The sequence below is a fragment of the Oryctolagus cuniculus genome, chromosome 9 (assembly GCF_964237555.1).
Source record: "Oryctolagus cuniculus chromosome 9, mOryCun1.1, whole genome shotgun sequence".
Lineage (NCBI taxonomy): Eukaryota > Metazoa > Chordata > Mammalia > Lagomorpha > Leporidae > Oryctolagus > Oryctolagus cuniculus.
Genome location: NC_091440.1, coordinates 112792422 through 113049331, shown reverse-complemented (window position 1 = coordinate 113049331; position 256910 = coordinate 112792422). Strand labels below are relative to the sequence as shown.

The 256910-nt window shown below is 39.8% G+C and overlaps 1 protein-coding gene, 2 long non-coding RNA genes and 1 pseudogene across 6 annotated transcripts; 3 read left to right on the top strand and 1 right to left on the bottom strand.

The window, feature by feature from the left end:
* Positions 1-17135: 17135 nt before the first annotated feature.
* RERG (RAS like estrogen regulated growth inhibitor) lies at positions 17136-152931 on the top strand. 4 transcript variants are annotated; one of them, XM_008259585.4, is made up of 5 exons: positions 17140-17409; positions 20863-21009; positions 140801-140857; positions 149409-149482; positions 151238-152931. In XM_008259585.4, the coding sequence occupies exons 2-5, from the start codon at positions 20949-20951 to the stop codon at positions 151643-151645; spliced, it is 600 nt and encodes a 199-aa protein (XP_008257807.1). In that variant the 5' UTR covers positions 17140-17409; positions 20863-20948; the 3' UTR covers positions 151646-152931. The 4 variants fall into 4 exon arrangements, with proteins under 4 accessions (XP_017198852.1, XP_069905524.1, XP_008257807.1 ...); XM_008259586.4 differs by having other exon boundaries at positions 20836-21009; XM_017343363.3 differs by lacking the exon at positions 140801-140857 and having other exon boundaries at positions 17136-17409.
* A 7128-nt stretch (positions 152932-160059) lies between these two features.
* LOC127492070 (uncharacterized) lies at positions 160060-218362 on the bottom strand. Its single transcript, XR_011379004.1, has 6 exons — positions 217465-218362; positions 215604-215775; positions 211852-212255; positions 165621-165774; positions 162844-163148; positions 160060-160198 (listed from the first exon to the last, which is right to left on the bottom strand). It is a non-coding gene; the product is annotated as an uncharacterized lncRNA (long non-coding RNA).
* LOC138843876 (uncharacterized) lies at positions 160120-163492 on the top strand. The gene is made up of 2 exons (XR_011379005.1): positions 160120-161368; positions 163095-163492. It is a non-coding gene; the product is annotated as an uncharacterized lncRNA (long non-coding RNA).
* Positions 218363-236363: 18001 nt separating the features above from the next.
* Positions 236364-237207, top strand: LOC100346193 (protein PBDC1 pseudogene; annotated as a pseudogene).
* The last annotated feature ends 19703 nt before the right edge of the window (positions 237208-256910 follow it).

The following is a 256910-nucleotide window of genomic DNA, read 5'->3' as shown; positions in this document are numbered from 1 at the left end:
AACTTGTGGAAGTAATTATATGTACACAATGAAGGATTCAAAAGATATTCTTAGGTGTATAATGAAAGGAAAGTCCTTTTCCAAGTCCCCATTTCTCTTCCTTAGAAGAAAAACACTGTACCAACAGCCGTGTACACTGCTGCCAGAGATATTCCATGTGTGTAGGAGTACATATGTATGTGCATAACTACATTTTCAAAAATCAGGGTAAAGATTAAATTAGGCAATCTAAGGAAGGCATTTATTAAGTGCTGTCTCTTATTGATATTAGAACAAATATATGACTCTCCATATTAATAACCTACAGTTTTTTCTTTTATAGCTGTTTTGTTTTGTTTTGTTTTGACAGGCAGAGTCAGACAGTGAGAGAGAGAGAGAGACAGAAAGAAAGGTCTTCTTTCTGTTGGTTCACCCCCCAAATGGCTGCTACGGCCGGCACGCTGCGCTGATCCAAAGCCAGAAGCCAGGTGCTTCTCCTGGTCTCCCATGCGGGTGCAGGGCCCAAGCACTTGGGCCATCCTCCACTGCCTTCCTGGGCCACAGCAGAGAACTGGACTGGAAGAAGGGCAACCGGGACAGAGCCAGTGCCCCAACTGGGACTAGAACCTGGGGTGCCAGTGCCACAGGTGGAGGATTAGCCTAGTGAACCGTGGCACCGGCCTGTTATAGCTTTAATAAGGACTCAACACTAGGTCACATACTCAGAAGTAAAATTCGAGTCATGGAAGTATTAATTGAGGAAAATAAAAAGAAAACTTATATTGTATAAATTATAGCGAACAACTTAGTAACAATTTCTATTACATATTTTTCTCCAACAGTAATTCTTTAGCTACTAGCCAACAGGTGATTTTCTTTCTTGAGATTCACCTCACAAATCTCCAAGTTATCCTTTTGCTCAACAATTTCAGATTTCACCCAGTGTTGAAAAGCTAATCAGGTTAACTAGACTCACGTTCCTTAAGGGCAATTTATCAACAATACATTGTTACTCAGCTTGGGTTTTGAGGGTCTCGGCTCTTATCTAATCATATTATCAGAATATCCACCCAACAAAAGCAGTCTTTACTCGGAAGAGGGTTTTGCTGAGAAAAACAAATCCCTGATTTCCCCACCAATTTCACTGGAACCCCACCAGAGCTTTTCATTTGACTCCTAGTTGCATTAGGACTCTATTAGAAGATACTTTCCTCCCTCCTATTATACTAACTTGACCCAGAGAAGGCTATCAAGGAAAGACTTTATTTACCTATTAAAGGCACCTACCACCCAGTCTACTTCTATGCCACAACTGGCTTTTTGAGATCCATTCTGCCCTTTGCATCTGTTTGGTTATCCTTTATCCTCTTCAATTGAATATAGTTTTTGGATTCTCCCCTCCTCCCGGCATATGATGAATATGCATGAGGAATATGTGTGTTCCAGCAACATACTCCTCTTACTTCTCCTGCTTTGAAAATCCCTGCCTGTGTGTTCTTGTTCATGGTCTGTCTAGGTCCCTTCATTGGTATTAAGCCTCAGAGTCTTCAAATTTTACTTCCCTCTGGTTACTTGATTACTGTCTCTGTGCCCTGTGCAGTTATCACCCAACTAACATCTATATCTGAGTCCACCAGTGTGCTATAGAGTGTAAAAGGCAATGGAGAACCACCATACCATGTCTATGACTGACCATAGTGCAAGTGTGAAGAACACTTGAAGCTCTTTCAAAACTCTTATCAGTTGTTTAACAACTGCCTTGTAGAGAGGGTGATTCACTCCCCCTCTGATTCATTCCCTGAAGTATCCTCAGAATCTGACATCGTACTTGGAATATATCGGGAGTTCAGTAGATTTTACTAAAGAAATAAATTATATCAATAATCTAGAAATAAAAAATTAAATGGTCATATACATATTGTATAAAACAAAATCCACAACCCATATTTAAGAGAATTTAACTAAGTCATTCCTAGTAGTTACTACCTTTATGCATTTAGACAAGAAATTCCAGGAATCTCAACATCTTTATATATAAAATGAAAGAAATTAGAGCACCAAACTGCTGTCTCAATGTTCGATATTCTCATTTTTGTTCTTAAGAGCAATATTAGGCTGCTATTGTTTCCATCTAAGGACATTGATCATCTGCATTAGTGTTTGTTGCATTACATGAGAAGTAATATGTCTTAGTGACAACTTGATAGGAGCTCCATCCCTGGCGGCTCGCTGCCTCTAACTGGCTGGGCACAGAAGAAAATGATGTTTATCTGTTCTTTACCTTTAAAATGAGAATGATGCGTGCCTGTCTCCCAGTTAAGTTATGTCCATCAATTGAAGTGCCTCCAAGTTACTAAATATCCATTCATCCAGCCTAAGATCTTTATTGCCCATGGAACAGAAGAGTGGTAAAAGAAACTGGCTATTATTTTAGTCTTGTTTTAATCTGTACTTCATATTTTAAACCTGATGTTCCGTATCAGAAAGCAGAAACAAGAAACTGTTGAAACCTTTTTTGGAGTTTATCAAATGCATGGATGACAACTCAAAATTCAACAGTTTAGCCTTCTATTCTTGCAGTTTACAAATCCTTGCTATTAAACCTCTAAATTAGTCTGTGAACTGAAAGTAATATAAGGATACTGCTTAAAATATTCAAGGCAAAACTGTATAACGCAGCAAGTGGTGGTTTTTGTTAATACAGAGTGGGCCTGAGGATGCTTCCAAAACTTAATAAGTACCCACTAAATCAAAGTTTGGGTCATCAATGTGTAATGTCTTCAGGGACTACCTACATCTTAGACTCCTCTTAATTTGCAAGGTTGCTGAAGAGTTTTACACCAGTGAGAAAACTCACCTCACACCAGCAATGGAAAGAACAACGGAAAACATCCCTCAACATCCCAGTTACAAAGGAATCATGGAAAAGGAGCACTCTGGTCTCCTAAGACTAAAGGCCATTGGACCATTCCCTATGAAGTGCTTCAAGGTCATGGAGAATGGTGAAAACTGAATTTTCAAATGTGTGCTTTGCAAGCTGGAGAACCAGGAGCAGTTATGTGCCAGCTGGAGGAAACATGCTAGGCAGAAGCTCTGGATAAGACCAGGAGTCCAAACCCTGACTCCAACATAGAGCAGAAGCTGGACACTAATTACTGAGTTTTATCTGCAGGACACACAGATACATCACTTGTCTGTCGATTCAATGGTGATTTTACAGATGTGGATGTTTTCTGAAATAAATCAGCAATCAGATGTTAGCAGTGTCTCCTCCTGATAGATAGAGGTATGTGTAGTGAAATATGCTGGAGAAAGTGAACAATGAGAGAGTTGATCAGAATGAGCTTCCTCATATATGCATTGAGCACTGATGTGTCTCGTGGAAAACTTGGGAAAATAGAAAACAGTTTTGCCTTCTTGCAGAATCAGACAGTTAAAGTGGAGAAAGGAGGAGAAGTGGGGACATGAACTATGGGTTTGCTATCCAGAGGATAGAACTTAAGATATTAGAGCTCAGAGCATGATGAATTGGGGCAGCTAGAATGAAGTAGAATAGAAGCTGAAATTTTTGGGATAGTAACGACTGTCAAATGGATGACTTATTTAGCTGCCACCAGTTTTGACTTCTGTTTGTCTCCCACTACCAGATTCTTCCTTCCATATTTTGACTTTCACAAAACCTTTTTTCTCTATCCTTCTGCCATTTGACAACTCCAGGGGCTTTAATATCTGCATATTTTCAACTTGGCTTGTCCAGGTCTTGGTAACCCAGATTTTTTCCCAGTTTCTGGTTAGGGTGCCAAATAGTTATTTTAAATATAACTTTTTATAGTATGTTGTAAGAACAGTTGCCTGTTATAATGTAATGCAAGAGCTTCTTCCCAGGTGTGCATTTCTCTTCTCTTCCACCCACCAGTATCTGCACACTTGAATGTCTAATTTGTCCTTTCTTACTGGGCATCCATAGACCATATAATGTCCAACAACATCAATTTTTAAATATTAAAAAGCTTTAAGGGCTGGCATTGTGGCGCAGTGGGTTAATGCCCTGGCCTGAAGCGCCGGCATCCCATATGGACGCTGGTTCAAGACCCGGACGCTCCACTTCCAATCCAGCTCTATTATGGCCTGGGAAAGCAGTAGAAGATGGCCCAAACGCTTGGGCCCCTGCACCCGCGTGAGAGACCCAGAAGAAGCTCCTGGCTTCGAATTGGCACAGCTCCAGCTGTTGCAGCCAATTGGGGAGTGAATCATCAGATGGAAGACCTTTCTCTCTCTCTCTCTCTCTCTCTCTCTCTCTCTCTCTGCCTCTCCTCTCATTGTGTAACTCTGGCTTTCAAATAAATAAATAAATAAATCTTTAAAAAACAAAAAAAGCTTTAAATAGTACTGTTTACTTGATTTGTAGAATCTTAACAAAATGGTTAACTGAAGAATATATAGTTGTACTTGCCATCTTGTTAGGATGTTCTTTAACTAGAAACTTTATGAGGAAAGCAAAAATATATGATCTGAGAATGACTGTTATGTTGTGAACTCAGGAATAATCACACGTTTGCATATGTTACACAGTAGTCTTTTAGTACTTTGTAATTCAATACTGTTAGACAACTAGTAAAACCTTAAAGGGAGCTTGGCTATGAAAGGAAGCTCTGCCCAGTAGTTCCAGATTAATTTTCTTACACAGTCCAGACATTGATCTGCCAGCCTAGGTTATTCTTGTTCCATGTTCAGTTTTGACGATCATTTCTTTGTATCAGAATTGAGGAATTCTGAGTTCTCAAGCAGTTGAGAACTTTAGTCACAAATCTTTAAACTATTAAAATATAGGGGAAATCTCTTTCTTCCAATGTTTTTTCCTAAATAACTGGAAATAGTTTTTTGTTTATTTCATCTACCTCTGAAAGTCTAAGCCCTGGATATGTTAAACAGTAAATTTAAATTTTGATGTAATTTTTTCAATCATTTCTAGTAGTACTCTTGATAGTATCATCTAGCTAGAGGTAAACAAAGTGGAAAAGGAATAAAAGGAAACCATATGGGAAATGGAGAAAAGAGTACTGACAGCATAGCAACCCAAAAGTGACCGCACTGGAATCTATCTTTTGTAAAAGTGAACCCTCTGTGCAGCCAGCCCTGTGATGGTAGTAATAGGGCATGGAGCAGCATGATTGACAGGAGCATGACTTCCATTCTCAGCTCCACAGTTTGACATGAATGACAGAATCTTTTAATTTACTTTCATGCTTTTCTGTCATCACCATTCATGAGCAGGCTGGCTAAACTATTATTCACAATCACTGGAGAACAGTGGATGAAGCATCTTGGCAGTGTTCATCCAAGAGACATAACTGTAGCATCCAACCAGTTTATATTTTTGCACTGTTGATTTTGCTGCAGATGGAACAATTTTCCTTGACAAGCTTTTCCAGCCATCCCAGACTACATTTATTGATGTTACCGTTTATGCTTTATTTTTAAAAGATCACATAATTTTTATTTTCTAACAATACAATACATATATCTTCATAAAATAAACTAATAAAATAGAATAAAGAGTTCAGATAAGACTAATAACCCTCCTTATCTAGGAACATCAACCACAGATACAGCACATCTGCCCACTGGAGTCCATCCATCTGTTTGCTTATATCTTTCATGCATTTACCATGAAGCTGTGTCTCCACACAGAAATTATATAAATTTTTATACATAATTGACATCAAATTTATGTATTTTACCTTGTTTATTTTTCTTGGACATATTTGTGTGCTGACTATGTGGGTTTTCTACATTTAAAAGTGATGGATAATACTTCTTTTTTTCCCCCAGAAACCTTTTATTTAATGTATACAAACTTTATGCATTTCATAAATACAACTTTAGGAACACAGTGATTCTTCACACTCTACCATGCTCCCACCTGCATTTCCACCTTTCTCCCCCTTCCCTCTTATATTCCCATTCTTATTTTTTACTAAGATCTATTTTCAATTAATGTTATACACATAAGATTAGCCCTATACTAAGTAAAGTATTTAAATTCAAAAGCTGTTCTTTAGGGGCTGGTGTTATGGCACAGCAGGTTAAGCCACTGTTTGCAAAGCCAGCAGCCTATATTGGAATGCCAGTTTGCATCCCAGCTACTCTGCTTCTTATCAAGCTCCTTGTTAATGTACCTGGGAAGGCAGTGGAACATGGTCCAAGTGCTGGGTTCCTGCCACCCATGTGGGAAACCTGGATGGAGTTCCTGGCTCTTGACTTCAACCTGGTCCAGACTTGGCCATTGCAGCTACTTGGGGGAATGAATGGGTGGATGGAAGATCTCTCTGTGTCTCTGTCACTCTGAATTCAAATAAAAACATCTTTTTAAAAAGTGTATTCTTTAGACAGTTAAAAAAAATAAACAAACTGTACTTGGTATGTAGTTCCTTAATACCAGAGGAAATTAGTGAGCTACATCCATATGTAGTGATATGAGAAAATCTCAAAAGCAAGGTAAGAAATAGAACTTTTGTAGATTACAACCCAAAACATAAAACTTCAAAAGTTGTATGTGTGTGCGAATACATAGGCAAAGGTGGAAAAATATACCCTGAACCATTGAAGTTTATTTGAGTGTTGGCTTTAGATTTTGATGTTTGCATGTGTTTTCATGCTTTATCAACATCTTGTTGCTATGTGTTTTAGTTATAATTTTGAAGCATCTTTGACAGGAACAGCTACCCAGATAAAATATTATGCCACAAATAGTGTATATTTATTTTATGTTTAATTATCCAGACTGTGCATATTTTAATTTTATTTCTTTTATTCAACAATAGTGAAAGTGAACTGAGCTCTGTCTTTGTGTGAGGCACTATGATAAAAATGTGAATGAAAGGTAAGTATGTCTGTAATATTTCCACCTTCTACAGCTTTCCCTTAGTTACCTGTTTATTTGCCTAAGTGAGGGCTGTTATTATACTTCAGGATTTCTGTTAGTTGGTGAAACATTCTTAAGTCTTGCACATGCTCACCCACTGTTTTCCTACTTTCCTGTTCTATCATTCCAGGCCACAGCTAAAATATTATTAGGTTTATTAAATTACCATTTCATTTAGGAGCAGTTTCTTTCAACTTTATATAGGAGACAGAACAGATGGAAAATTCCCCTAGTTCCTATGATTTCTTAACCTTTTTAAACTCTGAATGGTAAATCAGATTTTCTGAGGTTTAAAAAATGTTTCCACTTTGAAATAGTTTTTATGTATCATTAAGGTAAAGTAGGAAATAGAAAACCACACGGATTTTCCTATATAAATAAGTGTAGCTTTTTATGTTGACCCTGTGGTAGACTGTGGGGAGCAACTCGGACTAGACTAAGTTACTGGAATTAAGACTTATTCTATGCATCTGCTCTCCCACAATATGGCGCTGGGAGAGGAGTAAAAACAACTTTTACACAGCTGCCTCCAGTTCGACCAATAACCTGCAGGAGCTGATCCTGCTCCTGATTGGAGGAGAGCAGCGTACTCGGCGTGTGGGCAGCAGAGTTGGGATTGGCGGAAGAGGACTATAAAGGAGGAGAGAGACAACATGCACCAGGAACATCTAAGGGGAACACCTGAGGAACATCTGAGCAGCCCCTCAGAAGCCCCCGAGAGAGCCGGCCGGCGGTGTGCCGCTCCCCCGCGGAAGTGGGGAAAGTGGCAGGGGGAACCACCCTTCCACGGAGGTGGAAGGGTCGGTAGCCAACCCGGGGAGGGCCGAGCAGACAAAGGAACAGCGCAGGGTCTAGTGTCGTTCCTCCACGGAGAGGGGGAGCGACAGTAGACTGAATTTTATTTTTGATATGTTTTTTCAGGTACCACAAATTGTTAGAATTTTGCAAATGTGTTTCTACTTTCCTGATAGTTTATTAGGTAAAGATCATCTGAGTAATATTAACCTTCAAATGAAATTTTTTACTTTTCTATTTGAATCGACTAACTTCTTCAAGATTTCAGCTTATACAACTGTAGTACTTATACTACTATAAAGGTCCAAGTTCAACTTAGTATCAGCAGATAGTGTCTCTCTCTCTCTCTCTCTACACATACACAAACACACACACACACACACTCACGCGTAATCTTAAAATAGTTCTACTGTCCACTTAAGAAATCAGTAAAAGCAATAACAATAAGAATTGTCGGGTCCGGCGCTGTGGTGCAGTGGGTTTAAAGCCCTGGCCTGAAGTGCCGGCATCCCATGTGGGCGCTGGTTCTAGTCCCAGCTGCTCCTCTCCTGACCCAGCTCTCTGTTGTGGCCTGGGAAAGCAGTGGAAGATGGTCCAGGTCTTTGGGCCCCTGCACCCATGTGAGAGACCCAGAGGAAGCTCCTGGCTTCAGATCAGCCTAGCTCCAGCCATTGCAGCCATCTGGGGAGTGAACCAGTGCATGGAAGACTTCTCTCTCTGTCTCTGCCTCTCTCTGTAACTCTGTCTTTCAAATAAATAAAATCTTTAAAAAAAATAAAAAATAAAAAGAATAAAAAAATCGAAGTCTATTAGAAAACAATCTACTGTGGTCTGGAAAATTTATTTAAACAAAGATGGGCTCCTGAGAGCTAAATTTGGTCCAGGCATTATGGTTCAAAGCTCTGCTCATAGAAACTTGGTTATGGGCATTCTCTGACTTCTCCCTTTCCTAATAAAGGGGGCTATGATTACCACAATCTTACACACCATGAGTTGGAGACAGTGAATGAGTCTATGCAAAATAGACACAGAATACTGGCCATAGCTAACTTTTCTCTTAACATAATCTTACCTAGTATTTTTGTTGTCATGCTCAGGATAGCACCCGATAGGAAACTGAGAACTGGACAGAAAAATAGAGGCAATCAACCTTGTATGAGGTAAGGGAGTCTTTAAAAAAAAAAAAAAGATTTATTTATTTATTTATTTATTTGAAAGTCAGAGTTACACAGGGAGAGAAGGAGAGGTGGCAGAGAGAGAGAGAGAGAGAAAGGGGTCTTCCACCTACTGGTTCACTCTCCAATTGGCCTCAATGGCCAGAGCTGTGCTGATCTGAAGCCTGGAGCTTCTTCTGGGTCTTGGGCTGTCCTCCACTGCTTTCCTAGGCCACAGCAGAGAGCTGGATAGGAAGTAGAGCAGCCGGGACTAGAATCAGTGCCCATATAGGATGGTGGCACTGCAGGAGGTGGCTTTACCCACTATACCACAGCACCAGCCCCGGCAAGGGAGTCTAACCAAGAGATTAACTCAGCCTTGTTGTGAGTTAGAACATGTACATTATGCACTCAGTGGTGTGGAATAAAGCTCAATTGCAGAATTGCTCTTTCCCTTTAATTATTATTTGCATGACAAACATTTTTCCATTTTTTTAAACTTTCAATCACTCTTTATAATTAAGGTATTTTTTTAAAAAAGATTTTATATATTTATTTGAGAGGTAGAGTTACAGACAATGAGAGGAAGAGACAGAGAGAAAGATTTTCCCTCCCCTGGTCCACTCCCTAAATGGCCGCAACGGCTGGACCTGTGTCGATCAGAAGCCAGGAGCCAGGAGCTTCCTCTGGGTCTCCCAAGCAGGTGCAGGGGCCCAAGCACCTGGGCCATCCTCTACTGCTTTCCCAGGCCATAGCAGGGAGCTGGATCATAAGTGAAGCAGCTGGAACTAAAACCAGTGCCCATATGGGATGCTGGTGCCGCAGGCGGATTAACCTACTGTGCCTCAGCACCGGCCCCAAAGGTATGTTTTAGAAAAAGGCAAAATGTTGCTCCTCCGCAGGCTCGCGGGAGAACAACACCAGACCAGACGCTGTTGTTTAAGCGAATGACTGCGTTGTGCGCTCAAGTTTGCTCCTGTGCTAACCGCATTCTAACCACATTCCACTTGGTGTGTGTCCGCATTCTTGTTATTCTTGGGGCGCGTGGTGTGAGATGTCTGCAGCGCATAAGCGAATCCATCCGCGCCGCTTCTATCTCGCCTTTATAGTCCTCTCCCACCAATCCGTGCTCTGCTGCCCACGTGCTGAGCACGCTGTTCTCCTCCAATCAGAGATTGGATCAGGAATCAGCTAATTGACGAAGCAGCTGTGTAAGATTTGTTTACTCCCTCTCAGCGCCATATGGTTGGAGATCAGGCGCATAGAGTTAGTCTCAATAGTTTCAGTAGTCTAGTCTAGTCTCCCTAGTCTCAGTACTTATTTCGCCATGTTGCGGGAGACAGGCCCTGCTCCCCATAGGGCCCTGCTCCCCACAGCAAAAGATCATATTTAAATCCAATCTGTGTCTATCATTTAATGGGAGTGTTTAGTACATTTGCATCTTTTCTTTTCAACTTTTATTTAATAAATATAAATTTTTAAAGTACAACTTTTGAATTATAGCAGCTTTTCCCCCCATAACCTCCCTCCCACTCACAATCATCCCATCTCCCACTCTCTTTCCCATCCCATTCTTCATCATGATTCATTTTCAATTATCTTTATATACAGAAGATCAACTTAGTATACAGTACATTTACATTTAATGTAATTTAGTAGGATGTAAGTCTACTATCTTATTATTTATTATAGATTAGCCCCATCTGTCTGTTTTTTAGTCCTCTTTTTATGTGAATGAAATAACTGTACTTTATTCTGTCTTCACTATTAGCTTTTTTTATTATTATTTATTTTGACAGGCAGAGTGGACAGTGAGAGAGAGAGACAGAGACAAAGGTCTTCCTTTTGCCATTGGTTCACCCTCCAATGGCCGCCATGGCAGGCGCGCTGCGGCCAGCACACTGCGCTGATCCGAAGGCAGGAGCCAAGTGCTTATCCTGGTCTCTCATGGGGCGCAGGGCCCAAGGACTTGGGCCATCCTCCACTGCACTCCTGGGCCACAGCAGAGAGCTGGCCTGGAAGAGGGGCAACCGGGACAGAATCCGGTGCCCCAACCGGAACTAGAACCCGGTGTGTTGGCGTCACAGGCGGAGGATTAGCCTAGTGAGCCCCAGCGCTGGCCTACTATTAACTTTTATGTTATACTTTTGGGTGTTTCTAGTTAGATTACAAAATGCATTTTTAAATTAGCCTATTTTAAGTTAGCAATTTTGTCACATCCTAAACTATGTAAAAACTTAATTTATACCTCTTATCTTGTTTGCTCACGAAAAATAAGGTAATGAAAGCACACAGTATTTTTTGAGATATTGTTTTATACCCATTTAAATGCACATGGCTTTAATTGGTCATAATATTTTTGTTTATCCATATATCCCATTTGGAATTGTTGAAGACAAAGGAATTTTTTTGCATCTATCTGGAAGAATTCTTTTTATCTATTGTACTGATGGCAATCAATTAACTTTCTCGGCTTTTATCTAAAACTGATTTATTTCAATAAACAAAATTCTACTTTGGCACTTTAAAAATATCATTCCATTTTCATGTCTTTCATAAATCATTAGAGAGATTACTATTCATTATTATTGTTGTTCCATTAAAGATAATGTGTCCTATCTGTTTTTCAGAACATTTTTGACATTTTCTTGGTATCTTGACTTTCAGTAAGTGGACTATGTTGTGGGTAGGTGAAGTTTTCCTTTTCTTTTTCATGTTTGAGGTTCATGAAGCTTCTTGAATTGGAATATTATTTTTCATCATATTTGTAAAATTTTTATCCATATTTCTTCAGTTACTGCTCTTTTCCTATTCCTTCTTCTCTTTCTCACTAGAACTTCGATTACATGTGAGTTAGATCTTTTAATCATATTCTACATTTCTTATGCTCAATTTTGGTCTTTCCATTCTTTATTTTTCTCTGTGGCTCATTTAGAATATTTTCTAATGGTGTATGTTTGAATTTACTAATCCTATCTTCAAATCTTTCAATTTAAAGTAAAAGTCATCATTGGGTTCTTCATTGCAGTATTATACATTTCTAAAATTTTTATTTGATGATTTTTATAGATTATGTTTTTATTGAAACACCACAATGGATGAATATCTAACAAATGCTGTATATTTTTATCAATTTTATACATTATCTCCTCGATTGGCATTATATAATTTTCTAGCAATTTTGATGTGCTTATCTGTGTAATCCAACATCTAGATCATGTACTTGTCTATTTCCATTGACTTTTACAACATGATTACTGATATTTTTATGCTCTGGCCTATGTAGCATTTTTATTATGTGTGTTATGTTCTAATTGTTTGTGTGTCTCCAAAATCTGTGTGTTGAAGCCATCATCCCCAATGTGACTGTAATTTGAAGATAAGGCCTGTTCAGAAGTAATTCACATTCATCAAAATCACAGGGATGGTACTCAGTCCATAGGATCAGTGTCCCTAGTAGGAGAGACACTGGAAAGCTTGCTTTCTCCTTTCCATGCACTCATGAAAAATGAGGTAATGAAAGCACACAGTGCAATGGGAACCACCACAGTCCAAGAGAAGAGGACTCCGATGAAACCTACTTTCTCAGCATCTTCATATTGAGTCTCTGAGCCTCTAAGCAGTGAGAAAGAAATTTCTGTTGTTCAAGCCTCCATTCACGGTGCTTTGCCCTGGCAGCCTGAGCAGCCCATTGCAAGTACACCTGACATCATTGATGAGGGCAAAGGAGGCTCTGTATCACTTTACTCTTTTCAGAGTGTTGAATTTTGCTTTTGGCAGGCAGTGACTGTACTAGTGGATTAGATGGTTTCTGTCAAGTTCTCATTCTAGCCTTGGTTGTGGGTGAGGAGTTGTGGTTCAGATTCACTCTCATTCTTAAGTTATTGTCCTTATTTCTAGGGCATGGCCCTCACTCTTAGAATGTTGTTTTTCTGGGATGTCAGAATTCTCTGAACTCTTTCTCTGCTCCAACTCAATGTCTCCCCAGTCCTCTAAGATCTCTAGAAAATCCACCCAAGTTTCATACTCCAGGCAGCTGCTCTTTGACCAGGTTCCCAAAAGACTTACCACACAACGTGCAGCCCAAGAATCAATACCATGTGCATTTCTATGCAAGTATCTACAGTTCTCTATCTATGGCTATCCTTGATGATAATTTGACCTTCCAGTCCCAGTTGCCTTAGTAGCCCTGACCTCAAATGTCCTACTGTTGTTTGTGCTCCATTTTCTTGGATGAGGACCCATACAGTGCCGCCAAGAAGAAAATTCAAGTGCATGTGGGACAGAGCTTCCAGGATATTACCTGGTTTGGGGTTTTCAGCTCTTGGTTGTTATCCAATACTTTCCAACAGCTCTTTTTTATATTCTGGTTAGCTTTTATATTCCCAGTAACCAGGCAAGTTCAGTCATACCTAACTAAAGATTTACCTTTGTCTAATTGCAAACTAAATAAATAATAAAAATAGTAGCATAGCCACCCCAAAGGAAAAAGATATTCATTGACAGCCAGAAAGTAAGGAAGGGGGTACAGTTCCTTAGCATGAAACTTTGGAATGAATCTTTTAAGGAAATAAAAGGCTGTGGTATAGATAGTCCTGACTTTCCACAAACAGATGAGACATCAGATCCTGGAGTTCTTTCTCACCAATTAAGAAAATCTTTAGTGTTGGAGTAAAATGAGCTGAGCAATTATCCTTACCCTTTTCTGCTGGGAGGAGGGGACAGCGTGAGTAGGTGTAGTGGAAATGGCTTAGGGGAGAGAAAGAGGAGAGGGCTCCAAGAATGAATAGGGGAAGCAATCTCAAATCTTAAGGGATCTTCTTTGAAGCAGTAACTGATCCTGCCTGCCTGCACTAAACCCTGGGTGAGGGACTTGAGTAAAACCTCTGAACAAAAGCAGAGCAACCAAGCTCTAACAGAGACTGCACAGACTCAGATGACCTCCCTTCTTTATCTTCTCATCTCAGGATGGTAGGCAAAATGCATTGCTTACTTTCAAGCCATTACTGCACACACAAAAAGAATAGATCTTAGATAGGATGGGAAGGAAGTCAAGTAGAGTTCTTTTAATATGTGTATAGCAAATATGATTTGTGATTTTTAAAAAGAAATAATTAAATAAATATGATAATATACTATGTGGGGAAAAAGAGGACTGGGTCACTTAAGCAAAAGTAGGCTGATGAATTAAAAACAACAAAGAAAGGAAGAGACAAGTATTTTCAATCACACAATGCAGCACCTGCAAGACCTTGAAAACCACTACATAACAAAGAAATCAAGGGTGTATCAAAATAAAGAGCCAATAATAAGAACACCATGGTAAAAGAATTAATTAAATTAATTATTCCACTTAAATATAGAACAAAATCCAAACCTCTCTGGGAATTAGAGTTACAAATGAAATTTAAATGTTATAAATCTTAACAAATAGCTCCCACGTTAAAAAAAAAAAAAAACAGGTGAACAGAAAGAAATGAGAGAGGCAGAATATAAGTGTACTTCAAAAACTGTGTGTGAACTGCTACTCATATTCATTGTAAAATTGAAGTAAAATGGAAAATTGAATTAAAAGATAAGTTTATTTTGGTGAAAAAACAAATGTTGAAAGCCAGCATTTGGCACAATAGGTAAGATGTCACTCGGGATGCCTGCATCCCATATCAGAAGGCCTGGGTTAGAGTTCCAGCTCTACTTCTGATTAAGACTTGTGAGCACCCTGCATGACGTCGGGTGATGGCTCAAGTACTTGGGTCCCTGTCGCCCATATGGGAGATCGGCCTTGAATTCTGACTGCCCAGCGTCAGCTTGGTGCATCACTGGCTGTTGTTGGCATTTGTGGGGCAGTTTCTCTCTCTCTCCCCCCAGCCTGCCTCCCTCTGTGTGTGCATGTATATGTCTTTCAGCTTTTCAAATAAAGTAAAGTATTGAGGGGTCTTCAAAAATTTCATGGAACCAGGTACCATAAAAAAACTATGCATAAACTTTCTGAAGTACTCTCATAATAGACCTAATTTCTCTTTTTTTAAATAGCAAGAAGTCAACTGATATTGAAGAAAACAAATATGTGTTTAAACATACTGAATTCAGATCTGATTTTATGTAATGATTTTAACTTTGGAAGAGTAATCAGGATGAAATATCAGATGAATAAACATCTAAAGTTCAGCCATTCTTTAATTTCATTATCTCTTGTGCTTTAAAATTCAAAATATCATTTACAGTCGGATGACACTTGACATATCTGTATGTCACTTAGCCCATCTCTCTACCACTGTCTCTGTTCCACAATACCCTGTACTGATGATTGTTCCATTTGGCAACAACAGTGGCTATTTCTGAATAGTGTGACTTTCTACTTTGTATTTTTTCTACTGCTTAACTTATTAACAATGAACATGATTGACAGTTACACACACAGGGTTCCAGTTTCTAGTGTGCTTTGGGGTTATAGTGACTCTTCATTTACTACTTTCACATTAGGGGTTTTTATAGCAGCTGGGCTCTTAGAGTGACTCCAGCGAGATACGACCGCTCCTGGGGGGATTCCTACCCAGCAGGCCTGGATCATAGAACCACAGGTGCAGTGTCCCCTGCCCTTCTTTCCCATCCAAGGGCAGGCGGCACAAAGGAGAAAGGCCCCTTTTTGCTGCTTATGGCACAAACAAGCACTCCCACAGAATATAGGACACAGGTGGGAGATACAACACAATGAGTTCCAGGCTCCAACACACCTCCTCATCTGACTTAGAACCTCATGTCAAGAATGTGTGAGCCAACGCTCCCCTGTTTCAGAGATGACAGGGTTGATTGATACCTACACTTTTTTAAGAACCCTCGTATACATGGATTTTTTTTTTGCACCAACATAAACTTATCATTTACTCCTATTTTGCCATGAATTTTTTGAAGTACCTTGAACAGCTGAAACATTCCTGGCTTCTAGAAGTTCAAGGCTTAATGAAGCAGCCTGAGAAAATAGAAATGCTAAATACCCTCATTTGATCAGGGCCCACCGTGTACATTTATTAAAATATCACATTGTACTCCATAAATCTGTACGATTGTTCATCAGAAAATTTAAAGAAGGAGATAGAAACACCAACAAACATGATTTGACCATACCTTGAATCCAAGTACCAAATTATTATGCTGTATATCATAAATATGTGCACTTTAAATAATCATAACTTTTTAAAAAACTGAATGTAGGGCAAACCACAAGCAGATCACAGAGTGCTGTGGGACACAGAGGGGAACTGGAATCCATGCTTGAGGGGAGGTAGGAGGAGGGGATAAATTATTTATCAGGAAACGGATGCAGTTAGCAATACTCCAGTTTTCTCAAGGACGCAGCGGGACAGCCCACGTGCAGCCGGGCAGTGCCGCCTCCTACCACAGTGCCGGCTTCTCTACTCTGCTGGGTCCCCGATTCCCGGCTGCGGTAGTTTTCCAGGTAGCAGGAGCCCTAGAACTGCCTCCATGGTGACATCTCTTCCACCCACATCATCCTGCAGATTGGGGCCCGAGCCTCAGGCCCCTGTCGCCTCACAGCGCAGTGGCTTTCTGGAGACTGCCTGGTCCCTTGATAACAGCACCCAGAATAGGATTAAGAAAAACAGCTAATGCTTCCTTTGCTCGTAAGGCTCGACTTTGGGACATCATCGAAGCTCTCTGAGGCTCACCTGCTCACCTGTGAAAGGCTAGGAGGCGAGGAACCCTGCCAGTAGCGCTGGCCTGGAGGGAGGGCGCTCATCTCAGGGAGGAGGCCACGGGCCGCAGGTGTAGCGCATTCTACGAGGCCTTGGAGGCCTTGAGCGTGGTGGGCGCGACTCCCACGCCAGCTTGTAAGTGCTGCTCTTCGGTGGAGGACCTGGAGCTTGTGGCACCAGGACACAGATGTGGATTTCCATTGATCCAGGATATATTTCTTCCCTAGCGGCTCTCCGCTTCCAGTTCGGCCTGGATTGCATGCCAGCCTTGGGCTAGTTATCTCCCCTTTTCCTTCATTTTTCTCCCGGGCATCATGGGGATAACTCAGCCTGCTTCCAAGGGATATTGTGAGGATCGTTTGCAGGAAGGAAGAGCAAACACCACACGATGAGGCTTTCCTAGGAGAGCCAGGAGAGCCGGCCCGCAGCCCAGCAAAGGCAGGGGCCGCGGGTCCCTGGCGCTGCAGGCTGGAGGCGGACGTGCAGGCTCCGGAGCCCGGGCGGCAGCTCCGCTGGAGGAGCTCGGGCCCGGCCCCGGTAGGGGGCACCAGCGCGCCTCACTGCAGCATCCAGGCGGCGGAGCGCAGCGGCCTCGGCCCGGCTCGGCTCGCGCCCTGCCGCAGTCCCTCGGCCGCTAGTCGGAGCGAGCGCCAGGGCGGAGACCCCCGGCCGGCCCGCGGCGGCACTTGCTGTACCGCCGGTGGCCCCCGCGGTCGCAGCCCAGCAGCTCCGACTCGCCAGCCGCAGCCTGGGCTGCGCAGCGCGGGAGGGCGTCGCGGTGTCAGGGGACTGAGTCGGAACTTGCAGGGGCCCGCGGCTCTGCTGGCCTGGAGAGTGTGAACAGGTGAGTGTCACGCACGTGCCCAGGTGACTGTGTGGGGGCCGCTCCTGCAGACGCAATGCAAGCCCCTGAGCGCTCGGCCTCTGGGACGGTCCTGCTGGTCACCGGGTGCTCCCTGGGCGGCTTGGGGGTTCACGGAGAGAGAGAGAGGGGTGCGCGCCAGAGCCCAGGCTCCACAGCGCTCTCTGAGAATGCCCTTCTGACTTGGGCTGGCCTGCGGTCCACAGAGGGCTTGTTTATCCCCGCAGGATACCTGTTGATTTCACAGCGACGCTGAAGCCCAGGGGCTAGGACAGGGATCCTTGTCGCAATGAGTGCTGCAGTTGTGATGAGAGGAGACCAGGAAAACTTGCTTTCACAGCCAGACGGGGGCTGCCCCCAAAGCAAGGAGAATCTCTCATGTCCACACTAGTCTCTTCTCCCCTAAACAGCGGCACTTTATGCTGATGAGACCATAAAAGCAGAACTTAGAAAAATAATTACCTTACAAAGATGCTTACTCGCCGCCCCCCCCCCCCCCCAGGAAGTGCAAAGCACGAACCTTGGTAAGTGTAATCTTGGGAATGATTTCTTAGGGATGAAACCTTTCTATATATAAATAAAAAGATAATTAGTAACATAACATCATAGGTCTCACAGCATAAGCGCCTCATAGCGACTTTGGTTTGTGTATGTTTAGTGTAGGTGTGGAATGAATCAACGAATGCGTTGACAATAATACAGGATTTAGAGGTTAGCTTTTTTCTTCCTTCTCTTGAAAGTTTCTTTTATGTCTAGGAAAAAAAAAAAAAAAAAAACCACACCATACCAGGAGTCTAAATATTTCACTGTGACTTTATCTTTAGGAGTGGTAGGAACTGAGAAGTTTTTGTCCTAGCAAAGCACTGTCCACGTTAGAAGTGATTGCCAACTTCTAGCCCTAGACAGACTATTTTTACACAACTTTAGAACAAATGGTTTTTCCTAGAGCCCTGTCATGGAAGGTTGCAAATTGTGAATTATTTTGAATATCACAAACCTGACAACAGGTTACTTATTACAATGGTGTACATATTTATCTGTGTTTTCCACCTCATCAAATGTAATGTTTTCACATTTTCATGTGAGAAATAAAATGTTGAAGGACCTATGTCTATTTTAAGTCTTCCTTTAAGTGATTTTTCTAAATATAACATAAGGTTGACAGTAACCAGCTGTATCTTTATTAGGTTATAAATGGAAAAAAAATTACTCACATAATTTCTCTTTCTTATGTGAAATTTCTATGCCTTTGAGGTCAATTGGGAATTACTGAAATATTTGACTTATTTTTGTAAAAATGACAGTTGATGGCTAGTTTTGTGAAGCATTAATCAGACAGATAATTTCTTGGATGTCATACGCATGGGAATGAACAGTTTTGCATGAAATAACAGATTTAAAAAAAAAAAAACAAGGGTCTGACACTTGCATGTTCTAAGTTTCAAATAAGTGCTTGTCAGCTACTCTTCCCATTTAAAACTGATGCAGTTAATAACTTGAGATGTGCTGTGCTTCTGTGATAAAGAACCGAGCCTTGTACGCCAAGGCCTTTTCTTAGTGAATGCAAATAAAATGAGAAACAAGGAAATCCTTTTATTATTGGCCAAAAGCATGGGACTGGACAAATTGCAGATGTTTAAGCCTCTGAGTTTTGTACTATTAATGATTACTGAGAAGCTTTTTCATTATTGAGGACAAAGTAAACAATCACTAATGTCACTGTTGGCCTTTTCTTTCTTCTGAGGAAGCTCCGGCACTGTGCAAACCAGCAGATAAAAGAACTGTTAAGTACAGGTTGATGGCTTGAAAATTTGGTGGAGAAAATAATGCCATGTTCACATGTTAGTAGGAGTAATTTAGGATTTTCCCCTTTCTCTTTTTCTCTTTCTTGACAAGCTCTTTTTAAAACTTCGTAGGTGAAAACAATGCTGGCAGGAACAGTTAGCATGTTTTGATAGCAGATTTGTGTTTCAAAAATATCTTTTCATCCTGGAAAGATGGCTGAAATGTGGAGACCAATGAGATTAAATTTAACACAGATAAACCTGAAGTCTTGCATTCAGGATTAAACCATTCTTTGCAGAAGTTCAGAATGGAGGAGTCTGCAGTCCATATAAAAGATATGAGTTTCCATTAGAGTCTGAACTATAATACAGTCTTACTGTGCAGATAAGGGACAGTAAAATCTCAGGGAACTTTTGCTTATATCAGTTTGTAGGCTCCCATCTCAAGCAGTAAACGCAGTGAATACCACCTTTTTAGAGCAGATGAAGTGGGGAGTGCCAGAGGGGAGCACTTCCTTCGGAGTGCAGAGGTTGAAGCCAGGAAGACATAGATAAGACCAAGGGAACCTCAAGAACAGATGAACCTGTGGGGCCTCACCTTCCTGGGGAGTGGACGCCTGGGGTAAGGGAAAGCTTTCTGAGAGATGTAGGCAGCATCGAGGGTTCTGAGCTCAAGAAAGGATTGCCTGGCTCTCAGTTACTCATAGTGGAAAATCAGAACACATGCGTAGAGGTCACGGGGAGACAGATTATAGCTCAAAGAAAAATTGTTCTCCTAATCGGAGATGGCTGACTAGAGATGAAAGAGCTTTCCGAGGGGAATGGACTTGCCTGTACCTGGAAGTGAGAAACCAGGCTCAGGATCATGGATGCGTCATACATTTTTTAAATGTTAATCAATTAGTATCTTTTATTTGAGAGGCAAAGAGACACATCCACACACACAAGGAGAAAAGTAGTCTCAGTTACTTGAGGACATTGTGGGAGAGGAATCAGAACTTGGAGCTGGGATCTACCTTTTTTTAAACCAGGGTATGGAACCCATCAAAATACAAACATATGATCTGGGTATTATGTTCCAGTTCCTGAAATGCATGTGTCTAGCACATGACCTGATCATGTGATCTAGTGTGCATTGTTTTAAAATTTGACCTTGAAAGGTAAACTTATGTACGTTGCAGTGGAGTAGGCTAATCTGAATGTATATTATTCAACCCAAAGGAAAATAAAGAAGCCCAGAGGTGACTCATGTCATTGCTTGTGTCTGTGCAGCGGGGACTATAGACAGGTGGTAAAAGCATGTATTCACATTTTTCAAGTACTTGTGAGCAATTACCACCCAGAAATAATGCCTTCATAAAGAATTCTTAAATAAGAACTTCAGAAATGCTGTAATAAGTGAAAATACCAGATTCTAGAATAACACAGATCTGAGTTCAAATCCTGGATCTCTCATATATTAGTTGAATCGTTACAGTAAATGGCTACAGCTCTCTCACAGGGTAGAAGTAATGATCAAATTAGAAAATGTGAATAAAGTGAATGGTGTCTGGCATATGCCTAATAAATATGAATTAATTTGTTTTCTAGTCACTTATGAATTCCTGAACCTCTTTTATTTAAGGATTGTGGTCTCTTCCAACATTTACAGTGATATGGTGAACCCAAAGACTGGAACCCAAAAGATTTGCTCAGCTCTTTAGTTGAACAAAAGTCAGTTGTCCAGCAACACCCATCATGGCTAAAAGTGCAGAGGTCAAACTGGCACTATTTGGCAGAGCAGGAGTGGGCAAGTCAGGTAAGACTGTGTTGTGACTGCAGTGTGTGTGTTTCTTTTCGTTACTGCCTAATGGGGTTTGGTCAGGCAAATGGTTGGCCTTTGTCATATTCTCTTTTAAATGAAGTTTCTTTATCTGCAACTGCTATTTCACAGAACCCACTGCTTATTTATGATACAGAGGTTTTGCTGATAATACATAAGGCAATGGAGACATCATAGGTCCTAATGTTCTGAGGGAGGATATTAAGTCCAAATAAATCAGATTGTCAAAACTTAAAAATATTTGTGCTCTTGTCTTGCTATATGAGATTCTGATGGGCCAACTTTATATCTCCTTCATTTCAACATTTTCAGCAAACAGTCCAATATCAAGCATGTGTTTGTTGTTTCATAAATGCTTGTTTTTTAATTTTTTTTCATAAATGCTTGTTGAATGAATAGATATTTACCAGAAACAGTTGCATTATTGCCCAACACTTTTTATAATCAGGGAAAACTTTTCAAAATGTAGAAGTGCACATCTTCAAACAAGACAACCATTGCCAATGTCTCTGGGGGTGAATTTAAATGAGTAAATTCTGGCTAACATCCATAATTTTGAGACTTTTTTATTGCCTACCTGACAAAATGTTTGTAGACCTTTAATGTTATGGTGGAAGTGGAAAATGTACCTAACACCAATGGGAAAAACACAATTATAGCTCAGATTCTGCCATTAATGAAGTAGATGTTGTTCGAACATCAGGAAAACATGGTTTTTCACATAATATTGCCTTTGTCTCCTGTTAGAGGAAAGAACTGTAATTGACTTTCACACAGAACATTTGGTTCTCAGAAAATCTGGTGATACTTTTGCACACAGAACTTTTGTCTCTGTGTTCTTTGCACACAAAACTTTTGGTTCTCAACAGAAATCTAGTGCATGCATGTTTGTTAAGGAGACTCATTTGGAAACAAACCGGACTATCCAATGCAACAGGTAACCCATCTAATCTTAAGCAAACACACATTACCAACCTGTCTTTCCTAACCTGCTCTCGGGGTTAATTTCAACAGTAATCTTCCCTATTCTAAGTCTCATGTTTGGTTTTTTCCTTTGAATTCTTTCAAGAGTGCTCATTTCTGCCACCACACTTGTCTCCTACTTGTTGTTTGCTCTTGCCTCCAACAGAAACCAAGCAAGAAAAATAGATAGTTGGCAAGGCTAAGGCACTGCCAGCCTTCCCAAGATTGAAGATAGCTGTACTCCTCCCTGTTAATCCCCTCAGCGTGTCCTAATGGTGTTAAGAAGCTCAATTCTGTAGCTGGCAGCAGGGCCTGCAGAATGAGGAAACTGTGGCAGGGAGTGCAGAATGAAGGGAAGTGAGTGTGTGCAGAGACTCTTGCTGCCAACCACAGCTTGTCCCAGGTCTTTGTGCTCCAAGGGCTAGAACTGGAGCTGGTCCTTTCTTATTCATTCAAAACTTACCATAGGTAGCAGGGAAGGGGAATTTTCTTGAGCCTTATATCATTTTTTAAGCACCACATGACTTAAAAACTGAAACATAAAATTAAAACTCAGCCAAGAGAACCATTTAGCTGTATGTACAGTCAGCTCTCTGGAATCCATGCAGTCAACCGACAGTGGATTGAAAATATTCAAAATACTGCATTTGTACGGAGCATGTATGCATTTTTTCTTGCCAGTATTCCCTAAACAATACTGTATAATAACTATTTATATAGCGTTTAAATTGCATTATGTATTTTAAGTAATCTAGGGATGATGTAAAGTATGGGGGATACTGTAGGTTTATGCAAGTACTATCCCTAGTTATATAAGGGACTTGAGCATCTTCAGATTTGGTATCCAAAGGGGGAAGGGTGCTGGAACGTGAGTCTGAGCTTTGAGCTCCATATTCTCAATTCTCTTTTAAATTTTTCCTTTCATTTCTCCATTTTTTTTTCTTTGGCATTCCTTGGTCCATCTGTTTTTTTGAACTTATTGAATGTTTGCTCTTTTTAATTTGGTCTCTCATTCATTGCCTGAAACATGACAAGCTTTCATTGTCATCAATAAAACCTTGCTTTTGCTTGGATCTCTGATGATCAATAGCCAACAAATCTAAAGAATATTTGCCAGTTCTGATTTTCTAAAATCTCTTTTTACTGTTCAACACATCCACTTCATTTTTTATTGCTTTTAAATAATGCATATATGTTCCACCTTTTTAAAAGATTTATTTATTTATTTGAAAGGGGGAGTTACAGACAGAGAGAGGAAAGACAGAGAGAAAGGTCCTCCATCTACTGGTTCCCTCCCCAAATGGCCACAACAGCAGAGCTAGACTGATCTGAAGCCAGGAGCCAGGAGCTCCCACCCCCATGTGGGTGCAGGGGCCCAAGGACTTGGGCCATCTTCTATTGCTTTCCCAGGCTGTAGCAGAGAGCTGGATCGAGAGTGGAGCAGCTGGGACCAGAACCAGTGCCCATATGGGATGCCAGCACTGTAGTCGGTGGCTTTACCTGCTTTGCCACAGCGCTGGCCCTCTTATTTTTAACTTACAATTTTTGAAAATATTTATTTATTTGAAAGAGATAGGTAGGTAGGTAGGTAGGTAGGTAGATAGAGATCTTTCAAACTGTTGGTTCACTCTGCAAATATCTGCAACAGCTAGAGCTGAGCAAGGAGAGCCTGGAACTCAATCCAGGTCTCCCATACAGGTGCCAGAGACCCAAGTACTTGAGCCATCAAGCCTGACTCCATGGTATGCATTCAGAGGAAGCTGGAATCAGGAACAAAGCTGGGACTCCAACCCAGGACCTCCAGTGTGGGATGTGGGCATCTCAAGGGGCATCTTATGCCTGTCCCAACATCCACTTATTTTTCCCTAAAATTTCTCCCTTCCCATGCTCCCATGACATCTCCCCCCTTGGCTTTCTTGCTCCTTCCCCATGCTTCTAGGCACCTGCCTTTGGGGGCTACTCTTCATCTGCTCACCTCCCAAAAGGTGGGTCTTCCAGGGTTCTACTTATGACTCTGTCGTCTTCTTGCTCCACACACTCTCCCTGCAGGTGATTCCTCTCACCCAGAACTGGAGATAACACTTGAACATGGAGAACAAATCTACCATCCTTAGTTTTGTTTTATGTAAAACCCAGAGGTTGAAATCGCTTTCTAAGGCTCTGTCAACTCCAAAATCCTGATTCTTGATTAATGAACCCTCTCTGAGCTGGTTTTGTACACATTCCACTGCTTGTGTTTTGTTCATTGAGGTGAAAGTGGCACTGATAGACTACATACATTTAACAATTGCATTTTTGTCTATAGCAATAGTAACCTCGTATTTTCTCTAATTCTTTATTAATATAGTTATCTGATGTCTCTGCTTAGCCATTATACCACACATTTACCTTTCTATTACAGAGACTAAATCTTAAGAGTAATGTTTGCTTTTGAGTTTTCAAGAAATTAGGCCTTCTGGAATGTTACTTCATCTCCTCACTTATCCAAATACCTCCCAAGAGTGGCCCTGATTATCCTATGAACCCACACGGGCTGCTTTCTCCCCAAGCACCCAGCAGGGGAAGTACCCTGAGGGGAGCCAGTTTGAGGTCTCAGACTTGTGAAAATTGAGCATCTCATGTACGTTGGATCTGTGTGAATTTTTTCAGAGATTCCATGCCCTACTTGTCCCCACGACCAACTGAACTGGAATTTGGGGTACATAAAACCATCTTTTTCACTTGCTAATAGAAAGTGAAGTCAAGAGAGTGAGCTTGGAGATCACAATGTGATGTCTTGTGCTCAATTAAACCCTTATTAACTGCGTGCACATGGCAACTTTAGCAAGTTACTTGGCTTCTCAACTTCTTCAACAAGGAAAGCTACAATACTTCCTATTTCAGCTGTTATTATGACTGAACAAGTTACCACATCCAAGTGTTTTAGAACCACATTTGACACATTGGAAATGCTCAAATATTAGCTTACATTATTGTAATTTCTCAAGATATGCTTACTGCAATTTGTAAGTTGCTTAGTGAAGATGTACAAAAATACACCTACATTCATGTGAATATTTTGATGTTCACTAAAAGTCAGATTAAAATAAAAGCTCTCTAACACTACTCAGCACCCTACACACACATACACATGCATATATACCCACTTCCTCTGTTTTTCTTTCTTCTACCCAAAGTCTGGTTAATGTCAATTAGAGCTTGACCACTGGTAATCATAACAATACTTCCTGTAGCTTATATTCAATCTTAGAAAAATAGACAGAAATATGTTAGTGTCATCAATAAATTAACAATCTTAAATTTGAAAATGTTTCTGGTATGTGGCAGACGGGTGTCTAAGCCCAGGTTACAGACAGGCCCTCTATGTTTAAAACAGAATTTAACACTGAGCAGAACTTTTGGGTTGACAGATCGACCATAGAAGTGTCAACATAGGCACAATTCAATAATGAAAAATTACTAAAGATCACTGATAAATCATGTGAGAGCTGTGTGTGTTGTGTGTGTGTCTGTGTGTGTGTGTGTGATATGTTTATGGCAACATTCACATGACCCGCTGTTTGGGACAGTCTTCCTTCTGTGTAACTAACTTTACTTTGAAATTCTGTCTTTAAGTGAGCTTCCTGGCTTGGGGACAGCATAGTGAGCACTGGAGCTATCCTACAAAATGCAGGGTTACAGTTTCTAAGCCCTTTCTATCTCTTCCTGCACCAGCAAGGTAAACATTTACCTTAACTGGCTAAGAGTGAAATACTACTAATGTGACATGCAGAGCATAGATTCTTTTCTTGTGTGCATCTGCCTGTATTTTGACAAGCTCCAAATAATTAAAGCAATAAAACCATGCCAGTAAGCCTAGAAGATGCACATTTTATTTAAATGCGTCCTGTATTCATGTTTTTTAAATTGGAAGTAACTGTGGGAAGAGCTGATAGAAAAACAATGGAAATTTTAAATTTAGTTTCACAATTGACATTTTCCTCATGGAACTGAAATATTGTGTGTAGCATAGCTAAATATATTTCTTGAAAGGCTAATCTCGAAGTTAATTGAGTAATGCTATCTACTCATTAAAAAAAAAAACTGATTCACTCATCCATGAAGGCTCAAGTTCACAGAATCAGATTGTTGGGCTATGAATTAGGTGCCAAATGCAAACAAGCTGGTGGTATGATTTTCCTTGGCACTAAGAGAAGTGATTAATTTTTTCCTCTCTTTCTTGTCTTTTTTTCTTGTTCTTGCCTGCCTTTTCCCTCCTGTCAGTTATAAACATTTTTAAAACTGTTTTAATCTTACTTTCAAGTGGAATAGAAATAATTCTGATTTTTAAAAAGTAATCTCTTCTTTTTTTATTTATCTGAAATAGAGAGAGACAGAGACACAGAGAAATCTCTCATAGGCTGTTCATTCACCAAATGCCTGCAACATCTAGGACTGGGCTAAGGCCCAAGACAGGTGCCAGGGACTGGATCTGGTTCTCCTTCCTACACTGGGGACAAGAAGCTGAGTATTAACACTTATTGCTTCCCAGGGGACACATTAGCAGTAAGCTGGCATTGGGAGCAGATCTGGCCAAACCCAGGCACTTTTTCATGGGATGCAAGAGTTCCAACCAGCATCTTAAAGATCAGGCCAAATGCCAAACCCTACTTTATTTTTAATGGACAAATAATAATTTTAATATTTATGGGGTACAGAATGATGTTTTGATACATGTATACATCGTGGAGTAATCATATCAGGATGATGAGCATATATGTAGCTTAAATATTATTCATTTGTGATAAGAACACTTAAAATACTCTTAGCTGTTATGAAATATACATTATTATTAGCCTATTAATAAGTTAATAAACACATTCATTAAAGTTACTGTGCTGTGCAACTGATTCCTCCTATATGACTGAAACTTTGTATGCTGTGACCAATATCTCCTCTTTCCACATCTATTCCCCCAGCTTTTGGTAACTACCATTCACTCTGTTCTTCTGTGAGTTCAACTACAGATCTCATACAAATGAGATCATATGTTATTTGTATTTCTGTGCCTGGTATATTTTACTTAGCAGAATGTCCTCTAGGTTCATTCATGCTGTTGTAAGTGATGGAATTTCCTGCTGAATAGTATTCCATCATGTATGTGTACCTTGGTGTTTTAATCCATTTGTTGGTAGGCACTTTAATTGTTTTCATTTCTTGGTTATTGTGAACAATGCTGTAATGCACGTGGGGTTGCAGACATGGATCATATAATCTCAATGCTAAATTTTCTAAAGACGTTAATCAAGGTAGGAAGATGGGACCCATTGTGTTTCTCTCTTGCATGGTATGTGCAGGACTTGGCATAGCTCCTGGGAATGTGTGTGTGTGTGCATGTGTGTGAAGAAACTCTCCAGTTGGTTTTTGAAATTGAAGAGTTATGAGAGATGAGATCCTTTGTGTACATGGTAGTTGGAAGAATAATTGATTTTTTTGACAGGCAGATTTAGACAGTGAAAGAGAGAGACAGAGAGAAAGGTCTTCCTTTCCATTGGTTCACCCCCAAAATGGCCACTACGGCTGGCGTGCTGTGCTGATCCAAAGCCAGGAGCCAGGTGCTTCCTCCTGGTCTCCCATGCAGGTGCAGGGCCCAAGCACTTGGGCCATCCTCCACTGCCTTCCCGGGCCATAGCAAAGAGCTGGACTGGAAGAGGAGCAACCGGGACAGAATCCGGAGCCCCAACAGGACTAGAACTGAGGGTGCCGGCGCCGCAGGCGGAAGATTAGCCTAGTGAGCCGCAGCGCCGGCCAGAATAATTGATTTTTAAAGAATTGAGTGAGAGGGATGGAGGTGGCTTGAGATAAGTTTGAGTGACCATACAAGTGTTGATTGACTTTGTGTTACTACCACAAAATGCCTTAGACAGCTAACTTTGTTAAGAAGAAAGGTGAATTTAGCTCATAGTTAAATTAGCTCACAGAGAGGTTTGTCTTTTTGGCTTTGGAAACAGTTTTTGTGTGTTGTTTCTTCTCTAATTATAATTTCTGAGAAAGGCTGTGATTAATAATTGGTCATTATCAACCTGTAAAATATGTAACCACCCACCAATAAATAATTAATTTTACATTTTTATCTTCTTCTTCTCCCTCTCCTAGTCCTATTCCTGATTTGAATGATATTAAAATTCAATTGTCCTTTACTTTTAATTGATGGCTAATTTATTCTTTAGGTAAATACTTACCATCTATTAGTTCAATTTTGATCTTGACTTTTTTCTTGGCAACTGAAAAAGCCTAACTTTAGGGGGAGTAAAGAACATTTTAAATCATCTTTGTAATTTTCCTTTTTATTTCTGGTATTTCTCCAACTTATGAGTTTGGGAATGTCAGCCAAATTTTCAAGGTGATACTGGCCTTGAAGCAAAATTCCAGTGTGTACGCATCTCTGTTGCTACACTTGCCTTTAAAAATTGATGCGGTTTCAGAAAAACAGCCCTAATCTCTTCCATCCCACGCAAAATAGGAGTTGTTAAATTGCAAGGGCAAGGAAGCCCGGAACAAGTGAGTTCAGCATGAGTAAACAAATACGTGAAGTGCATAGACATAGATATGAGAGAGACATATACACAGAGAGAGCCTGAGCTGGATCACCCAGCTCGCTGCCGCCTGAGCCAAATCTAGAATCCCGGTCTAGGATTACGCAAGGCTCTTGCAGCTTTCCTCCTAAATGTTTTCATTTCCCACATCCGCTCAAACTTTTTATACCAGGAAATGAAATAGATGACCCTTAGAATTTTATAATGTGAATTTTCCAAAAGTGATGAGTTTTGTTTTTTTAAGCTATGGCCAATAATCAATGAGTAACCAGTGTGTGGCCAAGTCCTCTGGGCGTACCAGATGTGCTGATACTCTATGTGGGTAATATTTTCAGCAGCCTGTCTAAGAACGTTCTCCTGTCATGCAGTATTTCATTTCTTATACTCTTGAATCAGGTGTCAAGGAAATGATCAACCGTCTTCCGCTAAGGTGTACGTCCTCGTTGTTATACAAGGAGCCTATGTTGCACTATGTTCTGTATGATATGATTTTTTAAGAAGTACATAACTGACTCTAAGGACTGGAGTTTAAACCTCAGTTTTATCTCAACCATGCCTCTTTATATTCATCTTCAATGATATATTCATGTGCTTCTTTTTTTATATACTGGTGCAGGTAGGATAAAATGAAATTATGGCTTTGAAGGTACCTTGAAAAATTATAAGTTAGATACAAAGGTAGCCTTAATACTAAGGTTTTGCTGCCATTGAGATCCATCCAGCTCTTTCCCTTATGTTCCTTAACATTTGTGCTTGGAAATGCAGTGGGGGAAGGTCCCTGGCTGTGCATGAGGAGAGGCCGGGTGAGTGCACTCAGCTCAGAGGTTGGCAGCTTCGTCCCTCTCGTGGACTGCACGTCAGGAGGAACAGCACAGAATGTCCCGAGTTTTTATGTTGTAGGAATTTGCAGTTTCAAATATGAAAAATGAACAGACGTTGAGTCAAATTTTTTTATGATCACTAGGTCTGGCTGATGGTTAAGTAGGGAAGAGTGTTTAAGAAAATCACTTAGCTATGCCTTATTGAAGAAGGAAGCATGGCATATTCTAGAAAGTTTTGATATTTAAATATCATCTTTGTTAAAAATCACAGCTTTAAATCATTTTAATATTTCCATGGAAAGATTTCCCAAACACTATGTAAGTATATGTAGTATAGGTACAGGTGTATACATTTCTCTGCAATCTTAAAATATACTTTTCTGGGGGCTGACACTGTGGCAAGGCAGGTGAAGCCAGTGCCTGTGGTGCCAGAATCCCATATGGGTGCTGGTTCAAATCCCGGCTGCTCCACTTCCAATCCAGCTCTCTGCTATCGCCCGGGAAAGCAGTGGAAGATGGCTCAGGTCCTTGGGCCCCTGTACCCACGTGTAAGACCCAGAGAAAGCTCCTAGCTCCTGGCTTTGGATCAGTGCAGCTCCAACCATTGTGGCTATCTGGGGAGTAAACTAGTGGATGGAAGACCTCCCTCTCTCTCTCTTTCTCTCCCCTCTCCCTCCCTTCCTCCCACCCCCGCCTCCCTCTCTGCCCTTGCCTCTGTAACTCTGCCTTGCAGATAAATAAAATAAATCTTTAAAAATATAGACATATATACTTTTATTTATTCACTTAGTTACTCCAACTTTGTGCTCTAGAATGGGCAGTCTGGTACCAGCACATGGTGCAGGATCCATGAATGTTTTAAACAGGCACAGCAGTAGATGTTTCTGCTTACCCCGTGTCTCCAGAGACTCACACTGTTTCACTCATACCAGGTTCTAGTGAGTAAATGAGGTTACAATATATGATCTAGTTGGCCTATTTTTCAAAAAATGATTTTTTTTTGTTTTTTATTTATTTGAAAGGCAGAGTGACCAAAAGAGGCAGAAGCAAACAGATCTCTCATCTACTCCCCAAACACCCACAACAGCCAGGACAGTCCAGGCTGAGGCCAAGTCTCCCATGTGGGCCGCAGAGATCCAAATACTTGAGTAAGCCATCATTGGCTGCCTCCCAGGGTGTGTATTAACAGGAAACTGGAATCAGAAGTGGAATCAAGACTCAAATCCAGGCACTCCTATATGTGATGTGGGTATCCCAAGCAGCATCTTATCACTGCACAAAATGCCTGTCCCACTGGCATGATAGCGTAGCAGGTAGAGCTGCGGCCCGTGACACTGGCTTCCCATATGGGTGCCGGTTCATGTCCTGGCTACTCCACTTCCCATACAGCTCCCTGCTAATGGTCTGGGAAAATCAGCAGAAGATGAAGTTGGCTTCTAGCTTCAGCCTGGCACAGCCCTGGCTTGAATGACTCTAGTGATGCTATGCGTCATGAGTGGAAGGAGATCATCCCATCCTTGCCGATACAGTTCTACCAGAGAGGGCTCACCAGAGAAGCAGACCTATAGGGTACACACATGCACTATTCGTTTGTTGTAATTGCCTCCCATGATTGTTACAACTAAAATGTGTAGGTCAGGCTGGCAATTCAGGACAGAATTGATGTTGCAATCTTGAGGCCGAATTTCTTCCTTTCTGGGAAACCTCAGCTTTTGCACTGACGACTTTCCAGTAAGTGGATGAGGTTGATCCCTGTTCTCAAGGTGATCTCCTTTGCTTAAATTCCACTTCTTGTAGATGTTAACTGCATTTACAAAACACCTTAGCGATAACTCCAGCGTTAGTGTTTGATTGACTACATCAACAGTGAATTCTGTAGCACAACCAAATTAACTTAAAACTATCACAACAGCTCTTCCTATTTGTTGCTTGACCTTCTTTGGAAACAAAGACTTTTCTGTACCCTCTACTTACTCACTTTAAAGTAATTGCTTTGTAGTCATGAAGAGCATGGTAAACCTCTCAGCCTGTGACAGCCCTTCACATATTTGAAGATAACTTGCATGCCTGAACTCATGCCTGGGTCCCTTCTTCCATAGTCTGCTTACAAACAGCTGCTTCATTGGACCCACAGAGATCATGGCTTTCATCACAGCATCAACCTTACGGTTCCACTCTACCCACACACTCTAAAATGTGGTCCTGGAATTGAATGCAGACATTTCAGATGTGGTTTGCTGAGTACATATCAGAGCATAACCATGGTTGTGCTTTGATACTTTGCTTCTGCTAAGGCATCCTAAGGTCTTTGTGTTACATTTGCTGCTTTCAGGGTGATGGACAACACGATGTTGGCTCATGGAGAGTTTAGTGCAAATGAAGGCTTTTTGAAAAAATGTCTACTCTTGATGAGACAAATCTTCCCAAAACTATACCTAAGCAGAGTGGGTATGTTTAACTCAGGTGTAGAAGTTTTTTTGTCTGTTTGGTTTTCAAAGATTCATTTATTTATTTGTTCAAAAGTCAGAGTTACAGTGACAGAGACAGAAACAGAGATCTTCCATGTACTGGTTCACACCCCAGATGGCAGCAGTGACCAGGGCTGTGCCAGGCTGAAGCCAGGAGCCAGAAGCTAGGGGCCCAAACACTTTGGCCATAGTCTGCTGCTTTTCCCAGGCCATTAGCAGGGAGCTGTATTGGAAGTGGAGCATCTGGGATATGAACTAGTGCCCATATGTAATGCTGGTGTCACATATGGCAAATTTACCCACTGCGCCACCGTGTCATCCCCAGGCATAGAAGTTTATTTTAATCCTCTTAAAGATTTCTTTCTTAGGATTCTGGATCCAGCATGTGTGGCTTACCGCCCCACTTTCCATCATCTGTAAATATGTACATTCTGGAACATTGTAGGCCTTTGATGTTCTCCTTGAATTGTAGAATTTCCTACTCTGATATTATTTAGCTCATTGAAATTATGAAAAATCCCATTGAAATTTTGTCCTTTTTTGATAACTTACTGCTGATTGAGAAAAATATAGGTATTTGGTTGGCTCGTGGTGTAGCAACATTTACTCCATAGCATGTTACTTCCAAGTTCATTAACTACTGTTTAGGAAATATGCCAATAAAAGGTGAACTTGGAGGAAGCCTTTCAGTTATAATCTCTGTTGAATGTTATAGTTTACATCCTTGCTTCTGTCTTACATGCTATTCTTAAGACTCAAGATACATTGCTACTTGAAGTGCAGAACAATGATCACCCTTTATTGACCCAAATATCTATTTTCTACAGAAACTCATTTCCTAGAGAGTCATATGTCTGTGTAATTTCTGGCTAAAATGGTTGCATTTATATGAGTTGGAACTTCTGCAAGAAATTAGAGCAGGGCTTTGGCAAGGGTCAGAAGGGTCTCTGTGTAACTATCATGCTTCAGAATCACCCAGAAGGCTTGGTAGAATAGGTGTTTCCAGCATATCCCTAAGAAGTTGTGATTCACTAGGTTTGTAGTGGGGCCAGAGGATTTCTGTTTTTACCAAGTTCCCAAGTGATGTTGCTGCTGCCAGTGCAGGGACTGCAATTTGGGAATCTTTGTGTTAGATTTGCTAAGTACTAAATTTCCATTTGAGATAAGTGTTTTCAGCTTTGAAAAAGCATGTAGCTTTTTGGAAGTCCAAATGTTCTATACATTGAGTGCCAGTCAATGTTAGGGGTAGTGGTGATGAAGTGACAAAGTAGGTAAGTTCTGTCCTCGTGCTGTGCATATTCTAGTGTGAATAGTCAACCAGAAAAACAGAACAAAACTCTCTGAAGCCTTTCTGTGTTGCCTTATAACTTCATTCACATTGCAATAGGACTCTTTTTTAAAAGTAAGCCTCAATTAACTGTGACATCCTGAGCACTGACTTTAATACATTTGATCAGTTTGACAATAGCGCAGATAGCTTAGGCTAACTTGCACTAAGTGTCTGGGGGTTCAATGTATCGTCTAAGACCATTATGCCACATTTTCTACTGAGAAAAGCTAAGAGACCACACAGGACTTGAACCCCTAACTTTGAGCTTATTAGTACCATGCTCCATCCAGTTAAGTCTTAGGTAGAACCCAATTAAAGTAACATTGTTGTTCTTTCCCCAGTATTTGGAAAAATGATTTTAAATTGTTCTTTGACAGTGTCATTTATAAAACTTAGGCAATGATACATCTATTTCTCAATGACAAATTTACTGTTTTTTAAGTCTCTTAAAAAATTATTGTTTTATCCTATTGGACAGTAATTAAAGAGGTAAAGCCAAAAATTAAAAAAGAATTAAAAAAACTGTGAATATTTTTTTTATGAAGAGAAACTGACTTCTCTTAGCATTCAGAGCGCCATAAATTACAGTTGAACCTAACCAGTGAGCCAGTTTTCTAATCATTTGGCAATATGTGTTGAATTAGAAGGTCTCAGCCCTACATGGTAGTATGAATAATGGTTATCTCTTTCCAGTGCCTGGGATGCTTTTTCCATTCAAATATTCTTGAATCTACTTTTTACCAATATGTCAAGAGAACTGAACTCAGGAGCACAGTATATTTAAGCTCTTTTTTTAAAAAAATTATTTCTTTGAAAGGTAGAGTTATGGAGAAAGAGAAAGGGAGATACAGAGAGAGAGAGAGATCTTCCATCTACTGGTTCACTTCCCAAATGGCTGCAACAGCAGGGGCTGGGCTAGGTCAAAGCCAAGATCTAGGAGCTTCATCCAGATCTTCAGCGTGGGGTACTTCAAAAAGTCCATGAAAATGCATATTATGAGAAACCTATATGTAGGTTTCACATATTGAAATTTTTTTTTTACTAATTTGAAAGGCAGAGAGATGGAGAGGAGGAGGAAGAATAGGAGAAGGAGGAGGAGGACAGGAGGAGAGAGAGAGAGAGAGAGAGAGAAAAAAGAGATGCCCCATCCACTAGTTCACTCCCCCAGATACCCACAACAGCCAAAGCTGGCCCAGGCCAAAGCCAGGAGCTGGGAACTCTACCCAGGTCTCCAATGTGAGAAGCAGGGACCCAACCACTTGAGTCATCATCTGCTGTTTCCCAGGGTATACATTCTCTGCTGATTCTCAGGATATACATTAGCAGGAAGCTGGAATCAGAAGCAGAGTTGCAAATCTAACCCAGCCCTCCTGTATGGGAGGAGCAACATCTTAACTGTTATGCCAAATGTCCAACCCAGATTTCAAAAACCTTTTTGGACCAAAGTAAGCTTATTTTTCAGTTCATTTTTTTCCATAATTTGAAGTATCCTTGCATATGTACACACACCACATTTTCTTTATTCATTTACCTCTTAATGGACAAGTGAGTTATTCCTATAGCTTGGTTATTATAAATAATGTTGCAGTTAACATGGGAGTACAAATATATCTTCAAGACCCTGATTTTAACTCTTTTGGATAAATATACAGAAGTCAGTTTTCTGGATCATCTGGAGTCCTGCTATTAATTTTTGGAACCTCCATACAGTTTTCTATGGTGATTGTGCCATTTTACCTGCCAACCAATAGTATGCAAGGTTTCCAATTTCTCATGTCCTCACCAACACTTGCTTTTTCCTTTGATAGTCACCATCCCACTAGGCTGGGGGTGATATCTCATTATAGTTTTGATTTGCATTTCTCTGATAGTTAGTGATGTTAAGCACCTTCTTATATATTCATGAGTCATTTGTATGTTTCCTTTGGCAATTTTTCTATTCAAGATCTCTGCTCATTTTTACAATGAATTATTTGTTTTTATGCTATTGAGTTGTAGGTGTTCCTTATACATTTTGGAAATTAACCCTTTATCAGACTTACATTTTACAAATATCTTCTCTCCTTCTTTGGGTTGACTTTTCATTCTGTTGCTTGTTCCCTTTGCTGTGAAAAAGCTGTTTGCTTGACATGGTCCTACTCACCTATTTTTTATTTTGCTTCCCGTGCTTTGGTGTCATTTCCATGAAATTACTAGGACATTGAATGGATTAGATATAGAAGCAGTGCCCTTCAACTTAATAATGACCTAATGTGGCAAGCCTAAAGTGAACTTCATACTCAGTAGTGATTAATAAAGCTCTTCCTCTCAGGATAAGACAAGGATGCTCGTCTTCGTGTCTTCTGTTCAACACAGTATTAGAAGTTCTAGCTTCTGTTAGAAGTTCTAGTGTGATTAGGTGATCGATGCAGAGTAACACAGGAAGTTGTTTGTTCAATGGGTGTAAGTTACAGATGAATTAGTCTCTGTATCTGCTTTGTGACCTGGTATCCTTAGTTAACAATATGATATTATGCACTTAAAATTTTGTTAAGAGGTTAGACCTCATGTGAAGTGCCCTTCACACAGGCACACACATGACAAAGCCACACAAGGAAACTTTTGGAGGTGATGCATATTTTTATTACTTAATTATGGTGATGGTATCATGGATTTATACATTTGTCTAAACTCATCAGATTGCAAATATTGAATATATATGTGGGGAGCGTTTGGCATAGAGATTAAGACACCACATGGGATGCTAACATGCCATATCGGAGTGCCTGCTCCCTCTTCCAGTGTCTTGCTGATGACAACACTGGAAGGCAATGGATGATGGCTCAACTGGTTGGATCCCTACCACCCACGTGAGAGATCTAGATTGAGTTCCAGGCCTCTGGCTTCAGCTTTACCCAGCCCCATCTATTGTGGAAGTTGGGAGAATGAAGCAGCAAATGAGAGCTTTTTTTTTCTTTCTGTCTGTTTGAATCTCTTTCAAATGGAATTAATAAATAAAAATTTTAAATTTTTAAATTAAAAAATTTAATTGGACTTCAACAAAACTGTTTCAAAAGCATAACAGAGTAATAAAAAAAGAGGAAGGAACTAAGTGTTGGTTGAGAAGAAGAGAGAAGGACTTTGGGGATATCGATGATTCAGTCACAGCAAAGGCCCCATTAAAGCTTTATAGACGTGGCCCATCAACCTTCACTTCCCTTAGTGGCAGAAGCATGAATTTTGAATCAGACTATTTATTTTCTGTGAGTGGTGAGCTCACCTTGCTTGGCTGAGCCTATTCTCTTCTGTAAGACACTAATGAAAATAGCCATCTTATATGAAGACTAATGTAGACTCAAGCCAAATGAAGTATGATAATAATTAACAACCGTAAGCATTAGCTAATATTTGTACGCTGTTCCCTAAACAAGGGTACTTCAAAAAGTTCATGGAAAATGGAATTAAAAGATAAGTTCATCTTGGTGCAAAAGATTTTGATCGTGCATCATTTTTTCATAATACACAATTTCCATGAACTTATTGATGACTTCTTGAAAGCCAGCTACTGCTATAGGTCTTTACACATACAAATTCACATAATCATCACAGCTACTGTATGTGTTTACCATATTTTTATCCCTTTTCTTCCTCTTTATTTTGTTATTTAAACAAATAAATTAACAATAATTTCACATATGTACAGGTACAGCTCCACTTTTCAATACATGTATACAGTGTGTATTCATAAACTCAGAGTAATTCACATTTCCCCATCATGGACAGTACTTTGTGATTGGAGCCCTGGGGCTTCTCTCTCTTCTGCTTGCTCATAAATATAAATTAGGTTGCTGTGAACTATAGTTGCCCTATTATGCTGTGCAACACCAGGAACTTATTCCTTCCATCTAACTGATTCAGTCCCATTATCTGACCTCCTTCGTTTCCTGCTAGCTTCTAGTATTTCCTATTCTGTGTTCAGATTGAATTTTTTCTGCTCTCTTCTTTATGAATGAGGAGCTTGAGGTCCAGTTGAGTAAGTGGCATATCCAGAGTCTTACAGGGTTCTGGCAGAGTTGGGACTCAAACTCAGGAGGTGGGGGTCCACTGTCTCCTTTTACTTGCAAATTCTGGAATTTAGTAACAAAGTGCCAAGTATAATTGCAGATGTTCAATAAATATTTTCTTTACTTCTCCCTCCTTGAACTTTCTTCCTTGTTACTTAGGAACACTTATTTAGAGTAATCAGTATCTACAAAAATTCATTACTTCACTTGAACATTGCTAGAGGAAAAATGAGGGACCATCAAAAAATAATTAAATGACTAAGAGATTTTATAACTTTTTATTACATATTTAATCAACTCAACTTAAAAATAATATTACTTTCCAAATTCTGCCTATGATTTCATGTGAAAGCCTCTTATTTGTCTTTTGAGGCCCAGTAGTATGTGAAGGAGGTGTTAAGGGAGGACAATGGAAAGTATAAAGAAAGATGGAAGAGTACATCTTTTAATATGTGAAAAATGTGAAGCGTGCTAAGTATCCTCCATGGAAGAAAAGGGAGGAAACATTAATAATTTGACCTGGAAGAACCCCAAAAGCGAAACTCAGAAGCTTTTTAAAAATGTGAAAGTCCTAGCCTGTTGACATTAAGGAAAATATATGATCAAGTCAAACACTTTAAATAATGATACGTATTTAAAAAGATTGGGTTGCAGAGATTTTCTTCATTATTCATCACAATAGGATAGTGGTTTTTGTATTTTTTTTCTCACTGAAATGTAAGATGTTCTTGTGAACCCAATCGCTGGAAGAATCAAGCTCCTACACAGGGCAAAATGCCAGGAAGCTTCAAACACTTTGTGAGAGCAGATTGGTTAGGATTGGATCCCATCAGATAACTAGAGATCTTTTATCTGCTATGAATAATTCATGATTAATTATTGCTGGAGACATCTAGGCCAATAAATATTGTTAAAAACTATGAAGCTTCTTGTGAATACAAGAGACCACTGTAATTTACTGTTGCTGATGATTTTTGATGCCACAATTGATTTCCAAAGTTACTCTGTGGTGATTTTTTTTTATTGATGAACAATTGGGCTCCACAGTTCTGGTGACAAAGCAGAAACTTTAATTTTTGTTCAGCTGTAGTAAAAGGAAGTTGTATTCAGTGTAAATTCAGAAATTCCTCAAACCAACCATCATTGGGACAACATGAGTTTTACTTAAAGTATCATGAAACAAAATTTTAAAATTATCTTTACTTATGCAATGTAGCATTACCATAGTTTTTAGTAAGTAAACACCTCTATCTTTTTTGATCATCCAATAATAATCATTATAGTCTGTCAGATGCCTTTGCTTGCTCAGCCAATTTCATTGTAAATCCTGTCCACCATCTTTGGAGTTACAATATCACTCGCGCTATTAGTGTGAGGATGTTTCAAAACACCCATGGAAAAATGGAATTAAAAGATAAGTTTAGCGGTGGTGCAGTGTTTAAGGTGCCATTAGGATGCCCAAATCCAATTAAAGTCCTGGCTCTGCTTCTGTTGCCAGCTTCCTTTTAATATGCACCTTGAAGGGCTATCCAGAACCTTACCATACCTGATTTTTATGATGTAGGTTAAGAGATTTGGGGTTTTAAAAAAAGATTTATTTATTTATTTGAAAATCAGAGTCACAAAGAGAGAGGGAGAGATAGATAGATTCCATCCTCTGGTTCACTCCCCAGTGGCTGCAACAGCTGGGGCTGCACCAGACAGAAGCCAGGAGCCAAGAGCTTCATCCAGTTCTCCCTCGTGGGTGCTCGTGGGTGTCCTGGGCCCAAACACCTGGCTCATCTGCTGCTGCTTTTCTTTTTGAGTTTATAAGATTTAGATCAGATGATGGACTTTGTGTAGATCTTACATGGGTTAAGAATTCCAAGGAATTTGAGATGGTGTGAATGTATTTTGCATCTTCAAGAGCCAGAGGGAGGACTTTGATAAGCAGAATTATGACCCTCAAAGACATCCAAATTGTAATCTCCAGAATTTGTGAATGTGCCATCTTAGATGACAGAAGAGGGTGTGCAGGTATGATTGAGGCCATGGATCCAGAGATGGAGAAGTTATCCTAGATTATTCCATGAACCCAACCTAATCACAGGATTCCCTGGAAGTGAAGAATTTTTCTAGCCTGAGGTCAGGAAGATTGTCACTAAAAGGAAATGGTCACAGGTAATAATGTTACTGGCTTTGAATATAGAGGAAAGAGCCTATTAGCCAGGAAACACATGTGGCCTCTGGAAGCTGAAGGAGACTGAGAAATAGATCCTTTCCTGAGCCAGCAGAAAGACCCTGTCTCGTGTCACTTTTTTTTTTTTTTTTTTAAGATTTATTTATTTGTTTGAAAGTCTGAGTTACAGAGAGTGAGAGAGAGAGAGAGGTCTTCCATCCACTGGTTCACTCCCCAACTGGCCACAAAGGCCGGAGCTGCACCGATCCGAAGCAAGGAGCCAGGAGCTTCCTCCAGGTCTCCCACATGGGTGCAGGGGCCCAAGCACTTGAGCCATCTTCTACTGCTTTCCCAGGCCACAGGAGAGAGATGGATAGGAAGTGGAGCAGCCAGGTCTCGAACCGGCACCCATATGGGATGCAGGTATTTCAGGCCAGGGCATTAACCTGCTGCACCACAGTGCTAGCCCCATCGTGTCACTCTTATAACCTGAAAGATGGGACATTTGTGTTGTTTTAGGCCACCAAGTTTGTAATCACTTCAATTCCTACACATGAAAATTGAACTTGACTCCTAGAAGTTTTGATTTCATATTATTGTGTAAATTGCAACAGGAAACACCTGCTGATAATCGATTGGTTCTACAGGGAATAATGCTTATGAGTCTGTGCCCATATTCGTTGTCCTGTCCTGAGTTTCAAAATAGTCCTTGGGTACTCGGGGGTCCAGATCTGACTTGCAGTGTACCAAATGGAAAGAGAAAACCAATATCCTGAGGAGTCACAGGTAGTCAAGCTTCAAATTTAGGGGCTCACATTGAGAAATCGCTGGGGTAAGGCAAGGCCTCAGTGGATGAGTCTCATCAGTCTCCAAAGGAGGCTTCATTTTACGACACCTGCTAATTAAAATAATCCCACTGGGACTTCCAGGATGCACTGAACTGTAAGTTCCAAAGTGCAAGTATCTGTGTGTATATGAACCTGTGTAAAACAATGACCTAGCTTAGTGGGTTTTTTCCCCCCTTAAGATTTGTTTTACTTATTTGAAAGAGTTACAGAGATAGATAGAGACAGAGAAAGAGAGAGGTCTTCCATCCACTGGTTCACTCTCTCCGAGTGGCCACAATGATTGGAGCTGAGCTGATCTGAAGCCAGGAGCCAGGAGATTCTTCCAGGTCTCCCACATGAGTGCAGGGGCCCACGGACTTAGAGCATCCTATGCTGCTTTCCCAGGCACATTAGGAGGGTAATGGATTGGAAATGGAGCAGCCAGGACTTGAACATGTAAGGCCATCACAAAACACACCGAACACCAGAATAAGGGAAAGAGTTTATTGGAGAAAACCCAACAGACCAGAGGGAAGGGGTGAAGAAGGAGAAAAAGAGACAAGGAGTGCATAAGAGAGAGACAGAGACAGAAGTCAGGAGACAGAGAGGTCAGAGAGAGAGAGAGAGAGCCACATGTTCAGCAACAGCTTCTTTTAAAACTCTATCTGGGGGGCGGGCAGGGAGGTAGGAGCAGCGAATCCCCATAGGATGGGGGTGGCACTGACACTGGTGGTTGGGTATGTGGCCACCTGGTTTCCAGCAATGGCGGGGGTGGGGGCTAGAGCCTAGGATGGTGTCGGGTGTAGATCACACCATAGATAAAACTGTGCCATTTTACCAACAGAACTGGCACCCATATGGGATGCCAGCACTGCAGGCCAGGGCTTTAACCTACTGCGCCACAGCACCAACCCCCCCAGCTTAGTGTTTAACATCTAAGGGCTCTTCAAAAAAGTTAATGGAAAATACTTGTTAAGAGAGAAAAACCATACATGGGTTTCAAAATCTTTCAAGCCAAAATAAACTTACCTTTCAATTATTTTTCCGTGAACTTTTTAAGTCCATTCTTGTTGCATGCACTCAATAAATATCTGGAGAATTACATACACCTCAAATTGTCACTATAAAGAAAATAATTCATGAAAATCTTTTATAATAGTGCCTACCAGGGAGTAAATGCTCTGTGAATCAGCTGTCATTTTCCATGAGGTTGAAACCCCAGGCTCTGCAATTGAACAGACGTGTGATCCCAGGAGATGCCAACAGCTAGGAGCTTTGGTCGTTTTATGATCAGAACTTTCTTCTCTTGTTCTGGGTCTTTCTTGTCTCTTTTCTCATTCACATCGCAAATTGTTTTGTTTCAGTAATAGTAATGCAAATTATACATTGTGCTATAAATGCTTAAGAATAACCTTTCTTCTACAGGATAATTATGTATAAAATACATACCTCTGAATGTGTTACTGGCAGTCATTGGGGAAGTCACCACTTCTGAAGGTCTTTAGAAATAATTTTGCATCCCAGAGAAATGGTGTGGGTTTTGTTTGTTTTGTGAGCTAAAAGCTTACCTGTGGGCACTCAAAGCTTGTTCCTCATTCAAAGTTGACTCTGCATGATGTTGGTGCCATAGCCATGGTTTGAGAGCAGCAGATCTTATTGAGCTGTCCGCCTGGGCTTTAAACTTGAACACAGTTGCTGATGTGGAGCCCAAGCTTGGGGTTGCATCTCTGAAAAAGAGACTTCTTTAGGGGGAAAGAATGAGTAAGACAAGGTGTCATTTTCTAGCATGTTTGTGCCAGCCTTGTAATAAGCTGACAATGTTAATTATCTCAGTTCAGGAAGCCGGGGTCATCACTTCAGTAGGAAAAACTGTGCCTGGGGAGAAGAAAATGTTCAAAACGTTCTTTCTTTTTCCATAAGAAAAAGTGCTGCTTCCACACTGTTTCACTGGGACGGTTGGTAAGCTCACTCCTACATAGCTCTGCTGCTGAGTCATTTGATTTAAAATGAATCCTGTTTAACAGACTGTAGACTGGAGGGGGCTTCCTCTTGTAATCTTGTGGAGAAATAGCAGTCCCTTTCGTAGATTGCGATTGTTCTGAAGAGAGGACGGAGGCCATTGGAAAACATTTTTTTTTTTTTAGGCAAAGCTTACACACTGAACTTTGGGGGTGTTGCTTTGGGTGGGGCATGTGGTCAGCCCATTGAATATGATGAATGGGAAGCTAAGCTTCGTGCACACTTGTTTAGTAACCGAAGATACACAAAACACAAAACGATTCAACTAGGTCATTTTCACCTTAAATTGTTCATGCATCTGACATAAATCACAAAATGGGAGTAGGTGCACAGGATGAGGACTGACGCTGTGAGGCTCCGGGGTGGGCGATAACCTATTAGCAATATGTTTATCATCAGTGATGCAACTTCTAGGTATCTACTTGTCTCAGGTTGGTGCCATATGGCAATAGATACTGATTTCCTCCCACCTTCCTAAACTGGTTTTCTTTTGACCTCAGTTCAGTTTGAGACAAATAAATGCTAATGAGCTTGGGTAATTAACTAAACCAAAAGGGGAAAAAAGGCCTGCTAAAGCCAAGATTGCTTTGCATTAAAAAGGTAGGTGGGAATTTTCCGGGGGAAGTTACAGAATCAGGGCACACAGTCATTCATGGAGTCAAGTGAAGGCCACCTACGTAGCAGGAAGAAAATGAGAGAGTGGGAAAGGCAGAGATTAACAATGCCCGCTCTCTCTTGCCCCAAAGCTTTATTTCCTAATCAGGCAGCCTTGACATTCTGAGCAGTGCATTTTTGCATGAGAGCTGGAAGAGGGGGTAAGGAGATTCTATGAAGTTTGTGCCTCGTTCCATTTTAGCCACATTGGACTCATCCTCAGCTGTATTCGACCTTAACCCAAAGCAACACCCCTGGAGGCATTGTGGAAATCTCAACTCTACCATCAACTCTAGATAGCTAATTAGAATCACTGCAATTATTTATTCATTAGCTATGACTATAATGGTGTTCCAAAGTACGTTACTCTAGACACTCTGCCAAAATTAATTAATTTCTACACTTCTAGCTTTCAATAAAGTATATATGCTGGAAGATAATAGATTCAGATATTAAAAACTAAGCAAAACAAAAAAATCTATGAATTTCTGATGAGTATAAAGAGGTGAATCCTTGGCACACATTTACCACAAACCATATGGCAGACTGGAATTTAGTCTGGCAAAAACAGTGAATCCATATTCAATATGGAAATGAAAGCTGCACCTAGGGCACCTCTAATGTCCAGTGAAATTGTTTTGTGGATTTCATCAAGTTCTCAGCAGTCAGACACAATCAACCCAACATCCTGCAGCAGCCAGAGGGTGAAAAATGGACACAGCAAGAGATCCTGCGACTGTCAACAGAATTGCTTTTAACCAATAAAGCAAAATAGAACTCCTTTCTTGGCAACTGCGAATTGGACATCATGTTAAGCATTCTTGGAAGAGATGGGCTCCAGACTTTTAAACAACACCAAAGTATATATACAGTGCATGAATCTGAGATAATGGAACACTAGGAAAAGGCTGTAGCATCCATAGTAGAGATATCACTGAACACCAAGCTCTTCAGGAGAACAGTCTCCTTCCTCCAACTTTTTTTTTTTTTTAATTTAAAACATTTGGTCTTAAAGCAATTATTTTCAAAACCATACATTCAGAGGGGAGAATGCCTATATCCTGAGAATTGGGGAGCGTAGACAAGATGAGAAAGAGTAGGAAAAGAGTGTTTTTAAGAAACTGGTTTTCAGAGATTTCTGAATAGTCGTTTATGACCACACTCCAATGCCCTTTGCTTTTGCTCCGCTAACAGCAAGGCCTGGAATGCGCTGTTGAAGGAAGTCAGTGTTTGCTCTTCGGAGTCCAGCCTGCATCCTGTGAATGCCTGCCATGCAGGCTGAGATGTCCTCCAGCTGCACACTGTCTCCTTGTCACCCTTCCGCAGATGATTTAGCATAATCCCCTAAAGTTTCTCAAAACAGGGAAATAATCTTAAATCCTTGCACAGAGTTTGGGAGTCATTGTTTTGATTGTTCTTGTAAAGGTACTTTTCCCCTTCCTCCTGCTTGCAAAGTGAAATCTCAGATTCAAATCCTTTTAGGGGGAGGGGTGGGAAAGTAGAGACTAAAAAGAAACCACTCTCTTTCCACGGATTCACTCCTTTTTATAGGGTAATAATAACCTGAATGGTTTACTTACCACTGAAATTTAGAAACATGAGAATGCATTTGGAAGAAATAATAGCCAAAGCATTCTTAATCAGATTTCTCTTATTTGCAATTACATTTATAATTTCTCTTACTTTCAATAGCATTTCTATTGAATCCAGACCTAGAGTAAAAATGCTGCATGACCAGGAATATATCCAGCTTTAAATTCGGCACTTTTTCTACTCTGATATGGCCCTGTGTCCATTATTATGTCATGGGGCCACATAAGTTCCTAAAACTTTCATTTAAAATTTGTTTTTCTTTGGAAAAAAAAAGAAACAGGAGAGTTACAGTGTGGGGAGCGTGGGAATGAGTATGGAGCTCATGATCCTAGTGTTTTCAGAGGCAGGCGTAAATTCTCCTGCAAAAGGAACCAGGATTCTACTGAGAAGTGGTTGGTTTCAGGGCTAGGAAAAGGAAATAAAAGATTAGTATGGAGCATCTTGTGGTGTCAAAAAGTAAGAAAATGCTGAAAAGTGAAAAAGTGCATGGAGGTATGCCCACCAACCTAAAAGAGTCCCTAAAAGCCAGAGTTGGGGTAATCTCAGGAAAAAAAAAACCACAATAATAAAGCCAATAATATTATTGACTGTAACCCAAAGGTTCAAATTGATATCCTGTGTCCATACTGATATTTATAAATAAATAAATAAGTAAAAAATGGAGAAATGGCAAAATAGCTGCCATGAATAAATATAGTATGAGTGAGAGAAATGGAATATTAGCACACCAGATTTATCATGGCTGCCATCAACATTGTTGAATCTAGTACTAAAAATTTAGACAGAAACAGGATATTTGCATAGTCTCAAAGTATCTCCCCTTAAATAAATATTTACTACTTACAAAGAAAAAAATAGTAAACTTTGCCTGGAAGAAAGCTGGCAACTATCTCATTCAGCAATACTAAAGTCACTGTTATTTGGAATGATACATTGAGAAGGTTACATCACCTCTTCCTGGTCTGCATGACCTCAGTCTAAGCATGCACTAATAGCAGATAAACCCAAATTGGAAAGCGCTCTTTCTAAGTTTCAAGGAGGAAAGTCAAGGAAGGGCTGAGGAACCATCAGGGATTGGAGGAGACCAAGGAAACTTGACAACTGAATGTAACATGAGCTCCTGGATTGTGTCTTGCAAGGGAAAAAAAAGAACATAATTAGAAAAAAAAAAAAGGGGTGAAATCCAAATAATACTTATAATTTAGTAGTATTTTATCAATTTTTTTAAAGGTCTTCATTTTCCATTGGTTCACCCCCCAAATGGCTGCTACGGCTAGCGCGCTGCACTGATCTGAAGCCAGGAGCCAGGTGCTTCCTCCTGGTCTCCCATGCAGGTGCAGGCCCCAAGCACTTGGGCCATCCTCTACTGCCTTCCCGGGCCACAGCAGAGAGCTGGACTGGAAGAGGAGCAACCGGGACAGAATCCAGTGCTCCAACTGGGACCGGAGTACCGGTGCCGCAGGTGGAGGATTAGCCAAGTGAGCCGCAGTGCCGGCCTATCAATGTTAATTTATGGTTTTGATAATTATACTGTAGTTACAAAGTATGATGCCGTTAAATGAATCTGGATAGAGGGTACAGGGATATCTCTGTAGTATTTTTACAATCCTTTTGCAAGCCTAAAATTGTCTCAAAATAAGAGGTCTGCATAGGTGATATTTAGTTGTCTTTTTATACCTTTTAAAACAGGAGAATAAATAAATTTAAGGCATTCAGGATACTGTCAAGTGAGTTTCCTGCAATACAACTTGGCATATTTTTTTCTTTTCTTTCTTTTTTTATTTTTTTGACAGGCAGAGTGGACAGTGAGAGAGAGAGAGAGAGAGAAAGGTCTTCCTTTACCGTTGGTTCACCCCACAATGGGCGCTGCGGCCGGCGCACTGCACTGATCCGAAGCCAGGAGCCAGGTGTCTCTCCTGGTCTCCCATGCCGGTGCAGGGCCCAAGGACTTGGGTCATCCTCCACTGCACTCCTGGGTCACAGCAGAGAGCTAGACTGGAAGAGGAGCAACCGGGACAGAATCCGGCACCCCGACTAGGACTAGAACCCGGTGTGCCCGTGCCGCAGGCGGAGGATTAGCCTATTGAGCTGCGGCACTGGCCGGCATTTTTTTCATTCAATAGCTACTCAGCAGTCCCAAGGTCAAGTCGCTATATTAGTCTCAGAGATTTAGCAGTAACTAGTCAGAAAAAAAAATCTTGACAAAGCAACAAGTACCAGGATAAGGGAAGTACTTGTACCTATGGAAAAACGCAGAACACTTAATAGGGAGGTGTGAAATCACAGAGCTGAAGATGAAGATGAATTACAGAAGTTAGGATTGACTGAAGAGAGAGGGGATAGAGCTAGGGATAGGGCAAAAGAAATAACTCAGTAGCAGCAAGCAAGAGAAAGCATGGGACTTGTAAAAAGCAAAGAAATAACTAGGGGCTAGAGTTGTGCACATCAAGTTAAGTCACCACTTGCAATGTGAGCATCCCATTGACGTGCCAGTTCAATTCCTGCTCTGCTTCCTATCCAGTTCTTTGCTAATGGCCTGGGAAAGCAGTAGAAGATGGCCCAAGTGCTTGGGCCTCTGCTACCCACGTGGGAGACCCAGATGGTGTCCCTGGCTTTGGCCTGGCCTAGTCCAAGCCATTGGAACCATTTGGAGAGTAAACCAGTCAATGGAAGATTCTCTCTCTCTTTCTCTTCTCTCTCTCTCTCTCTCTCAAATAAATAAATATCTTTTTTAAAAAAACCCACAAACCATAAATACCTAGCTTGGGTGGTTCCTGGAGTTCAAGGACAGGAGGGAAAGAGATGAAAATAGAAAAAAAAAAAAAGCTAGATACCAGATTATGTTAAGAAGTTTGTGTCTCAAACTATACATGATAGGCAGCTGGTAAGAGCTCTAAACGGCTGGTGCTGCGGCTCACTAGGCTAATCCTCTGCCTGCGGCACCGGCACCCTGGGTTCTAGTCCCAGTTGCTCCTCTTCCAGTCCAGCTCTCTGCTGTGGCCCAGGAAGGCAGTGGAGGATGGCCCAAGTGCTTGGGTCCTGCACCTGCATGGGAGACCAGGAAGAAGCACCTGGCTCCTGGCTTCGGTGTGCCGGCCTTGGTGGCCTTTTGGGGGGTGAACCAATGGAAAAAAGAAGACTTTTTTCTCTCTCTCTCTCACTGTCTAACTCTGCCTGTCAAAACAAAACAAAACAAAACAAAAAAGTTCTAACCAGAACAGTGTTATCAGAGATCAATTAGGGAGCTGTTGCAGTAGTCCTAGAAAAACATAGCAAAGCTCTGACACTATCCCAAGTGATTTAGAGAGAACGTGGGCAGATTCGAGAGGTCTCAGAAAAGTATCATCATTAGAAGCTGAGCTTGCTTGGAGGATGTGATGAGGGCAAAGGAGGATTCACTGCTTAGAATGTTCAATTCCACATTTAGAATCTGTAAGTCATTTTAGTCTACACGAATCCATGCCATCATGTACGGCAGTGGTCTGTGACTGAAATATTCCTGTGATTGGAGATCTATGATGATGCTTGTGTGGGTGTGACAGGCACACCCTAACATAACCCCTGATGAGTCATGTCCCCTCTGCTTGAGTTCAGGCAGAATCTGAAATTTGCTTCTAAAGGAAAGAAAATGGAAAGGGTGATGGGGTACCACTTTTATAATTAAGTTGCATCATATAAGACTGTCTTAACAGACTGGAGGAAGTCAGACCCCCACTTTCTGTATCTGAAGAAGTAAGCTGTCATGTTGAGAAAGTGCTATATGACAAAGAACTGTTCAGAGTCTACAGAGGTTGAGAGTGACCCTAGCCAAAAGCCAGCAACAATAATGCTACCTCAGGCTGACAATTTTGAGGAATTTAATTCATTAAAAAAAATAAAAACTTTAGGGGCTGGCACTGTAGCATAGTGGGTAAAACCACTGCCTGCAGTGCGGGCATCCCATATGGGTATCGGTTCGAGTCTCAGCTGCTCCACTTCCAATCCAGCTTCCTGCTAATAATACACCTGGGAAGGCAGCAGGTGATGGCCCAAGTCTTTGAGCCCCTGCACTCATGCAGGAGACCCAGAGGAAGTTCCTGGCTCCTGGCTTCAGCCTGGGCCATTGTGTCCATTTGGGGAGCAAATCAGTGTCTGTCTGTCCTCCTCTGTGGCTCAGACTTTCCAATAAGTAAGTAAGTAAATAAATAAAGCAACTTTCAATTAAGGAGAGAGTGTTGTGTCACAATGGGTTAAACTGCATCTTAGGACACGACCATCCTATATCACCCATAGCAGAGTGCTGGTCCCAGTCCTGGCTCGGCCACTTCTAATCTGGCTTCCTGCTAATGTGCCTTGGAAGGCAGCAGACAATGACCTAAGTATTTGTGTCCCTGTCACCCATGTGGGAGACCTGGGTAGAGTTCCTGGCTCCTTGCCTAGCTAGGTAGAGTTCCTGGCCTAATTCTGGCTGTTGTGGGAATGGGGGAGTGAACCAAGCACATAAGAGGTCTCTCTGTCTTTCAAATAAATACATCTTTTTTTTTAAAATAATTATTTATTTTTCAGGAGATATATTTATTTATTTGAAAGGCAGAGTTACAGAGAGGCAGAGGCAGAGGCAGAGGCAGAGGCAGAGGCAGAGGCAGAGAGAGAGAGAGAGAGAGAGAGATCTTTCATCCGCTAGTTCACTCCCCAAATGGCTACAATGGCCAGAGCTGGGCTGCTCTGAAGCCAGGAGCCAGGAGCTTCTTCAGGGTCTCCCATGTAAGTGCAGAGGCCCAAGCACTTGGGCCATCTTCAACAGCTTTCCTAAGCCATAGCAGAGAGCTGGATTGGAGTGGAGTAGTCGGGACTGGAACCTGTGCCCATATGGGATGCCAGCACTGCAGGCAGTGGCTTTACCCACTATGCCACAGTGCTAACCCCAAATTAATTTTTTATTTTTGACAAATATTTTTTAAAATTTTGAATTAATTTTTTTTTGTTTTTTATTTGAAAGTCAGAGGGACAGAGAGGCTCATTCCCTTAATGGCTGCAATCAGGCCCGGGCCAAGCCAAAGCCAGGAGACTATAACTCTGTCAGTGTCCCCCACATAGGTGGCAGGGACACAAGTTCTTGAGGCATTACTTGCTTCTTCCCAGGGTTCACATTAACAGGAAGCTGAAATTGGAAGTAGAGCCAGACACAAAACCAAAATAGGGTACAGATGTCTCAAGCAGTGCCTTAATCACTGCACCTCAAAACTCGCCCCTGTGGAAATTAATTCCACCAAAAACTTGAAGAGGCTTGAAGTGTCTTTTCTTCCAGTCAATCCTCTGATGAGACCACAGTCCCAGTCAATACCTGCATTGCGGCCTGATGACTCACTGAACAAGGGACTCCTGACTCACAGAAGTTATGAGATAAGGAAGGATGTTGTTTTGAGCTGCTGAGTTGGTAGTGAGTTGTTATGCAGCAATGGGAAGTGGATGCACTTGCTTCTTGCCTCTGTTCTCTCCTCTTTGTATTCCCCATCATCAGTGCTGTCTGCTGTTAGAGTTAGCATCCATGATGTTTTCAGCTACTTAACTTGGACATTCCAAATACTGAAAGCTCTCCTTGACTGTGTAGTAGAACTGGGTTGACTTACACATTAAGGAACATCTTTACTTAATTTTTACAAAAACCTAGAACCATGATGTGTATAAAACCCATTGCCAGTGACTTGCTTTTGGGTTTGGAACACCCCAAATTGTTCCTGTGGCTTAACCTTAAGGATCCATTGTAGACTCAACGTAACTTCCTGTGCTCTCTTTTGTCTCTTACGAAAGGCCATGTGCACCTAAAGTACGTTACAGCTTCATTTAAACTATCATCATATATTTTATGGTTATTTGAAACCTGGCCTTCTCCATAATCTCATCCCTAATCCAGAATTTATGTAGTATAACCTCAATTTCTCCTCTATTGTATTCTTTCTAAGAAAAGTAATAGTTTTGATTACTACAGGTTGAATATCCTTTACCAAAAATGCATGGGGCTGGAAGTGTTTCAGATTTTGGATTTTTTTAGATTTTTGAATGTTTTCATATACATAAGGAGATATCTTGGAGATCGGACTCATGTATAAACATGCAATTCATTTATGCTTCATATGTATCTTATACACATAGCCTGAGAATAATTATATGCAATATTTTTTCATAATTTTGTGTATGAAACAAGACTTAATGATGTGGAGTTTTCCACTTGTGGTGTCCTATTCTCAGAAAATGTTGACTACTAAAGCATTTCAGATTTCAGATTTTCAGGTTAGGGAATATCCAATTTATACTATAAAATGGATAGAACATTATGAAAGTTTTTTGTTTAGGGATGTATAGAGTCTAAGCTATCATTCAATTTTCTTAAGGTCAAATTCCCTGACTTGTATCCTTGCTGATATAGGTAAACCAGGAGTCCCTGGTATTCTGCTTTTCCATGGATCTTTGAGGACAAACTCACTAAGCTCTCCAATTCTTACTTGTCACTCTTAGTGAAGGTCATCCATATTCCACTCCCAGAAGATCTTTCTTCCTATCCTTTAGCTACAGAACTGTTTATTCAACAAATGTTTACCTACCACCTAGTCTATGTCTGTCACTCTTTGAAGCTCTGGGAATATAGCAATAAACAAAATAGTTCTTAAAAATGGAATTTGAATTTTAAAGGAGTGACATAATAAGAAAGTTAACACTTAGAATGTATAATGTGTCAGATGATACATTGTGATAGAAACAAACTGTTGAGGGGTCCAGTTTTAAACAGAGCAGTCAGAGAATATCTCAATAAGATGTTTACATCTAAGGGAAGATTTGAAGAGAATGAGAGAGTGAGGCTTGGAACGAACACAGAAAGAGTGTTCCAGGAAAAGGGAATAGCAAGTGCAAAGGTTGTGTGTGTCTGCAAGGAGGGAGGTCAGGTTAGGTGGAATGAGGTGGAGTGGGGTGGAGTGGGGTAGAGTGGGGTAGAGTGGGGTGAGGGAAAGGGATCAGCGAGTTTCTTAGGGTTGTGAAACTATATAGGTTCTTATAGGTCAGTGTAAAGTCTTTAACTCTTACTGTAATAAGATAAAAAGCCAATAGGATATTTAAGTAGAAGAGTGACATACAGTGACTTAGGTTTAACCACACTACTCTAACTTGCATATTAAGAATGTAATATAGCATGAGTTTGAAGAGGAGAGATTGAAAACAAGGATAGAAACACACCAACCCTTAGAATCTGTTGCAATAATCCAGTGTGTTAGTCTGTTTTCTGTTGCTAATAACACAACACCACAGCCTGGATACATTATAAAGAAAGGAGATTTATTTTGGCTTATGCTTCTGGTCCAAGGTCGAGAGGCCGCATCTGCTGATGAGTTTCTTGCTGTTGGAGTCCCAGAGCAGCGCAGGGCATCTTATGGCAAGAGGAGGGGAGCCTCAGTGTGTGACCTCTGGGCTCTGTGTCCATGTTATAAAACCACCTGTGTTCAATCAGGGAGCCTCCACCGTGGTGACCTGATCCCATCCCAGTGACTTCCCCAAAGGCACCCATCTGAGTACCACTGTCAGAGTAAATTTTCTTCCTCTTAATGCCTCATAGTGTAGACTCGAGCCCAATGTGAATTTTGAAGGGGATAGGACAAACTGTATCCAAATCATAGCATCCATGTAGAACATTGCAAATGTAGAATGTTATCATCATAGAACATTTTATTGGTCTTTTGCAGAGAAGGGACCATGTGGGATTTTTTATTTGTGGTGTGTGTGTGTGTGTGTGTGTGTATGGTGTAAAAAGATCAAGAAATCTCACTTCTTATTCTGAGTGGAAAGGGGGCATCCTTTTACTATTGCCAGTGGGAAACAGACCTGTGAAAGGGACAGATTTCTCTTCTTCACAAGCAGAATATTTTTTAATCTCTAAGGACTATAATTTTGGTTAGAAAATCCTTTTAAGAAAGAGCAAATAAACGCATACTATTTAGCATTCATCACATGCTAAATACCATTTAGTATGTGTTTGGTAAAGCAAACATTATGTCTATCCATTATTGTACTAAATACATTTAAATATTTTTCCTTCATTTTTAATATACACATTAAATGTGTAAAATAGTTATGTATCCATTTCTAAAGAAAGCTGAAATTGAGAGAAGACAAATGACATGATCAGGGTAAGAATTAGTGTTGGAGCAAGAAGCAGTGCCAAAGACCATCGCTTTTCATTGGTGTGCTTTCTACTGCCCCCTGTCTAGGCATTTCTTCACGCATGATGATCAAAGAAGAATGTTAATAGATTAGAAAGCTTTATGTGTTTCCTGAATATATCTGTAGACATTGTGACCTTCCCCAAGTAACAGTGGTCACTCAAGCTTGCATCTCTGGGCAGAGTGTGCTTTCTTATCCTTTTTCAGAAGCCTGTTCTGTTAGAGCATGAAAGATAAATATTTCTCCCCCAAGGATGCATTAAAGCTGGCCATGTGGGAAAAAGAAAACAGTGGCAGAAATACATCAGCGTGGGGTTGGGGAGCAGACGTTTTGATTTTTTGCTTTACTACTAGTTAGTCTTGTTTACTTGGGAAAGTAAGTAATCCATACCTCTGGATAGCATTTCCTCTCTTTAAAATAACAGTACCGGCTGTTTAAGGACAGCTTCTAGTTCTGAAACCCAGTTTGGTATTCTCTAGTTTTATCTACTATGGTGGGAAGAAACTCTCCATATCTTTGGTATTTGCTTACTTTCTTATAGCATAGAGGAGGATGACATGTAGTCTTGGAAAATTATAACAAAGGCTCACTTCAATGTGATTCACCTAGTACAACTAAGAAACACATCTCTGAGCATTTGGTTGTGCTATTAAAAATAGCCACATGACCATGTGTACAACCTTAATTCATGTTTGCACCTGACATTATCAAACTTAAGAGGTAACAGAATCACAGCTGGTCACAGAAGTATGAGCATACTGCAGAAAGTTTGTAGAGGGACCAGTGTTGTAGTGTAGCCAATAAAGCCACTGCCTGCAGTGCTGACATCCCAAGTAGGCACAGGTTCAAGTCCTGGCTGTTCCATTTCTGATCCAGCTCCCTGCTAACGTGCCTGGAAAAGTAGTGGAGGATGGCTCAAGTTCTTGGGCCCCTAAACCCATGTAGGAAACCCAGAAGAAGAAATTCCTGGCTCCTGGCTGCAGCCTGGCCTAGCCCTGGCTGTCGTGGCCATTTGGGGAGTGGTAGATGGAAAATATCTGTCTGTGCATGTGTGTGTGTGTGTCTGCCTCTCTCTGTGTAACTCTGCCTTTCAAATAAATAAAATAAATTAAAAAAAAAAACAAAGTTTATAGAAGGGGGCCAGTGTGTGTCACAGCAGGTTAAGATGCCCCTTGCAATTCTGGAACCCCATCGGAGCATCCATTCAAGTCACAGCTGCCTCACTTTCCATTTAGCTCTTTGCTAATGTGCACGGGAAAGCAGTAGATGATCCAAAAACTTGGTCCCTACCACCCACGTGAAAAACTTGGATGAGATTCCAGGCTCCTGGCTTTGGCCTTCCCCAACCCTGGCTGTTGTAGCCATTTGGGGAGTGAACCAGCAGATGGAAGATCTTCCTCTCTCTCTCTCTCTCTTTCTCTCTCTCTCTCTCTCTCTCTCTCTCTCTCTCTCTCTCTGTAGCTGTGCCTTTCAAATAAATAAAACAGGTCATTTTTTAAAAAGTTTTTAGAAAATGGAATTAGAAGGTAAAAATTATGATGCAAAAAAATTGGAACCCATGCATACAAGGGATCTTCAAAAAATTAATAGAAAATGGGTATTTTGAGAAGATTATGCTAAGACTCTGGACCTAAAGAGCATGTTGACTTCAGCCAAATCATGTAAATGTTATACTAGTACAGTTTACACTTTTCTGTTCTAAGTACTGCGTGTGGTCTCAGGATCACTGTGAGTTGTGCTCTACAATAAGAATGATGTCTTCTACTTAGCATTTTTGTTGACTTGAGAGTTAGCTCTACCACCCCTTGAAGATCAGTGATTGTGAAGTGTATTCTCATCCACCCCCTACATCCTCAAGGTTTATCTTGCATTTTAATCTGGGGCAGTGTGCAAGTTTTATCCATAGTAGAGAGATTTGAATTGTAAGTTTTGGACTAGATGGTTTAATTATCATCTCCATAGGAATCATCATTGACCCAAACTATTTTCTTCTTTTTTTTTTTTTGACCCAGACTATTTTCTATGCCAATGTTTTGTGATAGGCAGATAAAGAGAACAAACCAAGTACCCAAGTCCTCCTCCATTTTCTGCTTGATAGGGAAGCTAGCAAGGACTTTTCCTGGGTATTATTCATTGACTGGGATCATTTTGGCTGTCCCCAGGGCCATTGACTCTTCCCAGCTGCTCCATTAATCTCTGGGAAATCCCAGCCCTGCAACTGTCACTGTATAATTAAATGCTTTGTTATTTTCTGCATGGTCCTGTACTTTGGCAGCTTATTTTCTCTAATAGCAGGGCCTGTTCGTTGTCATTTATCCCATATGTCTGTGAAAAAGTAACCCCCCAGTTGTCTTCTTTTTGTTTCTTCCTCTTCTCCTGCTTCTAATCAAGCAGTTTTCTCCTCCTGCTCCTCCTCATCCCATTTCTCCTACTTTTTCCCTTCCTCATCTCTTTGACTCAAAGCCAGATTCTCTTGATATCAGCTATTTTTTTTACTTTCCTTCTAACATCTTCTGAGTAGAGCAGAAGATTTAAATCATTGGAATTAAATCTGCATTTCTTTTTTTCTTTCCCCACAAACATCAGTCTTTGGTTTGAGCACATGGCCAGCAAACATCCAAGGCACTATGGATTGCTATAAATACTGAACAGGAAAGAAAAAAGGACAATTTCATTTCCTAATGTTGATATCATGATTGTAATTTCTTAATCATTGCAACAACAAAAAAAGAGACATAACCTGATAATATGATTTAAAATTATTATTTTTCTTCTGAGAGTCCAACTTCAGAATTTTCCCTTAATATGCCCTGTTGTTACTCAAAAATAACAAATTGCTTCCATTCACATTGGAGAGGTTTCTTAACATTAAATTGTGTGTCTGTACCTAGTGTAGGTGGCCCACCTTGGAAGGCCTCGGGGACAAAAGCAGTTTAGGAGCAGATGGTCACCCTGCTCTGATTGTGTCACAAGCTCCCTGAAGAACCTCCCTATTCATTTTTGTGTCCCCTGTCCATCGATTATCAGCCTTTGGTGCACTTTACAATTATGTAGGAACTATTAAAAATCTTTATGTCTAGGCTACACCTGAGACTGATGTGAATGGGGATTGTTATGTGGAAAGAGTGTTAATTTAGTAATGCCAAATCAGAAATTGATGAGAAAAGGCTAAGTGTCCCCTGTGGAGGCTAAGTTATTACATACTTTGGCACCTGCTGAGCAATCTCATTTGCTCCTTACACAGAGGCATTTGGTAGAGCAGTAAACTTGAGCTCTGGAATCAGACTTAAATAAGATTTGGCATTGTGTCCACAGACCTGAAACAAGGATCTTCAACTCTCTGGATCTCAGTTTTTTTATTATTTGTGGGAATTATTTCATGCATTCCATATATTGTAATAAAGTTTAAATAAGAAAACACCCACAAAGCATGCAGGCACTGTATGATACTAAGAACCCAACCAATGGAAATTATCATTAAAGTGTTGTTTAGTGTGATGATTCTGTTAGGCGCCTAACCTCTGTCCCACACTTCCTTTCCTTTGTACCCACCACACAAATGGTGTAGCCCACTGTTCATGTTCTCGTTCCTATCTCCATAGTGTAGTACATGGCTTTCATTCTAGTCACAAGAGGCTTGAGTGATACTTAGCAGAGTAACTTTATCCTTCATGACTTAGCTCACTTCCTACTTAGGAAGCATTCTTCAACTCATCCTGATACTCTTTTGGTAACTTTCCTCCTGTACGTGTATCTGCCTTTAATAGGGATATCCATCTAGTTATTAAAGGTGGGAACTAAATACTTTTGTTTTGCATTCCAATGCCTACCTAACACAATACATGGAACTGAGTAGATAGTAAATATATTTCTAATGAGTGAGCAAATGAGTCTTTTTCATATCTTTGTCTCACAGAAAGGAAAATGTTATAGTTGCCCAGAAAACTATGAGAAGTCAAAGAGGTGAGGAAGAGACTGAAACTAGTTGTCTGAAGTTAGAGATTATCTGGTTGTCAAAGAAGCCTGGAAGATGGAAAGAGAATTGTCAAACGCCATTAGCTCTCAACGGGAAGTGTTTTCATTATTTATTGAGGGCTTAGAATTTGGTCCAGTAAAATAAATTTAATTGCAAGCTTCCTGAAGAGTTTCCATACCCATCTGGCAACACTTCAGTGCACGTTGGAATCACCTGGAAGCTTTTAAATGCTCTTGAGAGATGAGTGTTTGGCATAGTGACAAACACATTGCTTGAGACACCTGCATCCCATAGCAGAGTGCCTATATTCAAATTCTAGTTCTGCTCCCAATTCCAGCTTCCTGCTAATGCACACCCTGGGAGACAGCAGTTGATGGCTCAAGTATTTGGGTCCCTGCTACTCATGTGGAAGACTTGAATTGAGTTCTGAGTTTGGCCTGGTCTAGCCCCACCCATAGTGTGCTTTTTGAGAGTGAACAGTGTGTGGGAGCTTTCTGTGTCTATCTCTCTCTTTATCTGTCTCTCAAATTGAAAGTAAAAATCTTGATGTCTTAGATATCTTGATATCTAGACCCAAGTATCAGCATTTTGGGAAGTTCTCCCAGCCGAGAGCTTGGGACTGCTACCTGCCCACAGTAGGAGTTCAAAATCTGTTTTCTGATTGCATAACTAAACATTTCTCTTGTTACCCAACTCCCTCATCATAGCTGAGAATGAAGGAAAATTGCAGTGTTTCTCCAATACTGAATTAATCAGGCCTACAAATTTTCAAAACAGACAGGAACAACTAATTCATAGCTTCAGGGAATGAATCTTTGTTATAGCTGTTTTTCCTCATAAGCCTGTCTTTGCTGTCAAACCAAAATATTATGTTCTTGGAGTGGTAAGTCAACTCCATAACTACTGTGGCAGAAAACGGGGTTCCAGGGAGGGAAACAGAGTTATAGGGCCTCTGTTTCTATCAGTTGACCATTCAGGTATCAAAGGTACCAAAGCAAACAGATGCTTCTGTGAGTCTTCCACATACACACTGAACGTTCAACATATAGAGGGATGCCTCAACCATTGCTCTGAACTTGGGTGTTGTCCTCAGCATAGAATTAGGTAGCACCATATGACAAATAGAAGAACCCACGAGGATCAAGATTACCTTCCTTCACAGATGTGAGGGAGTGCTTATGACACATCCGAGGGTGGGGAGGTGAAGGCAGAGTGGAGATAGGAAAGAAGACCATTTTTTAGAAAGATGATTTATTAATTTATTGTTTTATTGATTTGAAAGACTGAAAGAGAGAGAGAGAGAAAGAGCTTGAGTTCCCCTGATTTCATTCCTTAAGTGCCTGCTACAGTCCGCACCGGGCCAGACTGAATTGGGAGCCAGAAATTCAGTCCAGGTCTTTCATGTGGGTGGCATGGACTCAACTACTTGAGCCATCACCTGCTGCTTCCCAGGTGTGCATTATCAGGAAGCTGGACTTGGGAGTAGAGCCAGCACTTGAACCTAGTCATTTCAATACGGTCGTGCACATTCCAAGCAGCATCTTAACCACTGTGCCAAATGCCCAGCATGTGTGACTCTACCTTGGCTTAACCTTGCTGGACGTGAAGGAATACTGACTTTCAACCAAACTTCAGAGCCTATGGATTCAGGTTGGAGCATGCAAGACGGAAAGGGCACTGACAGCTTCTGGCGCACTCGCATGCCATGTAGGGAAACTTTTAAAAGCTCATCTCTCAGCAGCATTCCTTGAGGGGGTGGAAAGGATTCACCTTATAGATTGATACTGATGAGTATCATTGAGCAAAATGACTTCTCGTTGTTCAGACGTGTGTTTCTATAGAAGAAGTAATTTAACTCTTTTCTCTTCACAGGTGTTTAACAAAGTATCTTGTCTCATATGAGCCCCAAACTCATATATTATAAAGACAGATACTTGTATCAGTTTTCTATTGCCATAAAGTAAATTACCATAAATCTAGTGATTTAAGACAACATTTATTTATTAGTTCACAGTTTTCAATGTCAGGAAGCTGAAATCTTCTTAGGTGTGTTCTCTGCTAAGAGTCTCAGACAAGGAGTCAGGGCGGGGTGACTTCTCTGGAGCCTTGGCAAGAGAAAACTCTGTTTCCCAACTCATTTCAGATTTCAACAGCATTCATTTTATTTTTTGGCAGCCCTAAGCCCAAGGTCACCATTTTCTTGCTAACTCTCAGCCAGGGACCTCTCTCAGCTACTACAAATGCCGCAGTCCTGACACCCGACCCTCTCACAACTTCTTTCTTCAAAGGCAGCAGGGACCTTGCCTTGTTGAGGCTTACGTAGTGTAACATAATCTTGGGAGTGACATCCCATCACCTTTGCCATATTCTGTTGGTCAGAAGCCAGGCATAGTTTCCACATTCAAGCAAGGGTGTGAAAGGCTTACATAACTCCTTGGTGTACATCATTATGACTCACTGCTGTGGTCCTAGGGTGTAGAGTAACCTATGTAGGCATTTACTAAAGCTGTTAAGTTAGTAGCGACAACTCAATGAAGGTAAGGTAAGGTGGAGTAAAAGAAAGAGCCATGGAATTAATGTTCTCTGCAACTAGGTAGCTCCTGCATCTAACATCAGATATTTAAAATTTGAGACTCAGTTTATGTCCCTTAAAAGAGGAAAAACTGGCACCCACTACAAAGAATTGTAATTGTAGCATTGTAAGTGTAGGGGGCTGGTGCCATGGCACAGAGGGTTAAGCCACCATCTGTAGTGCCAGTAACTCACATGAGCTCTAGTTCAAGTGCCAGCCACCACAGTTCTGAACCAGCTCCCTGCGAATGCACCGGGAAAGTAGCAGAAGATGGACCAAGTGCTTGGGCTGCTGCATCCACGTGCAGGACGTGAAAGAAGCTCCTGGCTTCGCCCTGGCCCAGCCCTAACCATTGCAGCCATTTGGGGAGTGAACCAGTAGATGGAGATCTCTAGCTCTCTCTCTCTCTGTAACTCTTTCAAATAAATAAATAAATCTTTAAAAGAAATGATAGGGGATGTAGACATCCCAAGCAGTGTCTTACCTGTCCCCCCTCCCATTATAAATGTATTTGAAAGTCCCTGGAAGTTACTCTACAAATCTTAGTTTTCATTTTAATGAAAGATCAATACAGATGGGTTTATTGTGTATATGCACCTTTGAACTCCAAATCAAGTTACCAAGATTAAATACTTACTCATTTAATTATATTTCTGGAATTATAGCACTTTATCTAGAAATAGAACTTTTTTTTAAAAGATTTTTTACATATTTATTTGACAGATAGAGTTACAGACAGTGAGAGGGAGAGACAGAGAGAAAGGTCTTCATTCCGCTGGCTTACCCCCCCAAGTGGCTGCCACAGCCGGAGCTATGCAGATCTGAAACCAGGAGCCAGGTGTTTCTTCCTGGTCTCCCATGCGGGTGCAGGGCCCAAGCACTTGGGGCATCCTCCATTGCCTTCCCGGGCCACAGCAGAGAGCTGGACTGGAAGAGGAGCAACTGGGGCTAGAACCCAGTGCCCATATGGGATTCCGGCGCCGGAGGCAGAGAATTAACCAAGTGAGCCACAGCGCCGGCCCTAGAAACAGAACTTTATTGTATTTTCTCTAGCAAGTCTGAAGTAATACTGACATGGTCGGGGAGAGTATTTGGTACAGAAGTTAAGATGCTTGGAACACATATTCCACATTGGAGTTCCTGGGTTCAAGTCCCAGCTCTGTTGCAGTTTCCAGCTGCCTGCTAGTACACACCCTGTGAGGCAGCAGATGATGGCTCAAGCACTTGCATCCCTGCTGCCCATGTGGGAGACTCAGATTGAGTTCCAGTCTTCTGGCTTTAGCCTGACCCAGTCCTGGCTGTTGTGAGCATTTGGGGAGTAAACCAATGTTTGGAAGACCTCTGTCTGTCATTGTCTCTCTTGCTCTCTACCTCTCTAGCTTTCAAAATAAATATACAGTCTACTTGTAGTTGAGTCCTCCAAGTTTATATTACATAAGGTAAAAATAATCTGACAAATAGGGTTACTTTAATTACCATAGACTTTTCCCTTCCATATAAAAAAGACCAAAGAAACACTTCTCAGTATGGAGAGACGTGGAAGTCTCAGAATATCAAGGTGTAGGTTACAGATTTCATCCCCACCCATGCTGTCTGTTTTTAGGGAATGTTTCCATTTGGGTTGGTAAAGGGCTATGTGGTAGAACTATAGATTGTATCTCAGGAAAAAGGACCTAAATGTTTTGTGTTCTATATTCTAGTTGATGAACCATGACAGATTTTGGGTTCAATGCAAGTATGTTCTGGTAATAGTGGCAATCAACCTAAGATTGAAGTGCTTGTGGGAAATGAATATTATAGAAATAGTCATCAGAACAGAAGCTGTGGGTGGACAGCAAGGTCTCTTCCCTGAGCCCTTGCCTGATTAGGAATGGAGCAGACACTGTGGGAGTCACATTGCTGCTCTGTATGCAGGGCTTAGTCTGTGTTTGACAAATTATTGGAGCTGCTTTTCTGTCATTTTCCATCAGAGTGTTAAATTAGGTTAAGGGAAAATAAAATTACAGTAAAAACATAATGTTCCTGTCTGTGCCTGCCTCCACTCTTTCTTGTAGGATTTCAAATGATATGATCTAAGAGAGACCTCCTAAGTGCCTCAGTTCAGAGTCTGAAAGCGCTCCCAAGGACTGGCCGTCTTAAGAAGTAGAAAGTACAGGGAAAATCACACAGTCGCCCACAAATGGACTCGGCAGCCTGCGTTTCTCACAATTTGTCTCTGGCTGCTTTTATAACACACCCTCTGCATGATTGGCTGTCATTGGGAGTTATAAAATTCATCCGTTCGAACACATGGTGTTCCCAGCTTTACAGCTTGTAATAATGATCGGGATCTCTGTGTGCACTCGTGACAAATGAGGCCCATCGTGTTCGTGTAGTATGCATGGGATGCTTTACCATATTAAAAAATTTCAAATGTTTTGATTTAGTGCATGTTCTCTAAAATAAAGTTTTCATTGGTCATTTTTTTCTTTTTTAAAGAAGCAACCTAGTTTAGAAAAGCAATCAGTATGTTCTTGAGGGAAATAACTCCTTCTGCCCTGCAAAACTGGTCTCACATATAAGGGAACATTTTTCCTTCTTTTTTGAACTGAGTATGTCTGGAATTACTACCTATGAAGATCATACTGATACGTTGTTCACACTATAAAAATTATAAAATGTAGACATTTAAAGGACTATATTAAAATATTAGGCCGGCGCCGTGGCTCACTAGGCTAATCCTCCGCCTTGCGGCGCCGGCACACCGGGTTCTAGTCCCGGTCGGGGCGCCAGACTCTGTCCCGGTTGCCCCTCTTCCAGTCCAGCTCTCTGCTGTGGCCCGGGAGTGCAGTGGATGGCCCAAGTACTTGGGCCCTGCACCCCATGGGAGACCAGGAGGAAGCACCTGGCTCCTGCCATCGGATCAGTGCGGTGTGCTGGCCACAGCGCGCCGGCCGCGGAGGCCATTGGAGGGTGAACCAATGGCAAAAGGAAGACCTTTCTCTCTGTCTCTCTCTCACTGTCCACTCTGCCTGTCAAAAAAAAAAAAAAAATTAAAATTAGGGGACCGGCGCTGTGGTGCAGCGGGTTAAAGCCCTGGCCTGAAGCGCCGGCATCCCATAGGGGCGCTGGTTCAAGACCTGGCTGCTCCACTTCTGATCCAACTCTCTGCTATGGCCTGGGATATCAGTAGAAGATGACTCAAGTCCTTGGGCCCCTGCACCCGTGTGGGAGACCTAGAGGAAGCTCCTGGCTCCTGGCTTCGGATCGGCGCAGCTCCGGCCGTTGCAGCCAATTGGGGAGTGAAGCATCAGATGGAAGACCCCTCTCTCTCTACCTCTCCTGTCTCTGTGTAACTCTTTCAAGTAAAATAAATAAATCTTTTAAAAATATTAAAATTAATAGAAGTAGAATGAAGGTTTTCTTCCTGGGTGTTTTTGGAGACCAGTGGTGTGGGTGAAGAACAGGCTAAACGACAGTCAGTGAGTGATTTCCTTGCTTGTGGGACTTGTGCTCACCACCGCACTCAGGCTCAGGAAGCGTCCCTGGGTGTGGTGTGTGTGTCTGTTGTAGGCTCTGGAGAGGGACAGCAGTGAGAGTGGGTTTCTGTAAGTTCACATCACGTATTTCACTTTCAGAAAGGCTGCCTGGCTCCTTGCAAGAACTGGATCGGCAGAGATAGTAAGCACTCACCTACGGGTTTCTCAGGCTTCTCCTTGTAGCAGATGAGAGGATAGAGTGTTCCGATGAGGCCGGGCCTCCTCCCTGCGGGACTCCTGACCTGTTACCCTTGAGACAGGGAGTTTAGAGTAAATCAGAGTGACTGCTTGGTTCTGTACATGGGCCTGTGATAGGGCTGGCTCTATACTGAATCATAATAAAATCATTTTTTACTAAAATGATCTATGAAAGCCAGTTATTTAAAGAAAAGAAAATATGCTAAAAGCTGTCTGCTTTGCTGACAGAATGACAGATTGTAAAAAAAAAAGAAAAAAAGAAAAAAAAAACCACAGTGTGGGCATGCAACTTTATGTACCATTCGGGAAAACCTTCTTCCTGGGTTAGAAAGGGTGCATGTGAACAAAAAGCTTGGATTGAATACCTATTTCATGCCTTCATTGATTCTCTTTCACTAAAAGTTGAGATCAATGCCTGTGTTTTTTGTCTGCCCAAAAGCATGATTTGTCTTTATCAGTGTTTGTGAGGGAACTTCAAAAAGCCCATAGGAAAAAAAACTGATGTTTATTTTGGTGCCCAAAATTTGAAATCTATGCCGTTTTTTTCATAATGTGCATGTTCCATAAATTTTGAGAAGTCCCCTCATATGCATGGATCTCAAAAATTTTTGCACCAAAATAAACTTCTCTTTTAATTTGATTTTTTCATCAAGTTTTTTGAAGTTCCCTTATTTTTCAGGAAGATGCCACATCTCCTTTTAAAAATTCTAAATAAGTTGGTTATTCTAGCACTTTCTTGATCACATATTATTATATGTTCTCCCTCTCACACATTTCTGTTAAAATGTGAAGAATTTCATACATGAGAAAACTTTCTAAACAATTAAAGACAACATGATAAGGAGATATCATTAATACATTTCTAGGATTCATCACAAGGTAGGCCTTTTACCCCACATCTCTTCAATCCCATCTTTTTATGTTTGATAGGCATCTCCCATTAATACCTTCTTAATGAGATCTTGTCTATTAAACATTTTTGAGGTCATCAGGAAGTGAAAGATCATTAAGTCAGAAGGTAGAGTTGAACCATTTATATCTGTTGATGTTGATGCATGTTTTGCAGGTTAGCATTTCCATAGCTAATGGTTCATCCTTCCTGGAACAATAGGTATTTTAACAATTTTAAATGAGGAGAGGTTGCTTAGAACAACCGTTAAGAATCTGCTGCGATGCCTGCCTACCACTTCCAATCAAACTTCCTGCCAATATGTACCTTGGAAGGAAGCGTAACAGTACTCTCTGTCTCGCTCCCTCTCTCGTCTTCATTCTCTCCTCTTCTCTCCCTCTTTTCTGCCGTTCAATAAATAAATGTTTTTAAAATTTAAATGAGAAGAAATGATGCGCATGTTAAGATGTGACATTATATCTTCACCCAATATTTGATCAATTATAATCTCTGAAACTCTTCTTAGGCAACAGTTGTCCCTTTGTCCCTTTCTGGCTGACTTGGAAGGAGGGACTTGGTCAGGATGGAGAGTTCCTTTAACAAGATGCTAAGAGACCCTTTTCATACTTAATCTGTCAATTATTTTCTTCTTTTGAGATAAAATTGTTTCATGAACTGAAATTTAATTCTTTTTATTCTTTGAAGTATGAAATGGAGAAAAATGACTGACTTTCCACTTGGCTGCTGGCAGTGTTCATGGCAACATCCCCCAGAGTTTAGGCTAAATAGCAGTGCCAGGCAGCCACACCTCCGTGGTGGCGTCTCAGAGCATTTTCCACCTGGCTGTATGGGTGACATCACTTATCTTCTATTCTGCCTTCCTCATTATCTCCTTATTGACACAAACTTGTACAGCTACCCAGGGCCATTTGTCCTTTCCATTTTTCTAATAAGGATAGAAAGGTTCAACCAGACAGCATAATAAAAATACACATATGTATTGGGAGCTTACAACATCTAAGAGTTATTCTAAACAGTTTGCATCTATTAATTTTCATAACCCCCCCTGTGTTTATCCCCACTCATAGATGAAGATGTTGAGAGGCAGGTTAAGCATCTTATTGAAGGTTACATAACTCATCAATGGCAGGGCTGGGATTCAAAACCTGGCAGCCCTGACTGCCTACATCTTATACTGTTTTCTTGCAATAACTCATTCCTTGCTCTTTAAGTTTGCAAAGCCCAGTCATTAGCAATCTTGATGAATGGGGCATTTAGGGACACAAACAAGAAAACAAATCCCATTCCAGCTTTGAAAATGGACATAGAATTTCATGAAAGTGCTCTAGCTTAATATTTTACATATTGTTTAGATTATTAAGATTTTTCAGGATGAGGAAGACTAGCGTGCTGGCTGTTGGGTTTCTGGGTTAAGGTCACATGACTTGGTCATTATCAGACTCCCTAAGGGCCTCCCCTGTCCAGAGAGGTTGAGGGCTTTATTTGGACTGCCGTATCATGTGCTAGCTCTAAATGAAACTGGAGCTACAGTTGCAGAAGGTGAACCAGAAACAGATTTTTAAAGCTATTGATGTCTGCGTTTGGCTTTTTCCAAGCTAAAGAACTTTTCCCAGGAGGGGAAAAACAATTGGAAAAATGAATGTCTGGATGCACTAGAATTGCCTGTATTAATCATTTGTACATGTTAGAAAATTGAGACAGAAAGCACTTGAAATATCTTTAGGACTCAGGGGGCTGTCTCACTAGAAGCAACCTGATTGTGTGGTCTTACTACCCGGTGTGGAGAAAGAATATTAGAAATTTCTGCTTTCTACTCACTAAGCTGGGAGCCTCTCCCTCCATCCCTTACCATATCAGAAGGGGAAGCAGTTATTTCCCCAGGGAGTCAGGAGTGAGGCTGTTAGCTTATGAGAGGAGCCGACGGACTTACCTCAGGGATGTCTTTATCAATAGTGCAAGGGACAGATGAGGGTCCTGAATCATTTAGTTCCTAGCAGACAGAAGGGATCCGAATCATTCCTATTAACTTGAAACATTGTCTTCAGTCTCAGAGCCTGTATCTGTAGTGGGAGGGTGCTCTGGATGATTTATGAGATTCACCTCTTGGTTGTTGGATTTTGCATTTGAGTGTTCTTGGCCACCATCTTCAGAGCTACTGCTTGCTACAAGATTGGCTGCCAGGCCTGTGCAGGGAGCAGGGCTCTTCTTCATGCCAGAACCATCCATAGCCAGTAACTCAAGCCTTTCGAATAGGGTTCCAGCTTTTCTCATCTTATTCCAGCTTTTCTCATCTTATTCTGATTGACCCAACAGAGAGACTCCTGGGACCCATATTGGGCTCATTATATGATTAAAATAAAGCTAGACATCTTTGTTTTGATTTTATACTTCTTATCTTTGTTTCCTTCATATGGCCTTTCTGGTAAAATTGCAAGACCTCAATTGTCTGTGGAGTAATATTCTTCTCTTTTGCAAAAAGCTTTATTATATTGCATCCTTTGATATCTCATGTTTAGAAAAAGTAAATTTCTAGCTAAGGAATACTATTATCCTCTCTTTTTTCTTCCATTATTACCCACTATACTTCCTCCAAATAGGTCCATATGCATGAATTTCATGTATGTCTCTTCTTTCTCCTTCTCAAACCTATTAAATTCAGTCCATCTGCCTTTTATTACAACTTTGGCCTGGTTCCTGATCCTGATGCTCTTGACTAAGGTCCAAGATTGTTAAGTCCTGTGCCACTTGCCTCATGCAAAGTTTAGCCATGATCTTTGGAAGCCCCCACTTTAGAAGCACAGTGGACAAAGGGTGAAAACGTACAGCTGGAGCTGACCACACTGTATCCCTCCTTGTCTCCTTTTGCTTTCTCTGTTGATTGGTAATTTTCTCTGTGAAAAGCAGTGACTCATTTTGTTGTGGCTTTCAAGGATAGTAATTGGAATGAGAAAACCCACAGGCGTCTTCTCACACATTTCTTAATGCCTTTATATTTTTGGATGTTACAAGGCAGCAAGCAAATGTTTCCTAACAATTTTTTTTGGATAAAGATGCAACCTAAATATTGAGGATAATGCATTCAAGGGAATAAACCAGATACTTTGAATGCTTTAGTGGAAACTCAAAATTCTACATATGTAATTGTACTTTTAAGGGCTAGGACATTGCTTTTCAGCAGCTACAGAAATTCCTAGACTTGGGGAATGTTTGATGGCAGAGACCTTGATGTAGCTGTGCACTTCACAGGCAGAAAGAGTTCTAGGTTTCAACCTTTCCCCAAACTGCATTGGCTTTTGACATCTTTTTGTTCAGAACAGCTTTTGAGATTGCAAAAAGTTATTGCTTATCATGTGGGAAGAAAATTGTAGCTGTCTTTAGAAGAAAGTTTAGCCTGGTCCTCAGATAGCTCAGGAGTAGCCACCTTTATCACCCCCTGCTACACATACATACACACACACACTCATGCATATACACACACACTCACACACATACACACACTTACACACTCACATGCATACACACACATACACACTCACACATATACACACACATATGCACACACATACACATATACACACACACATACACATTCCTCTTTTCCACTCCACAGACTCATTCTCTCATTGTGAATCCTGTTCCCTACTTTCTTTATTTGACTTCTGTATTTTTGCACAGGATAGACCAAGTCTATCTATCCAGTGCTAAGGTCCTAGTATTCATAATTTTAGCAGAAACTCAAATAAATATGTAATATTAAATATTGTAGAAAAAGCTGGCTGGCGCCACGGCTCAATAGGCTAATCCTCTGCTTGTGGCACTGGCACACTGGGTTCTAGTCCTGGTCGGGGTGCTGGATTCTGTCCCGGTTGCCCCTCTTCCAGGCCAGCTCTCTGCTGTGGCCAGGGAGTGCAGTGGAGGATGGCCCAAGTGCTTTGGCCCTGCACCCCATGGGAGACCAGGATAAGCACCTGGCTCCAGCCTTCGGATCAACGCGGTGCACCGGCCACGGTGGCCATTGGATGGTGAACCAACGGCAAAGGAAGACCTTTCTCTCTCTGTCTCTCTCTCTCTCACTGTCCACTCTGCCTGTCCAAAAAAAAAAAAAAAAAAAGAAAGAAAAGTGTAATATCATGGTTATAAGCACCAAAAGTCACATAATCGGATATACATGTTGAAAAGAAAGCTGGAACCAGAGAGGTCACAATTGTAACCTCACATTTTATCATGTTTCTTCCTCCTTCATGTTCTTCATGGGATCTACCTTTCAAAATCTATTTCTAGTCTTTGTTCTAGATTTTTAAGTGTACCTAGATATTTGTGAGATGGAAAGTTGCATACAAAGCTTAGGTGATAGCTTAGGTGTCTTCAGGCCAAAAATATACTTTGATTATTTTGGTTGCTTTTCATGCTTAAACAGGGATCCACTGAATTTATCAGAATTATATTTTGAGGTACTCTAGTAAGCAATGATATAAATTTCAGAAGAAGCTCATAAATATATTAGCAAAATTGTAGGGAGAGAATTATTATGTATGAGTTGTAAAATGTTAAGAAATTAGAATTCAGGTGAAAATGTTTCTTAAATTAGGAAGGGAAATAAAGGATTATGTATACTGTATATTATTTAGATTTTTAAAAATCAAATGAGGACATTTCCAGTTAAATCAATGATTTTCTTATTTTGCTTGTTAAACTTTTATTTAATAAATTTAAATTTCCAAAGTACAACTTTTGAATTATAGCAGCTTTTCCCCCCATAACCTTCTGCCCACCTGCAGCCATCCCATCTCCTGCTCCTTCCCATTCACATCAAGATTCATTTTCGGGCCGGCGCCGCGGCTCACTAGGCTAATCCTCCGCCTTGCGGCGCCGGCACACTGGGTTCTAGTCCCAGTCGGGGCGCCGAATTCTGTCCCGGTTGCCCCTCTTCCAGGCCAGCTCTCTGCTGTGGCCAGGGAGTGCAGTGGAGGATAGCCCAAGTGCCTGGGCCCTGCACCTCATGGGAGACCAGGATAAGCACCTGGCTCCTGCCATCGGATCAGCGCGGTGCACCGGCCGCAGCGCGCCGGCCGCAGCGGCCATTGGAGGGTGAGCCAATGGCAAAGGAAGACCTTTCTCTCTGTCTCTCTCTCTCACTGTCCACTCTGCCTGTCAAAAAAAAAAAAAAAAAAAAAAGAGTATGTGTTATATATGTGTTAATAAAAAAGAGTGAGTTTTAAAAAATATTTTAAAAAAATTTTGATTAACATATAATGAACATTTTTATGGGGTATCGTGCAGTATTTCAACACATATACACAGTGTAACCTGATCAAACCAGACAACCAGCCTTTCGATTACCTTATCTTTTCTTTGTGTTTGAAGCACTTCTGTTACAGTCCTTTATACAGCATATAATACATTATCATAAACTATAGTCATCCTGTGCTATGGACCACTAGATCCTATTATTTCTATCTGACTGTTAGAGTGAAATCTTTTATTGAGGGATCAAATATTAGAAAGGTACTCTCAAGAAATATATTTCACCATACACAAAAGACCCAGAATAAACAAAGTGACCCCAAACAAGAAAAATCAAGCTGGAAGTATCACAATACCTGACTTGAAAGCATATTACACAGCTGTAATAATTAAAAACAGCTTCGTACTGGCACAAAAACCAATACACAGATCAGTGGAACAGAATAAAGAGCCCAGAAATTAATCCACATACATAAAGCCAACTGATTTTTGACAAAAGTTCTCAGGCCATACAGTGGAGTAAGGGTAATCTTCAACAAATGGTGCTAGCAAAATTGTATTTATATATGTAGAAGAATGAAATTAGATCCATCTCTCTCATCATATATAAAAATCAACTCAAGATGGATCAAACACCTAAATTTGAGACCTGAGAGTATGGAGTTGCTGGAAGAAAATGTGGGGAAGCATTCCAGGTCATTGGTGTAGGGGATGACTTCTTGGACAAGACCCCCCAAGCACAGGCAGCAACAACCAAACTAAACAAATGGGATTATGTCGAACTCAGAAGCTTTTGCACTGCAATAGCAACCGATAGAATGAAAAGACCATCCAACAGAATGGGAAAAATATTTGCAAACCACCTATCTGACAAAGGATTAATATCCCGAATACACCAGCAACTCAAAAAACTAAACCACAAAGAAACAACCAATGCTATTGAGCAATGGGCAAAGGACTTCAATAGACAGTCCTCAAAAGAAGTACAAATGGCCAACAGATACATGAAAAAATGTTCAACATCACTAACCATCAGGGAACTGCAAATCAAGACCACAATGAGATATCACCTCACCCATGTCAGAATGGTTAAAATCCCAAACACAGAGAGTAACAAATGCTGGCGAGGATGTGGACAAAGGGGGACACTTATACACTGTTGATGGGAATGTAAATTAGTGCAGCCACTGTGGAAAACAGTGTGGAGATTTAAAACAAACAAACAGACAAACAAACAAAACAGAAATAGACTTGCCAAATGATCCAGCAATCCCGCTATTGGGTATATACCCAAAAGACTTGAACGCAGTGTATCAAAGGGATACCTGCGCCACAATTTTCATACCGGCACTGTTCAAAAAAGCCAAAATTTGAAACCAACCAAGTGTCCATCATCAGATGAATGGATAAAGAAAATGCAGTATATATACACAATAGAATTCAACTATTAAAAAAAGAATGAAATTCTACCATTTGTAGCAAAATGGACACAATAGGAGGACATCATGTTAAGCGAAATAAGCCAGACCCAGAAAGGCAAATGCTGCATGTTGTCTTATATGTGGGAGATAAAATTAAAAAAAAAAAAAGGAAGGAAGAAGAAAGAATTGTCTGTGTGCATCAACATTGCTATAAATATAGTTTGGTAAAACTTTGTTTTATACCTTTGTGAAACCAATGGTTAAGAGTGTTATACTACTATAGTTTTAATAATCTGATTACCTTAAAATTTACTGAATTGGTTAGTTTTCCATTCAGTTATTGTTTATAGCCATTGTCTATATTCCCTCTAAACTAGTCTTTTTTACTTTTACTTATTGAACTTTTTATTTGGCAAAATATTAAGCATTTTTACTGCAATGTAATTTAAAATTTAAATATAATTTAAAAATATGTTACCTCAAAAACTAAAAAAAAAGAAAGGGAGAAGGAAGGAATGGGGGAGGAAGGGAATATCATTATGTTCTTAGAACTGTATCTACAAAGCACATTGAATCTGTTAAAAGCTAAAACTAAAATTAAAAAGATTTTAAAAAGATTTTATTTTTATATGTGGGAGAAAATGAAAGAACTTATTGGACATAATGATAGTATAGAAAGAGAAATAACCATTTATGGATTATATGTCTGTTTATTTGCAGGCATATGTATTAGTGTAATGGTCACTAGGGAACAGTATGTAAATAGTGGATCAGTAAATCATACCTTTTATACTCAATGCATGAGAAAAATTTCATATTACAAGAATACTTAAAAGCAGAAATGTTAATTAAAAAATATATTTCACCATGGAATAAAAAATCTTCCAGTAATCTAGTTTAAAAATTTAAAAAAAAATTTTTTAAAGAATAACAATATATCAAGTCAAATGTTGTGTGCTTTGATGTTTCAAATTAAGCTTTGGGAGTCACAAATGATGATGATTTTTTTTTCTTTCTGTTGTTTCCTAAAGTATTTATAAGCATCAAGGCAAGTTTGAAAGATGCATTTTAGCAAACTTGCCTTCTAGCCATTTGCAAATATCACTGTACCGAAGCAGCTGGCCTTCATTAGAGAAAACCTTACCTATTCAGCATCCAATTTATAAATTTCATGAGACAGTAGCTTGCTTTGAGCTGATACAAGTCTGTGTTGATTCAAATACCCAAGCAAGAGTGTACACTGATCAACAATAGATGGGCCGGCGCCGCGGCTCACTAGGCTAATCCTCCGCCTTGCGGCGCCGGCACACCGGGTTCTAGTCCCGGTCGGGGCACTGGATTCTGTCCCGGTTGCCCCTCTTCCAGGCCAGCTCTCTGCTGTGGCCAGGGAGTGCAGTGGAGGATGGCCCAAGTGCTTGGGCCCTGCACCCCATGGGAGACCAGGAGAAGCACCTGGCTCCTGTCATCGGATCTGCGCAGTGCGCCGGCTGCAAAGGAAGACCTTTCTCTCTGTCTCTCTCTCTCACTGTCCACTCTGCCTGTCAAAAAAAAAAAAAAAAAAAAACACCAATAGTGATATAAGCATAACACCCATAGGGGGAGAGAGGAAAAGATCTGATTTTGGTTCAGTAAAGGTTTGATTACATCAACAAAATGTGTTTTATTCTTGGTACTGCGTGGTAAGAAAGGAGACCAGAAAGGAGGGTCCCTTGGGAGACTGAATGCTGCATACACTGTTAGAGACTATGTGATAAGAAAGCAGCTGAGCCACCAATCAGATTCAGCCCAACCAAGTTGAATCCCTGGCATATAATCAAGCTCTCCAAGGTTAAAGATAAGGAGAGGACTCTCAATGTTGCAGGAGAAAAAGAAGCGAATAATACAGAAAGTGACTGCAGATTTCTCAGCAGAAACATTACAGGACAGGAGGCTATGGGATGAGATGCTCACAATTCTGAAGAAAAAAGTCGCCAAACAAGAATACTATATCCTGCAAAGTTATCCTTCAGATATGAGGGATAGCAAAAAAATTCCCTTACTAAAAATGAATTTATTCCGCCAGACATGTGTTACATGAAATGCTAAAGAGAATTCCCCAAACTGCAGGGAAAATATGCTAATGAGTAAGAAGAAAACAGCAAAAGTTGGAAATTCACTGGTAAGAGTAAATATACTGGCAAATACATAATGTTCTAATACTGTAAACAAGATGTGTAAATTACATATATTTTAATGTGAAGTCTAAAAGAGTCATAATACACTAAAAGATGAAGAGACAGAAGCTAATTAAAAAGGTAAAATGTAACATCAAAACTTCAAAATATGTGAAACAATGAAGCCCAAATATAAAGTTCTTTATTGTGGAAAAAAGAAGAAAGCAGCCCAGATATAAATTAGGAAACTTTAGGCTTCTGCACATGCCATAAAGTCATGCATTTTGAAAATAAATATGAAGAATCATTTAGGACTATATGAAACGTTTCAATTAAGCCTTGTTTCTCTTTGAAAGAATTAATAGTAGGGGATTTCTGGACTGGCAGTCAAGGGTCCTTATATATTTGCCCTGCCAGAAAAGTAATGAAAACTGGCAAAAATTGTGAAAAGCAACTTTTTAGACCTCTGGATATTATCCAAAGCCTTGTAAGAATCTGAAAAGTGTTTATTCAGTAAAAACCTACAGGATTAAGAACAGTAGGGGTTTTGGCCATTTTAACTTGTTCTGCTATTATCACTCTCCCCAGCTCCACAGCAGCCCCACCACCATGGTGGCTGTGGAAAGCAGTGCCTTGCAGTCACTGGCTGGGAGCAGCTTAGGTCTGGGGCCCTTAGAGTTCCCTGCAGAGCAGTGTCTCTCTTGACCTTATCTCACAGCCTCTGGAAAAGCCCAAAGGGTGTTGCTATTTGATCTGATTCAGAACACCTGCTACAGGAAAAGTCCTATCCCCGGGGCATTTGTCAGAAACAATCAGTGGTAATTGTTTAACACCACAGACAAACAAGAGCCTGGCCAGAAACTTGGAAGGATGATAAGGGTGTATAGGGGTTTTGTAGTCCTGGGGATCTAGAAGGCTCCCTCCAGGGGAAGGCTGTGTGCAAGTGGGGCAGAGGCCTTGGAGGGCCCTATCTCTGACCTCTGGCTGATCTTGATGCCTTGTGTAAGCAGGAAATGAAATCTGAGGCATGATTATAAACTGAGGGCCTGAGCATTGGAGGTGTATCTAACACACACAGAGCCTGACAGTAAAGGCTGGAAGACATTTTTTTCAGGGCACTTAAAGAAATCTGATCAATCACTAGCTGATTAATTAGCAAACTGAACGGAGGCCTCTGTGGTACATACTACTGTAAACAAGCCCCATATATAATACATAAAACCTAGTAGCCTTTGTGGTAGGTCTTATTGGGCTCCAAAATCTTTTCCTTGGCCTTCAGTTCCTATGTGGCAATGAATGCTTTAAGTTAAAGCAGTGGCACAGTTCTTCCTACAGTGAACATCTCAATGCTGGCCTCTATTATGTGAGCTTTTGCAAGAACTCACAGGCAGGATTCTGGTTTGCAGGACTTGAAATCCATCTGTCACCCCAATGGCTAACATCCTGGTGCTTAACTTTAGTTGAAATGTTTTCCAGGAACTTCAAGCTTTGTTCAAACAAATATACAACCTACCCTTAGACCCAGACAGACTGGAGCCTACCTTTGCCATTCCTAAGGAAACATTCTGACCCCCTATCACTGACCAATCAAAGAAAGACCACTTGCACTGTGGACCAACCAGAGGCCCACACATGAGCTGGTCCTGCACTGCTCATCCCCAACACTGAAATATCAGATTCACTATACTCACTCCCTCATGGAGTCCAGGAATTAAGCAATAGCTGCCTGCCTGGGACCTTGCTTTGCAGTTTGCAATAAACACAACCGTGTGAGTGATTGACTTTCTGTGTGTCAGGTGAGTGAATCCAGTTTTGGGGTTCTATAGCAAATCCTCCAGCCAGTTCTGAGGGTTTTCAATAGCACTACTGAGAATACAGACTTCACAGAATTAGTCCAGGAAAGCTATTAAACAAAACAAAAAAAAAAAAAAAAAAAAAAAAACCTGTTGAAGGAAGTGACTGATTGAGGCCAGTGCCATGGGTGGTGAAAGAATTCACCAGAGCAGTCAGATAGAGTGACCAGAGTTAGATTTATTGAGCATGCTGCGAAAGAGCAGAAGGCTGGCGGGACATCTGGGGGCTGACTGTACAGAGACTACAATCCAAGAAGCATACTTGTAACTGCAGCATGTTCTTAAGGTGAGTTTTCTGGTGGTCCAACAGATTTTCCCAGTTGGGTGATTCGTGTTTCTGGGTGGAGCTGAGGAGTAAGCACTTGTCTGGGTTGACCCTCCATATTCCCCCTGATGCATTGACAATGAGAAATCGCTGGCATTTGAGCCAAGGGATCATCTTCTGCGACGGCTTTATGTTGGACAGGGGCGTATCGCATTGGCCCTGCTTAGGATTGTTGGCCTGCCAGGGATTCGGGGTGTCCCTGAATCCTGGCTATGAGGCCCAACAGGTGCTGGAGCCTTAGGAAAGTGAAAGTGATCTGTTCCTGAAATGTCTGCTTGTGTTATCCAGGCGAATGTGGGAGCCTCCCCTGGAGAAGTTGGTGCTGAAGGGGCTGATAGCCTTGTTGCATCACCATTTGGAAATGGATTTTCTGTATTCTGGAAGAGATGAACTGAATTAGTTTGTTCAAGAGAGGATTCCCAATTAGATTGAGGAGGAAAAAGACTCGAGGAGTCCCTAGGGGCAGAAGAGAGGATTGAAGACCAGTTCTCCACCCAGGCAGTTGAAAATCCAAGTCTAAAGTCTCTAATTTCCTGCTAATCTCGGTCAGCCTAATCTCACACAACATTCAACTTCCTTCTTTAACATTCTTACATTCTGTCAGTTATTCATCCTTTTTCCTTTCTAATCTAGAGTAATCCAGGCTTTAGGACAAAAATTTCATATACAATGCCTTTTCTTATCCAAACATTATCATTCTTTCTTAACCTTCTTTATCCAGGATACATTCTCATGCAATAGCTTATTTTTTATTTCTTTGTCTTTTATCTACTGATTCCTTTAATCCACACTTTTAAAATAATTGTTTAAAAATTTCTAAATTAGAATAAAATATTCTAAATAGAATATTAAATATAAAATTTATAAACTTTTACTTAATACACAGAACACCATGAATACTGTACTTTCATCTGGATTATTTGTTCTTAGTACAACATTTCCTGGCCAAGAAACCCAGGCACAAGTGTACATAAAAGATTATCTGCTTAACTTTTATTTTTTTAGAAAGCTTTTATTGAATATAAATTTTATAGGTACAGCTTTTGGATTATAGTGGTTGTTTCCCCCATACCACCCTCCCACCCCCACTCCTTTCCCACCTCCTACTCCCTCTCCCATCCCATTCTTCATTTTTTTTAAAGGTTTATTTTATTTATTTGAAAGACAGAGTTACAGAGAGAGAGAGAGAGAGAGAGAGAGAGAGAGAGAGAGGCCTTCCATCCACTGGTTCACTCCTCAGTTGGCTGCAGTGGCCGGAGCTGTGTCGATCCGAAGCCAGGAACCAGGAGCTTCCTCCAGGAGACTCCCACGCGGGTACAAGGGCCCAAGGGCTTGGGCCATCTTCTACTGCTTTCCCAGGCCATAGCAGAGAGCTGGATTGGAAAAGGAGCCAGACTAGAACCGGCGCCCATATGGGATGCCGGCACTTCAGGCCAGGGCTTTAACTCACTGTGCCACAGTGCCGGGCCCCCCCCCACCATTCTTCATTAAGATTCATTTGAATTATCTTTATATACAGATCAACTTTATACTAAATAAATTTTTCAACAGTTTGCACCCACACAAACACACAAAGTATAAGTACTGTTTGAAGACTAGTTTTACCATTAATTCGATTATCTGCTTTAATGAGGGCACAAGTTCCCCTTTGGGCAGTTGTAAGGACAGCTATTGCCATTCAGTATTGGAGTATTGGAGAATTTCCTCAATAGGAAAACTTTGATATTTAGAAAAGAACAGTTGTAGTGTGTGTGTGTGTGTGTGTGTGTATTATGGAATACAGCCTAGTTATAAAAAAAGAATAAAATCTTGTTTTTCACAACAAAATGGATGCAATTGAAGATTATTATGCTTAATGAAATAAGCCAGTCCCAAAAAGACAAATAGCATATATTTTCCCTGGTTTGTGGTAATTAATATACAGAGTATAAAAAAATAATGTGTATGAGCAAAATTTGATTATTATTTATAGCCCTTGTCTCTACTCTTGAGAAACAGTGGTTTTTCTGTTTACTACTTGTTGAATTCTTTATTTAATGGAGGGTCAAGCTTGTGGTTATAAAGTAAATTCAAAGTATGTCACTACAAAAATTAAAAGAAAAATAAGAAAGGAAGAACGAGGCAAGGTGGGATCAAGGGAGGTGAGGTGGGTATGATGGGGAATATCATTATATTCTTAAAACTGTGTATATGAAATAGATGAAATTTATTCACTTTAAATAAATATTTAAAAAAAGAAAAATTTCTCTAGCCAAAAGTGGCAGTGCACAGTGAACTGTGTGCACTGTGGTGGGCTGCCCAAAAGTGACCTCGTCTCTCTCCTGCAGTACATCACGAGTGGCTGTTATTTCAGACACATCTGTCAGATTTGGGTCATGATGTTCAGATTTTTGATTTATAAGCCACCAGTTGTTTTAAATTTCCCAAATTTTGAGTCAGGACTCCTTGTACTCAGAAGTGAGAGCTTCCTCAGCACCTCAGTGTGCATGCTGTATATAGATTCCAGCGTTAGGTGTGAGAATACCAAGTATCATATCTAGTTAGCATCACTTTTTGAAATGGGGCCCCATTGTGACATTGACTATCAGGCAGTCATGCATAAGAACCCTTTTTTATAACCTCTCAGCTTCATCTAATTCTGTTTAAGATTGACACCAATGACTGCATCCTGATTGTGTTTACCTCCTTGTGGTCAAGATTTTTCTCTTAGCGCATGACTGATCAGTCATTGTATAGCCAGGTTCTGTTTGTCCCTCATTGCCAGGCTGGATTTCTGGTTCTTGATCTGCTCCCATGTTGAGAAAGAAGTATGTGACAACCCTTAGTTAGTGTCAAAAACACTTTCAGTCATATTTGAGACACTAAGAGGTACTAGGCAGAACAGTTCTTAGGCTAACTTTGCTAGAGCTCATTGTTAAACTTAGCTTTATCTGTCCTGTAGGCATAAGTCATCGTCTCAAAGTACCAAGCCAGGATTATATCTGGGAATTGTACTCCTGTAGAACTCTGGCAGCCAATAGGAACAGAGCTCAAAGAGGAAACTATGTAACAAAACCAACAAGAACATAACAAATTGAGTTTGCATCTTAAAAACAATGAACAGGATTACAATCTCCTCATAAAAGTTTTTCAATTTTAAAGGAATAAAATAATAAAGTGAGTGTGGGGTGTAGGGGAAGGTAAAGGTAAATACATTGATCTTTGTTTATAAAACTGGTCATTATTAAAGCACTGTAAGCCATAGAAATTTCCTGAACCTAGAAGATGAAACATTCAAATATAGCCACAAATTTTGTTTGTTGGTTGAGTCTCATGTAACTGATTCTAGCTTGATCTCCATTAGCTGTTTTATGGATTTTCTAATTTTCTCCTCTTTTTTTTCCATTAAGTTTTGGAAATTCTTATCAAGTACAATCATCTTAAAGCTGTCAGAAATCTGTATTTAATAAATTTTGTTAGAATTTCCTCCATGAATGTGAATGCAAATGTTTTTAGAAAAGAATAACTTTGGATGACAAAAGATTTAACATTTTAAAACTCAGGAACTGACAAGGAAAGCCAGTTACTTCTGTTGCTTTTTGCCCTGTGGGCCTGTGGTGAGAAGGCCAATCTCAAAGATCTTTGGAAGGTCTGTGGGTTCTTTTTCCAGATAACATCCATGACTGATCATAACTCTTTTGAGACTGTCTTCCCAAGCTGTCAGAACATAACAAAGTTGTTGATCAAGCTCCCATAGTCAAAGTAAGACCTTAGAGCATTCTGAGAGTAAGCTAGTAGCCAAGAACCAAAAAATGAGGGGCTGTAGGCCTCTTCAAGCCTCTTGCTTTGGGGGTACTGAGGTTTTCTAGGAAAGAAAGTAGAATCTTTTAAGTGAATTTTTATGGTATCCATTGACAGCAATTGTCCTGGGGTGGGGATGCCCCATACTTCTGGAGGGACCTGTTGGAAAATGAGAGAGTGCAGTTCCCTGATAGGAACTGGGGATTAGGGTCCAATAGTGCTGACAAAGGACAGGCAAATTCAGACAAGTGAAGGTTAGTGCAAAGTTTATCATAATATTGCTTCTTAGTAGAGGGGTGGGGCCACTTGGCAGGATAAGAAAGGTATGAGTAAAGATATTTTCTCTCAGGGAAGATGAAGTATTCAGGATTGGGTGTCAGTAAGGAAGATCAAGGGTTGTAAGTTGCCTCCAGAGAAAGTACTAAAGACAGAATATGGGGCCCCTGTGTTCATTAGGAACTCCATTTTGTTACAGCAAAAGGGACCATAGAGATGGAAAATACAGGAGCTAACATAGGCCATCAACTTCTCTTTCATTGGGTTCTCATAGTCAAGGGATAGATTGGGGCATCTGCTATTATCCTGGATGAGCTGTGGCTGGGTTCTTGGATATAGAGTTACCCTCTTGCATGGACAGAAAGGCAGTGCCACTTCTAGAGTCCCTACTGCTTACAAATAAGACAGAGTTCTGGAGGTGGGGTTTGGCCATCCTGACTCATATGTCCTGGTTTGGTGGCAGTGGAAGCAGATACGAGATATCCTGACAAACTTTGGTCCTATAGCCATTGGTTGCCCCTTGGCCCCCTAAGTTGGCAGGGAGCTAGCAATGGCAGCTGCTGTGTATTGGACCTATCATCTATCATCTTTTTTTTTCTTCCTTTTAGGCCTTGAGGTCTCCTTCTAGTTGTTAAAGACCTTGAGAGCCATGTCCAGCAAAGAGGGGAAAGAATTCTGTGTCCCTGATCTAACTCGGGAAGTTTTTTCTGACATCTGGTGAGGCCTGACTGATGAAGTGGACAGCCAGGATGGCAAGGCCTTCCTGACTTCCAGGATCTAAGTCTATTTTTGTGTTGCCTTCACCAGTCTAGAGTGAAATAAGAGAGGGTTTTGTTGGGCCTGCACAATCTCCTGCGACTTGGTGTAACGGACATGTTTTATGATGACTTTTCTTCTTGCCCTCAGTTGAGCATGTGAGCATGTAATCTTGGCATCCCTGCCAGGATCTCTGTACTGATAAGTCCTTTGGGGTTCAGCCTCTGGTGCTATATCTCCTCCTGGCTATGTGCCCTGGGAGTTATGGGCGTGAACATTGTCAGCCCAAGATTGGATCAGAGACCAGATGTGCGTCTTTCCCTCATATGTGCAGCATGTGGTGAAAATAATATAGATATCCTGCCAGGTCAATTCAAAGGCTACTGGTGAGTTCCTGGAATTCTTTTATGAAGTGAGAAGGGCCCTGGCTAAAAGTCAAGTTTGGCATCTGATTAGGATAAGTCTGACATGGGGAAAGGAACATGAACACTGATGGTCCCCGTTGCCCCATTTGTAAGTTTGCAAAGGTTTAAGGCATTATGTTGGGGAATGGGAGGAGCCAGGACTTGATGATGCTGAGCAGTACCTGATCTGGTTCCTGAAGGGAGAGTGGTTCCTGATGGGGTGGAGGAGCTGTTATTGGAGGAGCTGTCAGCAGAGGAGCTCTTGGCTCATTATGAAGGGGGTAGTTTTGGGCAAGAGAAAAGGAAGGATCATGCACTATATCAGGGTAGTCCATAGATCTTTGAAATTTAACAAGGCACGTTCAACAATTTTTGCAAATGCCAGGGTTTGTGATAGGGCCACAAATGCTTGAACATAAGGAATCTTGGACCATTTGGAAAGATTGTGACAAGACATTGAGCTGAAGGGCAGTATTATAGCTAAGAGCTGCGTTCAAGTGCAAGGCCTCTCAGCCTAGAAGTTTATATTAGGGCCAGACAACATTACTAAGGAAATCTAGATACTTCGTTTTCAGGATCTGGTGATGAAAAGGATCCCAGTTCTTTAGGATGCATCCCAGAGGTTAAGCATGAAGGACGAAGATGATTGTCTCATTGCTGGAAGCCAGGTGGCCACATGGCCCAACCACCAGTCTCAAGCTCCACCCTCATCCTAATGGGATTCACTGTCCTGCTTCCTGCCCACCCTTCGGCAAAGTTTTAAAAGGACCTGTTCCCGAACACGTGGCTCTCTCTTTTTTCCTGCTCTCAGTTCTCTCTCACTCGCTCTCTCTCATCTCGCTCTCTCTTGCTCACTCTCTCTTCTCTCCTCTCTGCTCTCTCTCTCGCTTGTCTCCTCTCTTCTCTCGCTCCTCTCCCCTCTCTTCCCTTGCTCACTCTCTCCCTTCTCTCTTCTCTCTGCTCTCTCTTGGCTCCTCTCTCCTCCTGCTCTTGTCTTCTCTCCTCGCTAGCTCTTCTCCTCTCTCTCTCTCTCTCTGTCTCTCTCTCTCCCTTTCCTTCTCCCTCCCCCCCTTCTCTGTTACACTCTCCTTCTCTCTTCTTCCTTCCTTGCCCTTTCCCTCAGGCCTGCTGGGTTTTCCCCAATAAACCCTTTCCCTTAAAAAAAAAAAAGAAAAAAAAAAAAAAAAGAAAATAAAGAAATGGCCCAACTGAGGGGCAACCAGTGCCTCTCTGGGGTGTTCTGCTGGAAGGGAAAGACTAAATTGAAATGGGTGCATACATCAGTGGGGATGTGCCACCCATGGCAGGAAACCAGTGGCACTCCTTTGGCCAGAAGCCCCAAGGATTCCCCGTGAAAAGGCAGAGTGTTCGATACTGAACTGCCAATCCAGGTCCAGAAGAAAGGCAGACAATTTCGTACCCCCCTTTGAAACAGCGAAGCTTGTAACCCAGGATTGTTCTCAATGGGAAGGTTCATACACATGTTCAAAGAATTAAAGAAAAACATGTTCTATCAAAAAATGTAAAGAAAGTGTGATAATGATATCTCACTAAATAGGGAACATCAGTAATAAGATAGGAATTATAAATAAAGAACCGCATAGAAGTTTGGGTGTTGAAAAGCATAACAACTAAAATGAAAAATACCTTGGAGATTCAGGTAACAGATTTTAGCTGGCAGAAGAAAGGATTGGTGAACTTTAATGTGAGTCAATTAAGATTATCCACTATAGGCCAGCGCCGTGGCTCAGTTGGCTAGTCCTCCATCTGCAGCGCCAGCACCCCGAGTTCTAGTCCCGGTTGGGGCGCCAGGTACTAGTCCCAGTTGCTCCTCTTCCAGTCCAGCTCTCTGCTGTGGCCCAGGAAGGCAGTAGAGGATGGCCCAAGTGCTTGGGCCCCTGCATCTGCATGGGAGACCGGGAGGAAGCACCAGCTCCTGGCTTTGGATTGGCGCAGCACCAGCTTGGCGACCATTAGGGGAGTGAACCAAAGGAAGGAAGACCTTTTCTCTCTGTCTCTCTCTCACTGTCTATAACTCTACCTGTCAAAAAAAAAAAAAAAAAGAGCATAGTTTTTAGAAAAAAAGATTATCCAATATGAGGAACAGAAAGGAAAATTTTTAAAGGTAACAAGAATCTCGGAAACTTTTTGGTAAAATTGAAGCTGACTTCTCATCACAAACTGTGGAGACTAGAGGCAATGGTACAGAACACCCCTCAAAACTGAATAGAGTGGGTGCTTTAGACCGTCCAGAAATGGATCTGCTAGTTCAAGGCACAGAAAGCCATCACTGACAACAGAGTGGGAGAAAGCACGGAAGAGATGTTCATTGCAAAGTGCAGAGCAAGGAGGCAGGCAGCTATTGTTCAGTCCCTGGGCTCCCGTAGGACTTAAGGGTAAAGGTTCTTAAATATTGAAGGATGTTTAGCTCATATCCACATTTCTGATTCGTCTGCAGAGCTTCTCGGCCTCCTTCCGTGGGTTAGCCACATCATGTCCCTTAGGGAAGATTGATGATGTCACAGTGAGCTCCAGTCAGTCTGAGGCTACATGCAGGTGATAATTTTGCTTGGGGTCTGGGGTTCCTAGAAAAGGAACTCCTTAAGACAAGATGGAATATCAAGATGTTATCTATGGAGGAAATCAATGACCTCATGAGCCTGTGACTGGGGACCTTGTAGGGTCATCTGCTCCATTCCCTCAATTCAGTGAGCTAACTTTTTACAGTCATAGAGAAATTGTAAGCCAAGGTAGGGAGGCTGGGAGACAACATGAGGAGACTAAGACCTGATGGTATCCAGTATCTACATTCAGTGCACTGTATAGGGGCTCTGTCTTAAAACTGTTAAAAGGAAAAGACTGGGGTGAGCACTGTCCTAGTGGTTAAGATGCCCACATCTCAAATCGTGGTACCTGGGTTTGATGCCTGGCTCCACTTCCTGATTGAAGCTTCCTGCTAAACTAGACCTGGGAAGCAGCAGGTTATGGCTCAGGTAGTTGGATCTCTGCCATGCATGTGGGAGACCTAGACTGAGTTTCTTGTTCTTAGCTTTGGTCTCAACCTAGCCTCAGCAATTGTAGACATTTGGAGATTAAACTAAAAGGTGGGAGTTATCTGTCTCTCTCTCAAAAATAAACATAGAAAAAAAAAGACTCATTCAATAATTCAATATCCAGAGCAAAACTGTTTTATATTTCAAAAGTAAAGGAAGAATTAAGACACTCAAATAACAAACTGAGGTATGTTTCTCTGTAGTATAGTTGCAAACCATACTAAAGGCAATCCTTCAGACAGAATGGAAAGGACAGAAGGAGGTGTTTTGACTCCATATGAAAAGATGGAATATAAGCAAAAGTAACCACATAGGTCATTATAAAAGGCAGTGTAGAAGTGTATTTCAATAAAAGACACTCATATTAAAAAGGAAGAAATAAAACAATTTCTATTTGTAGGTGACATGATCATGTATGTAGAAAATCCTAAGGCACAAAATCAATTTGCAAAAATCTATAACATTTCTCTACACTATGAAAAATTTAAAAATGATACAAGGTAATTTCATTTATATAAACATGAAAAGAATAACATACTTAGCTATACATTTAACTGAAAAAGTGTCATACTTGTACACTGAAGTTACAACATATTTCTGAAAGAAATTATAGAAGGCTGAATAAATGGAAAGATAGCCCCTGTTCAAAAATTGGGAGAATTAACATTGTTAAGATGGAAAGACAGCACTATTTCTCAAAGCAATCTATAGATTCAACGCAACCTTTATAAAAACTGATATTTCTTTAATGAAATTCACAAGATGATTCTAAAAGTTACATGGAAACGCAATGTACCAAGAATATCTGAAGAATCTTGACAAAAGGAACAAAATTAGAAACTCTTATTCCCTGATTTGAAAATTAGTATAAAGTTTGAATTATCAGGGCTGTGTGATAGCATAAGGATAGACATACAGATCAATGGAATAAAATGCAGTAAAAAATAAACCATTATGTTTCTGACCAATTGATTCCAAACAAATGTATGAGAGCAATTCAGTGATAAAAGAATAATTTTTCCAACAAATGGTTCTGGGACAACTAAATATCCACAAGTGAAAGAATGACATTGGATCTGTACAAAATTTAACTCAAAATAGATCATAGATCTAAATATGAGCTAAGTCTAAAAATTCTTAGAACAGCCAATAATTTGCATACGATATGGGAAAGCACAAATGACAAAAGAGAAAAGAGGTAAACTGAATTTCATCAAAATGTGAAAGTCTTGCACATTTAAAGTAGATTATTAAGAAAGTTAAAGAACAACTCACAGAGTAGGAGAAAAACATTCAAATAAGTGATTCATATGTAGAACATTTACACTCAGTAATAAAAAGATGAATAATCTAACTAAAAATAGACAAATTATTTTAAGAGGCATTTATCCACAGAAGGTTTGCAATAAACACATAATACAGTGCACACATAATTAGCCATTAGAGAAATGCAAATCAAAACCACAGTGCAATTCCACTCAGACCCACTAGGATCTATAATCATAATCAAAACAACATATTGGCAAGAATATGGACATTTGGAACTCTCAAAAATTGCTATTAGAAATATAAATAATGTAAGTATTTTGGGAAACAATTTGGCAGTTTCAGAAAATGTTAAAATGACCAAACCAAAAAATCGTGTGTGTGTATCTCCAATATAAAGAAAAGTCTACACAAAATTTTACATGCAAATGTAATAGAACCTTATTTAAGATAGCAAAAATTGAAAACCAACTTATGTTCATTAACTGATTAATGGATAAGTAAAATTGTACATCTGTGTAATACAATATTATTCAGCATAGCAAAGGAATGAATACTGTAACATGAATCTTGGAAAATTATGGTAAGTGAAACAAATCAGTCACAAAAGACTCCATATTGTATGATACCATTTATCTGGAATGTTCACAAGAGGTAAATCAATAGACAAAGGTTACCAGTTCCCCAGGGCTTTGTAGTTGGGAGAAATTGGGATAGAATGGCAATTAATTGCTAACTGAGTCTGTTTCTTTTTGGGTAATGAAAAGATTCTAAAATTAGATTGTGCTGATTGTGGTGTAATTCTGTGAATATGCTAAGAAACACTGAATTGTATACTTAGATGTTGCATTTTGTGTTATGTTAACTCTTTCTCTTCAATAAGGCTACTTTTGTAAGTTATCTGAGCTTAAAAAGTATGTTTAAAAGTATTAGCTGTTGTATATGTTAAAATATTTCAATTCAGGAAAATTAGAAGACCATTTATAATAATTTTATTGATAGCACATTTTTACCAGATCTTTAACCAGTAACACCTTTTACTTAAAATAGGTTGAATTCTTAGAGTCCATCAATGTTCTTTTTCTTGGAAATACATCACTTTCAAGATATTTTTCATAATAAGTCTAAGGAAACTGAGTAATTTAATTTTTTTAAAGTTTCAAGACCTCTTTGGTTAACCTTAAAAGTAACCTAAAATAATTCAGTGGCAAAATAAAATGGAAAGCAGTATCTTTTTAGGAATGTCTGTTGGACATTGACTCATCACTTCTAATGACATTCTTACTGAAGTGTGCTTTGATTGTGTTCATGTTCCATCAGACACATTCATGGATCTTCTTTCTTCCAAGCTGGTATTCAGGATATCCCATAGTTTATTTCTGATCTACAGTCCAGCTGTATCTCCTGTTCTTTCATGGACCCTGTAAATGATTCAAATTACTCGGTCTCTGAAATCATCTTGCATTCTTTTATTCATTCATTCCATTAGTCATTCAATTAAAATATTTGTTCTATGTCTAATTGTCCTGTAGGCTCAAGGTACAGGTATATAGAGAAAAATCAGTAGACCACAAGGTAGAATAAAAAGTACTGATGTGAACCGACTCATTGATGTGCAGCAGTCACACCAATTGTTCAGCATTACCACTTACAATTATCATCTCTGATTATAGCTTCCCACACAGGTGGATGCACACATTCCAGGGCAAGTGGGCACATCCTGAAGCAAGACCAGGGCATCACCCTTGCAATGACCCTCATCAGCCAGTAAAACTTGAGTCATCATTGGTGTTTCTGCAGTAATGAACACTATGTATACATCAGTTAAATTTTTCCTTTTGGTAAATCAAAGAGTAATAACTTATGTGTATAGTTGGGATTTTTCTATCTACAGAGCTTTATTTATGCTCTCAGACATGAAGCCAAAGAGAAGGTGTTAGCTCTTGGTTTTATGTTAACAGTGATTTTACTTCCTCTGGTTTTTGGGAGAGGTGATTTATATTTCAAAAAGTGGTTGTTTAGGGTGATTTTTTATTTCCTTTTTTAAAGAAGATTGATTTATTTATTTGAAAGGCAGTTAGAGAGAGAGAGAGAGAGTGAGCTTCCATCTACTGGTTCACTTCCCAGATGGCCACAATAGCCAAGGCTGGTTCGGGCCAAAACCAGGAGCCAGGAGCTTCATCTGGTCTCCCACATGACCAACAGGGGCTCAAACACTTGGGCTGTCTTCCACTGCCCATCCCAGGCACAATAGCAGGGAGCTGGATCAGAAGGCAGCATCCAGGACATGAACCAGCACCCATATGGGATGCAGGTGTTGGAGGTGGCAGCTTTATGCACCTTGCCACAATACCAGACCCTTGGGGGATATAATATTTTGGAAACTTGAGTTGGAAGGAGGCAGAATGTATGAGAAAGTTGGAGCACCTTCTCTGAGAGGCAGAAATGCCACATTGGTGTGGAGTGTTGCCACGCTGTGGAATTCTGCGGGCTTCCTTTTTGTGGCTGTCAATCACATGTTCTATAAAATATGTCCTTTCATAAGACTCTGTCTCCAGAAAGTGAGACTATTATCTGGCCTCTACGTCAATATATTGGACCCAGAGACTAGAAGTCATTGGCCTCTGCATGTTGGTAAAATTCCAATGATAGAAAATTACCCTGAAGACAATAATTTCAGAAAGTGTGCATTAAAGAATTTAACATTTTTTAAAGCAATAGACTATTTTAGAATAATTTTAGGTTCACAGCTAAATTGAGCAGAAAGTACAGAGTTCCCATACACAATGGTACTTCAAAAATTCATGGAAAAAATTTTAAATCCAAGCCGTTTTTTCATAATTCACACTTTTTATTAACTTTCTTGATGACCCCTTATATGCATGGATTTCAATATTTTTTTTACCAAAACAAAGTTGTTTTTAATTCTATTCTCCATGGCCTTTTTGAAGTCCCCTTGTACCCTCTCTGCCCCTCTATCGCCACCCAGCCTACCTTAGTATCAGGCTCTCCACCAGAGTCCTAGATTTGTTCCAATCAATGAACCTATAGCGGTACATCATTATCACTGAAGTCCACAATTTACATTAAGTTTCAGTGATTTAATAACTACTTATAAATTATTTATTTATTTAAAATGTTTACTTATTTGAGAGACAGAAAAAGAGAGCTCCCATCCTCTGGTTCCTTCCTCAAATGCCTGAAATGACTGGAGCTGGGCCTGGATAAAGTCAGGAGCAGGGAATTCAGAAGACAATCGCTTGAGCCATCACTGCTGTGTCCAGAGTATACATTAGAAGGAAGCTGTAGTAAAGAACAGACTATGAATTGAATCCAGGCATTTCAGTGTGGGATGCTCGCATCTTAACTGCTAGGCTAAACACTTGTCCATATTTTAAAATAATTTAAAGTGTTAGTTTTATTTAAGTAAAGTTGTACCTTTGTGTTAAAGTGGTCTTTATTTTTGTTATAATTAGAATAGTTGGATTCAGTTATGAGTGCCCTTTATATATATATATATATATATATATATATATATATATATATATATAACTTGCTTTGAATTTGATAGATTTAATTAAAATGTAGAACAATTTTCAAACTAGCTTTAGCTTGCATTTTCCTTGAACACTTGCATTGTGTGTACACACACATACATTCATATACATAGATTTAAGTGGATGATGTGTGCCCTCTTTATTTCACTGCTTATGTGGCATTTTGCTTCTGTTAATGTCCCTACTTTGTGGTCTCCAAAAAGAGTATGGATTAATCATTTAGAATGGGAGTTTAGTACTGGCCAGGAACTGTCACATGAATGCTTGGCTAGGAACTCATGCAAATACAACTTGGTGCACATCTGAATGTGATCTGCAGAACCAGTAAGACATACAGAGATTGATTATGAAGCACTGACTCACATGATTGTGAAGACCCAGAAGTCCCATGATCTGCCATCTGCAATCCAGAAGTCCAGGGAACTCCAGAAATGGTGTAGATTCAAGAACAACTGTGAAGACTTGAGAATCAGAAGCACCGTGGGGAAAAGATCAGCCTGCAGCTCAAGGAGTCAGGCAGAAGGGACAAATTCTCAGCTCTTCCATCTTGTGTTCTAGTCCAGTCTGTAAGTGATTGGATGATGCCAACCTGCAAAGGTGCAGATGGTCCCCTTTATATAGGCCACTGATTCAAGCACTAATGTCCTCCAGAGAGACACTCACAGAAACACCCAGGAATAGAGTTTAGCCAAGTATCTGGATGTACCATGATCCAATCAATTTAATACATAAAAATAACCATCACACCTCTGTACACCTAGAAAGAACCTCACTGATAAGTCTTTTTGTTCCCCAGAAAAATTTTATTTAAGGTATACAAACTTCATGCATTCCATAAATACAACTTTAGGAACATAGTGATTCTTCCCACTGTACCTGCACTCCCACCTTTCTTCCTCCTCCCTCTCCTATTATCATTCTTATTTTTTACTAAGATCTGTTTTCAATAAACTTTATACACAAATGATTAACGCTGTACTAAGTAAAGAGTTGAACAAATAGTATTAAAAAAACTGTTCCTCAACAGTCGAGACAAAGGCTGTTCAAAGTCATCCCATCTCAATGTGTCACTTTCACTTCTGTGGACTATCTTTTGGGTGCTCTATTAATTCTCACAGATCAGGGAGAACATATGGTATTTGTCCTTTGGGGACTGACTTATTTCACTAAGTATGATGTTTTCCAGTTTCATTCATTTTGTTGCAAAAGACACGATTTCATTTTTTAGGGCTGTGTAGTATTCTTTGGTGTACATATTCTACTCTTTTTTGGGAGGGGGGACAGGCAGAGTGGACAGTGAGAGAGAGAGACAGAGAGAAAGGTCTTCCTTTGCCGTTGGTTCACCCTCCAATGGCCGCTGCGGCCAGCGCGCTGCGGCTGGTGCTGCGGCTGGCGCACCATGCTGATCCGAAGGCAGGAGCCAGGTACTTATCCTGGTCTCCCATGAGGTGTAGGGCCCAAGTACTTGGGCCATCCTCCACTGCACTCCCTGGCCACAGCAGAGAGCTGGCCTGGAAGAGGGGCAACTGGGACAGAATCCGGCTCCCCGACTGGGACTAGAACCCAGTGTGCCGGTGCCGCAAGGCGGAGGATTAGCCTAGTGAGCCGCGGTGCCGGCCGGGTGTACATGTTCCATAATTTCTTTATTCAGTCTTCAGTTGACAGGCATTTGGGTTGATTCCACGTCTTAGCTATTGCAAATTGAGCTGCAATAAACATAGGGGTACAGATAACTCTTTCATATGCTGATTTCATTTCCCTTTGGTAAATTCCCAGGAGTGGGTTGGCTGGATCATATGGTAGGTCTATGTTCGGATTTCTGAGGTATCTCCATACTGTCCTCCACAGTGGCTGTACCAATTTACATTCCCAACAGTGGATAAGGGTATCTTTTTCCCCACATCCCTGCCAGCATTTGTTGTTTGTTGATTTATGTATAAAAGTCATTCTGTCAAGGGTGAGTGAAACTTCATTGTGGTTTTGATTTGCATTTCCCTGATGGCTAGTGATCTTGAGTATTTTTTCATATGTCTATTGGCCATTTGTATTTCATCTTTTGAAAAATGCCTGTTTAATGTCTAAACAAGATAAGAGTCGGAGAATTCAAGGGGCTTCCATAGCCTTGGAAACTCATGACTGGTGCATAGGGAGATTACTGATGCCATAAACAGGAGTGTCAGTTTGTAAAGTCAACAACAGGAGTCACTGTGCACTTACTCCTCATGTAGGATCTCTGTCCTTAATGTGCTGTACATTGAGACTTAATGCTATAACGAGTACTCAAACAGTATATTTCACTTTGTGTTTCTATGGGGGTGCAAACTGTTGAAATCTTTACTTAATGTATGCTAAACTGATCTGTATATAAAGAGAATCGAAAATGAATCCTCATGTGAATGGAAGGGGAGAGGGAGTGGGAAAGGGGAGGGTTGCGGGTGGGAGGGACGTTATGGGGGGGAAGCCATTGTAATCCATAAGCCGTACTTTGGAAATTTATATTCATTAAATGAAAGTTAAAAAAAAAGAAAAATGCATGTTTAAGTCCTTTGCCTATTTCATAACTGGGTTGTTTGTTTTGTTGTTGTTGAATTTCTTCAGTTATTTAAAGATTTTGGATAGTAATCCTTTGTCAGTTGCAGAGTTTGAAAATAATTTCTTCCATTCTGTCGGTTGCCTCTTCAGTTTGCTGAGTGTTTTTGTAGTTTAGATGCTTCTCAATTTGATGTAGTCTCATTTGTCTATTTTGGCTTTGATTGCTTATGCCTCTGGGGTCTTTTCCAAGAACTCTTTGCTTATGCCAATATCTTGCAGTGTTTCCCCAATGTTCTCTAATAATTTGGTGGTATCAGGTTGTAGATTTAGGTCTTTAATCCAATTTGAGTGGATTTTTGTGTAAGATGTAAGTAGGGGTCTTGCTTCATACTTCCGTATGTGGAGATTCAGTTTTCTCATTACCATCTATTGAAGAGACTGTCCTTGATCCAGAAATTGATTTTAGCTCCTTTGTCAAAGATATGATGGTTGTAGATATGTCTGGGTTTGGTTTGCTTTTGAGATGCATTGATAGCTCATTTATTTGGTGCCTTCCAATTTCTTGAAGTAGGCACCAGTTGCTATAAACTCTCCTCTTAACACTACTTTTGCAGTATCCCATAAGTTTTGATTTGTTGTATTGTCTTCATTCATTTCCAGAATTTTTTATTTCTCTTTTGATTTCTTCTATGACCCACTGTTCATTCAGGAACATATTGTTCAGTCTCCATGTGTTTGTGTGTGTGTATATATATATATATATATATATATATCTAGAGATTCTTGAGTTGATTTCCAGCCTTATTCCATTGTGATCTGAGAAGATGCCTGATATGATTTTGATTTTTCTTCTGACTCACCTAGGCTGTCGTTAAGGCTTTGATCTATTAAATTCTTCATTTCCAAAATTTTGTTTTTATTTCCTTTTAAAATCTCTATTTTATGGGAAAAAAATTTATTCATGTCATATATGGATTTCTTTAGTTTGTGGATTTGCTTCTAATTATTTATAAGTAATCCTACGATCAATTTTTTGAGTTTGTTTCTGGCATTTCATCAATCTCTTCTTCACATTCTAGTATTTAAGTGTTGCTATGTTCCTTTGGGGGCATCACATTGTCTTCCTTGTTCTTGTTTCTTGAATTGCTGGAATTGCTGTGTTTATTTTTAGGCATTTGTGGATATATTTGGGTTTTTCCCCCCTTATGATGGATTTTATCTGTAGACTATTCCTCTGTGGCTTAGTGGAATGTCTGCTTTTTTAGTGAATACCCAGATGTGTGTGCTGGGTGTGGCCAGGGAGCTCTGTTCAGTGCTCCAGGGTGGAGGGAGTGTCCAGGATGACATCCAAGTTGGGCATAATAAATCGTTAAATCTCCTTTTTTTTTTTTTTCTTATCAGAGGGTAGGTTTGATCTGCTGTGTTGGTCTACCTCCTCTCCTCCAAGGAGACCAATGCCTGGGCACTAGCCCCAGTTGGTGCAGTATTCATCTGCACTGCCACAAGAACCACACAAAAGATCTGTGCAGTCCTCAGTGTGAGCATGGATACCACAGCAATGACCCTCACCAGTGAATCAGGGAGCCATGAGTATGTGGAGCTACCCACAGTGACTGCCCAAAGATGTAGCCACATCCTGCACCCTCCCTTGCAGCCACAGTGTTTAGACAGTCCCAGAACACAGTCCCAGTCACAAGCACTCAGCCCCCATCAGTTCTGCCAGCCAGACTCAGCTGTCTCCTCTTGGCTGGTTGATGGGCACATGGATACAAGCTGGCATAGCTGTTTTGTATGTCCAATATGGCACCCACCCTCTCTTGGCTAGTTACAGGACACTGGTGCTGGGGACCTGGGGAGAGAGAAACATGCCTCCTTTTTTTCCCTCTAGGGTTGTAGGTACACTGTCCCCCAGAGGGCTCCAAGCTGGACTCACGCCAGGCTCTTCCTGCAGCTGTATTGCCAGTGGCTTGGGCTGCTATAGTCAGGTCTCACCTCACTCTCCAAAGCTGGTGCTGTGGTTGTTGGCTGCTGGGGTTCTGAGTTGTGGTCACACCCTTGATGTAGGTCCACAGTGTTCCTCTAATTTGCATGGAGTTTCCTCAGCAGTTTTTTCCCTGACTTCCTTGAGGCTATACTCTCTCTACATTTTTTTTTAAAACTATCTTTCCCTAGGCTAGAGCACAAAGCTCCCTCCACATTCCACCATCTTGGAATCCTCCACAGATCTATCTTTATAAATTGCTTCTTACAGAACCTGTCATAAGGTGAAACTATTTAAACCTCACTTCTTCGATCTTATAGGGTTTTTCTATTATTCTTAGAGATTTATTTATTTGAAGGGCAGAGTGGACAGGGCTTGGGGTTGGGGGTTAGGGGAAAAAGGGAGGGAGAGGGAGAGAGGGAGAGAGAGATTTTCCATTTGTTGATGTTGGTTCACTTGCCAAATTGTAACATCTGGGAATGAACGAAGCCAAAGCCAACAACTCCATGTAGGTCTCCCACATGGGTAGTAGGGACTCAAGTACTTAAGCCATCATCCATTCCTTCTGAGGTGCAGTAGCAGTGAGCTGGACCAGAAGGAGAGTAGCCAGGACTTGAACCAGCACAGTAATATGGGATACAGGCTTCCCAAATAACACCTTAATCAGCTATGCTACAATGCCTGCTCCTAACTAGTGCTAAATGTCACTTTTTCTTTGTTGTGTGTGATTGAAGCCAAGAGGCCCTGGAAGAACAACAGGGGATGGCACTGTGGTGTAGTAGGTAAAACTGCCAACTGCCACAACAGCATACCATATGGACACCAGTTCAAGACCCAGCTGCTCTGCTTCTGATCCAGGTCCCTGCTAATGTGCCTGGGAAAGCACCAGAGGATGGCTCAAGTGCTTGTACTCCTGAACCCATGTGGGAGACCTGAAGGAGCTCCTGGCTCCTGGCTCCTGGCCGTTGCAGCCATTTGGCTGTCTCTGTCTCTTCCTCTCTCTGTGTAATTCTGACATTCAAATAAATAAATGCATCTTATAATAAAAAGAAAAGAAAAACAACACATCACTCTTGGGAAATGTAATCTTTTGAAGACAATTGGAAATTGTACACATTTCTGTTATGATGGGGTCTTGGAATGCTGATGGTACAAACTAAAAGGTGAAGAACTCAATTGGTTAATGAGATGAGGAAGCAATGATAAGCCAGACTTGCAGGTTTAATAAAGGAAAAACTGAGTTGTAAAATTGGCCTTATCTGGTCTTGGAAGCATAATTTTCAATTATTATTCAACTTTCAAAGAGCAATTTGTAAGTCTGTGTCACCAATCGAAAGCCTTTTGCCTTGATTTCAGCAAAGGACCAATTAAAACTTTATTCACAGGGTATATGCCTTTGGTCTAGCAGTTAAGTCAACAGATAAAGCACTTACATACCATGTAAGAATATCTGGGTTCAATTGCTGGCTCTTGACTCCAGCTCCCTGCTCATGCACACCGTGAGAGGCAACAGTAACAACTCAGGTAGTTGGATTCCTGCCACCCACATTAGAGATGTAGACTCAGCTCCCAGCTTCCAGCAGACCCAGCCTTGGCTATTACAAGCGTTAGGGAAGTCAATCAGTGGATGAAAGCACTCTCTCTTGTCTGTTTGGGCTTTCTCTTTCTGTCTCTCAAATAAATAAAATTTTAATTTTTTTTTAAAAACTTCATTCACTTTTACTAACCAAAAAGAAAAGATCAAGAAAAACAAATAAAGCAAAAACATTATCATTGTGACTTTATAAAAATGTTAATAAGAGACATCTACACAAAAAAAACAATGTTTTATGTAGATGTGGTTTATATAAGTAGATTCTATTTTCAAAGTTAACACTCATGATCTACTACCATTTTCTAAACACCTTTAACTTCAGCTTCCATCAAAACCAACTCACCAAACTGCTTGTTTCTGCAGCACATCAAAAGGGTCATTTTTGATATCAGAATATATGGTGGCTCCTGCAGACCAGTGGTTCTCAACATGTGGTTCCCCAGGAGCATCAATATCGTGTAAGATGTGTGAGTTCTCAGGCCCCACTGAATCAGAAATTCTGGGTGTGGAGGTCCAGCACTCTAGGGGTTTGAAGTCCCACAGGTGATTCTCACAATGCTGATTCTTGATAACCTTTGTTCAGAAGAGGCAGATGTTGACTTCAGAGTGCAATGTTTCCAATTCAAATGCTTAAATGCTCTCTGATTTCACTACAGAACAAAGTGGCCAAGCCGGGCTAGAAGTTGGGCTCTTCAGGACAACCAAGCCAAGAGTCACACTCAATCTGAGCTGTGTCCAGTCCCTGGGAATTTCTGGTTTGCTCAGGCCTCCAGTTGGGAGACCCAAGTAGGGAAAGCCAAGTCAGAGAAACCCTCAGTAATCTTTACTTATGCCGTACACTTGGTAAGATCTTTCCTCTGCACCAAGGCTTCTTTAGGCATTGTCTCCCTAATAAGATTTGCTTTACTTATGAGATGTAGTAGTTTTGTTGCTCTTTTGACCTGAGATGTAGAAAGAGAGCCTGAACACATAGCATAATAGAATCTTGGGGTCAGCAGGGTTCATCTAATCCAGACTTTTGGCAGGCAGTATAATGGTTGATTACAACATTCTGAATCATAACAATAATAATCAAATTAATACTCTCAAAGCATTGTATCTTTCCTAAAGTCACTTCCTATATGTTAATTTGTGTCATTTTCAAATAACATGTATAAAGAAAGGTGGTTTACATCATGATCATGATCATGATGAGAAAAGAAGTTCTAGAGGCCCAAAGCTAAATTGAACAATTGGGAATGAAATTCACATCTCTGTTCCCTTTACATTACACCTTCATTGGATCCAGGAATTAGATTAAACTGGGTATAAATATGATGTTTAATTTTTTTAAAATTCTCGTTATAAGCCTGTGACAGTAGATATTCATTTTCAATGTCTTTCAGGCTCTCAGAACTTTCTAAAACTGTGATCTGCAACTCCTGGCTTTTCTATTCTTGGCAACCCCTCTGTTTCACTGCTTGCACCACACATCCTCACCCAGGCACACAGAAGGGTCATGTCATGCGTTTGAGAGGTTGACAACTGTAAGAAATACCTTGGAATTCCTTCTCAATGAAATGCTGGGTTCTTGTGGAGCTTTGAGCTTCTTCATGTTGTGTGTTCAGAACCATTGTTCTGAATTTTCTGCAGTAGTGACGATTGCAGTCCACCTGTTATCCTCTTACTGCCCCCTGTAATGAATAACCTGCCTTCAGAAGATGATCCGGGCAGCTCATTATGGTCATGGAGTAGACTAGGATCAGACACCTCCGTGCTTTATCTGTCTTCCATCTCTAAAATGTTGGCAGGGAGAGATGGAGAGGATAAAGACTAGCAAGGTGCAGAGGAATCCTGGGAGGCTAGAGTCAAGGGGTTAGGTGAACTTGATTCTCAGGAAGTCTAAAACAGTGCTGTAATTGATGTGTGCCTGTTATTATGTTTTAACTTCTTTCGGTCTCTTTGGTACTTACTCCAGGGAACCATGACCCTAATTTAAAAATATGTTCTGCTAGTAAAAGCCTGCCAGGCACCTTGGGCAGGGCTGTTATTTAAAGCTACTTCAGTCATTGCTCGCTGCAAATGAAGGTAAAATGTACATGCTAACTCTCACCACTACCCATATCAACTGAATAATTTGCCCAAGGCTAGGCAGATCATGAAACAAGTGAGGCCAGGATCTCACATCATCCATTCTGCCAGTTCCCTTAGGGAAGTACAGAGTGTATATTTTCTGGAAGTACAGTTTATTATGTTGTTTGAAAATGTTACTCTAAGCAACAGATGTTATTTTTGGAGCCTGAGCAACTTTATGTTAGTAAAAAAAAAATGCTTTGGCAGAAGTTAAAAGATTGTTGGCTTGAAGAAGTGGCTGGTGTGTGGGGTTCCAATCTAGCACCCTGAAGTGTACTGTGGCAGTCTACATGCAGAGACAGAAGTCTGTAATCTGCGGGGTGGTGGCCACCCTGCTATGACTAATGCAGCCAGGCCTCAGCAGGAGTCCCTCCCTAACCTTCAGCATGAAAGTGCCAGGGTGAGAAGTGAACGACCTGGAATCTGAGTGTGCCCTCAGCATCCATTTGGATTTGGTACAGTTTGTTCCTTCTCTTCATTTGGCTCAGAATCGTTAGGAGTTTGAAGCCTCAAAGAGCGAGTCATAGTGTTCAGTGCCCAGAGGATTATTTACACTTTGCTCTTACATTAAATTGTGAGAGTGGCACTCCAGCTTAGTGAAGAGAGCACTCCCCCTGGAAAACTTCAATAACATCCTTCTGGATTCTCTCTATGGTCCAGAGGCAATGCAGTTGAATGTCTAGTTTATTCTCATAAGCCTTTGACTATTTTGTTCTAATTAACACTTCACATGGGTGGCAAATTCCCATGGGAAAAATACAGAAGGAAATTGAGTAGATCAGGCATGACCCAAGACTAGAGAATTAAACAGGGGCTCTATGGGCCCCCAGCACTGAGAGTCTGCAGTTCAATGCATGGTAATCCTAGGGAAATCTTGCTCTTGCCTTTCTCAAGGAGGCCTAATCTGGTGAGTAGGGATGCTGAACCCAGGAGAAAACAGGGTATCTAGTAGGTGGCTGCATTGTGACACCTGGCAATCAATTTGATTTGGACCAATATTGTAACCCCATGTTGAGGGTTCAGGACTTGCTTGTTTCCCTTGGAAGTAGGAACCAATGAGCTAGAGAGGTTGCCAAGGTCTCAGAAAAATAAACTGGGCCCAGAGACTCTCCTATGTGAGCTGGAGTAAATTTATGGATGGCCCAAACACTTCCGTTGTTTAGGGAATCATTGGAGTTTGCTTAATAGACACTGAGTTTGGCATTTATTGGAGAAGCAGTTGAGAAGAGGGTAGGCAAACCCAGGCCTCAAGGGGGTAATGAAGCCTTGCTCCAGTCAGGATTGGCTCAGAGACCCAGGGGTCTGCTTGAGTCAGACTTCATAAACTGTGCCATCTGCCATTTAACAGTCTGAGTAAGTTCTGATTCATTCCCGCTTTTAATCTGCTTTGCTTGGGTTCAGATGGAACTGTGATTCCTAGGGAGACCAGCATGTGTTTCTCATGTGTTTGGTTGATGTGAGGCGGTGGCAGAAGGAAGGACGAGGAAGGAAACCCCAGTATCTCTCTGATTTCTCTTTCTGTGCTTCCTGTGCTATCTCTTGCAGGAGCTACATTTCCTCGGGACTTTTAAGTGCATCAAAAGAGCTCCTCCCTCAGTGATCCCCTCTCCAACTGGGCAGTCTCCACTGACGCCAGGTTCTTCTGGAAAGTTCCAGATGCTCCACTCTGGTCTTCACTTCCTCATGTTGATTCCTGAGGTCTGGTTGTGGTTATAGCTCTCTGCTATTGAGTTCCCATCCCCTAACTGACTTCTCAGGTCTTCCAGCATATTGAGCAATAATTTCTATCTATTAAATGCTTCTGTTTAAAAGACCTGGAGTGGTTTCTGGTTTCCTGGCTAGACCTGATGGTGCACTCCCCCGACTCCCAGCAGATCTGGAATTGCAGCAGAGAAATCTATTAAGTTACTTGTTTTCCTGTACCCCACATTAAAGTCTTATCCTCTATTAGAAATGCTTCAAAACAATTCTTTACATTCATGTTGAAACTTAGCTGTTGGGGATCTTTGTCCTTTTCTTCTCAAACCCCTATATTCATGTAAAAATTAACAGAGGCATCACTTGAAATACTGTCCATGTCATGTCACAAATGAAATTTTGCATTTTAATTGTCACCCATGCTTCTTCCCTGTTGCCTGAGTCATGCACTTTTCCTAGTATGTTAATCCTTTTTCTCTTTTTTTGAATGTCAGGCCGGCCAGCAGGGGTAATATCAGCTGGGATTTTGTGTAGTGCTTCTGGCATTGTTGGCTCTCAGCACAGTGCTCATGATCTCTCCCTGCATTTTGTTACATTTCAGCAAAAGGTAGAAAGGGATCCTCATTAACCCACCTGGGGGCTCAACAGCCAACAATATTCATACAGCTTCAGCAAAGTTTGTCAAAAATTCACAGCGAAAATCTAAGCTTAACATGAGTAGCTCCCCATAGAGCTATGGCTAATGAAAAGAATTTGAGCTTCTCACAATATAAATGTTAGAGCATTCCAAGGTCTGGTTCATATTGTAAGGAGGTCTATGTTCTGTTCTTTACTGTGGCATTGATTAGCTGTGTGTTGATAGGCAAGAGTTGTCTTTCCGGCACCATTTTCTTTCTTTCCTTTTTTTTAAGCTTTTATTTAATGATGCATTTTTCATAGGTACAGCTTTAAGAATACAGTGGTTCTTTCCTGCATACCTGCCTTCCCATCTCCCATCCACTCTCACATCCCATTCTTCACTATGGTTCATTTTTAGTTTAACTTTATATACAGGGGACCAACTCTATGCTAAGTAAAGATTTCAACAGTTTGCACCCCCACACACACACACATCAAATAAAGTACTATTTGAGAACAAGTTTTGCAGTTAATTCTCATAGTACAACTCATTAAGGACAGAGATCCTAAACAGGGAGTAAGTGCACAGTGACTTCTGTTGTACATTTAACAATTAATACCCTTATTTTTTATGTCAGTGATCACCCAAGGCCTTTTCCATAAGCTGCCAAGGCTATAGAAGCCTTCCATGACCACAGACTTTGGGAACCATTTTCACAATAAGTGTTAAACTAGATAATCTCTAAGCACCCAGGAACATAAAGTTGTAACAGATAGTACATTTGGTTGTGTTATTTTTTTTGTTCTTGATGCTTTATTTTCCTTTCTTGGGAACAGAAGAGATCCTTGCGGGCACAGAAATAAAAGACTTTTTTATGATTTTTCTTCCCAGGTCAACAGTCCTTCCATATTACCCCTTGTGCTTTGACCAGTGGGTATGGGATGCTCACCTGGTTATCTCTTGGCCCTAGAGGCAGTGCTGTAGTGGACGGCTCTAAGTGAGATAAGGGGAATGGGTTGTGATTCTGGTTTTTAAGCTTGTGTGGTTAAAATTCAAACACTTAAGTTCTCGCATTTGGTATATTCGAAAACTTGATCCCCTGATTTTATTCTGACGGACCTGATTGAAACCTATGTAGCATACAAGGGCTTTCAGTAACAGTCTTACTGCCCACAAGACTAGAGAGTGCTTAGAGAGGAGGAAACTGTGCTCCAAGGAACACACATTTGCTGATTCTGAGGTTTTCCATATGTGGAGATTCGGCTGTGTGATACGGTGACATCTGTGTGTGAGAGCTTTTGTTCCTTAAGGTTTCACTGCTTGTTGGCATTCAAGATGTGCTTTCTTCCAGCTCAGCTCTTCAGTTCCCACCTCTACTGTGCCACCATCCATGTGATGGGGGAAATGGATTGCTAATGTCCAAAACTCAAAGTAATTTTTTCAACTATGTTGGGTCAAAGTGTGATCTAATTAGTATGACTCCCACATGCCAAGTGTTTTATTGTATAGTATTTACTCCAGTAACCCTGGGCATGGAAAAGATAAGCATAAGATTGCCCTCCTTATTTTAGAAATGATAAAATGGAGCCTATCTCCTACTATAGGATTGCTTTTCATTTCTTTGTGAATGGAGTCCTTATAAAAATTTCCAAAAATGCGGGCTCAGAAAGACAAGAACCACATGAATTCACTCATATATGGAATCTAACGAAGTTGTTCTCATAAAAGTTGTGTGTAGAACAGTGGTTACTGGAGGCTGGGGAGAAAAGAGAAGAGGGGGGTAGGAAATAGTTGACTAATGGATGTTAAGCTATAGCAAGATAGGAGTAAGAAATTCTGATGTTCCATTGCACATTAGGGTAACTATACATACATAATTATGATGCACATTATATGTATTTTTCTAAGACTGGAAGATTGGAAGATAGTATTTTGAATCTTTTCATCATAAAGAAATACTAAATGTTTGAGGAGATACATACTTTACCCTGATTTAAACCTTGCACAGTGTGTACACATATTGAGACATCATGTGTTACCCCATAAATACATATACTTTTTTAAAAAGATTTATTTATGTATTTGAAAGTCAGAGTTACACAGAGAGAGGAGAGGGAGGGAAGGAGGGAGGGAGGGAGAAAGAGGTAGAGAGAGAGAGGGAGAGAGAGATCTTTCATGTGCTGATTCACTCCCCAGATGGTTGCAATGGCCAGCAGCTGAGCCAGGTAGAAGCCAAGAAGCCTTGAACTCAATCTAGGTCTCCCATGTGGGCAGTAGGGCCCAGACAGTTAAGCCATCATCTGCTGCCCTCACAAGAACATTAGCAGATAGCTAGATTGGAAGTGGAGAAACTGGAACTCAGACCAGTTCAAATGGGATGCCAGCACTGCAGGCGGTGCCTTAACTTGCTGCCCCACACCCCCAGCCTCAGTTAAAATTTTAAAACTTTAAACTAAAAAAAATTTAAAAGTAAAAAGCCGTGTTTCAGTGGCATCTGCATATGGTTTGCACCTGCTCAATCTCTGTGTGTTTCATTCCAACCTGTCCAGTGATATATAGCCAGGCAGTTACTATGCTGCCTCACAGGGACCACTCTGATGAAATAAACACAGTGTAACACCACTTTTTTCAAGGCAATGAAAGGATTTTTTAAAAAACGATCAAATTAGAACTGCTTAACTATAGAAGACCAGCCATTATTCACATATTGAAACAGATTCATAATTTTATACCAGAAAAATATGTCATAGATACCAAGTTGTTGTGTTCATCTCTTCTTCCTGTCCATTTTCCAAAATGTACTGCACTCTTTAATACCGTCTTTCTTATATGAATTATTATGGGACATCAAAATTTTCCTCCACTGTCTTGGGCCAACATCCAGTAAATCTCTCACTTTTTCTCCCATTGTCAGGAAGAAAAATTGGGTTAGAAATTTTTGTTGCTGTTTCTTTCATTTTTGGTAGGATTTATTAGCGTATCAATAAATGTAAAGAAATATCCAAAATCAATAACTGACGAAAAATAACAAGAAATTCTGATAAGCCAAATGCAAATTTGAAACATGTTTATAGAAAAATCAGTAACTGTTCTCCTTCCTTCAAAAGTAAAATGAATCATCTTTATGTAAGAACTAAAAGTTAATTTTTGTATTAGCAAGGCAGGAAATTATGCAAAAAAGTGAAATCCTATCATGACTGTGCTTGAAAAATGATGGGGACCTGTCAAAAGAGCACAAAAGTCAGCTTGCAAGTACTTTCATCTGCCAATTCTGAGACAAAGTAAATAATGATAGTAATGGATCACAACCCATTGAATAAAATGTGGCCCTGTTGACACAAACAATAAATAGTCAATGGGAAGAATGTCAAATTTTTCCTTATGGGAGAATATCAACTAATAAATGAGGAAGAAATGATAGAGTTAAGAAACTGCCCAGCCGCAGCCCGCCAGCCGTAGCGGCCATTTGGGGGGTGAACCAATGGAAAAGGAAGACCTTTCTCTCTCTTTCCCTCTCACTGCCTAACTCTGCCTGTCAAAAAACAAACAAACAAACAAAAAACAAAAACAAAAACAAAACCTGCCAATTACAAACCAACAGAGTACTAATTGATTTGAGCAAGTCTTCAGGAGATTCTGAAACTACTGGGTAAAAGTTCAGTGAGGATCAGATAATTACAAAGTCTCATCTCCTAAAAATTACACAGTAAGTAAAAAAAAAAAAATGGAAAAGTAGTAGCTCACAATGGAGAAACTTGAAAAATATCACCTTATTCCAGTGAATAAAGTTGGCATAACCAATGATGGAACAAACTAACAACTTGAACCTTCTGATACGATGCACTAATGCACTAAGGACACTTACTTCCGTGACATTTCTGCCACCAAAATGCATAACCTGAATTATTCATGAAGAAATTTTAGACAACTTAGAGGCATTTCAATTAGTCCCTCTGTACTTTACAAAATTATTAAAGAACTGAAATATTATTAAAGCAAAAACAAAGGCTGAGGAACTATTCCAATTTAAAAGACAGTAAAGAGATATAACAACTAACTTCAATGGTTGGGCCAGGATTAGATCTTGGATGGCGGGGGGCAGGAGGGGAAAAGTAGCTATAAAAGGCCTTATTGGGATGATATTTAAAATGTAAATATGGATTGTAGATTAGATATTGTTATACCAACATTAAATTTTTTTCTGATATTGATAATTATACTGTTGTTACATTGCAAATACCTTTGTAATTAAACATAAATGTTGAAGCATTTGGAGCTAAGGTGGCTTAAGTGCCTTCAACTTACTCTCAAATTACACAGAAAAAAGAACTCATTCACTCATATGTGAGAGAGGGAGAAGGGAAGGGGGGGTAGATGGAGGAAGGGGAGGAATAGAGATGTGTGAATAATAAAACAAATGGAAGAAAATGTAAACAATGGGTGGTTCCAGATAAATGATATGATCTCATAGATTTTTTGTAAGTTTGAAAATATGTCCACAAACTTGACAGAAAAAAAAATGGAAAGCAAAATTCCTCTTTCAGTGGAGGGAGTCATTTACATTTCATTATGATGAGAAAGAAAAGCCCAGCTTCTTGAAATAAGCATTGGAAGCTCTCATTTCCTAGTCATCATTATCTTTGTGCAGTCTGGAATTACAGTTCTGTTTCTCTTCTTTCTTTACTTCTTTTTTTCCCTTCCTTTTCATCTTTAAGTATAAGGTAGGAACCACAAAAAAGTAAAAATGGGATACTCCTGGTAAGTTTAGCTCTCTCACTCTAGACACAGGAAATAGTTGATAATTTTTAGCACTACATTTTCATGAAACAGGAATATGATTGTTTTCCAAGAATGGTCATAAATTACATCCTTCAAGTTAGTGTCAACCAAGGGAATTCATACGAAAAATTACTTGCTGGTTCTCAAGCTTCTTGCACGTCCCTCTTGACATTTTGACATAGGAGAGCTGGGGGTGGCTGGATTGTAAAATACTTCCCAAAATTACAAAATATTTTAAAGCTGATACCAGAACTACACTCTTATCTGCTGATTACAAATATTTTCAAGCTATTCTGTTATGTTCCAAGCATCTGCCTTATGTGCAATCTAAATGGCTTCTGTGTTCTCCTGCCTTCTGGAACCAATGAGATTTAGGGTGCAGAATGGAAAATGGAGTCCATCTATTGAAGTTAAAAATCTAGATCAAGTCTAAGGAAAGAAGCTGGAAGAGAAGAGAGATGAAAAGATTCTTAACAGATCTGTAGCTGGCCTCATTTTCTCGTTATGCAACGTGCTGCTTTAGCACTTTGTCATGCATTCTCTTGTTCCATGCCCTTAATATCTCCGTGAGACAGACATTATCAAATTTTGTAGCTCAGATACCTGAGGCTTAAAGAAGTCAAGGACTTGCCAACGTAAGTGATCAGATTGAGATGTGAATGAAACCCTTTCCTCGGAGCTCACTAAGTTTGAACAACTCTGTTTCATTGACTGCATTGGAACACCTAAGTCTACCTTTTTCTCCTAAGGACCCACAATGCATTGAAAACACCATCCAACTCTTACATAATTTGTTGTATAGCCTGGTATAGGAAGGAAATGCTGACAACTATTACAGGTTTTCTTCACCCAGTGATTTTATTAACAAGCATCCCTTAATATAGAGGGCAACAGTATTTGCTGTATGTTTACTTGTGTGAACATTATGAAGTGACCTCTTAATCATCGGAGATATAGAGATTAATACTTTATAAAATTTTGGTCATCTGAGTGAGTGTTTACCCTAGTAGTTAAAGTGCCCCTGTCCCGCATTGGGATACTTGTTCAAGTCCAGCCTCTGGCTCCTGCCTCCAGCTTCCCAACAAAGCAGACTGTGGGAGGTAACAATGATGACTCAAGTAATTGGGTTCTTGCTATCCATATTGAATACCTGGATTGTCCTTCCGGCTCCTGGCTTTACCCTCAGTCCACCTCTGGCTATTGTGGGCATTTGGGGAGTAAACCAGCTAATGGGAGCATTCTCATTATCTCTCTCAAACTTTTTTAAAAAGTTGATTATCATTATACAATTGCATAAAAACTAATATGTTTTTGTGGTAAAAACTTCCTTCTGTATCAGAATAGGTAACCATACTTGTTAATGAGTACACGAATATATCTCAGGGGGTCTGTGAGCTTGGGAAAACATTTTGTCTTAATTTTTGCTAACCTTTAAGTAGCATTTGGCTACTTATAAATGTGAAATAGATTACAGTGTTGTTAGCAAAACCTGCACTTTTGTCACTTGTAAGTCCTTTGGCTTGTTGCTGAAATCTCAAAATGTCAATTATATTTATCATTAATGTGAAACTTTTTAATTAATAGACTTGAAATTAGATCATATATATTCAAAGCATACGATCACTATGCTTTCTAATGTATAATGCTATACAATCTAAGTATAAAATATTTTTATAATAGTATATCAATATTTTAAACTATTTTAACAGTGAGACTTCAGCAGTTGTTTTTATTTCTATAAAGGGAGTTTTCAAAAAGTTCATGGAAATGCACATTATGAAAAAAATATGCATGGACTTCAAAGTGTTTTGCATCAAAACAAACCTCTTTTAATCATATTTTCCCACAAATGTTTGAAGTACCCTCATATTTTATATTATTTTAATTGTTAAATTAATATTGTTTTTAATTATTATTATGAGAGGTGGTTCATAAGCTATGCAAAACTATCCATGGCCCCAAAATGTTTAAGGATCCTGTTCTCTGGCATGAAGCTAGAGGGGGACATCCTGGCCTACCAACTGGCTGATCTCAGGGTCTCTGGGGCACTGCAGTGACCCCAGGAATTAAAAAAGGCTCTAAAAGCCAGAGCAAGGTAGTTGTTGTACTGAAAACATGTCCTACACAGCGCCTCACATCACAAAGGGAAACCCTACCCCTTGGTTTCCAGATCCCAAGTACTGCCCAACCCCAACTCTGTTCTTTTTTCTCAATTTAAATGAAAGCAGCTCTCTGGCGGTGACTCAGAGCGACCCCAGTGCTCTGGGGAGTTGGGCCTGTGTTAGCAGGCCACGAGGGTGGCCCGGAGCCAAGACTTTTGTGATTCCCTCCACCCTCATTTTCTTGTGGAAACACAGCTCAGGAGGACTGTGCTGCAGGGTTGATCAACCCGGTTATATATCTGCTTTGCCAGAGCCTCCCTTTATCCTTTTATGTGTCATTTTCTTTAATTTCATTTGTTTAATCCTATATTTTTCAACAGGCAGATTATAGTCACACCTAGACAGGTGGCACCAGGTGTCTGCAGGTTTTCTGATGATTACAATGCATCCTAGAGATTTAATAAAAAATGAAAGATGAACAAACTTAGAGGTGTTAGATTACTTTGTCTCTAACATCATGCCTGCCTTGTTTCCTTTATTTAAAAATTTTTTTATAGTATTTATTTATTTGAAAGAGACAGAGAGAGCTCCCATCTATTGATTCACTCCCCAGATGCCTGCAACAGCTGGATCTGAGCCAGGCAAAAGCTGGGAGCCTGAAACTCAAGGTTTCCCAATGTGCGTAGCAGGGATACTATTTGATGTTTCCCAGGGTCTGCCTTAACAAAAAGCTGGTCATGAGTCAAAGCCAGAAGTCAAACCTGGGCATTCTGATATGGAGTGCAGGCATCTTAACCTCTAGGTTAAATGCTCATCTCTGTTTCATTTAAATCCTTGCTTTATATCCTTTATTTTACTTTTTTAATTGTAAAATCTCTCAATTGAGTTTTGCATCTCAACTGATCAGTTTATACTTGTATACTCAGTAGCTTCTTTTCTAGGTCTGTTGGTAGAACAAAGATCAAGAAGAAATCCTGGCCAGTGCCGCGGCTCACTAGGCTAATCCTCCACCTAGCAGTGCCGGCATATTGGGTTCTAGTCCCAGTCGGGGCGCCGGATTCTGTCCCGGTTGCCCCTCTTCCAGGCCAGCTCTCTGCTGTGGCCCGGGAGTGCAGTGGAGGATGGCCCAAGTGCTTGGGCCCTGCACCCCATGGGAGACCAGGATAAGTACCTGGCTCCTGCCATCGGATCAGTGCAGCGCGTCGGCCGTGGCGGCCATTGGAGGGTGAACCAACGGCAAAAGGAAGACCTTTCTCTCTGTCTCTCTCTCTCACTGTCCACTCTACCTGTCAAAAAAAGAAGAAGAAGAAGAAGAAGAGGAAGAAGAGGAAGAGGAGGAAGAGGAGGAAGAGGAAGAAGAGGAAGAAATAATTCTGTCCGTGTCTAAATGCCTAAGAATGTAACACATTTTTAAAAGGAAATATATGATACTATCATCTTATTTAAATTAGCTTCTCTAAGATCCTTCATCAAATATCATGACAGGCCCATTCTGGAGCTTAAAATATTTTTGAAAATCCTGTTTATGTCAGTATTTAAGGTCATGTTTCTAAACATGGTTACTGAGTGTGACTGAGTTAAGTTTTAATATACAGGATTGTGCCTTTTGGCAGGGGACCAAACAGTTGCCACCTAATAGGAACAGTAGAACACTTGCCATGTTCTTTGGCCAACAGTGGATGTCATGGCCTCTGCATATCATTCTGGTGTTTTTCCTGTTCTGCAAAGTTCTCAGTCTCTTAGCTGTTTGACCAGCCTTTTCCTTGAAGAAAATGAAATGCAATCAATGCTTGATTCCCTTATGATTGCTGGGGACACAGCTCCCCTTCATATGAACTTATACTTGGTGATACGTTTGTTTTTATAGCAGATTTTTCCTGCTAAGTGCTTTGATCTGGGAAACTTTAAAAGGAAATTTCCTTATGTGGATGGCAGAGTGAGGTCATCTAGACTCAGACCAGGTGGTTGAATCTGAGGGTAATCTGGACAAAACTTCTGTTCTCCCTTGGTTGCCAAGGAGATGCAGTGGCTAACTGGTGAGCCAAACACAGTTATTAAAAAAAGTATTTCTGTATTAGCTTGCTAGTGTTGTCTTACTGAAGTTCTATGAGCTAGGTGTTGTATACAACAGAAATCTATTGTCTCCTCGTTCTGAAGGCTGACATCTAAAATCAAAGTGTTGACAGGGTTGGTTTTTTCTGAGGGCTGTAAATGAGACTATGATCCATCACTCTTGACTTGGAGATGGTGTTCTACCTATGTGTTCCTTCTGTATGTGTCTCTGTGTCCAAAACTCAACTCCCCTTTTTCCTTAGAACCAGTCAGAATCAATTAGAGCCCATCCTAATGAACTCACCTTAATTGGATTGGCTAAGACCCTGTTTCCAAATAAGAACACATTTAGAGGACTATGTGTCTTTAAAAAACATCACCAAAGAGGATAATGTTTAGCTATTAGTGAAACTTATATGAATCTTATAATATGCCTTAAAAAAAGAGATTTGTGTATTTATTTGAAAGTCGGAGTTAGAGAGAGAGAGAGAGAGAGGACTTCCATCTGCTGGTTCACTCCCCGATTGGCTGCAAAAGCTGGAACTGCACCGATCTGAAGCCAGGATCCAGGAGCTTCCTGTAGGTCTTCCCACACGGTTGCAGGGGCCCAAAGACTTGGGCCATGTTCTGCTGCTTTCCCAGGCCATAGCAGAGAGATGGATCAGAAGTAGAGCAGCATGCCCATATGTGATGCTGGCACTGCAGGCGGTGTCTACGCCACAATGCTGGCCCCTATAATATGCCTTTAATGAATTTATTTATTTAAGCTCTTTCTTTATATGGTAGGGTACATAAAGTAATACACCATGAGGATTCTTTTTCTATAAACTAACCGGTCCTGCATTTTCCAGGGACTGTGGTTCTCTGTTCATTCCTCATAGCCCTCACTAGCATTTTTCTGAGTCCCATTGTTAAACTATTCCTCCAGCAAAAATTTAAGATTGGGGTAAAGGATCTCTTTTGTAAGCAAAGTGCATGTCTGGAGCCCTATTATTTTGGAAATTTAATTCAAGATAATTTTTTCAAACATTTAAAGCCTCTACCACTGGTTTATATTTTTCAGTATCCAGACCAGTAACCCAACACAGTGGTTTGTGGTATTCTTTAAAAGTAGCAGATAATTGCTATCAAATTTAAAATTAATTAAGCACCCATCATAAATCCCTCATTTCTTTCCTTCAAGAAAACCTACAGAAGTCTTGGGTGACCTGAGGCCTCTATGGAATGGCTGGAAAAACACTGACCCAGAAAATAAATGTGTAACAAGTCACATTTTTTCCATTACTTAAGGGAAATTGTGGTGTTAATTTTTTTTCTTAATCTCTCTACTCAGTGTAAATATATGACTCACTCAAACTACCTCATTCTTAGACCATAAATATTAGGAGTGATGACTTGTAAGGAGGTCGTGTTCATGCATAGTCAGTAAATACTTGTCTGCACGTATTAATTCAACAAGAAAATACTGTTGTTTTAAGCAGCATAGGAAACATCAGAAAATTTAATCTAAGTAAAAGCAGTGTTATTTTTTGACCAAAAATTATCTTGGCAAAAGAATTCTTTTGGGGCATGCAGCATAGTGGATAAATCTACCTCCTGCTACATTGGCCTCCTATATAGGCCCTGGTTCATGTCCTGGCTGCTCCACTTCTGATCCAGCTCCCTGCTAATGGCCTGAGAAAGCAGTGGGGGGATAGCCCAAGTGTTTATGTCCCAGTACCCATTTTAGAGATCCAGATGAAGCTCCTGGCTTCTGTCTTTGGCCTGGCCCAATGCTGGCCATTGTTGCCATCTGGGGAGTGAACCTGTAGATGGAAGATTTCTCTCTCTTTCTCTCCCTATCTGTAACTGACTTTTAAAAAATAAATCCTAAGAAAGAAGAAAAATAATGCTTTCTCCTTCAAACTGCATTAGGATTTAATATCTAAGAACATGTTCCTAGATTTGGTTCCAATCAAAAAACTTCTAATAGACTTCAAATACTACATGAAAATTAACTTGTAATATATTTATTCATAGCAAATTTTTATTGCTAATGCTTGGAAAACCACAAGGAGGTCTTCTGAGGACTGGTTTCCTCAGTTCAAGTTGTTGGTGTTGAACTTAATTTCTAAGGCACTACTACATGAAGATTTGAGTCTTCTGTGGCACAAATGGGATGGTGCCATGCGTTCTCTTACTACAGTGCTTCACCTGAATCAGTCAAGACCAGGTGAGAATCTCAGGCTCTGTTTTTTTTTTTTTTTTTTTTCAAAGGACCTGTTCTTGAACATGTGGCGCTCTCTCTCTCTCTCTCTTTTTTTGTTTTGTTTTTTGTTTTTTGTTTTTGGACAGGCAGAGTGGACAGTGAGAGAGAGAGAGACAGAAAGAAAGGTCTTCCTTTGCCGTTGGTTCACCCCTCAAATGGCCGCTATGGCTGGCACGCTGCGGCTGGCGCGCCGCGCCAATTCAAAACCAGGAGCCAGGTGCTTCTCCTGGTCTCCCATGCGGTGCAGGGCCCAAGTACTTAGGCCATCCTCCACTGCCTTCCCGGGCCACAGCAGTGAGCTGGACTGGAAGAGGAGCAACCGGGACAGAATCCAGTGCCCCAACAGGGACTAGAATCCAGGGCGCCAGTGCTGCAGGTGGAGGATTAGCCTAGTGAGCCGCAGCGCTGGCCTTTCCCTGTGCTTTTGAAAGGGGGGGGGGGGGCGTCATTATGAATAACAGTATCAGAAGATATTAAAGCCTGCCTCAGAGTGGAATGAATACTGCCAACATCCAAATCAGTGCAGGATGGCTAGAAAGTATAAACAAAAGACCTTACTTTTCCTTAGCAAGAAATTTCTACTTCTTTGACTTTGCTAATGCTGTTTTCTGCTTTTCTTTCTGCACTTTCCATTTTTGCAAACTTCCTATGGCTTTTCAAAATGTGGCCAATGTTCTGAACAGCACTGAACAGCAATAGTACTTAACTGTGCAAAACAAAAGAGCATGTACCTTCTGTATTTTATAGTTTCTGAGTTACTTCATGTGCATTATAATTATCTCAGGAGCCCTCTATTAATGTCCAGCCTGCAGGCAAGAAGGTGGGATCATAGTTAATTTATTACCCCATGGAGACAAGCTCAATTCTTAGCACATGGGACACACTCAACATTCATTACAAAATAACATTTTTACAACCAAGTGGTTAAAGCAATTTAAGAGAAACATAAAAGTAAGGGTAGCACACAATTCATCAATCCCTTCATCAGGAGGAAAAGCCTTACCTGATTATTCAGGAAAAGCAAGCATTCTGAGTGTTGACCTAACCAAGTTCACTTTCTCTGCTTAGAACTGAAGGGTGAGGAGGCTGGGGTGGGAAGGAGACTGTTCTGCTTGTCCAGAGACAGCTTTGTGCTTGTTGGTAGTGCCCTCTAGTGGAGAGTGACAATCTTCCAGTACCACTTGCCTCCTGGATGTTCCACTTCACCCGAGGGATTTGTACCTTTTGCTACTGCTTAACCACCCCCACCCAGCACACACATCTCAGAATGAATAGAGTTCCCATTCAAAGTGACTTGGAATGCTACCATCTACAGAAAATGTCACTGATGTGTGATTTGTAAGAAATATCTAAGATGAATTCAACCAAAGTGAGTATCAGTTTTTCCTGTTGCTTTCAAAGACTTTAAATTGCCAATGTGTGTGCAATTTAGCTGTTGCGTGCAAACACTTGGCTGGGGTGTGTTTATGTACATGGTTCAAAGAGGTGGACTGTGCGTCTGGCAAGCTGCTTCCAAGAAACAAAGGAGAAATAAGCGTGTTTTCCATTTAAAAGACATGTGGTTCTTATTGCTGTACAGAGTTTAGTTGTTTTCATTGCATCGGATTTTTAAAGTGAATCTTCCACTGTGAAATACATTGAAAATAAAATCTTCAAAACATTGAAAATCCAGGGGGGAAATCACCCATACTTATACCAAAACCAAAACTGATTTTGGATATAGCCTCCCAAGGTAGATGACTTCCCCGGTGGGTATCCTGAGGGACCAGTTCTAACGGACTGCAAGTGGGCATGGTATTAACCTTTCTACACAGCTGTTTTTCTGTCCATAAAGTGCAGTGGTAATGTTGCATTTAAACACTTTCATCTTCTGTCTCAAATTAGGTAGAGTAATTGCATAATAAAATAGCAGCCACTTATTTAGCACAGAATTTCAAAGCCTAACCCTAGGGTTGCCATTTGTCTCCTGGAGATAAGTAGTTCAACCCACATTCAATTCCCCAGATAGCATCCCTCATCTTAGCAGTAACTACCGTTTATTAGAGCCTTATTATGTAAGATAAAGCATTGCTTAAGTATATAGCCTGATGGAGTTTCCATTCTGGCTTTTCCAGTTCATAGCTGTGAGTCCTTGATGAGTAATTTAAGGTCTGTGCTTCCCTTCCCTTCCTTTCTTTAAAATAAAGGCTCTGTCCCCACAGGGTTTTTAGGAGAAAATTAGTCAGTTGTGCAAGTCACATGGTGAGTTACTCTGTTGAGCCTGAATATGAGCCCAGATCCAACTGTCTGATAACAGTTGAGCTTGCCCTTTTCTTTTAGATGTGGTGAGTTAACTATTATTTTGTTTGTGTGTATAGCTTGTAATGATGTGCAAGAGACATACAGAAAAATGCTCAGATTATATGTTGAAAGTTGTGTGATTTTTCACAAATAGAAAACACTACTGCTATTTTAACTGCAACTTTACCAGGCTTCCCACCCCAGAAGTCCCCTTGTGCCTGTGTCCAACTCACTTCTAACGTGATACCTGTGGCAGGAACAAAAGAAATCCTACTTCCACCTGCATTGCATATCCCTTGTTGCTCCCTGCAGCTTCCAAGAGGTTTCACAGATCACAGGAACACTGTCGGTAGCCTGCAGAGTAAAATACATTCACTTCTTGTGTCACCTTAATTAACTGGTAGTAACTGTCAGGAACAACATCAGGAAGAGTGGAAGCGTTCTAACATAGTAAGATCACAATGGAAAGTATGCAATGATCAATTAGTAATGTTTGTCACACACACAAATTGGGGATAATGGAGATCTATAGGCTAGTCACTTACATTTTTTTAAAAGTATTTCATTTTCTCAATCTAGTATCAGAGTGATTGGCATGTTGACATAATGAAGTTAATGGCTAATTTTTCAGTGCAGAGAATCTAAATACTGGCAGAATCATGTTAGTATACATACACCTTTGCACCTTTGTCCCCTAGATCTTTTGGGATGAATTATTAGAAATAGACGTCTTTCTGTTAGAATTAAACCTTCTGTCCTCCTTTACAGAGTAGCCCCTCCAATATGTAACACGGGTTATATTCTGCCATTAGCTGTTATTGTTAGAGAACATCTGTGTCTGTATCAGAACTGCACCCCTTTGAGGATAGAGTCTCTATTGTGCTTCTACATATTATCCACCTCCCCTCCCAACAGTGCCTTGCACAGTGGCTTATTGTCCATAGTAGATATAGATAAAATTTTCTACTTTAAATATAATGGTATGTTGTAATAATTTGAATACTCAGAATTAAGTGCCAGAATTCAGGGTATACAGGGGAAGCCTGAGATGAAGTAGTTAAAAAAAAAAAAACAACAAATTAATGAAAGCTTCCTTAAGAAAAAATGAATAAACAAATACATACTTCTCAGTTGTTATTAATTAATTAACAATTAAAGAGTTGCTAATGATTTGAATGGGATGATTGTCCAAAGAATTGATCTTCAGCTAGAGACCAAAATTTTATCTCTGAATAGACATCTTAATATTGGAGCCAGATATGTATTTAAAACACTTGTAAATGCCCATAGAATAGTTTTAATAAAAGTGGCCTTATCTAATTTCCTTCATGTCCTCTTGATGTCTCTGTTCTTGTCATCAGTGATGTGATTTATCAAGTCATAGTGCATATGCTAATTCCTTCATAATTAATACACTTATATTAGTTCCTACAAGGTTTTTTGAGCTTACATGGCTAGAAATGTCTTTCCATTGTCTTGGATTCTTGCAACGTTGAGCTCCATTACTTTCAGAAACTGGAGATTCATTGTAGCTGACCAGTTCTCCACTCTCCATTGTGGTTTCTTAGGTCATATCCACATTTTTCATCTCTCCTTTCTCTATTCATCCCTTTTTGCTTCATTCCAAGTAGCATTTCCAACAGCCTCTTTACAAATTTTCCAAATCCCCACAAAAGTCCATCTGTATTCTTCTGAGTTTCCTTTTATTTTAAAAAAAGTTAGAACTTTTGTTTTGAATCCATCTATAACCTTGCCTTTGAAAAAATTTTCAGCTTTTTTCTCAATGTTCACATTATCTGAGAAGGTATTGCACTCACTACCTGGGTTATAAGTCTGCTTTCAACTTTAACTGTGTTTTCCTGGAACTAACCACCTGGAACTGGAGATTCCAGGTCGAGACACTCCTCCATATTATTCTAAAGGAACCTGATATACTTTACCTGCATGTTTTATATTTTTTAGGCACAGATTACTGTTATCCATCACATCTCATGGCTATGCTCTCCAATCCCTGAGATTTACTTTTGTGATCTTTTAGAAATGGTACAATAGGCTCCAATTTGGTTAGCATTTTGTTTTAGAATAGCTTTAAATTTACAAAGTGGATATTGTGAAGTGCTAATGCGAAGCATTTCCATCCACCCCACATCCTAGTTCTCCTACTAACATCTCATATTAGTATATTTGTCACTCTTACTGAACCACATCTTGCTTCCCCTATTTTTAAATACAACCTTCTTCTATTTGCCCACCCATTAATAATCAACATTCTGTGTTCAGATTGTTTTTTATTCTTTTAGCTACCACATATAAGGGAAGATATGGGGTATTTTTCCTTTCTTGCCTGGATTATTTTATTCAATGTGATGTCTTCTAGTTCTGTCCATTTTGCTGCAAATGACAGGATTTCATTCTTTTTATGACTGCATAGTACTCCACTGTATGTATATGTATGTGTGTGTGTGTATCACATTTTCTTTATCCACTCATCTGATGATGGACACCTTGGTTGATCTTGGCTATTGTGAACAGTGCTGCTATAAATATGGTTGAGCTGGTACCTCTTTGCTACAGTGAGCTTATGTCTTTTGGGTATATATCCATAGTGGGATTGCTGAATCAAATGGCAGTTTTATGTCTGTTTTTTTTTCAACTTTTATTTAATAAATATAAATTTCCAAAGTAGAACTTTTGGATTATAGTGGCTTTCCCCCCATAACCTTCCTCCCACCTGCAACCATCCCGTCTCCCACTCCCTCTCCCATCCCATTCTTCCTCAAGATTCATTTTCAATTATCTTTTTAAAGAAATCTCTACACTGTTTTCCACAGTGGCTGCACTAATTTGTATTTCCACCAACAATGTATGAATGTTCTCCTTTCTCTACGTATTTTCAAGCATTTGTTACTCTATTTTAGACAGTAGTCATTCTGACAAGAGTAGGAGATATAACATTTTGATTTTGATTTGCATTTCCTTGAGTTTTAATGATATTGAGCATTTTAAATATATTTGTTGGTCACTTGTATTTTTTTCTTTTGATAATTGACTTTTCAGGTCCTTTGCCCATTCCTTAACTAAATTTTTTTTGTTGCTGTTGATGTCTTTTTGAATTCTGATATATTCTTCATATTCAATCTTTGTTGGAAGTAGCTTGCAAATATTTTCTCCTATTCTGTCAAATGTGTCCTTGCTCTATTGATTGTTTCCTTTGCTATACAGGAGCTTCTCTGTTTGATATGATCCCATTTGTCCAGTTTGGTTTTGTTGACTGCCTTTTGGGGTCTTATCCAAGAAGTCAATCAATGTCTTGAAGCCTTGCCCTTAAGTTTTCTTCTTCTGACAGTCTCATAGCTTCAGGTCTTACATTTAGTCTTTGATCTATCTTGAGTGGCTTTCATATATGGTGAGAGGTAGGGATCTAATTTCATTCTTCTACATGCATATATGTCCAGTTTTGCCAGTGCCGTTTATTGAAAAAACTCTTCCTCCAGTGTATGTTCTAGGCATCTTTGTCAAAAAACAGTTGGCCATATATATGTGGATTAACTTATAGATTCTTTATTCTGTTCCATTGATCTATGCATCAGTTCTTATGCCAGTACCATGCTGTTTTCATCACTATAGATATGTAGTATGATTTGAAATAAGATATTGAAATGTCCCCAGCTTTTTTTTTTTTATTTTTTGCTCAGGATTGCTTTGGCTATTCCAGGTCTCCTGTAATTCAGCATTTCAAGCAGTCTTCAAAAAGTTCATACAAAATGTGTATTATGAAAAACTATGCATAAATGTCTAATTTTTTGCAGCAAAATGGTTATCTTTTAATTTCATTTTCCATGAACTTTCTGAAGTACTCCCATACATGAACTTCCTACAGCTTACCTTCTAATGCACTCAAACCTTGTTCTTAGTTGGTCATTCGGAGGTAATATTCTGTTTTGCATTGAATATTCCTAAATAGCTAATCACATTTTCATATACATACTCAAGGTCAGTGGGCATAATTTCAGATACAGGTTCTGTAAGCACAAGTATTTAAAAAAATGTTTCATGCCGGCGCCGCGGCTTACTTGGCTAATCCTCCACCTGCGGCACCGGCACCCGAGGGTTCTAGTCCCGGTTGGGGTACCAGATTCTGTCCCAGTTGCTCCTATTCCAGTCCAGCTCTCTGCTGTGGCCCGGGAAGGCAGTGGAGAATGGCCCAAGTGCTTGGGCCCTATACCCGCATGGGAGACCAGGAGGAAGCACCTGGCTCCTGGCTTCAGATCAGTGCAGCGCGCTGGCCACAGCATGCCAGCCATAGCGGTCATTAGGGGGGTGAACCAACAGAAGGTTCTTTCGCTCTGTCTCTCTCTCTCTCTCACTGTCTAACTCTACCTGTCAAAAAAATAAAAAGATTTTTAAAAAGTTTCAGTTTCCTCTTTTATTTGTTTACAAGAATGCTAATTTATGCTAGAGTTTAAATTTTTCATTCATTCATTTTATTTGAAAGGCAGACAAAGAGATCTGCTACCCATCTTTCACTCCCCAAATGGCCACAACAGCTGGGGGTGGGTCTGGCCAAAGCCAGGAACCTGGAACTCTTAACCACTGCCCCAAATGCTCAGTCCCCTCACTGTTCTTAGATACATATTCTTAAATATATTGGCAAAATAAAAATCACAAAATGATTCCATTGTTTTTCCAATTTTGGTCACATTGTTTCAGAATTATCTAAAGATTGTTCCCTTAAATACCTATCCCATTTGACTGGTAAAGAAAGTTGAGTGAAAGAATGTTATAGAATTATTGTACAGAAAGCAACTTTTACAATAGGAGTTGTATTCCTTTATAGACCAGATTTTAATCATTTTGATTTATAATATTAGTTTAAAGTCATATAATTCTGTGAACAGATGCTGGGATTCTTCCTGATCATCAAGCAGATTTTAAATTTGATCCAGTGTTTATCAGGGGCTGGTGAATTTGTTTTGTTAAAATGAGATCTGGCACATACCTTTTACCTTTTTCACCCCAGGCATAAATGAAACAAATATAGCCTTTAAAAAAATTTTTTTTAGGTTTCACTAAATTTGATTTAGAAGCTGGACACAATTGAAAGCTTTAGCATGCCAAGGAAAAAGCAGATTTGCGGGAGATAGAAGTTTTTCTTTTAAGACTATTTGCAGAAAGCCCAAATAAAAATAAAACTGAAGAGAGAGGTTGCTAATGTAATATTTCTAAGTTGATTTGCTTAAAGCTAATCTGCATTTGTTTGTACTGCTTGCCAATGCAATGCAAAGGCCAGATTGCTAAAGATAAACAGGATTTAGAAAGCTGCCTGCTCAGGAATTCAGGGACTGGCCTTCTCTCTGCCCTTAGCTGACTGCGGTTCATTTAGATGCATCCCATGCCCTGTGTTTACAGGAAACTGCTTCATTTTATACACAGGAGTTCTAATATAAATGTAAAAAGGAATCTTGCACCTTACACAGTGGTTTAGTAGACAGAACAGCCTAACCTTCCAAGCGGGTGGACCCAGATTTGACTTTTAGTGAAGCAGCGTAAGTAGCTGTGAGAGCACAGGTTAATTACTCACAATGAGCATGGGCAAAAGGAATAAAAACTCGCCTTCCCATTGCAAGGATATTATATGGAAAGATCATACAGAGCGACCATGCAATTTGCCTTCAAAACCAAAAGTTGTGTTATGTGTGTGTATGTATATGTATATGTATATATGTTTATGTGTGTGTATATATAATATATATAAATATATATATATATATATATATATAAATTGAGAAGCCACACAATACAGAGACAAATAGACTTCTCATCTACTGCCTGTGACAGGCAGGGTGTGCATTAGCTAGAAGCTGGATTCAGAGCAACCCAGAACTTGAACCCAAACACTTTGATATGGGATACAGGGATCTCAACTCGCATCTTAATTGCTATACCAAATACTACCCTCAAACTCAAAGTTTTAAGAATGAAAAAGTCATTATCAAAAAGGATGTCTGGGGCTGGTGCTATGCCTGCAGTGCTGGCATCCTGTACAGGTGCTGGTTTGAGTCCCAGCTGCTCCACTTCTGATCCAACTCTCTGCTATGGCCTGGGAAAACAGTAGAAGATTGGCCCCTTGGAAATGAACTAGAAAATGGAAGATATCTCTCTCTCTCTGCATCTACCTCTCTAATAAATAAATAAATCTTTAAAAATAAATAAATAAATCAAAATGATGCCAGAATAATAGCAATAAAATAATGGTATCCCAGGTAACCTAGGAATATAATGTGATATATAATGACTATATATTACATAGTAATTTGAATATGAGAAATATTTTAATCTTTTGTGTCTTAAAGTTGTAGATGTAATATAAAACAATATACTAAATTTTTATTTTTTATTTTTTTGACAGGCAGAGTTAGACAGTGAGAGAGAGAGACAGAGAGAAAGGTCTTCCTTTTCCGTTGGTTCACTCCCCAAATGGCCGCTATGGCCGGTGCGCTGCGCTGATCCGAAGCCAGAAGACAGGGACTTCCTCCTGGTCTCCCATGTGAGTGCAGGGTCCAAGGACCTGGGCCATCCTCCACTGCCTTTCCAGGCCACAGCAGAGAGCTGGACTGGAAGAGGAGCAACCAGGACAGAATCCAGCGCCCCAACCGGGACTAGAACCCTGGGGTGCCAGCGCCGCAGGCGGAGTATTAGCCTAGTGAGCTGCAGCGCTGGCCCAATATACTAAATTTTTAAAAATACATCCTATATTTACCATAAGACAAGGAACCTGATGTGTTGCAATAACTGCTGTCAATTCCTTCATCATTTATATTGGAATATTTAGAGTTTATAAAACATTATTTCGAGTATCTGATTGTTTTAATCTGAACAGAAAATAAGCAAGTATACAAGTTTGCTAAAGATAAGTGGTAAAAACAATGTTTTATGGAAACAATACATTGCTTACTTTGATGGCCAGTGATTATTATTGTTAATTCTGCTAAAAATAAAACCAGTTCTACAGAAGCAAGAATACAAAAAGCCCCTTTCTGAGCCCCAGTTTGATAAAACTGATTTCCCATCCAGCTGATTGTGCGTATTGTGTTTTCTCTTTCCTGTGCAAATCATACACGGAGTCATGAATGGTGGGCTGCTGAGCTGCAGTCAGGTTCTCTCAGAACAGTTCAGCACAACAACCTGGATGTAAAAAGTTATTCAGGGTTCACAGAGATAAACAAGCACCCAGGAAACAGAATTCATTCATGTGCCTAATCATTTTTTAACCTATTTTTAAACATAAATCACGGCCAAAAATGGTATTGCATACTCAGTGCATTAGTTCCTGCAGTGCGTTCCTATGGCTCATCTGGAGTTTGACACCATACCACCACCACACGTCCAGTGAATGGGCTTCTAACATACAGGCTTCCATCCAATTCCTTTACAAACCCAAACTCTCCTAAGACCATGAGCTTGACAGGTAAGGACTTTGTTTTAAAATCCTAAACACTGGGAGGATTAGGTTTGACTTATAGAAACCACCCCTCATAAACAAGGCTGCACATATAGTTTTGTTATATCACCTAAAAAACCCTCCAAACAAGAGTTTATAAAACATTTTAACAAAGGCTGGCATTGTGGCTCGGTGGAGTTAAGCCACACTTGTGATGTGGGCATCCCATATTAGAGTACCAGCTTGAGTCCTGGCTGCTCCATCTCCAATGCAGCTTTCTGTTAATGCACCTGGGAAGGCAGCAGAAGATGGCCCAAGTACCTGGACCCCTGCCACCCCTGTGGGAGACCAGAAAGGAGCTCCTGGCTCCTGGTTCCTGGCTTCTGCCTGGCACATCCTTGGCTGTTGTGGCCATGTGGGAAATGAACAGCAGATGAAAAGATTGTGTGTGTGTGTGTGTGTGTCCCTCCTCTGTATCACACTTTTAAATAAATAAGAGGGGCTCACGCTGTGGCATGGTGGGTAAAGCCACTGCCTCCAGTGCTAGCATCCCTTATGGGCGCTGATTCAAGTCCTGGCTGCTCCACTTCCGATCCAGCTCTCTGCTATGGCCTAGGAAAGCTCTGGAAGATGGTCCAGGTCCTTGGGCCCCTGAGGTGGCGTGTAAACCTGGGAGATGCTCCTGGCTCCTGGCTTCAGATTGATACAGCTTTGGCCATTGTGGCCAACTAGGGAGTGAACCAGCGGAGGGAAGACCTCTCTCTCTCTCTCTCTCTCTCTCTCTCTCTCTGGCTCTCCTCTCTGTGTAACTCTGACTTTCAAATAAATAAATAAATAAATCTTTTTAAAAAATAAATAAGAAAATATTTTAAGAAAACACTTTTACATGTCATACAGCATGTGATAATCATAATAGTCTTTTAAGGGGTATTTACCTGTCTTCATTTAACAAATAAGGTACTAAGACTCAGGGAAAATTTCTACCTTGCATGAGATTCTCAAGAGAGTAACAGAACTGGAATCCAAATTCAGTTCTTATCATTACAAGTCAAATGTTTTGTTTTGTCCTATGCTACTAAGTTCTCCCAAAGAGCTTGAACCCATTTTCTAAACAATTGTAGGTTCATGCTGCTGGTGTTAATTTCTCAATCATTGTAGACATGGAAAGCAACTGTGACTTTATTTTTCTCCAAAACAAGATAATTTCAATCTCAAGATTTTTCTGTGTTCTGACATGAAACTTAAAATAGTCAATTTTATGCAAATGCAAATTTAGCCTAAAACTTTGGGTTTCTCTTAGTAAATTAGGTCACTTCAGCCCCTTTAGGGTTCTCTTGACGCTTGTTTACTCTCTAGTGTGAGAGGTAAGATGCAAGGCTGTGTCAAGCATTGGGATGGCTTCATGGATTGGGTAGGCAGAACCATTCCTCCATGCTGTCGTCCACCAAGTCACCCTGGCACCTCTGCTGTTGAAATCCCCTTGTCAGACTTCAAACAGCTGCGTGCTCTTTGGGCCCTGTCTGGAGAGTGTTTCTTCAGCCCTGTTTGAGATCCATCAACCCAGGTCTCCAATAAGCTGCCTCTACCATTGCTCCTTTGCCAAAGGGATTTGGTGAGGGCTCTCATGATCTGGACAATAGTGGAGAAGTTCTTCCTTGTTCTAAGCCCACAAAAGCTAACCAGGGGTCTGTCTGCCCCTTCCTTCTCCAGTCTCATATCCCTGGCTCAGCCCAAGAGGAAGGGCATATAGGTCCACATCATAATGTCTCTGGATCTCTAACTGTTCTCTTTCCAGTGGAAAAACAGGGTTTATCTCAAGCATCTGAGGATGGAGTTGTTTAGGGTTGGTGGGGGGTGGTGGTGGTGCTGGGAGTTTCTGGCTAGAATCTCATTGTTAATTCCAAGGTCTTGTGATATGCCAAAAAAAAAAAAAAAAAAATCCAGGAGTTTATGTATTTGCTTTCTCTTTGCATTAGGGCTGCGAGTTAGTTTCCTTGGGTAAGGTTTAATGTAAAAAGAAACAGGAAAAGGAAGGAAGGAAGGAAGGAAGGAAGGAAGGAAGGAAGGAAAGGAAAGGAAAGGAAAGGAAAGGAAAGGAAAGGAAAGGAAAGGAAAGGAAAGGAAAGGAAAGGAAAGGAAAGGAAAGGAAAGGAAAGGAAAGGAAAGGAAAGGAAAGGAAAGGAAAGGAAAGGAAAGGAAAGGAAAGGAAAGGAAAGGAAAGGAAAGGAAAGGAAAGGAAAGGAAAGGAAAGGAAAGGAAAGGAAAGGAAAGGAAAGGAAAGGAAAGGAAAGGAAAGGAAAGGAAAGGAAAGGAAAGGAAAGGAAAGGAAAGGAAAGGAAAGGAAAGGAAAGGAAAGGAAAGGAAAGGAAAGGAAAGGAAAGGAAAGGAAAGGAAAGGAAAGGAAAGGAAAGGAAAGGAAAGGAAAGGAAAGGAAAGGAAAGGAAAGGAAAGGAAAGGAAAGGAAAGGAAAGGAAAGGAAAGGAAAGGAAAGGAAAGGAAAGGAAAGGAAAGGAAAGGAAAGGAAAGGAAAGGAAAGGAAAGGAAAGGAAAGGAAAGGAAAGGAAAGGAAAGGAAGGAAAGGAAAGGAAAGAGGGAGGGAGGAGGAAGGAAAGAAGGGAAGAAAGAAAATATGAGGCCGGCGCCGCGGCTCACTAGGCTAATCCTCCGCCTTGCGGCGCTGGCACACCGGGTTCTAGTCCCGGTCGCGGTGCTGGATTCTGTCCCGGTTGCCCCTCTTCCAGGCCAGCTCTCTGCTGTGGCCCGGGAGTGCAGTGGAGGATGGCCCAAGTACTTGGGCCCTGCACCCCATGGGAGACCAGGAGAAGTACCTGGCTCCTGCCATCAGATCAGCGCGGTACACCGGCTGCAGCGCGTTGGCCACGGCGGCCATTGGAGGGTGAACCAACGGCAAAGGAAGACCTTTCTCTCTCTCTCTCACTGTCCACTCTACCTGTCAAAAAAATAAAAAAATTAAAAATTAAAAAAATAAAAAGAAAATATGAAATTTGTCTGCTTGAAAGGTCTGAAGTCAGTGCTTCACTACATTATCTCTCACTTTCACTTTACAATTTTCCATCATTTTATTCCAGTCTTGTTTCTATCGCTTTGTGCATTTAAACTATCATTGGTACATTACTAAGCAATAGCAGGATCTATTATTCAGTTTTATCTTCAAACAAAATGATGAATTATAAATGTTTAACATGGCCACAGTGCTGGCCCCCTGAAAAATGGAATTTGAAATTAAAAGCACATTCCATTTAAAACAGCATATAGAAAATTAATACTTACAAATTTAAAACTATTAACAATTAAAAATTAACAAAATATTTATGAGATTTATATTGGGAAAATCATGAAAGTCTAAGGAAAGAAATCAAGGAAGATATAAATAAAATGGAGTGATATTCCATGTTCGTGGATTTGAATATTAAGATATCAGTTCTTTCCAACTTTATAGATTTAGTAGATTCAATTTAATAGATTCAATGAAAAATGTATTCCATCATTGTCACTATCAGACTTCAAGACTTACTTATAGTAACAATACAACATGATACTGATGAAAGGCTAGAAATAAAAAACTGAAAAGTAGACCTACACAAACAATCTCATCTGGTCTGTGACCAAGGGAAAAAGGTAATAAAATGGAGAAAGAAATAAGTTTTTCAACAGTTTCAATGTTGGAATGAGGGAATGTCCATATGTACAAAACAAAACAAAACAAAACAACCTAGACATAGACATAGATTGTTCATAAAATTTTCATCCAGTAACAGCAGAATACACATTCTCCTCTAGCTCACATTGAACATTAACCAAAAATGGACCAACCTCTGGACCATAATACTTACTTTAACCAATTTCAAAGAGTATAATGCAATGTCTACTCTCAAACTACATTGGAACTGAACTAGAAATCCTATATAACAGCAATGAACAAGTAGAACAGTGTTGAAATTGAAAACACAGAGATTATTTATATTAGCACCCATAAGATGAAATACTTACATATGAATCAAATCTAACAAAATATGTGTAATGTCTATGAGGAAAACTACAAAACTTTCAAAAAATAAATAAATAAATGGTAAGAGACCCCATGTCCATGTATATAGAAAGACTCAATATTGTCAAAATGTCAGTTCTTCCCAACTTGATCTGTGAATTTGAAGCAATCCAAATCAAATTCCAGGGGGTTATTTTATGGATATCAACAAATTAACTTCAAAGTTTATATGGAGAGGCAAAAGAACCAGAATAGCCAATATAATATTGAATAAATGCTTATTAAAATGGCTAATTTTTAAAAAACCTGGCAATTCTATATTCTAATACTGGCAGATATGGAGCAATAAAAACTCTCTCATTACTGATAGGAATACAAAATGGTACTGCCACTTTGGTAAACAGTTGGACAGTTTCTTATAAAACCAGGCATAGTCTTACCATCCAATGATTGTGCTCCTAAATATTTACCTAAATTATTTGATTTCTATATCTACACCAATACTACATGTGAATGTTTATTGACAGAACATACTTGCTTGAAAGTGGGGAATTCTTCAGTTACTTACTGGATAAACTAATTGTGGTGCAGAAAAAAAAAGCAATAAGCTATCAAGCTAGGAAATGACAAGGAGGAATATTAAATGTGGCTAGTGGTGAGAGATTTTGTTGTTCTGTAGTGCTGAAATAGCTTCTTACCTAGACTCTCTCCAGTATCACCTAATTCCCCCAATTCATCTTGGCAATGAAACAGCAGTGACTTTTATAAAACGAAATGGTGATCATGTCCTCTTTCCTTCTATTTATGCTTAGTGGTTTCCCATCATACTAAGCATAATAAGAAATTTCTTAGCTTCATTTATAAACTCTTCATGATGAGGGCACGTTTCCAGGCTAATTGCCCACTTACAGTTTCAGTTATGCCCTTATTTTGCCAGGTGCTAGTTCTATGGACACACTATGACCTGTGAAGGCTCTGTTTCTTTCATGGTACTATAAAGTTAGCCACGGAGTGGAGATAGAGCTGCAGATGGACCCACTCCATTACAAAAGATTACCCCGTCCTAGCACTAGAGACCTTACACTCAGTGTATTAAATTATTTGTGTCCACATAGACAGAAAGCAAGATGAGGCTGGAAAAGAAGGACATGAATGAGTAGAGTAACATGTAAGATCCTTGGATCTTTGTAGAAGAGGACACTCAGTAGGGTAAACTATAAATATTCCTCTGCTTCTCTGGGATAGTCACTTTTATGTCCACAATAAAGTCCAAATGTTTCCATCTGTCAGTTTCTTATGTGCTGTGTTAATATAAGCATAGAAAAAATTTAGAAATTAACATCATGTGTATTTTCTCTCTCAGGAAAAATTTATTAAAAATCTAAATTTTGTATCCAGATCCCTTGACAACTTAAAAAAAAATTGCAGATAATTCTGTTTAAGCATGATGTCCTGGTATAAAATGTTATTTTTTAAATAATTATATTATAAACTATAAATTATTAAATTAAAAGCTCTGGCTTGGGAAACTTAGTAATTTATTTCCTAATTCTCACTCTTGTAATGAAAACAAATAGTGCTTTTAAACTTACTTGACACTGGCTTCAAATCTTGGTCACAGAAGCCATAACTTTTGATTTGCTAACCATTAAGATGACAAATGAAAAGATAACATCAAATCAGTTGATTACCATATTCTAAATTTGTTTCTTGTTTCTATTTTCAATCTATATTATTCAGCAATTTCTTGCCACTCAATCATGCAAGATATTTTTCTTTTGAAAACTAAAATTTTTCTTTTATTATTTTCTTAACTTCTATTTATTTTAGAGACAGAGAAAGTGAAAGACACAGATAGACAAACAGATAGCTCAGCTAACTCCCACCTGCTGGTTCACTCCAAATGCCCACAACTGCCCCAAATGCCAAAACTGGGAATCTTGAACTCAATCGAGGTCTCCCACGTGGATGGCAAGGACCCAAATACTTGTGCCATCCCCTGCTGCCTCCCAGGGTGCACATTAGCAGGAGTTGGAATTGGAGCAGTTCCAGGATTCACATCTAGGCATTCCAATACGGGTGTGGGTATCCCAACTGGTGGTTTAGGCGCTAGTTCAAACACCCACCCCAGAAAATCAAATTTTCTCTTAATTTTACATTCCTTACAAGAAGTCCCAATTTTCTATTTACTGATAAGCATGTTTGGAATTGTAAGTCATGGTTCAGTCATTTTTCCCTGTCCTCATTTGTTATCATAAGACTCAGTTGCTAATGTCAAATTAACTCTACCTGACCATTTCCATAACTGAATCACTCATTTTTCAGGACTTACGAAGACCAGACTTTCAAAAACCAGTGTTTTCTGTTAGTTCTTGAAGATTACACCATTTATCCATAAGAAATGCTGTGTACAGAGGCATTTATTCTGTAATTCGCAGAATGATTTTTTTTTTTTTTTGTCAGAATGCAGGACAAGTCAAAAATTTTCAGGCTTAAGCAAACACAGTAATTTAAAAGCAATTCCTGGACCCCATCTGGAACTAATTTACTTCTCATTTTAACTTCTGGCATAATAAAGCATGCTTCTTTTGTTGTGTTCATTTTAAATTTCTATTAAATTGCTCAATTTCCATTTTTAATGGGGCTAAAGAGTTTTCAGTGTCTGTTTGTTTTGACCTTCACAGGGAATAGAGCATGGAGGCAGGTGACAATGATGGGGAATGAGGCTGCTCCAGAAACCACAGCTATGAACAGGTTTTTGCCCCCTTATCAATTCATTTTTATCCCGCTAAAATTTTTGAAGAGTTTAAGTGGGCAAGAACACAGAGTGCAACGAAGCCACCATGAAATGGAGCTGAAAATAGGGGTTCTGAGCTAAGTCCCCTTCCTTACTTTACACTAGTTACCTGGGACATCCCGAAAGATGACCGCTGCACCTCCTAACCTAGGAAAGGGCATTCTGACATGGATCAGCCCCTCTAGCTCCAGGCTATAATGTCAGCTATCTACGGGACAGTGCCTGGGACATGATAGACATTCAATAAATGCATGTTGAATGTGTGCTGGGTGGATGGCTGATGGATGGATGATAATTTTCTACGTGATATTTTTGTTGATGTCATGTTCAACATGTTCAAGTCCCAAATCACTCACTTTTAACACCTTTTCTCATCATTTTGTCTCCAGGAATAATGCTACCCCAGTTTTCACTCCATTTAGAACCCTTACACTAATCCCTCTCCCTCACTTTCCACATGCAGTCAACGAAGATGTTTGTAGGTGACCAAATCCTAACTGAGCTGTTCTCTCCTGAGAATCCCTATAATGCTCATAGACTTAAAAGTAAATCCCAAGTTCCTTGATGCAACAGATGCCTTATTTAATAGTCTGGGCTCAAAGAACCTCACGTCTTGTCCTCTCTATGGCTCTGATTCTCACTACCTGCCCTGAGCCCCACATGGTTTCTCACTGAACCAGACCCTCCTGTGTCTAGGCCACTGACATGATTTCTCTTTGCTTGGAATGTTCTTCCTAAATAAGTGAGCTTGACCTCATCCAAGCCTCAGCTCACAATCTAGCTCCAATGTGAAATAATTTCTAGTATCTTTCCTTGGGAATTTTCCCAGTCTTGCTGGTACCTTGCACAGTGCTCAATAAATATTTATTGATTCAGTGAACGTATGTGAAACACACTTATGTGGACAGGAGAGAAAGACATGATGTGATGTGATGTTCAAGTGAATATGCATTTGAAAATTATCAAATTAAGTTATCAGTAAATATATCTGAAGTTTGATTTTTGTGGACAGATCTTTGTTCCGAGTCTCTCTTTAAAATCTGACATTTCAAATGACACAATTTTCTGAGTCTTCCTTCCTCTCCATCTCTCTCATTCCCTCTCTCTCTCTCTCTCTCTCTCTCTCATGTTCTTCCTTTTGAAGCTCACTAATTTAGGAAGAGCATTCCAAGCAGAGAGCAATCATGTCAAAGGTCCAGACACGAGAGTGCCTACTTCAGTGAGGAATCACAGGTAACTCAGGGTGTGTAGTGTGTGGATAAAGCTATGTAAGGGACAGATTGAGAGGTTCTTTGAGCCTAGACTACAAAGGAATGTTTATGTCACGTTGAGGAGCTTAGAGTTTACTCTAAAACCTCTGGCATTATGGGAATTCTGTAAATCAATTTGATCTGCTCCTCTGTAGGTATCCCATTATTTTTCTTTTATACTTCCATTGCCTGTCCAGCTTTATTTCCATCTCCGTCCACTACAGCTCCTCAGTTCAGAGAGGGCATTTAGCCTCTAGTCCTGCGATTCCAAACTCGCCTACTCAAGATCTCAGCTATCACGGGCAACAGTTAAGCCAAAGCTGACTTGAACTGGGCTCACCTGTGGGCTATGTGTGCTTGACTCCTCCTGAGGCGTGATGACCATGATTCTTGGAGGAGCCAGTGAAGTCACAGAAAAGAGAGGACTGCTGAAAAGAGGAACATGGACTTGGGGGTTGGGGGTTGAGGAAAGACCCAGGGGTGGAAGAAAAGGAAACTTAATTCGAAGGTTTGATTTGCCAGGAGGTTGAGACATCCAGAGGAAGGAGGGAAGAAGGTTAAACAGAACTGCCTCTTCTGTTTTATATAGGTCCTCTGGTTTGTTCTCTCATGTAAGCAGGAACAGGGGCAGGCATGGGGTTGAAACGTTGTGTTACTCCGATTTTGCCTATTATAGCATTTCTCCTCAAGAAAGCACCAGTTTTGCTCCTTCTCACAGACTATGTTGTATTAAGCTAGCCCGAGTCTGACCTTCCTTCTTCCCAGTCCCTGCAATAAGAATGCTAGGTTTCCCATCAGTACTTAAATTAGATTATAAATTTCCCACTCTTTATTGCTCCTGGGGCATGCAAAGGGGCAGACTCTCGACTCCTGAGGTTTGGGAACAATATGTTGCTGTTTTGCTTTCTTCCACATTGTGAAAATGGTTCCTGATACTCTATTTGTTGTTGTTGAAAGAGTGAACTTGTTAATGACTGAGAGAACAATTAAGGAGAGAGTTGCTTATCATATATTACTTTATGTCTGCATCATCACATATTTGTTGTTTTTCTCATTTGATACATCCTTAAAGATATTTTGAAAAGTAAAAAGACAAAATTCTAATTCACCTCAAAGTTTTTTTTAAAGCTTTATTTTATTTATTTGAAAGAGTTACAGAGAGAGGTAGAGCCAGAGAGAGAGAAAGAGAGAGAGAGGTCTTCCATCTGCTGGTTCACTCCCCAAATGACCACAACGGCCAGAGCTGAGCTGACCTGAAGCCAGGAGCCAGGAGCTTCTTCTGGGTCTCCCACATGGATGCAGGGCCCCAAGGACTTAGGCCATTTTCCACTGCTTTTTCCAGGCCCCAGCAGAGAGCGGGATTGGAAATGGAGCAGCCGGTACTCGAACCAGTGCCCATATGGGATGCTGGGGCTGCAGGTCGGGGCTTTAACCCACTGTGCCACAGTGCCGACGCCTAAAAGTTTCTTTTTACTGCTTGAAATTTATATTATTTTTCTGTGTTGCCATAGTCTGTGGTCATGGATATTCTCCCCAGTAAAGAAGGGGAAATCTAATCTTGCACCAAATGTGTGGTTCTCAAAGCAAGCTTTTTCATAAGGTGTATCCTCATGTGCAAAAATTCAATCTTGCAAATCATAACATAGAAATATTAAAACATAGTGGCATTTATTTTGGAAAAAACATGTGTTTTAAGCTTAATAAAATAATGTGATCTCAGTTATGTGACTTAACTGCTCTCTAAACAGATTTCTCTTGTTTTTTATGTATATAGTTGAAAACATTTAATTTCTACTTTTAAAAGTCTTTATGAGAAAGTTGTGGTTGGTTTTTGATATATGCTTAAAAATTCCTTTGATATTTAACAATTTAGAAGTCTCATTAATATTGTTTAAAACAAAGCTAAAACCTATCTAATGGCACATCCCAAGATTATATATACTTTGACCTACAGTTGATACGGTTAATGAATGAATACTTGGTTCCACCAACTGAATTTATTCCACAATAAGCCATCTCTGCAAATTTAAAGAGACCCACTATTTATGTGAGTCCTGTTCATTTTTAGTTCTCTGAAGTCTTTTGACCACTTAAGAGGTTGGAGTTAAATTTAGACTTAATGATAATGTGAGGGCCAGGATGGTAGTCCCTCTCTGCTTATAAGAAAAGGCATGATGGGTCCTGCCTTCCTGTCAATCAAATTTGCAATGCAGATTGACCAGATGATCATCTGCACCAGGCCTTGAAACTGAGGAATGGCTGATGTACCTTCAAGAAATATAAGTTCCACTCTATAGAACAGAATTGTTAAACAACAGAAATACACCAGGGCCAGGTGTGGTACAGCAGGTTAAGCCAGTGCTTGGGACGTCCATAACCCATATCAGAGAGTAGGTTCACTCTTGATCCAGCTTCCTGGTACTGTGCCTATGAGGCAGCAGATGATGGCCCAAGTACTTGGGTTCCTACCACTCACATGTGAGACCTGGATGGAGTTTCTGACTCTTGGACTTGGCCTGGCCTAAGCCTGGTTGTTTTGGAAACTTGGGAAGTGAACCAGCAGTTAGAATATTTGCCTCTCTGTCTCTCCTTCTCTCTGTCTCTTTCTGTCACTCTGCTTTTCTAATTAATTAATTAGTAAGTTAGTTAATCTTAAAAGAATGCACACACAAAAAAGAATACACTAGAGTATACACTCAAATCCAATAGTAATATGAGAGCCAAATAATTTTATATAAATTTTAACTTAATTTAACTTTTTCAAATATTTATTAAGCACATGTCATGTCTCAGGCATCATGCCAGTCACTGGAGAAAGACAAAGAAGATTTATTCTCTGGCCTTTGATCACTCACAAATATAATACACACAGAACTATAATATAAATGAATATTTACAAAGTAGTTGTACACAAGCTTTAACAGCGAAGAAACAATTGACAGTTTTATGTCACATAGGGAGTGATTAATTTCTTGGCAAGGTCGGGGAAAACCGATATTTCCTCACTTAGATATTCTATTTGTTAAATGTAACATTATTTATAAGCCTATTGCATTCTAAGAATGCCTTTCCCCCTTTCTTTGATTTCATTGCATTTTGGGCTACCTATTTCATATTTTAACTAGTTATGAGCTTATTTGGAATTTTAAGGGTACTACATTAAAACAGCATCAGCCCAAAAGCATTTATGGAGTATCCCAAATGTGCAATGATTCATATACTATACTTGAAATAATAAACCCAGAGAGAAACATAAAGGCAACTAAATTACACTGATGAAGTAAAATGGTACCATGGGCATAATTACATTATCAATGTATGCGTGAGTGCAGATGGGTTGCAAAATTAAAGGCATGATGTCAGTGCTCCACACTGAGGCAATAAAAGAAAGGTTATAAATGTTCAGAAGTTTCTGTTTAGAAATCACTTTTCTCTGGAGACATTGCAGGTTTCTTTCTCACCAGGGTTTTGATTCTGGTCTTTGGTAAGGCAAAAACAAAACAAAAAGTCAGCATTGAGCAAGACTAACCAACGTGTCTCTATCACATCGGGAGAATGTATGGAGGAATGTGTAAAAATGCTCCCAGGGGCCAGCAGTGTGGCACAGCCTGTTAAAACCCCAGCCTGCAGCACCGGAGTCCTGTATGGGCACCAGTTCAAGTCCCAGCTGCTCTTCTTCCAATCCAGCTTTCTTCTATGGCCTGGGAAAGCAGTAGAAGATAGCCCAAGTCCTTGGGTCCCTGTACCGGCATGGGAGACCTGGAAGAAGCTCCTGGCTTCTGGCTTAAGATCAGCTCAGCCCTGGCCATGTGGTACTTTGAGGAGTGAACCAGTGGATGGAAAACCTCTCCCCCCCCCACCCCCCACCCCCCGGTTCTACCTCTCTCTGTAACTCTGTTTTTCAAATAAATAAAAAAAAATAATTCTTTAAAAAATGCCTCCAAATTCTAAGTATGTATACCATTCTCCTTGACAATGTTCACATTTAAGGGATAGAAACCACAAAGGAGCACACCAGTAAGACCCCAAAGCTCTCTGATTATAAATTCCTCATCTCTTAGACAGATGAGATTGCACTAAACGAATCTGGGTGATGGCCTGACAGAATGTGGATCCTGTAGCCACACCAAGTGGGTTCATGTTTCAGGGAGAAAAGTCAACAGTTTGGACTTCAGTTTACTCACCGATAATTGTTCATCATCCACACCCACATCATAACCGTATCTTCTGTGCTATAAGGCAGTGAAAAGTAAAGATATTTATGCAAAGATTGAGCATAGTGCCTGGCCTCATTTAATGCACACTCAATAAATAAAGGGCATAAAAACACTATTGCTTATTTTTAAACTTTTTTCCCATTATAATGTTTATGATATTTAAATTAAAGTTGTGCTTAGTTAACTGAGTAAAAAATTCCCAAGTGGGTTTAAACCCCCTCATCCTTCTCTTTTTCTTCATTTTTTAATACTTACTGTATTTACTATGCCATTTTAACTAGAGATTGTAACATGCAGACTGAAAGCAGTTTACTGTTGATTTTGGAAATGATGTGAGCTTGGTAATATGCGAAACTGCTTCCTGGTTTTTACTGGCATTAAGGTCAAGTAATTATACTGTAAATGCAATAATAAAGTGAAAAAGGAAGGGGCAGAAGAGGGGATGAGTGCCTCTTGCCTCCTGGTTACATCCTAATTTTGAAAAGTTTCACACATGGTATAATATGTAAACTTATTTAATGACTTCATTTAGTGTTTTGTTTTGTTTTGTTTTGTTTTTGACAGGCAGAGTGGACAGTGAGAGAGAGAGACAGCGAGAAAGGTCTTCCTTTTGCCATTGGTTCACCCTCCAATGGCCACCGTGGCTGGCGCGCTGCGGCCAGCGCACCGGGCTGATCCAATGGCAGGAGCCAGGTACTTCTCCTGGTCTCCCATGGGGTGCAGGGCCCAAGCACTTGGGCCATCCTCCACTGCACTCCCTGGCCACAGCAGAGAGCTGGCCTGGAAGAGGGGCAACCAGGGCAGAATCTAGCGCCCCGACCGGGACTAGAACCCAGTGTGCCGGCGCCGCAAGGCAGAGGATTAGCCTAGTGAGCTGCGGCCCCGGCCTCATTTAGTTTTTATACTTTAATATCTGTAACTTTTAAACAATGAGCATTTTGGCTATAAATTAGTGTGGTTAAAAAAATCAAAATAACAAGTGGTGAATGGACTTACCAGAACCCATAATAGACAACAGTTGTGTGAATTTTAGCCACATTTGCTGTCTTTCTATATAACAAAAACTTCTGCTTGTTTTCACATAGGATTTAAAATTATTCATGATAGAATTTACCTAACCTTAGTAAACTCTTGTGCAAGGCCATTGAAAATATTCCATTATTTGTTCCAATATGTAAAAGTAACCACATTTTTTCTTATAAAACTCCTACAGGATACACAATGAAAACAATATAAATAGCTTAAAAAATAGGTGAAGACCGGGCAGACATTTGGCCTAGAGGTTACAAGTGATTAATACCCCCAAATTCCCTATCAGAGTGTCTGGGTTTCGTATCTGGCACTGGCTCTCAATTGCAGTTTCAAGCTAAAGCATACTCTAAGAGATAGCAAGTGATGGCTCAAGTGATTGGATCCCTAACCCCCATATTAGATGTTTGCAGTTCCCAGCTTTGGCCTGGCCCAACCCTTAGCCACTTGTGGGCATTTGGGGAGTAAATCTGCAGATGAGAGCTCTGTCTCCCTGCTTCTCAAACAATTTTTTTAAAAGTTGCCTAAGAAAAACCCATCATTATAACATGAATATAGGAGACAGTACTGTGTTAAAGTGTGCATGAAATCAATGATTTTTAACTGGGTGTGTTCCTAGGACTTCAAGCAACAGTGATAAGGTATTCATGATATAAAAGTGATGTATAGGATTCCTTGAAACACTCATTTGAACCAGAAATTCTTTTTCATACCAAACAACCTGAACTGGCCATTTTAAACACTTTTAGCTGGATTTTTTTCAATACAGTCAGCTGACCATAGTTCCAGAAGTACATGATAATCCTTTCAGATGCCCTGTAATAAATACTCATTGTTGTGCATTATTGAGTTGAAGGGGGTGGATTTGTTAAATAGCAACAGCAGTGTACCTGGAAACCTACAGAAAAAAGCTATCATAGCTGTTTAGGAGGTCATGTGTACTTAATCCTCTTACAAAACAATTGTAATATAGCCATTAATAATCAGTTCATTTCATGAATTGTGTAGGCAAAAGCTAATGACATAATATATTTTCAGAGTATATATTTCAGAGCTGAAAAAGTAACATTTGAGAGTTCTGTGTATCTCTATTGAATATGTCTCAAATTTTTTTAGAATATAGGACAATTGTGTGTACATCAGTATTTCATTGCTAAAATAAAATCCGTGAGACAAGCTACTTATGAAGGAAGGAGAGGTTTATTTTAGCTCACAGTTTGGAGATTCAAGCCCTGGATCAGACATTCCCAGCAGTTTGGCCTCTGATGAGGGCCTATGAAGGAAGATCACATGATGAACCAACCCTCTTGTGAGAACTATCTTCCAAAGGCCTGACCCAAGGACCTCCACTTAGTCCAATTCCCAGTGGGATTAAGTTTCCACTCTCATAGTATCATTAACTTAGGACTTTGGGATTTAATGTCCTGCATGAGTTCAAAAGCCAAATCCTATTCAGACTGTGGCAATGCGTGTTAATTTTCATTTAACTTAAAAACTACTTCTCGGCCGGCGCCGTGGCTCAATAGGCTAATCCTCCACCTAGCGGCGCCGGCACACTGGGTTCTAGTCCCGGTCGGGGCACCGGATTCTGTCCCGGTTGCCCCTCTTCCAGGCCAGCTCTCTGCTGTGGCCAGGGAGTGCAGTGGAGGATGGCCCAAGTGCTTGGGCCCTGCACCCCATGGGAGACCAGGAGAAGCACCTGGCTCCTGCCTTCAGATCAGCGCGGTGCGTCGGCCGCAGTGCGCCAGCCGTGGCGGCCATTGGAGGGTGAACCAACGGCAAAGGAATATCTTTCTCTCTGTCTCTCTCTCTCACTGTCCACTCTGCCTGTCAAAAAAAAAAAAAAAAAAAAAACACACACACACACACACACACACAAAAACTACTTCTCTTTCTAAGCTTGACTAGCTCTACAAATCATATCTAATCTGTTTTCATTTAAAAATATTATTTCAATCACAAAAACTGGCACTTCTGGTGCTTCTTTGTGATAATGACTCAGGAATTATTTTGAGTAACCAGCCCAGGCTTATTAATCCCTAGAAATAGCATGACTATTTTAATGTAGCAATTTTGCCTTTTAGCTTTCACTTATGAATGGAATATCATCCCACTGAATTATTGCATTAAGTGACTTTTAAAATATTTCCTTGGAATAAATTCTACTTACAGTACTTTCCATTTTGTTATAAACCAACTTTCCTTAATAGCATGAAATTTATGGTGCCAGCAATATTAAAAATGAATAACATACGATGAAGAATTATCCAAGTAGGTTATAAATTAGGCAAAAGGAGGAAAACGTTCTTCCCTAAATTAACCACTGGTTGGCTTATTCAATGGAAAGGTACAGGTTTTGGGAATGGGATGAAAACAAAATATTTTGGAATGTAGTGACTTAAATGTAACTGATAAAATATGTCATACATTAAAACTTCTGAAGGAACAAGACCTTAGATCAATCTCTTGGTGGAAGTAAATATTATCAATGTCACTCTTTTACTTCAAAAGAAAAATTTTACTCAGGATAATTGGTCAGGAGAATGTAAGGATTCAAAAGAAAATTAGATCCATCATTATAGTAAACTTTTTAATAAACCATGGAAGTACTTTTGGCATATGGATCATGAAGTAACAATTATAAGGTATTTCACATTGTGTATTTGTGTAGCCTTTTAAGAAAAGCATTATGGATATGTGACATGGTTCTGTTGTGACCTCTCTTGGGTTAATTTCCTTCCATCTTCAATGTAAGCTGTCATTTAACTGTTAAATAAGAGTAAACAATAACATGGATTGATCCGTCTTTTTCAATAAGTATTTTTCAGTCTACTGTGAGCCAGGCACTATTCTAGATATTAGAAACTAATTCCATGTCCTTACAGCACATGCATTCTAAACCATAAAACTAATAAAGAAATAGGTCAATGTTGTAGTTGCTTTTGTTACTTTGATCATCATTGTTAGTGGTAGTGAGCTTAGTCCTCTGCTGTTACTGACATCACAGTACCATAGACTGGGTAAGTTACAAAGATTTTGGCTCATGGTTCTGGTTCAAGGTCTAGGGTCCTCTTCTGGCAGCAGCTTACTTGCTGGAAGAACTCCAAGATGCCAAAAGGTAGATGCACATGAGCCTTCTGGTCTCTCTTCCTGTTGAGATAAGGCTACCAGTTTTCAATTATGAGTGTCCCAACCTGAACACCTTACCTAATTCTAATTATCTCCCAAAGCTGTGACCTCTAAGTACCGTGGTCAGATTAAGTTTCTGCCTTCTTCATTCATCACACTGAGGATTAAATTTCAATAGGAGTTTTGGTAGAGACATTCAAAACATAGCAAGTAGTAACTGCAGTGTTAACAATAGTAGCAGGAATGAATTTGAGGAGACTGGAGCAGTGTAGGAAATGATCTCATCTCCTGTTACATTCACTGTTCAGCACTAGCCACACTGGCCTGATTAGTGTTCCTTGATCATCCCAAGTGCACGTTCATGCCTTGGGGTCTTTGCAGTAGTTCCCTATACCTGGGAAATTACTACTCCAAATATCTTCCTTCAAAACTTTCAACCATCACCTTGTCAAAAAGGATTACCCTGATGGCACTATTTTAAATAATAACTCTCGTGTCCTTGTCCCTCAATACCAAACCCTCCATAATCTGCTGTATTTCTTTTATCCCAGAACACTTAGCACTTCTAAAATATTATATAATTTATTTATTATTTTAATTTTTAATCTGTCTCTTTCTAGTAGACAGTAAGCTCCATAAGGCCAAGGGCTTCTTATCTGAATTTTTTTTCTAGCTTATTTCAGTTATGTAGAACAGAACTTGGCACTCATGAAGTATTTGGTCAATAAGATGAGGGCAGGGAGAAACTTGGGCAAAGACATAACCTGAGGTGGATTATGTTTTAACAGAACCATTGGCTGCTGTGTGAAAGTAGTCTAAGAGGTTGTGTAGACACAGTACAAGAAGACCAACCACGAAGGAGGCAATTGTAGTGTCAACAGGCAAAGCTACTGAATAAGAACCATAGCAGGAAGGAGATGAGAGGTGATGGAATATATCTCAGATGAAACTTTATTCCATAATAAGATTGTAGTAAAACTCAAAGCTAAATAATACTGATGAAGTATGATGATTGTATCAGTAAATGACAGATGTCACCTAAGCACCTCAGACACCATTTAAGCAACAATAGAGGGGCCGGTGCTGTGGTGCAGTGGGTTAATAATGCCCTGGCCTGAAGCGCTGGATCCCATATGGGTGCCGGTTCGAGACCTGGCTGCTCCACTTCCCATCCAGCTCTCTGCTATGGCCTGGGAAAGCAATAGAAGGTGGTCCAAGTCCTTGGGCCCCTGCACCTGTGTGGGAGACCTGGAAGAAGCTCCTGGCTCCTGGCTTTGGATCAGCACAGCTCCAGCTATTGCGGCCAACTGGGGAGTGAACCATTGGATGGAAGACCTCCCTCTCTCTCTCTTTGCCTCTCCTCTCTCTGTGTAACTCTTTCAAATAAATAAATAAATCTTAAAACAACAACAACAACAATAGAGCCTTTAACACACAACATATCCACAGGTGCAAAACTACTATTTTCATTCTTTAGACTAATAATTATTATTAAACTATTACTGGAAACCTAAATATGTAAAATGCATTTGTCTTTTCCGTGAAGAATCTGTGAGAGGAGATTGAAAAAACTTCAAAGAATGTACATCTAAGCTGTTGATATTTCAAAACACTTTGAGATATTTTTTAGTAAATTTGAAATAGATTGAGATTTAAATGTGTGATTCTATTGTTTAAAAAGCCAACTATGGGGATCGGCACTGTAGCGCAGTAAGTTAATCTTCCGCCTGTGGCGCTGGCATCCCGTATGGGCACCGGTTCTAGTTCCGGCTGCTCCACTTCCAATCTAGCTCTCTGTTATGGCCTGGGAAAACAGTAGAAGATGGCCCAAGTCCTTGGGCCCCTGCACGCACGTGGGAGACCAGGAAGAAGCGCCTGGCTCCTGGCTTCGGATGGGTGGAGCTCTAGCTGTTGTGGCCATTTGGGGAGTGAAGCAACGGAAGGAAGACCTTTCTGTCTCTCCCTCTGTCTGTAACTCTACCTCTCAAATAAATACACAAATAAATCTTAAAAGAAAAAAGCCAACTATGTATGTCTCTTTAAAAAGAACACTGGGGCCAGCACTGTGGTGTAGCAGTTAAAGCATCTCCTATGGGTGCCCGTTTGTGTCCTGGCTGTTTCACTTCCAATCCATCTCCCTGCTAATGGCCTGGGAAAAGCAGTGGAGGATGGCTCAAGTGTTTGGGCCCCTGCCCCCAAACGGAGGACCTGGAAGAAGCTCTAGGTTCCTGCCTTCAGCTTGTTTCAGTCCCAGCTATTGAGGCTATCTGGGGAGTGAACCAGTAGATGGAAGATTCTGTCTATCTCCTTCTCTTACTCTTTCAAATAAGTAAATAAATCTTAAAAAAGAGAACAACAGAACATCAACAATATTTAGTTTGATTTCACGGATTGAGCCCAGTCACACACTCTTGCTGGATACATGAAACTGAGCCAGTTATCCAGAAATTAGCAGGAAGAATTTGGCAACAACAAACACAATGTCTCAAAATGGTGCTCATATTAATAGAAGTGGTTCCTTAGGATCAAACCTCAGAGCTAATTTACTCTTATAGGAGACAAAATTCTAACAAGACACTTACTATGACTTAGCAGTCTTTGGCATAGTAAAGATAAAATGGAAATAAATGGGCTGTTAGCGATAGTCTTAGTGACCGCAGCGAAAGGAAGCAGTTATGTAATGTGAGGGAAGAAAAATATGTCTGTCTATCCATTCATGCAAAAGCTTGAGAAACTCAGAAACTCCAACACTCTAGAATTGTCTTGACTCATCCACTCTACACTTTCCAAAAACATTGCCATATAACTGCCCAGGTCACTTTTCAAGGATCTTCATTAAGATCCAAACATTTTTTAATGATTCAGATATATTCAATATATGTGTTTTTAAAAGACAATGGTATATCTAATATATTTTAGAAAGATTTGGGGAAGGACCAGCACTGTGGCGTAGCAGGTAAAGCTGCTGCCTGCAGTGCTGGCATCCCATATGGGCGCTGGTTCAAGTCCTGGCTGCTCCACTTCCAATCCAGCTCCCTGCTATGGCCTGGGAAAGCAGTAGAAGATGGCCCAAGTCCTTGAGCCCCTGCACCCATGTGGGAGACCCGGAAGAGCGCCTGGCTCCTGGCTTTGGACTCGCACAGCTCTGGCTCTTGCAGCCATCTGGGGAGTGAACCAGTGGACAGAGGACCTCTCTCTCTCTCTTTCTCTCTCTCTCTCCTCTCTGTGTAACTCTGACTTTCAAGTAAATAAATAAATCTTAAAAAAAAAAAAAAGAAAGATTTGGGGAAACAAAGTTTAAATGGTTTTGGAATTGGGGAACTTCAACTTCATTAATATAAAAGAAATTCAGTTCATTTTGGTAGTTCATTTCTTGATAACACTAAATAATAACTTTTTCAAGGTTGTGACCTGTAAAATTCATACTATGTATTCTAACAAAAAGTGAAAATTGCTGAGTTCCCACAGGCAGTTATGTCTATCAACATGACTAAAAACAAAGCTTTCTGTCTGGTGATGACTGCATCGTGCGTGCAGTCCCGGGAGTGTGCACAGTGACAGCCTGAGGAGGAGCTCACAAGTGTGTTCACTGTGGGAAGGATGAGACGGTCAGTGACCTTGCTGCTTTAGGCTCTGCAAATGTTGTGGCTCACCTCCAGCATCCCACTCTGTCATTAGGAAGAACACGGCTGCTTGCACTCTCCAGTCATCAGTAACCAAGCCACATATGTCTGCCATCTTTGTTACAAAGTCCTCATGGCAGTTTTCACTGTGATCTCTCATACAGCATGTTGGGTGGGAGGGATACAGGTCTGTTGATCCTAAAAGTGATGACAAAAACTGATAATTACCTTCAATTAATTTTACTTCTTCAAGGAATTATTTTTTGGCTACACATTTGGGGCATTTCAGTGAAAATAACCAACAAAGTATGATTGGCAATGGTTCTTTGGTTAAGGTCAATGGGATCTCAGGGAGACCATCCAGGACTACTGGGGGCTCATATGAGCCTGCTGAAATTATGTCAAATTGTATGAATACACATTTTTCCAGGAAAATGAGCCAATACATTCACCCTACTTTTACAGTGTGATACCAGCCTCTATAATTTAAAAAAGATTAAAAACCACTGTTGTCAGTGATAAGTATAGGCAGAATTCAGAATATGTCCCATCAATTTCTGAGAACAGAAATTTCTGGCAGAATACACCTATTCCATAGCTCTTCCCTTTCTCTAACCCATCTGGTCAATATTATCCAGGTGGTCTAGGACTTAAATTCAGTTTGGTACAATGGGTAAACTGTAGGCATTGTAAAAAGACTTCATGGATTCAGATCTGACTTGGCCACTAACAGCTTGATGAGTTCAGGTAAATTAACACTCAATGCTCGGTTTCCTTATCTGAAATCCGGGGACCATGATGATGCCCGCCTCATAGGGATGAAATGAGCATTGAGGAGCTCATTCGAGTGCTACAAGGGTCCCAGAACCTGACTCTAATAATCTCATCAGTGATACCGCTGATGAGGTTTAATGAATTCCTAATAAAATCCTTAATTTTGAATGTCTACTTTTTATAATATAGATTATAGCTAGTGATCTTTGCATGGCAGTGAAAATCATCACATTTTAAACTCCCTTTTGTCAATGCTTGTCAACATTCAAACTTTGGCTACTTACATTGTGACACCTTGTATGTGAATTTGTTTTGCTGAAATTTTTATATGTAAGCATTACACATTGTTTGTTTCTTTTTAACTCTGTAAACAAATCTAAGCTGTTCATTAAACCTGTTAAAACATGATACCAGTTTTTGGGCCACGATATAAAATTGAAAAAGTATTTGAATAAAAATAACAAGTTTATTGGGTTTATATAGAAAGGAAATATAAAATGTATGTAAAGTTGCCTGGCTTGTTCTTCTTTCTTCAGAAGGGTAAGAATCCTAAGCAAATAGACAAATGTGTTTGAAACATTGCTCTTTTCTTCCACAGCTCTTGTAGTGAGATTTCTGACCAAACGCTTCATCTGGGAATACGACCCCACCCTCGGTAGGTCCAATTTTGTTTCCTCCACAAAGTTTGTGATACAAAGAAAGGATGAGGTTTTTTGCTGCAACATGTTTATACCTCTTGTGGATGTTTTGAAAGAGGTTTATCAAATTATGCAGAATCCCTGAAAGACAACAGATATCTGTCTCATGCTCTCATGCTTAGAACTCTGCAGACTTGGGGGCTGGCACTGTAGTACAGCAGATTAAGCCGTGGTCTGCAGTGCCAGTATCCCATATGGTTTGAGTCTGGCTACTCCAGTTCTGATCCAGCTCCCTGTTAATGCTCCTGGGAAAGCAGCAAAGGATGGCACTAGCACTTGGGCCCCTGCACCCACATGGGAGACCCGGAAGAAGCTCCTGGACCCTGGCTCCTACTTGGCCAAGCCCCGGCTGTTGTGGCCATTTGGGGAGCGAGCCAGCAAATGAAAAAGATCTCTCTGTCTGTCCTCTCTCTCTGTGTAACACTGCCTTTCAAATAAATAAATAAATCGTAAAAGGAAACAGAACTCTGCAGGATTTTAATGCATGCATGAGGAAGTGAGGTCAAACCCGAGACAAGAATGAAGCGGATATAATGTGATGCCCACACATTAGAAATATGCAGGGTCATTCTTTTTTAATGAAATATCTCTTTATTTCTAGTAACTTTTTTTGTCTCAAGGTGTTTCATTCCCCTAATGTTAGTAAAATTACATCAGCTTTCTTTTAGTGTTTGAACACATTATTTGTCCTTTTATTTTTAACCTTTCTTTATAAGTTTTATAGAAAACTTTTATTTAATAAATATAAATTTCAAAAGTACAACTTTTGGATTATAGCAGTTCTCCTCCCCCCCCCATAACCACCCTCCCACCTGCAAACCATCCCATCTCTTACACACTCTCCCATCCCATTCTTCATTAAGATTCATTTTTAATTATCTTTACATACAGAAGATCAACTTAGTATATACTAAGTAAAGATTTCAACAGACTGCACCCACAGACACACAAAATATAAAGTACTGAGTAGTAGTTTTACTGTTAGTTCACATACTACAACACATTAAGGACAGAGATCCTACATGGGGAGCAAGTGCACAGTGACTCCTGTTGTTGATTTAACAATTGACACTCTTGTTTATGATGTCAGTAATCACCCAAGGCTCTTGTCATGAGCTGCCAAGGCTATGGAAGGCTCTTGAGTTCACAAACTCTGACCCTATTTAGACAAGGCCATAATTAAAGTGGAAGTTCTCTCCTCCATTCAGAGAAAGGTGTGCAGAGTCATTCTAATTGAAGAAAGGATAACGGACATGGCAAGCTTAGTGTGGAATGAAATGGCATGCTGAGGAGAGTGTGACAGTGAAAAAAATCTGAAAAATGGTTGTGGGAAAGTGTAAGACTGGATCTCTATTTCTCCCCTTTTTATCAGCAATGAATCTGACTCGTCTGTTTAAAGAAAATATGGGGTGGGCATTTGGTGTAGTGGTTAAGATGCCCTTCAGATGCTGGTATCTTCCATGTTGGTGTGCCTAACTTTGCTCCTGATTCCAGCTTCCTGCTGATGTGCACCCTGGGAGGCAGCAAGTAGTTGGGTCCAGCCATTGAGGTGGCAGACCAGGACTGAATTTTGTGCTCCTGTATTCAGCCTGGCCCAGCCTCAGCTACTGTAGGCATTTGGGGGTGAACCAGTGGATGGGAGATCTCTCTCTCTCTCTCTCTCTCTCTCATTCTGTGTGTGTGTGTGTGTGTGTGTGTGTGTCTGGCTTTCAAATGAATGAAAAGAAATAAGTGAAAGTTAAAAATCATAAAGCAAAATGTGATGTCTGTAGATCTTGAAAGCAGCAATCAGGGCTGGTTGTGGTGCAGCAGGTTAAACCAGCACCTGTGATGCTGCCATCCAATTTGGGTACCAGATGAGCCCTGGCTGCTCCAGCTCTGATCCAGCTTCCTGCTAATGCACCTGAGAAAGCAATGGAAGGTGACCCAAGTACTTGGGTCCCTGCCATCCATGTGGGAGACCTGGATGGAGTTTCAGACTCCTGGCTTCAGCCTGGCCCAGTGGCCCCTGACATTTGGGGAGTGAACCAACAGATGGAAGATCTCTGTCTCTCCCTCTATCTGTAAAATAAACAAATAATTTTATTTAAATTAAAAAAAACTCTGCCTTTAAAATAAACAAATAATTTTTAAAAAGGCATGAAGTACGAAGTGTGGGCAAAGACCATTCACTTTCTTTGTAGATTGTTGTTGTTATTTTCACTTCAAAATTACATATGCTCAGTTTACAAGAAAGCTTTCTTTTCCCATTGTCCCTTTTTGTTGTTTAAATTCGTTTATTTGAAACATTTATTAAACATCTCCTGTGCACTAGCCGTATCTTTCAGTCCTGAGGATAAAGCAGTAGCAGAAAGAGAAAACTTCATTTTTTGAGCTTAAGGAAGCAAAGGGAAGAGTAAACAAATAAATATGTCGGAGAGTGATAAGTGCTGTGAAAGAACACCCAACAATGAGGGAGATAAAACTAACATCACAGTTTGTTTATTGAATATTTAACTGTTTAATATGCCTAGAATTTATTTTAATGAGAAACACAAAGTGAAGACCCATGTTTTTTCCAAAATCATTCACCAATTTTCCTCCTTTAGTAAATATCCCTACCTTTCCCCACTACTTCCAGTGTGGTTATTGTATATTAAATCATTCACACCAGGGCACAGTTCTGGATCTGTTTTTCACATCAAACCCCAGTAGCACACTCTTGATACTAGCATGTTCTGTAGAACATTCAGGTATTCAGTAGGGGAAGAAAATCTTACTTTTTTACAGACTTATCTTGGCTACTCTCTTCGGCGGCTTTTTCCAGGTTAATTTTAGAAACTCTGTCATAACATGACATGATTTGGATTGGAATTGCACTAAAATGATGAAGTACTTCAAGAAGACTCACATCTTTATGACATTAAGTCCTTTAATCTAGGAGAATAGCATGCCTCTGGTAACTATTCCTCTCTGGTTTTAAATAGTTTTTTCATCAAAAAAAAATTAACATATCTTTTTTTAAATAGCCACTTTAAGTTTAAATGATATATTTGAATCTAAAAATGTAATTTTAAAAAAGTTCTCCTTGTCTATTATTTCTCCCACCTAAGTGAACACTTATTCTCTTTTTGTTTTAAAAAAGGATTTATTTATTTATTTATTTGAAAGGCAGAGTTACAGAGAGGCAGGGGCAGAGAGAAAGAGAGAGGTCTTCCATCTGCTGGTTCACTGCCCAAATGGCAGCAATGGCCAGAGCTGGGCTAATCCGAAGCCAGGAGCCAGGAGCTTCTTCCAGGTCTCCCACATGGGTGCAGGGGCTGAAGGACCTGGGCCATCTTCTGCTGCTTTCCTAGGCCATAGCAGAGAGCTGGATTGAAAAAAGGAGCAGCCTGGACTCAAACCAGTGCCCACATGGGAGGCCAGCACTGCAGGCAGCAGCTTTACCTGCTATGCCACAGCACTGGCCCCCATCTCCTCTTACACTTTATTACTGAACCTTCAAAGAGATTATTGGAGAATCTTAATGATTTATGGGAGTTGAAAAATACTAATTTTATTCATGGTTATATTTGTATATCTGAATGAAAGATGAAGCTTATAAAATAATCCTACAAATTATTAAATTTTCATTTATTTTGTTTTGAAAAGCAGACAGAGATCTCCCATCTGCTAGTTCATTCCCCTAAAATGCACTCAAAAGTCAGGAGCTGGGAACTCAATCCAGGTCCCCCTCGTGGGCGGCAGCGACCCAAATACTTGAAGCATCATCACCTGTGGCTTCCCGGGATGTGCATTAGCAGCAGCCTGGAGCAGGGAGCAGAGCTGGGACTGCAACTCAGGAACTCAGACACAGGATGTGGGTGTCCCAAACAGCTTGTTAACCGCTACACCAAATGCCCACTCCTTAATGTCACGAAGCTATTGAATTGTCTCTGAATGTACTCCAGTAACTATTGTTACTATTTTTAATTAGCCTTAGGTGAACCATTTTCCCTTTTGCTTTATTCTTTCTGAAAAACAACTGCTGTCAATGGAAACCAGCTTGCGTCAGTCACAGGTAATGCAGGCTCCTGTCACCAAGAACAGTGACAGTTGATTGAATGACCTTGTACAGTAGGGCACAAAGAGGATCTCGGGTGCTAAGCAACAAGAACTTTCCTCAGACTGCAGGCGTTAACAGATGTATGACTCACTCTCAGGTTAGGGTTGCATTAGCTCTCATGCTGGAGACTGGATTTGCATGTGTGTGTGTGCATGCTAATGTTCTAACCTAGAGTAGTTCCTAGTCCATTTGATTCAAAAGAAATAGCATGTCCTGGGATTAACTTCACATTTCCCTAGGGAAGACAGGATCCTTTGTGGAATAAAGGACTTTAACTGCAGCTATCAAAACTACCACTAATGGAGGGCTACACTAAAAGGCAAACTATCTTTGTGAAAAAAACCATCTTGAGTTCTGAATTCAGTGCATTTGTCAGAATCATGAAGCTATGCTTTCAAACTAGAACAGAATCCTTGCTCTCTGAGAAGCCACAAACTGTGAACAGCATTGGGCATCCTAACAGAACTGGAAGAGTTACTGCTTTGAAATAATTCTAAGTAAAAACACTGGCTACTGTAGGAGCACATGATGTCCATGGCTTTAGGCTTCAGGAACAGTCTTTGTTTTTTCTTTTATGTTAGTTGTTATGTAGAGAGGCTATCACAAGAATTTCAAGGAGAAAAGCAAACAAGGGCTCAGGGGGAGGCAGCAAGGGAGAGGGAAACCTTAATCTGCACGCAAACATCAATGTCACAAAACCAGGAATTTTTTAACCTCCACATGTTTTAAAGGATACAATCTAAGTAAAAATAAAATTTAATCTTTTTCATTGATTAGTTTTAGTTTTTCTGGAATTTTCAGTGCAGATCAGTGAAATCTTTGTTAGGGACTAGCTTTGGTCTAGGAACAGCATTTGAAAACCACCACTGAAGCCCACAAGGTTTGGGACTTGGACGCTGTAACTGGGACAAAACTCTAAGGGTGTTGACAGCAATGTTCTGGCTGTGGAACAACAGGATCCAGGTTCTGATTAGGTCCCAACCAAGAAATGAGTGTGACCTCCACGTGTCTTATTGTCCAATTAAAATGTTGGTCATTGCACAAAATATAGACAAAGGTGTATTTCACATGCTGCTGTGTGTGTGTGTGCATGTGTGCCTGTGAATGTGTGTGTGTGTGCGTATGCATGTGTGTTGGGGGCCATGGAACAAGAAAAGAAAAACTGCATTCAGTTCCCGCCACTACTCCCTCTGGTACATCAGATGCACCATTTGAATGTAAAAGCCCAGTCAGGGGTGAAAGTGGAATCAGGCACACTTACTAGACCCACAGGTGGGCACACTCACTAGACCCACAGGCGCTCTGAGTCTGTGATTGATTTTCTTTTACTTGCTGTATTGCTTCCTCTCTTGGAAAGGCTCATATAAAAACAGAAAGACACATCCTGAACAAATGTTCTCAACTAGATACTGAAGCAGAAGTGCTTAGCCAACTCATAGAAATATTTAATATAAGCCCTGCAAGGAACTTGGAGATCATCACTTGACAAATAAGGAAACAAGTCCAAAGAAGTAAATGTATCCAAGATTATATGGCTAGTTTTTGCTTAGGCCAGCAGTAGAACTCATGTCAGTCCAATCTGTACTCTAGCATAAATCACCATTACTAACTACAGTTGTACAGTGCCAACCTCATGTCCACACTAATGGGCTTAAATTTGCAAAAAAGCTAAATTAGTGAAAGGATTAACCAGTCCCAACATCTCTTTGAGAATCAAATCTTTTAGAGTCTTAAAAAAAAAAAACACACTTCCACTTATAAAAGTATTACCGAATGCAGGTTTTAAAAATCATGTATCTCTTACATTAAGTGACATTTAAATATATTTTTAATATGCCTAATTCTATTTTGAAACTATTATTTGTCTTACAGTATGCAACACTGTGGTTCCTTTGAAAATATATCCTAAACAATCACTCCATATCCTTAAAAAAAAGACTCAAATGATTATTTTCCATTAACATATACAAAGTTAAAAGTATGTCCACTACCCAAACACAAACACATTTTGTGTTTTGAATGCACATTATAGTTTATTCTCTCCACAAAAACAAAATGAAACAAGACACAGCTTAGTACATTTTGAAGAATTATCTCCAGAAAAGCTAGCACAGAGATGTACAACATTTACTTCTTTGGCCAATCCTTCCACTGTTTTATATGTGGAGAGAAAAAAAATGGGGGTTTCTAATGAGAGAGTTGAAAGAAAAAGGGGCTTGAAGTGATATGAAACCAGTATTCCTCTCAGATGAAATCACTGTGCCCACCCACTGCTGTGTCTGAGGCAGACATTCCCTCATTTCCTGCATTTCCTCCTTTTCCTTTCAGTTAACAAACAGCTGAAGAATCACACAACTGCATACAATTTTCATTATACTCTATTTCCCTCCTACTGTGGCCTTCTGTGGTTGAAATACTATTCATCATGGAAGCAACAGAGAAAAATGTCCTGGTCTCTTCGACAAGTTTTGGTGCAAAGAGATGGAATAGAGCCCAGAGCACTGTTTCCAGGCTCCAAGGCTGATGCCAGTCTCTTCAGAGGGAACTCAGCACAAAGGACACCAAAGAACAGATCCAAAAGGTCACGGTCCTACAGCATGTGGGATGTAGTCTCGCCTGCTCCTCCTTGAGCTGGGCCACTGAAGATGGAAAAAAAGAAAAAGAAAGAAAAAAGGAAATCATTGAGAGAACACTTAGGCACACATAGTTGCGGTAATGGGCATTTTAGAGCACTTAATCACACAAAAATATATTCTCCCATTTAACCTACGAGAGTAGGGGGATGAGGTATTCAAGAACTGAGGTTCCCTATACACGCCACATTCTAGGAGAATGGCAATAATGCAAAAGACACTTACTCAAATACACCGAGCATAATCTGAGTTTGCAATTTTGCTTTTTCGAAAATACTTCAGCACTGAGCCATGCCTGAGGCAGTGATCATGGTACAGTATTGATTGCAGGTAGAAACTACATGGTGATACTGAGTCAAATTTTCTTTCTGCATTTTGTATTTTGGATAAGAGAGTACTAAATGGCCTTCCAAAAGCTTACAGAGATTTGTATTATGGGAAAACCATGCATGGATTTCAAAATGTTTTTGCACCATGACAAACTTTTAACTCTATTTCCCATAAACGTTTTGAAGTACAGCAAAGTAACTCTCAACTGCTCAAAAAAAAAAAAAAAAGACTGCAAAATCGTCGATTAAGTGAAAGAAACATGAGGTAAAGGGCCAGCTTTGTGGCCTAGTGGGTTAGACAACCACCTGAGATGCCGGTATCCAATACAGGAGCCAATTCAAGTCCCAGCAGCTCCACTTCAGATCTGCCTTCCTGCTTAACGGCCAGGAAAGCACCTGGAGGAAGCTCCTGTCTCCTGGCTTCAGCCTGGCTGAACCCGGCCATTGCAGCCATTTGGGAGTGAACTAGCAGATGAAGAACTGTCTCTGTCTTTCCTTCTCTCTCTCTGTAAATCTGCCTCTCAATTAAATAAATAAATCATTTTTAAAAAAGATAGGGTCATTCTAGTGCAAAAACAATTGAAATTCATGTATAGTTTTTAAAAAAAGAAACATAGAAAAGAAGTTCATACAAACACTGGCTTACAGGCTACGCTCCAGGAGGCAGAAACTTCTAGGTTTATTTTGTTGGTAAGTTAGTGATGTGAGTCATTTAGGTACAAAGAACTGACTTAATGATAGCACCAGGCAAGACCCTTTTGTTCTTCCACTTTATTTTTCCCTTAGAATTCTGACACCCTTGCACTCCTGTTTCCCATAAGTATATAATGTAATGTGTCTGGTGAATATAGAGTTCAACAGCCTCAACTCCAAAGCCAGTTTTTCTGGAATCAAATCTCATCTCTACCTCTTGACACTGTGTGAACTTGGGCAAGTTATTTAACATTGCATGTTTCAGTTTCCTCTGTAAAATGGAGGTAATAGTAACATATGCTTCATGAGATGTTTCTGAGGATTAAATGAGTTAGCATAAGTAAAGCAGTTAGAATAACTGATGTCCAAATAGTAAGCAGTAGGTGCTAGCTGTTACATGTATTTTGGAAAAATAGTGGTTTGCTGCATGTGTGTATATTTTAAATGTATATGATTTTTTTGTGCTACAGATCTATTTCTGATATTTATAACTGAATGTGATATTTTAAAATCCATGCATGTTGCTACATATACCACTAGTTTTCTGAGTTACAGTCTCTAATATGCCACAATGAAATTATCTTCCCAGAGATAAACATCTTAAGATGCCTGCAATATGAACTCCTGCTAATATCACCATGAAAAACAAATCAGTGGTTCTCAAACTTTAGTGCACATCTTAATCACCGAGAGGGTTTAATTTTAAGGATCAAATTAAATCCTGCAGGTATTTACTTTTTTTGTCTTCTTTATTTGCTCACTTTCCCAGAATCAACCTACCGACACCAAGCAACCATCGATGATGAAGTGGTTTCCATGGAGATCCTAGATACTGCTGGTCAGGTGAATAAAGGGTTCAACTAAAATATTCTCTGGATCAAATGAAAAAGAGACATGCAAACTATGAACAAAATGAAGGCTCTAGACTACAACCAACTTTTGCATCCCTAAAAGTTTTTTCTCTAATTACCCTTTAGGCATAAACATATTTGTAACAGCTTGTGTATGCATCCTTAGGTAATCTCCCCAGTGTTTCAAGAAGGTTTTGAAAATACTATAATATTCCTGTATCATCTAGGTTACAGTTTCTCATCTATACTTTCTGGCACAGCAAGATATTAGTTGGTTTCCATGGTAAAATATATTTTGAAATGCTCAAATAAAACTGATCAGATGTCTTTACTGAAAGAATTCTCAGAGCCTCTAATATGCTTATATGTTTGGGGGATCTTGTATAGAGAGATTTACTATGCAAAGCTACTTCAAAAAGTTAATGAAAAACAGAATTAAATGGTAAATTTACATTTATGCAAAACAAATTTTAAAATTCAAGCACAATACACAATTTCCATGAACTTTTTAAAGACTCTCTGTATATTGTATCCCAAACTTCCATAACCTTATAAAAGTTTGTTTCTTTGTGTGTTTGTTTCAGAATAATTTATTTTAGAACTCTCTTGTGTAAAACATATTTTGTGAATTTCTTTTGGGTCCGTCAGTTCTGAGATTTCAAAGGGCTCACAGACAGGGCAAGTTCCCAGATATAGTCATCACCTATGAAATAATAGGAATCTGAAGGTTTCCACGGTACTTTATCAGTGAACTATGACATCAAGAGAATTTGAATTAAAGAATTGAATCCAAAAATGTGATCTTGAAATGAATTATTCCTTTCCATTACCTTCTCCTTATACTTTGACCAAACACATATGCTCCGGGCACCAAACATAAGAGAGTGGCAGCTCAGAAATAAAAAGGGAATTTGAAAGTTTGTGGAAAATGGAATTAAAGATAAATTTACTTTGGTGCAAAAGAATTTTGGAATCCATGTATAATTTGTTCATAATGTAAATTTTCCCAGAACTTGTTGGAGACCCCTCACACGTGCCCCTACAGTTATTAGATCCTTTGAAAGCAATGTGTTTTCAAGTCACATATGCTACCTACCCATGAAGGAGTGATCACTCCCTTTGAGAATCCCTTCAAATGAGTTTCTGTCATTGCTGATACTGTATGACACCTTTGAGGTGTGGGGATAGAAAGCAAACATGCAAACAGCCAGAATCCTGGTTTAAGTTGCACTCCATACAACTTGTTACTGTTTTTCTGTCTCTGGCCCCCAAATGGCTATAACCTGAGAAGAGAGGAAATTCAAGCAAGCAAACAATAAAGAGCATCTTGCTAAAGTTTGGCTCTAATTCTGATACCTAAAAGGTGGAGCAAGGAGTAATGATTTCTTACTAATGTGTTAGTTCCTTAATCTGGTCAAAATATCAGAGACAAAGTTCTCAGCTAAGAGAACTTCCTTTATTATTCTTGTGATCATGGATTTAATGATATGGCAAGAAAAAGTTAAAAGCAGAAACTTAGTGTATGAAATTAGAAACTTTTCAGTTTTCTGAAATATCTTGATATGAATAAGTAAAATTCCTATTCCAAACTGAAGGAGAAAGTAACTTTGTACCAGCATCTGAACAAATCACTTTAATGATACTGGATGCAAAGAACAGTAATTAAAAGATGATTACTAGCATTAGCCAAGTCTACACATTGTGATAACCTCCAGATCTTCTGACTCCTGTTTGTCTTTGCCAACAGGAAGATGTCGTTCAGAGGGAAGGACACATGAGATGGGGGGAAGGCTTTGTGCTGGTCTATGACATTACTGACCGAGGAAGCTTTGAAGAAGTACTGCCACTCAAAAACATCCTCGATGAGGTCAAAAAGCCCAAGAATGTGACTCTCATCTTGGTTGGTAACAAAGCTGACTTGGACCACTCTAGACAGGTCAGTACAGAAGAAGGGGAAAAGCTGGCCACGGAATTGGCATGTGCTTTCTATGAGTGCTCTGCTTGCACCGGAGAAGGGAATATAACCGAGATATTCTACGAGTTGTGTCGGGAGGTGCGTCGCCGGAGGATGGTGCAGGGCAAGACGAGGAGACGCAGCTCCACCACGCACGTCAAGCAAGCCATCAACAAGATGCTCACCAAAATTAGTAGTTAGGCTGCTGTGTGCTTGCCCCAGCCCTGCTTAGGTGGGCCAGGTCAGTGGAAACCCTCTGTTGCCCTTTTCTTTCCTTTTCTTTCCAAAAACAAAACAAAAATATCCCATTCCTTGTTTTGACACTGGGAAATGCCTGGGCTTCACATCACACCTTGCCTTCCATAGAGCGTTTATGCAACTTCAAAGCTGACAATGTCTCCCTCTCCTGTTTGATATGGTACACTCTAATGTAGTTCGAACATGTAACCACCACAAATTCTGAAATGGGTGGATTCATATTAAGCAATTTTTAGGCACCTTCACCTGCTTAAATAGGTTGAAGTCTTTTCACAAGCATTTTTAAACTCCATTTCCTGTCAGACTACAGATGATCATCTTAAAAATCTAAGATGGCAGACAAACACAGAAAGCGTAGCTGAGCTATTGAAACAGGAAACAGAGCTCTAGTTTCTATTTAAAGATAGGATTTTCTGAATTCTCTTACGTCATTTAGTTTTGCTTTAACTGTTTTGCTCTTAGGTTTTAATATGTCATCGCTAAGATTTTCCACTATTACTAGAGAGTCCATTTAACTTGAGTTGATTCTCTCAATGATCACTACTCCATATTCTTCTTCCTTGCCTCAGTCAAGGCACTAATTGTAATAGAGGCATGAAGACCCATAACTCAGGTTCTTCTATGCCTTTGCTCACCAAGCCCAGAGTGATGTAAAAACATTAGAAATTTTTTCATCAAGCTCTGACTTTATTGAATGCAGGTAAAAAATTTAGAATTAGGGATGTTTGAATCGTTACTCACTCTGTTGATAATCTTAGCAGAAAGACATGTGGGAAAAAAAAGTTAACAACTATACATCTGTTGGGAAGCCCAATATCTTTGCCAGACATAGTCAGAAAAATTAGCCTCTGATTCCTTAAGTTGACCATATGAATTCCTTTAATATTTTGGATAAATTACTTCACTTAAGAGAATTCAGAAAACAATGGATGATTAAAGATCATTGTACCTGAGTATATATATTTGAAACAGATTCTTGTATTGTGGAAGTATGGGATATAACTGACAAAACTTTGTGATTCCTTTCTCCCTATTATGCCCCCACATATCAAGATTTGGGCACTTTATTTTAGAATAAAATATATATCTTTTACATATGTATTTATAAGTGCATAGGTATATGTATAAAATTTGTAAGTGTGGAAGCTTTAATTCACCAATGTATTTGGACAACTTGGTGTAACTGACTTTATTTTATGTGATTATAATAAAAAAGTATAATTTTCAAATTCTGCTACATTTGTGCAGTCTTTTTTGTGAAAACATAGAAAGAGAAACTTAAGAGGACAGTTGAATTGTAGAGTTAAGAATTAAACTAAAAATTAGTTCCTGTTGATAACAATTATTATTTTTGAAAGATTAGGTGCTATTTTAGATGTTTTATATATTATCTCATCAAATCTTCACAATAAATCTATAAAAGAGTAGTGCCATGATCATAACTTAGAGATACACATATGAGCCGCCATGGTGGGGGTAATAATTTAGACAAGTATGCACAGCTATTCAGTTGGTGGAACCAGGATTTGAACCCAAAGGTCAGAGTCAGACTCTAGACTCCACACTATTATCTATTGTGTAGTTTTTATCCTGAACTGTAGAGATGAAGACATAGAAATAGATAATTCAGGGAAGATTTGCTTCCTTTGTTATTTCATTCATTGATTACCTGAACAACTTAGTCTATTTGTTGGTATCTGATTTGAATATTAATATATTAAAATTATTCAACAAAGGATGATAGTAAAAATATTCCAGACAAAGAAAATAACATGAAATCAAAATATGGAGACATGAAACATGATGGTAAATTGTGATAATTCAAAGGAATTTAGAGGGCCACACCTATTATTTTTAGGGAAAAAAATGAAAGATTAGCAAAAAGAAATAATTCAGAGAGAGAATAAATGAGTAAAAAGTACGATAAAATTGTCCAAAATTTATACTCATGCAGACAACTACCTATTAAAGGACCAAGTTAGTAAACTCAGCTGTGATCCATTTTCAGGGATGTCCACTTAAACAACGTAGGAGGAACAAAAACAGAAAAAATATTCTTGAAATTCTATCACCTTCTCTAATCAACTCTATTTCACACTCTCTTATATATACTTGGAAATATAGTTCAGCTAGTTCATATTAAAAGCAAGCCCTAAAGCAACATAGTGAAATAACTGGGAGTCAATCATGAGTCAGAAACTAAAAAAGTGAAATACACAGTGACCAGCATTAGCAACTCCCTTAGACATATAATGCCAATTTAGACTTGTTAAAAATCATAGAACCACTAGCATAAATTCCAACTGGTAATTAGAGAAGAACGTGAGATTGCACAAAAATGAATTCGTTTTTCTACTTATGCCCCTGGCATCTCCATAAATGAAGGTTATAAATGAATTAACACTATCAGTTCTTTGGAAGCTGAGTTTCATTTTCATTAATGCCAATGAAGCAAGATTAACTTTGTAAAGAGTAGGGGTAGGATTTTATTTTCAGTATTAAACATATAGCTTTAATCTGGCCTGGATGGAATAACAGGAACCAGATTAACTCACATATTTAAAAAAAAAAAAAAAAGACGCAACCAGATCAAATACGTGGAACAATCACTTCCAGACACTGAATAAAAAGCAATACAGGCTGACGCTGCAGCTCACTAGGCTAATCCTCTGCCTTGCGGCACCGGCACACCAGGTTCTAGTCCCGGTCGGGGCGCCAGATTCTGTCCCAGTTGCCCCTCTTCCAGGCCAGCTCTCTGCTGTGACCAGGGAGTGCAGTGGAGGATGGCCCAGGTGCTTGGGCCCTGCACCCCATGGGAGACCAGGAGAAGCACCTGGCTCCTGCCTTCAGATCAGCGCTGTGCGCTAGCAGCGCGCAGGCCGCGGCGGCCATTGGAGGGTGAACCAACAGAAAAGGAAGACCTTTCTCTCTGTCTCTCCCTCTCACTGTCCACTCTGCCTGTCAAAATAAATAAATAAATAAATAAAGAGCAATACAGCACTATGATCCCTGAGAAATGGGAAGAAAATGAGGTAAAACCTATGATTTCATCAATTTACTGCTGTGTGGCATATTACCAGGATCAATATAGCCTAAATGTAAGAAGTAAAACTATGAAATTGCTAGAAAAAAAACATAAGGGAAACACTTTACAACATTGGTGTTGGCAATGATTTTTCTGCATGAGACCCAAAAGCACAAGCAGCAGAAGCAAAACTAGACAAATGGGATTATATTAAATGCAGAAGCTTCAGTACAGCAGATGAAATAATCAATAGAGTGAGATGTCATCTGACAGAATGGGAGAAAACATTTGCAAGCTACTTACCTGACAAGGGATTAATATCTAGAATACATTATGAACTCAAAAAACTCAACAACCAAAAACAATCAATGCAATTAAGAAATGGGCATAGGATCCCTATACACACGTCTCAAAAGAAGAGATACAAATGGCCAACAAATATATGTAAAAATATTCAACATCACTAGCCATCAGGGAAATGGAAATTAAAACCACCATGAGATACCATTTCACCCCTGTTAGAATGGTTATCACCAAAAAGAAAGTAACAAATGTTGGGGAGGATGGGGAGAAAGGGGAACTCATACACTGTTGGTGGTATTGTAAATTAGTGTAGCCACTCTGCAAAACAATATGGAGATGTCTTTAAAAAAACTAAAAATAGAACTGCCATACCATCCAGCATTCCCACTATGTGTATATATTTAAAAGACAAGAAATCTGTATCAAAGAGATACCTGCTCTACAATGTTTATTGCAGCACTGTTCACAATAGTCAACCAAGAAAATGTGATATATATATATATATACATATGTATGTATAAACAATTGAATACTATTCAGCCACAAAGAGAACGGAATCCTGTCATTTGCAGAAAAATGGATGGAACTAGAAAACATTGTCAAGTCAGACACAAAAGACAAATAATAAATTTTCTCCCTCATATGTCAGAACTTTAAAAAGCCTCAACATAAAAACAGAATGCTGATTACTAGAGGCTGGAAAGTATGGGAGGGAGAAAGGGAGTTTGAATAAACAAATAATAGGACTCGGGGTACTGTGTGCTGAGGCAAACACACTGCATAAGATGTTATTAACATGGCATCTGGGTTTGTGCTATAGGGGAACTTTTTGGACAACTCTAAAGTTCTTGTTTTTTAAATATAAAACTATTCTGAAGTAAATAGTTCTTTAAAACGAGCAAACATTTTGAATAGATAATTCACTTCAAAGATATACAAATGCAGAACAAATACATGAAAATATGTTCAACATCATTAGATGTTAGGGTAACGTGAACTAAAACTATAATATAGGAGTATCATATCATCAATACACATCCACTAGAATGGCTAAAATGAAAAGGGGAGAAAAGAGCAACCATACGCTTCTCTGTGAGAACACCTACGTCCTGGAGCTCTAAAACATTGCCAGCAGGAAAGTCAAACGGAACAAGCATTCCGGATATGAGTTTGTAGGCTGATTATGAAGGTCAACATATACTTCTCATACAACCCAGCAATTCTCTTCCTAAATATGCCCCAAGAGATGAAAATCTGTGTCCGCATAAAAACTGTGCTGATTTTCATAACAGCTTTATTTGTAATCAACAAAAAGTGACAGCAACTCAACTTATCATCTTGAGTGAATAAGTAAAAAATATGGTAGAACTCCTCCATGAAATCTACTAAACAATAAAAAAAAGAACAGAATTCTGGGTGTATCTCAAATAATTATGCTAAGTTAAAGACGTCAAACAAGATTTCAAGTAAAATTCTAGAAAAGCAAAAATTATAGTTAAAGCAGATCTGTGTTTGAGTCTGAATGTAACAGGTAAGATTTTTTTTTTTTTTTTGACAGGCAGAGTTAGTGAGAGAGAGAGACAGAGAGAAAGGTCTTCTTTCCATTGGTTCCCCCTCCCCCTCCCCCAAATGGCCGCTACAGCATCGTGCTGATCCGAAGCCAGAAGACAGGTGCCTCCTCCTGATCTCCCATGCAGGTACAGGGCCCAAGCACTAGGGCCATCCTCCACTGCCTTCCCGGGCTACAGCAGAGAGCTGGACTCGAAGAGGAGCAACCGGGACAGAACCATTGCCCCAAGCGGGACTAGAACCCAGAGTACCGGTGCCGCAGGCGGAGGATTAGCCTAGTGAGCCACGGCGCCAGCCCGTAGGTTTTCTTTTCTAGACTTTAATAAGGTAGCATTATTTTATTTTAAAATAATAGTTTCATTTAAATTCTTCTTGATTTTATCCCATTTCAGGCTCTGTGGCCTGAAATACATACAGCTAATAGAGTTCCATTACAAGTAAATGTGTCATTTTATGCCCTTGTGAATCCAAAAAGCATTTTATTTTTCCTTAGGAACTGCAAATGGATGTTTGGGCTTTATAAATTTGGGCTGTTTGTATGTGTGTGTGTGTCTATCTACTATATACAGTTTCACAAGAAAATAAAATAATTTGGTTGGTTCTATGAAGGAATGTTTTGAAGGATGCAAACCCCACTGCTTGAACCTAGGGAAATTCTTAATGAGAATTTCACAATGTTCTTTATGATCTATGAGATGTTGTAATCATTGTCATGATTTTTTTCCCCTATCATTCTCTCCATCTTTTCAGTTTTGGGGGAAGCAAAGAGCTTATTCCAAAAAGCAATATAATTTATTGAAACAAACACAAAATATTGATTGCTTCTATTCTCTGAGCTTCTGAGTCAATCTCTACCACAGTAGTGTCCAATTTATAATTTATATCCCTAACATTTGCTTGTAAATTGGCTTTTTGGAATGCTGAATGCAATTTCTCTGGAAAACAAAGTTATAAATCATATTAAGTCCCTTTGCTAGCCCACAGCAGCCTATTTAACCCATGCATAATACAGTACTTTTCCTAGTAGGGAATATATTTCACATGGCATTTCAAAAGGACAAATAAATTTTAGTATAATCTCACCTAATCTTCTATATTTCTCCCACACATTCTGGTAGCCCTTCTGAATTCTTGACTACATACTTTCTTTGGGAAGTAGGGTCAAATGGGATTTTTTTTAATTGGTGGTTGATAAATACATCTAACTGGCAATTGTTGCAATAGCCTAGAAAAGTGAAGGAAAAAGATGTATGCAGACTAAGGGAAGAAGCGTATATACACGGAAGCAAGCACAGCTCACCTGTAGGATGAGTTCCTAGAAACTGTATATATACATACAACAGACAAAATGAACTTAGTAATTACTTTGACTCACCAGCATTTTCCAAAATGACTTTATTAAGTCTATTAACTGCTACCAGCTATCATTTTTTGAAAATTTAAAAAAAAGAGTATTTTTCAAATGGATTTAGAAAACAGTGGATTAAGTCAAGTAAATCAGGTTTCATGGGTTGAGTAGCTCAGTGTTGCCTAATCTTGCTTGACTTTGGTGGTGCACCTCACAGGGACTGGTATTCTGTGAACTATATTTTGGGCAACAATACTTTCATCTTATCTGCAAAGACTTTCTGTTATGATATGGATATGTTTTGAGTGTGTTCCCCAAATGCTCACGTGCTAGAAGCCTGGTCCCAGTGTGGTGATGTTGAGAGGTGGTGGAACCTTCATGAGGAAGGGCCTACCTTAAGGTGATTAGGTCATTGAGAACATCATTCTCAGAAGGAGTTAATACAGTTCTCACAGGACTCTAGTCAGTTCCCACAAGAGTGGAATGTTACAAAAAAAAAGAATCTGGCCCCCCAATTTCAAATCTCTTGCTTCTTCTCTCACCATGTAATTTCTCTTACAAATGCTCCCTCCAAGATGTTACCCACTGTGTTGCGATGGAGCCAGAGCCTTCACCAGAGGCAGAACTGATAGGCCACACCATCTTGGACTTTTAGCCTCTAAAGCTGTGAGCTAAGTAAGCTTCTTTTCTTTATAAAGTATGCAGCCATCAGCTATTCTATTACAGCAACAGAAAACTAACCAAGACAATCTCTTCTACTTCGTGAAGTTTTCTCTTGGATTTTATCAGTAATTAAGAGTTCTCTGTTCTTCAGGAAGTTTCCTTTGTGGAGGAGAGGTGGCCAATAAAAATATTTCTGTTACTCAGATTATTATTAATTGCTTAAATTTAAATCATTTAAATTAAAATGCTTACATTTGGCCGGCGCCGCGGCTCACTAGGCTAATCCTCCGCCTAGCGGCGCCGGCACACCGGGTTCTAGTCCCGGTCGGGGCGCCGGATTCTGTCCCGGTTGCCCCTCTTCCAGGCCAGCCCTCTGCTGTGGCCAGGGAGTGCAGTGGAGGATGGCCCAGGTGCTTGGGCCCTGCACCCCATGGGAGACCAGGAAAAGCACCCGGCTCCTGGCTCCTGCCATCGGATCAGCGCGGTGCGCCGGCTGCAGCGCGCCGACCACGGCGGCCATTGGAGGGTGAACCAACGGCAAAGGAAGACCTTTCTCTCTGTCTCTCTCTCTCACTGTCCACTCTGCCTGTCAAAAAAATAAATAAATAAATAAATAAATAAAATGCTTACATTTAAAGTAGGAAAGTGACATGCAGAATTAATTTTAGCATGTTTTACATAACCCAATATACTTGATATTATTTTGCAATATACAGACAATCTAAAATTATTAAGTTCTGAGATACTTAACACTTTTCTTGCATCAAATCTTGAAACCAGTGTGTACTTTACACTTCCAATACATCTCAACTTGGACCAACCATATTCCAAGTGCTCAACAGTCACCTGAGGCTAATGGATACTATATTGGACAGAACAATGTCAGAGTATTTTATTGTCTATCACGTCTTCATCTTTTATTTTGAACAAGTTCAGCCACCAATCATTTGAAATTAGAATCATTGGATTTTAGAAATGAATTTTTTAAAAAAATAATTAAATGCAATTCTTTCACTTCTAAAGCAAAATAATGAAATGATGATGGAATTCAAACATGGAGCTTTTAACAGCCAAGCTGCAGCCTCCTGGCCCCTATATACTGTACAGTAGTAAAATGTCAAAATTCAATTTTGAATTTATAAATAGAATTATTGGCTTTATCTTTTTTTAAAAAATGACTACAGAATTACCCTTAAAAATTGCCTGCCTCCAGGAAATTTAACAAGTGATTTTTCTTTCCACAAAAATTCTAGTTGCAGACATATTTTCAGACCACACCCACTGTACAAAGTGGTACCACCTGCTCATTTTGGGTGCCAAGATAAAAACAGATCATATTTTGTAGATTAAAGAGCAACTCTTGTCCACTGCTACAATTTCTTTATGAAGTCATCAGTACAAACATATAATAAACTCAAATGCCACAGCAAAATTAGTCACATACTAGCCTTTCTCTGTTTCTCTCCTGGGAAGGGACAATCCGGCTTCAATTTATATGCTCAGCTTTCAGTCCTAAGGCAAATGATATCACTTAAAGTTGAATGTTATAATTCTTTGCTATGTTTTCAGACAATTCATTCTACAGGAACTTAGGAAAACAGAAACATGAAAAAATTAAAGTGCTTAACAGGTAAATTAAGATTTATTTTGCTATACAACCATTATCACCGAAATCTTTTTCTACAGAAGATTGAGGAATTTTATATCCATTTTGACTTTTTGTAAAAAAAAATGGGTCTCCAGTTTGCTAGCTTTGCTTCACTCCTCTAATTTGCTTCACTCTTCTAATTTGCTTCACTCCTCTAATACACCCAAGTCAGTCAGTGAATAAAAAGAAAGCTTTTAGGAATAAAAGTATTACAATCAAATACATGAGAACAAGGCAATGAAAAGTATTATTCATCCACATTCTGATGAACAATGACAAAAAAAAACCTACAAATGAGATATATTGCTTTGGTAATCTTCACAAGCAAAATAAATTAAGAGTGAATCAACATCCTATCTCTAGCTACCACCTTGGTTATACACAATACATTAAAATCATAGCTCAGAGTTGGAAAAGAAATGATGGTGCTGATAAAAGATCTGATTGTGACTATAAAACATCATGAGAAATTAAAACAGACCGTTATGTTTCTTACCAGCTGCAACTACTGGGCCCAAGCCCACGGGCTATACTGATGTATCTGAACTGTGCTTAGCCTAAGACTGGGCACACACTGGACTGCCAACTCTCCAGATGTTTTGTCCATGGTGTAATTCCTGTTCTTGCTAAGGATTCACAAAGGAAAAGTCTGAATCCATAGCTCTTTCCCTTAGGACCACCTTGTTCAAAAACTATTGGGTGCACACTAATATTAAAGCATCAGATTCCACCTCTACCCTGAGCTTGTTAGAGGAATAAAAGAATCCCTGTGCTGTTCTGATACAACGGAATATTCTATTCCCTGTAGTGATGTTTCTCAGAATTTGGCCCACTGAACACTTTCAGTAGAGTCATCTGGGAAGCTTGTTTAAAATTTAAATCCTGGACCTTTTTCAGAACTACCGAACCAGGATGTGTAGGAATGAAGCCAAGAAATCTGCACTGTAACAAGATCCATAGGTGATGAAAACGTATATCAAAGTGAGACTTCTGCTGTGGAGCCAAAGAGACATAATGAGAAACCTGTATCAATTATCTGAGGAACCTGCGAATCACGAAGAGAAGGGAATTTTCTCCAAGTTTTTATGGTTTTGTGCCATCCTACAGAAGGTAAGTCAGACCTTCACGTTAGTGTGTCTTACAGCCGTAAAAGCTGTCACAATCGCACCTGGGTAATATGTATAGCTCCCGGAGATGGGATGAAACCAAGTTTAAAATGGAGTTTCTCACTTTCAACTTTTTAATTGTTTTAAATGATATAAAGAGCTCAGGTCACTATCATTCACCCAAATGCCAGTCTCCCTAATCATTACGTTGAACAGAAATTCCTTTCAAGCGACCTTGATATCAATTTGTCAGATTCCTTACATGGGAAAATATCACTTAAATTGAATAGAAACACATCTAAAATATAAAACAGAAGAGGACAAACACCCAAGGTTACTTCAAAAAGTACATGAAAAATAGAATTAAAAGATGTTTATTTTGAAATAAAAATTTTTCAAGCCTATGCAGTTTTTCATAATATGCATTTCCCTTGAACTTTTTTAAAGACCCCTTGTATGCACAGATCACAAAATTGTTTGTACCAACTTAAACTTATCTTTGAATTCCATTTTCCCTAAACTTTTTGAAATACGATTGTATTAATTCCTGATGTCCCCAAGACAGCACCCCTAGCAACCCCTCCCAGCACCTGTAGACAAGACAACTAAACTGCTGATAAATTCGTGTTCTAGATGGAAAAATTACATCTACATACACAGACATTTTTCTAGAAAAGGTTTATTTATTTTTTCATATCTATTTTCATGACCAAGGAAGCAGTTTGCCCTTGATTATGTTGTTACCAGTGCCCAGAATACTATTTTTGCGTCTGTGCTTTGATAGGCTTGAATTTCTCTATCCAAGAGTCCACTTCCAGAAAGCTAGGAGTTATTTTAAGGAAATACTTAATACCAAAGGGATTAATTGTATTTCTAATTACCAACAGAACAAATAAATAGAAAAGAAAGTCATTTACATATTCAATAGTAAAGGTTTCATTAAAAATTGTAGTATAGGTAAATAAATGTTATATAGTGAAAACTTCAGAGGAGCAGGCATTTGGTATAGTTATTAAGATGCTATTTGGGGTGCCCACACCTGAAATCAGAGTGACTAGATTTAAGTCTCTGCTCTGCCCCTGAATCCAGCTGCCTGTTAATGTCTAATATGCCCCCTGAAAGGTAACAGATGGTAACTCAAGTGCTTGGGTCCCTGCTACCTATACCATCCTGGCTTTTACTTGGCCCAACCCTCACAGTCATTTAGGAAGTGAACATTAGCTGAAAGATTTCTGCCTGTCTCTGTCACACTGTCTTTTAAATAAATAATTTTTAAAAATTATGCATAAAAGAAAAAAGAAAGACAAAAAATAAGATTGTGTGAAAAAAGTTTCAGTGTTTTCCCAGCAACTTACAGAAAACTAAGCTAGATATTGATTGAAGTAGAAACTAAAAATATATAAGCTTAAAGATTCAGGTGAAATATCACTTTTTCTGAGTCTTCTTCTGCCCTTTATAGTCTGCTTTCTTTATACTCACAGGTGACTCAGTTTATAGTGACTTCTTTAGGACTTTCCGTGTGGTGACTTATGTTTTTATCAGTTTCATGAACCAGATTATCATTCACTCTTGGCCAGAGCCAAGCCTTATTTTGATTTTGGATTTGTAGCTCTGGGTTCATTGTCTTCTACAACCTTGGCACTCATCTGCATTTTGTTGTATTAATTTGAAAGGTTAGGAGCTCTAATTCTCCTGATTTTTATTCACCATGCCTCTTCCCTTCAATATAGACAAACTTCTGAAGATCATCATCACCATCATCATAATCATCACCAAACCAGCACCTGATCCATAAACGTAAGACATCAACCATCAGTCTCTGAATGAAAATTGCTAATGTTTCCAGAAATGGGGAGGAGAATGGGACAATATCAGAACTAGAATTATAACCCAACGACAAAGCCAAAATTTAAAACTCAAGGGTCTAATCCATGGTCTTTGTTCAAGATGAAAACGTCCCTTGTTACTTAACGTCTCTGCATCTGCTGAGCTGCAGCAAGATGTGGCTTTGATTGCTGCTTCTTGCTGTGATTACATGGAGCCAAACCGCCGGCTTAAAAATGTCTAGTGTGTAAAGCCAGTTATGTGTATCTATAGGACCCAAAATAAACTTGTTGGTAAGACTTTTAATGTCTGAGGTTGGCAAATTGATGTGGTCTCGCTTTGCCTAAATTGTGACTTTAAATATGAACTCAGAAGTTCAGCTGGAGGCAGACAACTCATGTTGCAGGGTTCCACATCAGTGAGAATTTTCAAATACGCAGCTTGTTTCAAGTCTCCTTGCCTTTCTTATTCATATTCCCTCTTCCTTTCACTCTCACTTTCTCTTTTGTCTCTCAATGCCTACCCCAATGCATATACCCATTGTATAACACTATTTAGGCTGCAGTCATATGGTCCAAATTAAAAGCCACATAGCTAGGGCCGGCGCTGTACCATAGTAGGTTAAGCATCTGCCTGTGGCGCTTGGCATCCCATATAGGCACTGGTTCAAGTCCTGGCTGCTCCACTTCTGAGCCAGCTCTCTGCTATAGCCTGGGAAAGCAATGGATGATGGCCCAAGTCCTTGGATCCCTGCACCCACATGGAAGGCCCAGAAGAAGCCCCTGGCTCCTGGCTTCGGATTGGCTCAGCTCCAATGGTTGCTGCCATTTGGGGAGTAAACTAGCAGATGGAAGACCCTTCTCTCTGTTTCTCCCTCTCTCTGTAACCCTGCCTCTCAAGTAAATAAATAAATCTTAAAAAAAAAAAAAAAAAGCTGCATAGCAAGTGAACAGTTTCATAACTAAAGCTTAAATATAACAACTTCTCTATTGCATTCTTAACATCTTGAACTGAATACATTGTTCACAGCAATAATTTTTAAATTCCCTTTCTTCTTTCTCGTCTGCTAAACAACATTTATAGAAGTCCATTGCTCTGGACTAACCTTCTGCACCAGGCCCCAGCAGATCTGACCAAACCAGAATGCAGTCACTCATGCCAAGTGTCACATAATCAAACTGAAATTTAAGTCAGTTTTTCCTGGAAACAGAAGATTCACAGCCCAAGCGACCAGAGCCATCATAATAAGGAAGACCTTTGCTTTAACTTTTAGAAGTAACCTGTACTTTCCTGTTGTTAACCAGTTTGCTTTTGCTTTTTTGTTGTTTCCATGTTCCCATCTTATTAAATTCAACCATTCTGTCATGCTCAACTCATTCTTTTTGTTTGTTTTTTTTTTTAAGATTTATTTATTTATTTGAAAGTCAGAGTCACACAGAGAGAGAAGGAGAGGCAGAGAGAGAGAGAGAGAGGTCTTCCATCTGCTGGTTCACTCCCCAGTTGGCCACAATGGCCAGAGCTGTGCCGATCTGAAGCCAGGAGCTTCCTCTGTGTCTTCCCATGTGGGTGCAGGGGCCCAAGGACTTGGGCCATCTTCTACTGCTTTCCCAGGCTATAGCAGAGAGCTGGCTTGGAAGTGCAGCAGCCAGGTCTCAAACCAGCACCCATACAGCATGCTGGTACTGCAGGTGGCGGCTTTACCCTCTATGCCACAGCACTGGCCCCATGCCCAATTTATTCATTTTTACAGAATGATGTATTGCTTTATTGTAGAATTATAAGTGAAAGCCAATTAGATCTTTGAACTAATTGACATTTTGTCTGACAGCCTCTAGAGTTATGGGTATAGCAGGATATGCCACCCCAAAACCCTTGCAGCTGTTTAAATGTCACTGTCTTAATATTAATGGTTAATTGATTAAAGGTAAAGACTTGGTCTAATGATGGCAATTGTGAGGTGGGGCCTGTGGGAGGTCTTTGGGCCATTGAAGAGGTGCCCTTGGCAGGTGATTCTGGTGGAAGTGCAAGCTCGGCCAAGCTGTGCTCTCATGCTTCCTGCCTCATGATGTGAGCCTGCTTCCACACCTGCTATTAACCAGCCTTCACAAGACCCCAGAGTGTGGGGCCATCAGAGTCTGTAAGCTCAAACTGTGAGCTAAAGAAACCTCTTCTTTCCCAGAGAAACCCCTCTCAGGAATGCTAGTGAAAGTCATAAAAAGGAGCCTAAGTCACCTGGTATAACTGCTTTGGGCTCAAAACCTCCAAAGAACATTCCCTACCCTTTCTTTTCCCATTCATCCATTTCTCCAGATTGTACGTTACGAAAGCCCAAAGAACAAATCTATAAGTGACAACTTTCAGTGAACCACAGAGAGGAAGAAACTGATAGAGAAATGCTAAGACAGTCTTTGGTGGGGAGGACATCATTTTACCTGGAAATGGCTGAAGTGTTGTAATTTGCTCAACATGCTTGCTTCCTGTAAGTGCCTTTGGGTCTTCACATAGGAAAGGAAAAACTCATTTTCCATTAATGTTTTGAATCTAAATTATTCCCCTTTTGCATTTTTTTCTCAGCTACTTGGAAAACTGGACAACAAAATACAATAACAAAGGACAGCAAAGGTTAAGTACTTCATGTGTGCTAGACTTTGTGATACATGTATTTCATACATTGTGGGGAGCAACTGGGAGCAACCCGGACTAGACTAAGTTACTGGAATTAAGACTTATTCTATGCATCTGCTCTCCCACAATATGGCGCTGGGAGAGAAGAAAACAGCTTCTACCCAGCTGCCTCCAGTTCAACCAATAAACAGCAGGACCTGCTCCTGATTGGAGGAGAGCAGCGTACTCGGCGTGTGGGTAGCAGAGTTGGGATTGGCAGAGGAGGACTATAAAGGAGGAGAGAGATGGCATGCACCAGGAACATCTAAGGGGAACATCTGAAGGAACACCTGTGCAGCCCCCGAGAGAGCCGGCCGGCGGTGTGCCGCTCCCCTGCAGAAGTGGGGAAAGTGGCCAGGGGGAACCGCCCTTCCACGGAGGTGGAAGGGACAGTAGCCAACCCGGGAAGAACCAGCAGCAAACCCGGGGAGGGCCGAGCAGACGAAAGAACAACGCAGGGTCCTGTGTCGTTCCTCCACGAAGAGGGGGAGCGACATAATGGTGCCGTGACTCGGATATGAAGCCTAGGCAGGGTTTAGTGTCGTTCCTCCACGAAGAGGGGGAGCGACAATACATTATTTTATTTAGTCCCCAGTTCAAGCCTATAACTTTGGTATTACTACATTCAACAAGTGAGGAAATAAAGATTAATGTACAATAAACTTTTCTAATATCACTCAGCTAGAAAATAATAGACCAAATAGATAAAATTGTGATAACTTTGACTTTAAGACTCAAATTTGAAATATGGTTTTATAATACTTGAATATAATAGATTAAAGTATAGTATGTGTTGGTTAACCCCTTTGTTTCCCAAGCACTGAATATCAGGACTGGTTTCTATGTATTGATTGGAGAAGAATAAGGTACCAAGGGAAATGCAATGTGGGCACACAATTTAGAACATCAGTTTATATTAGAACCAGCTCAATAAATTATGACTTTCAGGAGTCTGAGAAAACACCATTGAGCTAAATATCAAGTTTATTATCTATTAGACATAAGTCATTTCCAAATTTAATTTTTTTTGTTTCTAGAACATTTGAGGAATGAAATAATCTGATTATTTGAATGATTTGGTAGTCATTGTGGTACATTTTCAAAGTAAGGGCAGAGACACGAACTTGGAAGATGAGAGTTACTACTCAGGCAAAAGGGAATCAGTGAGGCAAGGGTCAAATGTAAGTACAAGAGAACAAATGAAAGGAAAGGTAAGAAATTTACCACATGTAAGGAGAATTGATAAGATTTTTGTTTATGGCTTTGATAATCTGTCTTTGTTTCTTATATTCCCATAGAATTAAGAGACTATTCATTATAGCTTTATTACTTTCACATAGGAAATAATGTGTTTATTTTTCATGATAAATCTCTGAAAGTTAAGAGCAGCAAAAAATGATATCTCTATCTTACTGTTAAAAAAGAAAAACTTGTCCAAGAATATTATGGCAGGCATAATAAAGGCCTCCAGAATTAGGAACCTGTGACTATGTTACCTCATTAGCAAAGACTTGGCAGATGTAATTAACTGAGGACCTGAAGATGGGGAAATTATCCTAGATTGACAAGTTGGGTTCAATCTAATTACACGGATCCTTGAAGGCAGAGAAACCTTCAGGAATGGAGTCTGAGAGAGGAATGAAACAGTGACCAAAGTAGGGTTAGAGAGATGAAGACTCACCCTGCCATTGTTGGCTGGGAGGACAGAAAGGGATTTGGAGCCATAGAAAGGGAAGTGGCCTCTAGAAAGGGGAAGAACAAGGAAATGGGTTGGCTTCAAGAGCCTTCCAGAGCCTCCAAAGAGTCACACAGCCCTGTCCACACTTTAACGTTAGTGCAGTGAGACCTGTTCCAAATGTCTGATCTCCAGAACTGTAACAGGACATGACAAATTGGGTTGTTGTAAGTCACTACGTTTATGGAAATTTGTTACAGTGGGAACATAAAATCAGTACAGAAGCACAGTTTATAAGCATTAGTGGGGGCTGGTGTTGTGATACATTGCATTAAGCTGCCACCTTCAATAACGGCATCCCACATCACAGCATTGATTCCAGGGCTTTTTTTTTTTTTGAATTTTGATCCATTTGTCATGATTGCCATTTATGGGTACATCCTCTCAGTCCTCTGCCCTAAATCCCATCCATGCAAGCACTTAACGAACTTTAGTTTCCTTGTGCTGAAACGTTTGGTATCGCAATGTGAGGCATCTCTGAGGAAACCGAGTGGTCATGTGTAGGATGAAATGTTTAAGAACTCATGAAATTTGTCGCAAAATGCCACTAGATATAATCCTTCATTATACTTAGAGAAGTTAAAGTTTCTGATTTTATGTAGACCAGAAAAAGAAAATAAGTGAATTATATACAACTGCATTGTGATTAAAAATAAAAATATATCTTAAATACCCATTTTAAAAAATATTTATTTTTAAGAAGAGCAAATTTCATGTATTTCATTTATACAGATTTATAAGCATAGTTATACTTCCCACCTTACCCTCCCTTCTGTCCACACTCCCAGCCTCCCTCCTCCTTCCTCTCTTATTCTTTTAAGTTTTGCAATGATCTACTTTCAGTTTATTTTATATTCATAAGATTAATTCTACACTAAGAAAAGAATTCAACAAATAGTAAGAAGAAAGAAAACACTGTTCCTCAACACTAGAGACAAGTGCTAGAAATAGTAATTCTCAAAATGTTAATTTCCCTTATATACCTTACATTTTTTGTACTATAGGTTACCACAGATCAGGGGAAAATATTGTCTTTTTGAGATTGGCTTATTTCTCTAAATGTAATGTTTTCCAGTTGTATCCATTTTGTTGCAAAAGACAGGATTTCATTCTTTTTTATGGCTGAATAGTATTCCACACTACATGCACCGTAATTTCTTTAACCACTCATTGGTTGATAGACATCTGGGTTGATTCCATATCTTAGCTATTGTGAATTGAACTGCAATAATAACTCTTTCATATGCTGATTTCATTTTGTTTCAGTAAATTCCCAGGAGTGGGACTGCATGATCATATGAAAGATCTATTTTCAGATTTCTGAGGTATCTCCAAACCGTCTTCCACAAAGGCTATACCAGTTCACATTCCCACAAACAGTGGATTAGCATACCTTACCCCCACATCCTCATCAGCATTTACTGCTTATTGATTTCTGTATGAGAGCCATTCTACCTGGGGTGAGTGGTGAGGTGAAACCTCATTGTGGTTTTGATTTGCATTTCCCTGGTGGCCAGTGATCCTGTGCATTTTTTTCATGTGCCTGTTGGCCATTTGAATTATGCCTGCTCAGTCCTTTACCCATTTCTTAAATGGATTGTTTATTTTGTTGTTGTTAAGTTTCTTGAACTTTAAAGATGCTAGGTGTTAATCCTTTATTAGTTGCATAATTTGCAGATATTTTCTCTCATTCTGTCAGTTGCCTCTTCATTTTGCTGAGTGTTTCCTCTGCAGTGCAGAAACTTCTTAGCCTGAAATAATCCCGTTTGTCAATTTTAGCTTTGATTGCCTGTGCTTCTGGGATCTCTTCCAAGAAGTCTTTGCTTATATCTATGTCTTGCAGAGTTTCTTCAATGTTCTCCTCTAGCAATTTTGATAGAATCAAGTTGTAGATTTAGATCTTTGATTCATCTTGAGTTGATTTTTGTGTCAGGTGTAAGGTAGGGATCTTATTTCATACTTCTGTACGTGGATCTCCAATTTCCCAGTACCATTTGTTGAAGAGATAGTTCTTTCTCCAAGGATTGATTTTAGCTTCTTTGTCAAAGATTAATTGGTTGTAGATGTGTGGGTGAACCTCTGATGCTACACAATTTCTCTTTTTTATGTTTTGCTTTCTATATTTTATTTATTTTTTTTTTTTTTTTTTTTTTTGACAGGCAGAGTGGACAGTGAGAGAGAGAGACAGAGAGAAAGGTCTTCCTTTGCCGTTGGTTCACCCTCCAATGGCCGCCGCGGCCGGCGCGCTGCGGCCGGCGCACCGCGCTGATCCGATGGCAGGAGCCAGGAGCCAGGTGCTTTTCCTGGTCTCCCATGGGGTGCAGGGCCCAAGCACCTGGGCCATCCTCCACTGCACTCCCTGGCCACAGCAGAGGGCTGGCCTGGAAGAGGGGCAACCGGGACAGAATCCGGCGCCCCGACCGGGACTAGAACCCGGTGTGCCGGCGCCGCTAGGCGGAGGATTAGCCTAGTGAGCCGCGGCGCCGGCCTTATTTTTTAAACTTTTATTTAATAAATATAAATTTCAAAAGTACAACTTTTGGATTTTAGTGGTTTTTTTCCTCCCATAACCTCCCTCCCACCTGCAAACCATCCCATCTTCTAGACCTTCTCCCATCCCATTCTTTATTAAGATTAATTTTTAATTATCTTTGTATACAGAAGATCAACTTAGTATATATGAAGTAAAGATTTCAACAGTTTGCACCCATGCAGACACACAAAGTACAAAGTTCTGTTTGAATACTAGTTTTACCATTAATTCACATAGTACAACACAATAAGGACAGAGATCCTACATGGAGAGTAGGTGCACAGTGACTCCCGTTGTTGATTTAACAATTGACACTCTTATTTATGATGTCAGTAATCACCTAAGGCTCTTGTCATGAGCTGCCAAGGCTATGGAAGCCTCTTGAGTTCACAAACTCTGATCTTATTTAGATAAGGCCATAATCAAAGTGGAAGTTCTCACCTCCCTTCAGAGAAAGGTACCTTCTTCTTTGATGGCCCATTCTTTCCACTGGGATATCACTCGCAGAGATCTTTCATTTAGGTCAATTTTTTGCCACAGTGTCTTGGCTTTCCACACCTGAAAAACTCTCATGGGCTTTTTTTTTTTTTTTTTCAGAGTTAGAGACAGAGAGACAGAGAGAAAGGTCTTCCTTCCATTAGTTCACCTTCCAAATGGCCGCTACAGCCAGAGCTACGCCAATCTGAAGCCAGAAGCCAGGTGCTTTTTCCTGCTCTTCCACATGGGTGCAGGCGCCCATGCACTTGGGCCATCCTCCACTGCCTTCCCGGGCCACAGCAGAGAGCTGGACTGGAAGAGGAGCAACCGGGACTAGAATCCATTTCTATATGGGATGCCACTGCTGCAGGCGGAAGATTAACCAAGTGAGCCACGGCGCCGGCCTCCTCTCATGGGCTTTTTAGCCGGATTCAAATGCCTTAAGGGCTGATTCTGAGGCCACAGTGCTGTTTAGGGCATCTGCCATTCTATGAGTCTGCTGTGTATCCTTTCCCGTGTTAGCTCGTTCTCTCCTTTTTAATTCTATCAGTTATTATTAGCAGACACTGGTCTTATTTATGTGTCCCTTTGACATTTAATCCTATCTTTATGATCAATTATGAATTTAAACTGATCATTTTAACTAGTAAGATGGCATTGGTACATGCCAACTTAATGGGATTTGGAGTCCCACACAATTTCTTTTTGAAACTCAATATTTATCTCGCACCAAACAAAGGAATGATAAATCAATTGTTTTGTCCAAACAACATCAATCAATGTTAATCATTTTTTAAAAAATGAACAAGCATGAAGATTAATGCCAAGTAAATGAACTGTAATGAAGTGTTCACCATTAACTAAACTGTATATATGCCACCATATAGAGACTCTTAAGATTAACGTTATGCCTTCTCTATACCTTCAAATTATGTGACTTGAAAATCCGTAAGACCAAGTCCTGCAAGTACAGAACCCCAAAGAGGCTGAGTCTCAAATATTAGAATCTTTTCACAAAAAGGATAGAATAGAATTATCTATCCTACACAGTCAATGTAAAACACAAACTTTGTTTTGCAACCAAAAAATATTGTTTGAAGTTCTTTTGCTCTGAGACTTTGGGCAAAGAGGAACTTTTTACTGTGTGATTCACTTTGGATAACAGTTCTACTCAAACTACTGTGCACACACTCTACGAACTAAAGTATCCTTGTGACATAGGCAAAGAAGGCATGTGCTCCATTCTCTTGAGCATCCTGCCCTAATGTGGAAGGAAGGAGACCGGACCCCAGCCAAAATCAGGACATTCAGAATCACAGGAAAGGAGCAATCAAGGTCAATTTCTGCCTTTCGCTTTACTCAATTAAAATGCTACCTCTTCAGGGTATAATGAATGCAAGCGTTGTAAAAAAAAAAAAAAAAAAAAAAAAAAAAAAAAAAAAAAGCTTCCAGGGAAAAATATAACTGAATCCTGAATCACTAGACGTTAATGTTGTCCATAAAAGGTTTACATACTTTCAACTCTTCTCAGAGTTCACATTCCAAAAATATTGGAAAGATCTTGCATAATATAAAAGCTACCCTGGATCCCCACATCAGAAGTAGTTGAAGGGTTGGCATTATGGTTCAAGTATTTGGGCTGCTGCCACCTATTTGAAAATCCAAATGGAGCTCCTGGCTCCTGACTTTGGTTTGGCCCAGCCCTGGCTGTAAGGGCCATTTGGGGAGTAAACCAGCAAATGGAAGGTCTCTCTCTCTCTCTCTTTCTCTCTCTCTTTCTCTCTCCTTTTCAAATAAACAAATCTCTCTTTAAAATAAGAAGCTGAATTACAGAGTGATGACATGTCTTTCTTCAGGCCACCCTGACTGGGTAGCAGAGCTAAGGATGTACAACAAGAATATGTTCTGCTTTGTTATGCTGCAGGATAGTAAAGGATATTTTAGGATATTTCTAGCACTCTTGCCAGGTTGGGTTTTCAGTGAAGAGTTTAATAAAATATCACCTTGATTAGTGGTTTTCAAAGTGTAGCCTTGGGGCAGGTGCCGTGGCATAGCAGTTAAAGCCACTGCCTGCAAGTCTGGTATCCCATATGGGTGCTGGTTTGAGCCCTGGCTGCTCCACTTCTGATTTAGCTTTCTGCTAATATGCCTGGGGAAGGAGTGGAAGATAGCCCAAGTGCTTGAGCCCCTGTACCCACGTTGCAGACCAGCAAGAAGCTCCTGGCTCCTGGCTTTGGCCTCCTCAGCCCTCACCATTGTAGCCATTTGGGGAGTGAATCAGTGGATGGAAGATATCTCTTGCTTGCTCTCTCTCTCTCTCTCTCTCTCTCTTTCTCTCCCCACCCCCATAACTCTGCCTTTTAAATAAAATAAATAAATCTTTTTTTATAAAATGAATGTAAGAAAGAAAGTGACAGAGATATCAGGAGAGACACTTTGAAATGATGGTATTCTTGTCATCTATTGGCTCTAAACAGTGAATGAATTGCTAAAATTCATTAATTTATACACTTTACTCATTCAAACTTATCAACTTTATACTTCATCCTTTCAGTCATAGTCTGGGTGGGAGAAGAAATTTTAAAGGGGCAGGTGTTTGGTACACCAGTTAAGATGTTGCTTTGGATTCCTGCTTCTCCTATCAGAATGCTTAAGTTCTAGTCCCAGCTCCACTTCCAATACCAGCTTCCTGCTAATGCAGACCTACAAGGTACTTGAGCCCCTGTTACAACTCAGGGAGACCTTGATTGAGTTGTAGACATTCCAATAAGCCAGAGAGGCATAGCTCAAATATAGAAGCCATCAGAGGGGGAAAAATTCTATAAATGTCTAAAAATAAAAACAGAAATTCAAGAAATAAGAAAAAGGAAGATATATGATCCCCCAAAGAACACAACAACATTTCAATATTATAATGTGAAGATTAAGAGACTGATGAAATGCCAGAAATTGAATTCAAAAAATTAATCATAAGGTTACTCAAAAGCAATCAGAAATAAATCCATGAATTAAAGAAAACTATATATGATATGAATTAAAATTTTTTCCATGGAATTAATATTTTAAAGAGAAATCAAAATTAAACACTAGAAATGAAGAATTCAATAGATCAAATAAATATATAGTGGAAAGTCTTAACAACAGAGTTGTGAGGCAGAAGAAAGAATATATGAGCTAGAAGACAAATCTCTGGAAATTTTACAGTCAGACCAAAAGTGAGAAGAAGAAATTAGAAAACTTAAAAACAGTATTGGAGATATACAGGATACTATCAAATGACCCAATATATGGGTCTTAGGAGTACCTGAAAGTGTGGAAAGAGAGAAGGGATAGAAGGCCTATTTAGTGAAATAATTACAGAAAACTTCCCTAATTTGGAGAAAGAAAGGGATATCCAGGTACACAAAGCACATAGAACTCCTAACAGATATGACCAGGAAAGATCCTCACCATGACACATTGTAGTCAAGTTTTCCACAGTAAAGCATAAAAAATATTCTAAATTATGCACAACTGAAACACCTGATTACTTTCAGAAGATCTCCAATAAAACTCACGTAGGACTTCTGATGGCTAGAAGACAATTGCAAGATATAGTCCAAATCTTAAGAGAAAAAATTTTCAACCCAGAAAACTGTACCCAGCAAAGCTTTCATTTATGAATGAAGGTGAAACAAAGACCTTCCATAAAAAATAGAAATTGAAAAAATGTGTCACCAAATGTCTAGCCTTACAAAAGATGCTAAAGGATGTGCCACACACAGAAAAAAATGCTCAGTAAAAGTACAAAAGAAATCCAAAGTAAATGATAGGAATATTCATGAAAAAATGGCAGGATCAAGTAGTTACTTATCAATAGCTACCTTGAATGTAAAAGGCCTCAACTCTGCAGTTAAAAGATACAGACTGCCCGAATGGATTAAAAAACAAGAATACCTAAACAGACCCATATTTTTGCTGCCTACAAGAACTACACCTCACCAACAAAGATACATGTAGACTGAAAGTGAAAGGATGGAAAAAGATATTCCATGCTAATGGAACAAAAAAGGGCAGGTGTAGCCATCCTAATATCAGAAATAATAGACTTTAACACAAAAGCTTGTAAGAGACAAAGAAGAACATTATGTAATGATTAAGGGATTAACACAACAGGAAGATGTGACTATAATAAATGGATATGCACCCAATTACAGGGCACCTGGCTATTTAACTGTTGACAGATCTGAAGGGAGACATTAGACTCCAATACAATAGTAACAGGGGACTTCAATACAGCACTTTCATCAATGGATAGATCAACCAGATATAAAATCAACAAACAACAGAGTTAATGAACACTATGGACCAAATGGACCTAACTGATATCTACAGAACTTTTCACCCCACAGTTGCAGAATAGACATTATTATCAGCAGTTCATGGAACTTTCTCTAGGATAGACCATATACTAGGCCATAAAGCAAGTCTCAGCAAATTCAAAGAAATCAAACTCATACCATACATCTTCTCTGATCACAATGAATTGAAGCTCCAAACCAACAACTCAAGAATCTCAAGAATATAGGCAAACACATGGAGACTAAACAGTGGGTCATAAAAAATTAAAAGAGAAATCAAAAAATTTCTGAAAATGAATGAAGATGATAAAACAACATATCAAAACTTACGGGATACAGCAAAAACAGTGTTAAGAGGGAAGTTTATAGCAATTAGTGCCTACATCAAGAAACTGGAAAGTCACTAAATAAATAAACCATAAATGCATCTCAAGGATCTAGAAAAACAACATTAAACTAAACCCAAAACTAGTAGGAGAGAAGAAATAATTAAAATTAGACAAGAAATAAACAAAATTGTAAGCAAAAAAAATACAAAAGAAAAGCAAAAAGAACTGGTTTTTTGAAAAAAATAAACAAAGTTGACAAACTATTGGCCCAACTAACCAAAAAAGGAGAGAGAAGACCCAAATCAACAAAATCAGAGATGAAAAAGGAAATGTAACAATAGATATCACAGAAATAAAAAGAATCATCAAGAATTACTACAAAGAACTGTATACCAACAAATAGGAAATATAGAAGAAATGGATATATTCCTGGACTTATATGACCTACCTAAATTGATTCATGAAGACAGAGAACACCTAAACAGACCAACAACTGAAAGAGAGATTGAATCAGTAATAAAGACCTTTCCAACAAAGAAAAGCCCAGTTCCAATGGCTTCACTGCTGATATCAACCAGACATTTGAAGAACTCATTCCAATTCTTCTAAAGCTATTCAAGACACTTGAAAGGGAGAGAATCTTCCCAAACTCCCTCTATAAAGCCTGCATCACCTTAATTCCTAAGCCAGACAGACAGAGAAAGAGAACTATAGACCAATATCCTTGATGAACATATATGCAAAAATCCTCAACAAAATATTAGCCAATCGAATCCAACAACACATCAGAAAGATCATTCAGACTAAATGGGATTTATCCCTGGTATGCAGGGATGGTTCAATGTCTGCAAATCAACAAATGTGATAAACCAAACTAACAAACTGACCAAAAACCATATGATTATCTCAATAGATGCAAAGAGAGCATTTGACAAAATTCAACATCCTTTTATGATGAAAATCTTAACCTAATTGGGTATAGAAGGAACATTCCTCAACATAAAGCAATTTATAATAGACCCATTTCCAGCATCCTACTGAACGTGGAAATAATTGGAGGTATTCCCATTAAGATCTGGAGCCAGACATAGATGTCCACTCTCATCATTGCTATTTAATATAGTCCTGGATGTTTTAGCCAGAGTCATCAAGCAAGAAAAAGTAATCAAAGGGATACAAATAGGGGAGGAGGAAGTCAAACTATCCCTATTTGCTGATGACATGACTCTATTTAAAGAGAACCCAAAAGACTCCTTGAAGAGACTATTGGAACTGGTAAAAGAGTTTGGTAATGCAGCAGGATATAAAATCAACACACAAAAATCAATAGCTTTTGTATACATAGACAATGAGAAAGAACTTCTAAGATTGATACCATTCATAATAGCTATAAAAAATTTTAAATACCTTGGAATAAATTTAACCAAGGACCTCAAAGATCTCTACAATGAAAATTACAAAACATTAAAGAAAGAAATAGAAGAAGACATAAAAAATTAGGAAAATCCTCCATGTTAATGGATTGGAAGAATCAACATGTTCAAAATGTCCATACTACCAAAAGCATTTATAGATTCAATGTGATCCCAATCCAAATACCAACAACATTTTCTTCAGAGCTAGAAAAAATTATGCTAAAATTCATATGGAAACACAAGAGACCCTGAATAGCTAAAGCAATCTTAAACAATAAAAACAAAAACAAAACTGGAGGTATCACAATACAGGACCTAAAGACATACTATAGGATAGTTATAATGAAAACAGGCTGGTACTGGCACAAAGACAGATGTGTAGACCAGTAGAGCAAAATAGAAACTCCAGAAACTAATCTACACATCTACAACCAACTTATCTTTGACAAAGGAACAAAAATTAACCCCTGGAATGAAGACAGTCTCTTTAACAAATGGTGCTAGGAAAATTGGATCTCCACATACAGAAGTATGAAACAAGAACACTACCTTGCTGCACCGGCCACAGTGCGCCAGCCGCGGCGGCCATTGGAAGGTGAACCAACGGCAAAGGAAGACCTTTCTCTTTGTCTCTCTCTCTCACTGTCCACTCTGCCTGTCAGAAAAAAAAAAAAAAAGAACACTACCTTACATCTTACACAAAAATCCACTCAAAATGAATCAGAGATCTAAATCTCCCACATGATACCATCAAATCACTAGAGAACATTGGGGAAACCCTACAAGACATTGGCATAGGGAAAGACTTAACTGGAAAGGACTCCAGAAGCACAGGCAATCCAAGCTAAAATCGACAAAGGGGATCACATCAAGCTGAGAAGCTTTTTCATTGCAAAAGAAACATTCAGCAAAGTGAAGCGGCAACCAACAGAATAGGAGAAAATATTTGCAAACTATGCACCTGACAAAGGATTAACTTCCAGAATCTATAAAGAGCTCAAGAAACTCAACTACCACAAAACAACCTAGTTAAGAAATGGCCAAAGGACCTGAACAGACATTTTTCAAAAGAGGAAATTCAAATGGCAAATAGACACATGAAAAAATGTTCAGGATCACTAGCCATCAGGGAACTGCAAGTAAAAACCACAATGAGGTTTCACCTCACCCTCATTAGAATGGCTCTCATACAGAAATCAAAAAAACAACAAATGCTGGTGAGGATGTGGGGAGAAGGGCTTAATCCACTGTTGGTGGGAATGTAACTGGTACAGCCACTTTGGAAGACAGTATGGAGGTATCTCAGAAAGTTGCATATAGACCTACCATATGACCCAGCCATCTCACTCCTGGGAATTACATCCAAAGGAAATGAAAGCAGCATAAAAAAGTGTGATCTGTACCCCCATGTTCATTTCAGCTCAATTTATAATACCTAAGATATGGAATCAACCCATATGTCCATCAACTGAGGACTGGATAAAGAAATTCTGGTATATATACACAATGGAATACTACCTAGAGGTAAAATGGATGCAATGGAAACCATTATACTTAGTGAAATAAGCCAGTCACAAAAAGACAACACACTACTGACAGCCACTTTTCCCTTCTCCCAAAACCCTTATGCATGATTTGTATTTGGGTCTCATATGTATGTTTGCATTTGACAAAAACCTGCTTTATTCCTAAACATTATAGAGAAAATGTAATCTATAGGAGTGAAATTGACACTTTAAGATGCACTGATTTTGAACATCCCTTGCCTTGACTTCAAGGAACAATGTTTTTGTTGTTTGCTTGTTTGGTTTTGTTCTTTTCTTCTTCCTTTTCTTCATACTAATTGGTGAACTCTCTACTTAGTGTAGGGTTAATCTTATGAGTATAAAAATTAACTGAAAATTGAGCTCTGGTTAAAAAAAAGGATGGGAAAGGAAGAGGGAGGAGGAAGAAAGGCAGGAGTATGAGCGGGAGGGAGGTGGCGGGTGGGGGGAGAATCACCATGTTCCCAAATCTGTATATATTAAATTCATGAAGTTATATTCCTTAAACAAAATAAAGAAACTATGATCAAATTTTTGTCCTTAAATCATGTTAATATTCCTTCAATCTACTTACACTTTATAATTATACCTCTTCATGCTGTAAGGATTCTACTTATCATGGTAAATTGTGATACAAATATTGAAGATTATTAGTTTATGGAAGGAGATATCCAGTACTATTATCTGTTGGAAGTCATTATAACTGTACATCTCAGAAGTCAATAAAACATCCATTTCAGCTGTTTTTCTGAGTGACAATGCTATTGCATTTGTGTTTGGCTAGTAAAACACACTACTGACAGCCACTTTTCCCTTCTCCCAAAACCCTTATGCATGATTTGTATTTGGGTCTCATATGTATGTTTGCATTTGACAAAAATATGCTTTATTCCTAAACATTATAGAGAAAATAAACATTGCTTTCTTAAAATAGTAAGAAACACTACAACCTACCAGTAACCAGTACTTTTTATTCATAATGACTGAAATGTCAGTGTCCTCACATTCCTATTTCAATTTCAACTTTCTCATTGGTCAAGTAAAAAAAAAAAAATTAACATGCCAGAATAGATAAATAAGAGATGAACACTGACAAATGAGACATTTAACTTTAAGATAATCAGGCACTACTATTTAGAAAGGGAAAATAGGAGTCTGCCCTTGGGAAGTTTGTTTGGATAGTTGTTTACATCAGGGATGAGGCATCATTGTTGGGGTTTAGAATAACTTTTGTTTCCTTTCTCTCAAAGTTCCAAGGCTGTATTCACCAACTCCACACTGAACTAGGCTCTAAGTTTTTATTTTATTTTTTTTACAGTTTCTTGTTGCTTTAAAAGTTCTTTTTATTTATTTTCATTTTATTTGAAAAGTGGAGACAGACATGGACAGATAGCCAGACAGAGATCTTCCATCTGTTAGTTCACTGCCCAGATACCCACAACAACCAATGCTGAAGCTAGGAGCCTGGAACTCAATCTGGGTCTCCCATTTCGATGGCAAGAATCTAAGCATTTGAGCTATCATGTTCTGCCCCTTAAGGTGCACAGCAGCAGGAAGCTAGATGGGAAGCAGAGCAGCCATGACTCAAACCCAGACACTCAGATATGGCATGAGTGGGCATCTCAGGTGGCTACTGAATTGCTGCACCAAATGACTGCCCTAGTGCAGGATGATTCTATGACTAATCATTGAGCCAGTGTGCTCTGTTACATCTCTGCTAGGCTAGCAGTAGATTATAAATATTGGTGATTACTAGCAATATTTAAACTTGCATTTACTTATTTACTCATCATTCTCTTCTCAATCCTTCAAAAGGGTCTAATGACATGCACAGGAATATTGCAAAAGAGAAGGTTAACAAGCAAATCCTTAACTTAGATGAAGGTAATCATGCCAATTGTTCACTATGACTGATGCCAAATTTTCTAAATCATTTTTATTCAAACAATCCCTCAATGTTTATCAGGGTTACACTGCATTATAGTATCTCTCATTTCAGTGAATTAATTTCACGTCTTCCCTCAGAGGCATGAACACTTCAAATGCCTTTATCTACATACCTCACCAGACTCCATAAGGGAGAATGGAAGTATTAAGTATTCAAAATAATGTGGAATATATCCATTTCTTATTTCTTAAAGCACTGCTTGTAATATAAAGCCTTTTAACTATCAGAACAAAAATAAATGTCTAATATAATCCTACCTCAAACTTAATTGGGAGGGTTCTTTTGAGCAACACATAGAATGCATCTGGTTATTGCTAGCTGATTTGATTGAATTCATTTCAAGAAATATAGAAAATTCCAAATGTAAACAGCAGTAACATCAGTATCAGATACTCATAAGTATGCTGTAATTTTCAAAGAAAAGAAACTTTGGTTTTCATGGTAGGCAGTCAATTACAGTTTATGAGTCCTTGTGATACCAATAAAACATATGACTCTACCCTGAAAGCTAATTTAATAAGATTGAATAGAACCAATCCAAAAAATTAATCTTCATAACCACGGAAACATAAAAACCAGCTTTCTCAAATAGGAAAATGAATACATGAATTTATAATGTTACTTAGCAATTCAAAATCACAGGTCAGATCATGTCCCTGGGCCATGAAGCAGGAATGACTATTGTTAGATAGTAATTTAATAAGTTAATGAATGGGCAAATAATCTTGTAGTCATAGTAACGAATTTCTCTGTGGCTTTACTGAAAACAGATTTTTCTTATAAAGTAAAGGCTCTCATTTTATTTACACAGCCAGGATTTCACATAAGAGAAAACTGAGACATAAACAAGCATTTGTTGTTAACATTGGCAACATGTGATGTTAATAAAATGATACTTAGCATGTTTATGGAAGCTGTGAACATTTGATTAAATATTTCATATGGACTGCATATTTTTCCCCCAGAATTTATAGACTGAAATCCTAACACTCAATGAGATGGTATTGGGAGGTTGAGCCATTTGGGAGGTGATTAGGTTTAGGTGGATTCAAGAGAAAGAAGCATCCATGGTGAGATTGGTGTCCTTGTAAGACAAGAGCAACAGGAAAAGTGGCTGGCCCTCAGCAGGCATTGCATTTTCCAGCACCTCAATACTGGGTATCCCAGCCTATAGAACTTGAGGGTTCAAGCCAATCTGTCTACACTATTTTTATTAGAGAAGTCTAAGCTGAATAAGCCAATATTGTATACTTCAGATTTTTTTCCAAAGCACTAAATAGGTATATATGAAATTTTAAAAATATAAAATTTGGGGGAGCCAGTGTTGTGTCACAGTAATCTAAGTCATGACCTGGACACTAGAAGCCCATGAGTGCTGGTTTAAATCTTGGCTGCTCAACTTCTGATCCAGCTCCCTGCTAATGCACCTGGGAAAGCAGTTAAGATGGCCCAAGTGCTTGGCCCCTGGCACAATGTGGGAGACCTAGATGGAATTTCAGGCTTGTTGCTTCAACCTGGCCCAGCCCTGGCTGCTGCAGCCATTTTGGGGAGTAAACTGGCAAATGAAAAATCTCTCTGTAACTCTGCCTTTCAAATAAATTTTTAAAAATCTTTTGAAAAATAAAATTTTCAAGTAAGCATCTTAAATTAGCTTCCTGAATCTGCAGATTTATGAAACAAAAATTTATATGAAAATGTGTATAAAACAAAGGTCCCAAGGATGGGGATATACAGTGACTTCTGTCCCCTAGGGTGGTGTGGATTCTGACAGTGACTCCTTTCTCAAGATGCTGCTGCAGCCTGTGCCCTGGGGTTGTGGGGGAGATACTGTGACTTCCGTTTCTGAAGCAAAACTACCAAGCATACTCCGGGTGGATTCCATTGCTGGCATCCAAGGCTGTGGTAGTTATGGATCCCCTGTGTAGCCAAGGTTTCTTATGTTCAGAGTCCCTCGAAGTAAGGTCTACAACAGCTCTCTCTCCTACTTAACCTCTCTCCTACAGGGGGGACAGACCCTGGCCATGTGACCAGGCTCTTTGGTATTTGGGGTGCTTTTCTCATCTCTTTATGCTCTATCCCATGTCTCTGTGTACTATGGACTGCTTGCTTATTCCCTGTTGAGCTCCAGTTTTCTCTCATAGCCCTTACCTTCAAATGCAGTTATTTACTTGTTATTTTAGTTCTTCTCCACAGAAGTAGAGAGGAACAATGGACAGTTACACAGAACAACAGAGAGGTATTTCTTACAATTGTGGTGGCTGCGAAGTCCAAGCTTGAAGAGCCTGTATTTGGTAAAAGAGCTCATGTGTGAGAGAAAGTAGGTTGCCAAACTCACCCTTTCATCAGGAACCCACTTCTGAGATAATGCCATTAATTCACTCATGTATTTGAGAGGACACATTTAAACCACAGCATAAAATCCATGTCCTTCTCACATGATTCCTCCTGAGGCAAATTCCTCTCCAGCTGTAAGCCTGTGAAATTAACAAGTTACATGCTTCCACAATACAATGGTGGGACAGACATAGGACAGGCATCCCCACTCCAAAAGGGAGAAATTCCAATATGTGGAAGAGATACTGTTACTTCCTTGTTTACAATAGCCATGTTATGGAATCAGCCTGATGGTGGATGCATAAAGAAAATGTGGAATATATACACAATGGAATAATATGCAGCTATTAAAAAAGGATGAAATTCTGTTATTGTCAGCAAATGGGTGAGCCTGAAGGGCATTCTGTTAAATGAAATGTAGCAGGCACAGGAAGGCACATACGACATACTCTCACTCATATATGGAAGCTAAAAAACGAGATGATTTCATACAAGTAGAAAGCAAAGTAGTTACGTGGGGTCAGGAAGGTAGAGCAGAGGGAAGACATGGAGAGACAATGGTTAATGGGTACAGGGCTTCTATAAGTGATTCTACTGTTTCTTAAGCTGCTATGAAGTTCAAAGGGAATAAGCAAGTGATTATACATTATGCGACAGCAAACACACAAAAATGTAATGCATATTATCAAAATTGTCATTTTGAGATTTGATTACTGTTTACAGCTCTTGTCTATACTCTTGAGGAACAGTGGGTTTTTTACTTACTACTTGTTGATTTTTTATTTAGTGCAGGATTAAGCTTGTAATTATAAAATAAGCTGAAAGTATGTCACTGCAAAAATTAAAAGACAAGAAAAGAAGGAAGAGGGAGGGTAGGAGCATAGATGGAAGGGTGGGTAGGGCAGGAAGTATCATTATGCTCTTAAATCTGTATACATGAAAACATGCAATTTGTTCATGCTATATAAATAAAAAATTTTAAAAAGACAAAAGATAAAAAAGAGAGTATACAGATGTTCTGATTTGTTACTGCATCACAGGAAAACAACATGATATGCTCAGTGCTTCAAAATAGAGGAACAGCATATATGCTTCTGCTTCTGCTAGTTTTACATAAAAAATGTGAGGGATCCTAGATGAGAGGGAATACTTTAAAAAGCAAACTACAAACATCCCTTTTAGTTTATGATCACAGACAGGATTCATATTTGTACAATTAAGCTGGTTGCCAAGAGAAATAGCAAACCTAAAAGCCTTTAATATCAAAAGCCTAAAGATCAAGAATTTAAATCCCTGCAGTAGAACAGTTGACCCAGAATGAATCAGAGGGAAACATTCCAAACAAAAACTGGAGGTAAAACCAGGATTGGAGTAGAGCAGTCCTACTCTCACTCATCTTAAATATATGCCATATGTACAATAAATTAAAGGATAAAATTTTCGAAATAAGTATAGATGTTTTATTTTCAGAAATTGTGCAAAGTTGGAAAATCTAATGGTTTAAATCTGTAGCTCATATAAGACAGTAAATTCAATACAGTAGCTACTACTACTCAGCTCTGAACATTAATTGAAGTATCAGACTATGTACTTAACATGAAAGAGACAAGCCCATAACTATTCCAAAAATGTTTTAATAAATCTCTAAAACTTGGCTCCTTGATGTCTAGATTAAAGTTTCAAAGTTGTTTATTACTGAAATTAATTTTGTCAATCTTCTCTTACTTTAATTAATTTTTTCCCATTTTCATTAAATTTTGACACATACATTGAATAATTCTGGTAGACATGAGGCTGTGGTGGAGACAGAACCTATTCCAAACTGGAGAGGCTGGAACTATTGAAGTACTTCTCCCTTCACTGGCCTTCCTTTGCTTTGTTCTTACAGTGAATATTTTTAAAATAAATGTAAGTGACACACACTATGATTACACCTAACTGACACTTAAGTCTCATTTTTCAACATGCTAGCAGTGTCAATCATGGGACATTTAGTGGATTTATAAAACCAGAGCACCTGATAAGGACTGCAACAGAAGCATCAGCCAGCTTGCTAATTCAAAATAAGATGAATGGGTAGAAAACACTCAAAGTAATGGGACAATGCCTCCAATGAATGTTTTACAGCGCAAGGTGTTTTGGAGAAATCCACATGAAAATAAAAATTCTTGAGTTGGCAATATAGCACACCTTACCAAAAAGGCTGCTAAAAGTGGCCTAAGTTGGCTTTTACACATTTTCAACATACTAATAAGGTATAGGCATGTGTTCAAGCAATAAAGGTCTTAGTACAAGTTCTTCCTTTAAAACAGGCTGAAAACATCCTTGTAGCATAAGAGTTCTTGATATCCACTGAAACTATTGAGGGATATTGCTTTGTCTTATAAGCTAATAATTTGCTACAAGTTCTCAAGACTGAATATTGCCAAGAACATGGATAAAAGCTCTGTAGTGATCTACACTAAGCCCTTGCCTGCCTTGCCGGCATGCCATATGGACACCGGTTCAAGTCCTGGCTGCTCCACTTCCAATACAGCCCCCTGATAATTCTCCTGAGAAAGAGGTGGAAGATAGCCCAAGTGCATGAGCCCCTGAACCCACGTGGGAGACCCAGAAGAAGCTCCAGACTCTTGGTTTCAGTATGACTCAGCCCAGGCTGTTGTCACCATTTGGGGAGTGAACCAGTAAAAGGAAGATCTCTGTTTCTTTCTGTCTCTCCCTCTTTCTCTCTGTAACTCTTACTTTAAAATAAAAAAATATTTTTTTTAAAAAAAAAGCAGACTTATTGTGATGGTGACAGTAAGTGGATTAAGGAGAATTTAGAAATCTGTAACCTATCACTATTGAAGATCTACAGCCCACCCACATTACCCCTGTTTTATTTTTGTTATCTCCTTACACTAGCTCTTTAGGAATATTTTCATATCTTCATTTAAAGACAATAAACTGGTATTCAAGTTCAAGCAACTCGTCCAAAGTTATGTACTAGTAATGACAGAGGAAACATCTGAACCTAGTCAAACTTCAAGACCGATGATTTTCTGTTTTTGTGCTTTACCACATCCAGAACTGAATAGCACTTTTTAAGCTGTAGTGCTGTGGTCTACCCCTTCTCCATTCCATCAATAATTCACAGTCCCAGAGCAAAGCCAACCTATGACTCCTTGGCTCAGAAATTCTAATGGATTCAGTCACTTTGTATGATAATATTTCTTAATGTGGTTGGAGATTGTGTGTGGCTAGATTACTAAGAAGCTCTTTTACCTGCATGTGACTGTAATGGTTCAAAAAAGTGTACTACCCTCTTTTCAGTCTGGCTAGTCTGAGCTTGAAGTTTTTTTCTTAGAGTATCCAAGTCTAAAAAAAGCAATTAGTATTACAGGTAAGACAATCAAACATATGGTAAACTAATTGTTATACCAACATACAGATGATTTCCCCAGGCTAAATTGAAAAAAGAAAAATTTTAGTCTGTTGCCATTCTTCATTGTTGGCACAAGTGAGAATAAATAGAAATAAAACTTTTTAAAGAATGATATTTGTTTGGGTCAGTCTCTTGTAATAACGAATGAGATGGGGCCTCAAGGAATTCACAGGTATTTTGTTAGTTTCTCTCTGCACTTGTACTTCTTGGTAACAAGAGAAAGAAATTAATGGTATGGCTTTTGAAGAAACAAAGGGGTAATTTCAGCTTGAAAGTGGGTAGTTATTCTAGCCTTGCTTTCCATTAAGTGAATTTTTTTCATTTCACATCAGGGACATGAAGTGTTAGACCATCTATCAAAGACAAATACCTTAGATCTTGCTTAGGTTAAAATAGTCATTGTTTCTAGCTCATATTCTTTATGGTCTTGATGGTTCCATTTTCCAAGAAGGTAACCATTACTTGCCTGATAACATAGAGAGGCCTACACTAAACCAATCTGCCTTCAAAGAGTTGTAGAAATAAGTGAAAACAGAAACGTGTTAGGCAAGAGAATCCTATGAGCAAAGTTTGATTGAGGGCCCAATCTTCTTTTTTCAATGTTCCCTCTTAACTGAGGTGTTCCACTACCCTGGCTATTTTCATACTTCCTAATCCTCCCCTGACAGAAAGTAATCTAACTTGCCTTCCCATGCCAGTCTTTGTCATTTCCCCCTTAAAATAATTTAGTAACATTGACATTTAGAAGGGGCTCTTCCTTGGCTAGAGGAGGAGGGCTGTCTGCTGCCCTTCAAATATTATAACATAAAACTCCACTGTGTGAGCCTGGCCATGACAAAAAGGGAATTTTCTACTGTAACTCTAAACTCTGCAGCTTATGTTTCAATATTAGACATCTAACTACTTGGCTGACATTTAAACATATGGCTAGCATATGCCAAATTTGTTTAAAGCTGTGTCCAAAAGGTTCAAACAGAGGAGACCAAAAATCCTTATTCATGTTTTTTTGTTATATTCTCCTGAAGATAAACCAGTGCCAATATGCCTGGGGGTGAAGGTGGGGAGAAGAGAGGGTTAGAAGAAAGGGGGGAAAAATCCCTCTTTTATTTTTCCTTCTCTCTGAAGAAGGAAAATAGTGTAGCAAGGCAGAACACTGAAAGTCTCAAAGCAAAACAAGTGTTTGTGTTCAGTAGGTTATACCTTTTGGATGATAGCTAAAGACAAGGGCACAGTTCATGCAGAAAAATGTAAAACTGCCACAATAATGATGTGAATATAATAGGGTGGATTTATTTTGTAACAAATATTTAAACAAATATTTAAAGTCTGTCAAGTTCATTTTAAGTTTATGCAATTATAGCCTTGCAGTAATAAATTTTCACTGGTAGAAAAAAATTTTAGCAAACTAAAATTGTAAGTTTTATAATTATAAAATTATATAATATTTTAAGTTCTTACTTTGTGCTTAGCCTAGAAGGTTTTACAATGAATCTCCATTTTACAGACAAAAATATGGATGCTCTGAGAAACTAAATATTTTGGTTAAGTCAATAGTGCTAGAAAATGGGAGAGTCAGGATTCAAACTGAAGCAATTTGGCTCTAGAATCCATACCTTTAACCATCATGCCACACTAATGCAGTGAGTTGGAAGGAGAGCATGTCTCAGTTGCTATAACTTGAAGAGGGCAGAGAGTGGGGTCCATTATTTGAAATCTTAAGATTTATTTAAAATCCTTCTTATACCTATCTACTCACCCATTGCCACCTAGTTATGAGAAGTCAAAGGAGGGGCCTGCATTGTGGCTCACCAGATTAAGCCACTACCTGGTACACCAGAATCCCATATGAGGGTCCCAGCTGCTCTGCTTCTAAATCAGCTCCCTGCTAATGCTCCTGGGAAAGCAGTAGAAGATGGCCCAAGTACTTGAGCCACTTCTACCCACATGGAAGACCATATACAATTTCAGCTCCTGGCTTGGCCTGGCCTATCCCCAGTCATTGCAGCCATCTGAGGAGTGAATCCGCAAATGAAAGATATTCTCTCTCTCTCTCTCTCTCTGTACTCTCTGTATGTATGTGTGTATATGTGTCTCCCTCTCTCTCTTTAACACTTCCTTCAAATAAATAAATAAATCTTTTGAAAAAAAAAAGTAGAAGGAGCTAACATGCAGGATGCTATATGTGATTTTCTACAAGAGAACCATAGTTTATCAGCAAAAGGAGTCAACAGCCCTTTGTGGAGAATGAACTTAAGTACATCATAATTACACCTGCAAAAGTCGGGTGGTGGTTAACAGGCAGTTGCTGGTGAAAATGCAATGCCCAGGCTTCTGCCAATGCCAGAAAAGAGTGATCCAAGAAGCCAGTACTAACCAGTACTATAAACATTTGGTGACAAAAGTCAGAAAAAAGAATACATCAAAAATGACTCTTTTGTTAGTGAATAAGATAGATCAGAAAGGCATGTGAAGTTATGAATGTGTTTTTCCTAAATAAGACTTGAAAATAAGCATACACTTTTATTGCAGCTGACATATGTAATGTTTATGAGCATACCTCACAGATTCCCATGGTAATACCATTGCCCACAGCATTCCCACATACAATAATCTTGCTACACCTATCCTGCAAGGTTTCAAGCTACTAAGTGTCCTTGAAACCTTATCGACTGCATGCTTTGTCTTTGGAATTCACAGCAATGATTACTTATACTGCCCTGCATGTTGCCCATATTTTATGTTTCTTGTTGTTCAAACAGTAAACTCAGATATTGTATCTGCTCATACACAAACGCCATGCCTTTATAAATAAGATATATTCAACATATTTGATTTTGTATTTCTATGATTACCCTGGAACCTTTAAGAGGCTAACACAAAATGTAAAGACTAATTACAAATTAACAGCTAGGAACCAAAGTATTGTCATCATGGCATAAAAGTCAGTAACAAGATTAATTTGCAAATCACAGGTACACATTGGTACTACTGCCAAAGTTAAAATATTCTCACTCACAATATTACTAGTTCAAAGGGAATTCACAATATCCTAGTTTTGAATTCATACATTTACTTTGTAAACCAGCAAGACAAGCAAGCTACAGTACCTGAACTGAGCACAGCATGTTAGCCACTTGTTTACTTATTTTTCAGGCAGTTATTGGAATCATGAAGCTGGCCAACAGAGGTTCTATAGATAACTTTCAAAGTCTCTACCTCAAAGGATTGGCGTGTGGCCATCTTTCGGGTTTTGAGTTTCTTTAGTCACAATCCCAGCCAAGAAGCATAGTCACAAACACTCAGCTTATTCCACAAGCAGCTAGAATTTGTTAATTCTACTAAATCCCATGAGGTTTTTTAAAAAAGATTATTTATTTGAAAGGCAGACCTACAGGGAAGCAGAGGCAGAGGCAGAAGCAGGGGCAGACAGAGAGAGAGACATCTTCCATCCAATGGTTACTCCCCATATGGCTGCAATGACCGGAGCCGAGACAATCCAAAGCCAGGAGCCAGGAACTTCTTCCTGGTTTCCCACATGGGTACAGGGGCCCAAACACTTGGGCCATCTTCTCCTGCTTTCCCAGGCCATAGCAGAGAGCTGGATCGGAAGTGGAGCTGCTGGGACTTGAACTAGCGCCCATATGAGATGCTGGCACTGTAGGCCGTGGCTTTACCTGCTATGCCACAGCACTGACCCCCAAAACCCATGAATTTTAACACCTGCAATCAAATTAGGTTTGGTTTGCATTTTGCCATAAAGCAATAATATCTGGGTAGCTTGCAATTGCCTAGGTCTCTCACCTAGGGGCAGGGACCCAAGGAGTCATCATCTGCTGCCTCCAAAGACGCAGCAGAAGGAAGCGGGAATGGAAGCAGAATAGCCAGAACTCAAACCAGCACTTCAATATGAGACGTGAACATCCCAAGCGGTGGCTTAACCTGAAGCAACACAACACCTGCCCCATGAGTTTTCTTCTTAAAATGTTCTCGAAGATTCCAGTCAAAGATGGAGACCCACTTTGCCAGATGTTCACCTTGGCTTACTGATGGGTCTACAATGGTGATGAAGTTGGTAATGAAAGTAAAGAAGTTGGCCGATACGGGTGCAATAGTTAAATTCACAGTCACTCAACATATTGGGAACCTTTGAAGATGGAAGGACTGGTAAGACTCCCTTTCATGTGATAGAGAATAGATACAAGATGATCACTAAACAAACCTAAAATGTCAGCTTTACTAAGGTCAGTGAGATGCTTATTTCCTTCCCAAAGCACGACATTTCTGGGTAAGGTTGACTTTAACATCATAGGCCATTTTCTCCCCTACCCCAATATTGAAGACATCTTCAAAGTTTGGCAAGGCTGATTTGAGTTATTCACCCAATACAGGATAAGAAGCTGGAACAGAGAGCAGAGACTTAGCTGGAACTTCCAGGAAAAGCCTCTCCCTTTCTCTTTCCTCAAGAAGCCTGGAAGAACAAGTTAAGAACTGTCTTTCTGCCTGGGTGGTGTCATTTCCATAGTTTTATTTTTTAAATTTGTTTTATTTGAAAGAGAGAAAGAATCTTCCATTCATTGATTCCCTCCCCAAATGTCTGCAACAGCCAGTGCTGGGTCAGCTGAAATCAGCAGTCAGGTACCTAACTGAGGTCATCCACATGAGTGTCAAAGGACACCGGAGCCACCAATTGTTGCCTCCCAGGATGCACAGTAACGGGAAGCTGTAAGTGGAAGTGCAGCCAGGACTACAAATTATGTTCTCCTAGATGGGATGTTGGCATCCCAAGCAGTGTCTCAACTGCTAGGCAAAATGCCTGCTTCTTTTTCAAAGCAAAATAAGTACACCCACTGGTTTAAAAGTCTGGACCCAATCAATGCACCAACAATAATGAATTATCCTCAATCCGAAAGGAGGAGCAGGGAAAGTTGGGAGTGACTCCTAACTCCCGAGCAAGGTAGAAAATGGAAACACTCGGTTTCTAGCCCCAAACAGCAATGTAGGGTCATACAGTGTGCTCAAGATTCCACAAAGTTTTGTTCTACTATAGCCAGTAGACTTACGGCCAAGTCTCTGGTCAGTTGGGAGTGTGCATGGCCTCAGTGGCTATCCTTCACGATGCCAGGCCACAGGACCTCCAATGCCCTGAGGCATCCTCCCAAAATCATGGAGTGGTCACTTCAGTGGTTGACCCCAAAATGCTTTGTATCAGAACAGAACATCAATTAACTCACAGTTATGCTATCTATATTAAAAGTCAACTTTGTACTAATTTATATTTAAAATTGTGCCCAGTAATTTTATCCACTCTGCCTCATCTGAGATTATATGATACCCAAATGACAACACAGTGTCTTCAAATGATACCGTGCTCTGAAAAATAATAATAAATACATCACCCAAAAATGAAGTTGCTAGAGAGAATTAAATTCCTCAATGAAGTGTCTTTCTTGTGCCTTAAATAATTTTTGAATTCAAAATCCATTTTCTCCTTTCCTGATTCAGGAAGAGGAACTAACTTAAGCTGGATTTCTGTAGTAGCTGCTGCATCTTGTGCTGTTTTCCACTGGTACCTTCAACGTTGCTGTTACTGCAACTCGAAAAATGTGGGTGCCTCTTTTCCAGGCAGACTGAATGGGATATGAAGTTATCACATCAATGGGACTTAGGCCCATAAAACTTATAAAGCAAATCCTTGGTCCCTAGGAAAAAACTACATTGTAGGACTCAAGAGAGTTAATACCCACTGCAAAGGCATGTCAAGGCCAAGGCTCAGCATACGTTGGAAAGAACAGTAGACATCATGTATAAGACAAGGGGGAAACCTGGCATGGCCTCAGTGGAACAGGATGCCATTCAGCCTGGGAACAGTTGCCTGAAGCTCACAATCTGTGAGCTGAAACTCCTTTCCAAGAAATGTCCCACTGAGAGGAAAATTTCAGTAATAAACTTACCCTGAGCCTGGGGAGAAAGCTCCTTCTCTGTGTGCCACCTTACTGCTCAGATGGAGCATCTGAGACATCACAACCCCCTGAGCCTTATTTTTGTCCTTGGTAGCACAAACTTTAAAGGTCTCAGTTCCCATGTTTCCTTTGAACTTTATATACGGGGCACTCTAAGGATGAGTTTAGTATACATTATTTCTCATATAACCACTGAGGTTTCTTGTGAACAAAGTTCCTCTCATTTCTAACATGCACCTTCTCCTGGGAGCATTTATTGCTCTCTTCCCCCTGTAAGATTTTTTTCAATCTTTTTATGTCTCCTAGTAAGATCTGAAGGCATTTTAGCCCCATGCCACACTCCGCAACGCAGCTTGTCTCCAAGGGGGAATTGCCCATTGACCCCATAAACTTTTCTGCCAGTTCCTGAAAGGATGCTACGTTTCAGGCTCCCAAAGCCTTTAGAGGCACAATGAGGTCCAATGTTCGCCCTCAACCTCTGGCTTTTTTAGAAACATAGTAAACTAAGAAGATGAAGAAGAAAAAAACAAATTGTTAACTCTAGGAGAAATTAAAAGTTATACAAGAAATAAATTGTAACCATATGCCTCAGTGAGCAACATGTACACAGCCATAGTAATTTAAACCTAACTCTGAGTTAACCAAAATTTGTTAAATAGAGATGATGATGAGGGGGGAAGTGGAAGTTCATGGGAGTAGGATATAATGGAAAGATTTAAATCTTCAGATTAGGAAGCCATTGGACAATTTCCTAATATGAAAAAAGTAGCCAATGAGCATATTGCTTGGAAGTATGGGCTAGAAACAGTAGCTGAAAATCTTGAAAAGAAATCTGTGTGGTGTGTAAAGTTCAGAGACAGGAAGATGGGCCATGTAACAGCTGTGGGCATAGTGCTAACTTTTGGACTTTTTTTTTATTTCTAAACCATATATGGGTACTAAAATAAAAATAATTAGAAGTTAGTAGATAATACCACAACACTAAACTGTAGAAATCCATTTTCTGAATTTTTAGCTTTATAACTACTTCACATTGGTTGCATAAACACACTAAGCACTGATGGTTGAATGGCTAAAGAACACAGCTACATAAATTTGACATGAATATACCATAATTATAAACAAAATAATTACTTGCTTATCCTCCTCCAATTTTTCATCTCTTCTATAGGCAAGTTCTCTTTTCTAAGCAGAATAAAGCCATACACAGATTTTCATTTCCATGAAGTAAAGAAATAAGAACTATCTGGAAAATAGTGTTTCTCAACCTAAACACTTGAAGGAAACTTTAGTTGCTTTTCTTTATAATTCCTTGAAGTCAAAATGAAGCAAGAAAAAGAGATGGGGATGGATGAGTGAACATTCACAGAAGTTGTTTCTGGATTTGAGACAACAGAAGGATGAAAAGTGGTGGTGACTTCTGGAGGTGGAGTGAGGGATCACACGTTTGGAAGGAGTAATTCTCATACGCAAATCCTGCTAAGTCAGACAAGGCCCTTCCACATACACAGAAACTCTTCTTCTTGAGGCTTCTAACCATGTTCCAGTTTTAAAAGGAAGGAGAAGGCATACGTTCAATATGATGGCGAAGACGCTGCTTGAGATGACCACATTTTTCATCAGAGGGCCTGGGTTCAATCCTTGGCTTGGTTCCTTACTCCAGCTTCCTGCTTATGCACACCCTGGAAGGCAGGCAGGTGATGGCGCAAGTAGTTAGGTCCTTGCCACCCAATGGGAGACCCAGACTGAGTTCCACGCTCTGGAATTTGGCCTGGTCTAGCCTTGGTAGTTACAGACATTTGGGGAGTGAACCTGCAGATGACAGCTCTTTCTGTCTCTGCCTTTCAAAACAATTTTAAAAATATATTTTTTAAAAGAAAGAAACATCATTTGCATCTCTGGATGCAGGACATAGCATTATATCTACTCTGCTTTGTTGAAAATGCCAATGCAATTTAAGTCACTATCTTAGTTGCAGGCCAATTTCATGCCCCACCAGTCCATGAAGTTCCTATGATTCCTAGTCAGTGTGCAGAACTCTTGCTCTTCATTGAGTTCCTGTATTTTTCTTTTAAGGGTTACAGATATTTATATGGTATTTTGTGTATTCTGTAGTCGCAGTTTAGATTTAAGGCTTCAAAGGAAAATTGGGAGAGGATTGGAAAAAACAAACATGAGGAAAAGCTAGTTTAATTTTAATTTTTAATCTGAGTTCATCATGTGTTTCAATATATAAGAAAGTATTATATAAGGGAATAGCAATCATACATTTTCCTGCCTCACTGAACAAATGCCAAAATCTATTATAAAGTGCTTCAATTATGAATTGAATATGTAACTACATGTTGATTTTTATTTCATCTTGAAAAGGTCAAACACAAACCAAACCTCATACTGGCCTTGGCAACATGACCACCCTGTCTCCAATTATCTGGTATGTTGAGGCCAACTTCAGTCTGATTTCCAGTGATGACGTCTGCCTGGAACACTGGCAGTCTGGGTTGCACTGCCTTTTGTGCAGCTGGTGCCCTCTGACCTCTTCCTGATTTCTAGACTCAGCCTGCTTCTGGGGTAGCAGCCTGCAGGGTCTCTGGTGCCGTGTGCAGCAGCATCCTGGACCTGTGTCTGGGATTTGGCTTCTGCTCCCCAACTTCCTGCATCCCCCTTACTTTCCACATTTGGGCCAGGTCACAGAGTGCGATAGCAAAAATGCCAGTAATTTTTAAATATCACCCTCTACTTAGTTGATTTTCAAATGTGTTCCAATTTAAAATTTGTTTATTAGATACAAGCTAGGCTATAAAATTGGATTGTTATCTATAAAGTCTCTTTTAAATCTCTTAGAGCAATTTCAAATCCTTATTTTAAAAATATAATTGACTTTCAGGAAATAAGACTAGTTATTTTATAAAATACTCCACACTCCAGTTTAGCCCGGTGGCTGATATTCCTGAGCAATTCTTTCTCTATTGTGTATAATAGGTCAACTCAGGTTCAATATTTTTTAATTTTGTTTACATTTTGTTGGAGGATGCAACAGAAAACTCCCTAAATGGTGCTGTGTAATTAATACATATGGCATCATATCAGGGACATAATTTATTTTTCTCTTTTTATAATGCTAAAATTAATTATTATGTTTCAGTGTTAACTTTATCAGTAAATTTCCTTGTCAATTTCCCTCATTCTCTCTCTGTCTCTTCATTTCTCTCTTTCACTCTGTCTTTTAAATAAATAAATATTTTTTTTTAAAAAAAAGATATATTCAAAGAGTAACCAGAGAGTTGCCTTGTCTCCTCCCACCATGAGAAGCACAGCCAGAGGTCACCCTCTACCAACCAGGAAAGAGGCCCTTATGAGACAATGAGACTATTAGCCCTTTTTCTAAGAACTTCTCAGCCTCTGAAACTATGAGATTTAAATTTATTTTGTTTATAAATTACCCATTTATGGTATTTTTTTAAATAGTAGCCAAAAAGGACTAAAGGAATAGCCTTTATTTGAATCAGTTTTTGTCTTTTCTTGGAGAATTGCAAAATTATGCTTTTCCAACTTTATAATCTTCTGTACTTCTTACATGGAATTGATTTTTTATTTTATTTATGTGAAATACAGAAAGGCAGCCAGTCAGACAAACAGAATGATCTCCTCTCTAGTGGGCCAGGCTTAATCTCCAGGGCGCTCATTCTTGCTCTCTCTATTTCTTTCCTGCCCTCTCTCTCTCTTTCAAATAAATAACTACATATTTTTAAAAAGTAGTAAATTTGCTCTTCCTCTTCTTTTTTGTTCTGTTTGAACCCTAAACAGACTGGATGATGCCAACTCATACTGGTGAGAATGATCTTCCTTGCTCGGTTTTTTAAATTCAAATGCTAGTTTCTTCCAGAAACTCCCTCACAGATGAATCCAGAAATAATGCTTTATCAGCTACTAGGACAGGCCTTGACCCAGTCCAGTTGACGCCTAAAATAAACTATCATGGCCTTTTGTTTAAAAGTATTTTCGAAGCCAATGTTGTGGCATAGCCAGTAGAGCTACCGCCTTCGATGCGGCATCCTATATGAGCACTGGTGCGTGTCCTGCTCCACTTCTTATCAAGATCCCTGCTAATGACCTGGGAAAGCAGCAGAAGATGACCCAAGTGTATGGGTCCCTGACATCCATGTGGGAAAACCGTATGAAGTACCTGGCTCCTGGCTTTCGCCCGGCCCAGCCCTGGCTGCTGCAGCTGTTTGCAGAGTAAACTGGCAGATGCAAGATTTGTCTCTGTCTCTCCCTCTCTCTGTAATTCTGAATTTCGAAAAAGTAAGTAAGTGTGGGGAGCAACTGAGACTAGACTAAGTTACTGGAATTAAGACATTCTATGCATCTGCTCTCCCACAATATGGCGCTGAGAGAGAGAGACCAAACAACCTCTACGCAGCTGCCTCATCAGTTTGATAAGCTGCAGGAGCTGATCCTGCTCCTGATTGGAGGAGAGCAGCGTGCTCGGCGTATGGGCAGCAGAGTTGGGATTGGTGGAAGAGGACTATAAAGGAGGAGAGAGACAGCATGCACCAGGAACATCTAAGGGGAACATCTATCTGAAGGAACACCTGTGCAGTCCCCGAGAGAGCCGGCCGGCGGTGTGCCGCTCCTCCACGGAAGCGGGGAAAGCGGCAGGGGGTGCCGCCCCCTCCACAGAGGTGGAGGGGCCGGCAGCTAACCCAGGACGGCGTCATTCCTCCGTGAGTGAGGGAACAGCAGCTAACCCAGGAAGTGCCGAGCAGACAAAAGAACAGCGCAGGGTCTAGTGTCGCTCCTCCGCGAGAGGGGGAGCGACAAGTAAGTAAATAAATAAATAAATCTTTTAAAAAGAGTTGGTATTTTCTCTTAGGAATTTGAGTTTCTGTATTTATCTGTTCAGGGGCAAGTGTTTGTTGTAAGAACTAAGATGCAGGTTAGGATGCCCACATCCTGTGTCGGAGTGCCTGAGTTCAAGTTCTGACTCTGCTACCATTTCCAGCTTCCTGCTAATGCATACCCTCGGAAACAGCAGACGATGGCTCAAGTACTTGGGTCCCTAAAGCTCATATGGGAGACCCCAGTGAAGTTCAAAGCTCTTGACTTTAACCTGGTCCTTCCCCTGCTATTGCAGGTATTTGGAAAGAATCAGTATACAGAAGATCTCTGTCTGTCTCTCTTCCCTTTGGCTTTCCAAGAAATACAATAAATAAATTTAAAATAAAGAAATAACAAGTAAATTTATCATATACAGCATTATTACATTCATAATGTCCTTTTGAATTTCTTCATTCTAATCTATATTTTGTCTGTTCATTCATCAATATCACATCCTTTAATTATACAGGTTTGTATTAAGTTTTGCTATATGGTAGAACTAGTCCTGTTCATTCTTTCCTATTTAATATTTTTCTAATTATTACTGTTTATTTACTCTTTTGGATGAACTTTAAGATCTGTAGTGTGGCTTCAGAAAATAAAAAAAATTGTTGGTTTGCTTATTAGAACTACATTCAGTTAGAAAGAATCAACATCTTTATGATATTAGTTCTTAGGGACAGGCATTTGGCCTAGCAGTTAATTTACTGACTGGGAGACGTGCATTGCAGATTAGAGTAACAGGGTTCAAGTCCTATCTTCACTCCCAATTCCAGTTTCCTGCTAAAGCATACCCTTGGAGGTAGCAGGTGATAGTTCAAGTAGTTAGGCCCCTGCCACCCATGTAAAAGACCCTGATTGAGTTACTAGCTACAGGCTTTACTGTGGCCAACCTCCTTCTATTTTGGGGATTTGGGAAGTAAACCAATGGATGGGAGCTCTCTCTTTTTCTCACTCTCTCACTCTTTCCCTGTATTTGAAACAAATAGATGAATAAATAGACAAATATTTATTTAAAAAATCTTCTTAAACAGGAACTTTGTATATGTTTCCAATTGTTCAAGCCAACTTTTATATTTTTCAGGAAATTTTAAAAATTGTCTTCATAAACAGATTGCACACTGGCATTGGGGTATACATGTTATAGTGTTTATTCTTATGTTATTGATATTATTTTACTCAAGATAGACACTGATTTTGTCAAATGTACTCTCAGAATGTAAGGAGATTATTATAAAAATTGTCTCTTTAAATCTACCAACATACAGTTCACATTAATGAGATACAAATATTAAGCTATTCTTGCACTGTGGAAATAAATATCAATGAAATACAAATTACTGCATATTGAATAGTGCTTCATGATTTTGTAACTTACAGTTTTGTGTTAATATTCATAAGTAAGATTAATCAATGTTCACTATGCCATTTTTATCTGACATTTGTATTAATATCAGATTTGCATCATGAAGGATTGGTAAGGTTATATTTCTATGCACTAGAATAGTCTAAATAGAATGGAGTGCTATCGAGATCTTTAAAAGTTTGATGGAATTTCTTGTGAAATCATCTAAACCAGTGCTTTTGTGCAGAGAAACTATTACAGAATATTGTCTATTATTAGTATGGATATTGGTCTGCTTGAACCAGCTATTCCAAGAGTTGTCATGAATTATGTTTTGATATTTTCCCTATTCACTTCATTCCAGTTTGCAAATTTATTTACTAAAAATATAGAGTGATCACTTCATGTTTTAAAAGTCTTCTGCTTTGTTTTTTACTCCTCTTTGTCAATGTTTCATATTATATAGTTATTCCTCAGTGTCCGCCCTTTAAATTGCACTAGAAAAGTGCCTTCCACTTTGTTGATAGTTTCAGAAATTGTTTTTTGATATTTCACAGTAAAATAAGCAATAAATACAGTGAAGAGGTACTTCATGGATTGGTAGAAAATATTTGCAAATCAAATATCCAATGAGGGGTTAACATCCAAGATACTGAGGAACTCAAAGAACTCAAAGCAAGAAAAAACTTTTAAAATGAGCCAAGGAACTGAATAGATATTTCTCAAAAGACATACAAATGGCCAAAAGGTATGAAAAAAATGCTCAACTGCACTAATCACCAAGGAAATGCAAATCAAATCCACTATGAAATATGACCTCTTTACCTGTAGAATGACTATTATCAAAAAGACAAGATATAAGTGGTAGTGAGGATGTGAATTAAAAGAACACTTGTACATTATTGGTGGGAACATAAATTAGCTCAACCATTATGGCATGCAGTATGGAAATTCCTTAGAAAATTAAAAACAGAACTACTATATGATCCAGCAATCGTACTTCTGGATATTTAGCCAAAGGAAATGAAATCAGGATGTTGAAAAGATTTCTGCACTTAATGTTCATTGCAACTATTCACAATGGCCAAAATACAAGTGTCCATCAACAGATGAATGGATGAAGAAAATATGATATCACACAATGGAAGATAATTCCATTGTAAAATAATGAAAAAAGAAATGTTGTAATGTATGACAACATGGATAAACCTTGATGGCCTTATACTAAGTGAAATAAGTGAGGCACAGACAGACAAAACACAAGATCTTCAAAATGCTCATGGAAAATTCATATTTTGAAAACTTATCCATGAATTTCTCAAAAAAATTGCACAAAAGTAACTCATACTAAATTACTATAATATGCTGAACACAATCTAGTTTGAGGAACTAATAAAGACATCAGTTTGAAAATAGCTTATATCAGAGCAACATGAATTCTGCTAAAATTGAAGGAAGAACAAACATCAAATTAATGCTGAAACTTGTATAAAAGAATGGTGAAATCACAGATACTTTACAAAAATAAATCAGGAGTTTACAGATGGATAACTTGTTTTAAGAAGGGCAACAATGGGGCCAGTGTTGTGGCACAGAAGGTAAAACCACTACCTGTGTTGCTGGCATCCCAAGGGTACTGGCTGCTCCACTCAATCCAGTTCCCTGTGAATGCTCCTGGGAAAGCAGCAGAAGATGCCCCAAGGATGTGGCTACCTGCCACCCATGTGGGAGACCCAGATGGAATTCCAGGCTCTTTGCCTCAGCCTGGCCCAACCCTGGACATTGCAGCCATTTGGAGAGAGGACCAGCAGATGGAAGATCTCTGTCTCCTCCTCTCTCTGTGTCTCTTTAACTCTGCATTTCAAATAAATAAAACATTAAAAACAAAGTATAAGTTGCTATTAAACATGACGTCCACAGCAGCAGATCATCCCCATTAATTTATGGGAAAATGAGCAATGAAAAATCACATTGATGTAAAATTCCCAAATAAAATATTAAGTCCTTACTATTGAACAAGTTATTTAAATTTTTAAAAGTTAAATTCTTTAAATTTATTTATCTGAAAGGCAGAAATACAGAGAAAGAGAGAGATCTTCCATCTACTGGTTTATTCCCAAAATAGCCTCAATGACTGGGGCTGGCCAGGCAAAAGCCAGGAGCCAGGAACTTCTTCAGGGTCTCCCATGTGGGTGCAGGAACTCAAACCCTGGGGACATCTTCCACTGCTTTCCCAAGTGCACTAGCAGGGAGATGTATCAGAAGTAGAGCACGGGTTGGTGCTGTGGCACAGTGGGTTAAAGCCCTGGCCTGAAGCGCTGGCATCCCATATGGTGCCAGTTCTAGTCCTGGCTGCTCCTCTTCTGATCCAGCTCTGCTATGGCCTGGGATAGCAGTGGAAGATGGCCCAAGTCCTTGGGCCCCTGCACCTACATGGGTGGAAGCTCCTGGCTCCTGGCTTCGGATTGGTGCAGTTCCAGCCATTGTGGCCATCTGGGGAGTGAACCAGCGGATGGAAGACCTCTCTATGTCTCAACCTCTCTCTGCAACTCTGTCTTTCAAATAAATAAAAACAAATTAAAAAAAGAAGTGGAGCAGCCAGGACTCAAACTGGTGCACAACTGGGATGCTGGCACTGCAGGTGCAGGCTTAACTTTCTATGCCACAGTGCTGGCCCCTAAATGTTATTCTTATAATCATACAGAAACATACATACAGAAACAAACATAAAGAAAAACAGAGGTAATGCTACAATCAATCCACTTAAACATCAAAATTTTTCTTTTCTAATGCATGTTGTTAACTTAAAGTATTAGCACAAGAACAGTAGGAGGCTAAACATCAGAAAAATATTTCAAAGTAATTCACCATCTTACTAGAACAAGAAAGAAAAATATCTAAGATGAATAAATGAATAAAAATCTGCTACAATCTTCAAAATATATAAATTATCATCATTGTTATAAAATTATGAAAAGAAGAGAATTATCTTAGCTATATATGTTTTGTTCAATATAAAAATTTTAGACAAACTTCATGTCAGTTTAGGGACCTCACAGGAATTTTTGCTATTATAGGGATTCTTCAAGTATTATATGTCTTGTTAATACAATAAGACAACAAAAAATATAAACTATAATGACAGGTTGATATTATTGATTATTTCATTTTTAATGAAACCATAAGAGAATTAGTGTATAAAATGTCAGGACAATAAGAAGTTTAAAAATGTATTGAAAGAAAGAGCTGCATATAGTATTAATATTGTTCCTCTATGACAGTAGTAGTTAACTATTTGATATTGTACAAAATTTATGAAGTTGCTTACCTAAAAAGCAGAAAGCACAATTTAATTAAAAAGAAAAGACTATGGGAGGATTGGATTAAGATGGCTGAGTATGGAGGGAGTTTACTGCTCTAGTGTAAGAGAAGATAGTTTTAAAAAGTGGAGAGCACAGTCTCAGGGAAGAGTTAGGGAGAAAATGGCAGAGGAAACTCCATGAAAATTACAGGGACACAGCAGACCTATGTGGAGGGTGTGGACACCCACAAATCAGGGCCTCAGCAGCCAAGAACCTCCACGCCAGGTTTGGAGAGAGGTGAGACCAGACTGTAGCAGCCCAAGCCACTAGCAATAAAGCTGCGGGAAAAGTCTGGAGGGAATCAGCTTGGAACCCTTTAGGGGATGGTATACTTACAAAACTAGAAGAGAAAAAAAAGGGGTGGCAGTTTCTCTCTCTGATCACCCTGCAACAGCATCCTGCAACAAGCCGATAGAGAGCAGGCACCATTTTGGACATATGTAACAGCTGTGCCAGCTCGTGTCCACGCCCAGCAACCAGCTGGGCAGAGACTCCAGAGAATGGTGTGGAAATCTGATGGGGGGCTGGGTACTCATGACTGTAGGAGGCTTGTGTGCCAGGACTGTGAATACACTGAGACTGTGGGGTCTTGAAAACACTGAGAACGGGAAGGCTCAGGGTGTGGCTGGGACATTGGTCAGTCACTGTAGGAGGCTACACATGCTCAGAGTTCCCTGGTTGCCTGGTGAGGGACATTGCTGGGGAATCTGAGCTTACACTGAGGACAACACAGATCCTTTGTGTGGTCCTTGTGGAAGTGCAGACGAATATTATACCTACTGGGGCTAGCACCCAGGCACTGGTCTCCTTTGAGGAGAGGAGCTCAGCTGAGTCTATGCCAACAGAGCAGAAAAACCTCCCCAATGATTAAAAAAGAGAGAGAGAGAGAGAGAGAGAGATTTAACATGCCCCACCTAGGTGTCACCTTAATACTCCCTTCACCCTGGAGCACTGAACAGAGCTCCCTGGCCACATCCACCACAGGCCTCTAGGTATTCCCTGAAAGCAGACACTCCACTAATCCATATAAACTATGTCCAAAGATAAAAGCTGCCACAATAAAAAAAAAAAAAGAAATCAATGAGTATCTGCACAAATGCCAAATAATAAACACACCAATTCAAGAAATAAGAATAAGAAACACAACATGACACCCCCAAAAGAATACAACATTTAAATAATAGATTGTGAAGAACAAGAGTTTGAAGAAATGCCAGAAATGGAATCCCAAAAAATGATCACAAGATTACATAGAAGTAATCAGAAGCAAATGTATGAACTAATGAAATCCATACATGACATGAAAGAAAATTTTGCCCACAAAATTGAAATATTAAAGGGAAAGCAAAATAAAATTTTGGAAATGAAGAATTCAATAGAACAAACAAAAATGCAGTGGAAAGATTTAACACAGTTGGTGAGGCAGAAGAAAGAATATATGAGCTAGAAGACCAATCTCTGGAAATTATACAGTCAGACTTACCTCAAACGGTAGAGTTAGAAACATACCAGGGGATTCCAATTCAATCCCATCAAGGTGGCATGTACCAATGCCATCTCACTAGTCCCAGTGATCAATTTCTGTTCACAATTGATCATAATGATAGGACTAAGAACCAAATGGATCACATAAACAAGAATAGTATCTGCAAATACTAGCTGATAGAATAAAAAAGGGAGAGAAAAAAATGATCCAACATGGGAAGCGAGATACACAGCAGACCCATAGAATGGCAGATGCCCTAAACAGCACTCTGGCCTCAGAATCAGCCCTTAAGGCATGCGGATCCGGCTGAAAAGCCCATGAGAGTATTTCAGGCATGGAAAGCCAAGATACTCTGGGGAAAAAAAAAAAAAAAAACCCTAAATGAAAGATCTCCACATGTGAGATCCCAGTGGAAAGAACAGGTCATCAAAGAAGGAGGTACCTTTCTCTGAAAGGAGGAGAGAACTTCCACTTTGACCATGGCCTTGTCTAAATATGATCAGAGTCGGTGAACTCAGGGGACTTCCATAGCCTTGGCAGCTCATGACAAGAGCCTAGGGTGATTACTGATGCCATAAACAAGAGTGTCAATTTGTTAAGTCAACAACAGGAGTCACTGTGCACTTACTCCTCATGTAGGATCTTTGTCCTTAGTGTGCTGTACATTGAGATTTAATGCTATAACTAGTACTCAAACAGTATTTTTCACTTTATGTTTCTGTGTGGGAGCAAACTGTTGAAATCTTTACTTAATGTATGCTAAACTGATCTGTATATAAAGAGAATTGAAAATGAATCTTGATGTGAATGGAAGGGGAGAGGGAGTGGGAAAGGGGAGGGTTGTGGGTTGGAGGGACATTATGGGGGGGGAAGCCATTGTAATCCATAAGCTGTACTTTGGAAATTTATATTCATTAAATAAAAGTTTAAAAAAAGAAATTATACAGTCAGACAAAAAACAAGAAGAGGAAATTAGAAAAGTAAAAAACACTGTTGAGAATCTACAGGATACTATCAAAGGACCCAACATACGAGTTCTAGGAGTTCCTGAAGGCATGGAAAGAGAGAAAGGATTAAAATCAAAGAAATAAACAAAATCGAAACCGAAAAAAAAAAAAAACAATTCAAAAGATCAGCAAAATGAAAAGCTGGTTTTTTGAAAAAAATAAACAAAATTGATACATCATTGACCCAACTAACCAAAAAAATAGAGAAAAGACCTAAATTAATAAAATCAGAGGGGAAAAGGGAAATGCAACAGACACCACAGAAATAAAAACAATCATCAGAAATTACTACAAAGCACTGTATGCCAACAAACTGGGAAACCCAGAAGAAATGGATAGATTCCTGGACACATAAAACTCACCTAAATAGTGCCATGAAGACAAAGAAAACCTACACAGACCCATAACCAAGATGGAAATTCAATCAGTAATAAAGACCCTCTCAACAAAGAAAAGCCCAGGATCAGATGGATTCACTGCTGAATTCTACCAGACATTGAAAGAAGAACTAACTCCAATTCTTCTCAAGATGTTCAAAACAATTGAAAGGGAGAGAATCCTCCCAAATTCTTTCTATGAAGCCAGTATCACCCTAATCCCTAAATCTGAAAAAGGGAACTACACACAAATTTCCCAGATGAACATAAATGTAAAAATCCTCAACAAAATTCTAGCCAATTGAATCCAACAACACATCAGAAAGATCATTCACCGAGACCAAGTGGGATTTATCCCTGGTATGCAGGGATGGTTCAACATTCACAAATCAATCAATGTGATACACCACATTAACAATCTACAAATAAAAACCATATGATTATCTCAATAGATGCAGAGAAAGCATTTGATAAAATACAACACCCTTTCACAATGAAAACTTTAAGCAAATCGGGTATAGAAGGAACATTCTTCAACACAAAGAAATTTATGACAAACCCATGGCCAGCATCCTAATGAATGGGAAAAAAGTTGGAAGCATTCCCACTTAGATTTGGAACCAGATCTGGAACCAGATGACCACTGTCACTATTGCTATTCAGTATAGTCCTGGAAGACTTAGCCAGAGCCATTAGGCAAGAAAAAGAAATAAAAGAAATACCAATTGGGAAGGAGGAAGTCAAACTATCCCTCTTTGCAGATGACATGATACTATATATAAGGGATCCAAAAGACTCCACTAAGAGACTATTTAACTCAGAATAGCTTGGTAAAGTAGCAGAATAAAAAGTCAATACACGGGGCCGGTGCTGTGGCTCAGCAGGTTAATGCCCTGGCCTGAAGTGCCAGCATTTCATATGGGTCCCATATAGATGCTGGTTCGACACCTGGCTGTTCTTCTTCTGACCCAGCTCCCTGCTATGGTCTTGGAAAGCAGTAGAAGATGGCCCAAGACCTTGGGTCCCTGCACCCACATGGGAGACCTGGAAGAAGCTCCTGGCTCCTGGCTTCAGATTGGCACAGCTCCGGCCTTTGCGGCCAATTGGGGAGTGAACCATCAGATGGAAGACCTCTCTCTCTCTCTCTCTCTCTCTCTCTGCCTCTCCTCTCTCTGTGTAACTCTGACTTTCAAATACATAAACAAATCTTAAAAAAAGAAGTCAATACACAAAAATCAACAGCCTTTGTTACACAGACAATGCCATGGCTAAGGAAGAACTTTTATGATCAATTCCATTCATAATAGCTACAAAAAAAAATCAAATACCTTGGAATAAATTTAACCAAGGATGTCAATGATCTCTACAATGAGACTCACAAAATATTACAGAAAGAAATAGAAGATACAAAAAAATGGAAAAAATTTTTCATGTTCATGGATTAGAAGAATCAATATCATCAAAGTGTCTATACTTCCAAAAGCAATACCAATGCAATACCAATCAAAATACCAATGACATTCATCTCAGATATACAAAAAATGATGTTGAAATTCATATGGAAATACAGGAGACCCCGAATAGCTAAAGCTATCTTATACAACAAAAACAAAGCCGGAGGCATTACAATACCAGATTTCAGGACATACTACAGGGCAGCTATAATGAAAGCAGCTTAGTACTGGTACAAAACATATGGAAGGACCAATGGAACAGAATAGAAATACCAGAAATCAGTTCAAGCATCTACAACCAACTTATATTTGACAAAGGAGCTAAAAATCAATCCCTGGAGCAATGACAATCAAAGGGTGCTGGGAAAACTGGATTTCCACATGCTGAAGTATGAAGCAAGACCCCACCTTACACTTTATACAAAAATCCACTCAAAATGGATTAAAGACCTAAGTCTATAACCCAACACCATCAAATTATTAGGAAACATTGGGGAAACCCTGCAAGACACTGGTATAGACAAAGACTTTTTGGAAAATACCCCACAAACACAAGCAATCAAAGCCAAAATGGGATTACATCAAATTAAGAAGCTTTTGTCCTGCAAAAGCAACTCTCAGGAAAGTGAAGAGGGAATTGACAGATGAGAGAAATTTTTTGCAAACTATTCAACTGATAAAAGATTAATAACCAGAATATATAAAGAGATGAAGAAATTCAACAATAGCAAAACAAACAACCCAGTGAAGAAAATCAACAAACAACAAATGCTGGCAAGGATGTTGGGGAAAAGGTACCCTAATCCACTGTGGGTGGGAATGTAAACTGGTAGTACAGTATGGAGATATCTCAAAAATCCGAATAAAGACCTACCATATGACCCAGCCATCCCACTCCTGGGAATTTACCCAAGGGAAGTGGAATCAGCATATGAAAGAGCTATCTGCACCCCCATGTTTATTGCAGCTCAACTCACAATAGCTAAGACATGGGATCAACCCAGATGCCATAAAGAAATTATGGCATATGTACACTATGGAATACTACACAGCAGTAAAAAAAATGAAATCAGTCATTTATAACAAAATGGATGAATCTGGAAAACATCATACTTAGTGAAATAAGCCAGTCTCAAAGGGACAAATAGTACATGTTTTCCCTGACCTTTGTTAACTATAGAGCACCTAAAAGGCAATCTGTAGAAGAGAAATTGACACTTTGAGAAGTAATCACTTGAATAGCCCTTGTCTTTACTGCAGGGGAACAGTTTTTTTTTATATATATATATACTATTTGTTGAACTCTTTATTTAACAGAGTTAAACATATGTGTATGAAGTCAATTGAAAATAGGTCTCAGTAAAAAATAAGAATGAGAATAAGAGAGTGAGGAGGAAGAGGATTTAGTTGTATGGGTGGGAGAGTGGACACAGTGGGAAGAACCACTATGTTCTTAAAGTTGTAATTATGAAATGTATGAAGTTTTTCACTGTAAAGTGGTATAGTTCTGCATACATTCCTATGGACTTACATCTAAGGGTACAGTTTAAAACCTTGCCATGGGTTCGCAAATCCCCTTAAGCCAGGTGGTAAAAATACAATCTTAAGTGTTAAAGTGATCATATAGATAGGATTAAGGGTCTGATAATAATAATGGATAGAATTAAAAAGTAGTGAATACTCCAACATGGGAAGAAGTCCACACAGCAGATGACAATCACTTTAAATAGCACTGTGGCCAGTGCCGTGGCTCACTAGGCTAATCCTCCACCTTGCGGCGCCGGCACACCAGGTTCTAGACCTGGTTGGGGCGCCGGATTCTTCCCGGTTGCCCCTCTTCCAAGCCAGCTCTCTGCTGTGGCCAGGGAGTGCAGTGGAGGATGGCCCAAGTGCTTGGGCCCTGCACCCCAAGGGAGACCAGGAGAAGCACCTGGCTCCTGCCATCGGATCAGCGCGGTGCGCCGGCCGCAGTTTGCCGGCCGCGGCGGCCATTGGAGGGTGAACCAACGGCAAAGGAAGACCTTTCTCTCTGTCTCTTTCTCTCACTGTCCACTCTGCCTGTCAAAAAAAAATTTAAAAAAAAAAATAGCACTGTGACCTCAGAATCAGTGCTTAAGGTATTCTGGTCTAGCTGAAAAGCCCATGAGAGCATTTCCAGCATGGAAGGCCAAGACACTGTGGCAAAAAAATGTCCTACTTGAAGAATCTCGGTGGGTGAGACCCCAGTGGAAAGAAGTGGTCTTCAAGGAAGGAGGTACTTTTCTCTGAAGGGAGGAGAGAACTTCCACTTTGCTTATGGCCTTGTCTAAATACTGATGGAGTTTGTGCAACTCAAAAGGCTTCCATAGCCTAGGCAGCTCATGTCAAGAGCCTCGGCTGATCACTGACATCATACATAACGGTATTAACTATTAAATTAACAACAGGAGATACAGTGCACTAACTTCCCATGCAGGACCTCTGTCCTCAAAGAGTTGTATTATAATTATGTCTAAGTGCTTATAAAAGATGTGTCACTCTTGGGTGCTTCTTTAAAGTTAATTACGTTTCTTTAAAAAAAAAAAAAACAGAAGAAGTGAAATTAACTTCAAGTTGCAATGACTTTTAACAGCATTGTCTCCACTGTTGAGGAATAGTTTTGGTTTTGATTTTATGGTTTTTTTTCATGCAAATTGTTGAACTCTTTACTTAGTATAGAGTTGATCTTCTGTGTATAAAGTTAATCAAAATGGATTTTAGTGGAGAAAGGGACTGGGAATTGGAGAGGGAGGAGGAAGAGGTTTGGGAGAGCGGGTGGGAGGGTGGGTATGGTGGGAAGAATCACTATATTACTAAAGTTATATTTATGAAATGCAAGAAGTCTGTCTTCTTTAAATAAAAGGTTTCTTTGGAGGGGAAAAATAAATTTAAAAAAAGGAAGGGGGAATATCTCAGGATACAGGGTGATCAGATAAGTTTGGAGTGTCTAGCACATTGTGATCATTGTGCTCGGTGTTGGGAGACAATGTTGAGTAAATACAGTTGTGCCTTTACCATAGAAAAGGAAAAGACTGGAAGGGAAGATGTACAGAAAAGCCTATAAGTTTCTAAAGGGAAGGACATGGTAGTAGGAAGACATATAAGGAGCCTCCAAAAGGTTCAAGGAAAATGTGTATTATGAAAAAGCTTTGCATGGATTTCAAGATTTTTTTGCACTAAAATAAACTGATCTTTTAATTTTGAATTCCCACAAAAAAAGAAAAGTCTAATATTCATTAGAGGAGAAACAAATTGTATATGTGTAGAAGTAATGGTGGGGAGTGGTTAACATCAATTTTCCTCTAAAATAATGTATTAATCATACATATTGCAAAATTATAATAAAAATCTCATGAAGTTTTTGAAGGAAAGAGCTTAAATTAATTCAAATATTATATTAATGAATAAAATCTCTGAGTAGTTAATACATTTGGAAACAAGAAGAGAAAATATGCTTCTACTCAAGATACTTTACAAAGCCAAATTAAAATTGTATGGTAATGAAATAGGAGCAAATAACCAGTAATAGAATTCATAATGAATTTTATATTCATTTGACTTAGAGTATGATCTTAGTATAAAAGATATTTAGGTAGCTTTTAAATGGAAGAGAATGAGGTGATTTTGCAAATGCTATTAGGATAACTAGTCATTATATGGAGAAATATAATGTTGGATATCTACCTCATGCCATGTATTAAAGTAAACTTTAGATAGATGACAATTTAAATATAAAATAATAAATGAGGCACAAGAGAATATTTCTGTGACTTCCCTAACATTCTAAAAGTATAAGCCATATAAACAAAATAAATATATACATTTGACTACATATATTGAAATTTCTTTTAAATAAAGGTCACCTTAGATAAATAAATTAGACAGATGCAGACTGGGAAAAGCATTTTCAATTTTCATAACTGACAAGAGTTAATGTTGAGAATAAATAAGGAACTCCTGAAATGAGCAAGAGAAATACTGGAAACCCAACAGAAATGTAAGGCGCATATTCCATTTTAACCTACCAATTTCACTCTACATATGCTTATGTATCAGAAAGCTTTTCAAAGACTGTATATCTAGGTCATTCACACAGTATTGCTTGTAGCAGGTGAGGTGAAAACAACATGCCCATCACTAACAGAATGGCTACAAAACATGTGATAATATAGATAGACTGGAACTGCTATTGTAGCAGTCATAAGCTTGAACTAACTTTGTAACACTGATAGTCTTCACAAACATAACATTGCATGACAATGATAAGAAAAATGCTCTTCACTCTGGCCTCAGAATCAGCCCTAAAGGCATTCGGATCTGGCTGAAAAGCCCATGAGAGTATTTCAGGCATGGAAAGCCAAGACACTCTGGCAAAAAGATCTCTGTGAGTGAGATCCCAGTGGAAAGAACAGGTCTTCAAAGAAGGAGGTACCTTTCTCTGAAGGGAGGAGAGAACCTCCACTTTGACTATGACCTTGTCTAAACAAGATAAGAGTCGGGAACTCAGAGGGCTTCGATAGCCTTGGAAACTCGTGACTGGAGCATAGGGAGATTACTGATGCCATAGACAGGAGTGTCAATTGGTAAAGTCAACAACAGGAGTCACTGTGCACTTACTCCTCATGTAGGATCTCTGTCCTTAATGTGCTGTGCATTGAGATTTAATGCTATAACTAGTACTCAAACAATATATTTCACTTTGTGTTTCTATGGGGGTGCAAACTGTTGAAATCTTTACTTAATGCATACTAAACTGATCCTCTGTAAAAAAAAAAAAAAGAAAAAAAAAGAAATTATCAACTCCCAACTTGACTCTCACTGGGATTAAACATGACAATAGGTCTGATCTGATTTCATCATCATTTAAAAAAAAATCATCTATTATTTTTCACTTTATGTTTCTGTGTGGGAGCAAACTGTTGAAATCCTTACTTAATGTATACTAAGCTGATCTTTTGTATATTAAGATAATCAAAAATGAATCTTGATGTGAATGGAAGGGGAGAGGGAGTGGGAAAGGGGAGGGTTGTGGGTGGGAGGGACGGTATGGGGGGGAAGCCATTGTAATCCATAAATCGTACTTTGGAAATTTATATTCATTAAATAAAAGTTAAAAAAAAAAGAAAAATGCTCTTGTAACTTTCAGTTTTAGCATTTAATTTGTATGTATATTAGCCTGACAGGAAAATGATACCTTACATGTTTCAAAGATTGATACACATACAAGTGTGGATGGTAGATCACAGGGACCTACACAACTGGGTGTCTATTTAAAGGATAGAGAAATGGAATTGGGTGTGGGGACTGATGAAGGAAAAAATAATAAAGTATCACAAAACAAACACAAATCCTTGGAAAAACTATGACCTTAATTTGCCATAATTTGAAGAGTGTTATTAATTGTATTTATTGTCCCAGAGGGAGAAAAAAGTAGCTGTGTGGGTCAACAATAAAAGTGGAGAATAAGAAACATGGGTTTTATTACTCACTATCTAGAGAGGAAAGCATCATAATAGACTGATTTAAGAATCCCATTCTCTTAGTAGGGGCAGATATTTAGCTTCGTGAGATGCCTGCATCCCACATTGGGATCCTGGCTCAAGTCCTGGCTCCTTCACTGTCCATCTAACTTCGTGCTCGTGAGCATCCTGGGAGGCAGCTGATGAGGCTCAAGTATTTAGGTTCACACCATTCACATAGGAGACACAGATTGAGTACGGGGCACTGGCTTTGGTCTGTCTCAGCTTTGGCTGTTGCAGGCCTTTAAGGAGTGAACTTGCATATAGAAAATCTGTGTTTTTCTCTGTCTCACTTATTTTCAAATAAAATGAAAAATTTTAATTAAAATATTTTTAAGAACAGATGGGGCTAGCAATCATGAGGTATACACCATTTTCCTGGGCTATGGACAGAGTCCTTGTGTTTGATAATGGTATCTACTCATATGAAGTCTTAGTCCTTTTGTGTTCTACAACAGAATACTACAGACTGGATAATCTATAAAAAGAAGCAAAGAAATTTATTTCTCACAGTTCTGAAGGCTGAGAAGTCCAATATCAAAGTGCTGGCATATGGTGAGGGTCTTTTTGCTGCTCATCCTTGCTGTGTTAACCTACAAGAGAGCAAGGGGACCTAATTCATTATTTGTCAGAGGTTCACTTGTGAGGGTGTTAATCCATTCAAGAGGGCAAAACCCTGGTGACCTAATCAGCTCTAAAGGGTCCCTCTTCTCATTAGTGTTGCACTGGGGATTAAGTCAGCAACCCATGAACTTTGAGAGACATGTTCAAACCATAGCATGTAAATTGGGGGCATGTGTGTTCTCCCTATAGAGGCATATCCATTGTGGAGACCAAATCACCAGATAATCAGAATTTGATGATGCTAAGCATTTGGAGCTAGACCTTATCTCCCTGGTAACATCAATAGATTTCCTGTAGAAAAAAATACATATTGATTAGAAGAAGGAAACAACTGCTATGCCTGACAGCTTATATTGTAGTATAAGAACACTGATATTATAGTTACCCTTTTATGATTCAATATCTTAAGAATGAGATCTTAGATCCTGATAAATTCATCAAAATGAGATAGTTTTTTATGTTGACTAATTTTTAAAACTTAGAAATTGATTTTGTTTGTTTTTTAAACTTTTATTTAATGAATATAAATTTCAAAAGTACAACTTTTGAATTATAGCAGATTTCCCCCCATAATCTCCCTCCAAACCCACAAACCATCCCATCTCCGTCTCCCTCCCATCCCATTCTTCATTAAGATTCATTTTTAATTATCTTTATATACAGAAGATCAACTTAGTATATACTAAGTAAAGATTTCAACAGATTGCACCCACACAGACACACAAAATAGAAAGTACTGTTGAACACTAGTTTTACCATTAATTCACATAGTACAACATATTAAGGACAGAGATCCTACATGGGGAATAAGTGCACAGTGACTCCCATTGTTGATTTAACAGCCAACACTCTTATTTCTGATGTCAGTAATCACCCAAGGCTCTTGTCATGAGTTGCCAAGGCTATGGAAGTCTCTTGAGTTCACCAACTCCAACCTTATTGAGACAAGGCCATAATCAAAGTGGAAGTTCTCTCCTCCTTTCAGAGAAAGGTACCTCCTTCTTTGATGTCCCATTCTTTCCACTGGGATCTCACTCATAGAGTTCTTTCATTTAGGTCATTTTTTTGCCACAGTGTCTTGGCTTTCCATGCCTGAGAAACTCTCATGGGCTTTTTAGCTGGATCCGAATGCCTTAAGGGCTGATTCTGAGGCCAGAGTGCTGTTTGGGGCATCTGCCATTCTATGAGTCTGTGTGTATCCTGCTTCCCGTGTTGGCTCGTTCTCTCCTTTTTAATTCTGTCATTATTATTAGCAGATACTGGTCTTGTTTATGTGATCCCTTTGACAGTTAATACTATCTTTATGATCAATTATGAACTTAAACTGATCACTTTAACTAGTAAAATGGCATTGGTACATGCCACCTTAATGGGATTTGGAATCCATGGCATGTTTCTAACTCTACCATTAGGGGTAAGTCCAAGTGAACATGTGCCAAACTGTATATCTCCTCCCTTTCTTACTCCCACTCTTATTTTTAACAGGGATCAATTTTCAGTTAAATTTAAATGCCTAAGAATAATTGTGTGTTAATTAAAGAATTCAACCAATGATATTAAGTAGCACAAGAAAATACTAAAAAGAATAAAATAGTAAGCTCTTCCTCAACAGTCAGGACAAGGGCTGATCAAGTCATCATTTCTCATAGTGTCCATTTCACTTCTACAGGTTTCTTTTTAGGTGCTCAGTTGTCACAGATCAGGGAGAACATATAATATTTGTCCCTTTGGGACTGGCTTATTTCACTCAGCATAATATTTTTCAGATTCTTCCATTTTGTTGCAAATGACTGGATTTCATTTTTTTTACTGCTGAATAGTATTCTATAGAGTACATATCTCATAATTTCTTTATCCAGTCTTCTGTTGATGGGCATTTAGTTTGATTCCATTTCTTAGTTATTGTGAATTGAGCTGCAATAAACATTAAGGTGTAGACAGCTCTTTTATTTGCCAATTTAAATTCCTTTGGGTAAATTACGAGAAGTGGGATGGCTGGGTCATGTGGTAGGGCTATATTCAGGTTTCTGAGGAATCTCCAAACTGTCTTCCATAGTGACTTTACCAGTTTGCATCCCCACCAACAGTGGATTACTGTGCCTTTTTCTCCATTTAAATTGATTTTGTTTCTTTAAAAAAGTTTCCCACTCTCATTTCAATATTTATGAGAAGATTGAATTTGAATGTTAAAAAATAGAAGTCTTTATTGTTGAAGAAACCTTCTAATATGAAAAGAATTATATTGCCTGGGCCATTATCAGTTATAATTTTAAATTGTTATAAACATTAAGCTGTCCTGTGCGTAGACATGCAATACAAATCATGACCCCTATCCCCACCTCCCAGATTATGCCATAAAAACAAGGAATGATATTTGATCAACTGCCTTCTTTCTTCTATTACTCTCTTGGAGTTGACATTCTAATTACAATTTCAACCACTTATATTTTAGTCCTGCCAAAAATAATTTATGTGGTTCTTTCATCATTTGAAATAGTCACAGTCTAAAAGTTTCAGAAATCATTTTCCCTTTTCCTAGAAAGAACATTCTTGATTATATCTGTGACCTGACCTCTCAAAGAGGAAAATCCAAAGGAAACCCAAATCCTACACAAAGAGTGTGCCCAGGGCCCATAGCATCTGTGTTCCCTGGGAGCTCCTTAGGAAAGGGAAGCCTCAGCCCTTGCTCCAGTCTACTGAGTTAGAATTTTCATTTTAACAGAATCCTTGAGTGATTTACAAGCATTTTAAAGTCTGAAAATTGCTGGTTTTCCCAACACTGGCCAATCATCAAAGTCACATTGAAGGGTTTTAAAAGTACTAAGTCTTGGATCTTGCCCATGGAAATTCTGATTTACTCAGTATGAGAAGGATCTAAGTCTCTGTGTTTTTAAAACTTCCAGTGTTTGGCCACATTCAGGAACCAATTTGTAAAATGTTTTCATCAGTAATACCCAGTGATTAATTCTATCAAGTGTAAATATCCATTTCATTGTTTACAGGAAATTCCTCTTCTCTACTATGATAGATGCAGACACATCTTGAAGCACATAAAAAGACACCCTTTGGAGATAAATACTAGTTCTACTCTATAGAAAATGAAGTTGTGGCTAGAGAGATGAAGCAATCTGTTAAAATTACATTACTATAATTTAATCCAGTACATAAACATCCTGCCTCAAAATAGGTTTTTTTTCTACTATGCCAAAACTAGTCTCTCCTTTTTTACAACTGCTGAGTCTAGATAGAAAATTTCCTTCTACATTCAGCAGAGCTCTCATTGCAGTTGCTGTCTGGCCGAGAGGTTGGTGTTGGGAAGTAGGGAGAAGACTCCACTCTCACAATAAGTTTTGTGTTCTCTTTTCTCTGAAGAAGTTTACAATGGGCTAGTTACATCTCTTATTTTTTCCTATCAAAGCTATTACCATTTTCTAAACTCATTGCCAAAATTCATGGGGAAATAAAATCCCATAACTTCATCACCGTAACACAACTCTGTTTTAATATGGTCACTTCTAGTTTTTGGCCCCATACATTACACAGATATATATAGTGAAGATTACTGAAACTTTTTCTCAAATTCCTCAGTATTGTTCCTTCAAAAACAGATTGTGGTGACATGAAAGTTGCTGGACTCACTAATTCAGGACAACAGCAAAATAGAGAAAGGAAGAATCTTGAGGTTCACAGAGCAGCTTCCTATTTGCAGCCACATCTTGCTATCTTTGATCATCGTGATGTTATCATCATGTCTGCATACACATTCTTCTTCTCCAGTCTCACGCATCATTCATTCCATTGCATTTTGGTTCTGAAGGTAATTAAACAGAGCAAAGTTTGTAAGTTTTTACTGGCTTTGATTAGTCTCCCATCTCTAAATTTTAAAAAGTATGTAATTTGGGGGACATCATCGTGGTGCAGTGGGTTAAGCCACCACTTGCGACAATGCCATCCCATATGGGTGCAAGTTCAAGTCCAAGCTACTCTACTTCTAATCCAGCTCCCTGTCAGTGCTCCTGGAAAATCAGCAGAAGATGGCCTAAGTAGTTGGGCCCCTACCATCCACATGGGAGACCCTGATGAATTCCCAGATTCTTGGCTTTGGCCTTGCCCAGGCCATTATGGGAGTGAACTAGCAGATGAAAGACTCTCTCTCTCTCCTTCTCTCTCTCACTCTCTCCCTCTTTCAAACAGATATTTTTTAAAAAATATATGCAATTTTAACAAAAAACAAGTTGGATTATTTGAGTATTTCCTCTCCCCTCAAGCAATTGTCCTAAATATTTTCAGGGGAACATGGATTAAAAGAGTTGTATTTGATTTTGTTTTTTGTTTTTAAGGCAGAGAGACGAAAGATACAGAGAAAAAGAGAAAAGAGCTCTCATAGAGCTACAGTTCTTAAAATGAGTTTCAAAAATCAAAGAAAAGTGGGAAGAATTCCTCTTCATGATATTCAAACTCGGTGTATAGCTGAAGTATTTAAGATAGCATTATTGATGGAGAGTTAGACATAAAAATCAGTGGAATAGGGAACTCAGAAATCGACTCACACAAGTATGTACAATTAATTTTTTATTATTTGAGAGGCAGAGAGAAAGAGCTCCCATCCACTGGTTCACTCTTTAAATGCCTGTAACAGCCAAGCTGGGACTAAACAGAAGCCAAGAGCTCGTAATTCAACCAGTTTTCCCACAAAGGTGGCAGGATCCCAATTACTTGAGCTATCCTCATGCCTCCTATGCTCTGCATTAGCAAGAAGCAGGAGCCAGAAGCCACGGCTGAGAATGGAAACTAGGATGCAGACATCTTGACCACTAGACTAAACACCAGCTCTCAATTAGTTTTTGGCAAAGAAAAGTAACTCAATAATTATCTTTTAAATTAACAGCAATGGAGAAATTGGCCTCAATTGGCAAAAAAAAAAAAAAATCTTGACTTGTAATTATACAAAAATTGATTTAGACAAATATATCTCATACAAAATGAGATAGGGATAAAAAATGTGAAGTGCAAAATGCGAAACTGAAACATCTACAGAAAATAACAGGAGAAAATATTTGGAACCTATGACTAGCCAAAAGTTCTTAGATATGAAACCAAAAGCACAATCCTAAGAAGAAAAACTGATAAATTAGACCTCATTAAAATTATGAAGATTTCCAAAATATGCTGTGAAATGTAGAAAAGATATAGATTCACAGAAAATAATTGCAAATCACTTATTGTGTGACAAAGCATTTATATGTAGAAGCACATGAAAATGTGTTCAATATCATTAGCTATTAAGTGAAATGCAAATTGGAATCACAAAGTATATTGGAATAACTGAAATATAAAATAGTGACAACATCAAATGCTAGTGAGAATGAGATGAAATGGGATCACTCACAGGTTGCTGCTGTAAACACAAAATGATTTAAGTCCACTCAGAGAAACAGTTCAGCAATTAAGAAAAAAAAAAATGAGCGGCAGACACATACTACAGTTAGGTCACTACCACCTGGGATGACTGCATCCATATAGGACAGCTTTGTTCAAGTGCTGGCTCCCCTGCTTCCAATCCAGATTCCTGCTAATGTGCACTCTGGGAGGCAGCAAAGCATGGTCCAGTTAGTAGCATTCCTGCACCAACATGGGAGACCAGGATTGAGCTCCAAGCTCCCAGCTTTGGCCTGGCTACCCCTAGTTGTTGCAGACATTTGGAGAATGGACCAGTGGATAGAAGATCTCTCTGTGTGTCTCTCTGATTTTCAAATAGAATGAAGATACAGAAAACCTAAAGAAAGAAACATGAAATTACCATGTAGATCAACAATTGCACACTCAGACATTTATCCCAGAGCAATGCGAACTTATATTCATAGCAAGAAATGAGAAAAATACCAGATGTCTTTCAACAGCTGAATAAACAGTAACTAACACATGTCTTTCAATCACTTGGATTAATAGGAATAAGAGAATCTGCCCCAATTGCCATTTGTCTCAAGGACAACATGGGAAAGTGACTGGGGAAAATCAAAAGCATGGTGAAAATGTTACATCAGAATGTTTTTACCTCAATCATTGAAGGGAAAATTCTAAGACCTCACTGCCCTAGCATGGCAGGTAGCAGGCTGAGTCATCCACTTAACCTTCCCTTCAAGGTTTGCACAGCATTTCACCAATGTCAAATGGCTTTTGTAAGCAGTGTTTATCTGCTTGTGCTCTTACTAGGAGCATCAAGATACCTAATTCCCTTTTCTTAAACCGTGCCCCAACATCTGTCTATGTTCAGTAAAGGAGCTTCAGTTCTGCAAAATGCAGTCACATGTCCATTGGGTTGCTTTGTATGAATCTCTAACAAGGCAATGTGATGCTTATGAATTTTTTCCTTCCTACATTAAATGAAAGAGAGAGGGAGAGGGAGAGGGAGAGAGAGAGAGGGAATTTTTCCTCACTTTTAAATTCAAGATGAAAATGTTGCTGAAGGCAGGGAATACTTACAATCATTACTCATTTTTTTTTCATGTATTTTTTTCTGTGCTGTAGCTTAATGTACAGATCAGGCCAAATCATTATCTGGGATTTCGATAACTATGACAAAGGTCTCTCCTACTCATCTTAACTAAAGCGGCTGGGATCTCTCCCAGTGAACAAAAGCATTAATAGTAAAGAAGCTTGAAATGTTTGGAGTGTCAGGTAACAGACTGGGACTCTAGCACCTTTTCTTGCTCTTCCAAATTCTATTTCTACGCTCTAAGAAGCAGTAGGCACTATCCCATCAAGGAGATTTTAACATTGCACCAAGGTACTTCAAACATTCATGGAAAGTGGAATTAAACTTATTTTGGTGCATAAATATTTGAAATCCTTGCATAGTTATTTCAGGAGTTTATAGGCGATGTCCTTGTATGCATGGATTTCAATGTTTTTGCAGCAAAATGAATTTATCTTTTAGAGCCACTTTACAGGAAATTCGGAAGCACCAGCTCTTCTTATTTAGTAAACATGTGTTCCTCAGCAGGAAATTTCACCCCTTGCGGTTTCATATGCAGCATGGGGATAACAATGATGAGATCTACCACATGTCTAAAAATATGTCTAGTTCCTGGTACAAAGTAGTCTTTCAACAAATGTTCGCTACTGCTATCCTTATTATCACCATCAGTAGCATTAAAATAATTTTTTCAAAAATTATATGGTCATTAGGATTTTCTTCTTAGAATATGCACAGCTATTAACTAATACTATTTCCTTTCTTTAAATATTAAATTATTTATTTGCTTCTATTCCACTCTACAGAAACACAAAATTTTAATAAATATCCTGAGAATTAACAAATCTTCCCCTGTAATACTTAACACTAACAATATACACAAAGAAAAATTATCTGCCTCTATATCACCAAAATCACTTTTTTTTTTTTTTTTTTTGGACAGGCAGAGTTAGACAGTCAGAGAGACAGAGAGAAAGGTCTTCCTTCCATTGGTTCACTCCCCAAATGGCCTCTACAGCCGGCGTGCTGCGCCAATCCAAAGCCAGGAGCCAGGTGCTTCCTCCTGGTCTCCCACGTGGGTGCAGGGGCCCAAGCACTTGGGCCATCCTCCACTGCCTTCCCAGGCCACAGCAGAGAGCTGGACTGGAAGAGGAGCAACCGGGACAGAATCTGGGGCCCCACCAGGACTAGAAACCAGGGTGCCGGCACCACAGGTGGAGGATTAGCCAAGTGAGCCGCGGTGCCAGCCAACCCAAAAATCATCTTAATTTAACTTCTCAATACTCTTGTATTCCATATCATTAGAGAAGGTGCTTAATAAACTAGCCATAATGATAAGTAAGCTAATTTCTTGCCTGTTTTCAGGACTTGCGGTACACTTTAAAAATGTATAATAAGCAGTGGGTGTTTAGCCTAGCAATTAAGATACCCATGTTCCATATAGAAGTACTTGAGTCTGATCCCTGTCTCCAGCTCCTGACTTCAGCTTCCTGCTAATGCAGACCCTGGAAGACAGAAGTGATGGTTCCAGTAGTTTGGTCCCTCCACCCAGAGAGATAGCAGGGAGACCTGGATTGTGTTCTTGGCTCCCAACTTTGGCCAAGGCCACTCTGAGCCTTTGGGAGCATTTTAGGAGTGAACTTGCAGAATGGAGCATTCTCTCTCTCTCTCTCTCTCTCTCTCCCTCCCTCCCTCCCTCCCTCTCTCGTTCTTGCCCTCTCTTTTTCATTTTCTTTCAAACTAATTAAAATGAAATGTGTTGTTAATGAAACAGTCCATTAGTGTTATTAAATTCATTCATAGTGTTGTACAACAGATCTCCAGAACTTCTTTATCTCAAAAAACTGAAAGTCTACCTTCTTCAAACATCTCTCCATTTCCCCCTTCTCGCAGGCCCTGGCAACCACCATTCTACTTTATGTTTCTATGAATTTAACTACTTTAGGTACCTTATCAAAGTGGAATCACACAGCACTTGTCTTTTTGTGATTGGCTTATTTCACTTAGCACAATGCCTTCAAGATTCATCCATGTTTGACATATAAAATGAGCCCACCTCTTTTTCTTAGCATGGGTTTGGTATTTTTCTTGAAAAGTTCCAAGAATCCAACATATAAACATCATGAGGGTTTTTCCATTTATTCTGTGAGTTTAACATGGAAACCTGAGGCAACAAAATCCTTCGGAAATTCCGAAAAAGATTGTGTCTACGATCAGTTCAAATTTTAAGGTAAAATTTAGGGTATATTTAAGTTTACCATAGAAAAGAAAGATCATGCTTATTACTAACTTAGAGCATGCAGGTCCCATTTTTCAATAAATCTTACCATTAGAAATGAACCCTGCTTTGCTCTCTTAACTGCTCTGATGTTGCATCACTGAGACCCTAGCATTTGACAGAAATAAAGCCAATGTATCATGCTAGTTCAGGATACTTATTTTCCTGGAAAAATCTTAAAACTTTCCTCAAGTCACTATGTCTTTCTGGCAACCAGCCATTTTATTCCTTGTATCATTTAACTGTGGTTACCTATTTATTAATTATCCCCCATGAGATGCCCACAGTAACAATGTTTTGCAAGTAAGTTTCAGCTGTCTGTTTTTTGGGGGGAGGGAAAGAGGGGGCTTTGCAAGAGGGGAGAGTTGAAATCATCCCCAAAAGCCACAAAGAAAAAGCAGCCTAGTATCCCTGCTGCTGATGGCTCCCTCCCACACCACTACAGTTTAGTATAATTAAGTTCTCAGTTTTCAACATAGTAAGTTCACAATCTCTAACAGCATTTCTAACAATAGGAAACTTGAAGCCTTGGTCCATGCATTTTAATTCATAGTATGGTAAACAGAAAACCTGAAAATGGCAAAGATGATGCCTAACCTCCTGTGTAAGCAGAAAATGGCAGTAATTCTGCCATGTGCTTCTCAGTTCTGCCACTGGGTTTATCTTAGCTGGTGTGTTTTCCTTTTGGCCAGGTATGAAAGTCTAGACTCCATAGGGCAAATACATTTACTTATTTTTGCTAGAGTTGAAAAAATAAGCCCTAAATTTTACCTTAAACTTGAACTGATCCTAGACACCATTCTTTTGGAATTTCCAAATGGTCCTTGCCTCAAGTGTTCAAACTGGCATTTTCACTTGTTCCCCTTTTATTGACCAGCCAATTTTAGTCTTATGTAAAAAAAACAAAAAACTGCTTTGAGACTTTATCACATATATCCACACTAAGTATGAGAAAAAAAGCCAATGATGATTCTATGTTCAAAGTTATGTAAAATATAATTCTGTATTTTGCTAGGAAAGTATTATCCTTTACACCAAAGAACCCAAGCAACACAGACTGTACCATGTACTTGCTACCAAGATTGACTCCGATTTCCTTTTTGGGAAGACCCATAAGTATAAATTGAGATGGACAAAAATACTCTGTTGTAGAAGACATTCACAGTTGAACTCCATCTCCCTTACACTCAGAACTTCACTCCTGGTTGCACCTCACACCTATGGCTGATGCCCAGAAGTCTGAGGTCAGCCCAAGAAGCATGACCTGGGTCTTCACCAAACTCTGTGAATCTGCTCTGGGCTACAGTTGATTCTGTATTCCAGGCTCTGCACAGTTTTGAGTGGCATACTTTCAGCCTTCGGAAACATATGTTAGGAACAAGTATATAAAGATAGCAATTCTTAACATTTCCATAAAGAACACACTGTACAAAGTATGTTCTCATGTATTGTATTGACACAATAATCAGAGATAATCAGGTCTAGAAACTTAGCCAAGCACATAATCTACAGAACAAGAGGCGAGCAGAGCTGAAACCATAACCCTGGTTTTCTGACTACCTCTTGTGGTTTTTGCCTTCCGGTTTTCTGTGTAAGCCCTGGAGTGAAGACCACCTTGTTCTCAATATTTCTTCTTCCTTTTTTTTTTTTTTTTAATGTCTCCATTTCTGAATTCCTTTTATCCGGTTTTCTGTGTCTGGAAGTTACCTCTGCCCCACGATAGCCTGTTCAGATCTATTCTTTCTAGTCACTTTGTGACACCTGAGCTGCTGAGATTCCTGGGCTCCAAGAATCTCTTACTTTCTCAACATCCTCCTATACTGCTGGAACCAATTCACAAAGAATTAATGGTACCTAAGAGCTGAGTGCAGAGGTTTTCAATCAGAGTTATTTTGCTCTCCAGGGGACATGCGGTAGTGTCTATAGACTTTTCATGCACCAGCGTCTATTGGGCAGAGGTCAAGAATACTGCCTAACACCTCTCAACACACAGGACAAAGACTTGCCTATTCATCAATGTCAACAGCGCCCAAATGTCAAGGTTGAGAAATCTTGGCTTGGAGCAATAACCCACCCCACAATGTTTATTATAAACATTTACCCAAAGGAATGATCAACGTCAGGCCTTTCCATCACCGTGTGGTTAGGAAAAATAATAAATGTCAATATGGTGTTATGTGTGTGTTGGTGGTGGCGGGGGAGGTCTCCTTTAGTCAGATCAGGAAGGTTATAGCCTGCTTCAGGTGTGTGAACTGATAATCCTTGACATGAAAGCCAGATAAATTTTAAAAGGCTGTTTTGCGGTAACACAGCCGAGATTTGCTGTGAGAGGAAAGCAGAAAAGAGAACACAAACATTAGTTCTCCATCTCAGAGGCCCTGAAGGTTTGTTGTGTGTCCCACAATGAATATTCTGCTTTGAGAGGTGAATCCTGTGCAAATGTGCTTCAAGTAGCAACACAAGATGATGTGTGATGGACAATAGCCTGGAGGATTAAAATACAAACATATTTGATGTAATGTCTGGTGAAGAACACAACTTCAGAGATGAGAACTTAAATGTGAGATCCAGAATCTGTTCTTTTGGGTTCTATGAGAGTTGTGGATCTTCTAACTCCATTTCATCTACAGAAACCAAATAATTGTAAAAATTCATTCTGGGGTCTGTGCCATGTAAATTTCTAATCAAATGCAAAATTCCATTTCATCTCAAGGGTAGAAAACAATTTACTCTCAGCTTCAAGCTTGCTTTCCTTCTCCAACATCATCAATTCTGTTTTGTGTTCCTCCTTTGTGTCTCAAAGGATAAATTAGATGAATTCAAAAAACAAAATAAGTCCTTTGACCCCATTGTCACTCCTAACTGTTTTCAGATCATGATATATATATTTACAGTATCTTGAATGAGACATTACCACTTAATTATAAAATGTTTTTCGCAAGATCATTTTCCTTAAATGCCTCACTTTGCAATTCCATTTCCTTTCCCCTCCCATTTCAGCTAAATCTGGGGACTTCATTTCTATCTCTGGGACTTGTTTCTGCACTGGACACTTATCTAAATCCACTGCTGGGCCACTTTTCAGCTGTAGCGAAACTAGTTTTCCTTTTAAAATATTTCCTCTCTTGTTATTTCTTTATGCTTAAAAAATTTACAGTGCTTACATTTCCTCTCTACCTTCCTTTTGTACTACAGAACTGGAACTATCTGAAATTCTGATGATAGAAATCCAATTACCGATGAATTGACCTACTGAGATATGTGATCCTGAGCTTTCCTAGCGTTTCTCCTTTTCCTAATCAGTTTTGGATTAACGTGTGTGTGTGTGCCACGCTCGCAAGTTGGGGGAGGGAGAGAGACTGTCAGAAAAAGAAAGTAGGAAGTTATTTTAAAGTAGATAGAAGTGATACATTGGCTTGTGTAGTACATAGAACATAAAACAATTCCCCTTCCTCTTCCACTTCAATGATCAAATCTTAAAGATCATACTTTTATAAAAGGCGATTTTAGGTCAGTGTTAGTTTCACTTCATTATTGGAGTCTCTTTTTTCCCTTTGACAAGGAAAATAATTTGTTTTGCTTAAATCCTTTGCTATTGACAATAGTTGCTATTTCAAAAAAGGATAGAAAGGAGGAAGTATAACTATGCAACAGAACACTTTTCTTGATCTTTTTCCTCAAAACATAAGGAGAAAGGCATTTAAAATATCAAGTAAGAACTTCATGTGAAAGTATATAATTTACTTTTATAGCAAATTACTATTTAGAGGTTAAATAAATCCAACTAGTAGAAGGGTATACAGTAGCTTGAATCCTTTCGATGTGCTGCTCTCTAGTGAGCGTTTGTTAAAACAGCAGCACTGCCTGAGCCCTTTGTACCACAAGCCAAAGGCAGAGCCTGCTAGGAGGTCACAGCAGGCAGTGAGGCTGGTGAGGGTAAGTGAGTGGAAGAGACAGGGTGGGGCGAGAAATCCACCAGGAAGTGTAAGACAGAAGGCCAGAGCTCTGAAATACAGGAGGTCAAAATAAGGTATGGAAACTGCTTATCAGAAACTTCTCTGATGTTTGAAAAGAGCTTGTGGACAAAGCCAGGACCAGGCCTAAGCCATGGCAAGTTCCAATGATTACCCAGCCCCTCTCTTTTGGAAACCAGGAACTTATATGAGTGTTAAAGAAGCAGAAACCAGGCTGGAGCCGCGGCTCACTTGGCTAATCCTCCACCTACAGCGCCGGCACCCCGGGGTTCTAGTCCCGGTTGGGGTGCCAGATTCTGTCCCAGTTGCTCCTCTTCCAGGCCAGCTCTCTGCTGTGGCCCAGGAAGGCAGTGGAGGATGGCCCAAGTGCTTGGGCCCTGCACCCACATGGGAGACCAGGAGGAAGCACCTGGCTCCTGGTTCCGGATTGGCGCAGTACGCCAGCCATGGCAGCCATTTGTGGGGTGAACAATGGAAAAGGAAGACCTGTCTCTCTCTCTCTCTCTCTCTCACTGTCTAACTCTGCTTGTCAAAAAAAAAAAAAAAGCAGAAACCAAACAATTGGCACCTACTGGTTAAAATAATAATAATATTAATAATAATAATAAAGGTTCATGTATACAGCCAGATCCTGACTGGGAGAGATGTATGGCTAGAAATGCTTTACCTGCTACCTACTACCATCTCATCTCCTTTTAGCTTTTAAGATTACCCTCCCTATAAGTCAAAATGGTGGAAAAAGAGAAGGCCTCAGTGTATGATTTGTGCCAGGTTAGGGAAAAGAGTTAATCTGGAATAGGAGTATGTAGGTCCCACATGGATTCTTTGTCAAATGAAAATGAGGGTAAACTAATCCACAGCTCACAAAGGATGCGGAGTTTGGGGCTTTAGCAATAAGCACTGACATCTTTTGTTTCAATATTCAAAGAGAGTCTACTGTCCCCTTTTGGGTATGAATAGAAGACCAACTTTCCTCAAAAGTATGAAAAGACAGAAATGCATTTTAGATGTCTTCACTTTATATAGTAACATTATTCTCTTTTGGCATTCTTATAAAAATTTACTATAAACATAGGAAACATACTATTATTTCTGAGTATCTTTACTATATATTTCTTTAAGCCTAAAAATAACCTTTGATGCAGGTTTAATTGCCCTAGGAAATTCTGCTACGGAAGCATGGTTTGTAAGCCCATGATTAGGAAATAGCACATGGAGGACTGAGAATTGAGCTTAGTTTTGTCTGACGCTAAAGATTCAAATATTTTTACTGTGCTCAGTTTGACTTCTCTTCTTTTTAGCAACTGGTCTCCTTCTATTTGCTTTGCAAGAGGATAATTAGTAAAATTGGTTAATTAATCTAACTGATAATGACATTCCCTCTTGTTGTGAGTAAAATGGGCATTGTCATCATAACTTTAAGTATGTCACCATAACTTTGTTACCATACTTTAAGAGTCAGATTTAAGTAGGCCATGGGAAATTTCCAATTAGCTGTAAAGCAAGACTGAATCCATAACAAAATAGAAAAAATAATTCTGGGTGGATGGAAACTTACAAACTTTCTGAAATAAACCATTGTTAACCCATTATACTGGGCTTAAGAGTTACCCTCCAAATTTGTGCCTTTTGGGAATGTGACTTATTTGGAAGTTGAGTCTTAACTGAAGTATTAATTATGGTGATATCATACTAGATTAGAGTGGGCCCTAAATCTAGTAAATCCTGACTCTATGGGAGAAGGGAGAAGAAAAATCAGACACAGAGACACAGAGGAATATTAGGGTCCAGGGTCATAGGATGGCAGAAATAGAGATTGTAGTGACGCAGCTACAAGTCAAGGGATGCCAAGGATTGCTCAGAGTCACCAGAAGGTAGAAGGGGTGAGGACATATCTTTACTCTAGAGCCCCCAGAGGGAGTGCAAACCTGCTCACACCTTGGCTTTGGACTTCTATCTTCCTGAACTATGAGAGAATAAGCGTCAGTTGCTTTAAGCCAGCCAGCTGGTGGTTCTTGTTACAGCAGCCTTGATAAACTAATATACCCATCATTGCAGATGTATTCATGTGGCTATCTGCTAGAACATGCTAAAAAGCATAGAATTTAAGAGAATAAAATAGAAAATTGCGAAGGTTCAGTGGTTACCAAAGCATAGGACAAGGATGTGTCAAGTGATTGGAAGCCAAATGTGGAGATCCAGAAACTCCGGAGAAATAAAGAAGATGAAGGCAACAGGCCAAATGCTGTGTACTGCAGAGAGATTACCTAACTTTTCACTTCCACCTCGGAGACCAGGTCAATGGTCATCTTCTGCTGATTTTCCAAAAAAAAAAAAAAAAAATCTTTGAGGAAAATTAACATGCTTAGAGGATGGTTCCAAAATTAGCCTTAGTATTTCTTTTAAGTTACATTTTAGATGTTCTATGTAAACAATGCCAGTTTCCTAGTAAAAACATTATTTAATGAACTTTCGATGTTATGCTAAAAGAAAAATATATATTTCAGATAGAAAAGCGATTTTTAAAATAAGCTTCAAACACTGATGTTCATACCAAAGCCTTCCTAAGGTCAACAGTAAATGTGCGTTTATGTTAGTGCTAGCCAGAAAACTCCTTTAAAATGGTATTTGTACAAACAGTTCTTTGCTCAGCTTCATAAAACCCTTAGTGAATACTTTCAAGTCTCTGTAGGAAAACAAAGTTTGACTTAAAGTTGATCACTTTCTCAGAAGAAGCAAGTGGGAGTCTTGGATGGGGTGAAGTCGCTCCTAGTCCCATCATCACTAAGTGAAAAACAAAGTCTTCAAGTTTAATCAAAGGAGCCTTGTGTTGACAGTTGGGAGACTTCAACTGAACTACGGTCCAGGCTCCGATGTTTACTTACTTTATGACTTTAAGTCAAATAGTTTATTTCCCACTGTCTCCATTTTTGATTATTTATCATTGTGCAACATGAGATGAGTTACATAACACTGCTCTACCTCAGTTTCCTCATCTATTAGATGAATATGAGCCTCCTTCAGAGTTGCCACAAGGATTGAAAGAGTTAATATGTCCAAAGCATCGAAAACAACGTCTGGGACAGAGTAGCAGGTGTTAGTGATTGCAGTATCACACATCTTCTCTCCCCTTGCAAATCCTACCTCTTGGGGGCAAGGATTGTGTTTTATTGATCTGGTTATCTCTCTAAATACCTACTAAAGTATTCAGATATAGTACTTGTTCAATACATGCTACTGACCTGAATTTTTACTTCAAGAGCAAAGACTGTATATTGCTTAGTTGGTTGGGGTTACATTCATTTAAAAAAAATTTAAATTCAGTTATCTGGGAAAATAAGAGTAAGTTATCTTTTGGGAAAACATCTGTGAGCACAGAATTCCCATGAGAAAGTCTCTGTCAGGTTTGGGAAAATGCTTTTTTCTTTCTTTCTTTCTTTCTTTTTTTTTTATAGGCAGAGTGGACAGTCAGAGAGAGACAGAGAGAAAGGTCTTCCTTTTCCGTTGGTTCACCCCCAAAATGGCTGATGTGGCTGGCACGCTGTGCCCATCCAAAGCCAGGAGCCAGGTGTTTCTCCTGGTCTCCCATGCAGGCGCAGGGCCCAAGCACTTGGGCCATCCTTCACTGCACTCCTGGGCCACAGCAGAGAGCTGGACAGGAAGAGGGGCAAGCGGGACAGGATCTGGCGCCCCGATCAGGACTAGAACCCAGTGTGCCAGCGCCGCTAGGTGGAGGATTAGCCTATTGAGCCACAGCGCCAGCCGGAAAAATGCTTTTTAAAAAATCTTCCCCAGTGGGACCAGCACTTTGGCATAGAAGATTAAGCCTCCACCTACCGTACCAGCTTCCCATATGGTGTCGGCTTGAGTCCTGATTGCTCCATTTTCGATCCAGCTCCCTGCTAATGCACACCCATGTCATAGACCCAGAAGAAGCTCCCAACTACTGGCTTCAGATTGGCCCAGTACTGGCTGTTGAGACCACTTGGGGAATGAACCAGCAGATGGAAGATTCATTCTGCCCCACCCCTCGCTGTGTGTGTGTGTGTGTGTGTATTTCTGCCTTCCAAATAAATAAATAAATGTTTTAAAAAAGTTCTTCCCCAGTAAGGGCCAGAGACTTGGAGCTCTAGGGGCAGCAGTCTGCTCTCTTAGAACAGCCTGGAACATACCCACTGTCTGAAAGAGCCTCCCTCTCTCCTGATGTGTTCTCTTATTTCTTCCTTCCCCTGCCCAGCCCCACTGCTCACTCTAGCCCCTTTTCTACTCTGCTAGAGTCCTCTTCTCCCAGGAGAGCTAATAATAAATTCTTTATTGCTTTTAGCTCTGGAAACAGTGTGCTTTCAGGCTGTAATTATATCCCATTTATAAATATTATCTTTAAGAGAATAGCTAATAGCTTTTTTGCAACACTATCTAGTTCTATGGCTGCTACATTTATGTGTCAGCTAGAATCTTGAAATAAACAAAGTTTGCACACTGGTTTCTATAGAATGATGTAAGACCTTGCTAGATTGCTCAGATAAGAACAATTGAGTTCCTAAGATAATAAGCCAACAGTGAAATTAAAAATAAAATGAAACATTCTGAGCAGTCTTCAGGAACCACAACAAATTAAAACCCAACAAGTGGATGTCAGTTGTTTTGTGGAAAGTCAAATTACTCTCTCTAGAGGTTCATGTACATAAGAGTAGCTTAGAGCTAAGTTTCTTCCATAAAAACAATTCAGGTAGAAATAATTCACAGCAAAGAGTTTAAGGAATTGTGAAGAAGAATATAAATCACATTACTCTCAGACTTTAGGTTAGGAAACAAAATGCTTCTTGAAAGGAAGCAAAAGGGCCAGTGCTGCAGCTCACTTGGCTAATCCTCTGCCTGTGGCGCCGGCACCCTGGGTTCTAGTCCCAGTTGGGGCACCAGATTCTGTCCCGGTTGCTCCTCTTCCAGTTCAGCTCTCTGCTGTGTTCCGGGAAGGCAGTGGAGGATGGCCCAAGTGCTTGGGCCCTGCACCCGCATGGGAGACCAGAAGAAGCACCTGGCTCCTGGCTTCGGATCGGCACAGCGTGCCGGCCGTAGTAGCCCTTTGGGGGATGAACCAACAGAAGGAAGACCTTTTTCTCTCTCCCTCTCTCTCTAACTCTGCCTGTCAAAAAAAAAAAAAAAAAAAAAAAAAAAAAAAAAAAAAAAAGGAAGCAGATGCCAGGGAAGGTCTTTTGCCTCATAGTTAAGATGCCTACATCCCACACTGGAACCCTGGGTTCAAATCCCAGTTCTGCTCCCAATTCCAGTTTCCTGTTTATTAGACAATGGGAGGCAACAATGATAGGTCAAGTAGTTGATTTCCTGCCACCCACAAAAGAGATCTGGACTGAGTTCCTAGTTCCCACTTAAGTCTGTCCTAGACCTGGCCATTGTAGGCATTTGGAGCATGAACCAGCAAAAGGGAATGCATACTTTCTCTCACAAATAAGTAAATTTGAAAAAAGGAAGTTAATGTCAATGTCTTAGCTATAATGAAGGTGTCATTACAAGGGTAGCCTGGTGGCTGGTTCCTATCTTCATACAGAGACGCTCCTACATGAAATTATGTACAGCAGTCTTTCCAAAAGAAAGGAATAGTAGATGTTAGCAGACTACTACATCCTTTAACTGAAGAGTTTCACTTTTTCTGGAGAGGCAGCATTATGTCATGATAAACGGGATCAGCTCCAAAGACAAAACTTCATGGGTATTAATATCAAAAATTGTGTCAGTTGGGCAAGCTGTGCCAGGTTTCCATTTGTAAAATGGATAGAACTTGTGAATACTAAAAGAGTTAAATCCAAAGTGCCTAAAATAGGACCTGCACACCACAGAGACCAATGAATATTTGCTATTATGTTGTTTCTGTAATGATTATTTACAATGTTTTTTATTTAGAATACTTATTAGAATTACCTTATTTTTAATTATTGCTCACCTCTCTCCTAGCTCTCTAGCTAACATGTTTGTTTCTAGCTCAGGAAGAGCTAAGCTGTTGCCACTGACTTTCCTGTTATGAAAATGTGTTCTGGCTGGCACCGCGGCTCACTAGGCTAATCCTCCGCCTTGCGGCACCGGCACACCGGGTTCTAGTTCCGGTCGGGGCGCCAGATTCTTTCCCGGTTGCTCCTCTTCCAGGCCAGCTCTCTGCTGTGGCCAGGGAGTGCAGTGGAGGATGGCCCAAGTGCTTGGGCCCCTGCACCTGCATGGGAGGAAGCACCTGGCTCCTGCCTTCGATCGGTGCAGCGCTCCAGCCATAGTGACCATTTGGTTGGTGAACCAATGGAAAAAGGAAGACCTTTATCTCTCTCTCTCTCTGTCTGTCTCTCTCTCTCTCACTAACTCTGCCTGTCAAAAAAAAAAAAAAGTGTTCTGAGAAAATTCTCTTTCTGACCTTAGCAAAGATGCTTCCATTAGCACTAAAAAGAAGGAAACTTTAAAGAATGATACAAGAATTAAAAACAATTAAAATCTGCAAAGGCAGATACCACAGAATCCCAAAGCCATTGGTTACTACTTCTGAGGGAATGCGATCCCTGGGGAATCTCTGTTGTCTCTGGGATGCTGGAGGCCCTCAGAATTTAGGCAGTCTCCCTCCACCTCGGAGCTTTGGCTTCTGCTTGCACTCCCCAAGCTGCCTGTTCCCTAAGACCAGCTTCATAGCAAACTACAGTGATCTCTGCCTTCCCTGCTTGCAGCTATCTCCCAAAACTCGCAAACAGCTGTGTGATTTTACTACTTAGTGCGATGCAGAAAAGCATTGCTATGAAACAACACAATTGGGGAGTTCCTGACTTTACTGACTTCCCAAGGTTCTTGTGGCCATTTGAGATTTTGAGCCTAAATACTTTTCTCTAGTGGAACACAAGAGCCAGTTTCCCACCAGCTTTTCTCTATCCATCTTCAAGGTGGAATTTACCAAAATAGCATCCATTACGCACCTTCTCCAAATCCCTTTCTTTTTGAAGACCTCTCAGAACAGGGACACAGGCATAATTACAGTATTCATTGGGCTCTTCTCAAGTGAGTGACTCGAATTCCAAACGTGTATCTCTGGATTTGGGCCATCACCTACATGCTTCTAACTGTGTATGTGAAAGGCCACTGGATGAAGCCCATTTAATTGAGGACTCAATTGGGAATCTCCAGTTTTAGTGGACATCGCAATCAGCTGGAGGGCTTGTTAAACCACACTTGTTAAACTCCACTGTCGGAATTTCTGATTCAGTAGGGCTAGCACAGGGCTCAAGCATTTGCATTTCCAACCAGTTTCCAACTGGTGCTGACTCTGCTGGTAGTACATTACGAGAACAACTGACTAACGGTCCTCCTCTCCTGGTCCTCATTGTTGTCCTGTGAGAAAGAGCCTTTCCACAGTACGAAGCCAGAGTGAGATGCGTAGAAGCAAAGAGAAGGGAAGGGAATGTGAAGAGAATTCACATGAGTTTTTTGGCTCTGGGACCTAGCAGGATAGGAAGCCAATTTCTAACCTCCATTTCCCAGTTATAGATGAGAAGTTATAATGAAGCTTCTTGCTAAGTTATTGTGAGTTTATGCCATTGCACCAAAATAAGACAGCCAATAAAAATCTCAGTAAAATGTATGGCTACAAAAGCATCTATTCAAGAACATACTTCATTGCACCTTTGTAGATTATCAGAGAAGTTATTTCTCTGCATCAACTTCTCATTTCATCAATAACAAATATTCATTACCAATGTGACAATCACCATGTTTTATTACGGAGATCTGATGGTGATTGAAGCAGATGGAAATTCCTCCAGTGGATATAGGCACAGAAGGCAAAGTTGAGCAAATGTTTGGCAAGCCTGGAATCATTCACCCATTTATTCTACATTTATCTGTTAAACAACAATTAAGTGCTACTCACTATGCCAAGGACTGGGATGAAACAGTGAAAACATCCTTCCTGTTTAGTTTGGACAACAAAACGAAAGAGTCGCAACAGAGTTAGCTCAGTGCTCTGCGCACATCAAGATGGTATCATGAACTCTGGGGTGCACAAAAAGGAGCCAGCAGGGCACCAGGTATGTCTCAGTAAACCATTACTCTCAGATACGTTTAGGGTAATGATAAGAACACAGTTTACAGGAAGGGCACATAGATTTTAGTGGTTCAGAGAACAAGCCTTGGACTTTGAATAGACTTGGTTTGAGGCATGGTTTCACTACCTACCAGTTAGTTACACAGAGCAACTGTTTCCCTAAGCCTCAGTTTCTTTTATTTATTAATCTGATTATTCATTTTACCTGCTATAGGTAATACTACAATAAGAACTTCATGTTAATATTGAATATATAAATGTTCTATCAACCTGTACTAAATAAAATGTCCGCAAATCACAAAGTTTTAGAATAATTGCAAAGAAAAAATAAAAGCTCCCATCTTTCATGGGAAAGCTACATACAGAAGAAATATAAACTAGAAATTTCAAAGACTAAAGTGATATGAAAATTAAAGGAAGAATTTTTTTTTATTTGACAGGTAGAGGTATAGACAGTGAGAGAGAGAGACAGAGAAAAAGGTCTCCTTTCCGTTGGTTCACTCCCCAAATGGCCTCTACGGCCGGCGCTGCACCTATCTGAAGCCAGGAGCCAGGTGCTTCTTCCTGGTCTCCCATGCGGGTGTAGGAGCCAAAACACTTGGGCCATCCTTCACTGCCCTCCCGGGCCACAGCAGAGAGCTGGACTGGAAGAGGAGCAACCAGGACTAGAACCCGGTGCCCATATTGGATGCTGGCGCCACCGGCGGAAGATTAACCAAGTGAGCCATGGCACTGGCCCCAGAAGAATTTTTTTAAACTCTTATTCAACCATCTTATTTACTTGAAAGTCAGAGAGACAGACACAGAAAGAGAGAGAGTGGTGGCAGTGGGGGTTGAGGGGGAAGAGTACTCTCCTATCCACTGGTTCATTCCCCCAAATTCTTGCAATAGGCAGGACAGGGCCAGGCCAAAGCCAGGAGCCAGGAAGTCAATTCAGGACTCCCACGCGGCTGACAGGGATCCAACTACTTGAGCCAATCATCTGCTGACTCCCGGGGTGTGCATTAGCAGTGAGCCAGAGCCAGGAGTGGAGCTTGGAGTCACACTCAGGTACTCTGATTTTAATGCAGGCATTTCAAGTGGCATCTTAACTGCTACACCAAATGCCCACCCCACGAAGAAGCTTTGAATAATCAACAGCTTCAGAGCTCAATCTCTAAAGATTCCTTTAAGAAGCAATGTTGGATGGCATAAATTTTATTCAAAAAATATAAGAAATGGTATCATACCCATTACAAAAATAGAAAACTCAAGGCAGGCGCTGTGGCGCAGCAGGTTAAAGCCCTGGTCTGAAGTGCCGGCATCCCATATGGGCGCCGGTTCGAGTCCCAGCTGCTCCTCTTCCAATCCAGCTCTCTGCTATGGCCTGGGAAAGCAGTGGAGGATGGCCCAAGTCCTTGGGCCCCTGAACCCGTGTGGGAGACCAGGAGGAAGCTCCTGGCTCCTGGCTTCAGATCAGCGCAGCTCCGGCCATAGCGGCCATCTGGGGAGTGAACCAGCGGATGGAAGACCTCTCTCTCTGTCTCTGCCCCTCTCTAACTCTGTCTTTCAAATAAATAAAATAAATCTTAAAAAAAAAAAAAAACGAAAATAGAAAACATACAGATTTCAAATGAAGCTGCGGGAGACCTAGGAGATTAGAAGCAATCAAAGTCATAAATCTTATGTGGCCCTCATTAATGTAAAGCAAGAAGCTTGCCCCGACAAGATTGTCTGCAAGTACACATCATGTTTTATAGCAAATGGAGAACAAAAGGCAAAACATCAGGCTGTAGACTTAGATTTGACTGAGGACTAACTCCACCACTTATGAGAGTGGGCATTTATTTATGAGTTCAAGCCTCATTTAAATGTCATCACCACAATACCTACTCCACAGGTTTGTGAAGAATCAAGTGAGGTAACGACCTTAGGGTTCCCAGGATAGTGCCTTCCCCTCATGGGCACTCAATGGAGAGAAGTTACAATCCTGGGGAGAGTCAGAGAAAGGAACTGACTCCCGGTCTGCAGGCCAAGCATCGTGCTATGACACTTCCTACTGCATCACTTTCAAATCATTTATTGATCACGAGAAAAAAAATGTTATTAGCCAAGTTAAATTGGTTGTTGGACCTTAGGTCAAGATTTCTGCAGCAGAAAGCCTGCTGTGGGCATAATTGTGAAATCATGAAGAATTTTTGCAATCTTAGATGGTGGTTTTGGTCCCTGGTCTGGCCCCATCCCATGTGTTCATAATGAACAATCTGCTGTTTGAAAGCTGCCCACACTCTGCCCAGCAGGGAAGGCCAACTTCTTAAAGTGTGGTTCTCCAGTTCATTCCCCACAATTCCTTCTTGCAGGGAGCAGATCCTGCAGGAACAAGCAAGCAGTCTGTTGATCCTGGGCCCTCCTAATGTGAGTCATCATATTGCAGATGAGAAAAACAAAGAAGCACTGAGCCTGTGTAGGGAGAGAATGATAAACCTACAGCAAGGTGTTCTCCAGTCCAATATCATACAAAGGGATGCACTCAGAATTCATGAGTCATTGAATTTTTTAGGTTGCATTTTTAAAAGCGGGGCCTTTTAAATTTTTTCATTTTATTGGGAAGACAGCTATAAAGTGACAAACAGATAAATTCAGAGAGATCCTCCACCTGTTGATTCACATCCCAAAAAATCTCAATAGCCAGGCTGGACCAGGCCAAAGCCAGGAGCACAGAACTCAACCCAGGTCATTTACTTGGGTGGCAGGGACACAGGTAGTTGAACTCTCACCTGCTGCCCCCCAGGGTACACTAGCAGAAAGCTGGATCAGAAGATGGCAGCCAAAAGAAAAGTAGCCACCCAAACATGGGATGCGGGTGTCCAAGTGGTGACTCAACTGCTGCACCAAATGCCCACCCCTAAAAACTGGGGCTTTTAAAAGTAGAAAACAGAGTTAGGCAATGAGTGTAGTAGTCAGGGCAGCATTTGGGACACCTGCAAGTCATATCAGAGTTCCTGAGTTCAAGTCTTGGTCCTACTTTTCATTCCACTTCTTACTAATGCACACCCTGGCAGGCAGTAGGTGATGGCTCAGGCAGCTGGGTCCCCGACCCCTATACTGGAGACCAAGATTGAGTTCCTGGCTCCCAGCTTCAGCCTGGCCCATCCCCAGCTATTGCAGGCATTTGCGGAATGAACCAGCAAATGAGATCTTCTCTCTTTTCTCACCCCACCCTCTCTTTGTGTGTGTGTTTCTGACTTTCAAATAAAATGAATCTGAAATAGTAAGAGAACATTGATCCAACTGAAATATACTAAAATTGATAAACTGATGAATAGGGTTACAGCATTTATATCCTCTATTTGTTCTACCTGTTTAAATATCCACCATTAGAAAAGCATCTTTGGGAGAGGCAAAGCCATGCTTTCTGCCGCCAACACAGAGGCTAGTAGGGGAACCATTGAATCGGTTTCCAGGGAGCTGGCGTCTGTGGCACATGCTCTTTCTCTCCCAGCAGAGTCTTATGGCAAGGATCCAGATATTGAAATGGCTTGGGGCTGGCGCCGCAGCTCACTAGGCTAATCCTCCACCTGTGGCGCTGGCACACCGGGTTCTAGTCCCAGTCGGGGCACCAGATTCTGTCCCAATCGCTCCTCTTCCTGTCCAGCTCTCTGCAGTGGCCTGGGAGTGCAGTGGAGGATGGCCCAAGTGCTTGGGCCCTGCATCCGCATGGGAGACCAGGAGAAGCACCTGGCTCCTGGCTTCGGATCAGCGTGGTGCACCGGCCATAGCGGCCATTGGAGGGTGAACCAACGGAAAAAGGAAGACCTTTCTCTCTGTCTCTCTCTCACTATCCACTCTGCCTGTCTGAAAAAAAAGAAGAAGAAGAAAAGAAAAGAAAAAGAGAAATGGCTTGAACCACAAGAGCGATGCAGCATGCTGAAGTGTGTTACAAGCTGATTTCATCAGTTGACCCACAGTTCCTGAAACTCACCAAAGTGGATGACCAAATCTACTCTGAGTTCCAAAAAATTTTTGAGAAACTCAAGATAGATGTGTTAGACCCAGAAGAACTTAAACCAGAATCAGCAAAAGAGAAGCGGAGGCCATTCTGCTTGAAGTTTAAAGGGATTGTGGAAGACTTCATCTATGGTACTTTGCTGCAACTAGATTGTACTCAGAGTTACACTGAGGAAAACACCATCTTTGCTCCCAAAATACAGTTTTTGGCCATTGAAACAGCTCGGAACCAGGAAGGCTGTAACAAAGCAGTTTACATCAGTGTTCAGCACAAAGGAGAGAAAGCAGGGGTCAGTGGAGGAGAGCAAGAGAAAGCTGAGAAAAAAGAAGAGAAAGGAGCCAACAGTGGAGGGAAAAAAGAGGAGGGAGTTGCCAGAGAAGGAGAAAAAGAGGAAACTGCCAAAGAAGGAGAAAAAGAGAAAGAAGCTGACAAAGAAATCTGAAGTGGGGAATAGCCACGTAAGGTGAACAGGGACCAGAGCTCTAGAGGCTACTCTAGCTGAGCCAAATGCCACAGTGCTATTTGCACAGACGCCTTTGGTTGTAAATGTAAATCTTTGTGCAGCTGAAAGGTGCTCAGAGAGACATCTCTCTAGCCTAAGAGTCAGGAGCTGCTCTAGTTGTTTTATAAACTGGCTTAAAGACTTTTAGTGAAGTTTTAGTTGACTGTTTGTGTGTTGTTTCTTGACTCTCACTGCTTCTCAAGTAAGAAATGTTGTAAATAAATGTCTTCTGTTTCTTAACAAAAAAAAGCAAAGCAAAGCATTTTTGAATTAAAAGAAATTTTGCAATTAAAATTAAGTTAAAAGAGGGGTTAGCATTGTGACTCAGCAGGTTGAGATGTAGCCTGCAGCACCAGTATCCTATATAGGTGCTGGTTTGAGTCTCAGCTGCTCTACTTCAGATCCAGCTCCTTGCTAATACACCTGGGAAAGCAACAGAAGATGGCTGAAGTACTTGGGCCACTTCCACCCACATGGGAGACCTGGAGAAAGCTCCTAGATTGTGGCTTTGGCCTGGCCCAGCCCTGGATGTTGCAGCCACTTAGGGAGTGAACCAGCAGATGGAAGATTCTCTCGCTCTCTCTCTCTCTCTCTCTCTCTCTTTCACTATAAGTCTGCCTTTCAAATAAATAAATTTTTTTTAAAAAAAGTTAAAAGAAGCTCCATAAGTCTATGGCAAGTTCTTAGAGCTTTGAAACACAGAATTTGTTGAAACACACACAGCTGTAGGGTAAAGAACATTATGAGAGTCTTCACTCAACCGAGGCCAGAGCAGGAAACTAGAAAGCATACTAATTATTTTAACAGATAGGATTTATTACAAATTAATTAAAATCAACAAGGCAAGATTGGCTAAATAGGTGTTAGAGAGCTAAAAATGCAAAAGGGGGACACTGATGTAATTTAGAGATAAACTTCCAAAATCAGTTAACAACTCTAGGGAAAGCAGGAAAAAAAAAAAAAAAGGGAATTGGGGTTGGAGCTAGGCCAGAACCAGATCTCTGAGAAGGAGGCACTGCTTGGTTGCTTCTGGCTCCTCTGCAGACAGTAGGGAGAAGAACTAGACTTCCTGCTGCTGCCAAGAGAGGGGAATTGCTGCTGAAGGTTTCTGCCTCCAGGAACAGGAACTTCCGTCTCCCTAACTCTCTGTCTCTCAGCACCCTGTGCCTGCTTTTCAGAAGAGGCCAGCACAGAGCCCAATCTATGTTCTTATCATCCTAGTCCCAGCATCACTGACCTTGGTATATAAAGGTGGCCTTGAAGTAGAGATAGCAGCTTCAAAAAATCAGCACAAATTAACAAGGAATGACAGTAGTGCTAGGCACGAGATGACTGAAGGCCAATGGAGATGAAAGGAAATCCCTGACATGAAAAATACACAAATTGTTAATAAAAGTTAATTATGGGGCCTGCGCTGTGGTACAGCAGGTTAACGTCCTGGCCTGAAGCACTTTATGCCATATGGGTGCCAGTTCTAGTCCCGGCTGCTCCACTTCCGATCTAACTCTCTGCTGTGGCCCGGGAGGGCAGTGGAGGATGGCCCAAGTGCTTGGGCCTCTGCACCCAAATGGGAGACACGGAAGAAGCTCTGGGCTCCTGGCTTCGGATTGGCACAGTTCTGGCCTTTGTGGCCAATTGGGGAGTGAATCATCGGATGGAAGACCTCTCTCTCTCTCTCTCTCTGCCTCTCCTCTCCCTGTGTAACTCTAACTTTCAAATAAATAAATATATCTTTAAAGAAAAATAAATAAAAGTTAATTATTTCAGTTAACTATGGGTGACAATTTTACACTAACTTGCTATCTTTCATACACCATCATTTTCACCTCCGGTGATTCATAGTAAGCAGACTGGCTGCCATCACATTCCCTAAAATAATGGGATCAGGGCAGATCTTTAGTGATTAAGAAGTCCATATTCAATGGGAGAGGGAATAGGAAGTGTGACGGTTTGGGTGTGGAAGGGTGGGTATGGGGGAAAGAACTGCTATAATCCAAAAGCTGTACCTATAAAATTTATATTTATCAAATAAAAGCTTTCTTTTTTTTTAACTTTTATTTAATGAATATAAATTTCCAAAGTACGGCTTATGGATTACAATGGCTTCCCCCCATAACGTCCCTCCCACCCGCAACCCTCCCCTTTCCCACTCCCTCTCCCCTTCCATTCACATCAAGATTCATTTTCTATTCTCTTAATATACAGAAGATCAGTTTAGCATACATTAAGTAAAGATTTCAACAGTTTGCTCCCACACAGAAACATAAAGTGAAAAATAATAATGATTTTTTAAATGATGATGAAATCAGATCAGACCTATTTTCATGTTTAATCCCAGTGAGAGTCAAGTTGGGAATTGATAATTTCTTTTTTACAGAAGATCAGTTTAGTATACATTAAGTAAAGATTTCAACAGTTTGCACCCTCATAGAAACACAAAGTGAAAAATACTGTTTGAGTACTAGTTATAGCATTAAATCTCAATGTACAGCACATTAAAGACAGAGATCCTACATGAGGAGTAAGTGCACAGTGACTCCTGTTGTTGAGTTCAAATAAAAGCTTTCTAAAGATGCCCATTTTCAATATTTGATTACCTGGGTTCAATTCCCAGCTCTGGGTCCCGACTCCAGCTTCTTCCAATGCAGACTTTGCGAGGCTGCCATGAGGAGTCAAAAGATTAGGCTCCTGCCAACCACGTGGAGGAGCTGGGTTGAGTTCCCAGCTCTCAACTCCAGCCCGGCCCAGCCCTAGTTGTTGCCTGTTACAAGTGTTTAGGAAGTGAAGCAGCAAATGGGAGATTCATTCTCTCTCTCTCTCTCTCTCCCCCCCCCCCTCTCTCCACCTCAAATAAATAAGTAATTTTTCAAAGAACAATAAGACTAAGGGCCCCAAGATTTACCACTTCTGGAGAGAGCCAAAGTATACACATGGCAGCTCGAGCCCTGCACACTGAGATGGGTGGGCTGCAGAACTCTCCTTCAGAAGGTTCTCAGATCCAAGAAAACCATGTGAGCATCTGAAACCATCTCCCTAAAGCGATTCAGTGGAAAGTTTTCAGAGGAAATTTAAAACCAGCAGAGATGTTTCAGTGCAAGGCCCTTCTTTTAACATTTTGGTGGCAAATAACCTATTTTTATCTTAGTATACAGTTAGCTGCCTAGATATAATAATATCATACAAATGATTATTCTAACTCTGACATGTTTTTGCTTTAGTCAAAAGTAAACATTACACATGCCTTGACACCAGCTTGTTCTGCTTCTTCTATGTACCATGATTCTTGAAACATCGAGGATATTAATCAGATCTGTGTGTGCATTTCTTATGGTGAACTTCATCAAGAAATAGTTGAACTTCCAGCATTCATCTACTGATCCTTAACTAATTTGGATTTAGGCAGAATCCGCAGATTGTGTATACTAACTTCTTGTAATGCTATGTATATAAACTTTATTTTCAGGAGGATTAAGGAAAACTCATCTCGTCATATTCCTTCCAACAGCTAACATTAAAACCCAGATTTCTGACATTCCTTCTGAGATGCTAATAAGACTGTCCTAGATTTCCAGTGACCGCTGTGTGCAGATGTTCCATATCCTCAGGCCTGCACTCTGGACTTCTACCAAGGCTGGATCTCTGGTTCCAAATCCAGCCTCACCTGCTCCTATCACCTACTCACCTCTGGAGGCATTTGAGTTGTTTCTTTAAAAAAATATTTATTATATTTATTTGAAAGGCAGAGTGACTGAGAGAGATGAAGAGACAATGAAAGAGTGAGAGAACAAGGGGAGGGGCGGAGAAAGAATCTTCCACCTGCTGGTTTACTCCCCAAAGGGCTGCAACAGCAAGGACTCAGCCAGGCTGAAGCCAGGAGCCTGGAACTCCATCTGGATCTCCCATATGATGTCAGGGGTCCAAGTACTTAGGCCATCCTCCACTGCCTTCCAGGACACGTTAGCAGGGATCTAGATAAGAAGCAGAACAGCTGGGACCTGAATCAGCACTCCAACATGGAATCTGGCATTACAAGTGGCTACCTACCTACCCCAGTGTGCCACAACACCAATCTGGCATTTGAGTTTTGCAAATTCTGTACTTTTTTGAAGAGAACTTCAAAAAAATATGTGGAAAATTGAACTAAAAGATAGTTTATTTTTATGCAAAAAGTTCAAAATACATGCACAGGTTTTTCATAATTTGTATTTTCCATGAACTTTTTAAAGACCCTTCATATGCACAGGATCCAAAAATTTTTTACAGCAAAATAAACTAACCTTTTAGCTCTATTTTTCCCAAGAACTTTTGAAGTATCTTCATATTCTTCTGAAACTCAGAAGAGAGCTTTAAAATATTTGATAATCAGGGATGGTGTTGTGGCACAGTGGGTTAAAGCCCTGGCCTGTAGCACTGGCACCCCTTATGGGTGCCAGTTTGAATCCCAGCTGTTTCATTTCCAACCCAGATCCTTGCTAATGCACCTGGGAAAGCAGCAGAGGATGGCGCAAGCTCTTGGGCGCCTGCACCCACCTAGGAAACCGAGAAGAAGCTCCTGGATCCTAGCTTCAGATTGGCTCAGCTCCGGCCATTGTGGCCATTGGGGAGTGAACCAGCAGATGAAAGATCCCTCTCTCTCTCCCTCTCTGTCTTTACCTCTCTCTCTGTAACTGTGTCTTTCAAATAAATAAAATAAATCTTTCAAAAATATATTTGATAATAAATAAGGCAGGGGTAATAGAATGAGTTGCTATAAGCTAACAATTAGTTTCTCACTTTGTAGAAAAGAGGCTGGGGATACAGAACAATAGTTATTTGTCAATGTTATGGAAATATTAATATCTGAATCATATCAACTGAATATCAGTTCTGGGTGTGTATTCTGTTTGTGACAGAGTCATAAGCTCCTCTGTGAGAGTAAACTAACCTTTAATAGAAGAAAATATATGGAAGAGAAAAAAAAAGATGGAGTGAAAACCATAGAATAAGAGGGTAGAAGAAAGAGAGAGGCAGGAGGAGGGAGTTTTTACCAAAAACTTAACTAAGGAAAGCATGTGGAGATATCAAAGATTATTTCCAAAGGCCTTGAGCTACAAAACATCTGACTCTTGCTCTATATGCATAATAAAATCTATCATCACCTGACTGCAATTTCTAGAAGACCAAAATGCAAGGTTGAGGGCAACAGGAATCTCCATTAGACTTCTTGTCCCCCTTACCTGTCTCCCTCCACTGGACTGAGAGCTTCTTTTGTCTTTGCATCTCCCAAATCTAAGAGTGCCTGATGCATAATGTGCCCTTCCACTCCAGGCTGACTGATATTCCCCTTGTGTGCTAGTATGTGTGCCTTAGCTGGAAGAAGGAAGGAGCATGTGGGCCCTATCTCAATTACCTAAGGGTAGAGTGCCTGACTCAGAGCAAGGATTACTGTGTTTGCTGAATGGTAACATGGCTAGATAACAGTAAACTATCTTGACACTCTTCTGGGGAAAACATGTAAGATTAAGTATTTATTTTCTCAAAGTGTGTTGCTGATTGATGGAATAATGGGGCACATATTATTGATTGGATACTCAAAGCCATGCCTAGCTCCTTCATCCTTGTGATCTCTTTGTACTGCTTATAGTAAGCACATATTTCATTCCAGACCATGGGGAGGTCCTTAGCTACCCTTGATTGGAAGGATCAGAAACTATCTCCAAGTTCTTTTGCAAATCTCTATCTAAAAATATAGATTGAGGGGCTGGCACTATGGTGAGTGCGTTAAGGTGCCGCCTGAGATGCCATCATCCCTTACGGGTGCCGGTTCTGTTCCCAGCTGCTCCACTTCCAATCCAGCTCCCTACTAATGTGTCTGGGAAAGCAGCAGAAGATGGCCCAAGTGCTTGGGCCCCTGCCATCCATGTCAGAGATCTGGAAGAGGCTCCTGACTCCTGGCTTCAGTCTGGTCCAGTCTTGGCTATTGTAACCATTTGGGTTGTGAACCAGAAAACGGAAGCTCTCTCTCTCGGTGTCCCTCCCTTTCACTGTGTAACCCTGCCTTTCAAATAAATAAATCTTTAAAAAAAAAAAAAAAGCATTTTCACAAAAACATTACAATAAAGATGAGGCTTTGAAAGTAATTAATCAATAAAATTGCTGTGCAATAGTTTCCATGTCATGAAACCAAATTATCAAAAAAGAAAAGAAAAATGAAGGGCTTTTGGTGAAAATGAGAAGCCAAGTAAGCACTAATGAAATGGAGAATTCATCATCAAAGGGAATCTATCTAATTGTTCCAGATTCTGGGCTGGGCACATGAATGTACGTGCTGTACCTCTCAGTACATGCTGAGATGGTTCAGAAGTACCCCCCCAAAATTCAGAAACCATCAGGGATGGAGGGCAAGAATAACAAATAGATGAGAGATTACAGTAAATTTCTGGTAGGAGAACAGTCAGGAGCACACAGCAAAGGAAGCACTAGCCTGGAAGGGGGCTGATGATGCTGTGAACTAGAACACTGGAGGGTTCTGGGCTCAGGGCAAGGACAGGTCTAGATCCAGATGGATTTGTTGACCATGTAAACAGAGGAAAGGTATGACAGCTAAATAGCCCTCCCTCCTGTTCTCTCACTGCTGACATTTGTAAGTCATGTGGAGGAGCTAGGGCTTCTAATGGGACATTGGCACACTCCAAATTAAGGTCATCTCATTCTGGAAGTCACCTGCACAGGTCCCCGTTGGACAGCCAACATAGCCAAGCCACAGGTTCCACGTGTGAATCGAACTCCCCATCAGGATTTCCACCCAGTGTCACAGCCTATCTGGAAACATAAGAGCAACAAAGAAACTATAATTTAGCTTAAAATCTCAAAGAGAAAATGGAAACAGGATATTACCAAACAAACAGGAGTAAACAGAACCCCCAAATCTGAGTTTTCACTGATTGCTGAGTAGGATGAGTAAAATCTTCACAAATTTGAGCACCAAGGATAAAAGATAATCATAAACATTCCCAGAAAATAATACACAAATGTGACCCAGAAGAGAGAGGTGACACAGCTTTGCTGCAAATGTGGGAAACATGTCCAGAGTGAGTCAGAGGGATGCCTATCCAGAAAGAGCTGGGGACACTTGGTGCAACAGATAAAATATAGTGAAGGAGAAATACAGTGACAAAATCCTTTGACTCTTGACAGCACAGGTAAAAAGACTATCAAAAACACAAGACAGATATAAACAACAGTACATACTATATAAAACTTTAAGTCATTGACAAAGTATTTTAAAATATCCCATTTTGAGGAGAGAACTTTCACTTTGCTTATGGCCCTATCTAAATACCGACGGAGTTTGTAGATTCAAAAGGCTTCCAGAACCTTGGCAGCTCATGACAAGAGCCTCGGGTGATCACTAACATCATAAATAAGAGTGTCAATTGTTAAATCAACAACAGGAGTCACTGTGCACTTGCTCCCCATGTAGGACCTCTGTCCTTAATGAGTTGTACTATGAGAATTAACAGTAAAACTTGTCTTCAAACAGTACTTTATACTTTGTGTGTCTGTGTGGGTGCAAACTGTTGAAATCTTTACTTGGTATAAAGTTGGTCTTCTGTATATAAAGATAATTAAAAATGAATCTTAATGAAGAATGGGATGGGAGAGGGAGTTGGAGGTGAGATGGGAGCAGGGGTGGGAGGGTGGGTATGGGGGGTGATGAACAAAAACATAAGCCTCAGCCATACTCACTCATTGCCCAAAAGATAGATAAACATTGGAATGTATTCCTTGCCCTTGAAACTCAATTGGGTCTCACACCCTATTGCCTTCATACCCCACCCCTCAAGGCCACCAGAAAGACCAGTTGCTTGGAACACTTGGAAGACCAGTTCCAGGAATTCCCCTCTATCTGCTGCCCCCTACCCTACCTCTACCCCCAGCCCTCAAAAAAATATAAAAAGGCTGAGCTCCTGGGGGTCGGGGCCTTCTGCCACATGCTCCATAAATGTGCACGTGGGCAGTTGGTCACCCACCTCTATGGATTTATTCTCTCTGAATAAATTTGGTCTCGCTGTAAATTCATACACCGCCTCCTCTCTATTCTGTGCCTCTTTTCCTAACATTTTGGTGCCCCGTGTGAGTGTCGCTCCCCCTCTTCGTGGAGGAATGACACAGGACCCTGCGCTGTTCTTTTGTCTGCTCGGCCCTCCCCGGGTGCTGCTGGTTCTTCCCGGGTTGGCTGCCGTCCCTTCCACCTCCGTGGAGGGGCGGGCCCCCTGCCACTCTCCCCACTTGCGCGGGGGAGCGGCACACCGCCGGCCGGCTTTCTCGGGGGCTGCTCAGGTGTTCCTCAGGTGTTCCACTTAGATGTTCCTGGTGCATGTTGTCTCTCTCCTCCTTTATAGTCCTCTTCCACCAATCCCAACTCTGCTACCCATATGCCGAGTACGCTGCTCTCCTCCAATCAGGAGCAGCTCCTGCAGCTTGTCAAGTTGGTGAGAGGCAGCTGTGTAGAAGCTGTTTACTCCTCTCCCAGCGCCATATTGTGGGAGAGCAGATGCATAGAATAAGTCTTAATTCCAGTAACAGTCTAGTCCGAGTTGCTCCTCACAGTGAGGAGGCACCGATCTACAACTCTTTTCCTAACAGGGGGAAGAAACACTATATTCCAAAAGCTATAGCTATGAAATTTGTATTTATTAAATTAAAGCTTTCTAAAAATCAATAAAATCCATTTCTGCTAATTAAAATAAAATAAAATAAAATAAAAGATCCCATTTTATCTTGATGCTGGAAAGATGTTTGAGCAGCTCAGAAATTCAGAAAATGAACAGAGTGTTTTCGAAGCATGAGACTTGGCTCTGCTTTGAGGAAAATTGTATATGGTCACTTATTGTGTATATGCCACGTGTTCTTTATTCCTTCATCTGCTGATGGACATTTAGGTTGATTCCAGATCTTGGCTATGGTGAATCATGCTGTGATAAACATGGGAGTGTAGATGTCTTTTTGAAGATTGATTTCATATTCTTTGATTATGTAATTGGTAGTAGGATTGATGGGTTCTGTGGCGGTTCTATGTTTAAGCTTTTGAGGAACTTCTACCCTGTTTTCTGGTAATGTCTGTAATAATTTACTGTCCCACCAACACATACACATGCTTTTAAGAAATGATGAAACTGAAAGAGACTTTATTTTCCACATGCCCTGATTTCCCAAATGAAAACACTTGAGGCTGGAGCAGATGTCTGTAGGAAGCGGAGAGAACAGAAAGTGTATAATGGGGACTTTTGCTATCTATTATAAGCTCTTCCTTACTTTTATTAAACATGCATTTTACATTTTAACTAATTTTAGGATGCTAATTCTGTATTAAAATACAGTATGAAAAGCCAGCTTATTTCTGAGATTCATTCTATCTTTCTTCACACGCCAAATCTCATGTCCATCCAATCTGTGCCTTACCCACCTTATTTCATTCCTAAGCTAGGAAAGAGGGCATTGTTGGTGTATCAAAATCACCAAATTGGCCAAATGAAGATATATTGGGTGACCATTCATTTTCTCCCCTCAGCCTCAGAAAATCATAAGGACTATGGCTAATAACAATTTATGTGTACTTGAAAATTGCTAAGAGAATTAATTTTAAGTGTTTTTCACCACATGCACAAAAAATAAGTATGTGAAGTAATGTTTATGTTAAGCAGCTTGATTTAGCCATTCCACAATACACATATATCAAAACATCATATTATACACCCTAACTATATGCAATTTTACTTGTAAATTAAACAATGAATGCAGACACTTATTTTGAAGTATTTGTTTTTGTTAGCACTAGAAGATGAATACCCACAAGATGGCAGTCTAAGTCTATTTCTATAAAGATTTTATTTGCTTCTTAAATCTAGTCTTCCTGGTAGAAATTACACAGTATAATGAACTTCGAGATATATTTTGAGCAAAATTCAGTAAGGTCATAAATAACACCCATAAACCAAGTCTATCTCCCCACCTCCAACCTTCAAGTGTTGACTCAACCTCTAGTTGACACAGGGTAATTTTACTGCATCAGGCCACACAAGCTGAACGTTAACATCTCTCAAAATAACAATCACACAACCATGTGTCTCTGACTCAGATCTCCATCCACTGCAGGACATTCAGTCTGGTGCCCACTTTCTAAACCTCCAGCTATTTCTGAGATTCTTGATGGGTGCTTCATCAACCAGGCTCTTGGCACCTTCGTTTCCGTATCAGTCACAGTTCTACCAGAACTACAGAACCTGTAGGATAGAAACATATTACAAAACCTATTGCAAGGGATTGAGGCCATGTGGGTACCCAAGATGCAGGTGTTGATGGTGTTTCTCAGGTGCAGAGTCTCTAGGACAACTCCCACTGAGCTATGAAAGCTGCAGCCACCAGGTTTTCAATGTGCCCATATGACCTGTCCCCTTAACGTTTCACCCAGATTTCAGCAACTAAGTCTTTGATTTGCTCTCTTCCCTGGGTCTCAAGACTCAGGACAATCTAAATGGGAGGAATCTAGGAGGAACTGTCATATAAACCCACTCTCAGCCATTAGCTGCTTTTTTTGGACTAAATGTGTTTACCTCGACTTTCTCTTCCATGCTCTTACAGTGGATTAATAAATGTCAGAATCTGGGCATGGCCAAAGAGGCACACTTGAACCCTCTCTGTCTCTCCAGTCTCATCTTGCCATGTGCTCCCTCTTCTTTGCACTTTTGCTTCACTATCTTTGTTCAATTCCTTAAACTTGCCCAATTCCTTCTTTCCTTGGGCCTTTGAAAGTGCTTTTCTCTCTGTTTGGTGTAGTACCATACACACCACACTTTTTTTTTTTTTTTTTTGACAGGCAGAGTGGACAGTGAGAGAGAGAGACAGAGAGAAAGGTCTTCCTTTGCCGTTGGTTCACCCTCCAATGGCCGCCGCGGCCAGCACGCTGCGGCCGGCGCACCGCGCTGATCCGATGGCAGGAGCCAGGAGCCAGGTGCTTTTCCTGGTCTCCCATGGGGTGCAGGGCCCAAGCACCTGGGCCATCCTCCACTGCACTCCCTGGCCACAGCAGAGAGCTGGCCTGGAAGAGGGGCAGACAGAATCCGGCGCCCCAACCAGGACTAGAACCCGGTGTGCCGGCGCTGCTAGGCAGAGGATTAGCCTAGTGAGCCGCGGCGCCGGCCCACACCACACTTTTTAATTTTTATTTATTTACCTGAGAGGCAGAGAGTCAGAGAACTTGCATCCACTGGTTTACTCCCCAAATCCCCACAGACCAGGGATCCAAAGCTAGGTGTTCCAGGTCTTCCACGTGGGTTGTAGAAACACAATAACTTAAGGCTTCACAGCTGCCTCCCAGAGCACACATTTAACAGGAATTTGGAGTCAGAAGCCAGAGCCAGGACCTAAACTCAGGCACAATGATGTGGAATGTGGGCATCTTTCCTGGTCTTTTAAACACTAGTGCAAATACCTGACCTGTACCACCACACTTTCTACCTCATCATCTAGGATATTACACTTTTCCTTTACATCTCACTTCAACTGTCATGTCTTTGAGGATATCTGTTCTGGTCATCTTCTTGGTTCTTTCCTATTACACACAGTTACAGCTTTATGTTCCACAAATAATTATAGACCTCAACTCTGTTTAATATGTGTCTCTCTAACTGGAGTTGAAGGCAGAGACCATGTATGTTTTGTTCCTTATGATGTCTCCAACAGTTAGCAGATTACCTGGAACAACTGGCACTAAGTGTATTTGGAAAATGATTCAATCATTAGTCTCAGTATCCCTTTAGGGACCTAACACAGTCATTAGCTTCCTAGGGCTTCCGTAACAACATACCACAAACTGACTTCAATCATTACTGTTCTGAAGAGTAGACGAATCTGAAATCAAGCTGTTGGCCAGCTCATGCTCCCTATAAATCTTTTAGCAGCGATGATGGCAAGTAACTGGGTTGCAGCCAGAGACCCGGACTATGTTCCCAGCTTCCCACTTTCAGCTTTCCTGGCCCTTTCACTCATTTGGTGAGTGAGTGAACCCACAGATAGAAGCACTATCTATTTTCATCTGCCTGTCTCTCTCAAATAAAAAATTTTAGAATTGATACTAAAAATATTTATTAAATTAGTAAGTATATATAAATTTCTCTAAACATTAAGCAGAGATAGTATATTTTAACTAAGGCCATACATATCTTATTCTTCGATTATCTGCTAACAGTATTATTTTTTGTATTTCCATGTAATTGATAATTTATACTTTGTTATTTAACTTAAGTTTAAGTCTTTTTTAATCTTATACAAATAATGGGCATTATTAAAAGAGCTTTCTCAACTGATGTTTCAAGACTAGTATTTTAATCATTGCTCTGCTATTTTAATCTAAGTCTGATTCTTCCATTATATAAAGTGGTATTAATAACTCATATCTGCATTGTTATCCTCAGGACTAAATGAGACTAATATAAGTCATAGTCACAAAATTCGTTAAATAAATACTATTTTTTCTTTCCTTTACACAATAATTTTTCTACCACCTATCTCAGAAGGTACACATTTACACACATATATGTATACCATATATACATATACACATATATATACATATACACACATATATTTAAGGAATCTTCAAAATATTCGTGGACAATGTATTTTGTGAAAAAATCATACAGGATTTTTTATTTTGGCATGAAAATCAACTCATTTTGAAATTCCATTTTCCATAAACTTTTTGAAGTGCCTTCATACATAATATACCTGTTTTATTTGTATATGCAGATATTCATGTGCACATTCACATATATATATTGAAAGGGTTACTTTCTGGAGAACTTGGGAAAATCCATAGCAGGAGCTGAAGCTTTAAGCAAGGAGTCAATTTTCTTCTGAGTTCTTGTTCATCACCCATACCTAGTTGCTTTGTGAGTATAGAAGATGTCATTCCCTCTCTGAGCATTATCTGGGAGATGTTCAAAGAGCAGATATGTAAGATCACAAAAATAAACATGAGCATGATTAAAGTTTTGGGACATTGGCCAGATCAGTGGGTCTCTTCTGTTTTTTCTTTATTTACTTTTATTTATTGGAAATGCAGAGAGACAGAAAGAGAGGAAGAGAGATCTTACATCCACTGCTCCACTTGCCAGAAAGCCACAATGGCTGAGGCTGGGCCAAGCCAAAGTCAGGAATCTGGAACTCAATCCAAGTCAACTACATGGATGGCAGTGGCCCAGTTACTTGGGCCATCACTGCAACCTCTCAGGATGCATGTTAACTGGAATCTGGAACTGGGAGTAGGGCACTTGAACTCAGGCATTCTGATGGTGCATGTGGGCATTTCAAGCAGCATCTTAACTGTTTACCAACCACTTGCTCCAAGATCAGATTCTGAGACAAACCTGGTCACTACAACATTTCCCAAAGCATTCTCAATGGTGCTATTTGAAATAGTGAATAGCAGACACAAAAAGCACCAAACTAGAAACCTTGTGAATTAATCCCACTACTAATTATGCTCAATGACCTTCTTTCTCTAGACAGTATGTTATAAAACTAAATACAAGAGCTAATATGCTCTAAATCCTTACAGCCTTTCATAGAAATCAAAAAGTCTCATATAACACATTTTGATTCTCAGAAACATGGGCAATAGAATTCTACTAAACTAGTAAAAAATACAAGCAAAGTGCCAGTAGATGCGTCTAATTGGCACTTCTTAGGAAGTTGCATGACTTTCAGGAAGAAAGGGAACATAGGAGGGTACTTCAAAAAGTATGTGGAAAATGAAATTAAAAAATCAGTTTATTTGAGTGCAAAAATTAAAATCCATACACACAAAGGGTTTTCAAAAACTTAAAGGGGAATTCAAAAATTCTGAAATGTGTGCGTAGTTCTTTCATAGTTTATTTTCCAAGAATGTTCTGAAGTCTCTTTATATAATATTATATCATTTGCAGAGTTTTACTTCTTCCATTCCAATTTAGATGCCTTTTATTTCTTTTTCCTGTTTGTTTTAACCAGGACTTCCAGTGCTATTTTGAATGGAAGTGGTAAAATTGTGCATTCTTATCTTATTCTTGATTTTAGAGGGAAAATTGTCAGCTTTTTGCCACTGAATATAAAGTTAGCCGTGTCTTGTCATACATAACTTTTTTTCTGTTGAGGTATGTTCCTTTCTATACCTCACTTATTGAGTACTTTTATCATAAAGGGATGTTGGGTTTTGTCCAGTGCTTTTTCTGCATTTATTGAGATGATCTCAAAAGTTGATCCTCCATTTTATTAATGCAGTACATCCCCATACTGATTTGTGTATCTTATAAATACCACTACAATCTTGCAATTACATTATTTAATCATAAGTATCTGTTGAATGTATCAATGTTTTATCGCTTATCATTGGTCTCAACCTTAATAGGACTCAAAAATATCAGCTGGAAGGTTTATTGAATTGAAAGAATTAAACTACTATTTTCTTCTTTTTCTTATTCTATTACTTTCTTTGTGTCTCACATTTTCTACCATGATATCATTTGGACATAGGAAATAATCTCAAAATGAGAGGATTAGAAAACACAGGTAAATAATTTTTGGTACCAGATTATTTTGATAACTTATTCTGGCCTGTGTTAGCATTTTACTTGATCTGGTATTTATAAACAGATATTGCAGCTTTCTTTTTTAAAAAGACATACGTTTATTTATTTATTTGAAAGAGAGAGTAGAGAGAGAATTTTTAATCTGCTGGTTCACTCTCCAAATGCCCACAACATCCTGCGTTGGGCCAGGTGAAAGCCAGGGTTCTGAAACTCCATTTGGGTCTCCCATGTGGGTAGCAGGAGTTCAAGTAGTTGCACCATCTTCCTCTGCTTTCCTGGGTGCACTTCCTGGGAGCTGGATCAGAAGTGGGGCAGCCAGGATGTGAACTGCCACCCATATGGAATGCCAGCATCACTGGCAGCGGCTTAACCAGCTGAGCTACAATGACAAACTGTAGCTTTTGATAAACCAATGTAGCTGTTTCGTGTGATGGTATATTTAAAAAAAAATAAGTCAAACCTTAAATTAATATTTTTCTTTTCTTTTCTTTTTAAAAAAGATTTTATTTATTTGACAGTCAGAGTTACAGTGAGAGAGACAGAGAGAAAGGTCTTCCTTCCATTGGTTCACTCCCCAAGTGGCTGCAACAGCTGGAGCTGTGCCCATCCGAAGCCAGGAGCCAGATGCTTCCTCCTGGTCTCCCATGTGAGTGCAGGGGGCCAAGCACTTGGGCCATCCTCCACTGCTTTCCCAGGCCACAGCAGAGAGATGGACTGAAAGAGGAGTAACCGGGACTAGAACTGGCACCCATATGGGATGCGGGCGCCGCAGGCGGAGGATTAGCCTAATGCGGCACGGCGCCGGCCCCTGTATTTTTATTTTAAATTCATCTTCAAATAATGTACTAGTATAGCAAAATAAAAATCATTAATACATAATAGCATATCTAGTCTATCCAAATTAAAAATTATGTAAAATAATTAAGAACTCATTAAATCATCTAGGCATGAAATTAACCTAGAAATGTTGATAACTTACATATATGCAAACAATAACCAATATCAAATACAGTGTTATTTATAATGGAAATTAATTAAGAAGAAATATGTAAGTTCTATATGACCTAAATCTTAAAACACTACAAAGGGGAGGAAATGAGAGTTATTTTGTACCATGTGCACTTTTGTACCCTTATAATCTTTATCCTTTGCATATATAACCTTTCCATAGCCAAGCACTACAAGAGTTTAAATTGGGCAGAGAATGGGAACAAATTCAGGACTGGCTGTATGGATTTCTGTCTCATGATAGAAATGTCTCCTAAGTGGTGAAGCACTTGCTCACTACAGCAGGTGGCAGTACTACCTACCATTTGACTTCATCAATGGCCTAGAGACAATGTGAACAGTGATTAAACTTCATTTTGCAAGGAACTCAAAACAGAGGCTTTGTGCCTTAGGGCTTCTGGTCATAAGGGAACAGTTTGTTCAGGTTTGAAATTATTGAGATTTATGATTTTTATAATTTTATGTTGAATGGGACCTTGGAGATCATTTAGCCCAAGATCTTTGTTGTATTCTCAAATGAGTCCAAAGAAGGAAAGCAAATTAGCTGATTATCTAGTAGGTACTTTGTAGCAGAACCAAACAGAAACCAGGCCTCTGGATTGTGATTTAAGTTGATAATCCACTATGATCCTTGCTTTTAAATTTCAGTTTTTATCCATCTCACTCTGCCCCCATGAAGTGTATGGAAGGGCAAATTCACTGAGAGCTGCAAAGAAGCACCATACTAGTTTACACAGCACACAGTTATCCTAGATACTGTTTCTGACTGTGGTATTACTGAGCTCACTCAAATGGGGATTATGCCTAGATCATGGGCAAAATCAATCTCAAATTCTACCAGATAACAGGAAAGCAAAAAAGGGTAGAGCATTAAAAAAAAGTCCCTGCCTCACCTGCTGAGATCAGAGCTCGCTCCCTCCCCAGTCTCCACCACACACACACACACACAATTCAGAAAAAGCAGCTGAGAACAGCAAGTGATGACAAGAGCTACAGGGGGAGGGTGGCTGTATGAGGCAATGACAGGTCAGCTCTTGGCAATAATGATGATAGTTCAGCCTCACACAAAGATATTTCAAAAACTTAATAAGACCTGGAATTGATGATAAGGCAGGACTTATGACACAGCAGGTTAAGCCACTGCTTGGTACACCCACACCCCATATCTGAGTGCCTGAGTGCCCTATATCTGAGTATCCTGTCTCCACCTTCAAATCTATCTTCTTGCTAATGTGTACCCTGGCTGGGCCAGATCAAAACCAGGAGCTAGGAACTCAGACCAGATCTCCCACTTGGTGGGAGAGTAGTGATCCGACTACTTGTACTATCACCTGCTACCTCCCAGGGTCTGAATCATCAGGTATCAGATCAGAGCCGGGGCTAGAACACAGGCACTCCAATGTGGGACACAGGCATCTATCTTAACCACTACATGAAACACCTGCCCCATCCACTGGAAATTCTTAATCAGAATCTCGAGTGAGGCCAAAGTTTAGTGTACTTTTAGCAAGAGATCCTTGATGATGATTATCATGAGGGAGGTGTCCAGTGTTTTTTAAGTTCTCCAAATTCTAAACTTTTGTGATAAATTGTTTCCTCTGCTATTGCTCTCTCTTGTCCATTGTGTTCTTCCTATTTGACACTGCCCTTCCTCTGCTCCAGTGATGTGCAACAGAATCACTTTTTTTTAGAAAGCTTTGATTCAATAAATACAAATTTCATAGGTACAGCTTTTGTGTTTTTTTTAAAGATTTATTTATTTTATTTGAAAGTCAGAGTTACACAGAGAAGGAGAGAGAGAGGAGAGAGAGAGAGAGAGAGAGAAAGAAGTCTTCCATCCGCTGGTTCACTCCCCAGTTGGCCACAATGGCCAGAGCTGTGCCGATTTGGAGCCAGGAGCCAGGAGCTTCTTCCAGGTCTCCCACATGGGTACAGGGGCCCAAGCACTTGCGCCATCTTCTACTGCTTTCTCAGGCCATAGCAAAGCGCTGAATCAGAAGTGGAGCAGCCAAGTCTTGAACCGGCGCCCACATGGGATGTCGGCACTGCAGGCAGTGGCTTTACCCACTATGCCACAGCGCCAGCCCCAGGTACAGCTTTTGGAATACAGTGCTTCTTCCCTCCATACCTGCACTCCTACCCCCACTCCAGTCCCACCTCCTACTCCCTCTCCCATCCCATTCTTCATTAAGATTCATTTTTAATTATCTTTATATACAGAAAATCAACTCTGTACTAAGTAAAGATTTCAAATTTGCACCCAGACAAAGTATAAAGTACTGTTTGAAGGCAAGTTTTACTGTTAATTCTTATAGTACAGCTCATTAAGGACAGAGGTCCTACATGGGGAGCAAGTGCACAGTGACTTCTGTTGTTAACAATTGACACTCTTATTTATGATGTCAGTGATCACCCGAGGCTCTTGTCATGAGCTGCCAAGGCTATGGAAGCCTTTTAAGTCCACAAACTCTGTCAGTATTTAGACAGGGCCATATGCAAAGTGGAATTTCTCTCCTCCCTTCAGAGAAGAGTACATCCTTCTTTGATGGCCCTTTCTTTCCACTGGGATCCTATTCAACAGAGATCCTTTGTGTAGATCATTTTTTGCCACAGTGTCTTGGCTTTCCATGCCTGAAATGCTCTCATGGACTTTTCAGCCAGATTCGAATGACTTAAGGGCTGACAATCACTTTTAAAGGTTGTAAACATCCATGGGGACTTTGCAAAGCTCATGGAGGGGCTAGCATCCTTGTGCAGATTAAGCCACTGCCTGTGACACTCATGCCTGCTGACGGCATCCCATCTACTCCACCTGCGATCCAGCTTCCTGCTATGTGCTTGGGGAAGCAGTGGAACATGACCCAAGTGCTTGAGCCCCTGCCACCCAAGAGGGAGATCTGGATGGAATTCCAGGCCCCTGGTTTCAGCCTGGTCCAGCCCCAGCCATTGTGATAGTTTCGGGAGTGAACCAGATGATAGGAGATTCTCTCTCTCTCTCTCTCTCTCTCTCTCTCTCTCTCTCTCATTGTGTTTGTGGGTGTGGGTGTGGGTATGGGTGTGTGTCTCCCTCTTTATCTGTAACTCAGCCTTTGAAATAAATGAATAAATCTTTAAAAACAGTTTGTGTAAAGAGATATATTAAAAGATAAGTCTATTTTGGTGCAAAAAAAAGTACGAAACCCATGTATTATTTTTCACAACACATTTTCCATGAAGCGTTTGAAGACCTCTCACATAGGTATGGCTAAGTTGCTGACTAACAGATATCATCTGTTTTTTGATTCTACTGCTTTCCCAGGAGGGATCTTGCCTTTGGCACTTCACATCCCCTCTCTCCTTTTCTGCAACTAATCTTTGCTGTAGGAGGTGAAAGTTAATGATTGCATCAGTAGGATTCATTTTTTTTTTTAAGATTTATTTATTTATTTGAGGAGCAGAGTTACAGACAGAAAGAGGGAAAGAAAGAGAGAGGTATTCCATCTGCTGGTTTGATACAACAGCCGAAGCTGGGCCGATCTGAAGCCAGGAGCCATGAGCTTCTTCCAGATCTCTCACATGGGCGCAGGGGCCCAGGCACTTGGGTTGTCTTCCACTGTTTTCCCAGGCCTTTAGCAGAGAGCTGTATCAGAAGTGGAGCAGCTGGGATTCAAACTGGTGCCCATATGGGATGCGAGTACCACAGGCGGAGGTTAACCTACTACACCACAGCGCCGGCCCCAGCAGTGGGATTCTTTGTCCTCGGACTTCCAGGTAGATTTAGCCAATGGGAAGCAATAACAAGAGAGCAGAGAATGGGAGAAGAAAAATGTTGGGATATTTATGAAGGTATTTCAAAAGATTTGGAAAATGGTATTTAAAGATAAGTTTATTTTAGTGTAAAAAATTGAAAATCAATAATATGAGATTTCAAAAAAAGTTAATGGAAAATGTATATTGTAAAAACACTGCATGGATTCAAAGTTTTTGCCCCAAAATAAACTCATCTCTTAATTCCATTTTTCATGAGCTTTCAGAATCACCATTATA

Excerpts from the sequence above, each read along its gene's own strand:
- RERG (XM_008259585.4), top strand. The coding sequence starts at position 20,949 with ATGGCTAAAAGTGCAGAGGTCAAACTGGCACTATTTGGCAGAGCAGGA. Across the intron at positions 21,010-140,800 it reads AGCAGGAGTGGGCAAGTCAG|CTCTTGTAGTGAGATTTCTG; the intron begins GTAAGACTGTGT and ends TTTCTTCCACAG. Across the intron at positions 140,858-149,408 it reads GGAATACGACCCCACCCTCG|AATCAACCTACCGACACCAA; the intron begins GTAGGTCCAATT and ends TCACTTTCCCAG.